The sequence below is a fragment of the Dasypus novemcinctus genome, chromosome 9, assembly GCF_030445035.2.
Source record: "Dasypus novemcinctus isolate mDasNov1 chromosome 9, mDasNov1.1.hap2, whole genome shotgun sequence".
In the NCBI taxonomy this organism is placed as follows: Eukaryota; Metazoa; Chordata; class Mammalia; order Cingulata; family Dasypodidae; genus Dasypus; species Dasypus novemcinctus.
In genome coordinates, this window is record NC_080681.1 from 114,980,617 (window position 1) to 115,198,268 (window position 217,652).

Below are 217,652 nucleotides of genomic sequence, written 5' to 3' on the forward strand. Positions count from 1 at the left end.
GATTGAAATTATACAAAGCACCTTGTCAGATCATAATGGAATGAAACTGGAAATCAATAATAGACAGAAAAAAAGTAAATTTACAAATGTGTGGAGGCTGAACAACACACTCCTAAGTAATCAGTGGGTCAAAAAAGAAATTGCAAGTAAAATCAGTAAATATATTGAGACAAATGAAAATGAGAACACAACTTATCAAAACTTATGGGATACAGCGAAGGCAATCTTGAAAGGGAAATTAGATAGCTCTAAATGTTTGTATATAAAAAAGAAAAAAGAGCTAAAATCAAAGATTTAACTGAACAACTAGAGAAACTAGACAAAGAACAGCAAACCAATTGCAAAGCAAACAGAAGGAAAGAAAAATAATAAAAATTAGAGCAGAAATAAATGAAATTAAGAACAAAAAAACAATAGAGAAAATAACAAAACCAAAAGCTGGTTCTTAGAGAAGATCAATAAAATTGACAAACCCCTAGCTAGACTAACAAAGAAAAAAGAGAGAAGATGCAAATAAATACAATCAGAAATGAAAGGGGGGAAGTTACAACTGACCCCACAGATATAAAAAAGAATAAGAGGATATTATGCCAACAGTCTAGACAACCTAGATGAAATGGACAAATTGCTAGAAATGCACAACCACCCTACACTGATGCTATAAGAAATACAAGAATTTAATAAGCCAATCACATTTAAAGATTGAATCATCATCAAAAATTTCCCAGCAAAGAAAAGTCCAGGACTAAATGGCTTCACAGGTAAATTCTACCAAACATTTCAAGAATTAAACACCAATCCTGTTTAAATTCTCCCAAAAAATTGAAGATGAAAGAAACTTACCCAACACATTTTATGAAGCCAACATCATCCTAATACCAAAGCCAGATAAAGACACTACAAGAAAAGAAAACTACAGACCAATCTCTCTAATGAACATAGATGCAAAAATTCTCAACAAAATACTTGCAAATCAAATTCAACAACATATCAAAAGACTTACACATCACAACCAAGTGGGATTTATTCCTGGTATGCAAGGCTGGTTCAACATAAGAAAATCAATCAATGTTATATACATCATGTTAACAAATTGAATGAAAAAAATCACATGATAATCTCAATCAACTAAGAAAAGGCATTGGACAAAATCCAGCATCCTTTTTTTATAAAAACACTTTACAAAAGATAGGAATAGAAGGAAAATTCCTCAATATGATAAAAGGCATATATGAAAAGCTTATAGCCAACATCATACTCAATGGGGAAAGGTTGAAACTTGCCCTTTAATATTGAGAACAAGACAAGGGTGCCCACTGTCACCATTGTTATTCAATATTGTACTAGAAGTTCTAGCTAGGGCAATTAGACAAGAAAAAAAATTAAAGGCATCCGAAGTGGAAAAGAGGAAGTAAAACTCTCACTGTTTGTAGATGACACGATCATGTACTTAGAAAATTCTGCAGTATCCACAACAAAGCTACCTGAGATGATAAATAAATTCAGCGAAGTGGCAGGATACAAGATCAGCATGCAAAAATCAGTAATGTTTTTGTACACTAGTACTGAATAATCTGAGGAGGAAATCAGGCAGAAAATTCCATTTTCAAAAGCCACAAAGACTCAAATACCTAGGAATTAATTTAACCAAAGAAGTACAGGACCTATATGCAGAAAACTACAAAACAATGCTAAGAGAAATTTTTAAAGACCTAAACATATGGAAAGACATTCCGTGTGCACAGATTGGAAGAATAAATATTGTGAAGCTGTCAATCTTACCCAAACTGATTTATAGATTCAAAGCAATACCAATCAAACTTAAAACAGCCTACTTTACAGAATTAGAAAGGGCAATTACCACATTCATTTGGAAGGGAAAGTGTACCCAAATAGCCAAAAGCATTCTAAAAAAGAAGTGAGTCATGGGAGGAATTTCGCTGCCTGATCTTTCAACATATTACAAAGCTACAGTGGTCAAAACAGCATGGTACTGGCATAAAGATAGACACATTGATCAGTGGAATAGAATTAAGAGTCAGAAATAAACCCTCACCTATACAGTCAACTGATTTTTGACAAACCTGCCAAGTTAATACAAAAAGGACTAAACAGTCTCTTCAACAAATGGTGCTGGGACAACTGGATGTCTATAACCAAAAGAATGAAAGAGGACCCCTACCTCAGTCTTTATACAAGAATCAACTCAAAATGGAGCAAAGATGTAAATATAAAAGCAAAGACCATAAAACTACTAGAAGAAAATGTAGGGAAACATCTTCAAGACCTTGAAGTAGGTGGTGATTTCTTGGACCTTACACCCAAAGCACATGCAACAAAAGAAAACATAGGTAAATGGGACCTCCTCAAAATTAAACACTTTTGCACCTCACAGGATTTTGTCAAAAGGGTAAAAAGGCAGTCAACTCAATGGTAGAAAATATTTGGACATCACATATCTGATAAGGGTTTAATATCCAGGATATATAAAGAGATGTTATAACTCAACAATAAAAAGACAAACAACTCAATTTAAAAATGGGTGATGTAAGGAAGTGGACTTGGCCTGCGGTCACCCCTCGGGCTGAAGTGTGGTTTGCTGGCCTGGCGGGGGAGCAGCCACGGCAGGCCAAGCCGCTGCCCCCATAACAGGGTGGCTGGTCGGACTCACCGCCACCCCTGAAGGGAGCTCGGCATGGGCGCAGAGTGCCCTCGGGTCTCCCCTTCTCGGCAGCCATGCTTCCGCGGCCGCCCCTCCTCCTGGATGGCGCCACATGATGCCTGTGGGGCAGCACCCTTCTTCTTCTTTCTCCCTGCGCAGGCGCAGGGCAGAAAATTCCAGTCTGCCCTTTTCCCCTCCCCCGACAGCAGCAACAGCCAGGCGTGGGCGGAAAAATCCAGTCTGCCCTTTTCCCTCCCCCCGACAGCAGCAACAGCCAGGCATGGGCGGGAAACTCAAGTCTGCCCTCCACCCCAGCAACAGCAGCCACCAATCCCTAAACCCTGCCCCTTCCCCCAGCAACAGCAACAGCCAATCCCTAATCACCACCCCTCCCCCGTCCAGTACCGCCCACTGACCTTTCGCCGGCAACCAATCAGAACAGGGCGTGGCTTCAACCAATCAGCCTTCCCCAACCCCTATAAAACTGTTGCCTCTCCCTCAATAAAGTGGACTTGCGTGTTTACCTTGTCTCCGCGGTAGTTCTTCTGCCGTGCGCCCTCCAGTTCTGAGAGCCCCCGACAAGGGCCTGGCCTCCCTTGTCCCCAGTTCGTCGCCTGCTTCTCCGGGCATCCCCTTCGTCGCCGGCTTCGCCGGGCGACCCCATCAGCCGAACCGCGCAACCCCTGTGAGACCGACCCCTCGTCTGCTGCCAGACCGACCCCTCGTCCCAAGCGGGACCGATCCCTCGTCCCAAGCGGGACCAACCCCTCGTCCTGAGCTGGACCGACCCCTCGTCCGCAGCCAGACCCCACCTCTACTGACCGAGCAAACCGTCGCAGCTGGCGCCCAACGTGGGGCAAAGCAACCCCACCTCTACCGACCGAGCAAGCCGTCGCAGCTGGCGCCCAACGTGGGGCAAGGCAACCCCACCACAGCACAACGTGGGCCAAAGCAACCCCACCTCTACCAACCGAGCAAGCCGCCGCATTGGCCCAGTGGATAGGGCGTCCGTCTACCACATGGGAGGTCCTCGGTTCAAACCCCAGGCCTCCTTGACCCGTGTGGAGCTAGCCCATGTGCAGCGCTGATGCACGCAAGGAGTTCCGTGCCACACAGGGGTGTCCCCCGCATAGGGGAACCCCACTTGCAAGGAGTGCACCCCGTAAGGAGAGCCACCCAGTGTGAAAGAAAGTGCAGCCTGCCCAAGAATGGCGCCACACACACAGAGAGCTGACGCAGCAAGATGATGCAACAAAAAGAAACACAGATTCCCGGTGCCGCTGACAACAACAGAAGCAGACAAAAAGAAGAACATGCAGCAAATGGACACAGAGAACAGACAACTAGGGCAAGGGGAGGGGTGAGGGAAAGGGGAGAGAAACAAATAAAATAAAAATAAATCTTAAAAAAAAAAAAGGGTGATGTGTGGTGAGCTGGCCCATGCACAGAGCTGCCGTGTACAAGGAGTGCCGTGCCATGCGGGAGTGCCCCTGCGCGGGGGTGCCCCACACACAAGGAGAGCTGCCCCACATGAAAAAAAGTGCAACCCACCCAGGAGTGGCACCGCACACACAGAGTTGATGCAGCAAGACGACACAACAAAAAAGAGACACAGTTTGCCGGTGTCACTGAAGGTGCAAGCAGACACAGGAAAAAAAAAAAAATGGGTGAAAGACTTGAATAAATGTTTGTCCAAAAAAGAAATACAAATGGCAAAACACATGAAAAAATGCTCAGCATCATTAATGATTAGGGAAATGCGACTCAAAACTACACTGAGATATCATTCCATACCTATCGGAATAGCCACTATTACAAATATGATGAACTACAAGTGTTGCAGAGGATGTGGAGAGGTTGAAACACTTATTCCCTGTTGGTGGGAATGCAGAATGGTACACTCACTGTGGAGGACTGCTTGGCAGTTCTTAAAGAAGCTGAATATAGACTTGCCACATGACCCTGCAATACCACTGCTCGGTATAAACTCAGAAGAACTGAGAGCAGTGACACGAACAGACATCTGCACCCTGATGTACGACTGCCAAAAGTTGGAAACAACCCAGGTGCCCATCATTCAACAAATGGATAAACAAACTGTGATGTATTCACACAATGGAATATTATCCAGCTGTAAGAAGAAAGGAAGTCACAAAGCATATGACAACATGGATGAACCTGGAGGACATTATGTTGAGCAAAGCAAGCCAGACACAAAAAGACAAATACTGTATGATTGTGTTACTATGAACCAAATACATACAATCATATGATCATACGATATGTGTTCTTTTGTATCTGAATTATTTAGGTTGGTACAAAAGGAATTGTGGTTTTGGACCATGAATTTTAAATCATTGTAACTAGGCTCAAATATATCTTTATTAATCATAATAGGAACCATTACAATCAACACATTTTTGCCAATGAGAAATAAGTTTTATTTATTCCTGTTGTGTGAAAATCTGTGCTTCAGGATTTGACACTCTTGGAAAGCATTTTCTGCATCCTGCTGGTTGTGGAAGCATTTTCCCTGCAAAAAGTTGTGAAAATGCCTGAAGAAGTGGTGGTTGGTGGGCAAGAGGTCAGGTGAATATGGCGGATGAGGCAAAACTTTGTAGCCCAATTTGTTCAATTTTTGAAGCGTTGGTTGATGCACTGTCATGAAGAAGAATTGGACCCTTTTTGTTGACTGATGCCGACTGCAGGCCTTGCAGTTTCAGTGCATCTCATTGATTGGCTGAGCATACTTTCCAGATGAAATGGTTTCGCCGGGATCCACTACAACTTTAGTGGATCACACCAGCAGCAGACCACCGGTGACCATGACTTTTTTTGGTACAAGTTTGGCTTTGGGAAGTGCTTTGGAGCTTCTTCTCAGTCCAACCACTGAGCTGGTTGTCACTGGTTGATGTATAAAATCCACTTTTCTTTGCGTATCACAATCTAATCGAGAAGTGGTTTGTTGTTGTTTTGTAGAATAAGAGAAGATGACACTTCAAAACAATTGTTTCTGATTTTCAGTAGCTCATGAGGCACCCGCTTATTGAGGTTTCTCACCTTTCAAATTTGCTTCAAATGCCAAATGACCATAGAGTGGTCGACGAGTTCTTTGGCAACTTCTTGTGTAGTTGTAAGAGGATCAGCTTCGGTGATTGCTCTCAACTGGTCATTGTCAACTTCCGATGGCCAGCCACTACACTCCTTATCTTCAAGGCTGCCGTCCCCTTTGCAAAACTTCTTTTTTTTTTTTTTTTTAAAGATTTATTTTTATTTATTTAATTCCCCTCCCCTCCCCCGGTTGTCTGTTTTCTGTGTCTTTTTGCTGCGTCTTGTTTCTTTGTCCGCTTCTGTTGTCGTCAGCGGCACGGGAAGTGTGGGCGGTGCCATTCCTCGGCAGGCTGCTCCCTCCTTCGCGCTGGGCGGCTCTCCTTATGGGTGCACTCCTTGCGCGTGGGGCTCCCCTACGCGGGGGACACCCCTGTGTAGCAGGGTACTCCTTGCGCGCATCAGCACTGCGCATGGGCCAGCTCCACAAGGGTCAAGGAGGCCCGGGGCTTGAACCGCGGACCTCCCATGTGGTAGACGGACGCCCTAACCACTGGGCCAAAGTCCGTTTCCCCCTTTGCAAAACTTCTTGAACCACCACTGCATGGTATGTTCATTAGCAGTTCCTGACCAAATGCATTGTTGATGTTGTGAGTTGTCTCGGCTGCTTTATGATTCATTTTGAACTCAATTGAGAAAATTGCTCAAATTTGCTTTTTGTCAAATATCATTCCATAGTCTAAAATAAATAGCAAATAATAAGTCATTAGCAAAAAAAACATAAAGCAAGAAATGCATATTAAAATGATGTATAACATAACCACATTAATTTAAGAATGTGTTCCAATACCAAACAGCAAATTCCAACAATGCAAAACTGCAATTACTTTTGCACCATTATATTATGTAACATACTGTATGATTCCAAAAAAAATTACATGTATGCAGAACATTTTGTTGAGAAATGTTTTTATTCAATGTGTTTCTATTTGTTTTAAATTATTGTTCATATTTTCAATTATTAAATGTATAAAATAAAGTTTAAAAATTTTTTTAATTAAAAAAAAAGTTAATTGCCTGGAGATAAAGGAGGAGACAATATTGTTCAACTAAGTATTCCCTCTCATCCTTGAGCTCAGCATTCTCACAGTAGCTTGAAAATCAAGAGTTTCTCCCAGGATATAAAACACCTCTTTTTTCTCCTTTGTCTTTCTCTAAGCCAGTTCTTCTGTGAGTGAGGTTTCTGCTAGGTTTTTAGTGCTCAGGCATCTAAGAGGGAAGAAAAGAACTAGGTACATCATGTTCTCAATCCACTTTAAAATGAGATAACAAAAGCAAAACCCCTAGCACAGAGAATGGTATATAGCAGCAGTTCATTGAATGGGCTTCATTTAATCCTATCAATTGTGGCATGATTGCTAACTTATCTCAGACCACAATAAAAATGGTCCAACAGATACCATTATCCCTATTGAACAGAAAAGGAAAGAGAAGTTCAGGAAGGTCAGGTATATAGAGACCAGGTCATAGACCAGCTTTTGATCCCAGCCTTCCTAGCTCAAATCCAGTGCTCACTCTTTTGCAGCCTGCTCACAGGAATGGCTTCCTTTGATGCCGGGTTCTGCATGTAGGTGCAGGGCTGGCTTTGAGATAAAATAAGGTAATTGGTGTCTCTCATTTCTTTCTAAGTGCCTTGAACTCCAGACTGTCTCAGGTGTCCCATCATGTTGGGTCTGCTCTTGGAGTTCCCTATGTTATCATGTTCTCCTCTTGTAACTTCTCCCAAATAATATTTCTGGTAGCAATAATAACATTCCACAACTGACATGTATTGTGCATCAAGTGCTTTCACACAAAGTGGTAACTTAGGTTATTGGTCCCAATTCTTTACTTTTCTCTATTAGAATTAGTCATCTACTCCTTTGCTACCTACCTTTGTAGTCTTCTCTCTAGAAGCAGAGTATATTTCTCTGTGCCTTGATTGGGCTTGGCCAGGTGACTCACTTTGGCCACATTTCACAAACCACAGTTTGCAATGTAGTTGTATAGTTTGGTTTGTGTTCTAGGGTTCCTACCATCCACCATGAAAAAAAAAACCTGCTCCAAGTACCCATTGGACTGAGAAGAAAGGGGAAACATATGAAACAGATATAAATCCAACCTGAAGCAAGGACCAAACTGAGGCTGAGCAGAAGCTCCCCAACCACTCCACATACCCCTGAATGAAGGGGCAAATGCTTGTTGTAAGCTACTGAGTTTGGGGTCATTGTAATATAGCCTTATTATGTTGGTAGAAGTCTGATACGCAGGATTTATCTAATATAATTCTCTCTCTTTTTTAATTTCTTTGTCTTTATTTATTTATTTTTTAATGTTACATTCAAAAAAATGAGGTCCCCATATACCCCCACCCCCCTCACCCCACTCCTCCCATAACAATCTCCTCCAACATCATGAGACATTCATTGCACTTGGTGAATACATCTCTGAGCACTGCTGTACCACATGGCCAATGGTCCACATTATAGTCTACACTCTCCCCCAGTCCACACAGTGGGCCATGGGAGGACATACAATGTCCAGTAACTGTCCCTGCAGTACCACCCAGGACAACCCCAAGACCTGAAAATGCCCCCACATCACATCTCTTCTTCCCACTCTCCACCCTCAGCAGCTACCATGGTCACTTTCTCCATCTCAATGCTACATTTACTTCCATTACTAATCACAATAGTTCCAGAATAGAGTATCAGTAAGTCCCCTCTAATCCATACTCTATTCCTCCATTTTGTGGACCCTGGGATGGTTATGTCCACTCTACCTCTGTACCGAGAGGGTACTTAGATTCCACTTGGATGACGGATGCAATACTCCTGTTTGCAGTTGTATCTAATATAATTCTCACAACCATTTGCAGAATACGTGAGATTGGCACTATTGTCCCTATTTTGCAAATGAGAAAACCATGGCTCAAAAGACTGGAATGGTAACTTCCATTCCTTCAACAAACATTTCTGAGTACCTTTTACGTGCCAAGCTCTGTGCTTGGGTGCTAGGGATCAACAATGAGCAATACAGACACATTCCTTGCTTTCATAGAGCTCACAGCCCGGTGTGGAGATAAAGAACCAATTTCAAATTGTTAAATTAAATGCAAGTAAGACTAGTATATCATGGGAGCAAAGAGGACGGGATACCTAATGCAGATTTGGGGAGATGAAAAGGGGCATTTTAATCTACAACAGATGTAAACTGTTACATGACTTGTAGAAAGAATTTTTCTGGGATGGGCATCAAGGAAGAGTATTCCAGGAATAGGGAAAGTCCCACCACCATGTGTCCAGGTGTGTATTCCTTTCTGTTTATTCTATCTGGGGAATTGTTGGGCATCTTGTCTCTGTGGAGAGATGAGTCATCAGCTATGGAAATTTTTCAGCCATTATCTTCAAATATAACCTCTGTTCTATTCTCTTTCTTCTTCTGGGACTCTTAATTTATATTAAATTGCACGTTCTTATGTCACTTACCTCCTCTGTATTTCCCATCTTTTTTGTTCCCCATTCTTTATTCTAGAGATTTCTTTTTGACCTTTCTTGCAGTTAATTCTCTCTGCTGTTAATTGTCTCTTTATCTGTGTCTAATCTTCTACTAAAATCATCCATTGTGTTCTTAGTTTTGGCTCTTACATTTTTCTGTTCTAGAATTTCAATTTGGCTATTTTTCAAATCTGATGGGTCATTTTTATCACTCCCTGCTTCCTGTCAAAATTTTCCAGCTTAATTTGTATCTCCTTGAAATAGTAAATATAGTTGCCTTACAGCTGATAATTCCAATGACAGACATCCCTGTGCATCTGTTTCTATTCTCTGTTGTTTTATTGACTCTTGCCCATGGTGTTCGGTCTTTCACGTGTCTAGTTATCATTAGTTGCTTATCACATATTGTATTTGTAAAGATATTTGTTATTTTTTAAAGTGGCATTTCCAGGATTCTAATCCAAAAACAACAACAAGTAAAAACATATTTGTAAAAATAATTTGAAACCTAGGATGACATGTTATTTCAAAGAGGATTTCATTAGCTTCTGTAAACACCTGCATATAATAATTGTCTAGGACTATTGAATCAAACTCAAAGGACTGAGGTTTTTTGGGCCACCCTAAAGACTCAAAGACTGTCTGAACTAGAGCTGATTTACTTCCTTTAATCCTTATTACTAGTGCACAGCCCTTCTGGGTCTCAGTTAAAAATAAAGATGATTTTCCCGGACCCTCACACTTGATGGGATTCAGACTCCTACTTTAGCTTCCTTAGCTCTGAGAGGCTACCAAAATATTTCAGCTGCCTATTTGATATCAGCCAATGTCACTGGGCAAAAGTGGCCTGGAGCGTAGGATTCACCTGTCTGGGACCCTGTCTGTGCCCAAAACTAAGCCAATATTCCTCACTATCTTGTTAGCTCTTTGATAATTTTAAGATAATTTTTGCATTTCATGTATTTTATTTAGATGTCTTCAGTTTTCAGCCAATATTGCATGCAGAAACTTGGGAACAGTATACGCAAAGTCCTAGAGGTCACAAAACTTCTGAGTAGTAGAGGCAGGATTAGAACCTGGAGTAAATCTGTTTCAAAAGTTCTTGTATACTACATTGCCCTGTTTAGATAATGATGAAATAGAAAGATAACAGATGATGATAAATAGATAAATGATAAATAGATGATAGCAGATAGTAAGATATAGAGATGATCAATAGATAGGTAGATAGATAAATAGATAACAAGATATAGAGATGATAGGTAGGTAGATGATAGATAGCTAGATAGATGATACACTGATAGATGATAGATGATAGATAATAGATAAATAGAAAGCTAACATTTATCAAACCCCTATATATCAGGCACTCTGTTCGAAAAGCTTTAAATTTTTCAACTCATTTAATCCTCATAATCCTATGAGTTAGGAACCAGTTTACATTTCACAAATGAAGAATCTGAGAGATTAAATGAACTAGCCCAAAGTCAAAGGGTTGACATAGAATTCAAATCTGAGAGTTCGACTCCAGAGCTTGTGCTCCTGACCACAAGTTTTTAACAAGACCTCTTTGTTGCCAAGGGTCTGAGAATCATTTATCCTACCCCATGAATTCAAACACAGTATCGGGGAAACGGACTTGGCCCAGTCGTTAGGGTGTCCGTCTACCACATGGGAGGTCCGTGGTTCAAACCCCGGGCCTCCTTGACCCGTGTGGAGCTGGCCCATGTGCAGTGCTGATGCACACAAGGAGTGCCCTGCCACGAAGGGGTGTCCCATGCGTAGGGGAGCCCCACGCGCAAGGAGTGCGCCCCATAAGGAGAGCCGCCCAGCGCGAAAGAAAGTGCAGCCTGCCCAGGAATGGCGCCACCCACACTTCCCGTGCCGCTGACGACAACAGAAGCCGACAAAGAAACAAGACGCAGTAAATAGACACAGAGAACCGACAACCAGGGGAGGGGGGGAATTAAATAAATAAAAATAAATAAATCTTTAAAAAAAAAACACAGTGGGAAACGGACTTTGGCCCAGTGGTTAGGGCATCCGTCTACCATATGGGAGGTCCGTGGTTCAAACCCCGGGCCTCCTTGACCCGTGTGGAGCTGGCCATGCGCAGTGCTGATGCGCGCAAGGAGTGCCGTGCCACGCAAGGGTGTCCCCCGCGTGGTGGAGCCCCACGCGCAAGGAGTGCACCCATAAGGAGAGCCGCCCAGCGCGAAGGAGGAAGCAGCCTGCCGAGGAATGGCGCCGCCCACACTTCCCGTGCCGCTGACGACAACAGAAGCGGACAAAGAAACAAGGCGCAGCAAATAGACACCAAGAACAGACAACCAGGGGAGGGGGGGGCGGGGAATTAAATAAATAAATAAATCTTTAAAAAAAAAAACAAAAAAAACACAGTATCAATCATGTCAGTATATTGTCAGTTCTTCAAGATTGAGCTCCATACTATTTCCACCCTATGCCTGCCTGGGTTCAGATATAACAAAGTCATCAGTTCCAGGTATCAGGAAGAGTTGCTTTGAAACGCAAATCTACAATTCTGTAAACTGTAACCATCCTCACCGCATTTATCACCGCATTATTCCTTTTACAAGGAAGATCAAAACAGTTTATAGACTAATCAGTCTCCCACCAGCCTTGTAAAATGGGAAATGAGGGTGCAGTGGCCAAGGGGAAATGTTTTATTGTCCCCATTTTGCAAAGCCTGTTTCCAAGCCAAAGCAGATGAGTCATCCACAGAGACCAGATTCCAACACCCTTTCTGTTCCACCTCCCTGAATTCCCCTCTGCTGTGGGGGACTTTACCCTATAAAGAAAGCCACTTCTCTTCCAAGAGATATGTAGACTATGGTTGTGGGGAAAGGGTAGTGGGAGACAGGTGTGTGAGACTGGCTAAGGTTTGGCTGATCCCAGATCCTGAATTTTCAAGGCATTAATAATCACCCAAGCATCCGATACTTGAGCATTCACCATCATGCTAAAGTACTTTCATGACTCATTTAATTTAATCCCCACACAACCCCCTAACTTGGATTCTATTAATATGCCCACTTTCAGATTAGGAAACTGAGACTGTGGAAGGAAGAGGCACTTGTCACGGTCAACTGTTTAGGAAGCAGTGGGTCTTTGGTTTGGCGCTCTGAAGTCAGTGATCATTCATTGCCTTTTCTTCCCCACCTAGAACATGCTTCTAAATATTAAGAGAAAGGGTAGGGGATAGGAGGCTTCCCTGGGGCCTAGACTCACTCAGAGTCATGGCCAAGGAATCTGAACCCCAGAGCAAAGGACACCAGGAAGAGAGAGGGTTTCTCTGAAAATAGCAGGGTGGGAGCAAACTGACGTGCTTGTCTACATGACAACCTGGACACACCTGGAAACACCTGCTCTGCCACCCAGATGGCCACCGCATGAATGGGGCAAGTGCCACTGGGTCAGGCTTCTTCAGCTGTTATTCCCTTCTCTTTTCTGCAGAGTCATACAAAGACCAAGCCTTATCAGGGGAACCCAAAGGATCCTTCTTTCAATCTTCTCTCAAGATGAAGCTTGAAGAACATGTCGACATTTGAATCCCACCCATAATCAAAGCCTTCTGCCAGGACAAGGAAAGTGCTGCCTCAAGTGTATGAATTGAGTGGCTTCAGGAGAGTTTCCCTGCCTCCAAAAAGATTTCCTCTTGACATGTCATATTGGCTGCAATTCCACCATTAGAGCTGTCCTCAGTAAAAAAGAAGTGAAACCTCTTCTAAAATGTAAATGCTCTCAAAAAATTTCAATTTTTCCCACACAGAGATATTTTTCCAGACTTTTGCAAGTAACTACCACTTGTCCACTGAGAGTCTGACTCATAGAGGGGTCTCCTAATAAATATAGTAGCTGTTTCCTGTTTGATGAATGCTCGAAACAACTAAATAAATAAATAAGTGGTAGCCTAAACTTAGAGAGAAAGTTCAAAGAAAGTCATGCTTGGTCCAATCTCTCTCTTTTTTTTTAATGGACTTGTACAGATATTATGCTATATGTTATACATACAACATAGTCGCAGGAACTTGTTCTTTGGGGGCAGTATATAGAAAAGCTGTATGATGTTCCCCAAAGAACACTGTGGCTAAAGGTGTTTTGTACCTGAAAAATTCTAAGAACCACTGGATTCAGGTGACTGGTCCTACTAACATTCTAGAGAATGATCTATTTGTGGTGCTGTCTTTCTTCGAACATGTTCCTGGGTGCCTGCCTGAGGTGTCAGTGAGAAAGCATACTGAAGAGGCTCAGCATGGAGTTTGGCATTCAAAAAGCCTGGAATGAATCACAGCAGTTATTGTTGGTATCTGGGGATCCGAGCTTGGGGACTCCCAACATTTGGTCCAGAGTATTTTATACCACCCAGTTGGGCCTCTTGTAAAGCAAGAACACTGATGGTAACCACCTCTTTGCAGGGTTTCCGGCAGCCTAAGGGCACAAATCACCCAGCCAGTGGGACACACTAACCAAAAACTTCTGCCCTGTAAACTCACCAAGGATGTGTACAACCACGACAAAGGAGAAATGTAGAAGTAGAGTGGCAGGGCAAGAAAGGAAGAGAGAGCAGGAAGAAATGGAAAGGTGAGAAAGGAACAAGGCAAGAAGCCACAGGTTCTTCATCTGTAAAGCTGATGGGGTGTGCTAGATGATTTGTAATGTTCCTTTCTGGTACCACATGAAAGGAGGCCAGCAGAGAAACAAAGAAGGCCTGGATAGTGAGGAGTGGTCCAGAAGGCTGAGGGAAGATGCTGAGCCCACAGAGGTTACATTGCTTACCTGACACATTGCACCTAGTCTGCAGACTGTGCAAAGAAAGGGAAGGTGAACAAGCAACAGTAAAGACAACATCCTGTCATCTCAGCCTGGATTTCCCACTGCAGCCTCATCTGTTCAGGGTCTGTGCCAAGCAACCAACAGTGCCTAGGTCATAGGAGGTGCCCCACAAGTTTGTTGGTTCAAAAATATGTATGCTTACACTTTAGAAAATGTGCTTGAAATATCAAAATATATAAAGAAAAAAGTAGCTAGCTTTCATGGTCCATCAAGAGGTAGTATAGGAAAACGGATGTGGCTCTAGCAATTGGGCTCCCATCTACCATATAGGGTTCGATGCCCAGGGCCTCCTGGTGAGGGCAAGCTGGCCCACATGGTGAGTTAGCCCACACAGAGTGCCAGCCCACATGGGAATGCTGCCCTGTGCAGGAGTGCCACCCTGCATGGGAATGTCACCCAGTGTGAGAGAGCCACCCCCTGCAGGAGTGCAGGCCAACACAGAGAGCCAGTGCAACAAGATGACACAATAAGAGACACAGAGAGAGAAAATAAGAAGACATAGTAGAACAGGGAGTTGAGGTGGTGCAAGAGAATAATTGCCTCTCTCCCACTCCAGGAGGTCCCAGGATCACCTCCCAGAGCTGCCTAATGAGAATACAAGTAGACACAGAAGAACACACAGCAAATGGACTCAGAGAGCAGGCAATGGGGGGAACGGGAGCAGGGAGAAATAAATGAAAAAATAAATCTTTACAAAAAAAAGAGATAGTATAGAAAATGTTAACTAATATTTATAAAAACTTTCATGATCTGTCTTATTTAGTCATTGAGTTAACCACCATCAATATTTCAGATTTCCTTCCAGGTGTTTTTTTTTTCCTATACATAGTACATACTTTTTTTCAATAATTGTGCTAAGCCCTTTATTATATGCTTTCTTATTCTTATTCTTACTATTATTTCTTATTATCCTCACAGCAAACTTGGGAGCTCACTGTTTTTCCCCCTCAACCTACAGTTGAAAACGCTGAGGCCCACGAGCTAAACTGCCTGAGGTCACACAGCTAAAAATTGGCAGAGTTGGGCTTTGAACCAAGTTTGGATTAGCAACAATGCCCATAATCTTACCCACTACCTGCACTCTCCCTGCTTCCCAGGTGTGCCTGACGATATGATGTGTGTGAGGAGTGATGGGTTATGAATTCCCAGGGGGTCCCAAAGAGAGACTCTGAACACAGTGCAAGGGTTAAATAGGTGTAAGGTGTGGTTATTGCTGTAAATAGCCAAGGAGATCCTTGATTCATACTGCCCTTCTGCCAATGAGAGATCCTGGTGCTATCCAGTGACCCAGCCAGAAAGGTGTGGTCAGTGACAGGGTCCAGTGCCACTGCGGGAAGCAGGGATTAAGCCACCAAGAACTATAATCTGATGTACATCACTTTTATGACCACCTGGCAAGTTCAGCCAGGTAGACGAGGGAACTTTAACTAAAGTCACACATCTAAGATTGCCAGATAAAAAATAGGCTGCCCAGCTAAATCTGAAGTTAATCATATATTTAACCACTGTCAATATCTTAAGCATACTTACATGTCTGCGTATAGGTAAGTGCTTGTACTAAAATACTATTTGTTATTTACCTGAAATTCAAATTTAACTAGGTATATTTGGGAAATATTTATACTAAAAGTTTACTCTCGCTTAACTGAAATTCAAATTTAACTGGGTGCCCTGTATTTTTACTTGCTAAATATGACAATCCTAGTAAAAAGTCTCTTTTTTTGGTTTAGCTACTTTTATTATTTTCCCCTTCCCCTTCGTCTTCCATTTCCACTTCTGTTCTCCTTCTTCCCCAACCATAAACACCTAAATTGATTTTATTTAATATAAGTCCTTCTAGCTTACCTTCCATTTCTATATGTGTGTGTGTTTTAAACTTGAAAAATATGTGGTATTGATTTGTGTGTGTGGTTTTTAATTCACACAAAGGGAATTGTACTATACACCTCAATCTGCTCCTACTTTTTTCCTCAACAGTTTCTCCCGTAGGTGTATTCATGTTGCTACATATACATCTGAACTGTTAGTTCTGGATTTTATATATTTCATTGCATTCATAGACCAAGTTTAACCTAACAGTCCCCCAGGTGTTAGGCATGTAGGTAGCTTCCACCTCCTGGTCCCACAATCATTCTGGGTTAAATTGTGTGCTCATGTCTCTGTATCACATGCATGTGAGAGTTCCCTAGGGCACCTTCTTAGGAGTGGATAGGTCGTTTATAGAGCATACATGAGTGTGATATTCAAAATATTTTACAACCATAAAAGTGCAAGCACCAGCCACTCAAGACAGACACTACCAGTATGCCATATTGGTACACTCCTGCTAAGTATATGTCTTGAATATTGTATTAGTCAGCCAAAGGGGTGCTGATGCAAAATACCAGAAATTGGTGGGTTTTATAAAGGGTATTTATTTGGGGTAGGAGCTTACAGATACCAGGACATAAAGCATAAGTTACTTCCCTCACCAAAGTCTATTTTCACACATTAGAGCAAGATGGCTGCTGATGTCTGCTAGGGGTCAGGCTTCCTCGGTTCCTCCCTTTCAGAGTCTAGCTTCTCTCTGGGTTCAGGGTTCCTCTCTTCCCAGGGCTTGCTTTTCCTGGGTTCAGTGTTCCTCTCTTTCTGGGGCTTGCTTCTCTTTCCTCTGTGAGCTTACTTCCTGGGGCTCCAGCTTAAGACTTCAGCATCAAACTCCAACATCAAAACTCCAACATCAAAAACCCTCAACTCTGTCCTTTGCCATATCTTTATCTGTGAGTCCCCACCCACCAAGGATATGCACAAACATAATTTCATTGTACCCCTAGAGTTAATGCAGGAATGGCTCTACCAGTCTACGCTCCCAAAGTAGTGCAAGATGAATCTCTTTTTTCCATATCCTTGCCAGGACTTGGATATGGATGTAAAGTCAATCTCATTGTTGTATTTACTTGTATTTCTTTGTTGCAGTAAGATTGAAGATTTTCTCAAATACCAATTGGACATTTGGGTTTCTCCTTTTGTGATTTGCCTGTTCATGCCTTCTCCCCATATTTCTATTGGGTTTCCAGATGTACAGGAGTTTCTTGTATAGTCTAGAACAGCATTGTCCAATAGAAATACAAAGTAAGCCACAGATGTAATTAAAGATTTTCTGGTAGCCAGATTGAAAAATTAAAAAGAGACAGGTGAAATTAATTTTAACAATATATTTTATTTAACTCAATATATCCAAAATATATTTCAACATGCAGTCAATATAAAAAATATTGAAGTATCTTGCATTCTTTTGTTCATGCTAAGTCATTGAAATCTGGTATGGATTTTACATTCAACAGAATATCTCAGTTTGGATTAGCCAACATATCAAATTCTCAGTAGTCACACATAACCAATGGACACCATATTAGACTCTGTAGGACTAAAATCTAGGCTCTAAATACTAATTCCTTATTGATTTTCGATTTTGAAAATATCTTTTTCTGCTTCATCTTTGTGCTAGTTTTATTCATGGTCTTCTTTGTTGAAAAGACAAGTAAATTTTTAAGTAGTTACGTCCATTGTTTTTCCCCTAAAATCTGTGTTTTTGTCTTCTGTTTATGAAATCCATACCCATGCCAATGTCTCTAAGATATAAGACCATGCCAATGTCTCTATTAGCTTTGCAGTTTTTGTCTTTCTTAGGTAAGTCTTTAATCCATCTGAGGAATTTTTCCATATTGTACGAAGTAAGGATTCAACTTCATTTTTCTCTGTTGAGTAAATTGATATCCCCAACACCATCTAAATAATCTGTTCTTTCTCCAGTTGTTTGTGAAGCCACTCCTATCATATATCAACTTCCCATATATATATGATATAATGTATATGTCTGTCTTGAGTTGTCTATTCGGATATTTACTCATCATAGCAAACTTTGTTTTATAAATGTGATAATCAAATTGCAGAGAATGTGGGTAACCTACCCAATGTCACTCAGCCAGTAAGTGTTAGTTACTATTTGAACCCAGTATGTCTGATACTGTACCAGTAAGAATGAAATATGCCTGCCTGTAACAGTAAGTAATCAGACTACAGAGGCTTGAAAAGGGGGGCTTTATTTTTAATGAATCAAGAATTCTGGAGATAGACCATCTAGTGCAAGTACTTTGTCTCCATGATGCCACCAAGGATGCAGGCTCCTTCTGTTTTTCTGTTCAACTTTATTAACATGTGACTTTTGTCCTCATGGTTGCAAGATGGCTGCTCACCTCCTGGAATACACCCTCATATCAACAAGGAAGAAGGAGAAAGGAAAGGGACAAAGGTAGAGGGGTGTATCACCTGAATCTGTGTCTTTTAATCAGGGAAATTGTTTGTCTACAAGTTCCACCTAATAGACTTCCACTAACATCTAATTATCCAGAACTAGGTCACATGGCCATCCCTAGCTGCAAGAGGGTCTGGAAAATGGAGGGCTGGGGTTTTTTTGTTTTTTGTTTTTAAGCTGAGAATATTGCCTCCAAAAAAATAGGGGTTCTATTAAAAAATAAGAAGTGGAAAATGGATATTGAATAGGCATTAGAATAGGTTTCCTAAAAACCTAATGAAGCTTGAGTTTCAGGGTCCTTCACTTGTTAGGCTCCCTCCAATGCCTTGTACCTATTTTATATTCTTAGCGTAAAAAACGAATATTAGTTTAGTTTTCACATAAAGGAAGAAAATATTGATTAATGTAACCTGGCAGCCTACTGCCTCAGTCTCCCACTCCCGGGTTAAGCAGGAACAAAGGAAACCAGCTTAAGCCAGTCCTATAAGCAGTAAAAAAGATGCCCAAGAAAGAGCTAAGTCAATACCAATTCAGCATGAAATTCCATTCCTTATTTGGCAAAGGGAAGCAGGTAAAAACTAAAATGGTTGGAATGTGATGGGGGAAGCGGTTAATCACAAACTTTTGAGCAGGAAAGTTAGATCTTCTCGGATAGGTTGTAACCTCTGAATTATCCAGTCTGTGGAGAAACAGAGAAAGGGCTTGCCTGCTAGGCTTAGGGGTATAAATTGTGTCATTTTTCTTCGTTAGGGGTGCCAGCCATGTTTTCTGGTTGTGCGCCCCTTCTTGCAAGATTGAGAATAAATTCTTTTCTTCTCCACAATCGGGTGAGCCTTATTTTCTTCCAGAAGAAGATTTCTTTCTTACATTAGTTTTATTCTTTTTCTTAAAAGTCCCTCCCCCAAATTGCATAAACTTCTGATTCCACAAAACCTGGATATTCCTCTTGTCAGCATCTAGGGGTGTCTGCCCCACCTGCCAAAGCCCATATTCTGCTTAACACTTTTAATTTCCTAGTAGCAATGAGAGGGTGCGGTTAAGTACACATTTCCAACTAATTCCCCCATGACTCACAATTGTGATTTTTGACCAGGACAAGGGCCTAAGAAGGAATCTTACTTTAAGCAAAAGATAAAATAATTTCCATTTATTGAATGCCAACAACACACCCTGTACTGTGCTAGGTAGGTTTTCTTCCATTAATTCTCTCTACAACTCCTTGGCGTTCAGAAGGGTTCAGTAACTTGACCAAGCTCACAGACATGTAAGTGCCCAAATTAGAATATGAATCTAGTCTCTTTGATACCAAAGTCTTTCTATTCTTTTTCCACTACACTATGACTAAAAGTTCCCTAAGGGCCTTGGATCCATGCAGGAAATTCAGATTTAGCAAATAAGCATACAGATAAACAACAAATAATATTTTAGCATAAGAATAATTTGTTGTTTAATTGAAATTAAAGTTTCACTCAACATCCTGTATTTAATCTGGCAAGCCTACCTTTTACAGACAGATACTAGTGCTGTGAAATGAAGAGCATGTAAATTTTGTGCATGCATTTTTTTAAGATAAAGTACATATAGTTCCTAGTATTCAGTGAGGCTTATCCCCTGGCTTGAAGTTGTTCTATGCACTCACTTTAGGACACTATAGGACACTGAGCTGCAAGGACCATTGCTCTTGCAATGATGTGTCTAAACGTATAGTCAAAACTGAGTTCCTACTCTTGCAGTGACTTTACATCAAGGCAGATAGCAACATTTAACTTGGGGTTCAGAGAACTACAGCATAGCTTATCTTTTAGCCTTTACCCTATTTTTTTTATTTGAAAATTGATGGAGAAACTGAAAACTGTGTAAGGCCACTAAATGGGATTGTGAACAGAGAACAGAGACTTCGACTCAGAGAAGGAAGTTATGAATCCCTGTTCTACCACTTCCTGGCTGGGTGCCCTTGGGCACATTCCTTAGCCTTCTGAACCTTAGATCCCACAGCGAAGGCTCAGGCATAGTTATACCTCCCACATAAAGAATAAATGCATATGAGAATGCCTTGTGTGGAGTCTGGCACACAGACATACCGACATATACTCATTATATGTCTTTGTTGAACCAAAGAAAGAGAAGTGTCCCCATGCATGGGAAGGTTGGAATCAACGGGGAGACCAGCATTGGGTATTGATGAGGGATAGACTCAGTGTGGTGGTCATTTAGTACGTATAGGACAAGGCAGATCAAAAGAATGAGGAAGTCAGAGTCAGAGAAGCCAGATATGGGCAAATTTCAAGGCTGGCAGAAGTCACAAAGCCCGGAGGGCTGGTAGCCAGTCTGCGAGTTGAGTGAATCAGAACGCGTTCTCCCAGGACACAGGAGAGATCCATGAAAGACCCATGGTGGGCCAAGATTTCTCTTTGGACTTCAGCAAATTAGAGACAATATCTGCCTTCATCACCATGAAAGTGTTATGTGAGGATTAAAAAATTTTGTTTGTGACAGGTCCTTATTGAAATTGTTTTAAGTATTAAATGGAATGCACCCATATAGATAAAAATTTGAAAGTAAGAAGGTAAAGACTATTATGTGGATCAGAGTAATCATTTTTATAATCGATGTGACTTGTACTCCCTAACAATCGGATACAAGAAAATGCTTATTTTTCTAAAGCAGCTAATGAGTCCAAGTAGCTGCTGGAGAATTCCATCTCAGTCATGTTTTGGGGAGCTTCCTCTCTCTAGAGCTTGTGCAGGCTGGAGCATTTGGAGAGAGACCTACCAATTGTCAGACCACACTCATCTCTAACATGTCCATCATCCTATCCTACCAGGAACATGGCATTTCTGCTGCTTAGAAGTCAAATTGAGCACAGGAGGGCTTTGCCCAGGCCAGGAGTCTCCATACCTGGGATCAAAACTCCTTCAGCTCACACATCACCACATTTCTGGAACTCATAAAATCTCTGCCTTACCCTTCCTCTTCACTGGGGAAGCTTCCCCCATCCCCACCACAAGGGCTGCCTTTGGCTCACTCCCAACTCTCCCAACCCTTGGAGACCCTCTCCTCTCAGACACTCCCACTCTGGTCATCCAGGGGAACCCAAGTTCTGGGGAAAGGAGAGCTGACTTAAGGGGGTCTAAAATTTTCTACTTCTAGCTATTTTCTTGGTATGAGAAAGGGAAAAGTATTCACCACTATGAGATAAAAATACAAGTTAATCTCAATAAATTATTACATATACACTGGTAATATGTACTTGACAAAATTCCAACAAAGTATGATTTCAGGTTAGTTATTTAGATTGAGTTCTGTTTTATTTTTAATTAAATTTCCATTTGTTTTTTTCAAGCAAACCAGGTCTCTGGCAGAAAACCTACATTGCCAACTACATTTTCTAATCTAGATTCCAACACCAAATGGATGATGCTCTCCCTAGTTGCTGGTTTAGTTCTTTCAGAGAGCAAATACATTTTTTTGCATTTGAATGGGTAATGCTAGCTTGGCAACAGAAAGGCAGTCCCCACAGAAGGTTAACAAAGAAAGGAAAATATTCCAAACCTTGCCACTCCACCCCACCCCACCCCCATTTTGGTTTCCTAGGCTGCTTAAAACAAAAACTATGAAATGGGTAGGGTTAAAAAATGGGAACTTATTCATGGTTTTGAACCCAGAAAAATCCCCAAATCAAGGCATCATCAAGGCTAGGCTTTCTTCATGAAGACCGGCTGCTGGTGATCCTTGGCTCCTCTGTCCCATGGCAAGGCACACAGCAGCATCTGCTAGTCTGTCCCTTCTCTTCCAGGTTTCATTTATCTTAGCTTCTTGCTTCTGTGCCTTCTCTGTCTGAATTTCATTCCCTTATAAAAGACTCCAATAATAGGATTAAAACCCATCCTGAATAAAGTGGGTCACATCTTAAGTAAAGTAGCCTCATCAAAATCTCTTAATTGCAGTGGGTCCACACCCGCAGGAATGGATTAAATTTAAGAACACATTTTTCTGGGATACAGACAGCTTCAAACCACCACACCCCCTCAAATGTTTTACATTTGGAAGACATTCTGTTTCTCCTTCCTCTTCTTTTAAGGTCATGCTATTTATTTTAGAACACAGGTTCACTATGCTGAACAACTGAACAGCCCTGATGGTTTTTCTTGTGACGCAGACCCAAGGCTATATACCAGGACTTTACTCTGAAATGGAAATAAATCTCCCTGAGGCCCCTGTGAAAAGTAGGGTGGCTTGATTGCCTATGAGACGATTTTATGCTTTTTTATAAAAGAGAGAAGGAAAATCAAGGTTGATGGTCCGGGTGGAGCTCATTCACAGGGAAAAAATTAACATGGGATGATTGTCAAAGCTAGCAGCAAAATTGCCGTCCAGAGGAAATTACAAGTGCATAGAAAAATGTCTGGAAGAAGGCCATCAAACGGATGAGAGAAGGTTACTCCTGGAGAGGTGCCTTTAATTGGCACCAGGGTTGATAAAGATGACCATGCAGGAGTCAGACCACACATGGAACAAATTAAATTTTATGATGAATATATATTCATGAAGTACCTTTGTAGTTAAAATTAATGTTAAAAAGTTTAATTTTTTATAAAGATGTTTAGCCATCATTTATTGATAAATTACTATATGCCAGGATATAAAAGGGACAAAGGGTACAAAGATGAATAAAAAGAGCACTGTCCTAAATCTTAAGATGATTACTGAATTTACCTGAGTCTCAATTTACTAGTCTCAACAATGCATAGTGTGTTGGTTTGAAGGTGTATGTACCCTAGAAAAACCCGATCTTAAATCTAATCCATTCCTGTGCGTGTAAACTCGTTGTGATGTCTTTTGATGGGGCTACTTCATCAAAAGTGGGGTATGACCCACCTCACTCAGGATGGGACTTACTGAAGTTCTTATAAATGGAATGAATACAGAGAGAGAGAAAGCCATGGAAGCCAGAAGCTGAAGGCAACAAAACCTTGAAGGAAAGGGAGAGAGCATCAGGCACCACCATGTGACTTGCCATGTGAAAGAGGGGCCAGTGATTGCCAGCAGCCAGTATTCAGGTAGAAAACATCACCTTGATGATGCCTTTATTTGCACGTTTTCTCTGCCTCAGAACTGTTAGCTAATAAATTCTCATTGTTCAAGCCTGTTGGAGAAGAACGGCACTTACTGGGACACAGAGACCTATATGACCACAGGCAGAAAATGTATTGAAAAGCTCCCCCAACAGAGAGGGTCTGAAGAACAGACTTCAGCCCCCCCACCAGCATGGTGGGGTCTGAAGAGAGACTTCAGCCCACTCCTAGAAGGGGGTGATTTTTAAAATTCATACAGAACTTTCCTTGGGGGGAAATGAAAGTTGGTGGGAGGGGGTTGAGGGTTCGAGTGAGGTGCAGGAAACAATAGGAGGCTCTAGAGGTGAAAATTTTCCCCAATAATGACTAGAGGATAATGGGTTAGGGAGTTATAGTTTCTTGGAATGCTGGAGGAGCAGATGTTTCTTTGATCTGTGGGGATTAAAGGGTTTCTTTATCTCCCTCTGATATGCAGGTAGGGATGGGCTCCGTTTCCCTTTACTCCGGTCTCTACGTGGTTTCTTTGTCTAGCCTGTGGGGAAGTGCCGTGCCCTTAGACACGTAGGCTTCTGGGGGATGGGGTGAGCCTTTTCACAATGCATATCAGGGGAAACAGCTACAGCTTGTTAATTATTGCAAGCCTGTGACAAAGCCAAACCATATCATGGTATTTGCTTTAAGCAGCCTAGGAAAAGAAGATTTGCTCATCACTACTTTATTGACTTGTCAGAAATATTAAACAAAAGTATAGAAATATGCTTTTGTGAACTGTAAAACATTACACAAATGCTCTTTTTTTTTTTAAGATTATTTATTTATTTATTTCCCCCACCCACCCCCCTATCTGCTCTCTGTGTCCATTCACTGTGTGTGTTCTTCTGTGTCTGTCTGGATTCTTGTCAGCGGAACCAGGAATCTGTGTCTTTTTTTGTTGCGTCATCTTGCTGCATCAGCTCTCCATGTGTGCAGCACCACTCCTGGACAGGCTCTCCTTACAGGGTGCACTCCTTGCGTGTGGGGCTCCCCTATGCAGGGGCACTCCTTGTGTGCATCAGCACTGCGCATGGGCCAGCTCACCACACAGGTCAGGAGGCCATGAGTTTGAATCCTGGACCTCCTATGTGGTAGGTGGATGCTCTATCAGTAAAGCCAAATCCCCTTCCCCAAAATGCTCTTTACATATTTATTGCAAGCCTTGTTCTAACAAGGATTGGAGACAGTAACTTGTTATTAATCCCTTTCACTTTGATGTGACATTTGCCCATTTACATGGTGTAATTGCTGCCATGGTGGTTGATTTTGAGTTAACCACATGAGGTCACTAAATGCAGAGTTGGGAAGATAGGAGCATAATCAGCTCCAGCACATCAATGAAACAAAGAAATGTTTCTTTCTGAACCATTTGAGAATAAGTTATTGATCTGATCCATCACTGCCAAATACTATTATATGTATTCCCCACAAACAGAATACCCCAAAAAACAATGATAAAACTAAAAAAAAAAAATCAGGAAATTAACATCATTTTATCCATAGATCCCATGTAGGTTTCACTTACTTATTGTCCCAACAATGTCTTTTATAGCAAAAACTTCCAGGGCAGAATTATATGTTGCATTTAGTTGTAAGGCTCTATACTCCTTCAATCTGGAAGAATCCCTCCATTTTGCCTTGGCTTTCATGATTTTGACATTTTTGAAAATTACAGGCCAGATATTTAGTAGAATTTCCCTTAATTTTGGTTTGGCTGATGTTTCCTCATGACTCTACTTAGGTTTTGCTTCATTGGTAGGAATACCACATAAGCGATGCTGAGTTCTCACTACGTCGTATCAGGTAGACCATCTTCAAGATCTATCTCATTATTGATGATGTTCATTTTTATCACTTGATTAAGATGATATCTGCCAGGCTTCTCCACTATGAATTTATTCTTTTTCCTTTTGTAATTAATAAGTTTTGTGTGGTGAGGTACTTATAAACTATGTATATATCCCATTCTTCATGAAACTTTCCATTTTTTTACTTTATTTATTTGTATCTTTATGGATTCGTGGTTTCTTATTTTTATTCCATGGGTTTGAATCCATTGCTGTCATTACTCATTTTGATAACAAATTGTCCCTGATTAGATCCTTCAAGTCAGTTTCTGTATCCTTCCAACATGCGCTCATAATTCTTTGAGCACTTCCTTGCTTTCTGGAACAACGTGATGCTCCAGGTTCATCTGCTACTTTCCTCACCCAGCTTCAGTAGTAGCCATTCCTCCAAGAAGTCCTGGTTCCTTAGACTCCTTAGTGGAGTCCTGAGTGGAGAGTGATATTTAGAAACCAAAACCTGCATTCTGGGAGCACTCACTGCTATTGGGATGTCACTGTCCCCAGGTCACTTCCATGGACAGAACTAAGGAATGTTCACACACACAAATACACACATTTACATCTATGTTTATTTCTATATTCTCCATCTCTATATACGTATATTTTTTTTAAAAACATGAGTTCACACTCATACCTCCAATTCCAATCCAAAACTATAGAGTTTATTCAAGCTTTCTCCCTTTCCATACTTCTATCTCCCTTCTCCAATGTTGAGAAATTACATCCCATCATTTTTTCCTTTTTTTTCTTTTTTTTTTTAATGTTACATTAAAAAAATATGAGGTCCCCATATAACCCCCACCCCACCCATGCCACCCCTCCCACATCAACAAACTCTTCCATCATTATGGCATATCCACTGCACCCGGCGAATACATTCTGGAGAACCACTGCAGCACATGGACAGTGGTCCACGTTGTAGTTCACACTCTCCCCCAGTCGAGCTAGTGGGCCACGACAGGACACACAACATCCAGCATCCATCCCTGCAGCACCACCTAGGACAACTCCAAATCCTGAAAATGCCCCCACACCATATCTCTTCTTCCCTCTCCTGACTATCAGCAACCACCCATCATTTTTATATATAGTTCGCATACCATAAAATTCACCCTTTTTAAGTGTGCAATTCAGTGATTCTTAATACATTCATAAAGCTGTCAAGCATCACCATTACATAATTCCAGAACTTTGTATTCACCCAAAAAGAAACCCTGTATCCACTGGCAGTGATTCCCTACTACTCCCAGTACTTGGCAACCAGTAATCTACTTTCTTTCTCAATGGATTTGACTACTCTGGACATTTTATATAAATGGAATCATACAATATGGAGACTTTTGTCTGACTTCTTTGACTTAGCAGAATTTTTCAAGGTTCATCCATGTTGTAGAATGTATCAGTATTTCATTCCTTTTTAGGATTGAATAATATTCCGTTGTATGGATATATCACATTTTGTTTATCCATTCAAGAGTTCATGACACTTAGGTTGTTTCTACCTTTTGGCTATGATGAAAATTGCTACCTTAAATATTGGTGTACAAGTGTTTGAGTCTCTGTTTTCAATTCTCTTGGGTATATACCTAGGGATGGAATTGTGGGGTCATATTGTAACTCTTTAATTAACTTTATGTGGAACTACCAAAATGATTATGCACCATTATACTTTCCCACAAGCAATATATGAAGGTTCTAATTTCTCCATGTCTCCATATCTGTCTTTTTTAAATAGTCATCCTTGTAGATATGAAGTCATATCTTTGTGGTTTTTGTTTGCAATTATCTAATGACTAATGATATTGAACTTCTTTTCATGTGCTTATTGGCCACTTATAGATCATTTCTGGAGAAGTTTGTATTCAAATCTTTTGCCTATTTTTAAAGTTGGGTTATGTCTTTCTACTGTTGAACTGTAAGTGTTTATTATATATTCTATATACAAAAGCCTTAACAGATTTATGATTTGAAAATATTATCTCCTATTCTGTGGGTTGTCTTTTCACTTTCACGATAGTGTCCTTTAAAGCAAAAAGTTTTTTATTTTGATGAAGGCCAATTTGTCCATTGTTTTTCTTCAGACACTTGTAGTTTATGTGTCATATCTGGGAAAACTATAACTAATCCAAGGTCATAAAGATTTGCACCTATGTCTTTTAAGATCTTTATTGCTTTAGCTCTTACTTTTTGAGTTAATTTTGGTTTATGGAATGAGGTAGGTGTCCAAATTCATTCTTTTGCATGTGAATATCCAGCTGTTAAAAAGACGATTCTTTCCCATTGAATTGTTTTAGTACCTGTATTAGTCAGCTAAAGGGGTGCTGATGCAAAATACCAAAAATAGGTTAGTTTTTATAAAGGGTATTTAGTTGGGGTAGAAGCTTACAGTTACCAGGCCATAAAGCATAAGTTACTTCACTCACCAAAGTCTTTTGCCACGTGTTGGAGCAAGATGGTTACTGAAGTTTGCCAGGGTTCAGGCTTCCTGGGTTCCTCTCTTCCCAGGGCTTGATTCTCTCCAGGCTCAGGGTTCCTCTCTTCCTGGGGCTTGCTTCTCTTTCCTTACAACTAAACTCATCTGTGTGCTTACTTCATGGGCTCCAGCTCAAGACTCCAACTAACTCTGCCACATCGTTTTCTCTGTAAGTGCCCACCCACCAAGGGTGCAAGGATACAACATCCTACTGATGTGGCCCAATCAAAGCCTTAATCATTATTTAATCAAGTAATCTTCTGAATCCAATATAATCTAATATGCCCAGTGAAAAAGACCAGTTTACAAACATAATCCAATATTTCTTTTTTGGAATTCATCAATAATATCAAACTGCTACGGTACCCTTGTCAAAATCAGTTGACTATAAATGTATGAGTCAATTTCTGAAATCTCTTTCTATTCCATTGGTCTAGCCTTATGCCAGAATCACAGTCTTAATTACCATGGCTTTGTAAGTTTTGACATCAGGAAGTGTGAGTCCTCTAAATTTGTTCTTTTTTAAGATTGTTTGGCTATTCTTAATCTCTTGTATTCCTTGTGAATTTTAGCATCAACTTTCCAATTTATGCAAAAAAAGCAGCTGGGATTTTCTGAGGCATTGCATTCAAACTTAGATCAATTTGGGTAATATTGCCATCTTAACAATATTAAGTCTTCCAATCAATGAACATAGGATGTCTTTCTACTTATTCAGGTCTTCTTTAATTTCTTTCAGCAATATTTTATAATTTTCAGTGTACACATCTTTTGCACTTCTCTTGTTAAGTTTACTCCTAGTATTTAATTCTTTTTGATACTATTGCAAATGAAATTTTCTTCATTTCATTTTCAGATTATTCATTGGTAATGTAATTGCCACCAATACAATACAAAGAAATACAATTGATTTTGGTATAGTGATTGTTTCTGCATCTTGCTGAACTCATTTATTAGTTCTAAAAGTTGTGTGTGTGTGTATGTTTGTATGCATGCACATGCACACATGTATAGATTCCTTGGTATATTCTATATAAATGATAATATCATCTATAAATAGAGATAGTTTTACTTCATCATTTCTGATCTGTATGCCCTTTATTTCTTTTTCTTACCTAATTTCCCTGACTAAAACTTCAGTATAATGTTAAATAGAAGTGGCAAGAGTAGTACTGTTCTTTCACCAGTCTTCAACAGTCACCATTAAGTATGATGCTAGTTGTGAGTTTCTTATAGATGCCCTTTATTAGGTTAACAAAGTTAATTTCTATTCCTAGTTTCCTGAGTGTTTTCAACACAAATGGGTACTCGATTTAGTGAAGATTTTTCTGCATCTATGTAGATGATCACGTGGTTTTGGCCTTTATTCTATTAATAAAATGTATTATTACATTGGTTCTTTTCGTATGTTGGGCCAACCTTGCATTTTAAGGATAAATACTACTTGGTCATGGTGTATGTGGCATATATGACTTTGCATTTTCTCCCCCAACCCTTCCAGTTCTTTCCCCTTCCAGTTGCAGCAACATTCCATTCTTAAATACTTTAAGGGCAAGCCTCAGGAACTGGTTGTGAACTCATGACTGATCAGTAAATCTTGTAACACTGCATTCTTTAGAAGTCCTGCTGCCCTTCACATGCCTTCCCCATCTACACAAATCATGCATTATAAAATACCTCCCTTATTTGCAGTGAGATGCAGACAATGGAGCTCAGAACTGTCATCTCTACTCCCACTGCCAAGGATGAGGATCCCACATAAGTCCCCTATAAATGCTTATTTACTTGCCAAGTTGGACTTCTCTGAGTCATTCTTTGATCTAACGTATCCCTCTCAGTTCAGAGGGAAGCTGTCATTTTATACAGCTCCTCACTATATGTAGGGCAATTGGTGCAGTCAGCAGAATTTGTCAGACCAAAATATAAGCTGGGGTGGGGAACCCAAGGGGGAAATCCCAGGGTGGCCTGCTGGTTCCACGTTAGGTGGAGTCACCCACTTACTTGATTGTTGAAGACCTCCGCATGAGTATGGGATGACCCAAAAACACTGGAGGGAATAGAGCATGTATTGCAGCACAAGAAGATTATAAAATGCAGTAAAAATGGTAGGTGTGCTGCCACAGCAATTGGCTGAACATTACTGTGTATGGTGTGGTTAGCTACAGTAGATAGTCTCAAGAAAGACAAAGGAATCCATCATTTGAGGGAAGATGTATTAGTCAGCCAAAAGAGGTGCTGATGCAAAGTACCAGAAATCTGCTGGCTTTTATAAAGGGTATTTATTTGGGGTAAAATCTTATAGTTACAAGGCCCTAAAGAGTCCAACTCAATGTTGATTTCTCACCCAAGTCAGTTGCCACGTGTTGAAGCAAGATGGCAGGCAATCTCTCCTGATCTCTCCTTCCTTTTTCCTCTCAAGGCTCCTTGGTCCCAGTTTCTTCTGATTTCAGTTTTAGGGCTTATCTCTCAGGGCTTCTCAGCTGTTCTGGTCTCTTCGCAAGGTCAGCTGTAAACTATCTGGTGAATGTCTCATCGCTCCCTGGGGCTCCAGTATCAAAACTGACAATGTTCTCTCTTCTGTATCTACTTCTGTGTGTCTTCTTGAGTGGCTGTCTATTTATATAGCCCACCAAGGGTGCAGGGGATTAAAGTAAGTTACACCCTACTGATGTGGTGGAATCAAAGCTCTACTCTTAACATAATTTAATCAAAGGCATCTCAGCTGAATCTAATACAATCAAAAGGTATCACACCCAGAGGAACACACCTGTTTACAAACATAATTCATATCTCTTTTTGGAATTCATAAATAATATCAAACTGCCACAGAGGAGTTACAACTAGAACAGTATATGTGGACTTCCACCTCTACTTTGGTGACAGGTCTCTCTAAACAACTAGATAAAAAGGAGGAAAACATGGTGACATTGGCCTGTTGTTTCTTAAAATTAGGGGGTTGTAAACAAAACCAGGTGTCCAGGCTATACCAGCTAGGAAAGTTTGGAATCTGAAAACATGGAATCCTTGGGAAGATAAGGATAGTGATACTGATATAGAGGTTATTGAAGAAGAGACCCAAAATCGTTGGGTCTGGCCCCTTACACCAAGGAATGGGATTAGTCTACCTGTTAGGGAAGCAGAAAAGTTGAGTAATATCACCACCAATCCTGCCTTAAGGTAAAAATTACATAATTTACAGCATATAGCTGGCACCCATTCTCTTACAGATTAGCTTATCCCAGCATGTAAAAATATATGGATGTCAGCAGGGGAACTTCCCAACCCACCCACCTGGTGGAGAATGTTAGAGGAAGTCCAAGCCATGTTAAAAGAATTGGGCATGAGAGATTCCACTTATGACCAAACTTTTACAGGACCTGACCATACAATATTTATTGAAAAAATGAGAAAGAAAGAAACTCATAAATTCAGGACCCAGAGAATGGTAAGTGCTTGTATTAGTCAGCCAAAGGGGTGCTGATGCAAAGTACCAGAAATCTGTCTGTTTTTATAAAGGGTATTTATTTGGGGTAGAAGTTTACAGCCATAAGGCCTAAAGAGTCCAACTCAAGGTACCATAAGAGGTATTTCCTCACCCCAAGTCTGTTGCCACGTTGTAAGAAAGATGGTGGGCAATATCTGCAAGGGTTCAGACTACCTCTTCTTAAGGCTCCGTGGGCCCAGCTTCTTCTGATCTCAACTGTAGGCTGGCCTAAGGCTCATCTCTCTTCCCAGGGCTTGTTTCTTTCCAGGCTCAGGTGCTCTGGTCTCTTCACAAGGTCAGCTATAGACAATCAAGCTCATCTCTCTTCCCAGGCCTCTGCCATGCGTAATGAGCTGCCTCTCTTCCTCTGCTGTGTCTTTTTCTGTGTGTCAGCTCACCAAGGGGGTGGGGACTCAACGCTGAGTGTTGATGTGGTTGAATCAAAGCCCTAATGTTAACATAATTTAATCAGATGCCTCAGCTGAATCTAGCACATCACACCCAGAGGAACAGACCAGTTTACAAACACAATCTATATATCTTTTTGGAATTCATAAATAATATCAAACTGCCACAGTGCTGTAGTCATTCTCCTAAGCCCCTTGGTCACATATAAGGTATATGCTATAAGGGAAGGCTATGGCTGAGCTCAGTGACCTTGACAGAACCAGAGATAAATTATGGAAAATATTAAAGGGGCAGAAGGCAGGAAAAGTGAAAAGAGAGCATCCTCCCAGAACCCCAGGGCCACAGATCAAAGGCCCAACAGCTAAAGGCCCTGTAAGGGTAACTGACAAACAAATGTGGGCCCAACTATTGAGAGCAGGCATTGCCCAAGAGAGCACTAATAAAAAACCAAATGTGGTATTAATTGGCCTGTGGAAAGCATTAAAACCCTAACAACAATTTGCCAAAGTTCCAGTGTTTGATGATGAAGTTAACTGTAGTACCTACAGGCCGGCAAGAGAAGGATCTGGTCAGGCGGACACCCCCCCCCCCCCCCCCCCCCGCAAATGCCTCCTTTGATGAGAAGGCCATGGTTGCCTACTTGTCAGAGTTCTGCAGGGTGACGAGAGACCACATGTGGAGCTCACGACTATTGGATTCCCTGTAGCAAACAAACACATGGGCAGTAGTAGATACTGGAGCAGAATACACTTCAATATATAGGAACCCTGAAAAACACCAAGAGCAATGGGTTATCATCAATGGATATGGCAATTCTGCCATAAGAACAAAACAGGCACATCTTACTCTCAGGGTGGGCAACTATTCCCCTCCCTCCCCCCGCCCAGGGAATATGTAGTGAATATTATCTCCCCAACAAGAAAACATCCTTGGGGTGGATGTTTTGATGGGCCACACTTTGCATATCACTGTTGGAGAATTCCCACTGTTGGTGCATGTGGTCAAAGTTCCTTTACAAGGTTGGGCTAAATAGAAACTGGTCATTCTAACTCCACCGTGGCACACTGTGCATGTAAAACAATACCACTTGCCAGGTGGACATCAGGAAATAATTGACATGGTTCTTTCTAGAATTGGTTGGAGCACAAATTATACAACCATCCCAAAATCCTTTCAATAGCCCTGTATGGCCAGTGAAAAAGTCAGAGGATGACTTGGAGAATGACAATGGACTACCAAAAATTAAATAAAGTCGTACCACCAATAACTGAGGCATTTCCCAATATAGCCTAATTACTTGATCAGCTAGCCACTAAATTGGGAACTGCTTGTGTGGTATTAGGTCTTGCAAATGCTTTCTTCAGCCTTCTTTTAGACTGGCAGTCCCAAGATCAATTTGCTTTCATTTGGGGAGACCAACAATGACCCTTCACTGTTTTACCCCAAGGCTATTTACAATGTTCCAACATCTGCCATGGGATGGTGGCCTAGGATCTTTCAACAATTGTCTTGCCATCAACTTTTACTTTATTTTATTACATTGATGATACTATGTTAACCTCTAATTCTTCTGCAGATTTAGGAACAACTTTGACTATTGTCCCTGATGGGTTAAAAGCTGGAGGATGGGAAGTAAATCCAGTAAGATTCAAGTGCCTGGAGTAGCAGTGAAATTCTTGGGTGTCACCTGGTCAGGTAAGACCCATAACATTCCAGAAAAAGTAATGAAAAAATTTACAAAACCTGTTCCTACTATGGTTAAACAACTGCAAGTTTTCATAGGACACCTAGGCTACTGGAGGATATTTATATCACATTTAGCCCAAGTCCTCAGACCTTTACACCATCTCATAAAACAAGGAAAACCTTGGGACTGGGGAGATAAAGAGCAAAAGACATTCAAGCCAATCTCCTGGTCTTACAGGCCAAGGCCCCTCGTTCTTCCCTGTCCCAACATCCTTTTATATTAGAAATAACTAGAAGTGCAGAAGGTATGAGTTGGGTCTGGGGCAAAAACAGCCCTCAGGGATAATGCCCATAAGATATTGGTCACAGACATGGAAGGGAGTAGAGGCTAAGTATATTGTTATGGAACAACTGTTGGCTATATACAAAGCCCTCCAACACAGAGTCTATCACGGGGGCCCAGACTGCAACTGTAAAAATAGCCTAACCCAAAAAAGTTTGGCTAGAAGGGCTACTAAACTAAGCCCCAGTCACTAGTGGCCCAATTGCAGACTTTACAGTCTGGCATGCTTCTCTGCAGCAGAGGGCAGTAATATCAACTAGCCCCTTAGTCAGACCTTACAACAGGTCCTCAGCCCTATATTAATTAAGGAACAAGACTGTCCCCCACAGATAGAGGCTCCTACCTTCATCCTACCCACAATGCATGAGGGAAACCCTCCAATTCCTGAAAATGCTTGGTCTACTAATGCATGCAGCAGAAGAAATACTCAAAATTGGATGGCCATGGCCATACAGATGCAAAATTATACTATCTGGCTGGTTTAGGACAGAGTAGCCAGTGGTTGGTAAGGGCTGCATGGATGATAATTACTAGAGAAACATGGCCTATCATCCTGTGTACTGATATCAGGGCCTCACCTTATGAATACATCAATGGCATAAAGATGACTGGCAAGAGATGGAATGGCAGTATAGGGCGCTATCCTATGGCAAGAGAGTTATAATCACCTCCAAGTTCCAAAGGCCTCCCTATACATTAAAAAACCTCCCTGCCCAGGAACCAAGAGGCAGAGGCTTTGGTTCACATTTGTCTGATTTGCCCTATGCCCACTGAAGAAGCAACCCTATAGCTACACAAAAAGAGTGGCCATAGAGGAACTGCCACAGGGTGGTGCATGGCCAAGGCAATAGGCACTCATATCAAATATTCTGACCTGGTTCATATCATACAGGATTGGGAGGCCTGTTCTTGGCTTTGGCCACAAATGGTGCCTTACAGCAGTGGGCACATACAGAGCCAACATACCCTTATGGGACTGACAAAAAGATTATATTGGACCCTTACCAATCAATTCAGGTAAATGCTATGCATTAACCTGTGTAGATACTAAAACTGGCCTTCTACAAGCCTTTCTGGTAAACAGGCTACCCTACAAAGACCATCAAAGGGATAAAATGGCTTAGTAGTCTATATAGGATACCCCTTTGAATAGACAGTGACTAAGGAACATATTTTACCAGGCATGATGTACAACAATGAGCTAAAGAACAGGATATTGATTAGCATTTTCACCTACCCTATAACCCCACAAGGGCAGGACAGATGGAAAGGATAAATAGCTTGCAAAAACAACAAATAAGGCAACTCACTAAAAACCACATATTGTGGGGTTGCACCTTGGTCTTAACTGATTCTTATGCATTTAAACCAGGCCCCATCTACTGCACATGGTGTCCCTCCATTTGAATAATTGGCAAAGCCAATTAATATGGTCCCTAAAATAACTAAAGGTATCTGCTACATCACCTCACATGTCCCAGAAGTGGCTGGAAACACACTGCTGCTGAAGACTCCTGTGGCTTTACCAGCCAGTGATGGCTTGGTCTCTTAGCCCTACAGTGGATATTAGCCCTAGACTGGCTCTGTTTTCTAGTGCTGGAGGGTGCTATGTAACAAGCCAGTGGAACACTGAAGCCAATCTTCCTGTTCTCCCTGACAGTACTACAATATGTCAACTGCATGAAAGGCATACCAACAGGGGCAACAATTGCCAGAGTGATGTGGGTAGAACCTAAAGAAACAATTGTTGTTATGGCCTGCTCCCATGGAGGGTCAGTATGTGTGTGGGATCTCTCCTGCTCTCAGCAAATGTCCTAGGACCTTTGGGAGAAAGTTCCACCTTTATTTTACTCACCAGAGAAGACCTTGCCCTTGAGATACTTACTAAATATTTGTGCTTGTGCCCTTAGGTTTATCTTCTAGAGTCATACAACTTTGTCTGATGTCTTCCTTGACTCAGCCGCCACCTTGGCAATAATCCACAATCAGTCAGACTGTTGGATGTGTGGATAGATGCCAGCATCTGGCAGTCCAGTCTTCCCTGGAGTATTATTCTCTTCTCTTTGTTAAATTGGAGTCATTGGCTAAAGACTTCAAATAAGAGCAGCCCTTCTAGGTGGCAACTCCCAGAACCTCATAATTATTCTGCCTCTGTTCATTATTTATCCTGTTGTTGTTTATACTGTAGCTGTGATTTCATATCCCAATATTGCCATCCCAATATGCCTTCCCCATCTGCACAAAAACACGCATTATAAAAGAACCTCTTGGGAAGCGGCTGTGTCTCAAGCAATTGCGCTCCCATTTACTATATGAAGGACCCAGGTTCAATCCCTGAGACCTCCTGGTAAAAAAAAGAAAAAAGGCATCCCAGACCTGTGCTGTGAGGCATAAGGCCCCTGCATGGTGACCTTATAGGTCACCAGATAGGAAAAAAAAAAAAAAAGAACCTCCCTTTTGCAATGAAATGGGGCAATTGAGCTCCAAACTGTCGTCTCTCCTCCCATCACCCCTATTAAATACTCATTTACTCACCAAGCTGGACTTGTCTGAGTCATTCTTTGGTCTGACATATCCCTTTCAGTTCAGTGGGAAGCTGTCATTTTATACAGCTCCTCGCTATATTCAGGACAGTCTATAGTCCTTTTTATATACTGCTAAATTCAATGCTAGTTTTCTTGGTTGAGGATTTTTGCATTTTTATTGGGATATTTGTCTCTAGTATTGTGGGAAACTGGCTTACCTGTTCCTTATTGTAAATGTTACACCTGTTCTATTGTAGATGTTGCAGTTGTTAGATGTTGCAGTTGTTCCCTTTTATAGATGATGTTGCAGTTCTAATACCAAACAGCTGCTTGGTAGTTTCCAATAAATACAAGGTGGAAACTAGGGTCAAGGCTCTCAGTTTCAGAAGCTGTGAGTCCCCTGGTCCCAACTTTATCTCCTCACTTGTGTCTCTCTCTCTGTCCTTTATTTTGTAAAGTTCTGTGTTGCCTTCCCTTCGAGCCAACCTATTGTGAGCTGATTGCAGCACTCTAGTTTTGAGTTTTGTTCTCGTGATATATTTGTTTGATCTTGGAAGTAGGACAATATTGGCCTCAAAGAATGAGCTGGCGAGTGTTCCTTCCTCTTCTATTTTTTTTAAACATTTTTATTGATGATGTTATAGATTTACAGAAAAATCATGCAGAAAATGAAGAGTACCCATGTATCTCCCCTCACACACACAAATTTCCCTATTATTAATACTGTGTATTAGTGTGGAAACTTTGTTACAATTTAGAATATTATTATTATTATAGTTTACATTAGAGTATACTGTGTATGTTGTACAATCTTATGGGTTTGTAAAATTTTTATTCTAGTAAAATATATACAAGCTAAAATTTCTCCTTTCAACACAGTCAAATATGGGATTCAGTGGTGTTGATTATATTTACAGCATTATGCTACTATCATCACTATCCTTTACTAAAATTTTTTCATCACCCTATCTAATAAGCATTAACTCCCTGTTCCCTATACCTACACAGTCTCTGGTAATCTGTATAGTAGTTTCTGCCTATGAATTTGTCTATTCTAATTATTTCATATCAGTAAGTCAAACAATATTTGTCCTTTTGTGGCTGGCTTATTTCACACAACATGATGTCTTCAAGATTCATCCATGTTGTTGCATGGATCAGAACTTTATTCCTTTTTAAGGCTGTATAACAGTCCATTGTATGCTTATGTCACATTTTGTTTATCCATTCATCTGTTGATGGACATTTGGCATGGCTTCCATCTCTTGACAATTGCGAATAATGCCACTATGAACATTGGTGTACAAATATCTGTCCAAGTGCCTGCTTTCAATACTATTGGGTATATATCTACAAGTGGAATTTCCAGGTATGGCCAATCTCTATATAATTTCCAAAGGAAATGCAAGACTGTTTTCCACAGGGGCTGCCTCGTTTTACATTCTCACCAACAATGTACAAGTGTGCATATTTCTCCACATCTTCTCCAACACTGATTATTTTCTGTTATTTTTTAATAGTAGCCATTCTAATGTGAAATGGTATTTCATTGTGGTTTTGATGTGCATGTTCTTAATGACTAATAATGTTAAGCATCTTTTCATGTGCCTACTGGCCATTTATATACCTTCTTTGGAGAAATGTCTATTATCTTTTCTCTTTTACATGAGTTGTTTGTCTTTATTGTTGAGTTGCATGGTTTCTTTACATATTTTAGATATTAAACCCTTATCAGATATGTGGTTTCCAAATATTTTCCAAATGTTTTCTCCAGATAAAAATATTTAATAGTTTTGGTTCATATATTTAAGTCTTTGATCCATTTTGAGTTAATTTTTGTATCTGATGAAATGTAAGGATCTGCCTTCATTCTTTTAACATCCTTGTCAAAAATCAATTGTCCATGGATGTGAGGGTTTATTTCTGAACTCTCAGTTCTATCCCATTGATCTATATGTCAGTCCTCATGCCAGTACCATGCTGTTTTAATTACTATAGATTTATAATATGATTTTGGCTATTTGGGGCCCCTTACCTTCCATATAAATTTGATTATTAGCTTTTCCATTTCTGCAAAGAAGGATGTTGGAATTTTTATCAGAATTGCATTGAATCTGTAAATTGCACTGGATGAAATTGACATCTTAACAATATTTAGTCTTCCAATCCATGAACATGGAATACCCTTCCATTTATTTAGGTTTTCCTTGATTTCTTCTAGCAATATTTTGTGGATTTTCATGTACCAATCTTTTAATATCCTGTGTTAAATTTATTCCTAGAGATTTGATTCTTTCAAATGCTATTGTAAGTGAATTTTTTTCTTGATTTCCACTTCCATTTTTGTATACTGAACTTGTACCCCACCACTATGACAAGTTCTTTTATTAGCTTTAGTTGCTTTGTTATGGATTTTGCAGGATTTTCTCTATCTAGGATCATGTTATCTGCAAATAGGGAAAGAATTACTCTTCCTTCCTAATTCGGATGCCTTTTATTCTTTTTCTTGCCTAATTGCTCTGGCTAGAACTTGCAGTGAATAACAGTGTTAACAATGGGCATTCTTGTTTTGTTCCTGATCTTAGAGGGAAAGCTTTCACTCTCACCATTGAGTATGATAGCTATGGATTTTTCATTTATGCTCTTTATCATGCCGAGGGAGTTTTCTTCTATTCCTAATTTTTTTAATGTTTTATCAAGAAAGGCAAGTGGATTTTGTCAAATGCCTTTTCTGCATCAATTGAGATGATCATGTTTTTCCCCCTTAATTCTGTCAATGTGGTGCATTATATTAATTGATTTTCTTATGTTGAATCTCCTTTGCATACCTTGGAAAATTCCAATTGATCATGGTGTACAATTCTGTTAATATGTGTTGAGTTTGGTTTGCTAGTATTTTGTTAAGGATTTTTTGCATCTATATTCATAAGCAATATTAGTTCATAATTTTCTTTTCTTGTGGTACCTTTATCTAGCTTAGAATTAGGGTGATGTTGGCCTCATAGAATGAGTTTGGAAGTGTTCTCTGCTCTTAATTTTTCAAAGAGGTTGAGCAGGAATGATGTTAATTCTTCTTGGAATGTTTGATAAAATTCACCAGTAAAACCATCTGGTATGTTTTTTTCTTTTTCTTTTTTTTAAAGATTTATTTATTTATTTATTTATTTCTCTCCCCTTCCCCCCTCCCCGCCATCCCGGTTGTCTGTTCTCTGTGTCTATTTGCTGCGTCTTCTTTGTCCGCTTCTGTTGTCAGCGGCACAAGAATCTGTGTTTTTTTTTGTTGTGTCAACTCTCCATGTGTGCAGCGCCATTCCTGGACAGGCTGCACTTTCCTTCACACTGGGCTGCTCTCCTTACAGGGCGCCCTCCTTGAGCATGGGGCTCCCCTATGCGGGGACACCCCTGCGTGGCAGGGCACTCCTTGCGCGCATCAGCACTGCACATGGGCCAGCTCCACACGGGTCAAGGAGGCCCGGGGTTTGAACCGTGGATCTCCCATGTGGTAGACAGACACCCTAACCATTGGGCCAAGTCCGCCACCTGTTTTTTTCTTTTTGGGAAGGTTTTTGATTACTGATTCAGTCTCTTTGCTTGTTACTGGTCTATTGAGATCATCTATTCTTCTTGAGTCAGTATAGGTAGTTTGTGTGTTTCTTGTGAGAAATTTGTCCATTTCACCTGGGTTATCTAATTTGTTGACTGACAGTTGTTCATAGCACCCAATTAAAATCCTTTTTGTTTCTGTGAGGTTGGTAGTAATGCCCCTTTTTCATTTCTGATTTTAGTTATTTTCATTCTCTCTCTTTTTTTCTTAGTCTGGCTAAAGGTTTGTTGATTCTATTGCTCCTTTTTTTAAAAAAAAAAAAGATTATTTTTTATTTATTTCTCTCCCCTTCCCCCTCTCCCCCCAGTTGTATGCTCTCTGTGTCCCTTCGCTGTGTGTCCTTCTGTGACCGCTTCTATCCTTATCAGCGGCACCAGGAATCTGTGTTTCTTTTTGTCGCATCATCTAGTTGTGTCAGCTCTCCATGTATGCGGTGCCATTCTTGGGCAAGCTGCACTTTCTTTCACACTGGGTGGCTCTCCTTATGGGGCACACTCCTGCATTCCTTGCGCGTGGGGCTCCCCTACGTGGGGGACACCCCTGCGTGGCACAGCACTCCTTGTGCACATCAGCACTGCACATGGGCCAGCTCCACATGGGCCAAGGAGGCCTGGGGTGTGAACTGTAGACCTCCCATGTGGTAGGCAGACACCTTATCCATTGGGCCAAGTCTGCTTCCCTCTATTGCTCCTTTACAAGAATTAATTTTTGGTTTTATTGGCTCCTTCTATTGTGTTTTTATTCTTTATTTCATTTATCTCCTCTCTAAACTTTGTTATTTCCTTCTTTCTTCTCACTTTGAGTTTAGTTTGTTCTTCTTTTTCTAGAGCTTTCAGTTGTAAGGTTATGTCTCTGAATTGAGATCTTTCTTCTTTTTAAATGTAAGCCTTCAGAGTTATAAATATCCCACTCAGTATTTTGCTGCATCCTATAAGTTCTGGGATGTTGTGCTTTTATTTTGATTCATCTCAAGTTATTTCCTAATTTCCACCTTTTTTTTAAGTTTAATCTCCATTTTATTGGATTTTTTTTCTCCAGAAACTGGTTTTTCTTCATTCTTTAAAGACTCAGCTCCTTACAGGGGCTCTGGTGGAGGTTGTGGAGCAGTATCCACAGGTCTAAATTGGGGTGGGGGTATTTGGTCCTTTGGGGTTTCAGGAAAACTGTTTCTGACCACCTTGCTGTGAATGGCACAACTCATGCAGTAATGTAGACTCACATACGTCTTAGGAAGCACATAGGTATAGAAGACACTTGCTTCGGAAATGTCCCTCATGACTATGGCCTCTACTTTGTTTTGAATGACAAACTTCTTAATGGCCTTATCCTTGGGCATGCAGTAGGTGCAGTTTGTGCCCTGAATAGGCTGCACACGGCCATGGCCTTTTTTGGCATGACTGTTGTTCCTTCTTTTCTTTGTCATCTTGGAAGCAAACACAGGAAAGCTCTTTATTTCTTTAAGCCACTTCATTCCACTGTCCTTTACTGTCAGTCTAAAAACTGCCATTAGCATTGTTTGTAGGATAGGTCTGGTGGTGATAAACAACCTCAGCTTTTGTTTTTCTGGGAATGTCTTAATCTCTCCCTCATTTTTGATGATCAGAATAGACTGAAGTTATAAATCAATAACAGAGGGAAAACTGGAAAAATCATGAATATTTGGAAATTAAACAACACACTCTTTGCCAACCAATGTGTCAAAGGAGAAATTACAAAGGAAATTAGGAAATAACTTGAGAAATTATTGGTTGGCAATTGTTTTCTTTCAGCACATTAAATATTTTGTCCAACTGCTTTTTTGCCTCCACAGTTTCTGATGAGAAATACGCACTTAATCTTATTGGGACTCCCTTATAACATGTTGCTTTTCTCTGACAGCTTTCCAAACTCTCTCCTTGTCCTTGGCATTTAACAGTTTAACTACTATGTGTGTTGGCATGGCTCTCTTCAAGTTTATCCTGAATGAAGTTCATTGGGCTTTTTAAATTTGTATATTCATGATTTTGTTAAATTTGGGGAGTTTTATGCTGTTATTTCTTTGAATATTCCTTCATCCTTTTTCTTCTTCTCCTTCTGGGACTCCCAAAATGCACATTTTGGTATGCTTAATTTTGATGTCTCACAGGTCTCTTAGGCTCTGTTCACTTTTTCTTTCTGCTTCTCAGCCCAAATCATTTCAATTGTCTTGGTGCTGAGTTCACAGGCTCTTCTGCTAGCTCCAATTGGCTGCTGAAACCATCCTAGGAGTTTTTCATTTCAGTTATTGTGGGCTTCAACTCCAATAGTTCTGTTTGACTTCTTTATAAAGTGTCTATCTCTTTGAGAGTCTCATTCATTTTTTGTTCTCCTGATATCCTTTAGTTCTTTCTCTGTGCTTTCTTTTATCTCTTTGAATATATTCAGGATCATTTTTTCAAAGAGTATGTGGTTTGTCATTGATCGTTTCTAGATTTTATCTTGTTCCTTTGAATGGGCCATCATTTTCTGTTTCTTTCTTTGTCTTGTCATCTTTTGCTGCATACAGTACATTTTAATATTTTAAAATCTTAACTCTTGGATTTAGTCCCTGAGCTCTCTTCCTTATATTTGTATCTAGCTAGTTATATGACCAATATTTCCTTGAGGGTCATGTACAAGCAAAAACAAACAGATGAAAGCAAAACACACCTTTCACAAACTTTGCATATTGGCTCTACTTTGGCTGGTGTTCTCCCCTGAGTCTAGCTTCCCTTATCAAGATCAGCCCAGGGCAAAAGTGAAGTGCAAGTGTGGGATCCTTTCTCTCTTTTCTGAACCTGTGTTCAAGAATTTCCAATACCCCCTCTACGCCCTTTAAAATAGAGCCCCCCCCATCCCGTGTTGTATTGCGTTTCTTAAAGCAGGTAATCCTTTGCTCCAGGCTGGGTTGACTTAATTGTTTCTTTCACTGCTTTAGCTGTCAGCAAGCTACTTTTGCCTGCAGGGCAAATTTGGGACAGTGAATCAGAGAAGAGTTTCCTGATTTGGCCTTTTAAGCTGCTACTGGATAGACTGGCAATGGCATGCAGGCACCACACTATGCATGTAGGCGTTACTCTACTCCCTCCAGAAAAGAGCAAGGGACCCACACTGGGAGTGCAGGCTGGCTCCTCACCATGCCCCTTTCTCTCTCTCCTCTTTCTGGGACTCCCATTATGCATAGTGACACCCATTATGCACACCATTAAGCATATATTGGTATGCTTGATGGTACCCCACATGTCTTTGACGCTCTCTTCACTTTTCTTATATTTTTTTCTTTCTGTTCCTCTGACTGGGTAATCTCAATTGACCTAACTTCAAGTATGCTGATTCTTCCACCTGCTCAAATCTGCTGTTGAGCCCCTCTAGTGAATTTTCCATTTCAATGATTATACTTTTCAACTCCAGATTTTCTATTTGGTTATTTTTATAATTTCTATCTTTATATTGATATTCTCTATTTGGTGAGACATAATTCTCTTGCTTTCTTTTAGTTTTTTAGACATTGTTTCCTCTAGTTCTTTAGACATATTTAAAATATTTAAAGGGCAAATTTCTGTTGATTGCTTTTTGGTTTCTATGTATTAGCTATTTTCCCTTTCTTGCATGCCTGGGTTTTTTGTTGTTGTTGAACCCAGACACTTTAAATAATACAATGTAGTTGTAACACAGGAAGGTCAAGGCCAGGAAGGTTGACCAAATGTTTCAATATTCCAAAGAAATCACATGGGAGGCAAGCAGGAGTAGACATGCCTTTAATACTTACAGGACCCGGTGGCAGCCAGCCAGGAGGTACCACACTGCCCTTTGGGGAGCATGAGATCTGTGGAAGGACATCTGGGATGCCTTCCAGCAATGACAGGTAATTGTCTACCATGTCCCTGCCCACTCCTCTAACACGCCTCTCAGGATGTTGAGGCAGATGCCCTCACAAACATGGAGACCCAAGAAGTAGCAGAGTGGCCAGCAACAGACCCAAGAAAAGCAGAGCATCCCTCCGATCTGCTGCCATCGGGCTCTGTGAGTACTAAACTATGTAGGAGAAAAACAGTGCTTACTGAAACACGGAGACTGATATGAGCACAGGCAGAGGAAGAATTTATTGAGAAGCTCTCCCAGTGGAGGAGTCTGAAGAACAGACTTCAGCCCACTCCTGGAAGGGGGGGATTTGAATTTACACAGAACTTTCCTAGATGGAGAAATGAAAGTTGGTGGGGGGCAGGGAGTTGAGGGTCCGAGTGAGGTGCAGGAGCCAATAGGAAGTCCTAGAGGTGAAAATTTTTTCTGATATGGCTAGAGGGTAGTGGGTTAGGTAGTTATACTTTCTTGGAATGCTGTAGGAGCAGATGTTTCTTTGATCTGTAGGGATTAAAGGGTTTCTTTATCTCCCTCTAATATGCAGGTAGGGAAGGGCTCCATTTCCCTTTACTTCCATCTATACGTGGTTTCTTTGTCTAACCTCTGGGAAAGTGCCATGCCCTTAGACATGTAGGCTTATGGGGGATGGGGTTAACCTTTCCCCAATACATATCAGGGGAAACTGAGCCACAGCTTGTTAATTATTGCAAACCTCTAACAAACCGCATGACTGCTGCTGGCCTCCTGTGTGGTTTCTCTGGTATATCGAAACATACAGTCAGCCTGCCAGGGCTTTACTTCCTGAGTTACATGGTAACTCTGGAAATAAGATATTCCCCCTCCCCAGAGTTTGTTGATGTTGATATTTGTTGTTGTTATTGCCATTGGCTTTGTGTGTGTGTGTGATTTTTCTGAACTAATTCTGTAACATCTATATACTTTAAAGCCTCTGCGTGGAACCAATAAGTCTCCCAATCTTTGCTCAGGAGCTGTGTGTGTGTATTGTGGCACAGCTTCAACATTAGTTAGACAGTTCACTATATGCCTCTGTCTTCACTTCCTGCTTGTGTAGTGCCTCAAGGTTAGCCAGAGGTGAGACCATAGGGTCTTCTCAAATGTGTGTGCCCTCCTAGATTTTCAGAAATCTATCAGAACTTTTCATCTCCCTACGAACAGTTTATTCCCCAATTTTTCCTTTTAAACTTTCTGGTTAGCCTATTGTTATCCACTGCCTGAGGCAGTTGCAAGTTAAATAATTCTCTCTAAATGTTTTCGACAAATGCCCCTGGTAAAAAGAGTCAGAGTTAGGTCACATAAAGACACTCTTGCAAATGGGATCTTGCAGAGAACCACCTAACAAGTCAAAGAATGACTGTTCTCTGGGAATGACACTTTGAAGGAGCTCCAACCCCATTTTGACCCTCTGATGGCTATAGATTGTGGTTCTTTTCACCCGGTTTTTTCTTGTTGCTTTTATAGAGGGGTGAATTTTCAGATTCTTACTCTGCCATTTTCTCTAATGTAAGCTTGATTCCACGATTTGGTCACCTCCCTGTGAGGCAGGTTAGTATAGGAAATGAGGGAAGGCGGCTGGTCAGAATAAAGCCATAACAGCTGGGATCCCACTGGTCAGAACATAGCCACAAGATCCCACCCGGAAACCCCCTGAGGGGAGGCAGCTGCTGGAGAACAAAGCTGTAACCTTTAGAGCTGAAAAGCCCACCAGACCCTGGTCAGGAAGTCCCATTTGAAACTCCCGAGCTCAAAAAAAAACCCAGATAACTCCCTATTGGCTCCCTGAGAGCTAAAAGGTGAAGGTAGAAAGACAACCAATCAGGACAACAAATAACTGAGACCCTCCTTAATATGGCAAAGGGCGGGAGGAAAGGCCTTAAAAAGACCTACTCTGGGGCCCCACGTGGCGCTCAGCCTGTAGCACACCTGCACCCACGTCTCAGGTGTGCACTTTTCCTTTTCTCATTTATCAATAAACCCTTTCAATGACCTTATTAAATTAACACTTCTCTTAATTCTTTCTCGAGATGAAGCCAAGAACCTAGAAACCCAGAGCGCTCCACTAACACCTGTGGGTCACACCCCAGCCTCGTGTCCTTGTCCTTCTCATCCCCTAAGGCTCTGACCCCACACGCCAGGATATCTCTGCATGGACCTCCTCCTCTCTTTGGGCCCTGACTCTGTGCCAGGCCCCTCCGGCTGTGGATGCCTCCCTAGCCTGCTCCAAGCTACTGCACCTCCCCACCCCAGCCCCTGCCAGGGCAGAAACCTACTTTGCTAGGTTCCCCTAATGGTTGAGAACTAAATTCTTCAGGGAGGGAAGGAAAAGAGGAACAGTTTTCTTTTTAAGGCATGAAAGCTAAGGATCAGAGAAGCTGAGTGATTTGCTCAAGGACTTATTATAAGCAAGGGTAGGGTCAGGCACAGCTCCCAGGTAAACTGATTCCTAGTATTTCCTTTCATTTTCCAGTATGATTGCTTAAAATCATGGTTGGTTTTTTAAACTTTATTTCTCCCCACCCCCTCGTTGTTTGCATTTGCAGTTTCTATTTGTTGTGTGCTCATCTTCTTTTTAGGAGGCACCAGGAACTGAACCTCGGACTTCCCATTTGGTAGGGGGGAGCTCAATTACTTGAGCCACATCCGCTTCCCCACGGTTGACTGAACACTTTCTAGTCACTCAGATCTCAGCTTAGCTGTCACTTCCTCAGGGACACCTTCTCTGACTGCCTGCTCTAAATAGCCATGCAGTTACTTCTGACACATTGCACTGTTTTAAGTCTCCTTATTGCCCTTATCACGCACTGACATTTTTCTCTTTTTGTTGGCTTATTTATCTCCAAGCTCCCAGAACAGGAACTTTGTCTGTCGTGTTCATATTGTATCTTCCATACCTATCCCAATGTCTTGTTCAGAATATGTTTGTTTAAAAAATTAATAAACCATGTGCCAGGCACAAAATAGTTCTCCTAAAGTTGTCTTAAGAAAGTCTCAGAAAGGTTAAGGAGAGACAACCAGCAAGATGGCAGCCAAGTAAGGAGCTCCTAGAGTCAGCTCCTGCTAAAGGGCAGTTAATAAACACCCAGAGCTATCTGAAGCACCTGTTTGGGGGCTCCTGGAGACAAGAAGAGCTTCCTGCAACATCCTTGAAAGAATGGAAAGAGGAGTCTCCCAACTGCAGAGAAGATTCCTAAGTAGAGCACTCCATGCCCATGAGGCCAGTGCCCATCCTCCACTGGAGGCACAGGCTACCTTGGGAGATATTCCGATGCTGGAATTGGAAGCTCCACTTCCCAAAAATGGGGGAGGAAGAGACAGTTGGGCACCAACTTCAGCTACTGATTAGTAAATTTGGCGAGCTAAACCATAATCCTAAGAACAGCTAAAATTTGAACCTGTCCAAGTCAGAAAAAGGCCAGTAGTTGCCATCTTAACTCTGCACACGAAGGGAAGCAGGACTGACTGAAAATACAGTTCTGGTAGGGACTGTCTTCTTTCCATTCAGATCAGATTGCAGCTTGAGCATAAGCCCCAGCTCCACATCTGGCAGGGAAGAAGCTGGGTGCACCTGTGCTACCCTCTCTGGGAAATCATAGGTCACATCGTGGAGACCAGTGATCATCCTACTTTGGCAGTGCAAGCTGCTCCAAGAGCTATTCCGTGGCTGAAATTTGAAGCTCCATTTCCCAAAAACAGGGGAGGAAGAGACAATTGGCCACCAATTTCAGCTACTGATTAGTAAATTCAGCTGGCTAAAGTATAACCCCTAAGAACAGCTAAAGTTTGAACCTGTCCAAATTGGAAAGAGGCTGGTAGGCACCATTTTGACTTTGTCCCTAACATGAGGGGAAGTGGGCTGACTGAAATCACAGTAATGGTAGGGACTAGTTTCTTTCACCCAGATCAGCCTGCAGCCTTGCCTAGCTTCAGCACCACCTCTGGAGGAAAGAAGCTGGTGAGCCCTGAACCAGCCAATCCAGGCAATTGCAGCTATATTTGGCTGGCACAGACTGAATAATCAGAAGTCTACCAGGGTAAGTGCAGTCATCTTGGACCCACACTGCATAGATTGCTGCCCACACCTGCACGTCCATACCCACCCCAGACAGGGGAGAGTGGGGCATGAAGCTTCATCAGTCTCTCTAGGCAGTGACAGTCTAGGCCTGCACGAATTGGATATTCCACACAGTTGTGACTCTGTCCCTACCCTGGCAAAGGAGAAAGTTGGGAGAAGCTTCATCAGTCCCTGGAGCAATGAGGGCAGCTTGAGCCTCCACAGCTAATAGCACCAATAACATCACTGGCTCCTAGTGCACAACCAGCAAGGGAAAAAGGACAGGAAGCCCTAAACTAAAGAGAAAACCTGCACCCAGAATAAATACTCTAGTAAGCCAGATGCCAAGACACCAACAAAAAATTACAATCCTCACCAAGAAACAGGAAGATATGGCCCACTTAAAGGAATAAGATGAGCCACCAGATGACATAAAGGAGTTGAGATAACTAATCAAAGATGTTCAAACAAATCTCCTTAATAAGTTCAATGATGGCTAAAGAGATTAAGGATATTAAGAAGACATTGGATGAGCACAAAGAAGAATTTGAAGCCTACATAGAAAAATAGCAGATCTTATGGGAATGAAAGATACAATAAATGAAATTAAAAATACATTGGAATCATATAATAGCAGATTTGAGAGGGCAGAAGACAGGATTGGTGAGCTTGAAGAAATGGCCTCTGAAAGTGAGCATACAAAAGAACAGATGAAGAAAAGAAGGGAAAAAATTGAGCAAGGTCTCAGGGAACTAAATGACACCAAGAGTCATGCAAACATACATGTCATTGGTGTCCCAGAAGGAGAAGAGAAGGGAAAAGCAGCAGAAGAAATATTTGAAGAAATAATAGTTGAAATTTTTCCAACCCTTTTGAAAGACATAGATCTCCATGTCCAAGAAGTACAATGTATTCCCATCCGAAAAAATATGACTAGACCAACCCCAAGACAAAGAGAGAATTCTGAGAACAGCAAGAGAAAAGCAGTGCATAACATATAAGGGATACCCAATGAGGTTAAGTGCTGATTTCTCACCAGAACCCATGGAAGCAAGAAGACAGTGGTATGGTATATTTAAGATACTACAAGAGAAAAATTCCCAGCTAATATCCAGCAAAATTGTCTTTCAAAAATGAGAGTGAGTTTAGAATATTCACAGATAAACAGAAACTGAGAGAATTTCTAACCAAGAAACCAGATTTTCAGGAAATACTAAAAGGTGTGTTAGAGTTTGAAAAGAATGACAGGAGAGGGAAGCCTGGCAGAGAGTCTAGATTTATTTATTTATTTTATTTCATTTATTTATACCCCCCCACCCTATTGTTTGCGCTCACTGTCTGCCATCAGATCTCCATGGTGGCATGGGCCATCAGCTCTCTTTGGTGGCACAGGCCAGTTTGCCTTCACCAGGAGGCCCCAGGAATCAAATTCAGGCCTCCCATATGTTAGACAGGAGCACAATCACCTGAGCCACATCCACCTTGAGAGTCTAGAAATGAAGATTATATCAATAAAAGTAACTAAAAGGTCAAAAGACTGGTGAAAATAAAATATGACAGATAAAACCCAAATATTCAGGAATAAACTTTACCAAAGAGGTAAAGCACTTATATTCAGAAAACTACAACTCAGTGTTAAAATAAATTTTAAAAGTCCTCAATATTTGGAAGAACATTCCATGCTCACAGATTGGAAGACTAAATATCATTAAGATGTCAATTCTACCCAAATTGATATAGAGATTCAATGCAATTCCAATAAAAATTCCACCAGCATTTTCTAAGTAAATTGAAAAACATGATTATCAAATTTATTTGGAAAAGTAAAGGGTCCTGAATAACCAGAAATATCTTAAAAAGGAAAAGCAAAGTTGGAAGACTCTCATCTCCAGACTTTAAATCATATAACCTAGCTACAGTGGTAAAAGCAGCATGGTACTGGCATAAAGACAAACACATAGACCAACGGAACCAAATTGACGGGTCAGAAACAGACCCTCACATGTATGGTCAAGTGATATTTGACAAGGCTATCAAATGCACCCAACTCATGCAGAACAGTCTGTTCAACAAATGGTGCTGAGAGAACCATATATCCATAACCAAAAGAAGGAAAGAGGACCCCTACCTCACACCTTATCCAAAAATTAACTCGAAATGGATTAAAAACCTATATATATAAGCAAGAACAATAAAGCTTCTAGTAGAAAATGTAGGAAAATATCTTCAAGACCTGGTGGCAGCTGGTGGATTCTTAAAGGAGATAAGATGAGGACTGAGATGGACTACTGATGTTTAATATATGTAGAAGTTTTAATTAGCTTTACTGTAAAAGTGTAGAAATGTATAGAGTGGATGGTAACACATAGTGAGTAAGAGCTAGTTTATAAATGGGTATGTGGGTGCAAATGGTAGTCTAGGTATGTAAATGCCAATTGACAGAATGCTAGAGAATAACGTAGGAACTGAAGAGCACAGTAAACCAAGAGGTGGATGAGAATTGTGGTTGATGGTACAGATGCAAGTGCCCTTTGTAAGCTAGAGCAAGTGCCCATCACTATTGCAGGGTGGTGGGAATGTGAAGAAGCATGGGAAAAATACAACTGGAGTGACCTATGGACTGTGATTAGCAGTAATAATGTAATATTCTTGCATCTATGCGAAAGATGTACTGTGTTGATAATGGGGCAGTATAGTAAATGTGTGCCAAATGTACACTGTGGACATGGTAACAATCAGGTGATATTATCTTATAATCTGTAACCAATGTTCCCACTGTGTGGTATGTTGATAGAAGGGTGTTGCTTGGGAATTCTGCACATGTGCATGATTATTTTGTAAGGTTATAACTTCTGTCATAAAAATATATTTAAAAATAATAACGGGTGATATTTGACAAGGCTATCAAATGGTTGGGGGGAAATACACCAAATGTAAGATAAGGACTATGATTAGTAGCAAGATTTTGACAATATTCTTTCATAATTTGTAATAAATGTCTCACAATAATGCAAGGTGTTAGTGGAGGGTCGATGTATGGGACCCCTGTGTGATGTTATGCACGTTTGCTTTGTAAGTTCACAACTTTTACTATACACCTAATTGTTTATGTATGTTCTTATATAAATGATATGAAGGTAATAATAATAGAGTGGGTTGGGGGAAAACTACTTTGGTTATCAGTAATATTTTGATGATGTCCTTTAATCATTAGTTAAAAATGTTTAACAACAATGCAAGGTATTGGTGGTAGGGTGAGGTATATGAGAGTCCTGTATGATGTTATAAATGTGTGTTTTGTAAGTTCACAACTATTACTATACACATATTTTTATGTATGTTTATGTATGAGTGATATACTTCAATAAATTTTTTAAAAATTAAAAGAAAAAAAAAGGTTAACTAATATTCCTAAGGCTAAATGCTAACAATGGCTATATTTATTAGATTAGGTTTCTGCAAGTGACAGTAACAGAAGATCAAAATTTTAGCTGAACGCATGACTTCTCAGCTCAAGATGACATTTTCCATTCTCCTTTGCTCTATGCATGGTTATGCGATTAAGTTTTGCCCAGTAGAATATAAGTGTGATTGGTCTGTGCAAGTTCTGGAAGTGTCCTTAAGGTGGGGCCTGTGCTCTTTCCCTCTCCCTTTTCTCCTTCCTGTTGGCTGGAATACAGACTTGAGCAGCCATCTCAGGGTAGGGTGTGAACTTGGGAATTGCAGCCACTCAAGGGAGATCAAGAAGATAGAAGGTGGGAAGCGGACTTGGCACAGTGGTTAGGGCATCTGTCTACCACATGGGAGGTCCGCGGTTCAAACCCCAGGCCTCCTTGACCCATGTGGAGCTGACGCACGCACAGTGCTGATGCGTGCAAGGAGTGCCGTGCCACACAGGGGTGCTCCCCATGTAGGGGAGCCCCACGTGTAGGGGAGCCCCACGCACAAGGAGTGCACCCCGTAAGGAGAGCTGCCCAGCGCAAAAGAAAGTGCACCTGTCCAGGAATGGCACCGCACACATGGAGAGCTGACACAGCAAGATGACGCAACAAAAAGAAACACAGATTTCTGTGCTGCTGACAACAACAGAAGTGGACAAAAGGAAGAACACGCAGCAAATGGACACAGAGAACAGGCAACTGAGGTGGGGGGTGGGGGAAAGAGGGAGAAATAAATAAAATAAATCTTTAAAAAAAAAAGAAGATAGAAGGAGCCTAGGTCCCTGACTGTGGAGTGCCAGCCAGCTCTGACACACTGAGACTTTCATAGGGTAAAAAAATAAACATTGATCTTATGTAATTTAGCATTTTGCCAACAAGGAAAAGAACAGGAAAGGTAAGGGCTGTTCAATAGGTAAAGGAAAACATGGTCTGCTACAGAGACCCATATAGTTATGGATAGTTGCCCATCAACAAATATTTAGTGAGTGTCCTCTAGGTGCCCCAGCTAAGCATTTAGGATACATGAGTGAACAAAAGAGACCGAGATGCCTGTCCTTTGGAAGTGCTAAATATAAACAAAATAAACATGGAAATTGCATAGCATGTTAAATATGATGCTTTTTTCATGGGGAAAAACAAACCCAGAGCTGGGTAAGTGGGATGGGGAATACAGGGTAGAGAAGGGGTTTATTGTAAGAACTAGTGTAGTGAGGGTGGGCTGCATTGAGAAGATGACATTTAAACAAACACTTGAAGACTGTGAGGGAGTTAGGCAAGTAGGTGTGTAGGGAACACTATTCCAGGCAGATGGAAAGGTGAGGGCAAAGGCCCTGGTTTGAAATGGGGGTCAGCATGCTAAAGCATGGAAAGAAGGGAGGGAGGAGGAGGTGATGAGGTCAGAGCAATAGCAGGGGCCCACTCACATATGGGCTTGTATTCAGAGTGAGCTGGGGAATCACTGCAGGGTCTCCAGTAGAGGAGCCACGTGAGATGACTTTCATTTTTAAAGGATTACTGTGGTTGGTGTGTTGAGAATACATAGGAGGACAAAGGTGGGAGTAAGAAGACCTATTGAGAGGCTGTTGCCAATAGTCCAGGCAAGAGATGACATGGCTCAGACAAGAGAGGCAGCAGTGGCAATGATGAGCTGTGGTCAGATCCAGGGTACATCTTGAGGATGGCACCAATTAGATTTCTAATTGGTTTGGAGTGTGAAAGAAAGAGAGGGTCAAGGACAACTGCAGGGATTTTTACCTGTACCATCACCTAAAAAGAGGAAGGATTTCAGTAGATTGGGTTTTGGGGAGTACAGGAGTCCAATTTTAGACATGCTGAGTTTAAGATGCCAGTAGAGTTGGAGTAGGCAGTTGAATATACAAATCTAGAGCTCAGGAGCAAGTTTGGGGCTGGAGATGTCAGCTTAGAAGTGGTATATAAACCATGAGGCAGATGAATCCCCAAGGACATAAGTAGAGATGGAGGTGTGAAGGCCAAGGTCTTAGTCTGGGGGCCATCAGCTGGAAGAGGTCAGGGAGACAAAGGAGACAGAAGTGACCAGTGAGGTAAGAGGAAAAGATAGTGCAGCATCCTGGGAGTCAAGTAAAGAAAGGAGGGATGATCAACAGGATCAAATGCTGCTTGACTTAGATGATAAGTAAGTTAAGGACTAGGGATTGGCCATTGGGCTTAGAAACATGGACGTCACTGGTGGAATGGGAGAAGAAAAACCTGATTCAAGTTTAAAAGCAAAGTGGAGTATATATCTAAAATATACCTCAAAAGAGAAAAAAACTGTAAACAAATATTATATACTAATTAATAATATGCATACTGAATTATTTAGGGAGAGGTATATTCCTATCTGCAATTTACTTTGAAATGGTGGATAGAGGGGTGAATGGTGGCTGGATATGTGATAAAGCAAGAATGTTGATAGTAGAAACTAGGTGGTGGATATACAGGTGTTCACTGGAAACTTCTTTCAACTTTCCTATACCTATTTTACATTTTCATAATAAAATATTAGGGGGAAAGGAAATAGTGACTATAGCTGACTCTTTCAAAGAACTTTGTCCAAAGGAGAATAAAGAAATAGGATGGTAACTGGTTGGAGAACTTGGGTTAAAAATTTTTTGGTTGGGGAAGTGGATGTGGCTCAAGTGATAAGTCCTCCGCCTACCATATGGGAGGACCTGGGTTTGATCCCTGGGGACTCCTGGTGAAAAAGAAGAAGAGAAAGCGTACCCACATGGTAAGCCAAGTGCCCATATGGCAAGCTAAGTGCCTGCATGGTGAGCCAGTGCCGGTGCAGCAGGCCAGTGCCCACGTGGCAAGCTGAGTGCCCCCACAGCAAAGCTGAGTGCCCATGCAGTGAGCCAGTGCCTGCATGAGTCACGCAGCAAGATGATGATGCAACAAAAGAAAGACGAAGGGGAAAGTCAAGGTGAAGCACAGCAGAGACCAGGAACTGAGGTGGCACAATTGACAGGGAAACTATCTCCACATCCAAGGTCCCCAGGATCAAATCCCAGTGAATCCTAAAGGAGAAAGATGAGAAGACAAAAAAAGAAATAGAGACAAAAGATCACACAGCAAATGGACACAGACAGCAAAAACAGTGGGGTAAGGGAGGGGGAGGGGAGGGAAGAAAGATATTTTAAAAAACAATACAGGGAAACGGATTTGGCCCAGTGGTTAGGGCGTCCGTCTACCACATGGGAGGTCCACAGTTCAAACCCCGGGCCTCCTTGACCCGTGTGGAGCTGGCCCATGCGCGGTCCTGATGCGCGCAAGGAGTGCCGCGCCACGCAGGGGTGTCCCCCGCTTAGGGGAGCCCCACGCGCAAGGAGTGCACCCCGTAAGGAGAGCCGCCCAGTGCAAAAGAAAGTACAGCCTGCCCAGGAATGGCGCCACCCACACTTCCTGTGCCACTGACAACAACAGAAGCGGACAAAGAAACAAGACACAGCAAATAGACACGGAGAACAGACAACCGGTGGAGGGGGGGAATTAAATAAATAAATAAATCTTTAAAAAAAAAACAATACAAACCATTTTTAAAATTTTTTGTCATTTTTCTTTTTTAAGATGGAAAAGATAATAGATTTTTTTTGTAGTGGTTGTTTGAAGCTGTATGTACCCCAGAAAAACATGTTCTTAAACCTAATCCATTTCTGTGGGTTTAAACCCATTATAAGTATGATCTTTTGATGCAGTTACTTCAGTTTAAGAGTGATCCACCTCATTCAGGACGGGTCTTAAATCCTATTACTGGAGTCTTTTATAAACGGAATGAACACAGAGAGAGAGAAAGCCATGGAAACAAGAAGCTGAAATCAACGAAACCCGGAAGAGAAGTGAGAGACCAGCAGATGCCACCATTTTGCCTTGCCCTGTGACAGAGGATCCAAGGATCATGGCAGCCAGTCTTCAGGAAGAAAGCATCACCTTGATGATGCCTTGATTTGGACATTTTCTTGGCCTCAAACTGTAGGCTAACAAATTCCCATTGTTTAAGCCAACCCATTTCATGGTGTCTGCTTTAAGCAGACTAGGAAAGTAAAACATGTGTTAATGGGAGCAATCCATAAGAAAGCATTTAAAAACCTGTTGTAGGAAAAGAAGGAAAGAATTGCCTGCACACTGTCCTTGACTGGGCCCGAGGGGAGTGAGATCTGGTTCATAGTGTGGGCATTGGCTTTAGCTAGAAACACAGTTCACCCTCAGAAACATGAGGAAAGGCAGAGGATGTGGGCAGATGCAGGTGGGTAGGTAGATGTGGTGGGGGAGGCTAGGGAATTTCTCTTCTGATCATTTCACTATCTCAATGAAATAAGCAGTAAGGATGACAGTTGAAAGTAAGGGACGAGAGGTACGGCTTTGAGGAAATAACAGAAAGTATGAAATAACCAACCTGGAAAGGGGGGCAGTAAAAAGGCTAGGGTCATAGCAGGTGCTTGCCTAGCAAGAGTAAACTTCCATTGGAAGATCATGGTCAAGATTTTTTAAAGTGAGACCAGTCAGTGTGATTGTGTTTTTGTCCAACCTTGTTTAGATTCAGTGTCACAGGCAAAGAAGGGTGGAGAACTGGATATTATCAGGGAGTCAAGTGATCATAATAACTGGCCACACCGTTCTTCAAAAAGTGAATCATAGGATTACCATTTGATCTGGCAATTCTAGGTATATACCCAAAAGAATTAAAAGCAGGGATTCCAACAGACACTTGTACACTGATGTGCATAGCAGCATTATTTACAATAGCCAAAAGGTGGAAGCAACCCAAGTGTCCATTGATAGATGAATGGATGAACAAGATGTGGTCTATGCATAAAATGGAATATTATCCAGCCTTAAAAAGGAATGGAGTTCTGACACATGCAACAAGGATAAATCTTGAACACATGATCCTAAGTGAAAGAAGTCAGACACAAAAAGACAGTGTATGTATGATTCCTTATATGAAGTATAATCTATTATCAAATTCATAGAAAAAGAAAGTAGAAGAGAGGTTACAAGAGACAGTGGGTGGGTGGGGAGTTATTGCTTAGTGGGTATAAAGTTTCTGTTTGGGATGATGAAAAAGTTCTAGATATAGTAGTAATGGTTGTGCAGCATTGCACATGTAAATAATTCCATGGAATTGTGCACTTGAAAATGGTTAAAATAGTAAATTTTATTTTATGTATATTTTACAACAGTAAAAATAATTGGCCACAGAATTGTAGTTGGTGAAAGAGGGGATGAGGATATTAAGGAAAGAGGGATCATGAAAAGCCATAGGATCACTGGAAATTCCAACACTGGAGGATTGCTACAGTTTAGGTGCTAGAGGGAGTGAACTAGAAAGGTAGGAAGTGGTAGGTATGGAAGGAGGCATGAAATTGATATTGTGGCTTATTGGTAAAAAACAAAATATGATCACGGGAACTAGAGGCTGAGGTTAGTGGAGGTCAAGACCATTGGAGGAGAGGTGGTCAAGGAAATGAGACCATTGAAGGAGAGGTGGTCATGGAAATGAGAAGCCTGGGGCTTGGAAGAATCACCCACTGAAATCACCAAGAAGTAAGACTGGAGTAGAGAGAGAGAGCAACAGTGAGCCTAGAGCCCAGATCACTCAGAAATAAGGGCAATGATCAGGAAGTTGGCAGAAGACAATGAGGGATGGCAGAATATATCATCTGATGACATGTGGCTCAAAGATGAGGGGTCCGGAAGGGTCTGTATATGGCAATAAGAAGGAAGGAGCACACCTGCCCCATCTCCAGGCCGAGGGGTACAAGGGCTGTGGGAGAAGTACAGCCACTGCTTTGGAGGGCAGCAGGGGAAGCAGCATTCCAAGGGGGAGTCAGATTTCTGTTAGAGCAAGAGGGTGATGGGGGCATCCAGGGAAAGAGTCAACTCCAGAGGCCACAGTGGAAGGTTTTCGAGAGTTGAGGAGGGGTGGGAGAAATGGACAGAACAAGGCATTGTAGAGCCAATTAGAGACGAAGGTAACTGAGATGAGGGGAGACCTGGGAGGCTGCGGCTCTAGTGGTGATTGCCAAAAAGAGGATAAAGTCCCTAATGAGCTGTGCCCTGGTGGGCTCGAGGCTAGGTGGTGGCTGCAAGGTGGTGAGTGTTGGGGGTGGTGGGACGGGTGCTCAGGGCTCTCTTTTTGCCTCTGAGCATGGGTGTTCACTGTCTGTCCTGTAGGAGAGGGAGGACTCTAACACTGAGGGGTGTGCCGCATACTGACCCTTGTTAAGGGTCCAGAAGGTAGGGACACAACCAGCTCGACACCCTCTTCACCCCAGATGTCTGAAGTAGAAGCCTTAGGGCCGGGAGGTCTCAGCCCCTTTCAAGACTGCCTCTTCACCCTGAATGATGCAGGAAATCTACCATTGCTGAGAAACTCTTACTCACTGTCATAGTTTCCAAGCCTGCTGTAAGCTGGGTGGCTTAAATAGCAGAAATTTATGGTCACACAGTTCTGGAGGCAGGAAGTCCCAAATCGCGGTGTCGACGAGGCCGTGCTTCTTCTGAAGTCTGTGGGAAGAATCTGTTCCATGCCTTTCCCTGGCTTCTGGCTGTGTCTTGCCAGCCATCCTCAGTGTCTTCTGCCTCGGTCATCGCATGACCTTCTCCCTGGTGTCGCTGTGTCCAATTTTCCCTTTTTAGAAGGACACCAGTCGTGTTGGACTAGGGCCTACCCTAATCCACTGAGTTAATTTATTAAAGGCCTCATCTCAACTGATCATATTTTCAAAGACCTTATTTCCAAAGAAGGTCCCATTCACAGGCCCAGGGTTAGGACTTCAGCATGTCTTTTTGGGAGACACAATTCCAACCTGTAACACTTGCGAAGCACCGCGCCGGGTGCTTCACACATGATCTCGAACCCTCCCGCAGCTCCATAAAGTTGGCAGTAGTATCCCCCTGTACATTGAAAGAGTCTGAGGCCAGAACAGCAGAACGGTGAGGGATGCGGCCTCCTCAAGGAGGCAGTGTGGGGTACTGGTTAGATCACCAGCTCAGGAGCCAGCTTCCCTGGGACGCATCCTGGCTGCCACCGATTAGCATGGAACTGGATTTGACCTCTCTGCGACCTGGTTTTCGCACCTGAAAATTAGAAATAATAACTTTAAATGAGCAGGAGTAAATGATCAATCTGTGAGGGCACTCAACGTAGAGTGTAGCTCTTGCTACAGCCATGGGATCGAGGCCCACCTAAAGCCAGATCACTACCTCTCAATCACGAGAGCCAACAAATACCCTTTCTTTGTGGACTACACCAACTGGAGATGAGTTTTCTGTCTCCTTTCACCAAAAGATTTGCTCAAAGTCACACAGCTCAGTGGAGCTAAGATTTGACCAGAAGTCTGTCAGCCCTGCCAGGCTTCCCAAGCCCACCTCGAAGCCAGCACTGGACCACTTGGGAGAGGAGAAGGGCCAGGTTGGCAGCCTCCTACCATGGACTGTCACCTGCAGAGAAATTTAATGGCTCACAGACTGCGCAAGGGGGGATTATTTTTCACACAGTCCAGTAGTCCAGATTTCAGCTCCACGCTCCCTAGCATGTGGCAAGCAGAAGACTGGTGGTGAGGCGTCCTCAGAAAGGCACATGCTGTCTTCACGCCTCCAGGATCCAGGACATTAGGAGTCACAGGAGGTGGGAGCCCAGGGGGTTAATCTCGAGAAAGTCAAAGGGATGCCAGTTTATATGCCCACACATGCCCCCATTCCCCTGCCTTCCTGCCTGGTCAATTCTTTCTCTATTTTTTTTTTCTTTGTTTCTTTCCTTCTTTTCTTCTTTTTTTCCTACCATTCCTCTTTCCACAAAGGTTTTGAAATTATTTACAGAAAATATATGCAACTGAAATATAAATACAAAAATGGAACATCAAACTTCAGGACTATAATTTAGATTAGGAAGCACAGATGAAGGGGGGGTGGGTGGGAATGGAATAAAGCACCACATGCCAAATGTGATATGGTTGAGCTCCCTAGTGGCCAAAGCAGAAATGAGAAACAGAATGAATTATGCAGTTCAGAATATATGCGTAGCAGGGACAATATTTTCTTGATGAAAGCAAAGCTTTCCCCAGCACATAGCCCAAAAAGAAAATTTTCACATGGCATACACAGGTCATGCTGAGTAGTGTCATGCATAGTACCCCTGACCCCATCCCAAATGCATGCATAGTAGCAGGTTTCATAAGCCCTTTTCTCGGAACATCTGTTGTAGAAAGCAAACTAAATAGCCCCCAAAGAACCAGAAAGCACAGGGTCAAGAAAATACAACCACAAAATGCAACTTCCTAATGGTTTAGCTTGACCCAACAGCATTTCCCAAACTGTATTCCTCAAAATCCCAGAGTTCCTATAAGAAAAGAGTTCCTCAGTCAAAGTAAAATCAGGATTAAACAAAATCAAGCAGATTTTTAAGTTGTGGGATTTGGAACTCTTAATGTGCTAATGTCTGCCACTAGTCTTCAGGATGGGGAGAAGGATGCAGTATTTCCTAAACTTATTTGTGTTTGGAACTTTCCTCTCCACTAACCCCACCCCATCCCTGCCTTTTTTTTTCTTTCAGGAATAATGTTAAGAAGCTCACAGAAAGCTAGAGACTTATGCACCACAGTTTGAAAAATGCTGATCTGGAGGAATGGATAAGAGTTGGCTGTGACAGTTTGAAGCTTTTCTGTCAATCCCAGGAAAGGTCATGTTCTTAGAGTTCTGTGGTGTGGGACCCTTTGATTGGACTGAATTCAGCTGGGGGCCTTTGGAGTACTTCAGTGAGGTGTGACCCAGGGCAGGTCTCAGCCCTCTTGCTGGAGCCCCTTATAAAAGGGAGAAACACGCAGGCACACGCCAAGGAAGAGAGCCGCCATTTTACCTGCCACATGAGAGAGGACTTCAGGATCGCCTACAGCCGCAGAGAGACAAAACCCCGATAGGCTGAGAGAGAGGCTGTAGGCTGGAATCAGCAGAGCAGCTGAAGCTGCAGCAATGAGGTCCTCCAAGAGGCTAGGCCCACAGGGCAGCTCAAAGCTGAAAGAGACCCAGAAGAGAGAGGAGAGAGGAACAGGCCGCCATTGTGCCCTGCCACGTGCTTGATCACCCACAGCTGTCATTCGGTGAGACGGCATCTCTAATGATGCCTCAATTTGGACATTTTCACAGCCTCAGAACTGTGAGATTTTACCCTAATAAATTCCTGTCATAAAAGCCAACACATTTCTGGGCTATTGCATTGGCAGTTTAAGGCAACAACACCTGAAGTGGCCTAGACTTCAGGTGTCCTGATTGTTGGCTGAGGGTGGGTCCATCCATTCAAATAATCAAATAGAATGACTTTCCCTAAAACTCCTCTTTCCCAGGATCATATTCTTCGTCCAAACAACTAGAGGACGAGAGAAAGACGTTACAGAGGGTAAAGACAAGAATATTTCCAGCCTGCGAGATGCTCCATCCCTGCCAAGTGGGGGTCAGGGAAAAACGGGGGATCCCTTTGCCCACTGGCTTAGCTCCAAGGAGATAGGGAGCAATTAAGGGAATAAGGTCTCAAAGACTTGCCAGGTGTGTGCCAGAAGATGGATGGAAACCGAGAGACTAATTAGAAGCAGGTCAACGAAGAAGTCCAGGTTGAACTCTGAACTAGAACTTAGAGGAAGAGATGAAGATAAAACGGCAAGAAATTAAGTTTACAGATGGCAGTGGAAAATGAGTCTAGACCCTAGAATTGTTTCAAATAAATAAATAAATAAATGTAGTTGAAGGAGTTTGTTACCTGATTTCTGTAACTTCTTGGGAAGATACACTACAATAACTCCAACTCAGACAAGAGTAGTTCCATTTATTGCTCATCTGCTGATTGTTTCAAACCTCATGGTTTAAATTGGACTCTTAACTCTGCACAGACCCAAGTTTTGGGACCTGAACCACCAGATCTTCCTTAGCCAAAAAGGCAGGTAGAAAAGAGAACATGCATATTACAACTAAGCACATGCATATTGCAACTTTGAAGGACCAAATATGAAAAGTGCACATGCCGAGATGTTCATCACAGGATGAACGATGATGGCGAGAAAAGGGAACAACCCAAATATTCACCCCACAGGACTTGATTCATATGGCAGAATACTACACAAAAGATGTGAAGAGTATTTTTAACATGGGAAGAGATGTAGGATAAACCATGAAATAAAAATACTGATTAACAAACTATAAATAGTAGGTTTGGCTGTCTTGCTTTTTGTTCATCAGCAATTACCTTTTTTTACAATAAACATGGACAATTTATATAATTAGTTTTTAAAAGCAAAAAAAAACAAAGGAAAAGTGCAGTTCACAACCTCTTACATCCTTCTCCCTCCTCCACGCATTGATCTTTATTATCCACTTATTGTCACAGATCTTTGCAGAGAATGGAAGGAGAGGATAGCTGGGCAGATTCTGAGGAGCATAGAGGCAGGGATTCTGGGATAAGGGTGTCAGCTAAGACTGTAAAAGCCACCAGCCGGGCTGGGGTGAGTAGAGGAGAGGCGAGCTGTGGTATTGGGCTGGAGTGTGGCTCTCAGTGCCAAGTGAGAGTGGGCTGGCCACAGTCATTGACCCCAGATGGATCAGACAGCTCAGCTCTCCCTTTCCTTTCCCAATGAACTTGATCAGGGCCGAATGCTCAGATCAGAAATGTCCTTGTGAGGGTGTGGGGTCCACGGCTCCTGAATGGGGTGGTTTCTGAGGGGATCCCACAAGGCAGACAGAACGAGGCATTGGCTCCCCATGTCTCCTCCTCACTTGCTGCTGCGAGTGAAATTCTACTCTCACTTGATGCTGTGCATCTCGAATTCGAGTTTCCAAAACCCCAGGAATATGTAAAGCCCTAGGATGGAAGAAACTGCATTTCAAAGGGAAAAGATTATTTTCTGAGGATTATTGAGTTCCTATTTACACAGCAATTAAAACACTAGATTTTACTTGAAGATTTGGAAGGACTTGTTTAAGTTTTAGAAGTCTAATATTATAGCAAACACAAATATGCTGTGCAGTAGAATGCAAAATATAAATGAATTTAACATTATAAAGCACCAGAAACATTTTATACTTCCTCTGGGGTAGATCTGCTTCAGGCTCTGCCCTCAGAGCCCACCCATATTCACTTCTCACTTCTCTCTCAGAAGCACTGGCTGAACAGATCATCAGAGTGTCTTATCTCAGTGGAAGTGATCAATTACATATAGGACAGTTACAGGGTGCATAAATTACTGAACCAACCCTGAGCAAGTTTTTTTTGTTTAGTTTTGTTGGTTTTTTTTAAAAGATTTATTTTTATTTATTTCTCTCCTCTTCCCCTCCACCGTCTGCTCTGTGTCCATTCACTGTGTGTTCTTTTGCATCTGCTTGCATTATCTGGTGACACTGGGAAACTGCATCTCTTTTTGTTTTTGTTGTGTCATCTTGCTACATCAGCTCTCCATGTATGCGGCGCCACTACTGGGCAGGCTACACTTCTTTCATGCAGGGCCACTCTCCTTGCGGGGCACACTCCTTGCACGTGGGGCACCCCTACATGGGGGCGCCCCTGCATGGCACGGCTCTCCTTGCATGCAGCAGCACCACACGTGGGCCAGCTTACCACATGGGTCAGGAGACCATGGGGATCAAACCCTGGACCCTCCATATGGTAGCTGGATGCTCTGTCAGTTGAGCCACGTCTGCTTCCCTCTGAGCAAGTTTTGATAGGAATAGGGGACATGGAAAATCTTCCATAATTTCCTGAACAGGTATTGTTTCTGAACTCTATTTTACCAAAATAAAAAACTGAGGCTCAGTGAAGTTGAAATTAATTGTCCAAGGTCCCACAGCTAATAAGTGAAGGAACAGGAAATCCAACTATAAAACCAGTGCAGTGGGAAGCAGACGTGGCCTCCATCTACCAATGGGAGGACCCGGGGGCCTCCTGGTGAAAAAGAAGAGAAAGTGTGCATGTGCGGTGAGCCAGTGCCTATGTGGCAAGCCAAGTGCCCACGCGAGTGCCCACGTGGCGAGTCAAGTGTCCATGTGGTGAGCTGAGTGCCCACACTAGTGCCCATGTGGCAAGCCAAGTGCCTGTGTGGTGAGCAGAGTGCCCGCACAGCAAAGCCAAGTACCCACGCTGGCAACCAGTGCCCCCACAAGTGAGTCACTCAGCAAGATGATGACAAAAGAGAGATGAAGGGGAAAGTCAAGGTGAAGTGCAGCAGGGACCAGGAACTGAGGTGGCTCAATTGACAGGAAACCTGTCTCCACATCAGAGGTCCCCAGGATCAAATCCCAGTGAATCCTAAAGGAGAAAGATGAGAAGAGAAGATAAAAAGAGAGAAATAGATACAGAAGCTCACACAGCAAAGACACAGAAAGCAAAAATGGCAGGGTGGGGGTGGGGGAAGGGGAAGGGAAAAAAAAAAACCAGTGATGTCACAGTTGAACCAAGTCACCTTTAAGAAACAGAGTGGTTCCCAAGCCCACTGATGGGATGGGGCAACCTGAAGGAACAGGCTCTTACCATCTACAATTTCTCAGGGACTTTCATCACATCCTACTTAAAAAACTATCTTTCTCTTGAAATAATTTCAAACTTACAGGACATTTGCAAAAATAATACAAAACCTGTACAAAGAACTCCAGTATATCCACCACCCAGACACCCAGATCCACCAACTTTTAATATTTTTCCATATCACTCTATCAATTGAGCAATCTATTTTCTAAATATTTGCAAGTAGGTTGTATATATTATGTTCCTTGAACACTTAATACATCCATGTACATATTCACTTACGTAACCACCATAAATACAGTTATCCAGCTTATGCAATTTAGAATTGATATAAAGCTTTCACATTCTGCTTTTTCTATTTCTATAATATTGGGGTTGTTGTAACCTGCATGTTTTCTTAATGGCAGTTGCCTAACAATGACGAAAGGATATTCTTTTAGACACTAACCTTAAATAGCTCCCCTTGCTCTGATTTCAGCCTCATCCAGCTACCTTCTGGGAATTTTGTTTCCCACTGAGCTGGCCACCAGCAAGGGGCAGCATTTGGCACTCGCTAAGCTGCCACCACTATGCTGACCATCTGATTTTCTGTTTCTCCTTAAAAATTATAAATGAACACAGCTGGGCAAGTTTTTTTCTCCTCCTACCCCCACCCTGTCCTAGTGTCTAGGAAAGAGAGAGGAGCATCAGGTAAAGCAAGTCAAGCAGAGAAAAGACAGAGTGTCCTTGAACCTGATAACACACAGGACTTAAGAGCATGCTTGGCCGTGTAGAAAGCAGATTGTCAGAAAGCAGAGCAAAGCTTTTCTTCCCTCTTTGCAGTGTTTCTTAGAAATCTTTCACTTACAAGGGAAATACAACTCAAGCTGGCTTAAGAATAAAAATGGGGGGTGGACAGAGGTGGATAAGGAGTGTGATTAACAGTCCAAATACAAGAGTGTTCTTCTATGAACTAGAACAAATGTACATCACTGTTACAAAGTGATAAGAAAATGTTGATGCAAAGGGAAAATACAATTAATGTAACTTACGGGCTATAGTTGACAGCAATATTGCAATATTCTTGCACCAATGTCAAAGAAGGTACCCTGTGAACACCAATGATCAACAGTAGGGGATATGAGATTTTTTTCTTTTGGACTAAGAAAAATGTTTTAAAAAATTTACCAAGGTGATGACTGCATAACTCTGTGATGAAAGTAGGAGTCACGGAGTATACATTTCGCATAGATGGTACAAGGCATGGGCTTGTATTACACAGTGAACCAGGTAGGGATGAGGGACTGCGGTTAACAGTACAAACATGAGCGCATTCTCTCATGAATATAACAAATGTACAATCCTAATACACAGGTTAATAACAGGAGGGTGTTTGGAAAAAAATATACCAAACAAGCTAGTAGCTTTATTTTCATGAGGTTCTTTCATAATCTTTAACAAATATTCCACAAAATGCAAGGCGTTGGTGGATGTGTGTGAATTCTGCACATTAGGGATGACTGTTCTGTAAATTCTCAACTTCTCCAATAACTTTTTTTTTTTTTAATAGGTGGTAGGGAAGCAGACTTGGCCCAGTGGATAGAGCATTCGCCTACCACATGGGAGGTCCAGGGTTCAAACTCCGGGACCCCTTGACCCATGTGGAGCTGGCCCATGCGCAGTGCTGATGCGTGCAAGGAGTGCCCTGCCACGCAGGGGTATTCCCCACGTAGGGGAACCCCATGCGCAAAGGATGCGCCCCATAAGAAGAGCTGCCCAGTGCGAAAGAAAGTGCAGCCTGCCCAAGAATGGTGTCACACACACGGAGAGCTTGATGCAACAAGATGACGCAACAAAAAGAAACACAGATTCCCAGTGCCGCTGATAAGGATAGAAATGGTCACAGAAGAACACACAGTGAATGGACACAGAGAGCAGCCAACTGGGGGAGGGGGAAGAGGAGAGAAATAAATAAAATCTTTAAAAAAATTAAAAATTAAAAAATTAAATAGGTGGTAGATTTTATAGGTTCATGTAAAACTCCAAAGATTAATCTTTGGCCTCAGGCATAACTGGATCCAGGAGTAAAACGTCATCAGGTCTTTCTGTGATTCTTTTCTCTTCTCTCTCATGTGCTGACCTTACTCTCAGACAGACCCTGTCTATGCTGTGGCCCTGGCAGCTCCAGGTTTTCATCCTCTAGCTTGGAAACACAGCATGAAGGGAACCTTCTAAAGAGTTCCAGCAGAAGTCCTAGAATTGGATCTCACTGCCTTGACTTAGATCACAAGCTTATGCCCAAACAAACCATGGTGGCCAGGGGCATGAAACACATTACATGCCCCGCCCCTCCCACAAGCTGGGGCAAGAGACCCAACCCACCAGCATCACACAGAATGCCAGCAGGGTGCTGTGGGGCTTCTAAACAGGGCACTATTACCCAAAGAAGGGGAAACAGATGATGGGCATGGGGGAAAAAACAGGTGCCCAGTGCTGGATCTGAAGACCCCTTCGGCTCTGTTTGGGGGAAAATGGGATGGACAGAAATAACTGATCAGTAAGCTAAAGGCTGAGTAGAAGAAATGGGACAGGACGGTGGGACGGAGGGATTTGGGGGACAGGAGGTCCCATGGGGAAAGGTGAAGCAAGAGTCCTTCTACAGGGGAGAGAGCCTCTGTTGGGCTGGGGACCCCAGGATGCAGAGGGTACACCTGCCATGCCTGCCCCTGGGGCGGGGGAAAAGGGCTGAGTCAGAAGAGCGGGACTCTGCTGGACCTCAACAGGAAACGTGGGCAGTAAAAGGCCACCCAGCACGCCCTCCTGGATTCGGAGGAGGTTAACCCAGGTGAAGTTAAGGGACTCTGCCAGCCCACCCTTCTGGCGCTTTCTTAGCTACCATGCTGCTTATATCTGCCAGGCCCTGGTGCAGCCTGTTAGTTGGTGTCAGCTGCCTGGAGGCCAGTGGCCTCCACACCAACTCACTTGATTGAGTGACCCACGAGCCTGGGACCCCGACCTTGGGCGCTGGCAGATTCCACACGGTCCTGTCCCCCTGGAGATTCCCTCGGCTGTCAGCCAGCAGGCCTACCCCGACCGCGCCCTGCCCCTGCTCCCCGGCCTGGGCAGCGCCTTCCTTACAGGGCCAGGCCCAGGATTCCAGGAAATGGGGCATGAGGGCTGGTGGAGCAGGGTCAGCCTGCATGCATGGCGGCTACCGGGTGTGCAGGGTGCCTAGGGCACAACAAATTTTCCCTGCAATGAAGTGTGTGAAGTGCACAGCACATCAGAGATGCTCGAGAAGTAGCTGAGATTACCAAGGGCCAGAATACAGAACCTGGGGGCTGTTTGGGGGCTTCCTCCCTGTGTTTGGCAGACTTGCTGCCCACCCCTGCTCAGAATACTTTATCCATCACCTCCCACTTCACAAGGCCACCTGCTTCCAAATGTGCTTAGCAGACAAACTTTTTTTCACATGCCTGACAACCCCAGCTACGGCAGGTTTCTCAAAGTGAAGTCCCTCTGTCCATCCACCTCCTCCCCCCCAAATCATGAGGGTGTTTGTTAACTAGGCAGATTTCTGGTCCCATCCAGACCTGCTAATTCACCATTTCTGGGTTTGGGGTCCGGAACTCTGCGTTTTTAAAGGCTCTGGAGAGGATTCTGTAGCATGGCAAAGCTCACAAGCACTCACCTACACCTGGCCCCAACAGGAAAGTCCGGATCCCCACGTAGCCCCTCCCGCTTCGGCCCTTCTATCAGGCAATTCAAAGTCTCCAGGCCCGCGGGTTACTGATTAACCCTAGGTTTGGAGGAAAGCAATAATAATAACCGCAGGGACGATGTAAGACAAGAAACAAGCTGAGCAACGCTAGGAGAGGGCAGCACCAGACACCTGTTGTCACCAGGCACCAGGCAAGAGGGAAAGGAGCCTTGAGATGTCCAGCGCAGGGGCAGACTCCAACCCCGTCAGAGCGGCGCCAGCCCAGAGTCCCTGCGGACGACCAGCTCCTGAGAGCAGCGACCCGCTGGCTCCCGTGCCCAGAATGGCCTGCATCATGTCCCCGGAGGGGCCAGCCCTGCAGCGGCCCCAGCCCGTCCCAGCCGAAGCCACAGCCACCAACGCCAAAGACCCTGCGGGGTGTCCCCGAGGTTCGCTGGAGGGTGACCTGGAGTGCCTGGTTTGTCGGGAGCCCTACACCTGCGCCCGGCTGCCCAAGCTGCTGGGCTGCCAGCACACCTTCTGCGCCGTCTGCCTGAAGCTCCTGCTGTGCGTGCACAACGACATCTGGTCCATCAGCTGCCCCCTGTGCCGCAAGGTCACTGCTGTGCCCGGGGGCCTCATCTGCAGCCTGCGTGACCAGGAGGCGGTGGTGGGTCGGCTGGTCCGGCCTGGCCTGGAGGTGCAGCTCTGTCCTCAGGGGCTGGTGGATCCTGCAGCCTCGGCAACAGGGCACCTGGGCTTGGCAGGAGAGGATGGGCAGGACTGGGCAAGTGTCAACCGCGTGGCGGCCCGGCGTCTGGCAGCACACCTGCTCCTGCTGGTCTCGCTCATCTTCCTCATTCTCCCTTTCGTCTACCCGGGTGTCATCCGGTGGGTGCTCGGCCTCATCGTCGGCCTGGCCCTGTTAATGTCTGCCCTCTTCTGCTGCCACCCCAGCAGCCCGGGCAGCTGCTGGCACTCTTCCCAGACTCTCTTCTGCAGAGAGCAGAAACCCAACCAGGTCTCTTCCATTGCCTGAGCACCTTCCGACCTTGGGGGCTTCTCAACCCCCCAATACTCTCACAATGGACAGGGTAAGGGGCTACAAACTAAGACTGGCTTCCTTGGGAGGTGAAAGGCTGGCTGGGCTTGCAGGCCAAAGCCAGAACAGCCATCTTGGGTCAAGAATGATGCACTTGGACGATAGGGTTTATGCCGCCCTTGTTAGAGCAGGGCTGAACCGTCTGGGGGTGGCGGGAGGAGGCACAAATGGCTGCAATACTGCAAGGGCCTCCCGCTCTTATTAAGTGTTCATGGTTTTTCTTTCTGACTTGGAAGTTTTGCAATCTCCACTCTTTTGCAGAACAAATAGAACCAGGACACTTTTTGTTGTTGCTGCAATTTATTTAGCTGGTCTCATTTTCTTGGTTGGGTTGGCTCTGGGTTTTCATGTTTGAGACAGTCTGTTCACATGCCTGACTGTTTCACACTTTCCCTCCTGGGAGGTCGGAGCCCACGACCCTCCTCCTGTGCTTCCCCAGCACTACCCATCTCATGCCCACCCCAAAGGTCCTGGCTGTTTGGGCCACCCACGCAGTCGACCCAGGGTTGGAGAGAGATGTGCAGGGGGATGGCTCTCCTGAGGCTGCCAGGGGACCCAAGTTTAGTTGTCAGAGCTGGGAGGGGTGGAGAGGAAGGAAATGGGTCTTGGAATTGCTCGTAGCATCCTCACCAGGATTTCCCAGCTCCATGTCATCAGAGCCTGACTTAACAGAAAATCTCAAGGATCCAAGCATTGGCCCCCCACAGTGGGTCCAGGTGCCCATCTGAGTCACAGTCCCACACTGTAAAGCCGAGTCTTTATGGGTGTTGCTTTCTTTTATAATTGCATCTCAAATCCCATTTCAGCTTTGTCATAAAGATAAGAGGCACCATAAATGCAACGGTCCTCACCAATAACCCCACGTTTCCCGCCCCTCCCTGACGGTCTGGAAGGCTTTTGTGTCTTCTCCTCTAAACCATTCCTGCCCCTTAACACAGCGGAGGCTCCGCTGGAGGGAATGGCTTTCCATGGTTGCCAAGGTTGGGCCTCAGCCAGGAGAATATGTGGGGGTGCAGGGGAGCAGAGGACGGGAGGCAACATGATATTGCCTTCCAAAAGCCCCCGAGTTGGGAAACAGACTTGCAGCCTCACAGGGGCTCCTCAAGCACAGTCCACTGCCCTTCTCTGCCTTGGGCACTTTGTTCAGGGTGGCCATGTCTTCATCAGGTGGGGACAGGAGAACTATGCCCTGGGGTCATAGTGGGAAGGGGAGCAGCTAACCCTGGCCCAAATGTTTGTGTAGAGCGAGGCTTTTTGCCTCTCTGAGCTTCATTTTCCCCAAATGGAGTTTGTTGGATTGGATTATTTCTAAGACTCCTGAGTACACTGCTGGGTTCTGGAACAAACGCCTGCCTGTGGATTTATACAGAGAAGAGTCAAAATATAAATGCGCATGCAGTGAACTGTTCTTAAAATCTGGGTGTCTTTTGTTCTTATAAGGTACTTCCCAGGGCAACTCTTTGACAGCCCTGCCCTTAGCCTTACCAGCTCGCCGGCGCTGAGAGCGTGTGGGTGTGAGTGGGTCCATGTGTACCTGTGCGTTTGTGCCAGGCCAAGAGGGCCTGGAGAACAGCCTGTCTCCACGGGATGACTGAACCCAGAGAATCCTTCCGTGGTTCCTGAGCTGGCCTGGGGCATTCGCGGTTTGGGATGGCTTCCAGTCAAAGAAGAAAGAACATTCCCTCCCCACTCGCTCCTCCACCCCCATTCTGTCTGGTTCCTGGACCCTCCATCAAGAAGAAAACCTCCACCCAGGTTTCCATGTCTAACGACAGTACCATTTCTACCGTAACGATGGCCGCAAATGCTTATTGCGTGTTTACCATGTGCCAAGCCCTGAGCTGTTTCATGGGTATTTTCCAGCTGCATCTTTATAAGAACCTTGTAGAGACCATTATTATCCGTCTTACAGATGAGACAGGCTCAGAGAGGAGAATTCACCTGCCTAAGGTTGCACAGTCAGCCAGTGCCAGAACTCCCAGGGGATTAGCCCAGGGCTCTCTCTGCCTCATGGTGCTGCCTCCTCGGCAGGAAGCTGGCCACCCCTTGCAGGCTTGCAAGGGATCCTATGGCAAGCAGAAAATTACTTTAAGAACCTCCGAATTTCATGGCCAGGTATTCAGAGAGGCCAGAAAATTCCAGGACCTGTTGTCTATATAAAAGACCAAGAAAAGAGAATGATAACTCTATCTTTCCTGTAGACTTTTACCACCCAGCTCCACCCTCCCCTGCAGGGAGCTGTGCAGGCAGAAACATCAGAGACCACGACTCGAGACCTCACTCTGCCCCATCCTTGCTCTGTGCCTGTAAGCAAGTTGCCCTCCCTCCCTGGATCTCATGCTGTAAACATCAGGAAGGTCCTGAGAGTGGATCTCCTGTCATAGATGCTGACACGTGGTAGACCCTCAAACAGTGTGCCCCTGCCCCCCGCCCCGAGGGGCAGTCTGACACTGCTGTCACCCTCTTTGACCCAGCTGGTCCTAACCATGTCCTGGTCCCTGGCAGGACTGGGACAGAAAGCACTGGAGGCCAGTCGCAGCGCAGGCCACCCTAGAGGGGAGCAGAGGAAACAGTGCTGGGTGAGGATGTGAGTAGGAGAAAGCAGAGCAGCCCAGCTCTGACCCAGGGTGTGACCTGAGGCAAGTTACAGAACTTCTCTGAGCCTTGGTCTGATCGCCTGTACGGCGGGGGCGGGCACCTCCCAAGGCCTCGGTTAGGATCCCGGGGGCTGCTGGATGAGAAGCCAGCGTCCTGACTGCAGGACTTGGCTCCGTCTCTGCCTCGATCATCAAATGTTGACCTGCTTGGGTGAATGACTCTTCGGGCCTTGTTCACTGCAACAGGGAGCCAGAGGCCAGCCTGGCGATGGGTGGAGAAGCCAGCCCAGGATGGGGATTTGGAGAACATCACTTAAATTAAGGGGGCAGGGTCTGGGCCTTTGGGAGGATGCCCCGAGGACAGAGGAGAATTGCAAGGGGAGGCCAAGGGCCATCCCCACCAGACCCCTCTCCCCACGCAGTGGCCTTGGAGTCAAATACCCCTGGCTGGAATCCCCGCTTCACCACTTACAAGGCACCTGGCCTCTGAGTCTCAGGGTCAGCACCTGTGAAAAGGAAGTTCTGCCACGGCTCTCATTAGGGTTACGGGGGGAGTCCACGAGCTAATCCTCAAATGAGCTCGTGGGATCATGAGGAGGTAAAGAAGGGAGGAGTACAGCAGGGAGAGAGAGATGGGGTTGAGTCCCAGAAAGTCCTTAGAGGGTGATGAGGACAGACCCCTTTACTAAAACCCGGGCATTAGAATGAGCTCCTCCAGCAGGAGCGCCCATCGGCAGCACCCTCAACAACAGCAACACGGTAACAGTAACGGCTAACAGTATTCGTGCCAAGTGTATTACATTTATTACCACATATGCCGTAAGGTAGGGACTGTTATTACTGCCAGATTACTAACAAGGACCCTGAGGCACAGAGAGGTTAAGTAAGTTGCTCAAGATCACACAGGCTGGGAAACGGACTTTGGCCCAGTGGTTAGGGCGTCCGTCTACCACATGGGAGGTCTGCGGTTCAAGCCCCGGGCCTCCTTGACCCGTGTGGAGCTGGCCCATGCGCAGTGCTGATGTGCGCAAGGCCCTACACAGGGGTGTCCCCCGCGTAGGGGAGCCCCACGCGCAAGGAGTGCACCCATAGGGAGAGCCGCCCAGCGCGAAGGAGGGAGCAGCCTGCCGAGCAATGGCGCCGCCCACACTTCCCGTGCCGCTGACGACAACAGAAGCGGACAGAGAAACAAGACACAGCAAAAAGACACAGAAAACAGACAACCGGGGGAGGGGAGGGGAATTAAATAAATAAATAAATAAATAAATAGAAAGATCACACAGGCAATGGTGGGGCCAAGAGTAGACCACAGGCTGTCTAACTCCAGAGTCTGGACTTCGAGTCATTTTGCTGCACCACATGGAACATGACAGCACACGGCAGGCACTTAAGGTATGTGAGCCTTTTTCCTGGAAGAATTAAAAAGATATGGTAGGGGATTTTTCTTGTTAGAGCAATGAGAATGTCAAATTGACCGTGGTGATGAATGCACAACTCTGATTATGCCAAGAGCCATTGACTATACACTTGTACACTTGTACACTTTTTCTCTACTTTTTACGTGTTTTTTTTTACTTGTATACTTTGAAGAGATTATATGGTGTGTGAATAAAACTGCTCTAAAAAACAAAGATATGGCATCATCCACATTTGGTTACAGCTTCCTGACTCAGTGGGTGCCCACCTGTCCCATTCCCCACGGCCACTTGCCCCTCACCTTACCTACAGCCCTGGTTCATTGCTGGGGAGGGGTGGGTGGGATGCTGCTCATGTTGGAATCTTTTTTCAAATGACTGGAGGAAGTTTTGCAGCCTTTACTAGACAATTGGCGGCCGCAAAGCAGAGCACTTTGTGGAATGAGGGCTTTCCTGCAGTTTCTCAGGCTGCAGGAACAGCTTCCAACAAATTGAAAGAGAAACCAGATGCAAGCTCTTGAGTCTGCCTGGAGCAGCTCTTAAGAACTTTTAATTCTTATCTGAGTATCCTGAAATCACTTTTTTTTTTAATGGGGGGGGAGGGAGGGAGGTATTTCTGGGACCCGTAAAGAACTCTCTGAAGACTTCGAAATTCCACAGAATCTAGGATCCACCCGTTTATTTATTCAACAAATATTTATTGAGGATCTGCTCTGGGCCAAGTACTAAGCAGGGCATTTGATCTATTTGACCTCACAGATGTTTGATAAGAAAGGAAAACTAATATATGGCACCTATTCTGTGCCAGTCCTAACACTGTCCTTCAGCTGGGTTATTTCAAGTCCACTTAATAAATTGGCCCAGAGTCTTGCTGCAGATTAGTGGCAAAGTCAGGCTCAAATTCAAGTCTGACTGACTTCCAAGACTAGGTATGACTTTTCTCCCATTTTGTGGGTTGGAAATCGAGGCTCAGTGAAGCCCTGTGATTTCCAAAACAGTCACCCAGTGTGTCGGAGATGGAGGCAAGATCAGATCTATGGTTCCCAAATTATCTCGTTTTTTGCAAAAATGAAATGAGCATTACTGAATTATTATCACCATTTCACAGATTAAAGAGTTAAAATCCATGGGGTTAAAGCACTTGTCCAAGGCCACAAGCTAGTAAGTGAGGGTACCAGAATTTGAGCCATGTCTGCTTGACCCCCACCCTCTCAAGAGCCAGCCGGACTCTCTGGCTGTCCTGACATCAGGCCCAGGGCTGCTCAGCCGCGGGTCAGCCAGGAAGCATGGGGTTGAAGCAGGGGGTTGAAGCACAGGCCAGCCACCGGTAGGGAACACCAGTCCCCATGCTATTGGCCTCATTGTCCCCAGAAGAAACATGCTCTGGTTTCAAAAAGAAAAACCCAACCAGAGTCTCTTCCCTGGAATCAATCCACAGAAGAAAACAGCCTGCGAAGTAGCTGTGGATACAGCGGTTCCAAAACAAATGTAGCTCAGGACACACCCATGAACACAAAGGATGAGGGAAAACAGTCATAATGACAGTAATAGTGGCTAATATTTATCAAGAGCTTACCGCACACAGGGAACTGTTGTAAGAGTTCCCTGTGCTACAACTCACTTTTATTCTTCATAACAACACTGAGGTAAGTACTATTAATAACCCCATTTTACTGTGCTAAGCAGTCGATACGTCATCTCATTGACTCATCACAAAACACCTATTGAGGTAGAAGGTAAATTAATTGCCCAAGTGGCAGTGCTGGGATTTGAAACCAGACGGTCCAGCTTCAGAGCCTCTGTCTTGGTCACTGTACCCACTTCCCACCCCTTCCCCCCACCCCTTTCCCATCCTACCTCATCTCCCTCTCCCACACTGAGCCATGGAAAGAACAAGGCCCTCAGTCAATCAGGCCTGGCTTCAAAACCAAGTTCTGTTAAGTCTCTGCATGACCTTGGATAGAGGACATTTACTTATGTGGAAAATGCGGGATAACTGGGCCTACCTTGTCAGGTCAGAGCTTTCGTGACCATTCAATGAGAAGACATGTAAAACGCCTAGCACGGCTCTCAGCACATAGTGGGTGCTCTCCTTGCCCAGTCTACCCATCAACAAATGTGTGTGGGTGCCTATTACATGCCTGGCAAGGTGGGTGAGGCAAAGAAGAGCAGTGTAAGAAACCCCCCACCCCGAACTATCACTGTAGTCTAACTTGGGCAACAACATACATACGGATGTACTAAACAGCTGAATGAAACTTGAATCTAAAATAAGGGTTACCTCTAGAATAGACAGGGTTCTGAGTGGGGAGAGGCACCCAGTGGAGCTTCTGGGATGCTGGGAATGGCCTATTTCTTGACGTATGTGGTTAGTTACACGGGCGGGTATTTTTTTCATAATTATTTATAAATGGTTCCTCGATCTTGCATGTGTTTTTCTGAATATACTTCATAGTTTAAAATGTTTTTTAAAGATAATACTGTAGATTCTAAGAATCTTGAGGGGAAAAGCTGTTTTGAGCCCCTGGTGCCTGCTTCTATTCCCATGTCAGGATACCTGCCCTACCCACACCCTAGAGCTCTGTGGGTTGCTCTGGAAGAGTCTGTCTGGTTGGATCCTGACTGCTATTTACTGGCCATGTTGAGTAAGTTGATGTACTGAACCTTAGTTCCCTCAACTGTAAAATGGGGAAAAAATCAGGGAGTTATGGGCATCAACCAAGATAATTTGTAGGAAATATTTAACAAAGTGTACCTGGCACATGCTTGTGCTCAAGAAAAAGCACATGACCAAGTCACGCAAAAGAGGCTTATTTAGCCAAATGGCAAAGGCAGTTTCCTTCTGGGCCTTGGGAGTGATGGAACTAAAGCCATGGCCTTCAGTAAGACTGTTTCTTTCCATTTTTGTCTCTTTTTTTCTCTGCATTTGGGTTGTGTTCTCTCTCATCATCTTTTCCCACAAGATTGGAAACCTGACCAGCTCCTGCTCTTGTCTTCCTAGCTTCACTTCCAGAAAGAAAGACTCTCATTGGTCCTGTTGGGTCACCTGCCCTCCTTTATGACCAGCAGGACTGTGATTGGAGGTCCCAATAGACCTGGGGAGAATCTGGGAAGGAGCAGGTCCTCAAACAAAGGAGATGCTGTTTGCAGAAGAATTATGGGGTGTTGGGCAAACAGGTAATAGCTGGCCACCCTGCAGAGAACTTAGTATGAGCAGCAGGTACATGAGCCAATCCCACCCCTGGTAGAGCTAATTAGAGGCTGACTTCTAGCCTGCTCAGAGCTCTTTTTGGGGGTTCTGCCTCTTCTCTCCACTCCCAACCTCAACCCAGGTGGATTCTAGTGTCAATAATACCATATTTGCCTTTTGGGGGAGGGCATGTGTCCCAAACCTACTAAGCAGGGGATCACAGTCAAAGCTAGGCCAGAGGCAGTCCTACTCAGGAAGTGTGCTAAAGGCATATGGAGGAAATGTTTTCTTTGCTAGAGTTACTAAGCTGGTGGAATGTTTGGCTAGACTTTTAGTGACCATCTTCCCTGCCCCCACACCATGAGAGGATTTTCCTGTAGGTAAAGCCAACCCAGAGTGAAGCAGAGCCCCGGAATAGAGATTCCTAATCATATTATCTGAGCACTTAGATCTGGCCATACCTGAAATCTAATAGCCCCTCAACTTTTCAGTAATTACGCAAGTCAATAAATTCCCTTTGTTTGCTCCACTATTTAAAAAAAAATTACTGTGTAACATACTGTTTAAACCATGTTAGCTTGCAAGCAAAGGAGCCCTGACTAATTCGTGTGTTCTTGAGTTACAGAGTCATGTAGAATAAAAGCTAGAGTGGCCAATATGGAGCCATGCGCACGTCAAAGCTAAGAAGCCGGGTGTGAGTGAGAGAGAGAAGCAGAGACTCACAGAGAGGCAGAGAGGAGAAAGACCTTGGGATTCTGAGAGGTCAAGAAAGAAGCTGCAGGTGCTAACTTCCCAAATCGCCAGTCGTGGTGAGGCCTGGCTGCTCGCCATTCCTGCCCTGCCTGTAATTTCCTTTGATAGCCCTCTCTCTAAATAAGCTAGCTACTCCCAGCATTCCAAAGATACCTCCCCATCCTTCCCCCAGCACAGGGCCTGCAGCATGGGGGGCCTACAAGCTCCTATTGAACACTAATTGGAAGTGTGTCTAGGCGCAGGCCGCAGCACATGTGAATTCCTAGGGAAGGCTAAGGGCATCCAGGATGGTCATGAAGGATACGGGAACTGGCTGGGCCTTGAAGCATGCGTTTAATTTGAACAGTCAGAAAGATGAGGGTCCAGGAGAGCATACCAGGACCAGTGTGAGCCATGCGTGGGGGCTGGAAAGTAAATGGCATATTCAGGGCAGAGTCAAACTGCCTGAATAGGGGATTTTCAGGAGTAGCAAGAGGAACAGGCTGGGCCCAATGGCACAAGGGCCTGTGTGCCGAGTGGGGGAGGTCCTCTACCATGTGTGGAGGGGCCTGGAATGGGTATGCTCAGAGTTCCCTGGAAGGCCTGAAACTAAGAAACTGCAACATCCTAAAGAGGATGTTGTGTGCATGTGTGCTTGAAAAAGATCCACTGGAGGGGAGTGGGGGCTCAGGAGAGCAGGTGCCAAGAGTTTTGGGTTGTTTGCTCTCCTCTGCCATGGATCCCAAACAAGCCTCTTTGATGTTTCCCATCTAGATTCTGGCCTCCAACAGCATCCATTCCTGTGTGATGGGGATGCCGAGTGGTTTCAAGAAGTACTTAGAGTGATGGTCATTCGTTTATTCATTCACACATTCATTCAATATACTGAGTACTTACCATATGTACCAGGAACCGGGTTAGGTTCTAGGGAAACAAGGGTCAAATAAGACATGAGAACCCTGGCAGACACTGAGGCACACACCGGGGACTGCCTGCAAAACAGCCATTCTACCTTCTGCCTTAAGAGAACCTGATTTTGCTGGTGCAACAATGAACCCAACCTATACTGGCAGGAGGCACCTCTGCTCTGGGCCCCACCTTTAGGAGGGCCCCACTCTGGTCCTCCTCCACCCATGCCCATCCCAATGGAAAGAGAAGTGTGCAAGGCCAAGACATTGTGCCCCCACAAAAAATTCCCTGCCAAACAACCCCAAACCCACTTCCAGCCTGCACAAGTGAGCCTCTTCCCCAACCCCTTCTTCCAAGGTTGCAGCCAGTACATATGCCCTGGGTTTGAGTGGTCCAGGGCTGGCTGTTTGTGGAAGGGTTGGACAGAGCTTGGGTGTATGGGCTGGAATGGCCACATGCCTGGGCATGAGACTCCACATGATAGAGAATGGAGCAGGGGATGGGAATCAGGCATTGTGCCAGGTGCCACATCCCAGTATGGAATTCCAAGGAGTCCAATGCTGAGATAGCTCAGCGATAGGAAGGCTCAAAGGGAAGGCAATGCAGAACTTCACAAAATAAAAGACAAAGAGAGAGACACAAGAGGACATAAAGATGGGGCCAGGGGACACACAGCTTCTGGAACTGAGAACCTCAACCCTAGTTTCTACATCATATTTATTGGAAACTACCAAGCAGCTGTTTGCTATCAGAACTGCAATATCATCTACAATAATAGGGAACAACTGCAACATCTGCAATAAGGAACAACTACAACATCTACAATAAGAAACAGGTCATACAAAATTCAAATATAATTTAAACTCTTTTTCCCACAGTCCAAGGATTCTAAATTCAAACTTGGTCTTCTAAGTCATTTTGAAGGTGCATCTGTCATGATAGGAGGTTAGGACATGTCTTATTTAACATTTTATACTCTTGCCCTGAGCTCTACAAATGTTAGGATAAACCTATTCTACCTAGTTGTGAAGTCTGAGCCAGTTGCCTTTGTCAGATCCTTGCTTTCTCAGACTCTCTTGCAGCCAGAGGTAGCCATGTGACCCAGACATGTGATCCTAGCTAGGGATTTCTGGGAAATATTTTCCACCCTGACCTTGGGAGAGAAGTCCATGAGGACAGAAAGGCTCATGAAGAGATCCTCCTTTTCTCTCTTCTTTCCTGCTTTTGAACACAACTGCAGAACGCTATGATGCTTGAAGCTGAGCCGAGGGAATTACCTTTGGACCACAGGATAATACAGCAAAGGACAAGAGCCAACCTGCTGAAGATGATGAAAGATGGAAAGAGCGTATGTCCTTGCTGACATCATGAAACTACTGAACCAACTCTGGAACCACCTATCTCTGGATTTCATGTTTCATAAATCACCAGTGTCATTATCACTTAGGTCATTATGTTGGATGTGTGTCTGATACTCCCAGCAGCACCTATCCCAACAAAAGCATACATTCTATCTAGTGACTAGTGAGAAAAACCAGGCTGGCTGGAAGACCACTATCAACTATTTGCCATATCTATTTACTACCTTAACTATTACTGGTTTTTTTTTTTTCAAATCATCTCACTTTTCTTTGCTTAATTTTTCAAAAGTAGATATATCATTGCCATAAAATAAAAACCAGTAGCATTTGCCATTATAGAAAGTAATAAAAATATATAAAATGAAATCAATTTGAAAATAAAAAGATAATACTAAATACAACATGGGATCCTGGATTGGATTCTGGAACAGTAAAAGGATATTAGTGGAAACACTAGTGAACAAGGTCTGCACTTTATTTAGTTCATAGCAATATACCAATATTGGTTTCTTAGTTTTGACAAACGTACCCTAGTTATATAAGATGGTAATATTAGGCAAAACAGAACAAAGGGTACATGGGAACTCTTTGTATTATCTGCAATTTTTCTGGCAATCTAAAATCCTTCCAAAAATTTTTAAAAAAATAAATAACAATAATTAAATCCTAACTCAGTATTTTGGCAGGCTTCGAGCTGAGGCCTGTTCTCCCTTCATTAAAAAGAAGAGCTGGCCCATGCACAGTGCTGATGTGCGCAAGGAGTGCCGTGCAACGCAGGGGTGTCCCCCACGTAAGGGAGCCCCACGCCCAAGGAGTGCGCCCCGTAAGGAGAGCCGCCCAGCACGAAAGAAAGTGCAACCTGTCCAGGAATGGTGCCGCCCACACGGAGAGCTGACGTAACAAGATGACGAAACAAAAAGAGACACAGATTCCCAGTGCCGCTGATAAGGATAGAAGTGGTCACAGAAGAACACACAGCGAATGGACACAGAGAGCAGACAACTGGGGGAGGGAGGGGAGAAATGAAAAAAAAAAGATAAGCAAGTTCTTGAGGCGCTTTAAAAGCTATAATAGTGTCCCACTGTGTTCTCAGCAGAATAAGGACTGAGGAGAACCGAGAGGGAGTAGCTTTCTCAATGTGTGATTCAAGGTGATCTAATGCCAGTTCATGTACCAGCTATAGGTATCTCATGTACCACCCATGAGACAGGCCCCATATATTGGAAGATATCAAACCAGGGGGCATTCTTAGACAAGAAGTAGGCAGAGGTCCTTCCGTGAGCCTCTTCGTAAGAGATAAGGAAATCCTGAATGGCAGGCCACTGCAAGCTTATTACCTAATCCATGAGAACAAGGAGGAAGAAATTTAACCCAAGTGGCTTTGAACCCAAACCCCTGCTGCTTAACTCAGCCAGTTCCAGTGAACAAAAAGATATTCAGTTCTTTGGGTCAATGACGTCAACAAACGAGATCACTGGGCAATGGAATAACATCCCTGGTACAAACCGGCTGCAGCACCCTCCACCCTAGCCATCCTCCCAGGGTGTGTCCAGTTCCTCCCTATGGGAGTGCTGTTTATTTCTGAGCTGTCATTAACAAAGTAGTGGCTATAAACGACCTTCTGGATCATTCAGTCTCAAATTCAGCACTATAGCATTATGAGGATACTCAATCAGAAGAGATGTGGAGCTGCCTTCCTGAACATCACCCCAGAACTCTGTTTCATTCAATAAACACCCATCATGCCAGGCCAGGCCCCACCTTGATCTTGCAAGGACAGACGTGAATGGGACATAGCAGAGGAGTCTTCCCCCACTGGGTATCCATTACCCCAATTCATCTAAATATCTTTGAACCGGTATTGACATTTAGGCCTGGGGAAGGGCAGAATAGCAGAGTTCAAACTCTGGCTCTGGTACTTTGTAGTTCTGTGACCCTGGCCAAGTTATTTAACCTCTTTGAGTCTCAGCTCCTTCCTCTGTAACATGGGGCTTAGAATAGCATGTGCCACATGGGATTAAATGAGAGAAAGTATTTATGGAAAGCACCAAGAGGCAGCCACAAATATTCATTGTTATTTCTATCATTTCTGGGTGAATTGAATCCGATAATTTGTTTACGCCAAACCTGACTGATCATCAGAATCACCAGGAGAGCTTGGTAAAAATGCAAATTCCTAGACTACCACTGCCCTGAGAAGTTCTAAAGTGGGTAAGCCTGGGGCACAACCCAGTAACTTAGACCTCCATTATACACTTTTATTGCGCCTAGCCCCTAGTAGACACGCAACAAATGCAGGCCCCTTCTCCAGCCTGGACTACTGCCGCAGTTTCCACTCTTGCCCGCTCTTGTCTCTCCTTGATGTGCTCTCCACATGGCAGCCAGTAGGATCCTTTGAAACGGTAAGTTTGTGTCACTTCACTGACCTAAACCCTCCTACTACTCTCCATTGCATGCAGAGTAAAATCCAAAGTCCTTACCAAGGCCCGCCAACCCAACATTCAGCGGTACCTGATTCTTCCACATTGAAACACCTGGCCCTCAACCCAGGCCCACAGAATCAAGACCTTCTGGGGTGGGGCCCAAGTAGGGACACTAGCTAAGGTACAGGATGCCTAGTTAAATTTGAATTTCAAGGAACAATCATTTTCTTTAAGAGTATGTCCCAAATATAATATATGAAAAGTATTCGTTGTTTATTTTGAATTTCAAATTTAATCAAGCTTCCTGTATTTTTATCTGCTAAATCTGGTCACCCTGGGCCCAAGTATCAGCATGTTTTAAAGCCCCCATTTCCTCTCTGATCTTGCCTCCTCACCATCCTCCTTGAATGTGCCAACCCCTCTCCCCCTCAACACCTTTGTGATTGCTGGGTCTTCCATGCGGGCTGCTCTGCCTCCTAACCCGATGACGTCCCCTCAACTCAAATGTCACTAGCAGACCTTCCCTGACCGTTTCATCTACAATAGAACTTCCTCCCTGGGTTCCCCTCACCCTCTTTGTTTTTTCCTTTAAAACATTTAGTACTGTCTGACACACTGATGTCAGTTTATTGACTCTCTCCCCTTCCCCCTTTCCCCAATGAGAATGTAAGCTCCGTGACATGACTTGGCTGGTAACTCATGGGTTCTTTGTACTGCTATATTTGTGAGGCCAAAATTCTACCAGTTACTCCGTACACATTTGTTGAATTAGTTAATGGATATTAAAATGCTTCCCTTTGCAACACAGCCTCCTAAACATCCCTTTGTGGGGAGTTGATAGACAACCTCTTATTAGAAATGATATGAGGTCTTTCCTTGCCTTTTACTGAGAATAACAGCAGCTAACACTCATTGAGCCCATGTGCCAGTCTGTTCGAAGCACTGTACCTGCATATTCTCATTCAAGCCCCACAACACCCCTTGAAGATGGAGATTATAATTACCCTCCTTTTACAGATGATGAAACTAATTCTTCAGTGTCTAATACAAACCTTAAAAACCTCAAGGGCACATACCAAAAGGGGGAAACCCATATTCACCACCTTTCCTACCTGTAGCCGTCCCTGTGAGATTAAGTCCTGTGTGCAGTGGGCGTCATGGGTGGGGGCAGGGGGTGGCCACTATTGTAACTGGATCCAGTGTCCAGAGGTAAGTGTGGTCAATACAGAGTCTCTGACCGAATTAGGGACAGGACAAAGTTGTCATGCAGGGTGTTGCCTGTTCCTTCAGAGCCATTCTGGTTGGAAGATGGCCCACAGGATACTGGGTGCAGGGGGCTGACCTGACGTTTGCTGTTGACATCCACTCCCACAGGTTAACATTCTACTTTGACAAGGCCATGTGCTCAGAAGTTACCCCGTGTGCACCCACTGACCCTCACAACAGCCCTAAAGAGAAAGCTGTTCTTGCCGGTCCTGACTGGCCAGTGGGGAGATGAAGGTCCAGCACCTTCAGCCAGGTGTGAGTCACAGACTCTGGCCAGGAACGCTGGTCTCCGACCCCTGCCCAGTGCTCTTTCCACTCCCGGGAGTAGGCCACCTCCACTGGGAAAAAGAGCAACAGCCTTTATAGCCACCGATGAATCATACTTGAGCTCTGGCACTCTTTAGCTCTGGGGCTTCTGCACGGTCTGCATCTGAGCCTCAGTTTCCCCACCTGTAGACTGGCCTTGAGAATTCAGAGTTGCTGGGGGAATAAGGTCCACCCTTTCAAATGATTCTCAGAACCTACCAGGTGCCAGGCAGTTCCCAGGGCTGGGTATGCAGCAGAGGACAGAGCAGCTGAAGACAAGCCACTCTACAGGCTTTTAAATTCTAGCAGGGGAAACAAACTGATAAACAGGAAAATGAACAAAATAATTCCATAGTTAGCAATGCTATGATTAGGGTAGAACAGAGCAGGAAGCCTCATGTGTGATTCCCCAGCACTTAGAACCAACACACAGGAGGTGCTCAGTAATTATTTGTTCAAGGACAATATGATGGGTGGTCGGGGGACTGAGATATCAAAGTGGGTAACTGCTCATGCCAGCAGAGTCCCAGGCACGGGAGAGAACCGCAAGTGCAAAGGCCCTGAGACTGGACCGAAGGTAGCAACCCAAAAACAGAAGAATCAGGGCGATCCTGGAGAGCTCATTGTTCTGGAAACTTCAAAGTGCTTTATGCACATGCGGGAAGGATTTTTTTCCGTGGCTCGATCTTTAACTTTACAGAGATTTCATCTAGGCGCTTTTCAGCCCTCCGCTGTCGGGCCCGAGTCCCTCACGGAGGGTTTCTTCAGAGAGAACCGTGCAGGGCTCCCTCTCCCGCGCCCTGCAGTCTTGCAGCTTCGTCCACCAGCAGAGTTTCGCGCCGCGGGTCGGCCCGTCACTTCCTGAGGCCTGCACCCTGTCGGGCGGGTGGCGGCGGCGGCGGGACGAGCCGGGCCGGCACACGCAGCTCGCGCGCCCGGGCAGGCCCCCGCGCCTCCGCCCCGGGCCCGGAACAGGCGCGCTCCCGCCGGCTGCACAGGCGGCCGGGCCGGCCGGGACTGGCGCGGGGCGGCTGGACCCGGCGCGGGAGGAGGGAGGAGCCGGGCTGGAGGAGCCCGGGCCGCCCGCGCCGCCACCTCAGGTAAGGGGGCCGGGGCCCGGGGCTGCCAGTCGGGGCCCGGGGCTGCCAGTCGGGGCCCGGGAGCCGCCGCGACGCGGGGAGGAGCTCGCCCCGGCCGGGGTCTCGGCGCCGCCTCGCCCTCGTGGACGCCGGAGTCATCAGGAAGTGGCCGCGCGCTCCCCTTCCCCCCTTCCGGCGCCGACCTGCAGTCTAGGGAGCGTGGTGGTTTTGTTTTCAGAACCGGAAGTGCCCTTAGCAATCTTGAAGGGTGGCTGGTGGGGAAACTGAGGCCGGTTGGCGCTTCCAGGTGTTCCTGCCGTCCTGCTCTGGGCTCTGAGCCCTGAGAGGTCACTCAAGTGAGTCTTTGATAAGTGAGGACGTTGCCCTGGTCCGGGAGCCGAAGGATTTGCACAAGATCTCCCCGGATAATGGGACTTCCCCTTTTTGCACGGGGCTCCTCCGCTGCGTCCTCCGGGAGGGTGAGGAAAGCCATCAGACACCCTTTGCCCCTTTGCAGACTCAAACTGAGAGTTTGGGGTCGGGGGGGGGGGGGGGGGGGAGGCCTGGGGATCTTCTAGAGAAAAGCACAGGCCCTTCATTTTACAGGTGCGCCAAGTGCCCTGGCCTTGCCAGCTGTTGTTATGGGAGGAATTACTACGACTACTTTTGGGGTGGATTTTACAAGCAGGCAAACAGGTTCAGAGGGGTGAGGTGATTGGCCCAAGGCCACACCCCTAGGAAGGACAAGGCCAGGGTTAGCACTGGCTACCTGACCCCAGAGCCTGGCCCACTGGACCCCAGATGCTGGCCCAGGGCCTGCCCAGAGTAGGGCTTGTGGTATCCTTTGCCTGGGGTCACACGGGGAGTTAGGGGCAGAGCGGGTGTTGGACTAGAGCAGGAGTTCTTCACCTTTTTTGTTCCTTGGACCCCTCTGCCAGGCAGGTGAAATGAATACTACTGTAATTTATTTATTGTGTACACTCTTAAGTGAAGGAAATGCTGGATTTCAATTAGCAGTCAGAAAAAATAGAGAATAAGTCGATTTTTTTCAATTCAAGCTCATGGACCCCTCGTTAAGAACCCCTGGACTAGAGCCCACCGCCTAGCACAGAGACAGAGTCAACATGTTAGTTTGCTTTTCCCCAACTCAGTGTTTGTTTCACTGCAGAAGATACAGACCCTGCCCCCACCCCCACCCCCCTTAAGTTGGGGCAGCTGTTCATTCATGGAACAAATATTAGTGAGCACCCACTGTGTGCCAGTATGTGCACTGTTTAGGCACTGAGAATACAGCAGTGAGCAAGACAAGTCCTTCTCTCTGGGAATACACCCCAAAGGGTGGAATAAAAACCCTGCCTTTCAGGGGTGGGAGGGCTGGGCAGAGAGAGGGACACTGGAATCTCGCACACTGTCAAGCGGAAAGAGAACAGAGATGAAAACACTAAACCTTGGGGTGTGGTGGAAGAACAGCCTCGAGCTGTCTGAGCCTGCTGTCCCTCATGGGCGCCTCTTGAAATGCTTCCGCCAGTCTGAGCTTTCCCACCCCTTTCTCCAGGGATTGGGAGGGCAGGGGAGTAGGTTTAGGAGGGTAGAGAGGGGTGTCAAGGAAGCGCTAACTAGCCTCGGCCTGGACTGGAAACCTGGCCACTTCCTAGCTGTGTGACCTTGGGTAGCTCCCTTAACCTCTCTGGGTCTCATAGCATTGATGAGACTATGTCAAAATCCTTTGTAAAGGGTAAAGCACAATCCAGAGTGTGGCCTATATCAGGGGCCTTGCCAAATCAGGCATAGGCGAGGGTGTGTTTGTTTAGGGCTTATTTATTTAGAGGCTCCAGTGTCCCTTTTGATAACCTGTTACTGCTCCTAGCAAAGAAATTTAAGAAACAGACGAATGTGGCTGAATTCCCAGTGAAGAGGCTGAGACTCCCTTCTTGGCTCAAGAAATGGAACTTTCAGGTCACAATGAGCATGTCAGTTTTAACAATGTGCAGTGTCAGACTGACGTAGACCCAAGGAGCACGTGGGGTGGGCACAGCTGATTAGTTGTGTAGCTCACGGTTTGGCTCCCAGGAAATTTGGAGCCTGGAGAATTCCCAGTAAGCCTGAAACCATCTCTCCCTATACTCGTACCAGGTGGAAAGTCCAGACCAGCTACCTGTGCCTGCAAGTGTGGAACCTGAGAAATGTTAAATGGACTGTCGTCATGTCCTTTTATGGCCTGTATGCTTTGTAAACGCTACTGTACAACTGTACATTTTAAAAATGGGGATGAGAAATGGGGGCCTCGCTTCCTAGAGTGTGTCGGCATGTGCAGGAGGCTCAGAGGTGACAGCTAAAGTGGAGAAATCCAGGGAGGCTTCAGGGCAGCCAGTGAGTGGGACTTTAGAAAGTGGAGAAGAGCTCGGGGTTTGGAGTCAGACAGGCCAGAGTCCTGGCACTGCCCCTTGCCAGCTGTGTGACCGTCACCTTTGTGAGCCTCAGTTTTCTCATCTGCAAAATGGAGACAGTGATATCTGTACCTGAAATGGGGTCATGAGAGTAAACCCCTGTATTATTAAACTTTTTGGAAAAGGGCACCACTTGGACATGAAGATAAAAGCCCCCAGGCCAAGAGAGCAGCTAAGGATTGGGGTGGGAAGCCCAGCATGGGCTGGAAGCAGCACATGGCTTGTTTGGGCTGAGGACTGGCTGAAAGAAGGGGAGTCGAGGAAAATGAAGTTGGAAAGGCAGATTAGGCCCATCCCAGAGGTGCTTGGGGCTGCTGAGAAGTGGGATGTTAGCCTGTGGACAGACAAGCCAATGAGAGTCATCTAATTTGGTGCCTTTGAATTGTGTTTGAAATCTCATAGGCCAACCCAGGGTATAAACTAAACCAAAGAGAAGCAGGGTAACATGATAATTAAGAAAAATGGTTTTGAGCTAAGACCCAGGCCCATATTTAAATCCCACACTGTAATACCAATAGTCATAGCAGCATTATTCACAATAGCCAAGGAATGAAAACAACCCAAGGGCCACAACAGACAAATGGATAAACCCCACATTACGGAACCAATGTCCTTTACTGTAATCTCTCAAGGCCTCTATGTCCACATCTGTAAAATGGAGCTAACAGCAGCTACCTTGTAGGATTGTTGGAAGGAGATGAGATGATGCAAAACAGGGTGGCACATGACTAACAGTTTCCAAGCATTTACTGTAAGAATTTGAAAGTAGAACATTAAAAATTCCCCACTGTATATCTTCCTGCCCTCCAGGGCAAGAGAAGTCACTGGACCTTGTGGAGCAGTTTGAAAACAAGTGGGTCAAATGAACCATGACATACTTTTCTCATTTGTCTTCCTTCCTTCCCAGATTCACCTCTTGATTTATCCCAAGTGGAAACCACCATTCATTCAACAAATATTTGTTTGTTAGGGCTACCCGATATGTGCTTACATGTGAGCAGAGGGAAATAGGCAATAAGCAATAAACATAAACAAATGAGTGGTAAGGTTAGACAGTGATGGGGGACGGGGAGAGCGCAGCAGGGGTAGGGGGTGGGGGGGATTCATTGAGATGTGAAATTTGAGCAAAGGCCTAAAGGGGGAAGTCCATTCCAGGTATTTGCCAGTTTCTGTGGTGTAAATACTCTCACGGTGGCCAATTTCCTGCTGCCAATGTCCCTGAACGCAGAGCTGGGAAGAGATGCACAGAAACAGTTCTCACGAGCCACTGTGAGCCGGCTCTAGCATACTGTATTGTCATTTAAAATCACATCTATCTTTTCTGATCTTAAAATCCACGACTACTCATTATTTGAAAATCCACAAAATATAAAAGTAGAAAAAACTTAAAATCACCATCAGCATCCCAGTGTATGTCCTTCCAGCCCCTCTACAGATACAGACATCTTAATACAAAATGACTCTTCTTCAGAGCTCAGAAGGACAATGTGCTTCTACACAATTTCAGAAATAGAGAAGAGTTTCTGGGGTCTCACCTTTCAGAGGTAATTTAGGGACATAGTCTTCCAGCTATTTTTCTTCTCTGCTTCTGTTTAACACGATTGAATATCCTTATTTTGGGGAGAGTAAATACAAGCATAGTCTTAGGCCCCATGAGGCAGATGTCATGGGGAAGGCAGCATGATCACTTACTGAAAACTTTACTGAGGCTTAAAGAGGCCGAAAATAATGTTCTAGTTCCCTGGCCTTGAACATGGCTGTTAGGATGCCGTTCAGACTGCTTGAAGTCTGGGGGACCCTTGGCGTCTGTGCTCTGGGACGTCCTTGGGTAACTGTGCACACTTGGCCCTTGTTCCCTCTCCCTTCCCCGTGTGATGTTCCATTGGACTGTGAGGACGGCTGTGCTTTCGGGGAGGAAAGAGTCAGGAAAATGTAGCCCTTAAGCCTCAAAACCTCGTCATTCATTTGTTCATCTAACTGGCATTTTCTGAGCCCCTGCTTTATGGCAGAGAGACAGGTGGGGGAGATACAGGCTACCCAAGGGGCTGGACCCAGGGAACGCAGAGGTGGAGCAGGGACACTGGGTGAGAAGAGCCACGGAAAGCGCTGGGGCTGTGCCTGGCACATGCCAGGGCTCTGTGATCGCTGCCCTGCGCCCCACCAAGAGACGGAGCCCAGGCAGGGGCAGAGGCCCAGAGTGCAGGAAGCCCACCCTGAGCTAACTGGAGCCTTCTCTCCTGTAGGCCTCCTCCAGACCCTACACCCTGTGGACCCACTGGCTGGTTTTTCTGGTTTACCTCCTGAGTAATTTGCATATTTCTCTGAAAGAAACTGGACTACCTGGCTTCAGACTTAGAGAGGGGGGCCCACTGTTGGTTCTCCAAGTCTGGGTAAGTCCTATTTAAGGTTTCTTTTTCTTTGGAGCCCATGTCATTATTTGAGATGGTGTTATTTATGAGTTTATTTCTTGTCTCTCTCCCTCATAGAATATAACCTCCTTGATGGCGGGTCGGGGCTGTTGTCTGTCTTAGTCACCTCTGTCCCAGCGTGTAGCACAGTGCCTGACATATGGTAGGTACTAGTACATGTTTATCAGATTAATTACTGATTAATTTGGGGTAGAGGTAAATATTTATTTATAATTTCATTGGACCTGAAGAAAAAGTCTTAAAGTGCTATAGACTTCCCACTGCTTTTCTTTTTAAATTTTTCATTGAAAAATAATTATAGACCCACAGGAAGATGAAAAATAGTACAGAGGGTCCCCTGGACCCTTCAGTCAACCCTGCAGTGGCCAGTGCTTTTAAAATTAAGTCTAAACCCCTGAGCTAGATGAACTTGGCCCTGCCTGGCCTAACCCCTGGCAGCTTCCTCTCCAGCCTCACTTCTTCCCTCCCCCATGCTCACCCTTTGCCTCAGCCTGGCTGCCCTGGACATCTTTCTGGGGCTTCTTAGAAATACCCTCTCTCCTCCACCTCTGGGCCTCGACACAGGCTGTCCCCTCTGCCTGGAACACGTTACCCCTGGGTGACTGACTTGTATGTTCTTCAGGTCTTGGCATTGGTGTCACCTTCTCCGGGAAGTCATTTCTGGGTTCGATGCCCCTCTTTGATTCTGTACATCTCCTGTGTTCCCCCGTCACAGCGTTTATCCACTATTTTGTCGTCGTCTGTTTGCTTGTCTAGCTCCACCTCTGCCCTGCTTCTTCTGTTAGAATACCCTCTCCCATCCATCCACACACCTGGCTCCCAGGCTTCCTGTGGGCCACTGCGCAAATGGCACCTTCCTTCTGCCCCATGCCCCAGCACCTCGTATCCCTCTCACGCTGCCTGATAGTTCTCCCCGGCTTGGTCACTTCCTGACCGAATGTTTACTTATGTATTTGGTGGGCTGCTCAAGGGCATGGATTCTGGAGCCAGATGGCCTGGGTACAAATTTTAACTCCCCCACGACTGACTGTGGGACCTTGACCAAGTTATGTAAATGATTGTCATCATTATGTATTGGTTTATCATTGCCTCTCTCCCGTGGGAGTGTCAGCCCCTTGAGAGCAGGAATTTGTCTGTTTTATTCCCTGCTCTGCCCCAAGGCTTCGAATAGGGCAACACGCATGATAGACCCTTCATTCAACCAGTATTTGTTGAATGCTTGCAGTTGTCCATGGCCTTCTCAGAAACCCAGGGAGGCAGCAGTGAGAAAACAAGGGACCTGCCCCACGCAGCTTGCATTCTATTTGTATATACAGGTAAACAAATCAAAAATATCATTTCTGGATAGGAGTAAGCATTATAAAAACAAGATAGGGTGATGGGCTGGAAGGGCAGGGGTTTCTAATCCTGGGTAATCAGGGAAGCCCTCCAAGCAAAAGTCGCATTTTTTAGCTGAGGCCAGAATGATGTGACGATCAGGGTGAGAATGTTCTAGGCAGGGAGAATGGCAGTTGCAAGGACCCGGAAGCCAGCTTGTCGTATTTGAAGAGCAGGACAGCCAGTGTGGCTGTCATGTGGTGAACAAATCGGGGGGAAGGGCAGGAAACGGAGTTAAGAGGCAGGCAGGGGTCAGACCCCATGGGTCGATGTGATGGGAAGCTGTGGGAGGCACTTAGGTGAATGGCATCATCGGTGTATATGGCAAAAAGGCCACTCAGGCTGCTGTGTGGAGAATGGATCAGAGGGGATCGAGACTATTTTTTGTGGAATGAATGAAAGAATGAATTTGGCCTAAGCTGAGCTTTTTGAATGCCAAGTACATGCCCCCTCCCTTGTGGTTAGAGGCAAGCCAGTTCCTGCTTCTCTGATAAGAAGGCTATTTATTCTTGAACTGAGAATTCGTGTGAGGCTCCCCAGATACCAGTCCAATAAAATACCATCCAGGGCTCCTCTGGGTAATAGTTGCAATTACTGCAGCCTCCAAATGGCACATGAGGTTGATTGAATGAAGTGGAAATCGCTGAGGCTGCTGTCATGGGTGGGAGCTGAGTCCAAGTTTGTGCTGCCCTAAGTCCATGTTGGTGCTGTCCCCTTTGTCCACCACTGTGGAGATCAAGGAAGGGGAGGTACAAGGGAGGCCTGGGGCCTGGGCCAATCCTCCAAGCACAGAAAACTGCTGAGACTCTCATATTGGGTTCCTGAAGCAATCATTGGAGGCCAGTCCTGCTGGATGACCTTGGGCAAGGTCTTAACCTCTCTGGGCCTCGATTACTCCATCTGAAACACGGAAAGGAGTAGAGGTGTAGAGAGAAGAGCACAGGGTTTGGAATCAGAAGTTTGGTTTGTCTCTCCTCCCTTACCTGCTGTGTAACTTTGGGAAAATTGCTCGGCCTCTTTGAACCTATTTCCTCTGTTGTGGAAGGGAATCATAATGGTTCAGGCCCCACTTACCCTAACCTGGTCACTGGGAGAAGTAAATGAATTGGAAAATGGTTTGTAAACAGTTACACAATGTACACATGTTCACTAACTATCTTAGGGTTGTTTTGAAAAGCTAGTGGATTATTCATTGTGGACAGACTTTTAAATAACTCCTCTAGAGAAATAATATTTTGAGAACAAAACTTTTTATTGCTCAACTGGTTAGGAAGGAACCTATGAACCTCAAACAGTGCAGCGTGGGCTTATTAGAGTAGAACTCTCTTGGCAATATGATGAGTATTTAAAACAAAGAGGTGGCCAAAGATCTGGCTCTGGTCTCTTTTGGGGTCTGTCACTGCCCTTCTTTGGCTGTGTGGCCCAGCCTACTTATTTTCCCCTCTGAGCCTGTTCCCTCATTTGTACACTGGCTGTTTCAGGAGTCCCTGCCTTATACATTTGGCTGAGACAATGCGTGTTGTCATTGCAGGCTGGCCTCTGGCACCTGGTGAGGACTCGATAAGAAACGTTGGCTCTTGTTGCTCTTTACTACACCTTTGCTATGTGCCAGCAGTGTGCCGAGCATTTCATGTACTTGTTTGTGTTTTCTTTTATTCATTTGTTAAACAAATAATCATTTATATAGCACTAGCCCTGTGCCAGGCTCTGAGTGTTTACAAATACTGCATGGGCTCTTCCCATTTACAGTCCCATTTTGTAGGTGCAGAGAGCTCGCATTGCCCAAGTTCTCCCCCTGGCCCCCGCATAGGTAGGTGGATGCATTGGATTCACCCCCAGGTCTCTGAACCTGCTTTCATATCCTTGACCGCCTCTTGTCAATACTGGGACCCCTCCCTAATGGCCTGGCCACTCCCAGGTGCCTGGCCCCCTGGCCCCAGGGCCCTTCCTACCCCCTGAATGTTGGGCTCAGCTTGGCTTGGCCTCTCCCCTCAACCCCTAATCCCTCCTTCCCTCCATTCCCTCCTTCTTTCCTTCCTTCCTTTCATCAAGGAATACATATAGTAAAGTGCATAAATCTTGAGTGTACACCTCAGGGACTTTTTACGTATATTTACATCCTTGTAATCACCAACCAGGTCAAAAAATAGACATTTCCAGCACCCAGAAGGCTCCTTCATGACTCTTCTGAGTCAATGCCCCCTCCCAGAGGTAACCATTCTTCTGACTTGTGACCACAGCTTGGTTTTACCTATTCTTCCATGTCATATAAATGGACTCCTACCTTATGTACTCTTTCGTGAGTGCTGATCATTTTGTCTATGAGATTCACCCATTTTGTATGTAACTGTAGTTCACTCTTTTCATTTTGTGGAATGTTCCATTGTTCACTATCCCTCAATTTACCCATTTACTGTGGATGGACCTTTGAGTTGTTTCCAGCTTGGGGCTGTTATGAGTAAAACATCTCTGAACATTCATGTACCTGTCTTTAGGTGGACATAAGGAGTCGGCTTGCTAGGACAAAAGGGAAGGCATCTGTTTAATTTTAGTGGATACTGCCAAACAATTCTCCAAAGTGGTTGTATGAATTTACCCTCCAGAACACTGACAGTGTACATCTAAAAGTCCTATCTGCTCCTTATCCTTACCGGCATTTGGTGGTGTCAATCTTTTGAAGTATCATCATTTGGGTGGATAAGTCTTAGTATCTCATTGTGGCTTTAATTTCCATTTCTCTGATGACTAATGATGTTGATCACCTTTTCATGTGCTTATTGGCCATTGGAATATCTTTTATGACAAGCCTGCTCAAGTCTTTTGCCCATTTTTTAAAAATTGAATTGTTTGTCTTTTTCTTAATGATTTATAGGAGCTGTTTATATATTAGGGATGCAAACCCTTTGTGATATAGGTATCAAAAATATCTTCCTCTGGTTGTGCCATGTGTTTCACTGTCTTAAAGGTATCATGATGAATAGAGAAGTTCATCAAAATTTCAATGAAGCCCAGTTAACCCATCTTTTCTTTTATGGTTTATGATTTTTGCATCCTGTCGAATCTGTGCCTGCCTCCTGGAAACATTTCCTATTGGGATTTTTTTCTGCAGGTCTGGGCATGGCCACACAGGACAGGCTGAGCCTGCAGCGGCCTCAGGTGGCCGAGCCAGCCACCGAGGGGGAGCCACGTCTGCCTACAGGGCGGGAGCTGGCCGAGGCCAACCGCTTCACCTATGCTGCACTCTGTGGCATCTCCCTGTCCCAGCTCTTTCCAGAACCTGAGCAATGGTGAGTGCTTTTGTTTCACAAAGAGAAGGTTGTGTTTCCCAGGCTTTTTTAGGGAACTAAAAAAGCTGAGAGTCAGCCTGCAAGATTCAAGGAGTAGCAGGTCATTGCCCTTGCCTGTAAGGGCTCACTCAGCAGTCACCAGTTAGGCCTTCACCAAGCATTTTGAGCACTTATTATGTGCCTGGCACTATTTGATGTACCTGGAGGCTGTACATAGAGAGAGATGAGTGAAACAGATACCCTCCCTGCTCTCAAATTGGACAAGTGTAGTAGAGGAGTAAGATCTTTATTCATTCATTCAGCATGCATTCAAAAGTGCTTATGGTCTAGGAGAGGTGCTTACATGAACACCCCAGGAACAGAGATGAGCCATTCGCCTAATAATTTGCAGCTGAAGAGATCAGAGCCCTGAGCAGTGAGTAGGCTCAGAAAGAAATGAGCCCACCAGCCTATAGCTGAGATTGGAAGAAGCTGGGCCCACTGAGCCTTAAGAGGAAAGAGGGAGGCTGAACCCTCACAGATGTCACCTGCCATCTTGCTTCAACACACGGTAACAGACTTTGGTGAGGAGCTAACCTTGAGTTGGACTCTATAAGGCCTTGTAACTGTAAGCTTTTACCCCAAATACATACCCTTTATAAAAACCAATAGATTTCTGGTACTTTGCATCAGCACCCTTTTTGGCTGACTAATACAGAATTTGGTACCAGGAGAGTGGGATGTGGTCTGATGCAATTACCAAAAATGCTAGAATGGTTTTATAAATGGGTAAGGGGTATTTTTTGGAGGAATTGTGACATGCTTGATAGCAAAGGCCTAGATTGCTTTGAGAAGAGACTGTTGATAGGAATATAAAGCTTAAAGTTATTTCTGATAAGGCTTTAGAAGGAAGTGATGAAACTATTGTTGAACACTGAAGGAAAGGCAATCCATGTTTTAAAGTTGCAGAGAACTTAGCAAGATTGACTCCTGAAGTTATATGGAAGGCAGAATTTGAAAATTACAAAGTTGGACATTTAGCCAAGGAGATTTCTAAATTAAATGTGGAAAATGCATCCTGACTTCTCCTTGCAGCTTATAGCAAAATGTTAGAGGAAAGAGATAAGCTGATAACAGAATTGTTGGGCAAAAAGAAACCAAAAACTGATTCTGGAAATGCTAAGCCTCTGGAAATCAAGCCCCCAGACAACAGTGCCCATTTGAGGATTAACTAAACTTGGAACTTATAAGTCAGAATTAAAAATGCAGCTATCCAGGAAAGATTTGTGGAAACTTTTACTGTCTGATGGCTTAGACCCTTGCTTTCTGCATGCTAAACCAACAAGCTTTTTGAAAAAGCTGTATGAATAAAACCACTGTCAGCCTGGACTGAAAAGGCCATGGAGGGGAGAGATGAAAGGGAAAATGGCTTTAAGAGGAAAACCATGGAAGCTGAGGTCTGGAATTAAGACGTTTTCTTGGGCCAAGAGAGGAACCCCACTTGTGTACAGAAAGGGTATTTGTCCCAGCAGTTGTAGAGGGTGGATGTTCAAGCCCACTGTTCAGGGAGTATTTTGCTGTCCCAGGCTACAGAGAGGGTGGAGCACATTCCCCAAGAGTTGGGGAGAGTGAAGTCAACACTCCACAGGTCTGAGGGGGTAGGCGTGTCCCCCATAGATTAGGGGAGGCCAGGTCACCAACTCATTGCTATGAGAAGGTTGGGCCTGTACACCAGAGATGGGGAAAATGTTATCTCCACTGCGCTGTACTAAGGGCATTGAGGCTCTACCCCCAAAGACTGGGCAAAGTGGGGCCTTCACCCCAGTGCTCTTGGAGGGTGAGGCGTGGAGCTCGGTCGCCACCAGACACTTGATGAGGGCAGAACCAAGAAAATGGCTTTGGTAAGCCTATGGAAAGGGTGGGCACCCATGAGGCCCCAAGGAGGAGAAGAAACCATCATCTTAAGAAAGACTCTCAGACTTTGAAGTCTAATGGAGTGTGGGCTGCAGGTTTTCAGATCTGTAGGGGACCCTGTGACTCATGTTTCTTCCTTCCTTAATTCTCCTTCTGGTAATGCAAATGTTTATCCTATGTCTGTCCCTTTGTATTTTGGAAGCAGATAAATTGTTTTGTAAGTTTCACAACCAGAGGGGACCTTGCGCCAAGACCAACTGTAGTTCTATAAACTGATCGTGATGTGATTTTGTACTTAATATTGTTACTGATTTAAGGCTTTTTAAAAAAATATTGTAATGTCTTTTTTGGAATTCACAGGGTGGAGTGTAGCAATTTGATATTTTTTATGAATTCCAAAAACACATTTGATTATGTTTGTAAACTGATCTGTTTCTCTTGGCATGATACTCTTTGACTCTATTCATTTCCAAGGTTTTATGTTTACTTGATTAACTCAAGATTAGGACTTTGATTCAACTATGTCATTAGGGTGACTCAGGGTTGAGTCCCCACTCCCTTGGTGGGCTATATAAATGGACACTAACTCAAGAAGAGACACAGAAGAAAATACACAGAGGAAGGGAGCTCCATAGACATGGAAGAAGAGAGAACTTTAATCCTGCAGCCCCAGGAAGAGAGAGGAGCCATTCACCTGATAGTGGGCAGCTGAAGAGAACAGAGCAGCTGAGCCCTGTGCCAACCTACAACTGAGATCAGAAGAAGCTGAGCCCATGGAGCCTTAAGAGGAAGAAGGAAGGAGAGACCAGGTAGACATCACCCACCATCTTGCTTCAACACATGGCAACTGACTTTGGGTGAAAACTCATCCTTGAGTTAGACTTTTTTTGGGCCTTGTAACTGTAAGCTTTTACCCCAAAGAAATACCCTCTATAAAAGCTGACAGATTTCTGGTACTTTGCATCAGCACCCCTTTGGCTTACTAACACAAGTGCCAATAGATGGGTACTCTTTTTATTATTGAAACTGGGGCATCAGGGAAAACCTCGTGGAGGAGGTGGCATCCGGACTGAACTTTGGAGGTTGGTTGAATTTTGACAGTCATAGATGTGGGGGAAAGGCCAGGAGGCTAAAGTGGACCCAGGGGATGAGTCCAGGGGAGGGCTTCGTAGGCAGCTGGGGCGAGTGGCACCCCAAGTTCCAGGAACTCTGCGAGATGGGGCCAGATACACGACTGGCAAAGAAGCCTCGAGACAGCTCTGCAGAAGGCTGTGGATGCCAGGCAGGGGGGCATGGACTTGGGAGAAGGTGGGGAGATGTGGAGAGTCTGGAGTAGGCCAAGGATTTACTGGGATTTCTATGTTAAAAAGTTTTAGTCCCAGATGTGTATGGAACTCAAAGCCATGGGAGAGAGTAGTGGGCGGGGGTCACACCTCTGCCTTCGAGGTTTCCAGAGAGGAGAGCATTTAGCGGCAGGTGTGGTTGTCGAGGGGGGCTGGGGCAGTGACTGAGGGGAGGAGGGGAGGACAGATGGGGTTGGCTTGAGGGTAGGTTGAATGTGTGGGTGGGGCAGAGGGAGGGCTTCACTGCAGCTCGAAAGGGTCGGGTGCGGGGAGGAGCATGTGAGGAGGACAGAGATGCTGTTCCTGAGACCGGAGGCTGGGGGCAGGAGGTGAGAAGTTCTTCTACCTACTGAGTTTCAAGACCCCACTCCATGGTCTTCCACTGAGTCAAGTACCCTAACTTTGACCCTTGTTCTTAGCTGTTTTTATAGCTTTGTCTCCCTCACTGGACCAAATGGTTGGGCATGTTCGTCTTGAGAGTCACCTCCAGGAAGCCTTCCCTGAGTTTCCCTAGCCCCACCCATCCAGGGTGTTTCTCTACTTGTCTGTCCAGAGACCTGTCACTGCTGCCACCCCATTATCATCTAACTCTTCCCACACCCGCCACCCCTTTTCCATCTCTGAGTCCCAAGGGCCTTGCACACAGCTTGGGTAGCATAGACACTCAGTAAAGGCTTGTGAAAAGAGGGGTGGATAACCACTGGCCTCTATGGGCTTTGGACTTAGAGCTGGGATCAAAGCTCACCTCTGCCGCTTTCCAGTTGCATGTGTCCTCGAGCAGCTTATATACTTCCTTGAAGTGTCAATCTCATTATCTGGAGAATAGGACTACTAATACCCATGCTCAAGGGTGATTACAAGAATTAAATGTAAGCAAAGTACGCATACAGTTCCTGGAACTTAGAGAAGTTCAGTAACTGGTGGTAGTTGTTTACCAACTCTGTGACTTACTCTTTTTTCCAGTTTGCTCATCCATAAAATGGGATGATGCTTGAACTTACCCCTATCAGTCCGGGTATTTTTAGGGGGCCATAAATAACAGAATCTGATACTAAAAGAAATTTCAAAAAGAGGACATTTGTTTTTCTCTTTTAACAAGAAATCCAAAGGCAGAGAGTTCCAGGGTTGATTTAGTGCTTCTAAGGACCTTTAGGTTGGTTTCTTGGCACTCTCTTGGCCTTTCCTTCCTAATCACAGAATAGCTGCTGCAGCTCCAAATGGCACATTCTCACAGGACAAGTTCCAAGGAAGGAAGGAGGAGGGCAAGGATTCTTCGCAAACCTCTCATCAGAGAAGGAATATTTCTGGGAATACCTGAAGAAGGTATCCCCTTTGTTCATTGGCTAGATCCAGTCACATGTCCAAATCTCAGCTGGGAAAAAGTAAAGTCATTTGCCATTTTGACCTTCATCATGGGAGATAGCCTCTGCTGACCAGGAAAAAGGGACTGGGGAATCAATGCTGCGGAGAAACACCTGACAGTGTCTGAAAGGGAGACTGTGAGGAGGGAATGTGTTCATGGCCTCTGCAGAGCTACCACTGAATAAATGTTAAAAGTCCTCCTAATTGGGAAGCAGATGTGGCTCAAGCAATGGGGCTTCTGCCAACCACATGGGAGGTCCCAGGTTTGGTTCCTGGTGCCTCCTGGAGAAGGCGAGCTGATGCAACAAGGTGACACAACAAAAGAGACACAAAGAGAAGAGACAATGAGAGACACAGCAGACCAGGGAGCTGAGGTGGCTCAGGTGATTGGGCGCCTCTCTTCCACATGGGCGGTCCTGGGTTCAGTTTCCGATGACTTCTAAAGAGAAAATGAGCAGATACAGAGAGCACACAGCAAATGGACACAAAGAGCAGACACTGACCGCAAACAGCAAGGGCAGGAGGGAGGTAAATAAATAAAATAAATCTTTAAAAAATAAAAGTTCTCCTTATCAATAATGAAACCAACCCATGAACTCTCTGGAGGTTATAAAGTATCTTGGCGGATTATTCTGTTTCCAAGCAAGCTGGTGTCTGACTTGCCCCCTGCTCTGACCCGTTCCTGTGCCACGTGCGACGCCTCCCCTGGCTTGATAGCCCCTATCTGATAAACGTCCATGTAGGTGGAGAAGAGCTTCACGTACTTTGTTCACATAAACGTTCATTAGTTTGGGTCATGTGTCAGGCCCCTGTCTGTCACCACTAAAGGCACAGAAATAGGTAATTGCCCTAGGCCCACCCACCCCACATCCTCAGCGCTTGCCTTGGGGTGTTTCCTTCTAGAATGTGCTCTGTTGAGTATGCCAACTCCTTCCCTGTGGTTGGTCTCTGTTTTCTGGGGGATGAAACATATCCCCCCAAAACCCAGAATCCCTTGATTTTTTTTTTTAAGATTTATTTCCCTCGCCCTCCCCCCCCCCCCCCCCGCCCCGTTGTCTACTCTCTGTGGCTATTCGCTGCGTGTTCTTCTGTGACCGCTTCTATCCTTATCAGCGACGCCGGGAATCTGTGTTTCCTTTTGTTGCGTCTTATTGTGTCAGCTCTCCGTGTGGGAAGCGCCATTCCTGGGCAGGCTACACTTTCTTTCACGCTGGGCGGCTCTCCTTACGGGGCGTACTCCTTATGCATGGGCTCCCCTATGCAGGGGACACCCCTGCATGGCACAGCTCTCCTTGCGTACATCAGCACTGTGCATGGGCCAGCTCCACATGGGTCAAGGAGGCCCCGGGGTTTGAACTATGGACCTCCCATGTGGTAGGCAGATGCCCTATCCATTGGGCCAAGTCCACTTCCCCAGAATCTCTTTAAAGCCCAGATATGCTTCTGGTTTCAGTGATGTTGAGAAAACACTCTGTGCCAAGGGAGACTTGGTCCATGTGGGGTGTAAAAGCAAGCCTCCAAAATAGTTATCCATGCTGTAAGCCTCACAGATGCTGTTCCCTGCCATTGGTTCGTGTGTTAAACATAGAGAAGATGGATAGTGCAGGAGTCAGCAGCATTTTTTTTCTGTGTAGGGCCAGACAGTAAATATTTTAGGCTTGTGGGCCCTTTGGTCTCTGTTGCAATTATGCAATTCTGCCACTGTAGCCTCCAAGCAGCCAAAGACAGTATACAAATGAGTGGGCCCGGCTGTGTTGCACTAAGACTTTATCAACAAGAATGGGCTGTGGCTGTAGTTACTGTACATTATTTACTGTGATGGCCAGGAGGCTCTAGTTTGCAGATCCCTAGTGAGTGAGAGGAGCTTAGGACTGAGCCAAGAGCCCTGGATTCCAGGCGAGGCTCTGCCTCTTCCCTGCTGTGTAACCCTTATAAGTCATTTAACCTCTTTGCAGCCCACGTGCTCCATCACTTCAGCAGATGGGGCGAGGATGAAAGGGGATGCCGGATACACTTGGCCAGTGCCTGGCACAGGTGTGTGCATGGCCAGGTAATTGCTGGGGAGGGCGATTCTGTGCCCTGGTTACGCCTGGTCTCTGGCATCAGATACAGGTTTGACGCCTGGAGCTGTCACTTAACTCTGTATCTAGTTTCCTTATCTCTAAAATGGGGATAAAAATAGTACCACCCTCTCTCGCAGTCTCGTGGCAAGAAGTCAATGAGTCAGTGTGTGCCAGGCCCGCAGCATAAGGACTGGTGTGTACTTGCTCTGTAATTGTCTTTTGTCAACATAGTCGTTGACTTTTGTTTCTCAGCTAGACCACCAACCACACTGGAAGCTATTACCAAGGCCCTGCCAATCTGAAATGCTACTGATCATGTGATAAATTGCTGTGCTGGCACTTTACATATTTATTAATTCATTAATTTGTCCGTTTAAGAAACACATGCAGTGCTTTCTATATGCTGGGTGGTGTTCTAAGCATACAGCAGGTGTTAAGTTAACCCTCACAACAACCTATGAAGTAGGGCTATCATCATCATCTCCACTTTTTTACAGATAAAGAAACTGAGACACAGAGAGGCTAAGTAAGCTGTCCAAGGTCACACAGTTGGTGGCAGAGCTGGGATTTGCCCCAGAGTCCTTGCTCTCCCTCCACTTGTTATGAGATGGTTCTCTCGCCCAAGCTTTCTTCATGAACGTGGGAACAGGCAGTGCTGCTGCCCTTGGCCCTGAGCCCTCTGCAAACACGCTTGTCCCTAAGTAATGTTCACTTCCCTTAGACCTCCCCTACCCACACACACACACACACCCCTGCACTACCAGGGGAATTGCAGTAAATTGCAGTGGCATAAAAGATCGCAGCTGTAAGAGCAGTAGCCTGCATTTATTGAGGGCTTACCAGGTGCCAGGTGCTGTTTCCATGTCATCCTCCCAGCGATCCTATGAGGCAGGTACCATTACATCCCCATTTTATAGCAGAGGGAAATGAAGCTGAGAGAGGTGAAGTCAGGGCCCTGCGCCATTACCGAGGGAGCTGGGACTCCTCCAGGGCCACCTCTTAACCCCCATTCTCCACTGCCTCTTTTTGTCACTTTCTGTAGAAAAATAATGAGGCTGGCTAGCAATTACTGAGCATCTGCTACATGCCAAGCCCTGCTTCTGGGTGCTTTAGACCAGGGGTTCTTAACCTTTTTTGTTCCACGGACCCCTCTGCTAGTCAGGTGAAAACCACAGACCCCTTTCTACGTCCACACTATACTGTGTATTATTTAATAAATATATCACACCCACACCGACACGTCCCCACACAAATGATTTTTTTTCATTTCAATTCAAGCTCACAGACCCCTTGTTAAGAACCCCTGCTTTAGACATAGCATCTCATTTAATCCTCAGACAACCTTATAAAATTGGTCTCTCAAACCCATTTTGCAGACAAGGACACTGAGGCACAAAGAGGTCAAGTTACTTTCCCACATCCCCCTTCAGGCCTGCAGGACTTATACTCCGGCTGCTGGGGAGGTTGTCGGCACATCCCTGGCTGCCAGCCCCTCTCTGAGCTGCAGAGGGTCCCCTCACCCAAGGTTCTACTCCCTCCCTGGTGCCCGGCCTCTTGCCCCCCTCGGGGCAGCTCTGCGGGATCATCCCATCTTGAGAACTGCCCACGGGTCAGTGCCTTTGAGAGAGCACTGCAACCCGCTTTCCCCACCCCGCCCAGTCCTGCTTCTTTCCCCTCCCTCCTCAGGCCCTGATCCGTGCGCACTCCCTAATAACCTCCCGCCCAGAAATCCCCATCTCAGTGTCTACTTCCCGGAAGCCCGACCGGAGGAGCCAGGACTCGAACCTGAGCTCTTACTGCTCCCCTCAGTGGCCATTCAGGCTTCCCCAGCAGCAGGCTCCTGGCTCTAACTGCTTGGGCTCCATGGGGGCAGGGCTGGGTGGGGAGGGCTCGCCTCCTGAGGGCACTTCATGATCATAGGTTTTCAACCTCCACTTATTGATCACCTGCTGTGTTCACAAATGTGAACACGCCTAACCCACACATCCCAGCGCCCTGGGAAGCGTGCAACCCAGGAAGCCAGGGCATCTGTGTTAGGGTTCTCCAGAGAAACAGAACTGACAAGATGTGTGTGTGTGTGTGTGTGTGTGTGTGTGTGTGTGTGTGTGTGTGTAAAAAGATTAAGCATAGGAATTGGCTCATATGACCATGGGGATTGGTAAATCCAAATTCCACAGGGCAGGCCATAAGTTAAAACTCTGATCAAGATGAGGTTCAATTCCCCAGGAGAAGCTGGCTGGCTAAAGTAGAGGCAGAAATTATTTCTGACTTCTGAAATCCTCAGTTCTGATTTTAACTGTTTGGATGAGGAGACTCCCTTCACTGTTGAGGCATTGTCCTTTGCTGATTGTAGATGCAATCAGCTGTAGATGCAATCAGCTGACTATAGATGCTAATCCATCTGTGAAATGCCCTCACAGTAACAATCGGGCCAGTGCTTGCTTGACCAAACAACTGGATACCATAACCTCGCCAAGTTGAAATATGAAACTAACCATCACAGGATCTAAGCCAATGACTGTCTTTCAGCTCCTTCTGCACAGAATTTGTGACAGGCCTGGTGAAGTGGCTGGAGTTGTCTGAAGCCGTCTTGCCAACCATGACTGCTTTTGCTAGTGGCCTGGGAGGCGAAGGAGCAGAAATGTTTGCTCAGATTTTATTGAAAGACCCTGTATTGAAGGATGATCCAGTGGTCATCACTCAGGTATGTACAACCCCTGGGCTATGGCTGCAGAGAGTGGGGCTGGGAGAGAGTACAATAAATTCTTTCCTTTCAAGGTCAGCCTGAACATTGTTTCTAGTGGGGTGGAGTGGTTGAAAGAGAATATTTCATTATAATATTTTATTTTATTTTTTTTATTTTTTATTTAATTCCCCTCCCCCCCATTGTCTGTTTTCTGTGTCTTTTTGCTGCGTCTTGTTTCTTTGTCCGCTTCTGTTGTCGTCAGCGGCACGGGAAGTGTGGGTGGCACCATCCCTGGGCAGGCTGCACTTTTTCTCGCGCTGGGCGGCTCTCCTTACAGGTGCACTCCTTGCACTTGGGGCTCCCCTTCGCGGGGGACACCCCTGTGTGGCAGGGCACTCCTTGCGCGCGCATCAGCACTGCGCATGGGCCAGCTCCACACGGGTCAAGGAGGCCCGGGGTTTGAGCCCGCGGGCCTCCCATGTGGTAGACGGACGCCCTAACCATTGGGCCAAAGTCCGTTTCCCTCATTATTATATTTTATGATGAAAGGTAGTATTTCATTTAATATTTTATGATGATTATAGCTGTTGAATTATGGGATATTTGCTATTTAATACTTACGTGTCACTTACTAAGTGCTAGTACCTGTACAAATATCAACTCATTTAATTCTCAAAGCAACTTTAACAAGTAGGTAGTATGCTCATTCTCATTTTATAGATGAGAAAAATGAGGCATCAAGAGGTTAAGTAGGGAAACAGACTTGACCCAATGGATAGGGCGACCACCTACCACATGAAAGATCCGCGGTTCAAACCCAGGACCTCCTTGACCCGTGTGGAGCTGGCCCATGCGCAGTGCTGATGCGCACAAGGAGTGCCCTGCCACACAGGGGTGTCCCCCATGTAGCAGAGCCCTACGCACAAGGAGTGCGCCCCATAAGGAGAGCTGCCCGGCACGAAAGAGAGTACAGCCTGCCCAGGAATGGCGCTGCACACATGGAGAGCTGACATGGCAAGATGACGCAACAAAAAGAAACACAGATTCCCAGTGCCGCTCATAACGATAGAAGCGGTCACAGAAGAACACACTGCAAAGGGACACAGAAAGCAGACAACCAGTGGGTTGGGGGGGAAGGGGAGAGAAATAAATAAAAATAAATCTTAAAAAAAAAAGGTTAAGTAACTTGCCCAAGATCACCCAGCTGAGCGTCTGAGCAGACAGTCTGACTCCAGAGCCTGTGTTCCTAACCATTGCTGTTTACTCCGCACCCTTGGGCATGTCACTCACTTGCTCTGTGTGCACTTAAAGCAGGCAGGAGCTTGTGAGGTGGACTTTCTGTGGGGCAAATGTGTAGATTTAAAACAGCCCCTTCCCCTCAGTCACCTTCTGTCCTCTTTTCCTCATTTATTTCACTACCCGAGATTCTCACATAGTTAGTGATTTGCTTGGTGTTTGTCTCTCTCACCACTGAAATGAAGGGCTCCCACTTAGGAGTCAGTGATGAGCAGCCTAGTTGCATATCAGTTTATCACTAATCCATGTTCCCTTTTCCCCCAGGATCTTCTGAGCTTCTCACTCAAAGATGGTAAGTTGATTTCCTACACTTTGTCAGTTGGGACACCCATCATCTTCCCTGGCCAGTGAAGTCAGCAAGACATGCCACCACCTGCAGCCTGGCCCCCAGGTTCTTTTTGGTTCAAGGAAGGAATGGGACCCCAATATAATTAGGGAGCTGGGGATCACCTCAGTCGGCCCTGGGCTGGGCAGTGCTTATTAGCATTTGTTTCGTATATTCCTCTCCACGGCCCAGTGGTTTTACCTCCTGAGTAGCTCTCAAATCTGGCCGCTTCCTCCATCTCCACCCTCCACCCTGGCGCGAGCCCCCATCCTCCCTCTCGTGGACGACAGCAGGATGCCTGGCCTCCCTGCAATGGGGTGGCCTTTTAAGCGCAGAGCTGGCCTCTTTGGCTCCCTGTTCAATACCTGCCAGTGGGTCCTGCTGCACAGGAGGGAGACCTGAATCCTGCCCACCTCCAGCCTTGTCCCGCTTTGTTCCCCACCACTCAGTGGGGCTCAGCCCACACTGGTCCCTTGCAGCCCCTCCAGGTACTGTGCTCTCTCCAGTGGAAAGCTCTTCTTGCATCTCCTTGCCCACTTGCCTTTTGCTTTTCCTTCATCTCTCTGCTCAGTCATACTTCCCCAGGGAAGCTTTCCTGGCCCCCTGACTTTTTCCATCTAGTTTTGTGATTCTTTGATTGGTAATCGGCTCCCCCACCAGAGAGCATGCTCCCCGTGCTCAGGGATGCCTGGTTTCGCCACGGGGTTCCTTTTCCAAACCCGACACCCGGCACACAGCGTACTGTTAGTGAATACACATTACCATTGAATGAATTAATGAGATCGAACTTACTGCCCTGTTTATAGATGAGAAAGGGTAAGCTGCCCAGCCAGGGTTCTTAGGAAGTGGCGGTGTGATAGCCCACATAGCAGTTTCCCATGGCTGCCATAACAGTTTATTCATCTTGTGGTTTAGGAGGCCAGAAGACCAAAATCAAGAGAGCAGCAGGGCTGCCCTCCCTCTGGAGATTCTAGGGGAGAATCCTTCCTGGCCTCTTCAAGTGTAGGGGCCTCCTGGAGTCCTTGGCTTGTGGCAACATAACTCCAGTCTCCATCCCCATCTCTCCACGGCGGCCTTCTCCTCCTCCCCTCCTGTCTCTCCTCTGTGGGTCTCTTATAAGGACACTTGTCATTGGTCCTGGTAATCCAGGATGATCTCATCTTGAGATTCTTAATGTAATTACATTTATAAAGACCCTTTTTCCAAACAAGGCCATATTTCACAGGTTCCAGGATATAGACGTATCTTTCGGGGGGGTCACCATTCAACCACCCCACCAGGGTGAATTGCTGACAGACTAGTTATTGGGGATGGCGGAAAGAGCACAACCGGAAGGGATGCCTGCACTCGGGAGTCCTGGTTGCCCAGCGCCAGCTGCCAGTGCAGGAATCCTTTGGGAATCTTGGCATTTGCCTTCAGTGACCGCTTCATGCAAGGTGGTGGTCAGAGACCCCTAAAGGGTAGGGAGCTGGGGCTTCCTCGAGCTTCCACCGCAGGTGGTCTGCACTGCCCTTTGCATTCACTTGCTAATAAATGTTTATTTCATACAGTCAGCGTGGGCAGGGGTCACTGAGCAGTAGGTCGCTTTGCAACACGCCCCCCCCCTCCCAGGGCTTCTTGTTATGAGAACCATGAATATTCTTTATAATTCTCGAAGCCTTTGTTATTCAAAACAAGGTCCAGGTCTCCTTATTAATGAAAAAAAGAGAGAGGAAAACCAAACAAAAGGAAATCGGGTCTGGGGACCTGATGCCTCGGCATCTGGTTGCTGGTTAGAAGCACAGACCCTCAGGCCCTGCACCCGTGGCGTCAGGCTCTGCTTTTTAACAAACCCCCTGGGATTGCCGTGCACGTTAGTTGGAGAAGAGCCTTTCTAAGGCACAGCCCCCCAAAGTGTATTTTGAACCTACGCCATCCAAGCAAAGTGTTCGAACTCTCCACACCTTGGAGCTGAACGCAACCTTAAGGAGAGATTTGTCCGGCCTTGCTCTCAGGCAGGCAAGGCTTTCATTAACACTTCTGTTCAGTGGCTTGCCCTGGAGTTGGGTACACTTGCCGCCTACCCACCCTGCAGCACACATTTTCAGGGACTGAGCAATCTTGTATTTCATTGAAGAATGATTGTTTTGCTTTTTTTTTTTAACCCAAAGGAAGGAGAGAATAATAATATCACATCCTTTTAAATTATCCTGGAGTCAAGGGTTGTGTTTGCACAAATTCTAAGGAGGGGCCCAACACCTCAGCACAGAGAATCTAGTATTGTAATCAGTAGACTATTCTTCCTGCCCCCCAGCCTGCAAACTGCAAACTATCTTGAGCTCCTTTGAGAACTGGGACACTTCAGTTTCCTCCTTTCTATTGTGAGTGGCTTTGGGGCAGGCTCTCACAGCATAACTGGAGATGGCCTGACTTATGTTTTCTGCTATTTCCTGCCCTCGCCTTGCCTTCTAAATTTACATTGAGAATAATCACCACTTATTAGACACCTCTTAAGTGCTGGTCACTGTTCCTGGCCCCAGACAGACATTGTTTCATTTCATCCTCATGACCATCCTTTACCGTAGGTACTCCCATTTTACAGATAAGTAAACTGAGGCTCAAAGTGCTGAAGTCACTTGCCTAAGCTGGTAAGCAGCAGAGCTGGACATGCTAAAACAAGTGCTCTTGACCAAAACTTTGGCAGGTTTTATCACAAGGTTGGGGAACATAGAGGTGTTCTTACAGGACATGTCTCATATCTAAGTAATACCAGTTTCTAGTATCTGCGGGTACCTTTGGTTTAGTTGATAACCCTGCCTTGTGCGAGCCACAGATGAGTACTGCAGGTAAGAGCAGGCGTGGTTTCCACCATGCACCCAGGGTCCCAACAAGAGCAGGTGCTAGGGTTCAAAGGGTCAAAGAGGATGGACCTCCTCTCATCACGTAGATGGGGAAACTGAGACCCCAGGAATAGCTTGTTCGTGTCTAACTTCTTTTATCTGGTTTAAAGAAGAGCCAGCCAGGCACCAAGACTGGGGAGCATTTTGGGGGTCAGCCAGCCTGGGCATTAAAATTCAAGCTCTAACTTGGAAAGTTAGTGAATGTCTCTGTGCCTCAGTTTCCTCCTGTGTCAAATGGGAATAGCAATGGTCATTGCCTTATAGGGCTGGTGATGAGGATTAAATGAATTCATCCATGCAAAGAGCGCAGAACAGCTGGCATTCAGGAAGCAGGCCATGTCTGCCTGCTGCTGCTGTGGTGGTGCTGGTTAGTGGTAAAATGGGACGGCCTGGGGGGTTGGGGGGTGGGGCGCCATGATATGTTTACAGCTAGGTGTGACTGAGTAGAGTGGATGAGTTTAAAAAAAACGGGGGGGGGGGGGAGGGGACCTTGGGAATTAGGAGGCTTGATTCTCATCTTGTCTTTAAGACTCACTTGTTCTATGACTATGAGCAAACCTCTCTGAACTGCAATTTCAAATACAAATAAGGGGCAAGAGCCAGATGCTCCATTGAAAACCTTCTTTAGTCCTAAGAACTTGGTCAAGGGTCTTGTAAGGAGAAATCAGTCCATGGCATAGATGGGCTAGTTGACCAAGTTCTTTCCGACAAGCTCCAGGAGAGCAGGATGTTGTTGGCTTCTTCATGGTTTTGTATCCCAGCAGCTACAGCTCTGTCACATGGTAGACATTTAGTGTTTGTTTAATGGAGAAAGAGGTGGCCTCCCTTTAGGGAACCAGCTTAGATACTGAACAGGAGGTTTGTCTGAATCTGCTGGTTAAACCGTCTTGCTGCTGTAGAGATTGGTGAGATGGGGGCCTGGAGCAGGAAGGAGGCTCTCTGTGCTGCTGACTTTCTCCCTGGGGTGTGAGGTGGATGATTAGTCATGGACGCAGCCCAGGAGATCAACAAGAAAAGCTGCATTTCTCCAAACTTCCTGAAGGTTGACCTTTACGGACAGTTTTAGAGTCTCAGTCACAAAATGATGCCGTATTGGCAGCTGGGTGGAATCTGTGTGAGTGTGCTTATCATTTTCTTCTCCCCATCCAGCAGCAGCCCACGAAATTCTTTTCCCACACAACTGAAAAAATAAGTCCTTTATATGTTGAAGGTTAAACTCAGTATGAGCTGATAACTCAGGGTTTCTCACTCACAGAACTAGTGACATTTGGGACAGGGTGGTCCTCTGCAAGGGGCTGCCTGTGCACTGTAGGACATTTAGCAGCATCCCTGGTCGTAGCACTCCCCCCATCGTAGCACTCCCCGGTTGTACCTGAAATCTCTCAAGAAGTCGCCTAATGTCCCCTCGGGGCAAAATCATCTCCAGGTGAGGTCCACTGCTCTACGACCCAAGTATGGACATGTCAGGTAGATGGATTGGTTTGTAGTTATAATCTATTTTAGTTCAGGGGTTCTTAACCAGGTCCATGGAAAGATTTCAGGGGGTCTGTGAGCTTGAATTGAAAAAAATCAACTTATTTTTCTGACCTCTAACTGAAATCTAACATTTCCTTCTCTTAGGAATGTATGCAATAAATAAATTATGGTAGTGTTCCTTTCGCCTAACTGGCAAAGGGGTCCATGATAAAAAATAGTTAAGAACCTCTGTTTCTAGTTGATGTTCTGGGCCCTTTACTTCAGTTGTGAATTACTACATTGTATATAACTCTCAGATCAGCAGTTTTGAAGTAGGTACCATTATACTCACAGGAGAGGAGAGGAAGGCTCTGGAGGTTAAGCCAGCCACCCAGGGTTACAGTTCAAAGTAAGTTTCAAAATTCCATTTTAGGTAAAGTGAAGTGCACTGGGAGCCCTGCACTGGTGCCTGGAGCATGACACTGAATCATGGTTTTTGCCCTCTGTACTCTGTATCCAGAGGGAGGATCAGCTGTTGGCCATGGACCGGAATGAGACATAGCTCTTTACCTCAAACTTGGCTGTACCTTCCGACCTGGCCTTTATTACTGATTGCAAACCATCTTGCCTTTCTGATGAATCAGAAACGTGGAGGTTGGAGATACTGGTCTTTGGTCATGGTGAAACATAAATACTGTCACTGGTTGCTGGGTTCTCCATGGGTGTCTTCCAGGTTCATTTATTTTCACTATTGAAATGGGCTAGTTTATCCATTCAGCAAATCAGAACTGAGCACCTAGTATGTGCCAGGTATGTGCTTAACACTGGGAATATTTCTAATCATAGCTGATGCTTGTTGGGCACCTACTGTGTGCCAGGCATGTGCCAGGCTTGTGCTCAGCACTGGGAATAATTCTATCATGGCTGACACTCATTGAGTAGCTACTGAGTACCTAGCCCTGAGCTAAGTGTTTTATAGGTTCTAAATCATGTAAACCCCACAATGACCCTCAGACATAGATGCTGTTGCTGTTCCCATTTTGTAAAAGAGGAAACTGAAACACACAGAAGTGAAATAATCTGCCCAAAGGTCATGCAGCTGGAAAGTGGTAAAGCCAGAATTGGAGCCCAGGCAGTCTGCTCTCCTAACTGCTCCCCACCAGAGAGAAATTGAGACCTAGTCCATGTCTTCTGGGTGCTCATGGCCTTGCACACAGCTCACTTTAAGAGGGTTTGATGAGGCTGAAACCACAGGTGGGTGCAGCATGTGGCAAGAGCTGGAGGAGTGGGTGGTCCTGCTGGGCATCTGGGAAGGGGGAGTTCAGGGAGGGTCACGGGGGCAGCAGCCCCTCCCCCTGCCCTTTGCTCCAGTGACTGCTGGCCTTGAAGTAAGCTTGGAGCTACCTTAATTCCTTTAATTGCACCCTCCCCCCCAATAAGGCATAAGGAGCAAAGGCAGGAATCACCCGAAACAATTGAATAAAACTGTTTACCATGAGGGAGGTGGCATGGCATGACATTGGAAGCAAAGTATGGACTGTCTATTGTCATGGAAAAGAATTCACTTACAATGAAAAGAGGGATAAATAATTGTTCTGGGAAAATGTGTAACTAGAAAAGTTGGTAAATGGAGGGATGATAGTGCAGTGGACAAGGTAGGCAATATCTGAGCATGGCCTAAAAGAATTGGCCTCGGGCCCCAGGGAGAGGACAGACAAGCCACCTGTCCTGCCACCTGGCAGCCGCAGACAGCTCTCAGCCTCACCCCACCACCCTGGCTCATAGGCAGCTTCTTGGCAATGCTTCCCAGATAGGATTTGGTGGAATGGGAGGGTTGACCACTAAAAGAGCAGTACCAGCTACTGTTCCTGAGCACTTCCTGTGTTCCATCACATCCATCCTCTTATTTCCTCTCAGCAAAAGCCAGATAAAAAAGCCATTATCCCCATTTTACAGATAAAAGAAACTGAGGTTTTGAGAGTTTAAGAAACTTGCTTGACACTATTCAGCTAGTAGGTGGTTCAACCAAAGTGAAACTCCAGTCTGTGTGACAAGACTGAAGGTTCTTGCTCTGGGATCCTTTCCTTGATCTGGAAGGCAGTGCCCACAGCGAAGGGGAAGACCAGGCCCAGCCTTGGACCCCTGGCAGTCCCAGCAGCTACAAGGTAAACCCTGGGCCTGCTGTCCTTGCCCCACGTCCTCAGAGATGGGGCTGCTACCGGGAACAGGGCCTGATTGACTGGAGGCTGTACTGTCCCCCAGGGGAAGGTGGGATTCTCCCAACACCTGGGGATGCAGTGGGCACTTAGACCTGAGCTCCAGGGGTGCTGCTCGTCCTTCCATGCACGGGGCAGTGCTAGATGATGTGCAGCCCAGTGCCCTCTCTACTGTGAGCTGCTGGTGGGGGAGGGAGCCTGGAGATGTGGGCTCTGGCCCTATCTCTCATTAACCCACTGGGCAGCTGTGGACATGCCGCTTCCTCTTCCTAAGCCAGAGGTCAGTTGGCCTCCAAAGGCCCTGCCTGCCCCCACAGTGTGTGGTGTGTGTCTGGGGGGCCAGGCTTGCCGGACAGTTCCGGGAGGCTGGCACGCCCTGCCCCCTGGTGGCTGAACCGAGATCCCTGGGCCCCCCAGACCTTCCAAAGAACAGGCCGTCCAGATGATTGCCCCCTTTATGTTCACCTGAGCTTCATATCCCAGGGCTATCCCTGGGATTGGATGCACACCCCACATGCCCAGGTGCGTAAAAGGTAGGATTCACAGCTGACTACATGATACTGTCCTGGAACCCCAAAACTTAAGAGTCAGGGACTTGCCTTTAAAAGACAACCACTGTGGATGAGCAGAAACATTGGCATCAGATCATCCTGGATTATAACCCAAACTCCTCCACCCTCTCAGCTGTGTGAGGACGTGTCCTAAGCTCTGAGCACCTGCTCTTCTCTCATGCAAAATCGGCCTCATAACCCCCCTCCTCCTAGGAATGCAGGGCTCCTCCCGCACTGCCCAGCAGTTATGGGCTCCAGAGACAGTGCTTCCCTGCCCCTGCAGAGCCAGTGTGGGGCATGGTCTTGATCATGCCCCTCCCTTCCGTCATGGGTGTGCCTGGACCTTCTCAAACCCAAGAGGGCTCACCCTTGTACAGATGGAGAGCCCACTGCTGTGTTTCTCAGAATCACACCAGGGGCTTGTTAAAAGTACGGATTCCTGAGCCCAAACCCAGATGTGAATATCAGTTGCTGCCTGTGGGGCCAGGGAATCTGAATTTTCATAGGCTCCCCACATGACATCTATCCTCACTGAAGGTCTCAAGACCCCAACCCCCTGCCATACCATATCTGGATTTCAACTCCACAACATGACTCATAGATTCCTGTCATGCGAGAAAGTTGTAAGTAGTGCTGCTGAGGCAGCCGTTGAGTGGTTTCAAGTCCATTTGACTTTGGACTTGGGATGGCTCCTCCCTGTGAGGGGTAACAGGCACTCCTAGGCCATCCCCTAGATCTCTAGGCTGGAAAGGACCACAGCCCAGCTCTTCCTTGCTGCTGCAGGTGGGTTTCCAAAAGCCCTGGCCCAGGTGCCGGACTGGAATCTGAGCAGCCCTCAGGAGCAGCAGGGGTCGGGGGTGCGGGTCCCATTGTCAGCTCCTGTGGAGGCCTGGGAAAGACAAGGTCTGACCTAGATGCAAAGAGAGGCCAGGAGGAAAAAGCAGAGGCCAAAAGCAAGGGGCCTGCTTGGAGAGATGTGCATTTGAGAGACTGTTCTCCTGGCTCATGGCCTTGGTTCCTAGGTTGTGGATGAGGTCAAGGGCACGGTCTCTGGCCAGACTGTTCCCTTCACCACTCGCCAGCTGGGTGACCCTGGGCAAGTGACTTAGGCTTTTTGTGCCTCAGTTTCCTCTTCATTATAATGGAGACACTAATATATTACCTGCCTCCTTGAACACTTGTGAGGATTCAGTAAATCAATACATGTAAAGTGTGTAGCACTGAGTCTGGTCTAGAGTAAGCAGTAGATTAATGAAGCTTTTAGTGTTAATCTGATGGTTAATCATATGTTTCTGCCAGAAGGGGATACACATCTCATCCAGCATAATCATCCTCCCCCTATTTTGCTTTGAGGCAACGCTCCATTAACTCATTGATTCGTGCAGATATTAACAGACTGCTTTGTTGTAAACATGGGACCGGGTGCTAGGGATGTGCAGTTAATTTTGGAGCTTATATTCTAGAAGGAGAGACAGTAAACAAGTAGGAAAATTTTTAAAAATCTAGTTTTAAATGTGATAAGAACAAAATTGCTCAGGGCAAGGGAAGAGAAAGCAGTGGAAAGTGGTCAGGGCACACTTCTCTGAAGAGATGACATTTGAAGAAGGAATTGAGTGATGAGCAGATTTAGAATAGTGATCCAGGTGTTGTCAAAACTCTCACAAAGGGAAACTAAAGAGAAACTCACTGCCTTGTAAGGAATGAACCCACCTGGAGGAGAAAGTCCTTAATAGCCCATTCTCTCCACCATGTCCCCTGGGAGCAGGACTCGAGGGTACTGGAAACAGTAAGTCTTGCCAGAAGTGGGAAGCAGGAAGAGGTCTTTGGGGTTGCTTGGGAATGGTGACCCTTAGCATACACAAGACGGCTTCAGTCAGTCCATGAGCCAAAACACATCAGTTGTGCACCTGTTATTTGCCAAGCATTGCCCTGGGCACTAGAGAGATACCAGGGGACAAGGCAAAGGTCCCTGCCCTCATGGGACTGACATTCTGATTGGGAGAACCAGATGATAAACCTCTGCATGGATATAGCAGCAGTAGGAAATAGAGTGACGGGGTGCTCTAATTCAGGGAGGGTGGTTTCTCCAAGGAGGCGATATTTAACTTGCTTGACTGATGAGAAGAAGCCAACCAAGAAGAGCTGGGGGTGGGTTGGGGGCTGGTTACCAGGTAGTAAAAACAGCAAATACAAAGGCCCTGAGGCAGAAATGAGCTTTTCTTGGAGAAACAGATGCTGGTGCATAACCAGGGACAGGGACAGGTAGAAGGTGAGGTGAGAGAGAGTGGCAGGAAAGGGCCAGATAACATACTGGCTTACAGACCAGGGGAAGAATGTGGATTTTGTTCTAATTGCTTCAGGAAGCCTTTGGAGAGTTTTAAGTGGTATAAAGAATACAATCAGATGTACGAATTCTAAGAATCCCTCTGGCCGCTGTGTGGCAAATGGAGTGTGGAGGCAAGACTGATAGACCAGGGAGCTGCCTGGGGTTGAGCAGTGGCGGCCGCAGTGGTAGTGGAGATGGAGCGACGTGGTCAGACTCAGGATATAGTTAGGAGGTGGAGTGTCAGCATTAGCTTGTGAATTGGACCTTGGAGGTGGGAGAATGAGAAGAATCAAGAACAATGCCCAGGCTTTTGGCCTGAGCCCCAGAGTGGATGGGGCACCTTTTACCAAGACAGGATAGATGGGACCTCTAGAAGTGAGTTGACTACTGGCAAGTTGGAGGAGAGTCAATGTCCTGGGAACATCAGTGTCCTGGGTAGCCCAGGGCTTGTGCCCCTCCTCCCCCCCCCCCCCACCTATCACCTGACTTTACTAGAACCTCAGGGCCAAGACCAGCCATCTGGCCCTCAAGGTCCTTGAAATGACCCCTCCCCAAGGCTGAGGTTACAGAGCACCATGCCTGAGAGTAACAGGAGAAAGTTAATCATCTGCACACTGCAGCTAAATCACTGCAGCCTTGACCGATGGAGTATTAGCAGTTAATGATAATTGCCACCAATTAATCACTGGGCAAGGCTTTGTTGTTTTGCACAGCCCGATTATAACCCTGGTGCAATGGTCTGCCATCCTACCAGGGAGCAGGACCTCCTTTGTTCACAAAATTGTCATTGATCCAGTCACCCCAAGACACAGCATGAGTTGTCTGCTCTCCAGCACGTAGTCAGTTCCTCATCCAGGGAGGTAGCAAGGGCAGCTCGGCAAACCCAGACAGACCTGAGACCTCAGCTCACAGTGAGGACACCAGTTAAAGGAAGGAACTGAATTATTTTACAGGATCCGAAGCCTCCAAAGGTCAGGCCATTGGAGCTGAGCCACATTGCGTGTTAGCCACCGCTGCATGTTAGCCACTGCTGTGTTAGGATATTATTACTGCCCCACATTGTGAGGAGGCCAAGGCTGTAATAGTAGTGTCATGGACCAAGTCTTCCTATGTTATACTTAAATGAATCCTCACAACTTTGTGAAATGACTCTGATTGTTCCCATTTCCCACCGTGGACACCAGGGGAGAGAGAGGATGAGATTTGTCCAAGGTTCAATGAAAAATAGAACCACTATCCAGGCCTGTCAAGTCACTGATTGCACATTGACTCAACAAATTTTTACTGAGTACCATCTTTGGTGAGCTCCCTAGCACCACTCCAAGTATGAGGATAGAGCAGTGAACAAGGGTGCCCTTATAAAGTTTCAGACAGAGAGACACACACACACAAAGTAAATGAACATGATGGCAGGGAGTGGTGAGTTCTATGAGTTTAAAATGGCAGTTAAAGGATAGAGAATGAGGGGAGAGAAGGGAAGGCTGTTTTACTTACAGCAGCCAGGAAGGAGACACTGGAGCAAGACCCAGCACATTAACATCTGGAGAAAGAGTATTCCAGGTAGTGGAAGCAGGAAGTGTAAAGGCACTGAGGCAGAAACATTCTAGAAGGTGAAGCTAGGGCCTTGTAGGTCACAGGAGGGTTTGGATTTGGTTCTGATCATGACAGGCTTCAAGTCCACCTTATCCCCACAAAAAGAGAGTAAAGTGCTGGAGCCTTGACTAGAATCCCATCTCCAGACGTGGGAGACATTTCTGTGGTTGGGGAGGAAACAAACGGAGGCAGTTAGTGTCTAAGAGGGAGAAAAATCAGAGAGGAAAATCAGAAATGCAGTTCTATGGCTCCTACTCCCAAACCGAGGGAGGAATGCCCAGGGCATCTGTGACCAAATGCTGCTTCACACCAGTGGCTCTCAACCCTGATTGTCATTAAGAGACAGATTTCCAGGTCCTACCCCAGACCTACTGAATGGGAACCTGAGGAGTGGTGATCCTTGTGTCTGAGAGGACTCTTCAATAGCACCACTCCTTTTCCCACCAGAGAATGCAGAGGAGTCGGGGAGGGGAGCTTCAGTGTCAGCTGGTGACTGGAGAACATGGCGGCAGTTTGGCTGGTTGAGTGTGGTAATAGGGCACCACCCCAAGGGAACAGCTGAGCTTACCACATAGTGGAGTGGGCAGGCAGGTGGGTCCCGGAGAGAAGAGAGTGAGAGGGGTACCTGAGAGAAACGTACCAATCACCAATCGAGTGAGTCACACTCCTCCCCAGGGGAGTGGTGGGGAGAAGGGGAGGAAGAACAGGCAGAGAGAGAGGTCGGGGGAAAGAGGTTTCCACACACCAGGGCCCAGGAACCCCCTTTATGACAAGCTTCTCAGGTAATGCTACTGGACATAACTCCGGGTTTGGAAGTTAGCATTGCAGACAGCTCATGTCATGATAGGACCCCTAGGGAAGCTAGCACACAAGAGCTGAATGCCAGGTCCTTGCAGCTTTTCCTCTTTATCAAAAAGATCCCATCTGGAAGCCTGCCACAGTACTTGAATCGTAAAGAATTTTACCTAAAGATCAGAAGAGTTCATTCATTCATTCCCTGAATAAAGATTTTTTGAGCTCTTACACATAGGGGCCGGGGTTGCATGTAAAGATGAGTTACCTCATCTAGAAGAGCTTTTACTATGCAAGGGACAGAAGGCACCCAAAGGTGAGGGTGCTTCAGAAGGGGTTCAAGGAGGAAGTGGTCCCCCAAAAAACGATGCCCAAGTCCTAGTCCCTGAGATGTGTTAGTCTACTGAGCAGAAGGCACTTCACAGCTGTAAGTTATGGATCTTGAGATGGGGACATGAACCTGAGTTACCCAGAGATCCCATTGAGGTTCTTCTAAGAGGGAGCCTGGAGGGTCTGAGTCGGAGTAGGAGATGGGACAGTGAAAGGAAAAGTTGGAGTGATTCGAGGAAGGGGCCATAACCCAGGGAGGCAGGTGGCCTCTAGGAGCTAGAGAAGGCTAGAAAACAGATTCTCCCCTGAACCTCCAAGAGCACAGCCTTGCTGACACCTCAGTTTTAGGGTTTCTGACCTCCAGAGCTATAAGGAGATAAATTTGTGTTGTTTTAAACCACTCAGTTTGCAGTAATGTATTACAGCAGCAATAGGAAACGAATACAGCTTCCTTTGCATGAAGCACAGTTGTGTGTTATACTTAGCTCAGGACACATTGGCTCAGAGGACTGAAGTGGTTCTCCTAAGGCCCCTTAGATGGAAAGCAGCAGAGAGGGAATTAACAGCAAGACAGTCCACTTTGAGAGCCCCCAGGAGGTGGAAACCTTCACCAGCAGATGGGGGGAGCACCCCAGGGGGCCCAGCAACCCTCAAGGGCACATGGATGCAATGCAGCTTGGCATTCTTGGAGCTGAGGGAGGGGGTTGAGTCATGGGGAAACCAAGAGATGACGTCCATATGCCAAGCTAAGAGGCTGGCGTGGGTTCGGAGGGCAGATGGACTAAGGTGAGGACCAAGGTGATGGACCAAGGTGAGGACCAAAGTGGGGGGACTAGTGAATACTGGCTTGGCATGGTACCTTGAAGAGGTGCTGAGGATTGGGGCCAGGTGGGGCTGTGGGGGTAGGGAGAGAAGCCCATTGTCAGGGAGAATCTAACGGGCTTGGGGACATTGGGTGTGAGCAGGAGGGTTGTGGGGTCTCCCCAGGACTTGGCTTGGCATCCTGGTGGTGTGTTCTGAGATGGGCACCCAAGAGGAGGCACAGCAGGGCCCCTGTGTGGCCTAAGGTTTCCCCTCTGAGCTTCACAGTGCAGATGGAACCGGGTTTCACAGCTTCGGCTGGTGACAGAATCAGTCTTGGGAGAACAGGGACACTGCATAGATTTAGGATCCTATCCCTTGTTGTGCAAGAAATCCCTGCATCAGGGTTCACTTTACTCCTTTCAGATCCCCCACCCCTTACTAACCAGATATTAACCGATTCTTATGAGCTTCTAGGCTATGAAACCAGAGCTTGGACAGACTACCTTTTTTGTTAAACTTTGATAGATGAATTTTTCCAATTATAAAACTATGGTTTATTATGGATAATTTTGAAAAGTCAGTTAAAATTATAGTTGACATATTTCCTTTACCTTTTTCCTCTATGCACTATTGTTTTGTGTATGTGTTTTCTTTAGCTGAGATCCTATGCCATATTATCAAGAAAATTTTCTATTTGTTTTTAAATTTTGTTTTATTTCATAAGCATGTTTTCTGTTATTACACTTTGGGAATCGTTTTCCTTGGCTGTCTGGTTTTTTACTGGATGGATGTACCGTGGTTTACTTAACTAACCCGCTATTATTAGACCTCTAGATTGTTTCCAATTTCATGTTATATATGCATCATTAGTGCCTTATTTACAAAATGTTTTCTACCTTTAGGGTTGTTTTCTTAAGATTAGAATTTCAGAAATGAATTTCCTGGGGCAAAGGTCTGCACATTTTTTAAACGTTTTTGACACATGTTGTCACATTGCCCCCCAGGAAGTTCCCACCATGCACACTCCCACCAGGGATGGCTGCGAGTACCTGCTCTTATCGTCTCCTTAATAGCTTTGGGATTTTAAAAACTGCTCTTTGCTACCTGGTGAAAAATCACCTTGCTTTTGAGTAACACTATTTCTAATGGTTGTGTAGTATTCCATCCAATTGTTTAATTGTGCATTTCTCACAGGGTTGTGCTTTAGAATGTTTCTGGTGTTTGTGTTTTATCAGCTGTACTGCTGTGAACATCTCTGCGCTTAAAACCTAAACGGATTTTTTGCCTGTGCTCTTTCTCTCTTTTGAGGTCGCTATGATGCTCGGGCCAGAGTCCTCATTTGCCATGTCACCTCCCTGCTCCAAGTGCCCTTGGGGGAGCTGGATATCCTCGAAGAGATGTTCCTCGAGAGCCTGAAGGAAACTAGCGAAGAAGATTCTGAGTAAGAGAACCTTGTGACTGCAGCCACGCAGGCCAGGAGCCGAAGCCTTCCCCAGTGCATTTCTGCACAGCACAGCCCCCACCCCTCCCATAAGGGGTGGTACAGGGAGGTGGGAGGAGCGAGAGTAAGCAGACCCGCTGTAGCCCTGACTCACTGTAAGACCTCAGCAAGCCGCTGCCCTAGTCCAGGTGCCAGTTTCCTTGTTTGTAAGAAGAGGGGATTGGGTTAACGATCAAGGGGCCTTGAATCTGTGATTTTAACATTCTGTGGCCCTGACACCCTGGTGTGGATGGTTTACAACCCTGCCCCATTCAATCTCAGGCTCTTGTGGCACTTATTCATGGACTGGAATGGCTCAAGGAGCCAAAGAGACGTGGGTTCAAATCCCACTGTCACACCCATCTGTTGTTGGATCTAGGAGAGGTGACCTACTTCCCCTAAGCTTCCGTGTTCTTATCTGTGAGATGGGACTAAGGATACTTCCCTCCCAGGGTCACTGCAAAGCATGAACGTGACTGTGTTCTAAAGCATTTGGCCCATCACGAGAGCCCAGTAGATATGAGTCCTCCCCCCGCCGTGTGCCTCCCAGTTGTAGGGCGGTTTTGCTGTCTGGGTCAGGTTAGGAGTGTATAGAGGGAACTAGGCCAGAGCTCAGCCCTTTGCAGAATGCGTCGCACAGGATCGACTCCCAGAGCAATAAATCAATCCCAGGCACAGCCTGATTGCCGGCTCCTTGCACCAGGCACGTCTCCCCAGCCCTGGGTTTGGTTCGGAGTGATGGCTTCCTCTGAACAGCCGGATTGCGCCGGTTCAGCCCAGCCGAGAGTTTGTCTTTGAAGCCAATTTCATAGCCAGGTCTGCCCTCCAGCCAGGGTTTGCAGAGCAGAGGGAGGGCCTGTTTCCTTGAGAAAGTAGGAAATTAGGTCTATTGAAATGACCTGAAAATACTTGCTTTGGCTTCCAGAGCAGTTTCTGTTTAAAAGAACACAAACAAAAAACCGTACATTCAGGGCAATCACCATAAATGCACAGACTGCCCAACTCCTTTGGCTACATTGAAAACTTGGGGTGTCGTTTATGCCTTGAAATGAAGGAACTTTTTAGTGATTTTTTGGCTATCTTATTGTCATTAAAAAATGTATTGCCAAGAGGGATTTGTTCTGATAATACCAGGAATGCCAGGTCACAGAAGATGCAAAGCAGATATTCTAACCTTTTCTGGGTAAATGCAGGCCAGCTCTACCACTTAACAGCTGTATGATCTTGGGTAAGATATGTAACTTCTCTGGGCCTCAGTTTCCTTGCCTGCAGAACGGGGATAATCATAGCACCCGCCACACACAGTTCTTGTGGGGGCTTCAATGAGTTTATAAACATAAAGTACTTGAAGTCGACCTGGCACAGTGTAACTCATCAATAAATGATATCAGTATATGATATTATTGATATTATTACACATTCCACATGTGTAATTTTTTATTCAATTTTAGAGACTTTGCAGGCCTCCCAGATCCTATCTGTGTTCTCCAGAAGGATCTTCTGCCCAGGGTAGTAGAAAACCATGACCTGGTTCTCATTCTGATTCTGGTGCTAACTCTGGGTGGCCTTGGGCACATCACTTTCCACCTCAGGGTACCAGTCTTTTCACCTGTGCAATCAGAGGATCGAATTATCTGTAGGTTTCTTTTAACTCCAAGGTTTTATGTTTCTGCGAAGTGAGCATATCACTTGGCAGTCTGAGGCAGTTCTTTCCAGCTGGGGCTCAGGATGTGAACCTACCTTCTGTCCTCGGGTCCCCATCCAAGCACTCAGGTCACCCTATTTGTTTGAACTTCACCTTTCTGTCCCTCACTTTCTTCATCTCTACCCTGGAGTCAATGGATGTGTCTACATCATAGGGTTGTTGAGAGGTTCCAGGTAATGAATGATCTCAGGTGCTGGGAGCAGCACTGGGCAGGCTCTCAGCAAGCATTCGCTAATGTGCTGCTGGATGTGTAAACAACAGTTGATACCAGTGTCACTGCTGCTGGCAGGATGCTGGCCCAAGACATCATCTGCCTCAATCCCCAGAACAACCTCCTACAGGGTTTCGCAGGTGAAAGGACAGAAAGTCAGAGGGTGACCCAGCCTGCCCACAGTCCCACGGCTGGGCAGGGGCAGGGCTGGGGTGGAAGCAGCCCTGTTGGATTCCATTACCCTGGTATCCAGTCCCAGCCTCCCTGCATCCCTCAGGGCATAGTTGGCAACCCCAGATTCCCTCAATTCTGAAGAGAGCAGAAAAGATCAGTCTTTGATTGGGCTTTCTCAGCTTTTACTAGGACAGTATCTGTCCACCTCCTAGAGATAAGCTCTTCCTCTCTGTCAAGGCGAGAAGGTGATAAAGAAGAAGGTAGTGGTGAAATGATAAGAGAAAGGAGCACCCTGCCCTGGAAGATAAGATGTCAGTGAGTAAAATTTAGATACTTGTAAGAGATGGACAGTGTGGGTGTCTTGCTCTTCAACAGGGATGATTGGCTTCTGCCTGGGGTTTGACCCAAGTCTGTGGTTTGGCTTTGGCCTCTGTCTTAGGAAGTGGAATGCCAGCTCACAGTTACTTCTGGCATCCCGGGACCCAACTGTGGCCAGTGGCTGTGGCAGCCTAGGTTGGGCCACCATTCCTAATCCCCTGATGGTCATCAGGACAAGGCTGCCCTTCAGATCAGTGCAGCTCCCTGAATTTTCACCCCCAAGTACAGGAAGCATTCTAGATTAAACTCAGAGCGAGCCTGTCCTCCTGGGCCTTAGATGTAGACATTCAGTCAGACAACTGAATTGAAGTAATCTCATGAGTGAAATACTGCAGAAATTAACAATGACTGGGAAAGCTGTTCATTTTATGTACTGTGACAGTTTGAAGCTTTTTGTGGATCCCAGAAAAGATAATGTTCTTAAAGCTAATCCATTGCTGTGGGTGAGGGACCCTTTGATTGGATTGGACTCAGTTGGAGGGGCTTTGATTGGATTACTTCAGTGAAGGGTGACCCAGGATGGATCTTGGTCCTCTTGCACAGGTCCTTTATAAACGGAGGCCTAAAAGCAGAGACACACACACAAAAAAACGGTAGAGACAGAAACCCTAAGAGGCTGATAGAGATGTCCTGGAGGCTGGAGGCTGGAATCAACAGAACACAGAGATACAGCAAGAGGTCCCCCGAGAGGCTGAGAGAGATGAGCCATATGCCTGATTGCCCATAGCTGAGCTCCCTGTGTCTTGCCACGTGCCAGGAGCCCAGGATGACCAGCAGCCGACCTTTGGAGAGGCAGCATCTCTGATGATGCCTTGATTTGGGCATTTTCACAGCCTCAGAATTGTAAGCTTTTAACCTAATAAATTCCCATTATAAAAGCCAACCCATTTAAGGTATATTGCTCCTGGCAGCTTTAGCAAACTAAAAAATGTTCAAAACAAGAATGTTCACATACTTAAATAAGTAGGGGAATAGATCAATGATTAAGGTAAATGTTAGGACAGAGTACCTTATCTAAATAACTTTAGGAAAATTATTATATTTTATCTGAGTCATCAAATGTTTACAATAATACAAAGCAGAATACTGGATATTAGAGTATATCGTCTGTCTAATCTTTGTAAAACTTATTTACATACTAGCATTTATACATTTAAATAAAGCAGCCTTCAAGAATTATTATTTACTTTTTAGTTACTTCATTCCATTTAGGCCCTGAGTCTTCCTTCTGCAGTAATTCAACTAACAATGATGACTCACTCTTTTTCTAGATGTCACTGCAGGAATAATCGGGGAAACAAGGCCAATAAAGGTTCATGGCACTAGCTCCAGAATTTGTGTTCTTAATAATAAATACACAACAATAATTAAAAATTTGTAACATTTCAGATTTGTTCTAATATCCCAGAAATGTCATTCTTGATAGTAATTGGCTGTATTCTAGCTATTTTTATTTAGCCAAAACATACATTCCATGCCCTTTTGGTTTTCATAGATGTGGGTGGTGCATGGGAGACTGTAGCATTGCAGCAAGATGTTCACCTCTGACCCTTACTGGAATAATTAGGTTCCATTCAAGAAACATTTCCTGGGTGCCTTCTAAGTCCCAAGCCCAGAGCAAGATCCTGTCAGTAGAAAGCTGGAAAAGGCTTGGCTCATGCCCTGAAGGTTTGGTCTAGGATTTTCAAGCATTAGTTGCAGTAGCATCCCTGGATGACATATTATAAATGCATTTTTCACACCCTCATACCCATAGATTCTGGCCTGGGAAGCTGTGTTTTCAACAGGCTCCCTCTAGTGACTGTGACTCCAAGATCTACCCTTTGAAAACTGCTGGCCTAGAGTTCCAGGGTAAAGTGGCACAGAGGGCTAGAGAGGCCCAGAGTCAGGGCATTTAGCCAAGTGTGGGATTCAGGGACAGCTTCGTAGAGGAGGTGTCATGTCCACGGGCTCTTGGAGGATACACAGTGGTTAACCAGACAAAGGAGGGTAAGGAGGCCTCTGGCAGCTGAAGACCCAATTGTGCCTGCAAGGGTAAAGGGTTAGGAAGTGATGAGGCTGGAGAGGGAGTCAAGGGCCAGTTCACAGAGGGCTAGAATGTCCTGCTGGAGAAGTGACACTTTATCTTGAAGGCTGCAGGGAGGGAGGCATGTGGGCAGCACACAGTCACGTTTATACTTTCCTTTTGACCTTGGCCTTCGTGACGGTGCTGTATTCAGCTAAGTCCTGTCATCCTTCCAAGAGATCATTCCCCATATACATTTCCTAAGTGAGAAAGTTGAGGCTCAGAAAAAATGGGGTGACTTGCTCCTGGTCACCCAGCAAGGTCATGGCAGAGCTGGGCTCAAATACTTCTTCCCCAAATTTTAAGACTATTTCCTAGTCAGTGTTTGTTGAATTGAGATACAGCCAGTTCACAGGGCAACACTCCCTGTCCAGTGCATTTTCCTATTCAAGCTTTAACAGCTTGAATTTTTTTCATAGGCCTTCAACTTTGCTGAAATCTTCTAGTTTCCAGCATTTCTGCTTGAACTGAATGGTGCTTGTAATTAAGGGCCAAACTGTATCCCCACCTGTGTTTGGAAAGAAATTATGGTAATAACGAAAAGACTAATAGCAACAAACAATGAACAATTAGAATATGCCAGTCACTGTGTATTGTGTATATCCTCAAAATACCCCCTGGGAATTAAGTACTATTATTATCTCTATTTGTTAGATGAGGAAACTCAGAGATGACAAGTAATTGTGCTTAGTCACAAAGTTAGAAATTGACTTTATCCATCAGGATAGGCTAGGTGTTGCTGCAGTAACAAATGACCCCCAGATCTCCATGGTGTATACCAACAAGGTGCATGCTTTCATCTATCACAGCTTGGGGCTGTGGCTTTTGTCCACACGTTTTCTCTGGGTCACAGAGCAGCCTCCATCTGGAACACAGCAAAGGGAGACTCATCAGGCCCCTGTCCTGGCTCCTGAAGATACTGCTGGAAGTGACCCCATCTCTTGCACCTGCATTTCACTGGCTAAAGCAAGTCCACTCCTACTTCCAAGAGGGCAGGGCTGTTTAATCCTTCTGTCGGCAGGACCACTGCAGGCAGGGAAACTTGACTATCTGGAGAAGAGTAATGCTGTCTCCCACAGTGCCAGAGACTGGATTTAAGCCTTCATGGGTGGGTGTGAACCTCTGCCCCTAATCTCTGGCCCGCCTTCCATTTTGCTAGGTGCCTGCAGTCCGGCCTTATCCCAGGCACCTAATGATGTGGATTCAGTCACATAAAACCAGTACCCATTCTGTGCCCAGAGGGTTTTACCTTGGGCTTCTACTTCTCTGAAGTAAAGTGACTGAGAAGTGCCATGCTTTTCAGCCTGCAGGTTCTTAATGGAAAAAGTATGCAGAGGGGACCTGGGAAAGAACACAAAAAGTATGGCAGATCCCCAAATCCTCAACTCAAATCCCTTTTCTTTTAGATGACTGGAGGATGAGCTGTTTCTCAATATAAGAGATGGTTCATGAGGAAGGAGATGGGCAGGGAACAGGTGTTGGGTGAGCATGTGTTTTGCTCACCTATGTGCAGCACCCAAAAGTGCCTGCACTTAGCACATGCTCAGTAAAAGTTTGTTTGAATGGGCAAAGGGATAAATGAATGCAGTCTTTGCAAAGCAACAGCCTAATGAGGTAGATGGTAATATCCCCATTTTACTCATAAGGAAACTGAGGCTCAGGGAAACGAAGGATCCTGACAAAAAAAATCACTACCGTGCTATTGAACCTTGGCAGTGTGCCAACCATATGTTAAATATCCATAAACTTGCGCATTGTTGACACCAGAGCCCCTCAGGAGACAGCTACTATTATCCCCTGACTCATCTAATAAGGAGGCAGTAATAATACTGCTTCTTAGGATAAGATAAACGGTGTGAAGTGCACAACACGGTGGCTGGCACAGAAGCCCTCAGTAAATATTAACCATTCTTCTTTTACTGTCATCATCATTTGCTATCACTTGGCCCTGAGTTGTTGTCCAAACTCCAGCCTCAGGTCAGAGTTCACACTGGTTATGCCTGCAGGGTCCCTGCCCTGGTTTCTCACCCCTCTTTACCTCTGAGCACCTGAGGGTGGGTGGGAGCGCCCACAGAAAGATCAGGCTTGCTGACTCTCTCTGGCACTCCACATGGCCAGTCTCTGGATTCACCTGACCCCAGTTCACCCCAAATGCTTTCCTCTGGTGTGATTTATAGCTTTTGAATCAAGTTTGAATGGTTCAGAGATACTGCTCCAAGGTCAAGTGCTCCAATGCATACATTTCTGTCACCCATCTTCAAAGTGATTATCCTGTAGGAAATTGTTTTCCAAATGTCCTAGAGCGAAGTGGGAGCCGCCTAGAGGGGTGGGGGCAGGGAGGTAGGGATGCGGCTGGAATCTGTGGTTCTACTTTACACTCCTTCTGGGTCCATCTGGCTAAAGATATTTTGTGTGTTCCTTTTGCTGCTGCTGTTATCTTTTTTGTCTTTTTGTTATTCATATTGCAACCTTGTTAGGATGGAACCTTCGGGTAAGTAGCATCTCCCACCTGCTGGGATCCTCCACCTGGGTTTCAGAACATTGTCAGCTGTTTAAAATCACCCATAGGCCCTGGGTGACTTTGGTGCCCCTCGCTCTGCATGACACAGGACCCAGCATTAACCCCAATTTGGGGGTTGGTGAGGCAGGGCAAGGGGGGGGGGTGGTGCTCGAGGGGTCCCAGCCACAGCTGTCCCTAAAGACCAACCTCTTCTCCCCCAGAACGGCTGAGGCATCCCGAAAGAAGAAAGAAAACCGGAGGAAATGGAAGCGCTACCTCCTGATAGGCCTGGCGACCGTGGGAGGTGGGACAGTGATTGGTAAGGCCAGCTCCCGGTGTGGCCGCCACCCAGGGCAGTGCAGGCCAGAGGCTCAAGCTGGAGTGAGAGGGGAGAGTTCAGGGGAGTCAGCTGGGAGAGGACCCTGAGGTGGGGGTGGGGAGAGAACTGCCCACCCCAGAGAGGCATCTGACCCACTTTTTACAACCCGGGTGACCAGGCAACTCCCCCGCCAGTTTTGCAGTCTCCCTGACAGAATGGTGTGTCTTCTGTTTCCATTTAAGTCCATCTGCCCTCCGGCCCACATTCCAGCGCCAGGCTCTTCTGCTCTGCTTCCTTCCCAGCTCACTCAGCATTAGCCTCCACTTCCCACCCTCACCAGGCTGAGCCCTTTGCTTTTTCTCTCCTTTTCTTCAGATAAATGACTCACCCCTTCTCCTCTGCATTCTTCCTCCACAGTGTCCCTGTGTGAGGTAAGACATTTTGATTGCCAGGAACAGAAACCCATTCAGCCGACTCAGGCCTCAAAAAGGAGTTTGTAGGGTGGGCCAGAGGCTCCCCCAGGGCCTGAGCAGAGGAACGCAGCCGGCCTGGGGCGGGAGGGTTCCAGGCACCTAAGGCCATGGATCTCAAGTCTGGCCACAAGGAGGGACTGTCTGCCCTCTGTAGAACCCCGTTCCAGAATCCCAAGCACTGGATTGGCCCATCTTGGCCCAGTCAGCTGGGGCAGGGGGCATGGTCACATGCAAACATGGCTTCCAGGCGCACCCCCAAGGGGATCATGGGAGCAGTTCATATCCTCATGTATTCATGGCTTCCCCTGTCCAGACAGATCTGGCCTCCTCCTTCCCGACCTACCCTTTCTCAGTCGTTCTGAAGCACAGCCCAGGTCATGCCACGCTCCTGCTCAGAAGCCTTCAGTGACTCCCTGTTGCCCTTGCATGGTGGGGGCCATTCGTGCTGTTCACCAGATACTGCTGACCCTCCCTTGGGCACATGGCGACCTTGCCCTTCCTGGCCCCGGGTGGCTGTGTGTGCCATGTGACTGGTACAGGCCAGGGAGCTTTGAGCAGAGGTAACATTCTGTCGCATCTGGGCCACAGCATTTAGTTTTGAATTTAAGGCTCCCCAGAACTCTCTCCCTGAAGGCAGGGACCACAGCGTTAGATGGGACTACAGCAGCCACCTGGGTCCTGAGCCACAGTGATGAGAAAAGCCTCCGAGCCGTCCACATGGCCTGGCAACTGGAGAAATACACCTTTGTTGTGTTGAACTACTGAGATTTGGGGGTTTGTTACTGTAACAAAGTCTGCCCTCCCCTGACTGATACAGGCAGAGAAGGCCTTTCCTGCAATCACTTCGTTCCACTCACTAGGCCTAGCCTCCCTCTCTCTGAGCTCCCTCTCCCTCGAGGTAATCTCAGATGGGGAAAATACACGTGAGTGTACTTTGAAAACTGTGAGACAGCATGCAAAAGTTCCCCGCTTCTACCGTTCATCCAACAAATATTTATCAAGCACACTCTGTGTGCCAAAACTATCCCTTCAGAACCTTCCTGCCACCTGCCACTTCCGGTGTCCTCCCTAACTCTCCAGCAGACTCCGTCTCTATAGTGTTCACAGCCCGAGAGAGGAGGTGCGCGCTGTGCCCCTGGCCAGCTGGCGTCTTGGGCAGCGGGCCCTCTCACACCTCAGGGGCAGGAGGCAACGGATGAAGGAAAAGATAAATGATGGCTGTGCCTGGGGAGTTGAGGAGCCCAGGAGGGTCCATCACCATGAGAGGCAGAGGATGAAGGGAAAGCACGGGGCGGGGGGAATGCTGTCTTCCAGGGTGGAGATGCTTGGCACGTAAGTGATGCTCAGAAGACAGGTGTTGTCAAGTGGAATGAATCCACAACCTACTGAGAGCAAGTCCTTTCCTTCTCTGAGTATCGATTTCCTATTGTGGCTTAAAATAGTACAAGTTCCTCTTATGCTTCTGGAGGTCAGAAGTCCACAGTGAGTCTCACCGGGCTAAAGTCGAGAGGGCAGTGAGGTTGTACCCTGGAGGCTCCAGGTGAGAAGCTCTCTCCTGCCTTGCGCAGCGCTAGAGGCCAGCGGCTCAACCTCTGCTTGCATCATCCCGTCTCCTCTAACCCTGACCCCCTGGCCTCCCTCTTAGAAGGACCTGTGAGTCCACTGGACCCATCCACATAATCCAGGATCATCTTGGCCCCTCCAGATCCTTGACCTATTTTTTTTTTTTTTAGATTTATTTATTTATTTCTCTCCCCTTCTCCCCACCCCAGTTGTCTGTTCTCTGTGTCCATTTGCTGCGTGTTCTTCTTTTGTCCACTTCTGTTGTCAGCGGCACAGGAATCTGTGTCTCTTTTTGTTGCATCATCTTGCTATGTCAGCTCTCCGTGTATGCGGCGCTATTCTTGGGCAAGCTGCACTTTCTTTCGCACTGGGCAGCTCTCCTTATGGGGCGCACTCCTTGCGCATGGGGCTCCCCTACGCGGAGGCACCCCTGCATGGCACAGCACTCCTTGCACACATCAGCACTGCGCATGGGCCATCTCCACACGGGTCAAGGAGGCCCGGGGTTTGAACCGCGGACCTCCCAGGTGGTAGTAGCCCTATCCACTGGACCAAGTCCGCTTCTTATCAAGTCTGCAAAGTCCCTTTTGTCACCGGTTCCAGGCATTGGGATGGGACATCAGTAGGGGGCCATTAATCTGCCTCCCACAGTTTCCTTGTCTAGAAAATGGGATGATGTGAGGATGCAGGGACATAACTTATGTAGTAGCAAGTGCCTGGCACCTAGTAGGTGCTCAGACAGTACTAAGTGTGATGATTAGTGTTACTGGGAGCTGCTATGGATGGCAGTGGGCAGCTGCAGCAGGCCACGTCCTCACTCCCACCTCTGCCTACCATGGGCTGCTTTCCTTGCAGGTGTGACTGGCGGTCTGGCTGCCCCCCTTGTTGCCGCAGGAGCTGCAACCATCATTGGCAGTGCCGGGGCCGCGGCTCTGGGCTCAGTGGCAGGCATAGCAGTCTTGACCTCACTGTTCGGTGCAGCTGGAGCTGGCCTGACAGGTACAGTTCAGAAGGAGTTGGAGGGGGCGGGTTATGGGCCACTCTGGGAGCAACTCCTGAAGGACACATCCAGGCTCCCATCAGTGATGGCTGCCTGGGAGACAGAGGTGGCAGGGCCTGGCTCTCCTCCCCCTGGGTCCCAGCCCTGCCCAAGCTCACAACAGATCTCACAGAGAACTGGACTGGTAGCTCTGCATGGGCCTGGTTATGGGCTGAGGTTGAGAAACTGGCTTTCTCCCCATGCACCTGCTATGTGAAAAAAGACCTGATTGGACCTGTGTGCTTCCATCCCATAAGGAGCACTCCTATTGGGCAGGTACCGGGCAGGCCACCTCAGACATTTGGGCTTCCTCATTTTAGAGAGTACGTGGCTGCCCTTCATCACCAGCATCACAGGGGTGGGGTGTGTCCAAACCACCTATGGCAACAGCCCCTGTCACAGAGATTCCTCTTCACCTCCCAGGCGGGCTGTCACTCCTCTCTTGAGAAGTTTGGTTGGTTTGATCCAGTTTTGCTGAGAGGAGTGTGTCACACCCCTGAAATGTGGAAGCAGGAAAGAAGTTAGGAAACAGCTGAGCTAGGACCGAGCGGTGGCCAAGAGCTGGGCTCTGAGGTCACACCCCAGCTCTGGCACTCGGGCTGGCCAGCCTTCGCAGCCCCTAACACTCATCTGTGACGGGGAACAACAATCGCACCTACTGCCACGAAATTGAAAATGAACTGGCATTTGTCCAGGAGCAGAGTGCCGCCGGTGTTCACCACATGGCCCCGCCTGCCTCATGTCCCCCCAGGGCCCCCCAGTCACCGCCATTTTCGTTCTCATATCTGGGTCTTCAGGATACAAGATGAAGAAGCGTGTCGGGGCCATTGAAGAGTTCATGTTCCTGCCTCTGACAGAGGGAAGACAGCTGCACATCACCATTGCCATCACTGGGTGGCTCGCCTCCGGCAAATACCGTGAGAACCAGAGGGCAGGGCAGAGCGGGGTGGAAAGTGGGGGTGCTGGCTGAGCTTGGTCTGCTCTTGGGGTAGGCTCTTGCCCACGTTTGTCTCTGTGGGGTGGACATCAGGAACCCCATTTTGCAGAAAAGGAAACCGAGACTCCAAGAGGTGGGATGCCTTCATCCCCCATCTGCCATCTGTGCATGCATCTGCCCACCCATCCGGTCAGCAGCATTCTATTGAGTACTGTACTTACCACGTGCCAGCCTCTGAACCAGGCCCTGGGGATTCAGTGTGTGTGGCTGAAGGCAGACCATTGAGCAAGTAATTCCAGGGAAGCTTTGTGGATCGCGCACTAGGGCAAGCACAAGGTGTTACTGGGGAGTGAGAAAAAAACTTCCTGGAGGAAGTGACATTTACTTTGAGGGATGGCTGGGAGTTAGCTGGGTAAATGAAGCAGGAGCGAGACGTACATACCAAGCAAAGAAACAGTATGTGCCAAGGGTCAGTGGTATAAAAGAAGCAAATGGAGCCCAGAGTGGAGACCCAGAAGATGGGAGGGTGTGCAGGGCCCGTATCACATAGGAGCCTCTGAGCTGGGCTGAAGAGTTTGAATTTATCCTGAGAGTGGAAGATAGCAAAGGACTTTAAGCTCATAGGCGAGAGATCAGTTAGGTCTTGGCTATGTGACCACAGGCAAGGTACTTAACCTCTCTGTAGAACAAATTATTTATAAAGTAGAACAAATCATTCCTGCCCTCCAGGGTTGCTATGAGGATTTAAGAAAATGAGATGACATGTGGAAGGCACCAGCACAGCACCTGGTTCCTGGTTGTTGTGTCACAAGCATTTGCCTCTCTAATTTGAATGTGTGTTGTGATGGTGTAGGGGGCTTCAACTAGAACAGCCTTGAGAACAACCCCACAGCCACTGTCTGGCTCACCTTTGCAAGAGCCCAGCATGGAGCTCAGCAGAAAAGCCATCACTTAGCGAGAGAACAGGAGCCTGAAAATTCCCACCCTGCCAGGGGCACCTGCCAAGAGCCTCCAAGGGTGGAAGCCACGGAGCCTCTGAATAACACAGGAAGCAAGCAAGTGAGGAACTGCCTGGGCTCTGTTTAGAAGCGTTAGCAGGCAGCAGAGTCGTGTGACCGCCAGCCCCCCTCCTTGTGTCCCTCCCGCTAACTGGGCACCGAGGACATGCCTACCCTGGGCCAGGCATTCTGTCTATCTTAATAGGAGCTTGATAGGCGTTACCTTGTGAACCGGTCACAGCCACCCTTCCAGGTGGGGGCTGCTCTGATTCTGATCTGTTGGAAGAGGAAACCTAGGGAGGTCACGTGGCAGGTGGGTGGCAGTTGCAGGATTCTCACCCAGGTCTCCTGATCCAAAGTTCATGAGTTTCTTTTCACTTATTTTCACTATACCTGCTACAGGAGAGAGGGAAAAGGGAAGGAAGGAAGAAGAATGGGAGTCTAAATAAAGGAATTTGCAATTCTGACTAGTGCAGAGGGCATCTCCCTTGTCTTCATTTGACCCCATTTTCTCATTGTTTTGCCCTAGCTCAGAGGTCAAGTTCATTTGAGTGTGGGGGGCGGGGAGGGAGTGTCATTGTCAGGGTTCCCCTCTGGTAGTCTAGTGCAGTGTGTTTCTCAGGCAGAGGAGATGGTTTGGGTTTTTAATTTTTTTATTACCATAAAAATAACATACCAAAGGTAGAGAAAGGTCAGAAAGGAAAACACTACCCAGTCCTTTCTCCCTGACAGCTGAGAACGAAGCCTCATTGTCGTCATGGGCTTGCTTCTGCGCATGATGTTAGGACATTCTTTAACTCACCCCTCTGCTAAACTGGGCTGGATTATGTATAGAAACGATAATTTTATCTCTAGCCACTTAGCACCAGCCAGGCACCAACCCAACCATTTTGCACGTGTCACTTCACCTGGTTTATCAGCAGCATCACCCCGAGGGGGTGGGCATCATTATCACCCCCATTTCACAGATGAGGAAACTTGGGCTCAAGAGGGCTGCCCAGGGTCACCCAGCTAGTTAGGCAGGGGCAGGACTCATCCCCATTTTGTCTGGCTCAACAGCCCATGTTCTTGGCCACGGGGCGATCCAATGCAGTGCAACACTTTACAGTTCATATAGTGCTTTTCTGACAGCATCTTGTGAGATTCCCTCCACCCCACCAGTGAGCCCACCTTTGCTATTCCAACCTTAAAGGTACAGAATGCGACACTCAGGAGGGCAGTGTGCCTTGCTGAGAGCCATCCAGCCCAGCAGCAGGGCCAGCCCGTGTGCTTCCTATTTTGCCCCCACCGCCTCTCTCAGGGCTGGCTGTTGCTTTATCCATAATTAGACAATCCCAGAGCTGTGACAGGATCCTGCAGAGGGTCAGGAGCAGCCCCACAGTGGTCTTTGTAGCCATGGAACACCCTGCCAGGGGAGGACGACTCCTGGAGGTAGAGGACACGGAGTTCATGGTCCAGAAACTGAAGCTCCATTCATTCACTCACCATGTTTTTTTGAGTGGCTCCTGTGTGGCCCATTGGGAATAGAGTGCTTGGCAGAAAAGACTATGGGAGGGCCATACATTAAACAGATGGTGTCAAAATAATGTGTGATTATAGACTGCGATGAGAGCTTGTGGCAAGGAAGTGCAGGGTACATTTGATCTAGACAGAGGGGCTAGGAGGGCTCCCCGTGGGAGAGCCTGTTGAACTGGACAAGTGAGAGTGGATACAAGATCCAGAAGCTACTGAAGGGTTTTCAGTAGGGTGGGAGGAGATTGTATTTCGCCCGGGCCACAGGCAGAAATGGATACTCCCCAGCCCCCATGCCTTCTTCCACTATTGAGTCGCTGTATAGTTCACTGTAACATCTCTCTCCCCAAACTAAGAGCTCTGTTATCTAGATGATTCTGTTTCCTCAGCTGTAAAATGAGACTAATCATAGAACCTATTTCAGAGACTGTGGAGATTAAATGATTATTGAGTCCATGCAAAAGGTTTTCAACACAGAGTTCCCAGCACTGAGCACATGTTCACTAACCCTCTGCAGTCATAGTTCTCTGTATCCTCAGAGTCAAGCTCAGGGCCTGGCATGGTAAGATCAGTGCTTGTGGAATGAGTGAATGAATGAATGAATGAGGTGAGCTAAGCTATACTGAGCTCTCTCATTCCAGAATTACTGCAAGATGAGAGAAAATAACACTTTACTAGTACTAAAGTAGTAATAGTATTATACTATTGTAATAGTACTATATAGTAGTTCAAACTTTTAATTCTTATAACTACCCCATGAAGGGAGGTAAATATTAATCTCCCACTTTGCAGATTAACAAATGAAGCTCAAGGTGGGTAGTGATGTGCCCATGGTCACCCAGCTACTAAGGAATGTTGGGATTCACCCCCAGTCTGCCAGCTGTGGCACTGTGGCACTGTGCCCTGTCTGCTCTGCTAATATCTGTCAGTCACTGGCAGGGCAGGGAGAGGCCTCTTGTGTTCCCTCCGAAAGTATGGGCCAGGTCACCTGCCTGGGAAGGTGGAGTGGGGCATCTTCTGCCACAGGCAGGAGAGAGCCCCACTACCTGTGTTCTCCCCAGGCACCTTCAGCGCCCCGTGGGCTGCCCTGGCCCACAGCCGCGAGCAGTACTGCCTGGCCTGGGAGGCCAAGTACCTGATGGAGCTCGGCAACGCCCTGGAGACCATCCTCAGCGGTCTTGCCAACATGGTGGCCCAGGAGGCCCTAAAGTACACAGTGTTGTCTGGTAAGCCACCACCTCCCCCACCAGCAGCGTGTCCCCTGCTCCCCTCCCTCTCTGGCACCATGCCTTTGCACACCTGAAGTCCCCAGCGAGCCAGGCACTGTGGTAGGCATTAGGGACACAGAGAAGTTAAGACTGCATTCCTGTCTGTGGGAAGTTCAGGATCTTTCTGGGAAGGAAACAGATAAACAGCCAACCACCTTATCTCATAATGCCCCAGCTAGCTATTGCTGCCTAACAAGCCACCCCAAAACTCCGTAGCTTAAAATAATCATGTATCATGATATCTCCCAAGTCATGAGCTGGAATTGACTGATCTTAGCTGGGACTGCTCACGTCTGTGGGCTGCAGTCAACTGATCTAGGCAAGGCAGTTATAAGGCAAAGTGGGGGGAGAGGATGGGGTGACGAACTGGGGCCATCTTTGGAATCTCACATATGACAAGTGCTTGAGCAAAGGGGTCTGGTCCCTCCATCAGAAATACATGAGCTTCAGATTTCTTCTGTTTTGCTTAATAACCCTTGGAAATTTTGCAAGTTCCAAGTTAGAGACTGCATGCATTCACTGGAAAGGCATCCACCGGCCAATCTCTTCCCTAGAAGGACCCCCACTCCCTTCATCACTGATATCCCACCTCTCCAGGCATCGTGGCTGCCCTCACCTGGCCAGCTTCACTCCTTGCTGTCGCCAATGTCATCGACAACCCCTGGGGTGTGTGCCTCCATCGATCAGCAGAGGTCGGCAAGCACCTGGCCCACATCCTGCTTTCCCGGCAGCAGGTACCTGGGAATGACTGTGGGTGGAGGGCAAGGCAGGGACCAGTCCTCTGAGAAGTGGCCCAGTGGCTTTTGGGGTTGGTAGTCTTCCCTGCCCCTCCAGTTGAGGTCATGGAAGTCTGCCAGGATGGACAAGTGTGACTCATAGACTGTGCACCTCCAGCAGGTAATTAGGCAAGGGCTGGATAATGGGCATCTGCGAGTGTGAACACAGTGGGGGCTAGAGCAGAAGCAAAAGTGGCTCCTATGAATCAGCTGTGTATCAGCTTTTAATTAAAAGTTTAGCCATAATGGACTCACTTGGGCGATATTTCAATGGAAATCTCTGACTCAGTTTGCAGTGACGCCAGCAAGTATGTGAGACCACTTATCTCCTGGCTCCAAATGGAATTCCCATATCCTGGGGGCCAAGTGTGCTTTCCTAGAAGTATAAAGCTGCTATCTGAGTAAATCTTCAGTGGCCTAAATACTTTGTAAAATGGTTAGGAAGAGAAGTCATAATATTTTAAAAATTTGAATCCAGTAAAGATGTGCTCAGTGGGGAAACACAACTACCCCCGTCTAAATTTAACCAAAGTTAAATGGAGACAAAAGTTTGAAAAGTGGTGGTAGGGATGACTGTATTGTTAGGATTTGTTTGGGCCGCAAATGGGAGAAAACCCAAAATAACAGTGACTCTAGCAGATGAAGTGTTTTCACCCATAAAAGCTGAGGAAGGTGACCCTGCACTGGAGCGTGCGCCGTGGCGTCCAAGGCCCGGGCTCCTCAGTCTTGCGGCCCAGCCATCCGTGGGCTTGATCTCGTGGTCCAAGATGGCGGCATCTGCTCCGGCAGCAGGAGGAAGGAGGAGTGAAGAAGAAAGGTCCAGGGCCTTTAGCCCTTCTGCTGACGTCTCACTGGCCAGTCCCTAGTCAACATGACCGTACCTAGCTGCCAGCAAGCTGGGAAATGCCAGCTTTACTCGGGCTGGCTATGGCCCAACCACAATTCCATTACTATGGGAAAACGGGAGCATGGATGGTAAGGAACAGCTAGCAGTTTCTGGTAAGTTGCCTGAGAAATGGGTACCCCCCATCCAATCCCTGCATCTTTTCCAAGTAGAGAAGTCTTACAGCAAGTTTGGCTGTTTAGCAAAGACCAACATGGCACTGGCACAAACAAGATGGAAGTTCATTTTCTCCCATGGCATAGTCTGGGTGTGAGCAGCCAGGGCAGTGTGATGTGTCGTTTCCTGTTGCTGCTGAAACAAGTTTACGGCCTAAAACAACACAAATGTAGAATCTTATAAGCCTGGAGGTCAGAAGTCCAAGATGGGTCTGCAGAGTTTTATTCCTTTCTGGATGCTCCAGAGCAGAATCCATTTCCTTGTCTTTTCCAGCTTCCAAAAGCCACCTGCATCCTTTGGCTCAGGGCCCCTTCCTCCTCCTTCAGAGCGAACAGTATGGTTTCTTCAGATCTCTGTCCCTCTGTCACTTTGTTTCTGTTGCCACATCATCTCCTAACTCCAACTCCTCTTGCACCTCTCTTAGAAGGACCATTGTGATTCCACCAGGCCCACCCTGATATCCAGGATATCCCAGGATATTCTCTTCATCTCAAGATCCTTAACTTGATCACATCTGCAGAGACCTTTTTACCACAGAAGGTATTAGGATGAGGACATCCTGGGGGTGAGGGTCATTATATGGCGGCCTCACAGGTCAGGGGCCCAGACTCCTCCAATCTCGCTGACTTGCAGCCTCAGCACTTTGCTTCTCTCTTGTAGCCCAAGACAGACCTTTGGGAGTTCATCCCCATGCCAGCCAGGAGGAAGTAGAAAAGTGGAGATGAAGGGAATGCCTACAAGTCACACCTCTCACCTCCCTTCACATCCTGTGGCCAGGACTCAGCCACATGGCCACACCTAGCTGCAAGGGAGCCTGGGAAACTTCATCTTTGGCTGGGTGACTGTGTGCCCAATAAAGCTCAGGACAAAGCGGGGAAGGGCTATTGGGACATGATTAGCAGCCTTTGCCACCGAGTTCCTGCAGAATTCAAATAATGGAGGATTTTCTGTGGTAGTAAGTGGAATGGAGGGCGATACACGTACTAGTGCAAAACTAAGGAAAAGAACTAGACTGGTAACACTGGATCTGACCTCCAGAGCTCGTTTGCTCCTCCCCATTCCTTCTATGCAGGATTTGTACCCAAATGCCCCCAGATAACTCCCTTTTTCTTTCAGTCCTACTTTAATAACAGTTTGCCTTTTCTGTAAGTTCTTTAGTCAGAGAGCTCCTCTTACATCTGACTCATTACTTTCTCCTTGTAACTTAAAGCCAGTATTTCATGTTCCACCTTCGTATCTGGAAGCGGAACACTTGTCCCTCCCGTATCATACTTGTCCTTTTTACTCCATCACACCTGGGTGACTTCCTGCAGAAGGGGTTCCACTTTCCTGCAGTCACTTGCCAAAGGTAGATGAGTGAGGAGCACCTGTAACTAACTGGCCGTGTCTCCTGGGGAAGAAGAGAGCAGCAGCTGGATGATGGTTTGAGAAGAAAGGAAATTAGTGCAGCCTGTCGGCCTCGGAGGAAGCCAGTCCCAGCAGCAGGTGTACCCCGCATTAGTGAGGCCCTGCCTCTCCTGTTTATGACATCAGAACTTGGGGACCGGGAATAGCATGTGCGTGATTCATGAAGCCCCAGGCAGGCGCTATGGAATCTTCCAGGCCGCCCTTATCTGGGCTGATGCTTTGCTGGGACTGGCTGTGTCGCCCTCCAGACACCTGTGTCCTTTCTTCCCCAGGGCCAGCGACCTGTCACCTTGATTGGCTTTAGCCTAGGAGCCAGAGTCATCTACTTCTGTCTGCAAGAGATGGCTCAGGAAAAAGGTGAGTGTGGCTTACTGTCTCAGACAAAAACTCCTCCCAAGTTCACCTCCGAGTGGGTCACAAGCCTTGCAAGGTGTGTCTCCAGTTCCTAGAAATAATAGCTACGAGTTTGTATTGGAAAAAAGTTTATTTTTTCTGTACACAGATTAGAGTGGCTGCAAGAAGGTCCTGAAATAAGGACATCGTTGTGATGTGCATTCTTGAGTGGGAGAGAATGTGGAGACTGTGTGTTTCTCCATGGAGGGAGGTTGGCACTTGGAGCAGACTCGGAAAGATTGCACACATGCACACCTACACACGTGTGCACAGACACGTGCACCATTGCCCAGCAACACCTGGCCTCGGGTGTTCAGTGCCAGTAGCCCCTCCTGTCACTGTGGCAGCCCAGATGCCACCACACCTTTCCACTTGTCCCTGGGCATAGAAAATACGTGTGAAGTGGGACGAGTGTGACAGCGAGTGTGCTCTGGGAGCGCGCAGAGCAGCTGGGACATTACTTCTTTCCTAGGACGGCCGTAATAAGTTCCCACAAACAGCGTGGCTTAAGCAGCGGGAGTTTAATCTTTGTCTGCCAGCATCGGTGGCTGCTGGCCTGCCTCGGCCTGCCTCGGCTTGTAGATGCCTCCCTCTAACCTCTGCCTCCATCTTCAGTCACCGTCTCCTCTTCCTCCCTTCTCTTCTCTTCTAAGAGCAGTTGTCTTGGGATTTAGGGCCCACCCCAGTCCAGGAGCATATCATCTTGAGCTCCTTAGTTTCATTCCATCTGCAAAGACCCTTTTTCCAAGTAAGGCATGTTCGCAGCTTCCAGGTGGCCATGTTGAGGGGGGGTATGGTTTCAGCTTCCTTTTTCTTGAGAATTGGGGCCATCAGGCCATCGGCTGGATCTGAGAGAGCTGCAAGAGCCTGGCCGGCTATCGCTCCTGTCATTGTCGGCATCCCCAGAGGGCAGGGGGGGACCTTGGAGCTGCAGGGCATGACTCATCCCTTTTCTTTACAACAAGTATTTCCATGCTCAGCGTCTACAGGTTGGCTGTGGTTTAGTTGATCTAGGACGGGCTTTGTTTCTGGCTACAAGTTGGATGAGCTTGGCTTGGGTTCAGGTCTGCTCCAGGTTGAAGGGCAGCAGCTACCCTGGGCATGCTCCTCCTGTGGTAGTGGGCCAGAGCTGAGCCAAACCATACCTGGACAGGTAAGGCCTCTGCTCACATCATGTTCACTAGCCTTAGGTCGGTGGGACGGGGCCATGCTCTCCACCTACGGTGAAGGGGGAGGGGAGTAAGGGAAAGAGCATGGATCTGGGAGTCCACTGAGACCTGGGCTCGGATCCTGGCTCAGCCCCTACTCGGCTGTGTAACCTAGGAAGGGCAGGGACGTGGCCTCCAGACATCCATTTCCCCTTTGCAGCAAGAGGTCAGAGTCACCTACCTCTCCGGGTGGTGGTGAAGGCCATCAGCCTGGAGCTCCGGCAGCCAGCCCAGTGCTGGGTCTGGGTGGCTACTCAACCCTGCACGTCCTCTAGCCATCTTCAGGCTGAGGTGCCCCTGCTGGTGGAGGTGTAGCTGTAGGCTCCTCCGGCCTCTCTAAACCTGCTCTCCCTGGAGAGGCCATTGAAAGTCACGTCCTCTCTGCTGTCGTCATTTTGCTTTTTTCATAGTTATCTTTCCCCCGTCCCATGCAGCAAACCATCTGCCAGGCTCCTCATTACCTGGAATGATGTGGTTTTATTAATAGAACCAATTCTTAATTTAGAGAAGTCATGTCTTTGGCTCCAATTAGCATAAATTACATGTTAAGTTTAGATCATTAATACAAGCCAAGCCTTCAATTTCCCTACAGAACAAATTGAATTAATTACCATTAACCATTTGGTCATGGAAATTGAAAGTAAGATCACTGTTCAGCTGCCTCCAGACGAGGTTGGAAGCTGGTGGGCAGGCAGTGAGAGGCAGGTGACCTCTTGGTGGCAGGGCTGGTTGATGACAATGGCAGATGCGCCACAGCTTTTAGGGGGATGGTTCCCAAGCTTCCTCCTTCCAGGGTCTTTCCTGGTCACTGCTCCCACCCCAGATCTTCATGGCCTGCCAGTGAGAATTTGGGTTTTGGTGTTAGGCAGGCCTGGGGTTGGCCCTGGCTGTGCCGCTGAGCAGCCATGGGACATGGGGCAAGTCACTAACCCTCTCCCTGCCTCAGCTTCCACATCTGAGTAGGAGGTTTAGGGCATATCCTGAAAGGACCATCAAGGAATTAAAATGGGCCAGTTAGGGTGAAAAGTACCTGGCCCCGATTTGTGTATACTCAGTAAGTGCTTGTTTCATTCTCTGAACTCTAATCCGGAGACCTACTCTGCACGCAGTACCGAGGTGAGTGTGGTCAGGTTTAGGAGCTTGGCATTTTGTGTCCATTCTCCAACCTTCCACAAGACCGTGAACCTCAGGGAGGCAGGGTCTGCCTTGTCCCCCACGCTCTCCCTAGCACCCAGCACACTGAATTCCTAGGAAAATGGAGCAGGCTGTTTGGGCGATGGAGACAAGCATGAGCTGAGGTGCTCATGAGCAGGTGCAGGCTCCCTGTGGGCTAGGCCATGTTCTGAGCACTTAAAGATGTTACCCCATTCCACCCTCACAGCCACTCCACAAGGCGGGTACACTATTCTCCCTGTTTTTCACGAGGAAACTGAGGCAGAGGGTTAAGCCACACAACTCCTAAGTGGCAGAGCCAGACTTCAACCCCAGGGAGTGTGGCTCTGGAGCTCTCACTCCTAACCAGCGTGCTACTCTTTGCAGAGTACCTAGACCTTGAGCCATGGGCAGGCATCATCCAGTGGAGCTGGGAAAAGGCACTCCCAAGGGTCAGCCCAGATGGGCAGAGGGGGGTCTCAGCATATCTGTGCAGCTGAAAGGGGACCTAGAGGCAGAACCATGGAAAATGCTGGCAGATTCATGGAACCGTGGAAAATGACGGCCTTGAATGCCAGGCCAAGGAGTTGGAACTTGCTGGCTAGCCGCTGTGGAAGGGGCCAGCATCTCTGAATTGTGGAGTGAGCGGAGGAGAGGGGTGCTATGGAAGGGAGGATCTGGAAGGGTTTGGCACCGGTTGACCTGTAGTTCACCAGCAAAAGACCATGGTTTGCCAGCAGCCAGCCCCAGAATGCCCATCTTTGGGGAGAAAGCATTACCTTGATGATGCCTTGATGTGGACTTTTTCCCAGCCTCAAAACCTGGAGCCATTTAATCCCCGTGGTTCAAGCAGAACCATTGCATGGTGTTTGCTGAGCAACCTAGGAAACAAAAACAGTGGTAGATAATATCATGCCTGTTTAGCAGATGAGTAACCTGAAGTACAGAGATTAGATAACTTGCCCAAATCGCACAGCTGGCATTGGGAACTCTGCCTCTCCAAATCTCTTCCATCCTTCCCTGAACATTTCCTGGCACTTGTCTCACTGTTAAACTGCCTGGTTACTCATTTGTCCATTGTTCACATATTGTACATCAAAATTATCTGGATAATTCTTTTTCCAAAATATATGTGCCAGGGTCCTACACAGAAGGGGTCAGGCTGCCGTAGGCAGTTCTGACACACAGCCCTGGTCAGGAGCCACAGCAGATGGGGTGGGTTGGGCAGGGCCCTGCTTCTCTCCTCGTCCCTGTATCCCAAGCCCTTCACAATCTGGCCCCACACTCCCAGGTGCTCAGGGAGCACATGGCAAGAGAATGGGTGTGTTCCTCCAGGGCCGGGAGCACTGTCTGCATTTGTCTCCCCCAGCCTGAAGAACCATCTCACGCTCAGCTTTGTGTGTTCCCGGTACTTTGCGTGGATGCTCGTAAGTGTTTGAGAGACGGCGAGGGCCTTTTTACATTGCCACCATAGGTCATTGACATTCTGTTTAGAAAAGGTCTGCACTAAAAAAAAAAAGTATCAGAATCTAGGGTTGGCGCTTTGCAAACAATAGGAATCTACTGCGACTGTGACACCAAGGGGGTTAGAAATCCATGGGTCAGATGCTGCTGGTTTTCTCCTCAGTCACCTTCAGAAGGAAGCACTCGGGACCAGAAATCTCTGAGCAGGTCTTTCTTCTTGATCCACCTGCTATTTTCCCCATTATTTGGCAGCATCCCATCCCACCCTCCATCTAGATAGGAGGTGAAGGAGGATGCTTTTTAATCTGGCTTTGTTTTGACCTTGATCAAGAGCATTCGAGAAAGGGTCTGTCCCTTAGTTGGTTGTGGCTTATTCCAAATGCGAGCAGCAGCTGTGCACATGTCAGTGGGGATGTGCCTTGGGATTTCTTGCTGGGACAGAGGAAGGAGCCTCTGGGAGTGGACACCTGGGGCCACTCAGTTTAACTCTTCCCTGTCCCATCAGCCTTCTCAGTGACTCCAAGGAGAAGGACTGACTCTAATGCTAGACCTCAGAGCTGTCTGTGTCCCCTGGTTTCCTTTTCTTTTCTGGAGAGCGTAATAGAAGTGAGAAGCCAAAACCCCCATACCACCAGCCTGCAGAAGGCATTTGAGAGCATGCTGAAGCGTGAGTGCTGTGCATTGCCTGCAGGCTGTCTCCTCCCTCAATACCACTTTGGAACTTGAGCAAAGCCTTCCTTATCTTTAACCCATTACACCACGGCGAGGATGAGTCAAAGGATGGACACGTACATACAAAAGTACATTCACACTTAGGTGTGTTTACACCTACCCCCTCCAGCATGGCCCCCTGCTCCCCACATGGCACCCTGCAGTCCAACAAACCTCTTGCCTCCAGGGCCTCACAACTTACCATCCAGTCCCCTTCCATTCAGAGTCGTTGTGCCAAACACAACTCAGGTCAGACCCTTGCCAGGTGCTGGAGGGGTCTCTAGCCATCAAGCCCTTGCCAGGTGCTGGAAGGGTCTCTGCAGCCATCAGGTGATGAGGACACATAGCTCCTCCCCACAGGGAAGCTACTGCTTCTGTTACTGAAAGTGTGTGTGGCCTCTGGAGTCAGGCTATTGGGTTGGAACCCCAAAACCCCCTTTAGGCAAGTCCTTTAACCTCTCAACTCTACTTGGCTTATGTGAAAACCAGGAAATAATCTCAATATCGAGGTTCTTGTGAGGATAAACTGCAATAAAGTGTATAAATGCCTGATATATAGTACGAGCCCAGAATTGTTGAACATTTGTGACATGCCAGGCACTGTGCTAAGCTTAGTAAATGGAGGCTAGCACATAGTGTTACAGTGCCCCCCGCCCCCACGGTGTGTGACAGGGACTATGGACCTAGTTGAGGAAGAAGCTGCCCTCACAGCAGGGTTCCTTCCTCTGGCCACATCCACCTTTTATCTTCTCCTCAACGACCCTCTTCCCACGTCCTGGCCCTGTGTTACTTACAGGGCATCTGCAAGCCTCCAGCTGGCCATGATCTTGAGTGAGTTATTCACCATTTGCCCAGAGCTGCCATTTCATATCAAACCCATTCCCACTTGGCTGGCTGGCTTCAGGCAGTCCAGCTTGTTTAACACACAGTTAATCTGCTTGCTGAGGAGACTCTTTCCTAATTTCCTAACTGTCTGAGTTAGGGGTATAAAAGAGGAATTACTGTAATGCATTTGGATCCACTAACTTTTTTCTGGAGCCTCTAGAGACCTACTAATGAAATGTCACAATAAATCCCACAGGGTCACCCAGAGCAGATAATCCTTCGGCCAGCTTCCCACTCCCCACCCCTCCTGACTGTAGCTCATCTTTCTTTCCATGGTGCCTGTAAAATTAACCATCTTCATAGCTTCATCTCACTTTTCTGGGGATGTTGCAAGCAGCAGGGCTCTCTGCTTTGAGGTGTGCCCCCATTCATAGGATGTTCTTCACGGCCCTCCTTCAGGCTCAATGTGGTCAGCTCCCTTTCAAGTGGGTGTCTAGGCTGTAAGCCTCTTGGGGGATAGGAATCATGTCTGACTAACCTCTGTGCCTGGGACAAAGCCAGCAAGAGCTGCTCAAAAAATGGGTTTGACTTGAAGCATTCACATTTCATCAGTCAGAATAGGCTAGGTTATGCTGCAGTGACAAACAGCCCCCAAAATCTTTGAGCGGTATGTAACAACAAAGGTTGGTTTCCTGTTCACGCTTCCTGTCCATTGTGGGCCAGCAGGGGGGCTGTGATGACTGTTGTAACTCTGAAACCCAGACCAGTGGAGCTCTATTTGAACATGTGCTTCCTTGGTAGGAGGATAAAAGAATGGTGAGTTGTATACTGGCTCTTAGTGCTTTCATGTGGAAATGGCACATCATTTTCATTTTTATTTCAAGAGTGTATTGAACATCAATGGGATATATTCCTACTGTGTGCACAGAAGGCAGAGAGCTAGAATTGGACAGTGAACAGTGTCAGTGACTGCCTACACATCTTATTCTTATATCCAGTACGGGGGTCTCATGGTCCCATTAAAATAGCAAGTAGCAGGTTCCATTTCCTGAACACATACAGAACTTTACAGTGGCTTAGCAGCAAGATGACCTTAGTGGGATTCTGGTCTCTGGTGTTAATCTTCAGCTGTGGCCTCAGCAGACCGTTCTTTTCACAAAGCCTCCCTTTCTTTATCTGCCCCTGCTTGCCTGCCAGGAGCAGCCTGTGCAGCTTGGAGGGTACGCACACGCCTTGATGAAAAGCCAGTATGGGGCAAGCCCTGAAGTTGCTTGGGTGAGAGCCCTGGCAATTGGAAGTACCGGGGAGCCCAGGAGCTCAGCTGAGGTGCCCCCACATAGGCAGGAATGACCCAGCATGTCACCCACCAAAGGCACAGCCAGGGTCCATGTCGAGCCTGGGTCCAGGTTGGCAGGGGTCAGGGCTCAGGCAGCTCCCTGCCAAAGCTCTGGGCTCCTTTGGCAGTCACAGCTCCAGGCCATGCCCAGTGCCCTGAAAATGGAAGAGATCCCCTGGGAAAGTGCCTTGAAAGCCTCGCCTACCTGTAGATGGAGCCAACTGCAAGGATAACTGTAAGCAATGGTAAAGACAGGCGCCGTGCCCCAAGGCCCAGCTCGCTGCACAGGGTTTTCTCTATATCCTTTTCAACCCTAGCAACCTCCCCATGAGGCAGGTAATTCTGCCTCTGTTTTTCAGATGAGGAGAGTGAGATTCAGAGAAAGGTGGAAGGATTTTGACATAAAGCTCCTCTTTTTGATATCCTTTTCTTTTGGCCTCTCCTGTTTGGGTGTTTTCATTCAAGGCAGTAGCCCAGATTGGACCTTCCAAACAAAGAACTGTTAAAAATCAAATTCGCTCCATTGGCTCCTATGTAGGAAGCACCCAATCTTTGCAGGCACCGGGCTGGGCTTTGGGGCGATGGCAGTGAGCAGCACGCAGGCCTGCCCTCCTGGAGCTGGTAGTCTGGTGAAACAAACAGCCCTCCCTGAGACGGGAGTTGAGGTCTTGCCACATGGTCATGCAGACTGGCAATAATGCATATCAGTTATCTGGCAAAGCGCCTAGCACATAGTAGGTGCTCAGTAAAGGGAGCTCTTTCTAGTCTTCCATTCCAGGTTTTAGGGCAGCTTCCGGGTTGATGCTTCCATTCATTTGCCCACACGTCCAGCCCTCAGATGGCGAGCATTAACTCTGCCACCTCAAACTCTTGAGCATTTGTCATAAGAACTAGAAGTCACATGAGAGCCACCTCCCTCCCACTACCCGCTTCTGGGTCAGATGCTCAGCAAGGCCTGCAGGTCTTCTCTGTTCCGCCCATAGCTGCAGGCAGGTGGTTTGGGTTTGCACAGACACGGTGGTGGCCGACCACTTCCTACCCATGCATCATCCTGGAGGTCTGCGAGCTGTCTGTGGAGCTTTCTCCATCTTTATTCAGAGTCTCATTGCAGCCTTGCCCCCAATTCAGCTGTGCCCAGACTGAGTGGGAAGGACTGATTCCCACGGGAATCCCTTGCCTTCTGGAAGAGTATTTTGGATACTTTGTGTGGCCAAGGAACCTTCTCTTCAAGCAGAAATAGCCAGGCCCAGATTCAGCTGGGGTTTATGGAGAGCCCTGCTACCTGCCCACATGACTGATTATTTCTAATCATCATCATCACAATCGTCAACTGGCCAGCTAACAATTTGGGGGCACTTTTTATGTGCCAGGTACAGCTAAATACTTTATATGCCTTATTTATTTAATCCTCACAATATTCCTCTGAGGTTTTAATTACCCCCATTTTACAGATGAGGAAACTGAGGCTTAGAGAGGTGAAGTAGCTAACCCACGGTCTCAGGACTAGCGATGATGAAGCTGGAATCTGGTTCCACAGTGGCTGACCCATGCTCTTATCCACAAGTCAGTCCTTCTCTAATCCTTCCAGCAACCCTGTAAGGTCGGGGTAATTATCTCCCTTTACAGCTCAGGAAGTAGAGCTCAGTGTGAGACCACGCCATCTGCCCACGTGGGCCCGTTAGGATTCTGAGGTTGCCATCGACTGTCTTCCTTCAGCCATACCCAGAGCTCCCCTCTCAGCCCAAGGAAAATGTGGGGTTCAAGGCCATCCCTTTCGTCTTTGGTCCAGGCAGCCCATGCCTTTCGACTCTATACTTTATATTCTCACCCTCCAGGGTGCCCTTGCCTGCTTCCCTTGCCTGGAGCCAGTTCAGATACACCCTTCAAGATGTGACTCAGAAACCCCTTCCTCTCTACTCCGCGTGGGAGAAGGCCTCAGACTTGCAGGCATTTAGAAGAGAAAAGTTGCTTCTTGCAAAAAGGTGTAAACTAGTCAGACTTCAGAAGACCTAAACCTCAAAAAATAACCCCCAACTCAAAAAAAAAAAAAAGCCACACACACGCAAGGCAGTTAAAGACAAGACACACACACACAAGTTCCAAGGTTACGGAGTTTTCAGGAGTCTCTTCTCACTAGAAAAGGAGCCGTTTTCCCAGGAGGCTTTTGCAGCCCAGCAGGTCGTGCAGCCGTCAGACATCAGCATTCTGAAACCTGGAGATAAAGCAGTTCTCCTCTGGGAGCCCGCAGCTACGGGCAAGGCTCATTTATTTGGGGAACTGGAACTAGACAGGGTGACGCTGTGATTTTTTTGCTCTATCTTCAGAAGTGGGCAAGTGGGATTGGGTTTTGGATTTGGTGTCCATCACAGTGGGAGGGGGCCCCTGGCTGTGCACAGTGATAACAGTTTAATTAACTCTGATCCTCACAGCCTCCTTCTGAGGTGGGGGTTCCTCATCCCACGTTACAGATTTGTAGACTAGGGACACCGAGACAGAGAGCTGGAGAGATTCGCACCAAGTCAGAGCTGGGATGTGGCAGAGCCCGGGTCCCTCCCCTCCCTGTCCCCGGACTCACCGTGCAGTGTATCTGCTTCAGGCCGCCCTCCCCTGCTCTGTTTGCCTGTGTCACCAGCTTCTGGGCCAGGACTTAGCACACAGGAGGTGCCTGATCACACTATTGGTTGGTGCATTAGTGAGTTAATGAGCCAAGGCAGCCGTGAAGGTGGCTATGGGTGCTGCCCGCCGAGGACGTCACCCAAGGCCTTTGAGTGGGGAAAGGCTTGAGGCACCTCAGCAAAGAGGACCCCACAGCCCACGAGGCCTGGGTGGCCAGCTGGCCTGTTGGCCGGGCCTGCTTGTGACCTGGCTGAGCTCAGGCCATCACCACTCCCAGACCTCCCAGCAGATGTGATCCCAGCACATGCCCATCCTGGGTGCCAAGCCCACCCACTCCAAACAAGACAACATGCACCTGCCGAGTGTGCCCTTGGGTGGGAACTGAACGTGGCCCAAATCCCCAGAGACGAACAGTCCCCCTGCAGTGACAGTCCATCTGCCAGCCAACAGGGTGGATTTGCTTTGAGAGGACTGACCCCTGGCAAAGGAGATTTCTGGCCCAGTAGGGGAGGGTGGGGGGTGGGGAGCAGAAGCCAGTATCTGTGCACCCACAGAGCCTCCAGACCCAAGATCATAATGAGATTTTCATCCTTTCTGTGCATTTGCTTTAAAAAAGTTTTGAAAAATTAAAAAATTTGGGAGCAAACTCAATTCAAACTGATTCATGGTAGGTAGCTGACTAAGCCAGGAAATAGCCACATGAACCAAGCAACCAATTACTGCTTCAATTTATGTATGCATTTATTCTCTTCATTCCAAAAAGATTTGAAGGGAATTAAAGTTATTGCATATTGTCCCTGCCTGCTGGCCCTGTCCATGCAGTCAGTGAGACATCACGAGATGAACCAGGCTTGGCCCATCAGTAAAGTCATTCAGCACATAAAAGCCTGTGGGGCCCGTGTACTATGGGCACTGGGGTCTGTTAATTAACTCAGCCATGGACCCCTTAGCCCCTCTCCATCTGTAAGATGCCCCGTTTGATCACTTTTCCTTGTGTTTTCAAGATATGAGGGATTATGTCCCCTGATTAGGAAAATCAGAGTCCTTCATGGCATAAAAGAAGGAGCATTGGACGTAGAGTCCAGAGAACTGAGTTCAAAACCAGCCTCTACTAGTTACCATCTGTGTACCCTTAAGCAATTTGCTTTACCTCTCTGGGCTTTGGGCTAACTAAATTTGGGATGCTGATGCCCCTTGGGGTTGGGCTGAGGATTTAATAACTACTGTTTATTGGACACTTACTATGTCCCAGGCATTATGCTAAGCACTCTGTTAAAACAACCCTAAGATGTAGATATTAATATTCTTATTTTGCCAAGGAGGAGACCAAGGCAACAACTTAGCTCATTTTGTCCTCCCTGTGTCACCAGCACCTGGTGTGAGACTTTTCACAGAGGAGAGACACAATAATTGACATAGTGTGGACCTGGGATGCAACTTCAGCCTATGTGACCACAAAGCTGGCCACAGTAGGTTGGGCATGACAGCACAGTCTGTGGCAGCTAGGTGACCTCTGTCAGTACGCATTCCTTCTCCCTCTTTCCATGAGCTTATCCAAATGGATTTTTCCAAGGCTGTGGGGTTCCTGAGCTCACAAATACAACAGTAACATCTTCAGACCTGCTGGCAGCTCTCACGGGATGGATGAGTTAGCAGAACATGTGATTCATTTGCTGCTTTAATCTAAAGGCTGACCAACCCAGGTCTTCCCAAGAGGCTTGGCCAGAGATTATGCCAGCTCCACTTGGAAGGCATTTGACTCCTCTCAGGGATGCAGACATGCTTGGCCTTAGCAGGCACTACCTGCTAAATTGCATTTGATCCCACATGGAATATGGTTGTTCAGGTTTATCTCTGTTCTCACCCAGGTCTCCCTGCTCCACCATTAATCCCTAGGGCATAGCCACACTTCAGCCCTCTCCCACAGAATGGCCACCTGTCCCCACTGTCTACCAAATAAGTCCACTTAGCTTCCAGGGGGCCCAGGTCAGAGCTCGAAGAGCCTCCAGAAATCACCTCGTTCAATACCTTCATTTCACAGGTGAGGAAAAGGGAATACTTACTTAGAAAGATCGTGGTAATTAGTGTTCACCTTGGAAATTTGATGCCATTATATTTGGAGGACCCAGGAATGCCTATCTCCCAACCCTGGAAATGATCTCCTTCTCCCCTCAGCTCCCAAGACAGATGAGAACACACTCTGGCCAAATGACAACGAGGTGGCACTTTAATGATATCTAAGCCAGCCCCGGGGCCCCCAGGGAACAGCTGGGCTCAGCCACCCAAAAGCCCCAGTCCTGCTCTGGGTCTCACCACATCCTGGCAGAGAAAGGAGGGATGACACAGGAGAAAGGGAGACAGGGAGACGACCGGCCACACGATATGGCAGGAAAATATTGCCAGTGAGAGAGGGAAAGGTGGCCCTGCCTACCCCAGGGGACCCAGCTAGCAGTCTGTTGACTTGTTTCCTGATATGTGGCTACCTGCATGTTTGAGTTAGCCAGAAGCTGCCAAGGCAATACACCAGAAGTGGATTGGCTTTTTCAGTGGGGATGTATTAACTTACAAGCAAATCAAGACATCGTCAGGAGAGGCTTTCTGCCCAAGCTGCAGCTGTGGGTGAGCAGGCACATGGCAGGCGTCCACTGACTCTTCTCTCTCCTCCAGGCCTCATTGCTTTCAGCTTCTGTGGTGTCCTTTTAGCTTCTGTGTTCTGTTGATTTCAGCTTCTGGTTCCCAGGGCCTTCTCGCTCAGCTTCTGGGCGTTTCTCTCCGTTTCTGCAGCTTTTTTCTGTATCTCTGTGGCCCCGTATTCCTCCACGTATAAAGGACTCCAGTGAGAGGATTAAGACCCACCCTGGGCTATGCCTTACTTGAGTAATCGAATCAGATGGCCCTTAACCAAATCTCATCTACTCAGAGGTTCACCGCAGGTTCACACCCAGAGGAATGGACCAATTGAAATAATTTTCTGGGGTCCACAAAAAAACTCAAACTACCACACTCCCTATAAGTACCTGTGGCCCCTTCAGCAGCTGCCCTCTTTCCCCTTAGACTGGTTCCCCCACCTTTTGGGGACAGTGGGAGGAGACCTAGAAAGAGAGATGCTCTGATGTGAAAGGAGAGTCTGAGCATGCTGCTGCTCCTACCCTGGGACTGGACACACCTAGGTCCCCTTCCTCCAGGAAGACCTCAGGCTGCTCAGCAACCCCTGGGCCAAGAATCTGGTGTGCAAAATTCCTAGCTGTCCTGTACTCCAGGACTAATTTCCCTAGACTGTCTATCCTGCCACCTGGACTAGCCATTTGGAGACACACTTCCCACTCCTAGCTAACATCCATAGGGAACAAGGGGCTGATTAAGTGAAAGGCTTGCTGGTCATTACCCCGTCAACTGCACCTCTCCACATCCTAGGCTTAAAGTATGGACTCAAGGTCCTGAAGCCCCATGTTCAAATCCTGGCTCCACCACTAATTCTAGGACTTTATACACAATTTTTTCAAGCCTTCCTCTTTAGTAAAATATATCTAATGATACCCACCTCATGGAGAAAGCATAAGGATAAAGAAAACATCTGTAAAGCATCTAGCACAGAGCATGGCACATAGTAAAAGCCCAATAATTGGCTAAGATGGTGACATAGTAGGAGATTTGCTGTCTTCAAAGCATTAGAACAAAGTACAGGGCACTTAGTGACAAAATTTGATAGCCATGAAGGCACTTTAAGAACATCATTTCGGGGTCAATACTATGGGGCTCAGTTCATTTCTTTCCCCCTATGAACCCCTGAAATTATGGAGTCCTAGTGTCAGGCTTCCAAAGGATGTTTATAATCATCAGGTGCAGTGTTCATACAATACAGAGATCCCCTTGATATCATCGAAGGTGCCCACTAGCCTCTGCTTCATTGCTTCCAGACAGGAAGCTTACTCTTCCACCCAGCAGCGGGTAGTAATTAGGAACTGATCAGTTTAGTAGGAGAGTCAACCCCCTGTGGGCTGTGAGTCGTCAGGACCTGCCCAGAAACTACTGATGTTGTCTGAACATGTGATAAGAGATGTTGTCCTTGGAGGCCACTGGCAACCCACACTGGGCCCTGAGGGTTGCAGTAGCTGGGCAGCCAGCACGTCCCCAGATCTGGTCCTGGGCTTTTCAGACACATGATTTTATCCATTTTGCACCCAGAGCTAATCAGAGTCCCACTAACCAGACTCTCAAGATACAGTGTCAAAAAGGATGCCAGGGAAGCAGATTTGGCTCAACTGATAGAGCATCCACCTACCACATGGGAGGTCCAGGGTTCAAACTCAGTGCCTCCTGGCCCGTGTGGAGCTGGCCCATGCACAGTGCTGATGCGCACAAGGAATGCCCTTCCACACAGGGGTGTCCCCCGTGTAGCAAGTCCCACGCGCAAGAAGTGCACCCCTGCAAGGAGAACTGCCCTTCACAAAAAAAGCGCTGCCTGCTCAGGCGTGGCACCGCACACATGGAGAGCTGACACAGCAAGATGACGCAACAAAAAGAGACACAGATTCCTGGTGCCACTGACAAGAATGCTGGCGGACACAGACCACACAGTGAATGGACACTGAAAGCAGACTGGGGTGTTGGGGGGGGAGGGGAGAGGAGGGGGAAAAAAATGCCAGTTCATTTAAGTATACCAATAATGGTCACTCTCTTGCATAATGAGTAGATATATGTGTTACTGCTGAGACTCCTGGGACAGGTGATCTACCAGTTTCCATGGCAAGCAGGAGATGGGGAGGGGATGGGCTCAAGAAAGAGGTGAGCTCTGAGGACCCTCCCAGTCTCCTTCCAGCCCGGCCTTCCCGTGCAGAATTTTGTATCACCAGACTGTACACAAGTCTCAGTCAATACCAACTGAAGATTCAGACCTTCTGCAGTGTAGAAGCACGCCCATGGAGGGAGTCCAGCTGGGAAAGAAAACACCCTCAAGTCGTGTTAATTTACATATTAATTAACCATCTCAGCTCACAGCATTTCTGTAATGGAAGGTGGCTCATTTGTTTTTCTAAGAGTTTCATGCCCACCAAGCCTGCTTAGCCACCATTGTCAAATCTGTGGTCTTTTAGAAAATGGCCAGGCCTGTTTTGCTGAACAGAAGATGAAAACGCTCCTGCCTGGCGGTTGTGCTTTAATGACTGGGTAACAGCCTTGCTGCCTTGTCCCTGTAACCCCAGCACAGAAAGTCTCCACGTGAACCCTGACCCAGCAGCTCTCTAGTACGTTCTTGACTCTTTCTCTTCCATTTTCCAGTCTCTTATTTACTCAGTCCTCCATTTATTTATTTATGCTAAGCCCCATCTCCTTCCTCAAAGGATTCACTGGACTGTTCAGGAAATACAGCAACAATTTTGGGTAAATGTAACATGCCAGGGCTGGAAAAATAGAAATGTGCACAGGAGGTGAGTAGGAGGTGTAAACCCATGGGAGAGATCAAGGGCAGGAGCCAGCCCAGAGCAGAGGTGCTCGGCCTGCAGGGCTGGATCTGAATTCCAGTTCTGCCACTCTCCAGCTGAGCACACAGGCATCGTGGCCTCTATGCCCCGGTCTCCCCGCCTGTGACATGGGTCCAGTAACCCGTTCTTCATAGACTGATTAAAGGAATTAAGTGGAATAATATATGGACAGTGCTTGGCAGCATGGCTGGCAAGTAGCATTCAGGAACCGCGATTTTAATGATTGTTACTGCGTCTTTACCTGTTATTACCTAGTTGCTGTAAATGAGCTGTGAATTTAGCAATTGCTTCCAGCATTCAAAGCAGAAAGAGATGGCTGCATATCTCTCTCATCTTTGAGGGGGGGTGTAGATGCCAGCTCCACGGGTATCAGGAGTTTCCACTTCAGCCTGACTTGTTCTGTCTGAGAGGTGCACCTGTCCTATAGGAGCTGAGTGCTGAGTGCTGGGGTTCGGGCTTAATTAGCCATCCAAGCATCCAGTGTCTCTGCCTTGGGCTGGAAAGGGCAGGGCTGGAAGTCACAAGCCTTGAATCGTGAGGAAAATGCCATCGTCACAGATAATCTTTTAAAAGGTGCCTGCCTGATTGTACAGAGATGTGTTAGGAACAGGGCCATCTTTGGAAATTCAGATTAGATATAATTATCTCTTCAACTTTGGTGCACCTGGGTACTTGGAACACGGTTAATTAGGCGACAAGTCTCAAGTTGGATTATCGTTTGGGTGGTTTTGCATGTTGTAATTTAGCAGCTGCTGGAGAATGTACCTGCATCACAGGCTCAGAGAGTGGCAGAAACCATGACTTTGTTAGTCCTGCCGCCTTCCTCCGTGAAGGTAAATGGAGAACAGCTGTTCATCTCCAAAATAAAAAACCATTGATCTGTGGAAGGGGAAAGGAGCTGATGTTTATTGAGCACCTACTATGTGCGAGGTAGTAAGAGAATCCATCCTGATCTTTCCAGTTACCTGGAGAGATGTGGGCATTATTATTCCTGGAAGCAGGCATTGCACTCTGTTTTCACAGATGGGGAACCCAAAGCCCAGACAGGTTCAGTGACTTGTCTAAGGGCACACAGCCAGTAATTAACAAACCTGGAATTCTAATCCAGGGTGTCTGACTCTAAACCATTTCCTGCTAAGCATTCTTTTATGCTGCAGCTTTTGACAAGCTTACTGCCCTCAAAGAGCCTAAAACCCAGTTAAGAAAATTAAGATGCCAACCTGAAACAGGAAAATGACCATATGAAATGCTCCATCCCCAGGACCTGGACGGGAAGGGCGGCAGCAGTTCAGAGCGGGGAGCGTTTCCTTCCAGATGGCAGGGAGGGCTTCAGGGAGGAGGCAGCAGGCTCTGAAGAGCAGGTCAGCCCAGACAGGCTACAAGGAAGGCAGGGGGCTTGGGAACCAGGACTGGCAAGAGCAAAGATCCAGAGGTAGGAAGGCGAATGGTCCAGGGAGGGCCGGTGACCTGAGCCAAGGCTTGTGTTGGAAGTTGGGAGCATCAAGGTTAGGGGGTGGAACGGGGTAGCACCCCTTAGGCAGCAGGCTTCTCCCGAGGCCCTCCCGTGGGCCATGCCTGAGCAGGGTGTAGACTCCGTCCCTGCCTCCCTTCTGCACGCAGTCCCCAACCCCTCCTTTAGCCGTCCCCGCCATTCCTCTTTCCTCCCACACCCAGCCTTGGGTACCAGACAATAGGGCCCCCCAAAAGGGTGTTGAACGGCACCAAACGAAGCCTGTTTGTTGGTACCTCCTGCGCACCAGGCCCTTTATGTGTAGCATCTCCTTTCATCCTCGCAGCCACCCTGCGGGGCAGGTACCCCAATGGCACCCCATTCTTCAAGGGGGCGGGCTCTCTGCCCTCAGGGGATGTGCCCATGGCCATGCAGCGTGTAAGCGACCAGCCGAGGTGGGCCCAGATCTGCTTGATTCCCAAACCAGGGCTCTTTCTCCAGCCCCAGAGAGACCCTCTCTTTGTCCCTTTAGTTTTATAGCTGAGTGTGTCCCCAGCTCGCCCTGGCTGGCTCTGCTAGTTAATGGCAGGCCAGGCCCTGAGCCCTGGTCTCATCACTCCATCTCAGGGAGGGGCAGGCGCTCTGGGGTGTGGTCGGCCCACCGCTGGCGTGGTGCCCCAACTGGAATAGAGCCCCACCTTGGACACCCGCCCCCCAGCATATGTGATCATCACAGCACCACCTAGTGGCGGTTTTCAGGGCTCTGCGCTGAGGAAAAGGGCTTAGCGGCCACTTCCTGCTCTAGAGGCAATCAACTTACTGATGATGATTTAAGTCCATGAAATAGCCTCACATTAACAATCAGGCCGGTGCTTGCTTGATCACACAACTAGATACCATAACCTGGCCAAGTTGACACATGAACTTAACCATCACCCCACTTATCTTCCCAGAAGTCTGGGACCCAGCCTACAGTGGTCCATGGACACATATTCACACTCACAGAGACATTCAGAGATGCAGGCTGTTGATGGACTGGGGCCACCCCACAATCCTGGGCCCCATATTTTCGCAGGTCTGCTAGCATGAGGAGTTGGCAGAGTTGGCACAAAGAATTGTTATAAGACAGCAGCTTTTTTTAGTGCTTTCTGCCCTGACAGTTCCTTACCAGCAATCAATGTGTCATTTGTTTTAGAAATGGAATAAAGAGTAGGTTGTAAAGCCTGAGGAGGGAGAAAAGGAGAGCAACCAGAGGAAAATCTTATTTTGTACCTAGAATATTTTCCAGTCACATTAAGTAAATTACTAGCTGACATATGACCACCTTTTAAAATAGCTGTGCTATCAGGAAGTGAACCTGACGTCCTGTCCAAACAAATATCACAATTTATGTGGACTCAGACTTGCTCAACCACAGCCAATGCCACAAAACCAGGAGGTTGTGAACATTAGCAGGATAATAATAATCACTGTCAATTTAGAGCCAGGCTTTCCAACCATGGCCATTCTCATACAGCACCCTGTCATTTCTTTTTACCATCACTGTTTCTATGTAATATATTTTATATCGACTCATAATCTGTACTTAAATAAATTTATTTTAAAAGGAAACTTTACCTCAAATGGAAATCAATATTAATGTCACAAATAGAAGGAATAGTAAAAAATAAATGCATTAAAATAAAGCAGTGCAATTGAAATCTAGCTCAATTCTGTCACCTGTCAAAAGCTTTGCGCCTGAGGCCTGTCCCCTTTCTTAAAAAAAAAAGATTAATAAGCAATAGAGGGAAGCAGACTTGGCCCAGTGGTTAGGGCGTCCTCCTACCACATGGGAGGTCCGCGGTTCAAACCCCGGGCCTCCTTGACCCGTGTGGAGCTGGCCCATGCGCAGTGCTGATGTGCGCAAGGAGTGCCCTGCCACGCAGGGGTGTCCCCCACGTAGGGGAGCCCCACGCGAGGGGGGGCACCCCGGAAGGAGAGCCGCCCAGCACGAAAAAACATGCAGCCTGCCCAGGAATGGTGCTGCACACATGGAGAGCTGACACAAGATGATGCAACAAAAAGAAACACAGATTCCTGGTGCCACTGATAGGGATAGAAGTGGTCACAGAATAACACATAGCAGATGGACACAGAGAGCAGACAACTGTGGAGGGAGAAATAAATAAAATAAAATCTTTAAAAAAAAAAAGCAATAGAGAAAAATCAAGGATATATTAGGAACTTCAGAAGTGTTAATAGTATGGACTAATTAGCCTAAAAAGTCTCCTACTATAAATACTCCATAAATACTAGATAAAATATAGCAAATGTCCCTTAAAATGCTTAAATTCCCAAGAAATGAAGGAACTCACTAGAGCTCATAAATAAGAAGACACAAAACCAGAGGGAGAATAAGTCTCTGTGAATCCATGACCATAAGACTATGCCTCACTAGGGTTTAGGGCTCAATTTTATACTACCTGAATGATTCAGGAATCCTCAAGTCAAAAAATTGACACCAAGCTGCTCTTAAGAAATAAGTCCTCAGCCCACATTTGAGCATGTTAAACGATGAGTTCATAATCCAGTCTTTAAAAACACCTGAGGAAATCAACTGCAATCAGGGTATAAAGAACCTCTTACGTTTTTGTTTTTTTTTTTGTTTTTTTAGATTTTTTTCGCTCCCCTTCCTCGCCCTCCCCCCAGTTGTCTGCTCTCTGTGTCCATTTGCTGTGTGTTCTTCTGTGTCCGCTTGTATTCTTGTCAGCGGCACCAGGAATGTGTCTCTTTTTGTTGTGTCATCTTGCTGCATCAGCTCTCCGTGTGAGTGGTGCCACTTCTGGGCAGGCTGCACTTCTTTTGTGCTGAGCGGCTCTCCTTCTGGGGTGCACTCCTTGCGTGTGGGGTTTCCACACGTGGGGGACACCCCTGTGTGGCATAGCACTCATTGCACACATCAGCACTGAGCGTGGGCCAGCTCATCACATGAGTCAGGAGGCCCTGGGCTTGAACCCTGGACTTCCCATGTGGTAGGCGAATGCTCTATCAGTTGAGCCAAATCCGCTTCCCTCTTATGTTTCATAATATTTTTTATGATGTATATGTCTTCCAAAAAATACAATTTACAAAAATGATGGGTGTGGGAGGGTGAGTGGGTCATATGGGAACCTCTTATGTTTTTTAATGTAACATTCTTTGTGATCTATTAACTTTAATTTTAAAAAGTGTAAATAAAACAAAACTACAATGAGGGGAAGTCAGTAGAAACAACAGGCATCAGGATTAGATCCTCGGTCTTCAATAAAACAATCTGAGAGAGCCCTCCAAATTAAGTGTGTTTATAATTATCAAAGACATAAATTAAAACAATGAAAATAAATGGAACTTATTTCAGACACTGAAAAAAAGAATAGGGAGATATGAAAATCAAAATTTCTAGGAATGAAAACCAGAGTCTAGGAAATCGAAACTAGTGAATGTTAAACAGCAGATTAAACAATGCTAAAGAGAAATAATGAACTGGAAGATTGATTTGAAGAAATTACCCACAGTGCATCATAGAAATAAAGAGATAGAAGATAAAGAGAAATTATGAACAACAAAATATTAAACTCCCATCCTGGGAGTCCTGCTACATTCTCAAATAGAGGGGCAATAATCTCTTGAGTGCATGGGGAGCAGATATAGCTCAGTGGTTGAGCTCCCACTTCCCATATATGAGGTCCTGGGTTCAATCCCTTGTACCTCCTTTAAACAAAAAATTTCTTGAGTACATAGGCAGTGCCTAATAAAAGAAAACAGACCAATATGTCAAGCCCTCAATATTAATGCATGGAAATATGAACCTTATTCTTGTAAAGTTGAAACTTAGCCTATTAATAATAACTATTGCCTAAGTGTTACCTCCTGAAAATCTCCTTTCTACTCAAATGTGACCTCTTTCTAAGCCAAACTCAGCAAATAAATGCACTACCTTTTCCCCAGCATGTAACTTGACTCTCAGGAATGAGCCTCTCTGGCACCAAGAGATTAATACCAAGTGCCATCCAATGATGCATTTCGAAAAACACCTTGACCAAAAGGGGGAAACATCAAATACAAAAGAGTTTTTACTGCTAAGAGGTTTCAAAATGAGTTGGGAAGCCATTCCAGAAGTTACACTTAGGCAGGTCTCACTAACTGCCACTGTGAACAAAGCCTCAAATAGGGGTGCTCTTAAGGACTCTAGAGCCATTCGGACACTACAGGCAAGACACACAATCCCTTGAAATCAGCACCCTGTCAGTGGGCCTTACCTTGAAATATATGATGCCTATTTCCCCAACGTAACAGAATTAGACTCATTCATAATTTCCCTAAGCATGATTCCTCTACCCCTTTATTTGAGCCTATAGTTAGCACTATACCCACTAAATATATGTCTCAGAGACTAAAATCTTCAGTCTGTTCATATGCCAGTTAAGCCCTGAATCTCAGAAGAGTTGAAACCAACACCTACTCTCCAGATGATCAGACTCACCCAGGACAACTAACAAAATGATGATGATGGACAATCCCCATCTCAAAAATCAATATCTACAATTGCAAGCAGAAGAGTTCTTTCCATCTACTCCTAAAGATTTAAGACCTTTCTCAATATGAGGCACAGCAGGCATCACCATCCCAAAATCTTCAAGGTTGAAAAATGAACAAACGTAAGGGAGGAATGCAACCATGGACAAAGTAAACCTATTAATATTGTAGTATTGGAAGAACATGTAGCTTTGTTGTAAAGATAGTTGTTGCAGAAAGTTCTGAGAGGAGTGGGAGGGAATAATAGGTGGAACATAGGGCATTGTAAATAAGTGTAAACCACAATGTAAATTATAGACCTTGGTTAGTAGCAGTGCTTCAATATGCATCAATTGTAACAAATGTACAATACAATTGTAAAGTGTTATTAGAAAGGGAGGATAAGGGAGGGGGAAGGGTAGGATATATGGAAATCCCTTATACTTTAGATAAGTATAATTTATCTGTAATCTAAAACCTCTTTAAGAATAAAGTTTGTTATATTAAAAAAGAGAAATTAAGGTTCAAGATTTCCCTAATACAAATTCCAAAAGAAGAGACTAGAGAGAGGTAAAATTTATTGGCTAAAAAGTTTCCAGAATTGATGTCTAAGATTCGAGGAGCAGGATAAATATTTTACATGTAAACATATCATAGTGAAATTGCAGAATGTCAAGGATAAAGAGATATGAAAAGAATTTTTAAAAAAATAATTACAAAGAAAGTTCAACTAGACTGATAGAGTTCTCGAAACAACAGTAGAAGCCAGAAGAGAGAAAAAAAAGAACTGTTGATCTAGAATTCTGTAACAGCTAAACGATTCAAGATTGAAAACAAAATAAAGATATTTCCTGATAAAAACTGAGCAACTTTACCTACAAAAATCAGTGAACATTAACTGTGGTCATGTATAGAGAGTATCTAGCACAGTCCCTGGCATCCAGAACCATGGCATGTAAACAGTAGCTGCCTTAGTCCTGTCACTTTCCAGTAGTCTGGCTGGGCCACCCTAGCACCCTGGCATCATTCCTTTTCAGTCCTCTATACCCCTCCTCCTTCACACCAGGTTAAGAATTCAAATGGATATTAATCTAGCACAAGCACCAACAGGGATTTTTAATCCCTTCCTCATGTAACACATGTGCCGTTAGTGCTTTGCAGCCTTTCAAATATATTATGGACATCTGTGGTAGACAGATTGCAAAAAGTGACCCCAACTTCACCCCTCCCTATATCCAGACCCTTTATAGTGGGACCTTCGAACTCCTCCCATTGAGAGGTGAAATCTGTTTCCCCTCCTCCTTGTATCTGGGCTAGCCTCGTGACTTGCATTGGCCAATAGAAGGTGAAGGAAATGACATCATGCCAGTTCCAAGCCTAGGCCTCAGGAGACTCTGCACATGGATTCTTCTCCTCCCCCTCCTTCTCCTCCTGCTTCTCCTCCTCCTTTCATCCTTTCTCAACCTTGTCATAAGAACTGGAGGGTGAGAGACTACATTGAGCAAAGGTGAGTAGTCCCAGCCAAAGCCATCCTTGACCAGGCAGCCCTCAGCCTACTTACCAGCTGGCTCTAGAAAGATGAGTAAACTTAGCTGGGACCAGTCATGCTGACTGATCTCAGCAGAAGAGTCCAGTCAATTTGTAGACTCATGAGAAACAAGATGTGGTTATTGCTTTAAGCCACTGAGTATGGGAAGATTTGTTGCACAGCAATAGCTAACAGAACATTTATGACATGTTATTTATCTATATGCATATATATAAATGAAACTGTTTATTCTATGCTGGTGTGTAGCCAGTAGCTATAAGTCATGTTGACTTAGTTAAGTTAACCCTTATGATGGGAAAATCTAGTTCATGTGTCAGGGTGTGGATGAATTGCTGTAACTCTCCATTGAAAAAAATAGGAAGCTTTCATTCAGGTTCCTTTCCTTTTTCTCAGCAATATCTGTTCTCCCACCTCTGATTTAGACTATGTGCCTGGATTGCCAAAGTAAAAGGTCATGCACCCTTGGGCTGGTCCACACAATGGGATATTAATCTTTTAGCAAATCTTAGCCTGCCAGTGTGTCTCATGAATCAGTCAAATTGGAAATGTTAATCTCTGCAGGTGTGCATATTCTGTTTTTAGCATACAATTTTGGGAAGTGTCATGGTTGTCAAAAAAAAAAATCATGAATTTCAGTTCAAATTTAAATTTGATCACAAAGGGGATGGAGCAAGGGAGTAGGAGAGGAAATGAAGAAATAACCAGATTCCATTCTGCCCCTTAGCTATGTGACCTTGAGCAAATTCTTTAGTTTCTCTGAGGTTGGGTTTTCCCAACATGAGATTGGAGTAGCCGTATTTATATCCTAGGATTATTGTGAGGAGTAAATGAAATGATATGTATATATAGCACTTAATCCAGAGCCTATCCCAAAGTCAGCTGCAATGATAATAAAGATGGTAAAAAAGAAGAGAAGGGAGAGGAAGAGGAGGACTAAGAAGTAGAATTGCAACAATCCTTCACGTTCTTCCTTTCCAACCTGGTCCCTGCAGAATGGCTCCCACAGAAAGAGGTGACAAGAGAAAGGGTCGTTTTGCTGTCACTCAACAAGGCGGTGACCAGGAGTACACCATCATCGTTCACAAGCACACCCGCGGGGTGGACTTCAAGAAACATGCCCCTCAGACTCTCAGAGATCCAGAAATGTGCCACGAAGGAGATGGGCCTCTGGTTGTGCCCATCGATATCAGGCTCAACCAGGCTCTCCGGGCCAAAAGAATAAGGAATGTCCCCTACCAAATCTGTGTGCAGTTGTCCAGAAAACATAATGAGGATGAAGAATTACCCAACAAGCTCTCTATGCTAGTTTCAAAAAACTACAGACAGTGCAGATGAAAACTACACATTTAAAATGTACGTGATTTTAAGACAGCTGATTATCAAATGAAATTATAAAACAACTGCCTTTTTAAAAAAGTTGAATCCCAGAACTTTGTTAAGCAAAAAAAAAGAAAAGAAACTTTCCAGCAAGATTTCTCTCTCCAATTCCATTCCCAGCACCTGTGAAGTAAGGTCAGCCCTACCACTCGTGACGTTTGCAAGATAAAACCAAGGCAAAAGAATTCGCCAGCCAGCTCACACAGGTATGTTTAGCCATTCTGACCCTTGAGCCCTGAAACTCCCAGGTGGCTGCGAATTACTTCTGGGCTGTCCACTAGGTACCAGCTAAAATGCAGACGAGGCTGTCAGCCAGTCAGCTGGCTCTTCCATCTCCATGAGAGCAGACGTCACATTTGATGTATTTCTCTTTCATGGAATTGCATCCACCACTTGCTTTGCCCCTGGACACACCTGGCTTTAGTCCCCCCCAGGTGGGCCTAAGGGAGGCCAGGCAGCGCAGACTACTTTTCAGGGTCTCCGGATGCTAGTACCATTTTGCACGGCCACATAAAAAAGAAGGGAGGCAAAGGGGAGAGGGAGGGAAGAGAAGGCTCATTTTGAAGGCTTAATTGTTCCCTAAAGAATTCATTCCAAATCCCAATGTATGTTTGCATGGACTTCTTAAAGCAATTCTTCCCAGCGTGAACCTCATTCCACTTTGGAGGGGGAGACACAGTGCAGGCCTTCTTTGCTCCTTCCTGTCTATCTCCCTCTCCGTTGTTGCCTCTGTGTGTTTGTCGTGTGTGCATCTTTGGAATGGATTTTGTTTGTGTCTAGCTGCAGTCCATATTATTTCCTTCAAGGTCTGCTTTCTAGGCCCATAGTCAGGAGATAATTTCCTCATTATCACTGACTGCACACATGACCCCCTGCCAGGAAGGAGAAAATGCTTTTTTGCTTTTCAAACTTGAGGTCCTTTGGTCTCTGCGGCCCAGGAGAATCTCCTTATTGGCAGCATGATAGCCGTGTGGGAGTGTGTGGCATTGCCTTTCCGTCCCTGTGGTGAGATTTCTGTGTACCGCCAAGAGGAGGCCCTTTAGAAGCACCTCAGAGCTCTGCACGTCTGCCTCACTCTTTTTTTTAGAAATACCTCAGAGCTCTGCACTTTTGTCTACTGTCTGAAAAGGGCAACATGACAAAGAGCTGGCCCTATTTGGTGCATTTTAAATGTTTAGTTTTACAAAAACTCAATTTCTGCACAGTTTTCAAGACCAAGGCTCTAGTGTAAGCTGAAGTTTGCTATTGTAAAGAAGCTGTCTGTTCTGATCGCTTGATTTAAAAAAAAAAACCTAAGGCCATCTCTGGACCACCAGGAATCCAGGGTCACCTGCTGAAAGCACGGCCAGAGCAGTGGACTAGACAAACGAGGCTTAGCTAAACACAGGGTGGAGAAGTGAGCAAGGAACCGTGTGACTACCTTCACAGCTCTTCAGCTGCTCCTCTCCGAGGCTCTGCTCTGACAGACCACGGCTCCTGCTCACCGGACAGTCTGCCAGCCATTCTCCTTCACTGCTGAACCGCCTCCCCTGCTTTCCTCCACAGCATTTGTCACTCTCTTGACGTACTACCTATGTTTTACTTTTTAAAATCTAGTTTACTGTTTCCCACTAGACTGTAAGCTCCACAAGAGCTGAGGTTGTTGTCTGTTTTTTAAGATTTATTTCTCCCCACTCCCTTGTTGTTTGCACATGTTGTGTCTGTCCATCTTGTTTCTTTAGGAGGCACTGGAAACCAAACCTGGGACCTCCAATGTGGGAGGGAGGTACCTAATTGGTTGAGCCCCCTCCGTTCCTTGATTTGTTGTGTCTCATTATGTTTTTCTTCTTTGGTTGCATCATCTTGTTGCACCAGCTTGCTATCTTCTTTAGGAGGCACCAGCTGCCGAACCAGGGACCTCCCATGTGGTAGGCAGGAGCTCAATTGCTTGAGCCACATCCACTTACCTGTTGTCTCTTTTGATCCCCTCTGAACAGTTATAAAACTATAGAACCACCTTAAAAATTAATACCTTAAAATACCTTATTACCTTATACCTTAATACCTTAAAAATTCAGAAGAAGAAAAACTGATGATAGCAGCAACAATAAATCCAAGCATGTTTCAGCAAACATACATTGTCCCGCCAATAAAAAGGTGGTCAGGTGAGGTTATATATCTTATCACAATAAAAATTAAAAATAAAATGTTAAAAACAGTGGTTAGGTTTCATATTAATTATTATTAAAATGGTACGTTCCACTTTCTTCAGCCAGCCCTGCAAAGGCCTGAGAAAGGAGTGGGCTTCTGCACTGAATCCGTGTTGTGATCCAGGGGAGTGGTGGTCTGTGCCCATGGAAGAGCCTACTTGGCCAAAAAATGGGAATATGAGTGAGGATTTTCTGTATTTTACCTGGAAGGCTGTAATCTGATATTACAAAGATTTGGACCAAACACTGAATTCTCACCGGTTTTTTCCCTTTCCAGCAACTCCAACACGTACCTTCAATACAGAGACCAGCTCTTCTTCCTCCCTAACGCAGGTTTCTCCTCTGGGACCATCCCATGCCCAGGAGCGGCCAGGTGGGGGTGCCCTCTATGCTGGGTGGGTGTGAATGACTCTTGTCGACTTCCCACAGCTAACAGCGGGTATCCCCGAGAGCCCACCGCCGGCTCACCTGCAGGCCTGGCAGCCGCGGGGGGCAAATCCTCTCGCAAACGTTAGAGCCCATCTGAGCACAGCAAGCCGAGGACTGGGGGAGAGGCCAGTGAGGCAGAGCTGCAGCCTCGCGTCGGGGATGCGCAAATGTGCTTTCAACTCACCGCCCACCCTGGCTTGATTTGGCGCGTGCGCTCTGGGCTGTTTTCTGAAGTTCACCTCCTGGTTTCCGTTCAAGGTCATGGGCATAAACCTTTTTTGCCTTCAGTTGGGCAGCCACTTCCAGGAGCCTCACGCTTGTTCATGGCTGCCCATCAGGAATGCCCGTATCTCGCTGCCGGCCCCAAGGGGCTCTGCTTGAAGAGCTGACCAGCTCCCAGGGAGGGTCGTTCCGCTCAGTGGCTAGCCCTGGGTTGTCAACCGTTCGGCACTCTGAGAGCACTGGTGCCCAGGATTCCCTAGGAGAATTCCCCCTCCCACCCTTGTGTGATCTCTCTGCTTGGAGTTTTCACTGCAGACAGCGGAGAGAAGGACCCAGGGGCCCAGGAGTGCGGCTCTGGGTTCTGCCCAGCTTGGAGTCTCACTGGCTGTGCGGCCTTGGGCAAACCCTGATTTCCTCATTGCCCAAGGAAGGGGTAGTCCCTAAGGCCCCCTTCAGCAACGTAAGCCCTCACGTGGGATGCAGGGCGGGGCAAGTCTGAGTCCATCCCTGCTGCTGGGCACACACTACTCTCTTAACTTTTCATTCTTTTGCCAGATTAGCGCCCTGAGAATAAAAGGGGATGAAACTAGAAGTCTGTGCCCCAGAATCTTTTAACTTTAGAGCCAGCGAAGGACTCAGAGAGCTGGGTCCAGGGGTTCTCAAACTCAGGTTGGCCTGGAACCCTTTAATCCCACAAACGGACATGGCAGAAGTGGAGCCACTGTAGTTAGAAAGCAGAATCCAGAGAGAGCCACCTGTCCTGTGTCACTAGCTGGGCAGAGCTGTCCCTCCTGGGCACACACCCCAGGAAGGACACTGAGCACGTGGCTCCCAAGACACAGGGGAACTCAGAACTGTAAGAAAGAGCTCCGTGTGGGAGGCGGGCTATGGGGAACAAGGGGCATGCTAGCGTCTGTGCAGGCACCGTGCTGGGGTTTCCCATGCTGTGACTTACGCCTCCTGTAGAGCCTGCAAGGCCAAGATCATTATCCTCTTTCAGGCTTGGAGAAAGTATGTGCCTTAGCTGTAGAAGGATTTGAACCCTGGGCTGTGAGACTGCAAAGCCCATATGCTGGCTTTCCCGGGGGACAATAGCTTGTTTACTCATTCATTCATTTAAATATTGAGCATCAACTATGTGCCAAGTGCTTTTCCACATCCCGGCCTTACAGCTCTGAATAAGGCTGCCAGGCAGCCACCCTCATCAACCCTTGATTTTAGAGCAGAAGGCAGATGAGAAACCAGTGATGCGAGACAAGAAAAATACAGCAGAGTAAGAGGAGAGAGTGATGGGGTGAGGGGTGCCCCCTCTCATTGGTCTAGAGCTTCTCCAAGGGTGGTCTGCAAGCCCACCTGAGCTGTTTCCAGGCTGCTGTGAGATAAATGCTTCCTCTCAATATCCCTACTTCAGCACACAGCCTGTGGACCAGCTGGTCGGTGGGCCACACTGAACAGCCCTGGTCTAAGATACTTCTCAGTCATCAGGTCAGTGCAAGAGATCATGCACTCCCTGCCCCCAGGCCTCCTTTGCCCCCATCTCCTGTCCATTTCCCCCTTCCCAGCAGGCTGTGCACCTCCCAGGGGACTTGATGCACAGGAAGGCTCTCCAGCCTGGAGTGTGTGCTGGTCCGGGGGCCAGCAGCCTGTCCTAAAGGAAGACATCCCATCTGAGCACATGGTCGGTCGTAAGTCTCATGGGTGGTGGAAAGAGACCTGGGTTCAAACTCGAGCTGTGTCTCTTACTAGCCATGTCATCTTAAAGATGTCTTTCTCCTTAACTCTAAAACGGGACTGTGATGCTCTGCTGGACTCGGACAGGCATATGAGGGGCTTGCAGCAGGTGGAAACCCCAGTTACTGTGCATACACATGTGCGTGCATGTGTGTATGCATAGGTACACGTGTGTGCACATGCGTATGTGTGCATGACATTCACTTCTTCCACTGCTATTGGAAGGTGCCTCCCCAGGACCTTCTGTGACCAGGGACGCTGACGTCTTTTCCCGTTGTCTCTCCCTAGATTGCCAAGGGATCATTGAGGACGTCGTCCTGCTAGGTGCACCTGTGGAAGGAGAAGCCAAGCACTGGGAGCCTTTCCGGAAGGTGGTGTCTGGGAGGATCGTCAATGGCTACTGCAGGTCTGTCAAACCGTGCACCAGTGGGGAGGCGGCCCAGGTCCTGTGCTGGGGACATGGATGCTTGAGACCTGGCCCCTGGCCTAGAGGATCTCGACCCACGGGACACTGGCCCCATTAGGAGCAAGGCCCAGGCGTGTTCTGCCTGGGGAACGCCGGTCCCCATAGGATCAGTGGCAATGGAGGGAAAGATCCGGGAAGGCTCTCCCTGTTCCAGGCCTGGGACCCGCTGAGCGATGTCAGCATGATTGGAGCTGGGGACGGGGTGGGGACGAGTGGGACATGGTCTGAAAAACAGTTCATGCCCAAATGGAAAGTACTTGAATGCTGACTAAGGAGCTTATATTTTAGTTATTAGGAGGTGAAGAAAGGGGGTTCAGAGCAAGGGGCCAGAAGGCTGAGTTTTTGGAGCATTGTTTTGGGGTGGGGGTCGGGCGCTAGAGCAGGGAGCTGGCAGGGGTGGGGGCCAGTACCCAGGCAGTGTGACAGACCCTGGGCAAGAGGCAGGGGGCCTGAAGAGGAAGCCATCCTTGTTTGGGGACTGAGAACGAGGACTTGGGAGCTTTCAGCCCAGGCCACGACCCAGACTTTGGGGAAGGAGAAGAGATGAAGGCCACCACGGAGGCCTCTGGAGAGCCGGCCTGAGAAGGTGACCCGTCCCTTCAGCCTCAGGGTGAAGCCGAGGACGGGGACAGCATTCAGGAGCATGCAGTTTGGACTCACCCAGACCTGCCTGTTTCACCACCAGTAAAAGGGGGTGCAGCGATGGTCAACAGTCTGCAAATCAAAGCACGCGGTGGATGCTGGGAAGGACAGAAGCCGTTCCTGGGCTGCTGCTCTCACTGTCCCTTGGGCCGTGCAGTCAACAAGCTTTCAGCAAGCACCAGCCTCGTGCCAGGCAGCGTGCTGGCTCCAGCAGGAGCACGCCCCAGGCCAGCCCTCACGACACCCAGCGCCCAGCGGGAAGGAAATCCGGAAAGCGGTCAGGGCCGCAGACGCTGCTCTGCAGCACCAAAGCTCAGCCCGCGCGGAACACCGAAGGCTTTTCTCCTCAGTAGGGTACAGACTTAGTGGCAAGACGAGAGACGGTATATAAGCCACACTCTGCCCTCTGAGTACGGGGTGAGTGACTGGGGGCGCCCCCAAGTTCACAGGGGTATCGTGGTACGCAGGACAAAGCAACAAAAATTATGAATTCTGAAACACAGCCAGCCCCAAGGACTTTGGATCAGGACCCTGTGTTTTGGGTAAAAAGCTCACTGCAGGGTGCTGACCGAGCCCAGGGCAAGGGAAGGTGACATTCTAAGCCAGGTCCAAAGGACAGATTTGGAGTTTAAGAAACAGTAAGATAAGGTGGTTGGTTGTAAGGGGCAAAAAAGAAAAAGGAGTAAAAAGACTCGAGAGCATACAGGGGAGGTGACTGGGAGAACAGTGGCTCCACAAACACAACTTCAAGATAGGTAGTTTTTAGAGAAAGGATGTGACTCAAACAGTTGATCTGTTTGCTGATTTGGTTCCTGGTGCCTCCTGAAAAAAACAAAAACCAAACAACATCAAAGAAGACGAAAGAGAAAAAAACTGCTGAGGGAGGCCATTGTGGCTCAGTGTTTGAGCACCGGCTTCCCACATATGAGTTCCCAGGTTCAATCCCAGTACTCAAAAAATAAATAAAAATAAAAATAGGTGGTTTTTAGCCATGGAAAGACGGTATTAACCAGGACATGGGAGTTCAGCCAATTAATTTGGCTCTATCATTGCTACTGTAAGCTGAGTTCTTAGAATCAGAATACAATAGAGAAAACAAAGGAACAAAAGGTGAAGAGCCATAATATATAAAGAGATAATGAAAATCAGTTTTTTAAAAATCCACTAAGAAAACATCCAAAGGCTATCTCTACACAGTCTCACAAGAATAAATACCGTCTATAACCATTTGAAAAGACACCCAACCTCATCATCAATGAGACAAATGCATTTTAAAATCAGTAAGATAGCATCTGTCACCTATCAGCTTATCAGACATTTGAAACATGATCGGCATTCAGAGTTGGTGAAGGCGTGAAGAAATGGGCACTGTCCTACTCTGTTGGAAGCAGTTGCATTTAGTACATCCTTCCGGCAGGCAATTGGCAGTATCTGTCAAAACTTTAAATGTGCCTATTTTTCTGACGCCACAGATTTTGGCTTCTAAGATTCTGCATGACAGGACACTCGCCCACGTGCACAGTGGTGTCAGCGCAGCTCTGCTTATGATGGCAAAAGACTTTCAACAACTGAATGATCATAAAGAGGGGAACAGTTCAGGACTAAAAAAAGAAGCAAGTGTAACAATTTATGCTATGATCCCACTTAGGAGGAAACCATTTCCTGCATGTGCATAAATGTATGTATGTAGGTCTATAAATGCACAGAAGGGTCTAGAAGAATTGTCACAAACTAATAACAGTGGTCACCCCTAAGGATTGGACAGAATTGGAAGTAGGGGGTGAAAGAGACTCATTTTTTAAAGTATGGTTATTTTGAAAGAAAGGACAGAACCTTTGGTATCAGACAGTCCTGGTTAAAATGGTGACTGGGGGCAAACAACTTCTCTGAATCTTAGTGCCCCCACCTGTAAAATGGGAATAACAGTCCCTCCTGCACAAGGGTTCTGGAAAGATTAAATGAGATTATATAGGAAAAGGGCTGCCACTTAGTGCCCAATAAGGGGTAGCAGGTAGAATAATTATTACTGGGCATATTCACATGGCACATTTTTTGGTACTTTTCATAAACAGCAAAGGGAAAATTAAAATTGCATGTGCACAGTATGAAAGCAGCAGAATCTTATTAAACCCATCTGTTCTGTTGAGAACCAGAGGCTAATAAGCTTGGTTTTCAATTATTTTGTGAGATCCTAAGCCATTTCTCTAGAGAGAAAAAGGGAGAAGGAGGAAGAAAAAGGGAAAGGAGGATATAGATTAAAAAACAAACAAACAAAAAAAAAAAACAGCTGTAGTTCCTTGATTAAAGCAAGCACCAACTAGGAATTCCTCTTCTTGGCCCCCACAGGCCTTGAACCTACATAAACACGGGAGGAGCAGAAAAGGGGGATTCAGGCCCTATATACATACATAAATGTATAATTTACTTTACTGAAGCTCTTTGCAATTCTTTTTTCTTCTTTGTGCTGATTGAGTCCTAGAAACCAGCTAGGGTGAGAATTACTGCTCCCTTTTGAACCTGTGAGGAACGAGGTCACGCTGCAGAGCCAGTGGTTAGAGGGTTTCATTCGGAGCCCCAGAGGGACTTGTTAGGTCTCTGTGTGGCCACAAGAGGCCACCACAGGCAAGTCTCTGTTCCCGGTGCTATGCAGGGAGGGGCCCTGCCACAGGTGGCTCAAGACCCGGTGGAAGGGCCAGCCATGACCTCCAACAGGCTGTGGTGGTGGCCGATCACGGGTTTAACTGTGTGGTTCATGCAGTAGCATCACCTGGGGGACCTGTTAAAACTTGGGGGCTGGGCCCCCTTACCAGGAGTCTCTGATTCCGGATATCTGGAGTGCGGCCCCAGAACTGCAGTGCTAACAGGTTCCCAAGTGACCACACTTTGAGAACCACTGATTTAGAGAAATCAGGGACTGAGGCCCAGCTTAGCCTCGTACTGAGCCAGGATCTCCCAGACAGCAAGCGCCCATTAGCCCCCTTCTTTGGACCAAGCTCTCTCACACCTGGGTGCTCGCAGAATGAGGAAGCAGACAGCAGCATGCCCAGAGCTAGTGAGTGGCCGAGCTGGTGTTTGAACCAGCCTCTGGTCCCAAGTCTGTCCCTTTCCTGGGTGCAGTGCTGCTTCAAGGCTTAGGAGAGATGATGGGGAAAACAGCTGTAACCTGGGTTGATCTGAGTCTAGCAATTAGACAGTAGGGAGCACTGAATTGGCTTGGACCGTATATGGACAAGCAGCGTAAGATACTTAGCTTTTCCCCATACTCTTTTATTTCTAATTTTCAAATCTATTTAAAAATTAAAAGAAATAGTGCAATGGACTGTATACTCCTCACTTAGATTTGCCAGATGTTCACATCTTGCCACACCTGCTCCGTCTACACACGCATGCATACACATGCACACGTGCACATACTCACTTTTGTCCACGCATCCCAAAGTAGGCTGCAGGTAGCATGGCTTCCTCTCCTAAATGTTTTAGCATTCATCTCCCACAACCACAACACACAAAAGAAAATCAACAGGGAGCAGATATGGCTCAAGCAGCTGAGCACCCACCTCCCCCACAGGAGGTCCCGAGTTCAGTTTCTATGCCTCCTGAAAAAACAAAAACAAAGAACAAACAAAATTTAAAAAATAAAAAAAGTTAAAAACTCAGGGAAGCTGGTAGAGTGCCAGCTTCCCATATAAGAGGTTCCAGGTTCAATCCCTGGTCCCCAGTACCCAAAAAAAAAAAAAAAAAATCAACATAAACTTATTAACATCATCCAATGACAGTCACATTCAAGTTTTGCCTTTTGTCCAAAAGGGTGGTTTATAAGTGGATTCCCCCCCAACCCAAGGTCCCCTCTAGGTTCACTAACATGTCTGGAGGTTACACCTCTTTAGTCTCTTCGTCCCTCCCCCACCCCACCCACCCCCATTAGAACAGTCTTATCCCTAGTCTTTGGTGACATGAATCCTTGGGAAAGACCAGGCTACTTGTTCCACAGAACATACCAGTTCTTAATTCATCTGTCCCTCCCTGGTTAGATTCAGGACAAACAGTTCCAGCAGTGATGCGTCCCCCCGGCTGCCTTCTGTAGGAGGACACAGCCTCAGGCTGTCCCATGTCACTGGGGACCACTGGGCTCGTGGGGTGGGGGAGGTCGTAGTCCGTCTGACTCTCCATTGTAAAGGCACATTTTTCTACTTTTTTAATTAAAGAGTAATCTGGGGGCAGCACAGACCAAGTACTACCCTGTGCCCCAGCATCTTTCCCCTGATGGCTTTAGCATCCATTGAAGAGCTATAGTTGATGTTCATCAGTGGTGCATTTGTGCCTTTTATTTATTTTATTTTTTATTTTTCAAAGATATTTAGATTACATAAATGTTACATAAAAAGTAGGTGCCCTGCTCCCCATACCACCCACATTTACCCCCATTGACAACATCTTTCATTACTGTGGTACATTCATTGCAATTGATGAACACATTTTGGAGCATTGCCACTAAGCACGGATTATAGTTTACATCTCCCACACAATTCTGTAGGTTATGACAAGATATATAATGGCCTGTATCTATCATCGCAGTGTCATTCAGGACAATTCCCAAGTCCTGAAAATGCCCCTGTATTTCATCTGTTTTCCCTCTCCCTGACCTCAGAACCACCAGTGACCACTGCCTCCACATCAATGATACAAGTTCTCCCATTGCTAAAATCACAATAAGTAGAGTAGAATACCAGTAAGTCCACTCTAGTCCATAGTTCATTCTCCAATCCTGAGGATTCTGGGATGGTGATGCCCACTCCACCTCTAATTGAGAGGGGGCTTCAGTCCCATATGGCCGATGGATGGGATTCCCTTGTTTGCAGTTGTAACTCTCTTGGTTCCTTGGTATGGTAGTTGTCCATCATCACCTCCTTGTTAGTTGTCCTGGGTGACAGTGAACTGGAGAGTATAGATGTTGCAACTCCATTGAGGCTCATGGCCCAGCTGGCACATGGACAGCCCGAAGATTCAAGTCTCCTGGACATACACCTACCAACTCCAGCACCAACTGTAGATTCAAATAGAAGGGACGGAAGAGCCATGTGTAGGGAAACCACAACCTAGTCCAGTTCTGTCCCCTGGGGAGCACAAACCCCAGAGTAGGCATTTGTGCCTTTTAATAACTTCTCAACTTGAGAAAGCTGAGTATACAAGGAGGAAGAGAGAGTTAGAGATCCACAGCTCAAGCAGCAAGACTTAGGGATACAGACCTGGTCTCTGAGTCCCAGCAGACTTGCCTTCCCATCCTGGCTCCCCCATTTAATACCTGCGCTCTGGTGCCCCAGTTTCCTTATCTGTGAAATGGAACTGACCAACGACCCACTTGCCCCAGTTTTCCCAGGACTTTTTTTATTTTAGCACTGAAATCCCATCACACCTGCTTGCAGAGCTTCTTTGAAGAAGAAATGAGTTAACAGCAGGCAACGCCACTGGCCTGTAGCAACAGGGACGGCCCAGGCCAGAGCCAACCAGCCTGGGGGGATAGAGGCCATGTGCCCGGGGCAGGGAGAAGGAGGACGGTCTCCTAGGAGCCTCCCCTGGCTCTAAGAACAATGCCCTAGGTCAGGGGTCTCGCAGACATTTCTCTAAGGAGCCAGACAGTAGATGTTTTCTCTCAGCTCCTTAGGAATCAGGCAGAGGCAGACTCAGCCCACAGGCCCAGTTTGCCAACCGCTGCCCAGGGTCCATACTTCTTACATTTTACTGGGCGCAGGAATCACCTGGGATCCTGTTAAGCTGCAGATGCAGAGCAGGTGTCGGGGGCAGGTAAGCCTCCCCCTTTCTAACAGGCTCCAAGATGGCACCGATGCTGCAGGTCCAGCCAGGCCTGGAGTAGCAGAGACCTAGAACCGCATTCTCCAGTGCGGTAGCCACTGTGGCTATTTAAGTTAAACCTCATGAATATTCAATGATTTAAAATCTGGCTTCCAGGTGGCATGAGCTGCCTTTCAAGTGGCTCCACATTGGCCGGTGCAGATCTGGGGCATGGAAGGGGTTGTGACAACTGACCTTGGTTATGAGGATAGCTGCTGTCTGCTGAACACCTGCCACGTGCACCAGGCTCTTTACACACCTTACACCACACTAAATCCTCGTGAGCATCAAAGCAGGTACCCCTGTCCCCATTTTACAGATGAGGCACGGAAGCACTGAGAAGTGTTGTAGCTTGTCCTGGGTCACACAGCTGGCTGGTCAGGCATCTGCCCAGAATTCATTGCAGCCCACTGCCTCCAGCTCTCGCTTGCACACCTCTGCTCTGAAGACCACACACAAACCAGAGCCCCAGATGGAGTCATTACCAGCCTGAACCACCATTCATCAGCAAATTGGTATTCAATCAAAGTAAGGTATTAGAGCAGTTAACACCTCCAGTAGTCATCTATTCGCCCATTCACTCATTCATTCATTCATTCAGTAACCCTTTATTATACTGACAATGTGCCAGAGGTCCTGCCAGGTGCTTGGGCTTCAGCAGTGAATAAGGCACAGTCCTGCCCTCAAGGAGCTGCCCACCCAGGGGAGGACCTGTAACGACAGTCATAAAAGGAGCACATCAGGAAGCAAATGTGGCTCAAGCAGTTGGGCACCCCCCTACCACATGAGAGGTCCCAAGTTCAGTTCCCAGTGCCTCCTAAAGAAGACAGGTAAGACACCAAGCTGATGTGACAGGCTGGCATGGAGAGCTGATCCAACAAGATGATGCATCAAGGAGACACAACAAGGAAACAATGAGAGACACGACAAGCAGGCAGCAGAGGTAGCTCCCACATGGGAGGTCCCACGTTCAATTTCCAATGCCTCCTAAAAAGAAAACAAACAGACACAGAGAGCGTACAGCAAACAGAGATCAGACAGCGAGCACAAACAACGAGGGGGGTGAGAAATAAATAGATAAAATAAGTCTTCAAAAAAAAAAAATGGAGCAAGTCCCAACACAGAGGCACACGAGGAGCAAGGGATTCATATTAACGAGGTGGGAAGTTCAGGGAGGGCTCCCTGGAGGAGGTGACATCCTGGCTGGGTTGTGAAGGCATGGGTAGGAGACCATCAGGGACTGGAGGAGCTGGCCCAACAGGAGAGGCCACAGCACAGAAAGAGCCAGAAGCATAAGGGTAGGTCAGTAGTGATGGAGCAGGAAGTGATAACCACACCTCTGCTTCCTGAGCACACATCCAAGCTCTGTGCCGGTACCGTCTCACAGCTCCCACCCGCTCTGGGAGGAGACCGAGGCTCCAGGGGGTCAAGCCCAAGGTCACGCTGCTGGCAGTTGGTAGTGCAGGCTTAAACCTGGTGCTGTGTGATCCAGGGCGTGGGCCCACGGCCCCCGTAGCGAGAGACGGGCACAGAGGGAGAAGGGGCTCGAGGGCAGGGAAGGCCCCGGTGCTTTGCTCAGCACCGTCGGGTGGATACGGAACCTTCTGGCACGTAGGTGTTCCTCTTCTGTCCCTCAATGTGTGTAAGTAGGAGAGATTGACATTTTAAGTAAAATATTATCACAAGTTTAACAAGTAATTTAGTAGGAATGAGGCTGCCCTTCCTGTCTGTATTGGGAACACTTACAGACCAGCCTCATCCCCAGTCCTTGATGCACTGAGTGTTAAGAGGAGTTCCTCAAAAGAACCTGACTTAGTCCAGAGTAAAACTCCCTGAGATCTAAGTCAGTCTCCCTTGACTTTGTCATCTATGCTTAGAGACGGTGCTTCCTGGGCCCTCAGTATTAGGATAATTAGAGGACTGGAAGCACTGCTCTCTGGAGAGAGTTAAGGAATGTTCTAGAAGAGAAAGCCTGCAAGCAGTGGGAGCCCTGGGTGCCTTCCAAGAAGGAGGTGTATTTTTAGAAGGCCAGAGGGCTCAGGAGCAGGGAGGGCAGAGAGGCTGTCACAGGCGTCCGTGTCGGGGGAGAGCCTGGTCTTGGGACTGGAGGGAGGGACAGACAGGAGATGTATGCGGGGTTTGGGAGGGGGTAACTCGGCAGGACTTGGTGGTCGATTGGCCACAGAGGGAGGGGCTAAGCCGTTCCACAGCTGTTTCTGCTTGGGGACCCTGCAGGTCGTAGTGGGGTCTGGTGAGCTTTGGTCACCGGGCCGGGGTCTGGTGAGCTCACAGCAGGAGGGTCTGTCCTGGGCCGCTGGGAATACACGTCCCCACGTGGTCAGAAACCACAGAGGATGAGGCCTGGGAGGTGCCCTCGAGGGCACCCACCCCCTGCCCAGGCAGCGAGACACCCGGTCACATGGAGGGGGGGGGCTGGGACTTGCCCCGCCTCCCGACTCTCAGGGCGTTGTCACCCCACCTGATGTGGGGGAGGCCCTCCGCCAAATCAACAGACAGTGCAGACCAGCATCAGAACTGGGGGAGCCGGTGTGGGGACACAACCAGATCTGCCACGTTGGAGCTGTGTCCTGGGCTTGCTGAAGCAACGTGGCCCGAGCACATGGCCCTTGGATAGCCCAGCTGACCCCAAGGATGAGATTCAGGGGCTCAACAGGGAGGCGCCTCGGACCTTCTCTTCCGGAGACAGTGCTTGTTGCATCTGAAGAAATGGGCAGGAGAGGGCCGGGGGCTATTTCCTGTAGGTAATCCGAGGATGTGATTGGGGGAGGGCGAGGGTGCCCTCTGGACCACCCGTGACTCCTCAGCAATAGGTGGGCGGGAGCAGGAGGGACCCGCAGGCTGGGCCAGGCCCGCCCGTGGAGCGCAGGGCTGTCCCTCCGGCTCACGAAGAGGCAGCTGCCTTAGTCTCGCCGCTGCTGTGACGGCACCGCCCCGTGGGTGGGCTTAACCGGGACTTGTTCACCCCTGGCTTCAGAGCCTGGAGGCTTGGCTTCCTTCGGGGTGGCGGCCTTCTGGCTGCCGGCAGTCCTGGGGTTCCCTGGCTCTCCCCTCACAGGGCACCGTCGCCCCGCTTCTCCTCCGGTTGCGCTGACTTCCCGCGGCTGCCCCTCCTGGGGGCTTTCCCCTCATCAAGCCTCCCTGGACTGAAAGCAGCACCTTGAGAAGGCCCTGTTCCCCCTGGGGCCGCACCCCAGGAATGAATCCAGATGGAGAACACGCTGCTTTTGTGGGCATGCCCAGTGCACCCTACCACAGTGCCCTAGACCCCGGGGGTCCACCCCCAGAGCCTGGCTGCCCCGGACCTCCTGGGCCTCTCCCCTGACCCCACCCCCAGGAGGACCCCCCACCTTCCCTCCTTTCCCACTGAGCCCCCAACCAGCCACCCCAGGGAGGGGGAAACCTCTGCCTAGCGGAGAGCAGCTCTCCTGAGCAACATGCTGATGTGTTGAGAACTTACCCAGTTCCCTCATTCATTCATTCACTGATGCAGTAGGTACTTATCTACTGAGTGCCAGGCGCTGTTCTCACCTCTGAGACCCCAACAGGGAGCAAAGCAAACAAACACGTTGTCCTAGGTGAGCTAACCTGGCATCTGCCCGAGGGTGGCCACAGGCCGCCTGTGAAAACCCTGGCCTGGCGCACCGGAAGTGCTCCCAAGGTGTCCCCTGCTGCCTCTGCCACTGCCGCCGTTTTCCCCAGTGCAGGCCTGGACTTGCCGGGAGGCAGGTGGCCCACCCTGACCTCAGGCTCTGCAGGGCTGACCCTCCCTTCTCGGCCCACAGGGGAGACTGGCTGTTGAGCTTCGTGTACCGCACGTCCTCGGTGCAGCTGCGCGTCGCCGGCCTGCAGCCTGTGCTGCTGGGGGACAGGAGGGTGGAGAATGTGGACCTGTCCTCGGTGGTAAGTGTCACCCGCCCCCGGTGAGAGCTTCATCAGCAGTCCCTCCACACATCGTCCTTGCCTCGCACAGCCTCTGGGGCTGGCACTGTGCTCCCACCTCACAGATTGGGAAAACAAGGCCTAGGACAGTTCATGCCACTCGACATGCCATCGAGGGGACTGGATGGAACCTCCAGGGCCTGTGCTCTTGCCCCCACGTGCTTGGCCATCCCCACGCCCCTGCCCCAGAGCACCAGTCAGGACAACAGTGTTTCCCCCGGAGGAAACCAGAACCAGAGGTGGAGGTGGAGGGGTTCGCGCAAACCGAAAGCGGAAGCTCCCGGTCGGCAGCTGTGAAACGATGGATCCCCATCTCAGAGTGGTTTGGAGAGTTTCTATAAAATGCAGATCCCAGGGCAGCCCCTGTGCAGATGCTAAATCAGTCTAAATCAGTGGAGCTTGCAAGTCTGCTTTTTTTTTCCTCCCCCCTTCCCCCCCCCAGTTGTCTGCTCTCTGTGTCCATTCGCTGTGTGTTCTTCTGTGTCTGCTTGCATTCTTTCAGCAGCACTGGGAATCTGTGTTTCTTTTTGTTGCGTCATCTTGCTGCGTCAGCTCTCCGTGTGTGCGGCACCATTCCTGGGCAGGCTGCACTTTCTTTCGCGCTGGGCGGCTCTCCTTATGGGGCACACTCCTTGTGCAAGGGACACCCCTGTGTGGCACTGCGCGTGGGCCAGCTCACCACATGGGTCAGGAGGCCCTGGGTTTGAACCGTGGACCTCCCATGTGGTAGGCAAACATTCTTATCAGTTGAGCCAAATCTGCTTCCCCAAGTCTGCATTTTAAACACACTCGCAGGGTGTCTAGGACTGGGCTGGACTATGGGTGCAGATGATTAAAAAGAAACTCCTGCCGGGAATGCGGTGGGAGGGGTGTGCCCGGGCAGTCCCAAGGTCCACCTTTCAGTATGACAGCACCTCGTCCACTGCCACGTGCCTTCCAGAGGGAGTCGGCAGCTCCCAGTAGGGACACCCACTGTGTGCTCAGCACTGCATTCACATCCCCGTTGTAGAGGTAAGATCACTGAGGCTTAGAGAGGCTGGGGACTCTCCCAAAGTCACACAGCTGCACCATGACAGAGCCAGGGCTCAAGTCCAGGTCCGAAGCCAGTGGCCATAGGCCCAGCTTGGGTGGATATGAGAAACGGGGGGATGTGCCCAGCAGCTGGGGGGGCGGAGGAGCAAGCAGGCTGCAGTCAGTGAAGAGCCCTGGGAACAGGAGCTCTGCCTTCTCTTGTTACAGTGTCAGCTGCCATTTGTCAAGTGCCAGGCGCTGCCCAAGCATAACCCAGTTTCCCCAGGTTCCGTGTAGCCTGACAGCAGGAAGAGCAGACCCCACGCGAGGGGCAGGGATCTCTGCAGAGGGCTCTGGCTTCTCCCTCCTTTAGCATCAAGGGCTGCCTGTCCCAGCCCCCACACCCACCCTGCACCTTGATGGTGGACAAAGCTTGGCACAGCTCACACTGGGCCATCGAGTGGAAATTTGAATGAGATTTGAAGGTAACGTAGAGGAATTCTAGCACACACACACACAAAAACCACTTAACGCTAAAACTTTATCAGGCACTGCTGCCCCTGTAGTCCACAGGCCACACCCTCTGACTCGCTCAGGCCAGCCTCCGGCTTGCTGGGCCAAATTGTTCTCGCTTGTGTCTTCTCTCCCCCCAAAGTCCCAGGACCCCAATGCACAAATCCTGAACCATCCGAGGGTCACAAATGAAGCTGCCCCACGCCTTCCTTCCTCACTGGGGGGCTCCAGGGGCTGGTGCTGGCCCAAGAAGAAGAGGAGTTTCTAGACTCTTCCACTCGTGAAACCAATCACTCCTGGTTAAAGGGCCTTCCCTGGACAGACGTGAGTTTCTACCCGTGGACCCAGGAGGCTTTGAGGACTATCTTCAGCCCTGGTACACTTGCCTCGCTGGGCAGCAGCACACCCCCCCAGCAGGGGTTAGGTCCCTCCACGTCACCAATGGGAGAGGGAGGCCCGAAGCAAGGAGTCGGCGTCTGGACTCGGGCCCCGTCCTAAGCCTGTGCTGTCCACCTCCCTCAGGAGGAGCGACCCGCAGGACTTGGAACTGATGCTCCTGACCTGTGTCCAGGGACTTCCGCCTTCTTAAGGGTCTCTGAATCCTGTCAGGGCAAAGGGGAGCAATGACTTTGTGCCTCACCACCCCAAGAGTCTCCCTGTGCCAGAAAAACCGAACATCAAAAGGAGCAGCTGAAGGTTCCTTTTGAGTGAAACGCTACAAGGTCCAGTTTCTGCCCCTGATGGGACACAATAGGAAGAGCACAGCTTTTGGCACCCGAGACCCGGCTCGGCATCCTGCTTCTGTCTCCGGTTTACCTGCTGTGTGACTTCGAAACAGTTACTTAACCTCTCCGTGCCTCACCTTTCTCATCTATGAAATGGGGGAGATCACCTGCCTTCCGGGGCAGTGCAGTAAGATGCTTGGCGCATACCTGGCCCTCGTTTGTACTAGTTCCCTCCTCTCCTGCCCCTACCACCACTCCAGCTCCTTCGCCTCTGGGAGCAGCAGCTTGCACACCTCCTCTCCCTCTTCAGACTGTCCTGGTGGCAGCTTCCCAGCTCCCGCCTAATAATAGCTCTTTATCACATTAGGAGCAGTCAGGGAAAGCAGTGCTTTCCTCTGCTGGATAATTAGAGGTAATTAGCATCACCTTCGTGCCGCCCTCCTGTTTTCCTTGAAAAATCTCGCTGGAGGAGAGGGCTGTCACTGCTGTTGGAGAAGCAAGGACACCGGCCTTCTCCCCTGCTGGACCCAGAGGGCAGGGCCCTCTGTGACTCATCCTAGACGTCCGTCATCTAACACCGGACTTGGTCCGAGGTGGCTCCTGATCAAGGGACAAGCCTGAGCCTGAGTGGGCGCGGGGCCGGCTCACCTCAGGCAGGCGGGTCCCGGGGTGACGGAAGTCAAGGCCAGGCTGCCTTCCTGCCCCGCAGCCTCCCCCATGTGAGGAGTGGGGGGCGGGGGCAGGCATCCTCCTACCCCAGAACACCCGTGGGCCAGAGGCAGAGCCCAGGCAACGCTCTTCCTGTGGAGTGCCGGATGACTTCTGGCATAGCATGGGACTTGGCACAAGGTAGATACTCAACAGTGATAATGATAATGGCCAACAATTACGTGCCAGGCCCCGCTCCACATGCTTAGCTCCTGAAGTAGACGTGAGGACCCCATTTACAGACATGAAGACTGAGGCTGCAGGAGGTAACAGCAAAGGAGCGGTGGACCCGGGTGAGCCTGAGGGACCTACTTCGGGGCCTGCGCTCCTCACCACTGCCACAGCCACACAAATGGAGCTCCAGCCAGTGGTCAAATCCTCACACACAGCCCACACGGGCCGTCTTTAGTAGCCTGTTTTACATATGGGGAAACTGAGGCCCAAGAGGCAAAGGACCCCAAAGTTGCCTGATAGGCTTGGAAGGAGTTGTTGGAGCAGGCAGGGGTGGGTGGTGGCGGCCTCGGATTGGGCAAACCAAGGTGTGCCCCGAGGCAGGAAACAGGAAATGCTGTGCCCCTCGGGCCAGGCTGCCACCGGGGAGTGGAGGCAGGTGAGCAGTGGTCCCTGCGCTCTGTGAGCTCACATCTATCAGAACACAGATGAGTGAGGGGTCGCGTCAGGGCTTCCACGGGTGCTGGGGAGGGTCCCTAGCTAGCGTGGCAAGGTCAGGTCCCACGGGATCTGGACAGGTGCAGGGTTCAATCAAGGCAGCCAAGGAGACGCCACAGGCTGGACCTCTAGCCAACATCAACCAAGCCAGAGCTTTCCACCGCTAAGAGACTTTTCCCACTCACCCCACCCCGCTCCCTCATCCCTCTGGCTACCTGGGAATTTTGAAACTCTTCTGCCAGAGACCCCTCCCCCAGGGTCTTTGCAGATTGGCAGCTCAGGGACTGGGCTGGCTGAAGTCCCAGCCAACTTGTCACAGAGGAGGGCTGGAGCTGTAGGTTCTAGAACAGCCGTGCAGTGGGACTGCCCCCTGGGATCAGCTGCAGCCAGTGGCCACGAGCACCTCCCTCCTTCCTGGCCTGCCTGTTTCCCCACAGCCCTGGCACCAGCCCTGCGCCAGCATGAGCAGGCTGGGGAGGCCATCCTCACGTGGCTCTGTGGGCTGAGGTCGTTACAGAACCTAGGAACTGGGCTCCCAAACAGAACAGCCCAGCTGGCTCCCTACCTTCCGTCTCCCAAGATGATGGGAAGCGAACTCATATTTATGGAGCGCCAGCTGTGTGCTAGCAACTGTGCCTTGTGCTGTGTATGCATTATTTACTCCCGCCAAGCCCGTGAGGTGGGTATCGCCAACTCTAATTGGGCAGTGTCCCTATGAAAGTGTGTGGGGTTGTATGTGGAACTTGACAGTGGAGGTAGCACGTGTGGGGCCCCCAGAAAGTGTCAGGTGCTTCAACTCCTCGAAGCAGACTTCCAGCGTGGGGTCCACGATCCTCGTGCAGATAGGGGAGCTGGGTTCAGAAAACTGTCCCCACTCACCCAGGCTATTTGCTGATGAGAGACAGAGCCAAGGCAGGAACCCCCGTTTCTCGGGTTCCTCCCAGTGGCACAGTGTGGGAAGGCTCTGGCGCCCGCCTCCACCCACACCCTGAACCCAGGGACCTGCAGGGCCACTTAGGTGTGTGCGTGGGTGTTTTCACTGGAAGCCGTGTAGAGGCGATTGTAAGGAAGGCAGCAAGAGGTTGGCAGGCCCTGGTTGCGAGAAAATCACACAACGGCCCAGGGAAATGTCTTGTGTTCTTGGAAAATCTTTTGAATAACCCAGTGTGGTTCGGGATTCTGAGGGAAATGCAGATGTTAGCAACCCAGCCTTTCTGTTGTTTCCTGAGGTTCTCAGCACAGCCTCCCCCCTGTTTTTCTGTCTCCCTTTTAAATGGACATCTCTTTCAGCCTTACAGGAGTGCCCTGCCTCGTGCTTGCCTTTGGCACAAACGCAGGCCCCTGGACCACCGGGGGAGAGCAGGGGGCTCCACTTCAGGCAGCAGATCTGAGCAAAGCAGGTCCCTGCTGGGTGGCATTAAGCAAACCACCGCTCCTCTTTGGGCTTTGCTTTCTTCATCTGGGAAATGCAAATGATCTTTAAGGCCTCCTCTCAACCCCTGCTGATGTTCTGAGAAAGAGGCACAGGCTTCAGAGACCCACAGAGCTGGATTCTGTCAACTGTGCTACTTTGTAGCCCTATGACTGTGGGCAGGTCACTTGACCTCTCGATGCCCGGGGTGTTCATCTGTAGAGTAGCAGTTAGCAGCCAACACTTGTCCAAAGAGTATGTCCAATAAGCTCATTTGCTGCCATGTAATTAAGGCTCTACTATGTGTCAGGCATTGTCCCTTATTAATCACACTCCTACTTTTTACCTCCTGACACACCCCAATACAAAAGATGGGAGTTTGTATTTCTACAAGGATGGTGGTAGGCACTCCTAGTCCTTGACCCTTATCTTAGGTTAAGATTCAGATCCATCTAACAGAGGCCTAGCTAAAATGTTAGCCCTGTAGTCTTCAGGGACCCAAATTCCCTCTGCCATCCTATTCTGCCTTTCTTAGCAGGCCAACTCATGGCCCACAGTGACTGCTCAAGCTCTGACCATCACATCTGAATTCCAGCCAGCAGGAAAGAGGAAATGGGAGGAGAAGAACACCCCCCTTTTAAAGACACTGCCAAGGAGCACCACATAACACTTCTGCTTCATTGGCCAAAACTTGTCACAAGGCCACATCTAGCTGCAAAGGAAGCTGGGGATGTGCCCAGCTATAAATAGGGGTTCTTGTGACTGGGGGACTAACAAGAGAGTGAATTTAAAAGGTCCTGTGCAGTCTGTGCCATGGCTTTATTTTCTGTTTCCTGGGAGAATCATTGTGGCATCATCTCCTTTCCCTCACAGCAACCCTCCGATGTAGCTACGTTACTGTCCCCATTTTACAGCTGAGGCAACTAGTGGAGAGGGGGATAAAAAGACTTGCCAGGGTCCCATCGCTGGTGAGCCGCAGACTCCTCCACCGTGGCATAAAGCCAGCGGCAGGGAAGAACAACCTCCCCCACCTTTCTGTCATCAGGAGATTCCTTCCCGCCCCAGACGACCCAGATTTTTCAGAGAAGCTTCCTTCATCTTTATTTAGTACGTTCTAGAACAGCCTAGAACCTAGAGAAATCTCATACCACTCTGAATTTGAGAAAGGGCGAGAATTTTGAGAGTTTTGGCTGAGGACCCTGAGGGCGTGGGCTTGGTTCCCCGGGGAGGGCTGGGCTCTGCCCCCCCACCGTGACCTTCCTTCACTGTCCGCCTGCAGGTCAGTGGCCACTTGGACTACGCCAAGCAGATGGACGTCATCCTGAAGGCCGTGGGCATCCACACCAAGCCAGGCCGGGAGGAGAAGGGCCTCCTGCTGGCCCCAGGCGGCCTGGCCCCAGAGGAGCCTCGCCCCGGCACAGCCACCTCCTCATCGGGCGAGACCACCGACCAGGATGGGCCAGCCCAGCGCCCCACACTCAGAGACCCCCCCAAAGTGGCCGCATCCACTGACCTCAGCCACGCCCAGATGCCCGCAGGGCTGGCCCAAACTGAAGGGGCTTCCCTTCCTGGCACCCCCAGCCCCACCGAGAGCCCTGGTGTCTGCAGCCACGGCATGGACCCCAACCCCCTGGGCTGCCCCGACTGTGCCAGGGAGACCCAGGGGCCCTAGTGGGGCAGCAGGCTCTCCTCCTGGATTCCCGTGCAGCCCTCATCCCCGCCAGCAGGTTCCCCCACAGGAACTCCGAAGGAGCAGAATCTCCAGAAGTGCCTTTCCTAAGTTGAAGGAAGGGGAATCATTGGGAGAAAACTTTGCCCTGGAGAAGCAAAGCCAGAGACCTGGAAAGTCAACCAGCCACGGCCCAGGGCCCCGGGACGCCCAGCCAGGGGTGGGGCCAGGCTGTCCATCAGGAGGGCCAGGGAGCTCCCGGGGCCCGGGACTCCCACACCTCCCTCTCCCCGGCTGCAGGAAAGCCAGGTGTCTGCTCTTCCATCCTCACTCCAGGGCCGCCCACCAGCACGAGCGCCCCAGCCCGGCACCTCCAGCGCTCCTGGGGGCTGGCCCAGGGGGACAGAGCAGGCGCAGGGCAGGAAGGGACAACTCACTTTCCTCTGCTCTTGAGCGATCCGGATCTGCCACAACCAGCGTGCAGGCTGTGCACTGCACAACTACAGGGGTGTCCGTCACATGACTGTGGTGCAGGCAGTGCCCCGGATAGCACTGTGACATGCTGAGTCAGCCTTCACTGTGGGTGGGAACGGGGCCTGGTGATGGCAATGAATTACACAGAGCAGGGATTCCTGTAGCAGGACCAGGCGATAACCATAACCATTATAATAAACAGTAACAACAGCCACCAGTTATTATTTACCACATACCAAATGCTTCCAGGGATCAGTCAACCCTCATGACAGCCCTTTGAGGTAGGTACAGTTATTTGCATCTTATGCTTGAGGAAACAGGTCCAGAGAGGTTAGGTAACCTGCTCAAGGTCACACAGCTGGTCAGTGATGAAGCCCGGTCTCCAGCCCCAGTTGCTTAGACTCCAGAGCCTGAGCTTTCAGATGGAGCTTTCATCCCCATCCATGGGCACCATCCCTTTAGTCCCTCCCAGTGTCCATGAATGACAGGGCCAGAGCTAATTCCCCCCGTTGTGCTGATGGAGAGACTGAGGCACAGGCAGAGACAGTAATGGCCAGCTCTGGCTGGGGGGCAGGAGGGCAGGAGCAATTGGCGTCATCGAGCATCAGAGCTGCGCCTTCGGGCCTCCAGGGAATGCGTTCATGGGTTCGTTCAACATATTTGCAGAGCTCCTGAGGCTGTTATTCCAGCCTGCTCATGCCTGCAGGGAAAGCTGAGGCCCCAGGAGGGGAAGGACTTCCTCAAGTCCCAAAGCAAATTAGGGGCAGCCTGGACCAGAGCAGGGCACCCGAGCGCAGGGTCTTCCCACGGCAGCAGCTGCCCCGCCAGCCCCGAGCAGCCCCTCGAGTGAGTCCAGTCCACGCCAAGGTCACGGCCTTCAGCTAGTGTTTATTGAGGCCACTCGGGCAGGCCTGAGGGTGGAGGGGAAGCCCCACGAGCACCGTGGCCCCTCTGGCCAGGTCAGGGGCTCTAGTCAGCACCAAGGAGAGCGCCCGCCGCAGTGGGGAGACCCCTGGGAGTCTGGGTTGATGGAACATTGGGGGGGTGGGGGGGTAAAAAAGTTCGGTCTGAAAAGGAACCAATGCAGGAAAATATGGGAACCAAGAGACCGTACACACCAAAAACAAGTCCCCTGTGCCAAGGCCACCAGCTCACGCCAAGGACGGCTTCTCGACAGCTGCTCCGCTGACCCAAGTGCCCGCCTTTCCCATGTCCCTCGTGAGTCAGGGAAGGCCAGATGGGGCGGGCCAAGGGGCTGGCCCTGCCCGCTCCACCGGGTGCCCCTTTACATCCGAGGCGGCCCGGGTACAGGGAGCCCAGCCCTGAGGTCGGGCGGGAAATCTCCCGCCGCCCCTCTGCACCCAGCAGACTCGGTGCACCAGCTTGGGAGCTGGGCGGGTCCCTGAGGAAAGGAGCCCCCAGCACAAGGAGGTGGGGAACCAGAGTGAGGTGGTGGGAAATGGGGCTGGGGCTGAGGAAAAAGAGGAAATCCTCAAAAGACCCTGGGTACAAATAGCCCTTCCCAGCCCACAGCCCGAGGCCTGGGGGCTGGGTGGCCAAGAGTCATACCCATTGCACAGACCACTTACTGACGGCCCCCTGGGTGCTGGGCACCCCATGCACATCATCCTTATTCTCATGACATGCCCCCATTTTGCACATGGAATAACTGAGAATCAGGGTGAGTGACCTGTGCACAGCCCCCGCGTCAGGAAGCAGTGGGGCCGAGATTCAAGGTGATGCGTGGCCAAACTCCCAAACTCAGGTGCTTTTCTGTGCTGCCACCGGGGAAAGACGGCCATCCTGAGCAGCTGGCAGCTCCTAAAACTTGGTCCAGAAAAAAAAATCATACTGGCGGTTTTAGATCATCCAGGCCAGCACATCTCCAATGGTGACGCGCCAACAAAGCACCTGGGGAGCTCGTTAATGTGCAGTTCTGGGGTGGAGCAAAGATAGCATTTTTGGCCAACTCCCAGGTGGCGCTGATGCCGATGGTCTGTGGACCACGCGAGGGAGTGGGACGAGCACTTAGCCATCTCTGCAGACAGAGGCGTGACCTGTCCACCCTGATGGAATGTGCAAAGAACGTGGTGGTTCTCCTCCTAGTGTGAATCCAGGTGTCCTCCTCCCCAGCTCCAGGTCCTGCAATCCTCCACGCTCGTCCGCAAGTTGCACTTGACAGCGGAGCATCTTTGAGAAAACAGTATCTGGGCCGGCTATTATCCCACGAGGTAGGGAGCCTGGAGTGGCAGTGGGGGGCTGGTCAGGAGGCTCTGGAGACCTGCAGCCTCCCAGCTTTAGCCAAGAGCTGGCCTCAGGCCTTGGAGACCTGGCACCATCCAATCCACCTCCCGACTGGCCGGCTCCAAGCCGGGCTCAGGCCGTGGGGGCACTAAGCAGGTGCAGCCGCGGCCCCGGCTCCGCGGGCTCCACGTCAGAGCAGTTGGCTGCAGCCGCAGCCCTGGCAGGCGAGGCTTCCCGGGTGGCCTCTCCAGGCAGCAGCAGCTGGGCCGTGAGCCGCAGGCCCGAGGAGCTGCCCGAGCCTGGGTCCGAGTCTGAGTCCGAGTTGGGGGGCAGGGGCAGGGGCAGCACCTGCTGCAGGCTCAGGCCCGGCCGGGGGCCGCTGTGAGACGTCCGCATGGAGGGTGAGGCCAGGCTGGCCTGGCGCTCCCAGCGGAAGCAGGGACACGGCAGGACGCTGCCCAGCGCCCGCTTGAAGTCCCGCATGAAGAGCGGGTAGACGATGGGGTTCAGGGTGCTGTTACAGTACCCCAGCCACGTGAGGGCATCGAAGAGGCCTGGGGCGATGCAGTCACACACAGCCTGGGGGGCGGGCGGGCGCATCATGCCTGGTCCCCCAGATAGGCCTGGCCCCACCCAGCATCAGGGGGACAGACGCGCAGAAGCACACGCCCCAGGAGAGGCCGCCCACCCGCCTCCCTGCCTGGGTCTGGGCTGGGGTCAGGGTGGGGGCCGACCCGGCCAGGCCTGGCCTCCCCTGGCCGCGGAGGGGCCATTACCTGGGCTATGTTGGCCACAAAGAAGGGCAGCCAGGTCACAAAGAACATGCCGAGCAGGATGCCCAGCGTCAGGCTGGCCTTCAGGGCCTTGGCGCTGTGCTTGGCGGCCAAAGGCCGGCTCTCGGCCAACTCCGCCCCCAGGCGCGGGGTCCTCGGCACCTGTGGAAGGGAAGGCCACAGGAGTCAGCTGAGAAGGAGCCCGAGGCCAACCCCAGTCCCAGCATGGACTGAGCCTCAATCCTGATTCTAAACTGAGCCCTGAGCCAGCGATACACTGAGTGCTGGTCTTTGAGCCCAACCACAGCCCTGAGCAGAGGGCTGGCCCTGGCTCCAGACCAGCCTCCACCGTGTCGCGGGCCGAACACGGATGCCTATGAGAGCCATAGCCCTACGAGTCCTGAGCCTCCACTGCCGACTCAGACCGAGCCCTCACCCTAGCCCCAGGTGGGGCCTGACCTTGACCCTAGTCTCACAAGGAGCTCCAGGACGTGCAGTGAGACCCAGACACAAATCAGAACCACGGTGAAGAACAGCCTAGCCCGCAGAGGGCCACCTCGGCACAGGGCAGCGTGCCTTTCATGGAGCCCCGGAGCCTTGCAAAGCACGGCAAGGAGCAGGTGCCACTGAACAATCCTTGAAACAGAGGACCCGCTTGCTGTGCAGGGCTCGGAAATCTCTTTGTGGATTCTCTTCACATATCAGAGCAATCGTTTTACCTGCGCCCTTACTCTCACGCTCCACAAAACAGAAATGTTTTGTTTTGTTTTGTTTTAGAAAATGTGTGCACAAAACAAATGTTTGCAATCCAATCTATCATGAATTACTAGGAGCGCTAGTAACGTTGACATTTGACAACTCAAATTATACTGTGGGCTCTCAGGCATCTCCATTCTCAAACACGGACTTTAGGAATGGCACAGCGGAGAAGGGGACAAGGGGAAAGAAGCTGCTCCACGGCCGCCACCAAGAGGGAGACAGGGGCTAGGGAGGTCAGAACTGGGCTTGGCAAACGGGCCCAGCAGGCCTAAAGCATGGAAAGCTTTCTGAACTGGATGATGCTTTAGCCCAATGGAACCGTTTGAGAATCTAATGAAATCTACAGAACCTTTCCCAGAAAATAAAAACATGTAAAGTTATACACACACACACAATCCCATAGTTCCAGAGGGCTCAAACCCCCAACCTGAAGTGAATCATGAAAGCTGGGACGTGAAGCCTCCTCCAAAGCACGGGTTGTAATCACTGCATTTTCCTAGGTCATATTTCAACAAGATGAGGCCCACCTGTATTTACAATGTACTGCATACCCATGCCCAGAGCTGTGCAGAATTCACGGTGAACTACACAAAGGGAGCATGCTGCCTGGAATGGGGAAAAGCAGGATTTTCCCAGCACTTCCTAAACTAAATAAGAGCCCAGATTAGTTCTTTTTCTTTTATCATTTTTTTTAAATACATAGATCACACAAAATGTTACATTAAAAAATATAGGAGGTTCCCATATAACCCACATTCCCCACTCCTCCCACATCGACAACCTCTTTCATCATTGTGGCACATTCATTGCATTTGATGAATACATTTTGGAGCACTGCTGCACAGCATGGATTATAGTTTACATTGTAGCTCACACTCTCTCCCAGTCCATTCAGTGGGTTATGGCAGGATATGTGATGTCCTGCATCTGTCCCTGCACTATCATTCAGGACAACCCAAGTCCTGAAACTGCCCCCACATCTCATCGCTTCTTTCCTCCCTGCCTTCTTGAGGCTCTGGGGGTGGGTTAAGTACGGGGGGATGAAAAGGCCAGAAGGAGGCAGGAAGGAAACCAGATTCCCAGGCAAACTTCCGCAGATGGAAAGGGGGTGCAGGAGACAAGGCCAACCCGTGTCATCCCCAGGCAGCTCCAAAGCCAGCATCTCCCGCTGCCCCGCCATGCACGGAGTCCTCCTCCCAGAGCCAGCAGGTGTCCTGGCCGAGGTGCTGAACCCCACCCACGCCGGTCTTCTACAGGAGCGGGGCCCGCTGGGGTCTAATCCGGAGTGGTGGGGGTGGGGGAGAGACAAAGAGCACTGGAACTCCCACCCCTCGTGTGTTTATCCAGGTGGAATCTGACAATATTGAATACCAAAGGCAAATTCACAAAAGAGCAGCCCGAGGCACTTGATTTCTCCCTCGTTTCTGGGGGGGGGGGGGGAGGGGAGGACCACATGGTGTAGAAGCAAGAGCCTGGCTTTGAAGGAATGTGATCCGGCTTCAAAACATGCCTTTACCACTGTGACCCTGAAAGAGCATCTGTTTCCATATCTGTAAAATGGGGGTGGGGGGAAATGCACCGCTGAAGGAGTCACCATGAGGCTGTGGATAATAAACGCACACGCAGAGCAGGTGCTAAGTGCGTGGTAGCCATGAGGCTGGTCAGTGGCATGTGCATGAGGGGGGGTGGTCTTTAGCAGCCCGGGGCCCTGCCCTGCTGCCATCAGCTCCGGCCTCCCAAGGCAGCGCTGACCCCAGGACAGACGCCTCTTGCCATGCTGTAGCCTGGTCAGCATCTCTACCCCCAGAGGAGGCTCTCCTCCACCTCCACCCCCAGCAAGGCCGCTCCCTAAGTCTGGCCCCACAGCAAAGGTGCAAGGGAGGAAAGGAGGGTCTGCTTCCCTCTCTCCTCTTCACTGTTCTCTCTTCCCAGGTGGACTCTGCCCCCCCTGCCCCACCACATTCAGCCTTTCCTGCTCCCCCGAAGACTCTCTTAGGCCTGGCATGCCTTCAGATTGCTGCTATCCATGGGGACGCTGACTCCAGAAGGACCCCTGGCAAACCCTGGTGGCTGGGAAGGGGGCAAGAGACAGGCCCAACCTTGGCACAGCTCCAGGGCACCAAAGACCTGAGGTACTCGGGGGGATACGGAGCAGGGGCCAAGGGGATGGGCAGGTTCCAGCAAACGGGGTGAAGACGAGTTGAAATTCGCACTCCCTATCTAGTCTTCCCAGAACAACCCCAAGTTTTCCTTTGTCCACTTCTCCCCAAAAGTCAACCCGTGAACACAGGTGGAGGGAAGAGAGAAGGAAACAGGCTCAGAGAGGGGACCTTCCCGAGGTCACACCGTGCTAGTACAAGGCCTCACACCGTGGCCCCAGTGACTCCAAATCAGAATTTTCATCCCCATTCAGTGAGCACTTTTTGAGCATCAGCACTTTATGTTCATTATTTCATTCAGTCTTAGAAGGTTGATGTTATTATCCCCATTTTGCAGATGAGGTCATGAGGTTCAGAGAAGTTAAGCAACTTGCCAGGACTCACACAGCAGGTAAGCGTTGAGTCAGGGATTCAAAGTCATTTTTGGCTCCAGAAACTGCACTCTTTCCACTTTACTGCGCTGCTGCCAAGTTCATGGATTGTATCCACAAGGCACAGTCAGTTACAGAAACCCCACCTCTGCCACCAAGAGGCCCTCGTGAAGCAAAAGCCACTGCCATCCACCAGCCCACATCCTGGGGTCTGGCTCACAGTGGCCTCACCCTCCGATTCTCTCTGCTCTGTTGTGTGTGTGTCCCTTACAGGTGTCCAGGGCAGGTGACACTGTCAGAGTATAGCTGTCCAGAGAACAATTTGGCAGTGCCCTTCCAGTTGGCACTTCCACTTACAGGTTCCTCTGTTCAGGAAACAACTGTACCTGCCTGTACACTTGCCATACATGAGAACGTGTGCCAGTGTTAGGAAAACACTGGGAACAGCCAAAATGCCCATCCAGAGAAGTATGGTTGAATAAACCAGGCACATCCTTCCAAAGAGTATACACAGGCGTTTAAGAGCATGAGCAGATCACGAAGAAGTATCTCCAAGATTTAAGTGATAATGACAAGTTGCACACCAAGCATGAGTCCATTTTTTAAAAATACACAAAACAAAACACCAAGCTTCTCTAGGTGCATCTACAAATAAGCAAACACAGAGGGAAAGGACCAGAAGACTCGCCCAGAGTTGCTAATGTGCCCCTGGGTGGGGGATGTGACTGGATGGGAGTCAGGGGTCTTTTACTTTCTCTCTCTTGTTGGATTTTTATTTGAAAATGTTTTCAGGGATTCCCTTGTGTAATTTGCATATTTTTTAATGATCATCTAATGCAAGTGTGAGGGCGATCAGCACAGACTCTGGAGCCAGGCTGCCTGGGTTCGAATCCTGGCTCTGTTACTAGCAGGCTGAGTGACGTTAGGCAAGCTCCTTTACCTCTCTGCACCTCAGCTTCCTCATCTGTAAAGTGGCAATGACAACAGCGTTTGTCTTGCAGGGTTGTAGCAGGGAGAAAGGTATTAGGAGTGGGGCTGGACACAGCATCGTGGAAGGACGGGCGACAGCTGCCACTGCTGCCCCCACTCTTAGTGTCCAGCTCAGCCCTGCACTGATGTGGGGGTGCTGGCAGGGGCAGTAACGGAGATGTTCCTTCCCAAGAAAGACTCAAAGGGGCGAGGTCCCCAGAGCCACCTATTCTACTACCAGGAGGGAAGGAGAGGAACTAACATTTGTTGCCCACCTACTATGTGCCAGGCGCTTTATAGTCTCATTGACTCCTCAGGCAGCCTTATGTGACGGGTATCGTTGCCCCGGGGAAGAGAAATAGAGAAATGACTTGTCCAAGGTCATCCAGCCGCGATGGGAAAGAGGGAGGATCTGAGCCCACGCGCAGCCCGACGCCCGAGCTCCTGCCCCACGCCTGGGCCCGCGCCAGGCCGCCTCGCGCCCTCGCAGCAGCCGAGACCCCAGCCTCAGCGCCGCTCTGGGGGCCTCCCGGCCCGGTGCCCTCCTCCTGCAGAGGTATTTCTGAGCGCAACCTCCCCTCTGAGGGGGAAGGGAAGACGGATCACCAAGGCAGAAGGAGGCATAGCTGGTGAGCGAGGTGGAAAAGGGTGGGGGGAGGAAGAGAAGAGGGATTAATGAGAGAGGGGACGAGGAAGACAGGAAAGGGAGGAAGAGAACAGGAGAGGCGGGACCGAGGAGAGGGGCTTCTGAGAAGGGGAGAAATCGGAGGTAGCTGGAGAGCACACGTAAGGACCAGAGACAAAGACACCACAGCGAGAGAGGAGGCAGAGAAGGCGGGGAGCCCCCAGCCGGGCCCCCACTCCTCTCCAGAGGCTGGGGCTCCCATGCTGCCACGGCCACCTGGACCCTCCAGAGTCATCTGAGCCTGCGCACCCCTCCCCTCACCTGGGCGCCACCCTGCACGCACACGCACACCTGCCCACCCCCCCACACTCTACCGCACACCCCTGCCCTCCATCCCAGGCACATCTGCCTCGGCTCTAAGCGCGACCCCTTCTGCACAGCCCCTCGAGGCTTTACTAAGCCTACAAGTGGCCGCTGAAAATCCCGCTGACATGAAGAGGTACATGTGAGGAGGAGAGCGATGCCCGATCCGGACTGGCAGGCGTCTTTTCAGTCCTCTCCTGGGCCCCAGAACTTCGGGGACCCGTTTCCAGCTCCCTTCCCTCTGTGGGGAAGCGGGAGGAGGCTGGGGGGGCGGGGTGGGGGGGAGCAAAGGGCTCGATGGGGCTGAGAACAGCAGGGAAGGCTCCAATCTTTGTTCCCTCCCCCTCATTCCTTCGGGTCAGGCGTGGGGACAGCCCCTACGTCCGGGGTGGGGGTGGGGAGGATGCCGCTGGCCCCTGGGTGGGAGGGAAGGAGGGCTCGTGGGCCAGAAGGCTAGAGCAGAGCAGCACCCCAGGAGCCGTTCCCAGAAAGCACACACGTCCCCAGGCAACAAGGGAGCTCGGCAGGCAGAGGCTCGCTCGGGAGCCCAGTGGTTCTAGAAGAAAGGCCGCTGCCGGGCCCGACGCTTCCACGTTCAGACCACGAGAAGCGGCTTCCCAGAAAGCGGGAGCAAGCGGCAGGCACGGCCCGGGGCCCCGCCGCCTCGGAGGCCGGTGCTGGCCCAGGCGCCCATGAGCACCCCCCAGCCTTTGGTTGCGGGGCTCCTAGTGACTTCTTGGCTTCACTCTATGAACATGCAGCCCGCGACTGAACGTTAACTGTTCGCTGGGCTGAACACGCCTTCTCAGCCCCTGACACTCACCACGAGCGTGCTCCGCGATCAGCGCCTGCCTCCTGCCAGCACACAGCTTCCCAGGTGCTCGTGCCAGGCACCGCCGCCCCCGCAGCCCAGCTCCCGCACGAGCAGCTGCTCAGCACACGTGACTGAGCCACGGGCCAGCGTCACAAGGAACTTGGGCTCCGATCCCCAAGCGAGTGGGAGAAAAGGAAGCAGTGCGCACCGAGGCGGAACGGCAGGCGAGGTGAAGCCCCGGGTTCATCTCATCCCTTCCATAAGCAGGTATTGAGTGCCTACTGTATAGCAGGACCCTGTTTAAGGTGCTGGGAATACAGCAGTTAATAAAAAGACAAGGGAAACGGACTTTGGCCCAGTGGTTAGGGCGTCCGTCTACCATATGGGAGGTCCGCGGTTCAAACCCTGGGCCTCCTTGACCCGTGTGGAGCTGGCCATGAGCAGCGCTGATGCGCGCAAGGAGTGCCGTGCCACGCAAGGGTGTCCCCCGCGTGGGGGAGCCCCACGCGCAAGGAGTGCGCCCGTGAGGAAAGCCGCCCAGCGGGAAAAGAAAGAGCAGCCTGCCCAGGAATGGCGCCGCCCACACTTCCCGTGCCGCTGACAACAGAAGCGGACAAAGAAACAAGACGCAGCAAATAGACACCAAGAACAGACAACCAGGGGAGGGGGGGAAATTAAATAAATAAATAAATCTTTAAAAAAAATAAAAAATAAAAAATAAATAAATAAAAAGACAAGCCCCTGCCCTAACAGAGCTGACACTCTAGTAGGGGGAAATAAATGATAAATAAATAAACCAGTAAATGCATGATGTGTCAGGCAGTGGTACGTGCTGCTGAGAAAAGTAACGCAGGATGCTGGGATGGGAGAGGACCTGGGGCAGGGCGGCACTCGCTGCATTTGGTAGAGAGGTTGGGGAAGCCGAGTGACAGGAGGCCTGGGGGGCGTGGGGGAAGTCAGGGGGCAAGCCGCATGGAGCTGGAGGGAAAGGGCGTCCCAGGCAGAGGGCACAGCGAGTGCAAAGGTCCTGTGAGGCGGGGGTGATCTGGCCGGAACAGATACAGCCAGAGGAAGGCCAGGGCAGGAGCGGAGGGCCCGAGCCCAGGCCCCGTGAGGCCCCAGGAGGAGAGCGACTAAGGGCCACACTTGGCTTTTCACGGGGCCCTCCAGCTGCCGTGTCAGCACAGACAAAAGGAGGTGAGAGAGAAATCGGAGAGCCCGGCAGGAGACCCTGCAGTGGTCCAGCCTGCAGGAGGAGGTGCTCCACGGGTGCCGGGAGGGGAGAGGCGAGAAGGGTCAGCGCCTGGCTGTGCTTAAGGGCGGAGGTAAGAGGACTGAATGCAGAGGGGTCGGCGTGGCCCGAGCAGCCGCAGGAAGGCGTTGCCCTTTAACTGACAGGAGGAAGACCGGGGGTGGGGGGCGTCTGGGGGGCTGGAAAGGCCGGAGCGCGGTTGGGGCCTGTGAAGGCCAGCCTGGGGGTACGCCTCTGGCCATCATCCCCGTGTAGGGGGCAGTTTCAGTCTCCAGACGAAGAGGTCAGCAGACTGAGGCCCAGGGCTGCCGCGGTCAGGGCCGATCAGGAGCAACCAGTGAAGGGACAGAGAGGACACCGGGGCGGGTGGAGGGGCACGGTGTGGGGGCAGAGACCACGATTCAGGGCGTGTCGTGTCGCTGCCGCAGCAGCCAACCTGCTCCCGCGGGGCCCTCGCCAGCCCGAGCGGAGCTGGAGCCTCACCTACCTGCTCGGGGACCTGGGGCAAGCCACCCCCCTCTCTTCGAATCTCAGTTTCCCCACCTGTAAAACAGGTGATGGCGGTACTTGCTGTTCTGGGTTGTTTGGGGGGTTAATAAGCTTAGCTCAGCCCAAACCATGCACCCTGTGGTAAATGATGGACCAGAGTTCATAGTACAATTACAAAAATGTTCTTCCGTGAATTGTAACAAATGTACCGCACTAATGCAAGGTGTTAATAACAGGGTGGCATACGGGAACTCTATTTTACCCATGTTTTTTCTGTAAACCTACAACTTCTCAAATGAAAAATAATTAAATAAGTTTAGCTCGATGCCTGGCATGTCGTGAGCGCTCAAAGACCACTGGCGGCAGCTGGCGGCCCCCGGGAGACCCCAGCCGAAAACACAGACTCAGGTTAATTCTGGTACCAGCCAATTAACCTCATGGAAAGACAACCTGTGTGTCACAGGCACCCGTAGAACCAAGGATCCTGACCCCTGTCCCCACCCCGACCTCACAGGACGTCTGTGGTCACTCGAGCAAAGTTCCCCAAAGCGTGAGAATGCGGGCTGGAGGTAGGTGGGTGGCTCTGGTCAGAGAGAGAAGGCTGCCCCTGCGTGCAGCTCTTCTGCCACGTCTGGCTACGTCAAGGGCGTTGACGCCACTGCGTCTGTAACAGCCTCTAACGCTAAGCACAGAGAGGCGCCCTGGGGCGCAGGGACATCGGCCAGCCCAGCCAACTTCAGAGGCGCTGCCAGGCCCCTTCACAGGAGCTGTGCTGGGGGTCGCCATCAATTCAGGGCAGGGGTTACTGGTTTTCCATTTCTGAAAGAAATAAGCAGGTTTTGGGTTTGGGGGTATTTTTTTTTCTCCTAAATGAATTCATGAAAGTAAAAAGCCACGATTTGAAGAAAATCCCCATACTGGGGGTGTGGGAAGTGAGGCGGTTCCCATATGCCTGAAGTTTGGGGAATGGCCCTCTAAAGGAATCCAGGGAGAGAGTGTGGATGACGCGGGCAGCCGTGCCACCACTGCAGGACCAAGTCAGGGTGGCAGCCACCCGAGGCTCTGGGCCTTCCTGCTGGGGAGCAGCGGGCCAGCCTCTCTGGGGGAGCTGCCTTTGCACCAGCACAAGGTTCGCCCCTCAGACAAGTCCCCATCCACCAAGGGACCCCAAAGCACCCCCCCCCCTCCAGGAGCCTCCTCCACCCAAGGCTACGTCACAGTGGACCTTCCTCGGGGCCTGGGACCTAATTCTGGGGGGTTCAGGCCTGGTCTGTCACCTAAACCCCCTTCCCACCAGATGGATTAGAGGACTTGGGTGCTGCGTGGCCTGGGGTGGCGAGAGCAGCCATGCCACCCCTCGATGCTGCAGGACCTGAGCTAAGGGCACATGCAATTACTGAGCACCTACCATGCATGGGAGGGACCAGAACCCACCAGATATGCCCTGCCCTCCTGGAGCTTACACTCGAGTGGAAGAGATAAGCAACAAACACGCCAGCAAACAAACGGAGAGTAACAGGGGGGCGGGGGGCAGGGGGGTGGATGGTCTGCAGACAAGGAGGTCAGGGACGGTTCAGGAGAGGTGGCCCAAAGCTGAGCTGGAGTCAGGCAAGAGCAGCCCTGAGGGAAAGGTGTTCCAGGCAGAGGGAATGGCAACTGCAAAGGCCCTGAGGCAGAAGGGGCCTTCTAGGAACCTTCAGGGTGGTGGACCAGGAGCCCAGTAAGAGAGGGGAAGAGATGAAGCTGGAGAGGTTGGCAGGGTCAGGCCACGAGATGGGTTTCCTCTTTGTCTTGAGGGCTATGCGGAGCCACTGAAGGGTCTGAAACGGGGGTGATGTGATCACATTTTTTCCCCTTTGAATTACTCTGGCTCCCGGCAGAAAACAGAGGGTGGTGGGCCTGGAATGGAAGCAGGAGGAGCCAGTACCAAAGGCTGGACCAAAGGCTCCCGGATGAGAAGTGATGGTGGCCTGGCTTAGGATGGTGGTGAGGAAAGGGAGGGAAGTGGAGAATTCAGCCTGTAGTACTTAGGAAGCAGTACTAGGAGGCCGTGCTAACGGATGAGGTGGAGGAATTACTGCTAAGTTTCTGGCTTGTGGGAAGCAGATTTGGCTCAATGGATACAGTGTCCACCTACCACATGGGAGGTCCAGGGTTCAAACCCAGGGCCTCCTGACCCGTGTGCTGAGCTGGCCCATGTGCAGTGCTGATGCGCGCAAGGAGTGCCCTGCCATGCAGGGGTGTCCCCCGCGTAGGGGAGCCCCACGTGCAAGGAGTGCGCCCTGTAAGGAGAGCTGCCCAGTGCGAAAAAAGTGCAGCCTGCCCAGGAGTGGCACCGCACACACAGAGAGCTGACGCAGCAAGATGATGCAACAAAAAGAGACACAAATTCCCGGTGCTGCTGACAAGAATGTAACTGGACACAGAAGAACACACAGCGAATGGACACAGAGAGCAGACAACTGGGGGGGGTGGGTAGAAATACATTTAAAAAAATAAATCTCTACGTTTCTGGCTTGTGATGCCACGAAGGCGTCACTCGCCATTATGGGGAAAACTGGGTGAGGAGCAGGTGAGGAGAGCTGAGACCCTCTGAATTTCCTGTGGCACAAGCTGCCTTTCTGAGGCGAGCCGGCGGGCGTCTGGAGCTCAGAAGGAGGGAGCTGGTCACGGTGGCTTAGAGGGCGTGTGAGGCGCTGGAGGCCCAGCGCAGGCTCCAGGCCGCTCCGTCCCCGCCAGCCCCGGGCTCCCTGCGCGCCCCGGTACCTGCAGCGTCTCGGGGACCAGGCCAGGCGGGCAGGCGGCGAGCGAGGCCACCTGCACCGCCTGCCTGCGCGCCGTCAGCAGGATGCGGCAGTAGGTGAAGCAGATGGCGCCCGAGGGCAGGAAGAAGGTGAGGCCGGACGCCACGAGGACGAAGGGCAGGCTGGCCAGCAGGCGGCACTGGCCCGGGGCGGGCGCCCGCGCGCGGCCCAGCTCGTGCCAGCCCAGGAGCAGCGGCAGGAAGGAGGCGAGCGCGGCCAGGCCCCAGGCGCCCAGGACGAGCGCCAGCGCGCGCGGCGGCGTCATGCGCAGCTTGTAGCGCAGCGGCGACAGGATGAGCAGGTAGCGGTCCAGGCTGATGAGGCAGAGGTTGAGGATGGAGGCGCTGCAGCACATCACGTCGAAGGCGGCCCAGAGGCGGCAGAGGCCGCGCGCCAGCACCCAGCGCCCGTACGCGGCGTTCAGCATAGCGGGCGGCATCACCACCAGCCCCACCATCAGGTCCGACGTGAAGAGCGACACCAGGAAGACGTTGGACGTGCTGCGCAGCGCCGGCCGCGCGCAGATGAGCGCGATGAGCAGCGCGTTGGCCGCCGCCGTCAGCGCGATGACCGCGCACAGCGCGGCCGCCACCCAGCCGCCGCCCCCGGGGCCCGACGCCCGGTCCGGGGCGCTGCTGTTGGCAGGGCCGGGCTCTGGGCCCATGGGGGCGGGTGGAGGGGGAGGCCGTGGGAGGCGGGGCGGGAGGACAGGCAGGGTGGGCGGGCGCCGTCGGAGGAGAGCGGAACCCCCGACACGGGGCAGGAGGGCAGTCGCCACCCCTCGGGTGTGGGACAGGGACACCTCGAACAAACGGAGAGGGAGTCGTGGAGGGGTGACCTGATGGGCCAGGGGCCCCTACTGGCAGCGGACAGAACGTTGGCAGGACGGGGACCTCGGAGGATGACTCGGAGGTTGGGTGGACACCCCCGCGTGGAAGCAAGACCCGCAGAGGGTCGGGTGCTGAGATAGGGACGGGGGCTGCTGGTCCTGGGGCAGACCAGGGCGGGTGGGAGCAGGCGCCAAGGGACGGTCTCCCGCCGGAGGCGAGCTCCCCGGGGGTGGTCGAGCGTACGGGGGCGCTCGGCCGTAGGGCTGGGGGGTCGCAGCGTGGGGAAGGCAGGTCAAGAGCCGGCGCACGGGCAGCCCTGAGATGGGCGGGAGGGAGGACGCAGGCGGGGCCCGCGGGGACAGGAGGAGCAGCGGCCGCGCCTCCGCCCCCTGCCCACCCGGCCGCGGGGTCGCCGGCCCGGCTCCCGCCGGCGCTCGGTACCTGGGCGCTGGGCGCTGCTCCGCTGCCGGCGACTGCGGCAGGCGCCGCAGGGCTGGGGGAGGGAGAGGCGGCCGCGGCCCGGGGAGGCGGCGGACCGGCGACTCCCGAGCCCGGGAGGCGCCGCAAGGGCCCACGCGCCGCGAAGGGTGCTGGCAGGAGTGCGCGGTCCCCGCGCCGCGGAGCGTGCGCCCGCCCCACGGTGGGCAGGGAGAGCCCGAGCCCCGGCCTCTCAGGCGGGCGGGGTCCCGTGTACCCCCGGCCGGTGGAGGGGAGATCCGGGCGCCCCAGTCACGCAGGGGTCGCCTCCCAGCCTGTGGCAGCCTCCCCACCCCTGCCTACCCCTCCCCAAACCCCTCGTGGCGGCGGCGCAGTCGGAACTCAGAGGGAGCCGTGGCCCTCCTAGATGCCGGGACTCCTCCTCAGTGGGGAGCTGCCCACCCGCAGCGGGGTTCTCCGCACAAACACGGGAGCCAGGACTTGGGAGCCATGGGACAGACGGCTGGCCACCTGTCTGAGCCTCAGTTGCCGTATCTGTAAAATGGGTTCATCATTCCTGGCTTTCCTCCCCCTCTTAGTCTGAGCAGGGAGGCTGGAAGCCCTGACTACTCCGGCCGCAGTCTTGCAAGCAGAAAACACCTAGTTCCTCAACTAAGGACCCAACTAAGGCACAAAGGATACAGCCCCTAACCTGTACTATAGCAAGAGTGTGAACAGATTCAGGAATTCCCAGGCCCAGGGGTAGAATCAGGCAGGTGTGGCGCCCCCTGGGCGGGAGCCCCTTTGTCTCTCTCCCCCCTGGTTGAGAAGAGTCTCCACCCAGCACTGAGCAGATTCATATAGTAGAGTCCATTCACCCATCCAAAAAATATTCCCTGAGCCTCTACTGGTGTCAGGCACTGTTCCAGCCAACTGAGACCCTTCAGAGAACAAAACAAAGAGCTCCACTAGATTAACTTCTATGGAGCAAGATGGACAATAAACAATAAGCACAATAAACGAGGAAAGTGCATGAACAGATCCTGGCTACCGAAAAAAGAAAATGCAGAGCCATAAAGGGGGGTGGGCAGGAGGGGGCCGTCCTCGCTCCAGGGGCTTATTCCTAGGCCTGCAGTAACACGGGGAGGGAGGTGTTAAAGTGAGGCTCCAAGAGGCCAAGGGCCCCAACCAAGGCCACGGCAGCAGGTGGCCAAGCTGGACCTGAAACTTGGGCCTGCAGGACGCCCAGGCAGAGGGAGCCCCCCAGATGGTCAAGGTACCTCCTGGCAGAAACCTCAAGGCCCTGCAGACCCTCCCCACCCCTAAACCACTGTTTGGAGGTGAGCTCCTAAAGTCTTGCCCACAGGGGGTCTATGCCGTGTGGAGGAGGCCTGTGCTCCCTCCCCAGCATCCCACTGCAAGGCCGTGAGGGTTTCGGCCATGCCCCAAGGAGCAGGATGCAGGCTTGGGAAGGACCAGTCTGGGGAGCCCAGCTCTGCCCCTTGTAGCCGGGTGGGCTTGGAGCCAGCAGCTGCATTCACTGGGTCTCCATTTCCTCCTCTGCAATGGCGAGCAGAGCAGTGCAGCGGGGTCCTTAAGGGGAGGAAGTGACACCGGTGGGATCGGTCATTTTCACATGCTGTCCGTGCTCGCTGTTGGCCTCAGTGCTCCCATCTCTACAATGACACCTGGGACTAGATGCTCCTGAAAGGTGAGCTCAGCCCTGCGGTAACTCTATGAGCCCGGGGATTCCTGGCGTGAGAAACAGCAAACCCGGAGGTGATGTGTAGGCAGGAACTTGGAGCTCAGTGTCCTGGGTTCAAATTTCAATTCTGCTACCTGCAATGCAAGCCTGGGAAAGTCTCTTAAGACATCGGGGCAGTAGAGATGTGAATGGGATGAGTATTTAACCATATAGCACAGAGGAGGTGCCTGATAAATTTGAGCTTTGTGATAGTATGTTGTGGGAGAGATTACTCCCTCTGCCTTAGCTTTTTCTGTAATGTTTGTCTTTTATTCTTAAAAATGACACAAAGGTTAACATTTGTTAATTATTGGTAACAGATTCAAGGGTGTTTGTTATTTATGATTTGTACTTTGCTATAATTTTTAAAAAATGATTTTTCAAGATCTGTGCCAGGGTGTTGGTGCCACCTTCTGGCCACCTCGTTATTACCTTGAGATCTCTCCTCTATAGCCCTCCAGATTTTTTTCAGAAGCTCCATGTGTGCTCCTGAGTTTGTCATTTCGCTCATGAAATAATGAACCCTAGACTTCCTTAACATCTCAGGGTAGGGAGGAACTTCACATATACCTACTCAGCCACTGCTTGATTACTTCTAGCTTCGGGGAGCTTCCCCCCTGGAGGAGACTGCAATGCCACAATGGGCCAGATGAGTCTTAGACCTCTGCCCAGACCTCCATGCCTGTTAGTTTGTAAAGGACCAAGGGAAGTCCCTCACCATGGAGATGGAGGAACCGAGGTCTGGGGAGGGCATCTGGTCTGCCCACGACTGCTCTCCCAGAAGGCAGGGACCAAACTGGGGCTTTCGTCTCTTTCATTCACTGCTGTGTTCCTGGTGGCTAGATCAGTGCCAAGCACATATTAGGTCCTCAGTAAATATCTGTTCAGTGAATGAATGAATGAATGAATGAATGAATGAGTGGATGAATAAGCAAAACACTTAGCCCTCCCACCAGGAGCTGTGAGCCGTTCTCTCTAAGGATAACAGCCGACCCTCTAAGCACTCTACGTGCCTTGTCTCAGGTAAGGCTCACCGCAACCTGGCAGTAAGGTCTGAGCAATATTCCCCATTTTACAGATGGGGAAACTGAGCCTCAGAGATCATCAGCAATTTGCTCCAGGTTACACAAATAAGTGGCCAGCCAGGGATTTGAACCCAGGCAGCCTGGGTTTTCCCAGAGGCTTGGAGCAGGGGCAGAAAACTAGCTGGGGGTTGGTGCCACACAGGCAAACAAGGCCGGAAAGCCGGCCCTCATTCCCTGGCCGTGTGGAGAGAGGCCCGTGTCCACAGGGCTGTGCACCAGGGTTAATCCCCTGTGAAGATTTTAGTCCATCCACCTTGTTGGGGGGGCGGGGCGGGAGCTACATTTTTTTTCTGGGCTCTCTTGGTGGTTCAGTTTGAGCTTGGCAGGGACAGACACTGCCCCAACACCCCACACCCATTCACAAGCTTGCCCTGGATAGCCGGGCTTCTCTATTCTTTGCCACCTCTCATTTCTCAAATCCGGCTCCTGCCTTTCCGGGGGGTCCCCATCCCAGCAGCATCTCTCGCACGTGGCCCCACTTCCCCAGCCCCACTGCCTCCACCGGGCCCACATCACCTCCTGTCTGGCCCGTTGCCGCCACCCCTGCTGGTCGCCAGCCTCCTCCTCCTCCCCGCCCCACTTGGTCTAGCTAAAACGGCCCTGCTCCGACACCTCCAGGAAGCCTCCCTGCGAAGAGAACCGTAAGTCGGAAGTCGACTCTGGCTCGCCTTCCAGGCCTGCCACCAGCGGGGCCAACCCAGCGTCTTCCCGCGTTAGTGCCAGTGGGCCTCACATTCATTTCCTTCACGTGCCTGCGAATTCACACCCGGCCTTGTTCCACGTGCAAAACAGAGGCAGCGTCTCCCAAGCCTGGCCCTGCCTCCAAGACCGTGCTGCACTCCTCACCCAGCGGGTCCCCCAGGCCCGGCGCCAAGGACCCCTCCCCGGGAGACCCTTCCTTTGAACCCGAGTCCTCAGCAGCTCCGCAGCACCTGCTCTGGCCTTCGGGTCCATCCTCACCTCCAGCTCAAGAGAATGGTTATCAACACGGCCAGGGCGTGCCCTGCCAGCCTGGGGCGCACCGAAGTCTCTGCATGCAGAAGGGAGACTTCTCTCCAGCCAGTTCCACCCCAGGGATGCAAGGCCATCATGGATGGTCATGCCAACGGTGTACCGCACGGCTTCCGGGGCTGGGAAGCGCACAACCTGCCGGGCCGCAGAGCAGCCAGGAAGGACGGGCTTGGGTACACCAGGGAAGTCACAGTGCGAAGGGCACGGCTTTTGCCACTAGAGGGCGCAGGACCAGATCCTGGCGCCGCTACTTCCTGGTCTGGACAAATCACACCCTGGGCAAAAAGGCGCTCCATTTTCTCATTTGCAAAATGGGGGTTTCCCCAGGATTTAGAAATAGTATGTGTCAACTGCCTGATACGTGGTGGATGCCAGCGATGTATGCAAGGGACAACGGGAGAGTCAGAGCCCATCCCCCTCAGCACCGGTCCGACCGTCCAGGTGCGTTGCAGACAAGGCCAACCTCGAGGGGTCCCCGTGAAGGACACCAACTCCAGAGGTGCCAAGCACCCAGCCTGCCACAGACAGGGGCTTCCCAAGTGGTAGCGACTAAGGTTACACGGAGAGCAGTGATTCTGGGTGCTGGACAACTCTCCCGCGTGACCTTCGGCAAATGGCTCCGTCCTCTGTGCTCCAGATACCTCGCCTGGAAAGCAAGGGCCACGTCTAGGGCAGGGGTGGTGGTGAGGACTAAGGGGCACCCGGCCCGGAACAGGCCCTCAGATGATCATTTGTAACCAACGGTTTTGCCCATTTCACCTTCCGGGGCCCGGGGTCAGCCTGGGGTCCAGGCAACGGCAGATGCTGGGTCATTAAGGGTGAAAAGAGACGCCATGAGGCCAGTCCAAAGGTCCAAGGTCAACATCAGGAAGGGCCGGCTGAGGAGGCCCACCCGCCAGGAAAAGCCCCCCAAGGAAAGAGGTGGGAAGCTGGGGGGACAACGGACCAGGAGCCGGAAGTGCGCCTGGCAGGAGGGAGAGCTCGACAGATGCAGGGAGGGGTGGGCTCAAGTGCCACAGCCCGGCCCCCTCGCCCAGGCCGGGCCACCGCCCGCTCCGAGGCCCCGGGATCAGCAGAGCTGGCCACTGAGGAAGAGGACACAGGCATTGAATGAATTTATTCATGAGAAGATTCAGGGTCCATCAGGGAGACAACCTACTGGTCACAAGCTCCAGAAGCTCTTGTCGGAACAGCTGTGAAGGCGGGGGCACCCCCAGGCTAGGGACAAGTGGACGGGCAGCCCCCGGGGTGCTTTTCTGGCTGCCGGATGCCCTGCCCCACCCCCCTCTAGAGTTAAAGTGCAGCTGGGAGGGACAGGGAGGGTGGGAATTAGGAAAGCAGAGAGCCCCCCAAGCAGACACGGCCACCCTCGTAAGCCCCGTTCCTCCTTTTCCAGGGGTCTCTGGGCGCCCACTGCCCCCAGGAGGGTGGACAGATCCTCTGGGGAAGGGGGACCCCCATCCCGTTGGATATTCAGAAATGGTTCCCCCAAGAGTAAGTCAGCTCCATCAGCGCTCTGAGGGGCTTAGGACTTGGGGGGCTGGAGGAGGGGGAGGAGGGAGGGATGGTTTTCTTTGGTAACAGACTGGGGATTCACCCCCTCCCTCTGACCACCCCTTCTCCCCCTCCCCCTCCCCCCATGCAGGCAAGCCGAGGAAGCGGGAAACCCAGAGGGCCTGGCTCCAGCTCTCGTCCCAGGAGTCAGCGGGGTCCTGCCCAGGCCTGACTCCCAAACCACTCCGCGGAGCGGGGGCCGCTTCAGTGTCAGTGGAGAAGGTTCGCGGGGGACCCTGGGGGGTGGAGCTCCCTGCTCCCGCCAGTGGCCTTCCCAGCCTGGAGCCCGGCGTGTGGCCTCCCGCCAGGCTGCTGCGGGCAACTGAACCCCTCGGCTCAGGGCCCCAGCTCCACCACTGCACCCCCACTGCACCCCCAGGGGCCCTGCCCCACCAGGGGCTGTGCGGTTGTGGCCTGGCTCCCACCACCTCGGACGGCCTCGTCCCACCTCAGCAGCTCAGCCACTTCCTCTCCCTCCCCAGGGCACATCTCTAGGAGGCAGACAGGAAGGGACACACCACCCCCTCCGAAAAAGAACCCCGAAGCCTCTGCTTCCTCCCCCCACCCCTGAATATATTAAAATGTGCAGCTTGACTCCAGCCCCTCCCCTTCAGATCGCCATGGCAACCGGGCAGCCTTCCAAGTCCAAGTCTGAATCCAAGTCCATCCAGTGCCTAAGGGAGGGCTTCAGCCTCTCCCCCCTACTCTTCCCCAGAGGGTGAGACCCCACATTCCACAGGGGACAAGAGGGGAGGAAGAGTTGGGGGGCTCAGTCCTCAGCCCCCTCTTCCTCGGCATGGGGGGCCCCAGGGGGATCCTCGGGCTCAGGGGTGTGCCGGCCGGGGTGGGGGTGGGGGTGGGGGCCCGGCCCCTCCTCGCCCTGCACGTAGACGCTCAGCCCCTCGTGACTGGGCTCCTTGCCACACGCCTGGCAGCTGCAGTGCAGGATCTTCTCCACCAGCTTGTCCACCCTGGGCACCTCCTCGTGGCCGGGGCACTCCAAGGTCACCTGGAAAGGGCAGCAGAGAAGGGAAGGGATGTGTCTGCAGGCCCAGGGCGGGCAGGGAGGCCCCAAGGGTAAGACCTCGTCGTGGGCCCGAGAATCCCAGAGCCCCCCTGTGCTGCCCCAGGGAGGTGGGGGCCCACGGTGAGGGGAGGGGGAGGGGCCGGCCCCCGCCGGAGCCCCCCACTGGGCTCCTCGCCTCCAGACCAGCCCCATTCCATCTCCCCCACAGCAGCCAGAAGGCACGCTGGGGAAAACTTCATTTGTGGCCCACCCCCATTTACAAGTCCCCTCAGCGCTCCCCACTGCACGACGAAGAAAAATCCTGACTCCTGACCAAGGCCACCCAAGCCCGTCAGGGTGCCCTGGGCAACCTCACCACGGCTTCCAGCTACTCTGCGCTGCCCCATGGCTCAGCAAGCCGCACAGCCTGTTCCCTCTGCCTGGAAGGCTCTCGCCCAAGCCTTCCGCCTACCACCCGCCCCAAACTTGTGCCCAGTTCACCTCAGACATCATGTCCCCAAAAAGAGACCCATCCCAGGCCCCGCCCGGCCCAGCTGGGGCTCACCCTGAAGGAACCCCTGAGCATCTTGCCCCCCAACCTGTCATACTTGTAAGTATCCCCTCACCCTCCACATGCATTCGGAATGCACCGTCTCCATCCCTGCTCTGGGAACACAAGGACGGGCTTGGTCCCTCAGGGAACTCAGTCTAGGGGGGGCGGGAAAGACAATCACACGAATGCAGATGTGAAACTTCAGCTGTACACATGTTCCAGGGAGGGCACACAGTGCTCTGAGAACCCGTGGTAGGGGGATGTGACTCCGTCTGGGGGTCTGGAGAGGGACCCTAAGGAAACGATGCTTGTGCGAAGAGATGGAAAATGAACAGAGAAGTCAGGCCAGGAGAAGAAAGATATTCCGAGCCAAGAAGAACCTGTGCAAAGGCCCTGTGGTAGGTGCGAGAGAGTGGGACCAAAAGGGACTCCTGAAAGCAGATGAGTTGGTGGCAAGAGCCAAGCCAGGGAGGAGGAAAAGAAGGAAAGGAAAGATTGGTAAGCCTGACCACACAGGGTCTCACCCAATAACAATGGGAAGTCACATTTCAGCAGGACATCAGAACGGAGCTTCAGACAGGTCCCTGGTCCTGTACGTGCTGGTGGGAGACTCGTGAGCCATCCAGTGGCAAGGACCACATCTATATCCCGAGCACTAGCCCAGGACCCTGCACTCCATGAGGTCTTGCTAAGTACTTGCTGCCACCTGCTGTGATGCAGGAGCCCGGGCAGGTGGGTCGAGGCTGGCGCGGGCTCTGGGTGCGCAGGGCAGGCGGTACTCACAATCTCCCACATGGACTGCGCCGGCGTGCAGGAGTCACAGTGCACCAGGGACTCTGTGGACTGCGGGAAGGTGTTGGGGACGCTGTAGCTGAAGCACTGTCCCAGGCATGCCCTGTGGGAGCAGAGGTCGCCAGGCCCGTGTCACCGCGGGGCAGGCAGGGACGGGCAGCCCCGGTCCTCCTCCTCCCTTCCGGGCCCTGGCCTCAGCACCCACCCCACCCCAGGCTCCGGACCCCACCTGTTCTGGATGGACTTGGCCTCACAGCCGCTGTGGCCCACGATCTGGGTGATGTTCTTGGCCTCGCACCAGGCGCTCTTGTCTGGAAACAGCGCCAGCTTGTTGATGGGCGGCGGGGCCGCCAGCAGCATGGCGGGGAGGACGGCACCCACCAGGACCCGCAGCATCGTGCCCGTGGCCTCCGGGGCCCTGGAACTGAGCACAGGCAGCAGGTGAGGCCCGGCAGAGATGGGGCGGGGGCGGCGCGAGCCCTGGGCATCTCACCCGACCGCCTGGGTTCGAATCCCGGCTCGACCGCTCACAGCCAAGCATAACCTGGGGTAAGTTATTTCTCCTCTCCAGACCTCAAAAACGGGGCTGAAAAATACACCTGCGCCAGATGGGCACCGCGACTATTAAATGAGGTATTAAATGACACGCTCGGCAGAGGGCCTGGCAGATGACACCCACTCCAGATGTGTTGGTTATTTTTACAACTTACTATGTGAACTCTGAGCACGGTACTTTCTATCTGTGCACCACAGTTTCTTCAGCTAAAAAGCAAGGATGGTAACACTGGGTATGGCGGAGGGCTGCTGTGGTTATGAGATGAGACGCGAAGTTTTCAAGCACGTGGAGAGGGAGGAACGACCACTAGTTCCATCTCCCTTCAAGGAGGTGGGTCCTCCAGGGAAACACAAATGACCGTCGACGCGGTGCCTTCCTTCCAGGGCTGGCAATGCAGCAGTTCTGGAAAGCACCGCCACAGCTGCTGGCTGCTCACCTCCATCCCTCACTGCTGCAGAGACTGACTCCTGGGCTGGCTGGATTTCAGGGGGAAAAGACTAACCCAGAACCAGAAGGTACTTATTTCTAGGATGCCCCACAGGAGCCGTGAGCCCACCAGGGCTCTACACACTCATTCTTATCCCCAGCCCTAGCCTCATCCCAAGTCCAGCAGGAGACTACCAAAAGCCGAGGACCTGACCTGACGCAGATTGGGACGCTAAGACAATACTGGAGTTTGCCGGAAGATGGCGCTGCAGGGTAATGTCTGTCCAAAAGGCTGCTCAGAGAATTTGCCTCATGTTCCCCAACTTCTCGACCATAGGTTTCACCCATCCTCCCCCTGCCTCAAAAAGCTTGGGAAGGGGGCTTCAGAGAGATAAAGAATTGAGGGCAGGGAAGCGGACTTGGCCCAGCAGTTAGGGCGTCCGTCTACCACATGGGAGGTCCGTGGTTCAAACCCCGGGCCTCCTTGACCCGTGTGCAGCTGGCCCATGCGCAGTGCTGATGCGCGCAAGGAAGCTGTGCCACGCAGGGGTGCCTCTGTGTAGGGGAGCCCCACGCGCAAGGAGAGCCGCCCAGCATGAAAGAAAGTGCAGCCTGCCCAGGAATGGCGCCGCACACACGGAGAGCTGACACAGCAAGATGACACAACAAAGAGAGACAGATTCCTGTGCTGCTGACAACAACAGAAGCGGACAAGAGAATAACACGCAGCAAATGGACACAGAGAACAGACAACTGGGGTGGGGAGAAAGGGGAGAGAAATAAATAAATCTTTAAAAAAAAAAATTGAGGGCAATGACTGCAAAGGGGTCTCTTCCCCCGAGGATAGGACACTGTGGGAAGGGTACTGGACTGGAAGCCAGAAGCCTACACGTGCTGTGTGACCCTGGATACTCAGCCTCAGTTTCCCCACCTATAAAACGAGTGGGCTGGATGAAATCAGGAGTCTCCATGCCCGGTAGGTCATCATAATTCGCAGCGGACTCGTGGGGCGAAGGTTCTAGGGCGGAATGGCATTTTTAACAAGCTCCCCCAGCTGTCCTGATGGCAGCCAGGCTTGGGGTCCATGGGATGAGAAGGTCCCCAAGGACTGTTCCAACTCAGTCTGGGTTCTGTCCTGGGACAGTCCCTGGAGGGGCCTGTGAGGCTGAATCGGGGGGAGGGAGTTGGGGGTCAGGGCCTGGCCCCCTGCTCCCACAGAAGGCCAGAACTCGAGTGGGGGTGGCTCGGGGCTGGGCATTCCTTTCAGGCATTCAGGCAACCCCACCCTGGGCGCGCTCTCTGCGGGGGAAGGGGGAACTGGCAGTGCAGGCACTCTGTAAAGTGTCCAGGGAGGTGGTGGGATGGGGCTTGCCTGCTCCGCAGTGAAAACCTAGGTGGGGCTGGCTCAGCGCAGCGTCCAGGCAGGGCCCGCCCTGCAGGGCTGCGACCCCCTTCCCATCACTCTGTTCCCTCCATCCAGCAAGTTCCCCTCGGCACCTGCCCTCACCCTGCAGGAGGTCTCGGGGAGCAGAGACACCACCCTTGGCTGGATCCCAATGTCTAGAGGCCCCTGCTCCCCGCCCAACAGGGAGGGATGGAGGGGATGGAGCCGTTGGCGGTGAAGATGCCCCCACCCCAAGTTTCCAGCATGGTCCAGGCTCTCGCCCACACAGGAGCACGGCACAGCCCGTGCTTTCAGCAGAACCACCTCCCAGCAAAATAGAACGCATTTGCTCCTCACTGGCAACCTGGCAACAAGCTTAGCACCCAGAAGGCTTTCTTGCTTCTAACACGTCTCTCCCCTCCCTGGGGAATTAGCCTGAGTCCGGGTCTGACCACAAGCAGAAGAGGCCTGGGAGGTCGATTGAAGGCCAGAGCTCACAGAGACCTCCCTGGAGAGCTCAGGGAGGTCCCGGGACTTCTATCCTATTCCGGGCGCCACCTGCCTTCCTCGGGAAGAATGGATCAGGTGGGGCCGAAGCTCGCCTGGGGCAGGTAGGGATGCTACAGTTTGCTTAGGGTCTGGAATTGAGATTGGGGTTACAATGAGAATAGTCTGGGGATGGGTGTCAGATTTGACTTGGAATTAGGGTTAGGGAAGTTAACATTGAGGCGATGGGTTAGGGCCAGGTTGAAACTGAGTAGTGACTGGGGTTGATGGTTAATAACAAGATTTATCAGGAGAGAGCATACTGGTGAGATATTTAGGGGCGTCACTGGCCCAGGGGACAGCGACTGGTTATGAGGGTCAGATTGTGGCCAGAGTTGGGAGAAATTATAGACAAGCCCAGGCAGAAGGCCACGTCCCATCGTTTGAGAGTTAAACGTAAGGGCCACCTGTGCCCACAGGGGGGCGCTGTAAGTCAACCAGCCAGGCGCGGCCTCTCCCCGAAGTCCCGGGCGCTGCAGCCACTAGGCCAGCCCTGAGCCCCAGGAGACTGCCAAGGGCTCCGGCGGCAAGGGTGGTCCCTGCAGGCTCCTAGGTTGGAATTCCAGCCCTCCCACCCAGGAACCACGTGGCTATCTTCCTGAGCCCCAAAATGGGGCACAGAGCACCTTCCGTAAGGGGACTAGCAGGAGGAGGGGACCCAACGAAAGCACCCAGTACCCAGGAGGCACCCGACAAAGCCCGGATCTCATCCTTCTGGCGGCTGTGAGGACCCCCAGCCCGGGGAGCAGCGAGTTCAGCAAGCCTGGCAGCGCCCAGGCTGGGTGCCGGGGCGCAAGCGGGAAGGACGCTGGGCTCGGGTCACACCGACCCCCCTCCCCGCCCTTTCGTGAACACACCCCACGCCTAAAGAACCCACAACGCCCCCCTCTCACGCTGGGTAGGCGCTTTGCTAGCAGGGTTCTTTTCTGCTGGGTTTTTTTTTTTAGGCAACAACGGGACCTTCCTTCCTGAGATTCAAGCGCCTCACCCACAGATTCTCATCCCTTCCTCTCGACCTGCAGGTCACACGGCTAGTCCTGGGACTCCCAGAAAGCCAAGGTAGAAAGGGGAATGAAGATTCCCTGGGCCAACCCCCTCGCTTTGCAGAGAGGTTGCCCCAGGGCCCACAGCAAGTCGAGTGACACAACGGCCTTCCCCTGGGTCCATGCCGTTCCCTGCGGTCGGCAGGTGGGCCGAGCTTCTAGGGGGTGGGGAGGGAGAGGAGGGTGACGGTGGTGGGGCTGGGGCCCGGAGCCTAGGGGAGAGCCAAGTGTCAGGCAGCAGCGGGCCAGAAAGCGGTGAGAGGAAGCGGCTATTTTGAGTAGGGGCGGTCAGAGTGATGGGGGGGGGGGGGGTCAGAGCGATGGGGGCGGGGGGAGCAGACTCTTGGTTCTTGATTTACTACAGGATTCAAATTAGTTAACGCTGGTGGGAAGAGGGAGGAAGCTCCAGGCTAAGGGGGCTGCGTGAACACAGGTGGGGAGGGGGGAAATTACGCTCCAGGCGCCCCACATCCTGCCCTGCCTCGCAGTAACACCAGCCAGTTACCTAGATTAGCTTATTCAACCCGTGCAATGCCACAAGAGCGACACTATTCTTTCCTCCCATTTTATAGATGAATTTGAGGCACAGAGAGTTTAAGAGATCTGCCCGAGGTCACACAGTAAACAGGAGAACTGAGGTTTGAACCGGGACAGTAGCAAGTTGACCGTCATTCGACGCTACATTTGCAGGTGGAAAGGGACCCAGAGGAGGAAGAAGCGAGAAGAGAAGGCCTCGGGAATCCAGAGAATGGCTGGCGGCCCTGCGTGCTTCCTGCGTCCTTCCTGCGTGGAGCTGGGGGGCAGCAGGGTGGGGAGCCCTGCCCTAGGACCCGTCTAGAGTTCCTGGGGGCACTCTGCAAGGTCCACTCCCCTGCGCACTTCCTCCCAGGGGCCTTGAGGCATAACTAAGGGCGCCCTGGCCTCTGACCACCCCACCATTTACCCCCAACCAGGAGCCGCAGGTCCCCCAGCATTCAGCGGCACCCACGCGGAAAGGAAGTTTCCCTGGGACGGCGCTGGCTGATAACTGTGCTGTGGAAACTGAGGCCCGGGTCAAGCAGTGACCACCCCAGATCTCCCACGGGAGAAGAGGGCTCTGAACGAACACAGGAGCTGCTTGGCATCGCTCAGAAGCGCCCCCAGGGAAGGCAGGGCGCCCCCACGGCTCCACGCCCCCGGACCCCAGCCTCCTCCCCAAAGCCTGCCCCAAACCCCACGCCCCAGCCCCACCGCCCATACCCTGACCCGAGTGTGGGCGCAGCACACGCTCCCCACGGGACTGAGGCCCAGGCAGGTCAGGAGCCAGTTCTCCACCACCCCCACCTCAGCCCCCCAGGACAGGCCCCCCAGGACAGGGCCCCCCCAGGACAGCGCCACTGATAGGGGCCACCCAGCCCCACCACCTGGATTCACACGCGGGGGGCCCAGATTTCAAGGAACACCTCCTCCTTGCCCCTACGCTCTGTGAACCCCATTTCCTCTTTTGGGTAAATCTGAGTATTCAGGGTCCCTAAAGTACACCAGGATTTTCAAGGTACAATGCTTAACACTCAGCCCCAGCACACACACACACACACACACACACAGGCACACCCCAAACCCACTGCGCCCCATGAACATGTAATACACCCTGCATACACATACACAAACACACGCATATATAAACACACAGAGAAAGGCAGACACACTCACACACACAGTGCACCCCAGGCCTTTGTCGTTATTGTTCCCAGCAACCCGCTCGGTGGGAGCGGATGGAGCGCAGGGCCGGCCACTTGGTAGGAGGCAGGCCCGCGACGAGCCCGTCCCACGGCTGACACCCAGGGGTGCTTCCAGCTGGGGGCTCGGTCTTCAGGGCACAAGGCAATATCAGCACAATAAGCAAGTGGAGTTTGTGGTTCTTTGTTTCTCCAACGTCTCAGACAAACGCTCCCCCTTCCTCTTCCCTCCCTGTCCCCCACCCACACCTACGCCCACTGAGACAGTGGGGGTTCAAATCCTAGCTTGGCCACCTTAACCTTTCAGGGCCTCAATTTCCGCATGTGTCAGGTGGGGAGAGGGGCAACACCTACCTCCTGGGTGGGTGAGAAGCAAACTGGAGAGGACATGGAAACCTCGGGCAGGCACCAGCCACCATCGCAAAAGCCTCTGGTGCTGCCGGGCCCCTGCCCCCGCCTCTGCCTCTCATCCTCCCCTGTGCCCTCCCCCCTCCCTTCTTCCCCATCCTGCCAAATTCGGGCAGGCCCTGGGAATATCTAAATCTGGGGTTGCATCTTCCCAAAGAAAGTGACCTTAGGGAAAAGGTCAAGGTGCAACTCAAGCAAACGAGATGACAGGTGGGTGGGGCGAGGGGCTTTATAAGCGGCCATGGGCCGCCCATCACACTCACTCGCCAGGGTGGGAGCCGTGAGGAAGTTCCCACATAGCTCCTAACCCTTGAGCCACCCGCAGGACAGGGTCCTGAAGAGACCAGGCCCTTAGAGAAGCCAACTGCGGGAAAACAGGCTCCTGGTCCTGGGCACAGAGGGTGTGGCGCTGGCGGCCGCAGCTCCAGGCTCAGGGATCAGCCGGGGTGGGGCGAAGGCTGCAGGCCTCGCAAGGAGTCCAGGGACTTCCTTGAACTTGCAACTGAAATGTCACTGGCGAACAGGGGGGGGCCAGGGCCAGGCCTGGGGATGCCACTCACACAGGTCAGGTCCCAGCAGGGTGTGCTGGGCTCCCACTGGGCATCCGAGGACAAGTTCAGCCCAAAGCTCATCTGCTGGCTCACTGTGTGCCTGCAGGCAGGATGGCCTAACGGCTGCAAGCCAAGCCACTGACCTTCCTAAGCCACCACGTGTGCCCCCAGTGAAGTGAGGAGCACAGCCTGGGAATGTCCTTGTTAGCAGATTTCCTTGGGCGGAGTCAGGCTCCAACCTGTTGCTAAGGCCACTGCGATTCCACGACCCCAGGCTCACAGCGGCGGCTTCCTTCCTTCCGCGCAGGGGAGGCTCTGGGCCAGAGCAGGAACCAATGTCCAGGGGGTGGACACGCAGGGCCAAGCCCACGCCACCCAGCCTGCCCGGCCCTGCCAGGCAGCTCTACCTTCCAGCCTGGCTACCTCTGTGCCACCACCACCCCCAACCCGACCTGGACCACAGCCCTTCTCCCACCGGCCCTCCTACCCGCAGACTGAAACAGTCTCCAAACACAGCCACTCTAGTGCGCCGCGGGGCCGGGCGGCACATCTGCTGAGCACAAGTCCCCCTGCAGACCTCCCCACCATCTGCCTGCTCCCACACCCTCCCACCCTGGGGTTGGGGGCGGGGGAAGGAGCCAAACTTGGTCTGTAGGTTCACTTTAAAATAATGAGGCCAGATCCCTGGCTAAAGCAGAGCACCTACTGCCCTCTCCAGCCTCCAGCCCAGGCCCAGGAGAGAGAAAGGCTGGCTTGCAGGGGGTGACGCCAGGGGTGGAGTCACCAAGGAAACGCTCGAGCCTCCGCCTTTTCTTTGGCCCCAGTGAAAGACAAACCACGCCCTAACAGCACCAAGCTGCCCCAAACACCTGGGGGAGTAAGTCCCCGGGGACTGGGGGTTTAGGCAGGAACAAAAGGTGAGGGGCTCCTTCTTGACAAGTTGCTTCCCCACCCTCGCCCCCCGCCAGTGCCCGGGCTTTGGCCTCTGGCCCTGACCTCTGTTTTCCTGGGGTGCCCGTAGTTACAGACCGTCGCCTCCAGCTGGGAGAGGGCCGCAGCGAGCCCGCCTCCCCCCCGGCCACGCCGCGGCCAGCAGCTGCCCCCTTCACCGCGCCTGGGAAGATCGGAGCCGCCCGCCCAGGCAGCGCGGCGGGCAGGTGGCGGGCAGCAGGGCCCGGGGTTCCGGATCGCCTCGCGGGGGGTGGAAGGCCTAAGGAAACCGAGCCCCGGAAAGGCTGCCTCTCCCTGCCCCCGACTGGACTCCGGCGGGGATGACCCGGCCAGGCCCCGGGGCGCGCGGGAGGCAGGGGGGCGGTTTTGCTGCCTCCACCCAACCTAGGAAGCTATCCAGGCCTCCAGCACCGGGGGGGCGGGGGTTGTCGGATTTGAGGGTGGGGGTCCGGGCAGACGCACAGACCCGGGGCGAGACTCCCACGGAGGAGCAGAGCGGGGAGAGAGGGAGCGGGGAAAGCAAACATCAAGGCAGGGGCACCGACCCAGAGAAACAGAAAGAAAGGGACGGAGACCGAGATGGAGAGCGGAGAGGCGGCGGCAGAAACTTCCCGGGGCAGAGCGGCGCCGAGGCCGGGGCAGAGCCGGGGACGCGCGCCCCGAGGCCGAGCCCCTGCCCGGGCGCCCGCCACCGCGCTCGCCCCGCCCGGCATTCGCTCGGGCACCGCATCTCCCTCCCGCTTTCCCTCTCGGTCACGGAAACTCCTACCGAGAAATGGAAACCCGAGGCGAGTCTCAGGACGAACCCCAGGCGCAGGGGTGGCCCCTGGCCACCCCGAGCCGCGCCCACGACCTCCGCTCCCGGCGCCCGGGGCCCCCGCCCGGCCCCCTGGGCTCCCGGGGTCCGCGGCAGCGCCTCGGTTCCGCGTCCTCGGCCGCCGACGGGCCGCGGGGCGAAGCTGGGGGCCGGCGGCGCGGCGCTGCCCCCGCGGCCGAAGCCTCTGGAAGCCGGGCGCCCGCGTGCCGGCCCGGGCGGGACTTACCGCGCGCGGGGCGGCGGCGAGCGCGGCGCGCCTGCGGGATCCTGCGGAGCTGTCTGCGGGCCACGGGGGTGGCGCGGCCGGGCGCCCCCGGGAGGCCTGGGGAGACGGCCGGCAGGACTGGGGAGGCCCCGCGAGGCTCCGCTCGGCTGCGCTGCGCGCCGTCTGCGGCCCCGGGCGGGCACGCGGTGCGGGGGAGCGGCGAGCCGAGCGGCTCCGACGTCAGGGGTGTCTCCGCTCCAAATAGGGAGCGAGGGCGGGGGCAGCGGAGGGGAGGGACGCGCACGAGAAAGAGCGGGCGGGCGCGCAGGAGGGGGCGCCTCGGCCGCCCGGGGCCTCGCCCGGCGCGCCCTCCCGCGGGAAGCGCCCGCCCCGCGCCCCGCGCCCCGCGCCCTGGCCCTTCTTCCCGCCTGCGGGCGAGCCCTGGCCGGGCTTCCGCGGGAGCCGACGGCGCGGCGGAGCTGCCGGGTGTCCTGGCCGGCGCCCTCGGGGCAGCACAGCGAGCGGGGCGTCCCGGCTGGGTGTGAAGCGCCCTCCTCCCCGGTTTCCCTGCGCTTTGACTGCTCTCCACCTGCCTTTTCCCGAGGCGAGGCCGTCAGGCCGTGCCAGCCTCGGGGTGGCAAAATGGAGGTGCTCTTTTGGGGGGTAACCACACATTGCAGTCCTGAGTCCCGGCTCCCGGAGCCCGTCCTCACTCCTCAGTCCTTGTCGCCGAGGAGCAGGGTCGTAGTGTGTCCATCCTTTCGGCTCTCTGGCTTGCGACCCAGCTCGGGTCGTGCTCTCTGTACCCGGGGCCGCCCTCCGCCCAGTCTTAGCTCCAGGCACCGGCTTAATTATTCTGAGGAGGAAGCGCGAGCACCCGGCCCAGCGTCCAGCCTCGGGGGTACCCAACTCAGCAGCCAGCTCTGGGGCTGGCTGCAGTCGTGCCTCCTGTTGTGTGTGCCCAGTGGAATGAGAAGATTGCTCCTGGACAGTGGTAGCCCAGGGGACCCACGTGGGACACGACTGTGGGACTTGGGGGATTTGTTTTATATCCTATTTATCCGTGTCCACATCTTTTACTCGTCCTTGCTGGAAGCTGAGATGGCGCAGCCCTGCTCCTCTGGGTGTCACTCGGTTGCTGGACCACCTGGGTGGCCTAGCAGCCTGCTAGTAACTCTCTGGTGCACTCCTGCGTGGCACATTCTCCAAACCCAGCATTCATCTCCGGGCCTCCCAGCCCAGCACGGGCTGTTCCCTCTGCATAGGGTGCCCTTCCCTCCTTTCCTCTCCTGGCAAACACGTCTTCCTGACACCCTCAGGAGCACACACTTCTCCCTCCTCTAGGCGTGATCCTGGAGCTCCTGGCGCACGCCCCTGTCAATGCTAATTTCCCTCTGGGATAGTGTGTCCCTTCCTCCATTAGACTGCCGGCTGCTCAAGGGCCGAAGCATGTCTATTTCAGTGTCCCCAGTGCTTATGTGGCCCCAGTCGGGGTGCACAAGATACTTGGTTGAAGAAAATAATTATTTCCCCACCGATGTAGCATAGATCAGTCTTTCCATAGTGATGATTATAATAACGATTGAAATAGCCTACACATATTGAGCACCTTACTGTGTGCCTGGTCTCTCCATCCTCACATTTCCATGAGGGAATTGTTCTGCCCACTATAATTATAAGCAAAAAGACCAAGACCTGGAGAAAGGTTAAGTAACACCCGAAGGCACAGAGTAAGCGGTGATGCCACCAAACATCAATGGGACGAATCGATGATGGTGGCCCACAGAGCTCAGGCTCATAGTAGGCACATAGTAGGGACTCAGGAAATACTTACCTGCCACCATCATTCTCAGTGTGGTCCCTGGACAGGGTGGGGAGTGGGTCGGGTCCACATTTTCTAAGAACCCACTCCCACACTGGAGGAAGCGAATTGCGTTGCCCAATGAGCTGCTGGCCAGTCGCGCCCAGAGCCAGGCGGAAAAGCCAGGAGTGCCCCCTCCCGGCAGGGCCTTTCTCTACACGGCTGTCGCTTTCCGCAACACAGGGAGATTCCAGAACAATCCCAACTGCCGAACCAAGGACTCAGGTTTTGGGGTTGAGTCACACCTGTCTGGAGAATACCGGTAACCATAGGAGGGCTGCAACATAGGAAGGGGATCTGGAAGGTAACTTGTTAAAAATATTAATAGCTACCTTTATGTAGCAGGCATTCTGCTACGCACCAGTCTGCTCCCTCCTTTATCTCATCTAATTCTTACCACGACCCTATCATCAGCTCCATCTCACAGGCGAGACTTCTTTTTCATTAGTAACCTGCCTGAGACCACACTGCCAAAAGCTAGGATTTGAACCCAGACCCATCAACTCCAGTTGCCTGCTCCTTTGCTGACCCTGCCTTCCGGCTGCCTCCGGGCCCCTCCCCGTCAGGCTGCAGTGGGCATGCTGCACCACGGGACCCAGGATGGTGAGGCCCCCAGCAGGAAAGGCAGAACCCATCGTCAGAGTCTCCAAGCGCCTGAAGATGCACCTG

General features: G+C 49.1%; 4 protein-coding genes across 15 annotated transcripts; 2 read left to right on the plus strand and 2 right to left on the minus strand.

The window, feature by feature from the left end:
- Nucleotides 1-67,607: 67,607 nt before the first annotated feature.
- Nucleotides 67,608-69,946, plus strand: RNF186 (ring finger protein 186). The gene has a single exon (XM_004458628.4). The coding sequence runs from the start codon at nucleotides 67,677-67,679 to the stop codon at nucleotides 68,478-68,480; it is 804 nt and encodes a 267-aa protein (XP_004458685.1). The 5' UTR covers nucleotides 67,608-67,676; the 3' UTR covers nucleotides 68,481-69,946.
- Nucleotides 69,947-83,617: 13,671 nt separating this feature from the next.
- TMCO4 (transmembrane and coiled-coil domains 4) lies at nucleotides 83,618-184,117 on the plus strand. 12 transcript variants are annotated; one of them, XM_058304247.2, is made up of 18 exons: nucleotides 83,709-83,842; nucleotides 88,512-88,658; nucleotides 88,755-88,839; nucleotides 89,923-90,013; nucleotides 93,184-93,361; nucleotides 102,552-102,726; nucleotides 104,269-104,296; nucleotides 118,584-118,716; nucleotides 126,010-126,107; nucleotides 128,999-129,142; nucleotides 129,980-130,099; nucleotides 133,691-133,855; nucleotides 134,495-134,631; nucleotides 137,413-137,497; nucleotides 163,701-163,796; nucleotides 166,094-166,211; nucleotides 176,567-176,684; nucleotides 178,390-179,099. In XM_058304247.2, the coding sequence occupies exons 3-18, from the start codon at nucleotides 88,837-88,839 to the stop codon at nucleotides 178,513-178,515; spliced, it is 1,815 nt and encodes a 604-aa protein (XP_058160230.1). In that variant the 5' UTR covers nucleotides 83,709-83,842; nucleotides 88,512-88,658; nucleotides 88,755-88,836; the 3' UTR covers nucleotides 178,516-179,099. The 12 variants fall into 12 exon arrangements, with proteins under 12 accessions (XP_023444588.1, XP_058160230.1, XP_071073848.1 ...); XM_023588817.3 differs by lacking the exon at nucleotides 178,390-179,099 and adding an exon at nucleotides 183,040-184,117 and having other exon boundaries at nucleotides 83,712-83,842; XM_023588818.3 differs by lacking the exons at nucleotides 83,709-83,842; nucleotides 178,390-179,099 and adding exons at nucleotides 84,086-84,177; nucleotides 183,040-184,117.
- Nucleotides 184,118-184,771: 654 nt separating this feature from the next.
- Nucleotides 184,772-198,231, minus strand: HTR6 (5-hydroxytryptamine receptor 6). The gene is made up of 3 exons (XM_004458620.3): nucleotides 197,488-198,231; nucleotides 186,924-187,082; nucleotides 184,772-186,726 (listed from the first exon to the last, which is right to left on the minus strand). The coding sequence occupies exons 1-3, from the start codon at nucleotides 198,187-198,189 to the stop codon at nucleotides 186,280-186,282; spliced, it is 1,308 nt and encodes a 435-aa protein (XP_004458677.1). The 5' UTR covers nucleotides 198,190-198,231; the 3' UTR covers nucleotides 184,772-186,279.
- Nucleotides 198,232-203,714: 5,483 nt separating this feature from the next.
- NBL1 (NBL1, DAN family BMP antagonist) lies at nucleotides 203,715-215,328 on the minus strand. Its single transcript, XM_004458621.5, has 4 exons — nucleotides 215,144-215,328; nucleotides 206,747-206,941; nucleotides 206,509-206,620; nucleotides 203,715-205,175 (listed from the first exon to the last, which is right to left on the minus strand). Exons 2-4 carry the CDS (start codon nucleotides 206,911-206,913, stop codon nucleotides 204,936-204,938), a joined length of 519 nt encoding a protein of 172 aa, XP_004458678.3. The 5' UTR covers nucleotides 206,914-206,941; nucleotides 215,144-215,328; the 3' UTR covers nucleotides 203,715-204,935.
- Between the last annotated feature and the right edge of the window lie 2,324 nt (nucleotides 215,329-217,652).

Excerpts from the sequence above, each read along its gene's own strand:
- RNF186 (XM_004458628.4), top strand. The coding sequence starts at position 67,677 with ATGTCCAGCGCAGGGGCAGACTCCAACCCCGTCAGAGCGGCGCCAGCC.
- TMCO4 (XM_023588817.3), top strand. Across the intron at positions 137,498-163,700 it reads AGAGATGGCTCAGGAAAAAG|CAACTCCAACACGTACCTTC; the intron begins GTGAGTGTGGCT and ends TTCCCTTTCCAG. Across the intron at positions 176,685-183,039 it reads ATGTGGACCTGTCCTCGGTG|GTCAGTGGCCACTTGGACTA; the intron begins GTAAGTGTCACC and ends GTCCGCCTGCAG.
- HTR6 (XM_004458620.3), bottom strand. The coding sequence starts at position 198,189 with ATGGGCCCAGAGCCCGGCCCTGCCAACAGCAGCGCCCCGGACCGGGCG. Across the intron at positions 187,083-197,487 it reads TGGTCCCCGAGACGCTGCAG|GTGCCGAGGACCCCGCGCCT; the intron begins GTACCGGGGCGC and ends TCCCTTCCACAG. Across the intron at positions 186,727-186,923 it reads TTGTGGCCAACATAGCCCAG|GCTGTGTGTGACTGCATCGC; the intron begins GTAATGGCCCCT and ends CCCGCCCCCCAG.
- NBL1 (XM_004458621.5), bottom strand. The coding sequence starts at position 206,913 with ATGCTGCGGGTCCTGGTGGGTGCCGTCCTCCCCGCCATGCTGCTGGCG. Across the intron at positions 206,621-206,746 it reads GCCAAGTCCATCCAGAACAG|GGCATGCCTGGGACAGTGCT; the intron begins GTGGGGTCCGGA and ends CTGCTCCCACAG. Across the intron at positions 205,176-206,508 it reads CGCAGTCCATGTGGGAGATT|GTGACCTTGGAGTGCCCCGG; the intron begins GTGAGTACCGCC and ends TGCCCTTTCCAG.